Source organism: Panthera leo, chromosome F2, assembly GCF_018350215.1.
Source record: "Panthera leo isolate Ple1 chromosome F2, P.leo_Ple1_pat1.1, whole genome shotgun sequence".
Lineage (NCBI taxonomy): Eukaryota > Metazoa > Chordata > Mammalia > Carnivora > Felidae > Panthera > Panthera leo.
The window spans coordinates 66,011,709-66,251,730 of NC_056695.1; the positions used below are offsets into that span (position 1 = coordinate 66,011,709).

At 43.4% G+C, this 240,022-nt stretch overlaps 5 protein-coding genes, 1 long non-coding RNA gene, 1 other non-coding gene and 1 pseudogene across 28 annotated transcripts; 3 read left to right on the forward strand and 5 right to left on the reverse strand.

Annotated features, from left to right (window-relative positions):
- LOC122211012 overlaps positions 1-961 on the forward strand; it is a 4,232-nt pseudogene extending 3,271 nt beyond the window's left edge.
- A 6,076-nt stretch (positions 962-7,037) lies between these two features.
- Positions 7,038-34,152, reverse strand: DERL1 (derlin 1). 2 transcript variants are annotated; one of them, XM_042923290.1, is made up of 8 exons: positions 33,695-34,136; positions 23,131-23,242; positions 17,856-17,920; positions 16,784-16,810; positions 15,858-15,953; positions 14,651-14,703; positions 12,768-12,878; positions 7,038-8,510 (listed from the first exon to the last, which is right to left on the reverse strand). In XM_042923290.1, the coding sequence occupies exons 1-8, from the start codon at positions 33,845-33,847 to the stop codon at positions 8,372-8,374; spliced, it is 756 nt and encodes a 251-aa protein (XP_042779224.1). In that variant the 5' UTR covers positions 33,848-34,136; the 3' UTR covers positions 7,038-8,371. The 2 variants fall into 2 exon arrangements, with proteins under 2 accessions (XP_042779224.1, XP_042779225.1); XM_042923291.1 differs by lacking the exons at positions 16,784-16,810; positions 17,856-17,920; positions 23,131-23,242 and having other exon boundaries at positions 33,695-34,152.
- A 22,456-nt stretch (positions 34,153-56,608) lies between these two features.
- Positions 56,609-130,113, forward strand: TBC1D31 (TBC1 domain family member 31). Of its 4 annotated transcripts, XM_042923637.1 has the most exons (23): positions 56,609-56,811; positions 60,860-60,931; positions 61,019-61,165; positions 65,732-65,847; positions 69,768-69,946; positions 78,818-78,969; positions 82,976-83,135; positions 86,353-86,553; positions 90,861-91,037; positions 94,283-94,362; positions 94,441-94,587; positions 96,736-96,869; positions 102,670-102,803; positions 103,145-103,324; positions 104,326-104,558; positions 105,234-105,386; positions 106,686-106,821; positions 111,718-111,810; positions 117,473-117,613; positions 119,356-119,550; positions 121,600-121,738; positions 127,716-127,808; positions 129,980-130,113. In XM_042923637.1, the coding sequence occupies exons 1-23, from the start codon at positions 56,735-56,737 to the stop codon at positions 130,111-130,113; spliced, it is 3,273 nt and encodes a 1,090-aa protein (XP_042779571.1). In that variant the 5' UTR covers positions 56,609-56,734. The 4 variants fall into 4 exon arrangements, with proteins under 4 accessions (XP_042779571.1, XP_042779573.1, XP_042779572.1 ...); XM_042923639.1 differs by lacking the exon at positions 127,716-127,808; XM_042923638.1 differs by lacking the exon at positions 60,860-60,931 and having other exon boundaries at positions 56,610-56,811.
- On the reverse strand, positions 123,962-138,549 carry LOC122210762. Of its 5 annotated transcripts, none has more exons than XR_006198231.1 (6): positions 138,086-138,549; positions 137,615-137,734; positions 136,651-136,808; positions 129,906-130,125; positions 127,564-127,638; positions 123,962-124,528 (listed from the first exon to the last, which is right to left on the reverse strand). It is a non-coding gene; the product is annotated as an uncharacterized LOC122210762 (long non-coding RNA). The 5 variants fall into 5 exon arrangements; XR_006198229.1 differs by having other exon boundaries at positions 127,564-127,757; XR_006198232.1 differs by having other exon boundaries at positions 127,564-127,757; positions 138,170-138,207.
- Positions 135,728-135,800, reverse strand: TRNAM-CAU. Its single transcript has one exon. It is a non-coding gene; the product is annotated as a tRNA-Met (tRNA).
- Positions 138,550-155,855: 17,306 nt separating the features above from the next.
- FAM83A (family with sequence similarity 83 member A) lies at positions 155,856-174,119 on the forward strand. Of its 2 annotated transcripts, XM_042923693.1 has the most exons (4): positions 155,856-156,335; positions 164,066-164,233; positions 166,414-166,538; positions 173,356-174,119. In XM_042923693.1, the coding sequence occupies exons 1-4, from the start codon at positions 155,856-155,858 to the stop codon at positions 173,888-173,890; spliced, it is 1,308 nt and encodes a 435-aa protein (XP_042779627.1). In that variant the 3' UTR covers positions 173,891-174,119. The 2 variants fall into 2 exon arrangements, with proteins under 2 accessions (XP_042779627.1, XP_042779628.1); XM_042923694.1 differs by lacking the exon at positions 164,066-164,233.
- On the reverse strand, positions 168,037-206,299 carry CF2H8orf76 (chromosome F2 C8orf76 homolog). 9 transcript variants are annotated; one of them, XR_006198254.1, is made up of 7 exons: positions 205,021-205,164; positions 202,058-202,153; positions 201,179-201,322; positions 195,046-195,503; positions 190,820-190,952; positions 169,548-169,881; positions 168,037-168,413 (listed from the first exon to the last, which is right to left on the reverse strand). XR_006198254.1 is itself a non-coding variant. In XM_042923697.1 (6 exons), the coding sequence occupies exons 1-6, from the start codon at positions 205,135-205,137 to the stop codon at positions 171,269-171,271; spliced, it is 1,092 nt and encodes a 363-aa protein (XP_042779631.1). In that variant the 5' UTR covers positions 205,138-205,164; the 3' UTR covers positions 171,143-171,268. The 9 variants fall into 9 exon arrangements, 7 of the variants coding, with proteins under 7 accessions (XP_042779631.1, XP_042779633.1, XP_042779632.1 ...); XR_006198253.1 differs by lacking the exons at positions 168,037-168,413; positions 169,548-169,881 and adding exons at positions 184,958-185,038; positions 185,143-186,187; XM_042923697.1 differs by lacking the exons at positions 168,037-168,413; positions 169,548-169,881 and adding an exon at positions 171,143-171,412.
- Positions 206,300-214,286: 7,987 nt separating this feature from the next.
- Positions 214,287-238,164, reverse strand: ZHX1 (zinc fingers and homeoboxes 1). Of its 5 annotated transcripts, none has more exons than XR_006198174.1 (5): positions 237,894-238,164; positions 230,857-230,969; positions 218,627-221,473; positions 218,149-218,216; positions 214,287-215,874 (listed from the first exon to the last, which is right to left on the reverse strand). XR_006198174.1 is itself a non-coding variant. In XM_042923521.1 (5 exons), exon 4 carries the CDS (start codon positions 221,246-221,248, stop codon positions 218,630-218,632), a length of 2,619 nt encoding a protein of 872 aa, XP_042779455.1. In that variant the 5' UTR covers positions 221,249-221,473; positions 222,111-222,340; positions 230,857-230,969; positions 237,894-238,163; the 3' UTR covers positions 214,287-215,874; positions 218,627-218,629. The 5 variants fall into 5 exon arrangements, 3 of the variants coding, with proteins under 3 accessions (XP_042779455.1, XP_042779454.1, XP_042779456.1); XR_006198173.1 differs by having other exon boundaries at positions 218,120-218,216; XM_042923521.1 differs by lacking the exon at positions 218,149-218,216 and adding an exon at positions 222,111-222,340 and having other exon boundaries at positions 237,894-238,163.
- Positions 238,165-240,022: the final 1,858 nt, after the last annotated feature.

The window sequence follows — 240,022 nt, forward strand, 5'->3', positions numbered from 1 at the left end:
GAGGAAAAGTACACCAGAAACTCTAATTTTTCCCTCAAAGGAAGACTTATGTGATTGGTGAGCCAAGGAAGGGACTGAGCTCCGTCCTTGTGAAGCCAACCGGGCCCCCTGGAAACCACCTTCTGGGCTCTCCCCACGGTAAGCTTGCAGCAGGAGACACCCCTGTCCTTGTTTTGCTATGCCGGTGACCAGGGCAGTCTTTCAAGTTCTGGGGTTCCTTTTTAGGACATCTTTGTAACTGCACCCCTATGACGTATCTTCCAATCCATCCATCTTTTCTCAAGAATGAAGCTGTCATTTTTACCTCTAATAACAGTGATTATCTCTCCCTTGGCTCCGAACCAAGGAAAAGGGGAGAGTGATTTACTGGTCCTCTAAAATCCAACAAAGACTAGGAAAGTAGCTGTTCTCTGTAGCAATGGCCCAAAACTGAGGCCAACTCCAAAATATCACTGTAAAAATTTTTTATTTATTAGCTGCGCGTAGGGCGGCCTGTTCCCACGTTCACGTGACCCCGGCGGTTGGACTGCGGGTCTCCTTGCAGGGCAGCAGCTCCAGAGCAGATCAGGAACTGCAGCGGCCGGAGTCATGGCAGAACAAGCATTTAGAAAGTGTCTTCCCCTCTTTGACCGAGTTTCAGTTGAAAGGAGTGCAGCCGAAACTGTAACCGAAGGAGACATTATGCTTCCGGAAAAATTGCAAGGAAAAGTTCTGCAAGCCAACAGTGGTGGCTGTGGGATCAGGCTCCAGAGGAAAGGGGTGGAGAGATTCAACCAGTCAGTGAGTGTGAAAGTTGGAGATAAAGTTCTTCTCCCAGAATATGGAGACACCAAAGTAGTTCTAGATGGCAAGGATCGTTTCTTATTTAGAGATGGTGACATTCTCGGAAAGTACGTAGACTGACATAAATCATTATGGAAATGGCATGAAGGGAAGCTGCCCATTCCGGCGAAGTTGTGAAATCTTTCATCATGTAAATAATTTTCATGTCTCTCTTTTATAATAAACTAATGGTATCCAAAAAGAATTTTTTTTATTAAGTTTATTTATTTTGAGAGAGAGGGTGGGGGAGGGGCAGAGAGACAGGGAGAGAGCAAGCAGGCTCCACACTGTCAGTTGCAGAGCCTGACGTGGGGCTCGATCTCATGAACTGTGAGATCATGACCTGAGCCTAAATCAAGAGTCGGACGCTTTACCTGACTGAGCCATCCAGGCACCTCTTGAAAAATCATTTTGAACAATAGAAGTCAGGGAAATTTCAAAGGATTTGTAAAAAAAAAAACAAAAACAAAAAAAAAACAGGCAAAAGGGACTGAAATGAGGGGTAAGTTGGGAAAACACTAGCTGTGACCCCTCTTTTGATAAAGAATTTAGATGAGCCTCACTTCTTTTACATACTAGGATTTGAGATCTCATTCGAGCAGAGAGTTCCATGCCTAAAGACCATTTGCAAGTCTGATTTAGATAATCTTTTAGGTACCCTCCAGCCCAAAGGATCTCTGACTTATATAAGAAATCCCAAATTCCATTTTTGTAATGTTTGCCAATGACAGTAGTCTGTGACAGACACAGACAGATGACAGGCTGGGATGCAGAGAGAAGTCTGAGGGTCGGCTTCTAGATGAAAGTTCTTTTGGAAGCAAAGAAGAGATGCACCCAGGTGATCTGAGCTGGTGGGACAGCGGTGCCCAACCTTTCTTTTGTCTTGGGCAGAGTCTGATGGTCTCACCCAAAGGGTTGAAAACGGATTATGAATACCGCGTGGGCCAGAGACAGCGTGGACAGTGTTCCCGCTGCGAGAGGCAGGAAGGGCACATTGCGTTTAAGGACCTGCGAGAAGGTGGTTGGGAGGTGAATTCGCTTCCTACGGATGCTGTCACGAGTCCCGACAAACTTGGCGTAAAACAGTAGAATTTTATTTTCTCGCAGTTCTGGAGGCCAGAAGTCCAAACTCAAGGTGTCAGCTGGACCACACTTCCTCCAAAGGCTGGATGAGAGATTTCATTCCTTGCCTCTTCCAGCTGGCGGTGGCATCAGGTGCTCTTTGGCCCCCCTGGTCTGGGGCCCCTGCTCCAGGCTCTTCCTCCACCTCCCCATCACCTTCTCCTCTGTGTGTCTGTGTCTTCCCCTCTTCTGCCAAATATCCCCTGTGTGGCCCTTATAGGACACTTGTCATTGGATTCAGAGCCCACCCGGGTAATCCAGGACGATCTCCTCATCTCAAGATCCTTGATTACATCTGCAGAGACTCTTTCTGCAAATACGGTCATATTCATAGGTTCTGGGAACTAGTATATGGATGTATCTTTGGTGTGGGGGGGGGGCACCATTCAACCCTCTGTAGGGGGCGTATCACAATTTTGAGGAGTATGTAATGAACATTTGAAATAATGTTCAAAATAACTTGAAATAGTGAACATAATGAAGTCACTTTTTAATTTTTTTTTTTTTTAGTTCGTTTATTTGAGTCATGTCTACACCCCAGCGTGGGGCTCAAACTCACAACACCGAGATCAAGAGTGGCATGCTCTTCCGACTGAGCCAGCCAGGCACCCCAAAACCATCTTAATTTTTCAGCTACAGAATTGCCCTGCTTCCCTGACCCAGAGCCTCGCTTTGTGTCCGGCGAAAAACTTCAGTAAGCCTCTCTAAGGTGAGTAGGCGTGATTAACTGCAAAGCTTTTATTTTGCAGAGTATGGAGTTTGGGAGCCAGAGCTAAATTGACCAAGACAGACGGGACTGGAAGAGCTATGTGGAGAAAGGATGGAGAGAAGGCAGGAAGCCAGGTGACCATGCTAGAGAATTTAGATTATGAAATGGATCCATTCCTTCAACAAATATTTATCTCAACAAGGCTGTGTGTGCCAGCCTTTGCACTAGGTGCTGGGGATATGGCAGTGAACACACACACACAGTCTCTCCTCAAGAAGTGTGGGCAGTCACTTATCCCTGTGAGGTTCAATGCCAACACTTCCACCTTCTTTTCCCCAAATCTTCAGCAAAATCCACAATGCTTGCTAAATGCTCTGGAGATGAACTTGCGGGAGGAGATGGGAGGATATAGAGTCTCGTTCCTGGGTTGGAATGAGGCAAAGCCAGAGGCCCCTCCAAAAGGCCACATGTGGTTTCCATGCGCTAGTGGGCCAACTGGGGCTTTTTAGGCACATCCAGCATCTACTTCCCCCTTCTCATGAAGCAAGAGCACTTTGATTTGCTTTTAAATAACTACTTCTCCCCCTTTGCAGTCTTAATGGGACTGTGAGTCAAGTGTTTTTCCCTCAATTCCTAGTCACAAGAGGGTCACAAGGGCCAAGCTAGGCCAGTAAGACTTGGGAGATGAACCCTAAAAGGAGAAACGCAAGCATAGAATAAAAAGTGGAGCTGATTTAGCCCAGCAGCTGCAGTCAAGATTAGTTCCTGTTCCCCCAATCCCTGGTACCCCTTCCTATCCGGTGTCTCCGCGGCCCCTTGGAATCTGTGACCTACTCTGTATCCTTCCAATAAATTCTCTTTTGCTAAAGTCAACCAGAGTCCTTTTTGGGTACCTGTAATCAGAGAAGCCTAACTGATCGAAGTGATCAAGAAAAGTCCCAAGCCCTCCTACCCAGTAAGAGGTCTGGGCACCTGCAGGGGATGAGGGCATGCTGTGGTGACAGATGCATCTCACATCCTCAGAGCTGGGTTTGTGACTTTTCTCTCAGGACAGTTTCGACCAAAATCTAAAGTCTCCCTTAAGCTAACAGTGATTGCCCTTAATTAACAAGGACACTCAGCATATCAGTGCCAGCCCTTAGAAAAAGGCCAACACGATGCCAGAGAAGAGAGAGGGATCAAATTCATCTAGGTCAGATAAAGGCTTCCGATGAAAACTTGAGCTTAATAAACATTCCCGAGTGATCCTTAAACCTTGCACCTGAATTCAGTTCTGCACTTCCTGTGGCTCTTTCTGGCCCTGGTGACAAGGCAGGGCCTTCTCCTCCATTGTGCCCATGCATTCATACAGGCCACAGGGGAATTCCTCAGGGGAGAGAAAGCTAAATTTATACCTTCAATTAATCTTCCAGTGTTCTTGCCCGCCTTCAGTCTATACGGAGTCTCCTTTTGCCCCAACCACTAGGATCACACCTATTAGCAGATAATTAGCCATTATAGATAGAAGCTGCTTAGCTGCTTTTTAAAAGTACTTCAGTTTTGAATCCAGTCTTCCCAGGATCTCAAACCTCTTCTAATACCCTCTTTCAGAGAACCAGGATTCCGCTCTATGAACAAGAAGTCCTTTAAGACTCCCAAGAGACCAGGCCATCGGCTCTCTCCCTAAACAGACCAAATTCCTACCCAATCCATTACCCATTCCAGTAGAGAGCACACACCCTGAAGACAGACAGCTGGTCCTAAGTGCATCTGCCCAAGCACTACTCAATAGACACCTAGTTTTTATAATACATATGTAGACTTTATACATTTACATAGATATTTGTAATTATATATATATACATATATATATATATATATATATACACATATATATATACACACACATATATATGTGTATATATGTATGTGTATGTATGGGTATATATATATAATTTTTCCCCTTCCAAGCCACAAGGCAATCCCCCCAGGGATGATAGAAAGCTAATTTATACCTTCAACTGAAGTTTCCAAACGTTCTGGCCTGCCTTTAGCCTGGCAAGAAAACAATCTTTTTTTGCCACTTAATGCCAGATTCTGACCTTTGGCTTCCTCAACTGCAACGCAGCAGCCGAGATCTTAACTCAGAGCTGGGTTCATGCCTTGTTTTTGGTGCCTTGTAGCTGCTTGGTCTTAAGTGACTTAACCACGCTGAGTCTTAAGTTTCCTTACCTGAGAAATGGGAATAATGCTATCTATTTCACAAGGTTGTTCCCAAGCCCAACCGAAATACAGAATCATTGGGAACTTTAAAAACATACAGAATGGAAGCAATGCAAGAAATCTGCATCCTTAAAAATCCCAAGTGATTCTCCGGTACAGCCACATTGGAAACCATAGATTGGAGGCTTACATTAAATGATCCAGAAAGTACCAGTCACATTCAGCAGCCGGTTGTGTTTCTGGAAATAGGGTTCTACCCTAACGGAGTTGTGAGGATAAGGGGAGCACATGGAGAGTCATTCTGGGCTTTCGCCATACATGGAAGGAATTGCATGGCAGGATACTCTCCCCTAAATTGCAGTTGCAATCACCAGAGCCACTTGGAGTGAAAAGCAAACAAGTAAACTGCCAGGAAGCACTTGTTTTCTCAGCCCAGCCTTTGGAGACACCAACGGTATAAAGTCCAAACAGAGGATTAGATGTTTCCCAAGGTTAAGCTTTGTTATTTAGTTAATGCTGGAAATGTTAAAGGGGAAGGGACCTCAGAAATAGAGTTGTAATGAATGAAGGGGTGGCAACCACATCACCTGTTCAGTCAGTGTTCCTCAAAGCAGCTCAGAACACGGGGATACTGGCGATATACTGTCCCCCCGAAATAAGCAGGATCAGGGCGCCTGGGTGGCTCAGTCGGTTAAGCATCTGACTTCAGCTCAGGTCATGATCTCGGGGTCTGTGAGTTCGAGACCTGCACCAGGCTCTGTGCTGACAGCTCAGAGCCTGGAGCCTGCTTCGGATTCTGTGTCTCCCTCTCTCTCTCTGCCCCACCCTGCTTGTGCGGTCTCTCAAAAATGAATGTTTAAAAAAAATTTTTTTTTCTTTTAAAAAGTAGGATCATTCCTTTCTAGCTTTCTGCTATTTCTCCAATGCCAGAAGAGGGGGGCAGCGCTCCTCCTTCCTGTCACCCCACCTGGTGATGAATGATGAGGGCCTACCTAAAAGGCCTGGCTGGTTCAAGCTCAAGAAAAAAAAGGCTCAGTAACATCATGGCCTCTGCCTTCCAGGCTCTAGGTTCTTATCTGGTTAATTCTGTAGGGTTCCAGGAGTCAGACCTGCAGGCTACAGAAATGCCGTAAGGCACACAACTGGATGGGGCGCCCAACTCAATGTTCGGAAGCACACTGCTTCATTCCAACCAAAACCCAGAAACTGCTTCCGGGAATGAATCCTACAGCTAGTCCCAACACATGAGCTAGTCCCCTAAAACATGCTGCATTGCTGTGATTGCAAAAAACCCTGGACACTCCTACAGGCCCGAGAAATGCCTGGTCACGTAAATTAGGTAGTGTCTAAAAGAGGCAGCAGGGTAGGTATACGGAAACTTCAGACAGACGACCGTCAAGTTGTACATTTTAATTTACAATCTTTACCAATAAAAAGAATTAGTTACAAAAGGGGAAGTTCTCTATACAAAATAAGGTTTTTTTTTTTCCCCCACTCATAAAGAGAATCCACTGTCATGTCCTGCCTGGCCAAATCAAATCTCAACTAGCTTGCTTAGCTGAATTATTCCAAAAAGATAGGTAATCCAGACAAGATTCATAAAATCATCAGCTCCTTACATGTGTTTAAGAAGAATTTAATGAACATTCTGCCTTGAACGAAGGTATTCTAAAGAATACTTGTAACCTTTACCGAAACTACTGCTCTCAGGCAGCTGAATTGCTAAGAGAGCATATACAAGGGCCTCGAGCTCACTCGTCATGAGAATCTTCTTACGCTTACAATGAGTTTCCACTCCTGTACGATGAGGGCACATGTGACATAACAGGAATAATGGCTTCTAAAAGTTTACAAGTAAATTTTATTGTGGCCACAGGTCAACAGCACAAACACACAACAGTTAAGGTTCAGAGTCTCTCCGCCTCCTTTATCGTGTAAATTAAATAAGGAGAGGTACACACAAACTTTTATTAAAATCAAGCTGCTTTCAGGTCCCCACTTCCTGGTGTCACACACGTCACTGTTTTCAGGGTGGGGCAAAGCACGGTCACACTGGTAGAGCACAGTGTTTCCTGAGAAGAAACCAATCAAAATGTTCAAAGCCAAACCACTCAACACTGCTCCTAGGCCTAGCAGTCTGCTTTCAGAATAAAACCAGAAAGTAAGAAACTGTGAAACACCATAGCCTTCAAAAAACTTTATTGGGGGATAAGCCTAGCTCTGATGGAAAAAGCCCCTACGGGGGAAAAAAAAAGTTGTGGGTATTTAAGCTGGGATGATGTACATTCATGACTTCTACATTCATGGCTCAAAATAAAGACCCTCAAACACAAGTGATTCTAAAGCCATTACAACCCAAAATTATGTGATTCACTTAGATGTGCTTAGATTAGCTCTTATAATATGACCTATGTACAGAGGAACTGTGTCCTCACCATTAACTGAAGCATGTGCCATTCAAGGTGGCGGGAGAGGCAAAAAAAAAAAAAAAAAGACAATTTAAATAGGGTATAAGGTTCTCACTCCACACTATTCAATAAACATATATCCAGAATGAGAATGAAATGGAACCGATGCCCAGGTGCCTCTCAAAGAGAGCGACTCCCCGGGGCACGTGTGATTTGGAATTTCCTAGCACAACACACCCCACTACTCCGGGGACACGCAAAGCCAGCATGCCCTACATGAGATGCAAAGGGACTATCCCTCGCACAGTTTGCACCTAGGCCCCGTGCAAGACGCAGCTCCACTGAAGTTGTGATCCCCTCGCTTAAGGAAGAAAACGCCTAGCAACAACCTATGCCTCCTTAACACCAATCTGTGTCCTCACGGCCTCAGTGGTGCTGGTTTTTTTTTAATAAAAAACATCTGTAGCAGTGGCAAATGGTCACAACTGACATCGGGTCCCAGCAATTCCAAAAGAGAAAGCTCTCCAACCGCTGGTCCAGTCTTTTCCCCTATTGTTATAGTTCTGCCACCAAGGGGAGAAAATGGTGGACAAGTTCTTTGAGCCCAAGCCTTGGCAAAAGTCAATAAATAAGAGAGCTTGTCAAAGGCAGAACCATCTCAGGGGCAACCTCCCCCAGCTGCAAACGTGGGGTTGGAAAAAGAAGGAGGGAGGCAGGTGTGCAAGAAAGAGGTAAGAGTCCCTTTGCCAAGGGTTTAGTGACCCAACCCCAGATTCCCAGTTTGGTGCCAGCAGACCAGGACCTGCCAAAACCCGTTATTGAGACAGAAAAGGAAGAGAAGACACCAAAAAAGAGAGTCAGTTCTGAAATTTGCACAGTTGATATTTGTTCTTCGTAGCAGTAAGGACTTGAATGAGAATCACGAAACTTGAGGAACACTTATATTTTTCTTCAGGTCTTAAAAAATTGTGTCTTGTACTGAAAGACTACATTCAGTGTGGGTCAGGTCCAACAGCGTTTGCTAGAACTCGGTGGTTAAGCACGCCCAGCACTGGAAGGAGACTTCATCTGAGCAGAGTGGCTGGTGGGCAGGCCAGAGGCCGCTCCTTCACTGGTCTCCAAGCCGAAAGCCCTGTCCCCAGTTGTGTCTCCCACCTCCGCCATTCTGATCAGCAGCCCGCCTCATGCTGGCGGGGGGCACACCGAATCCTGACACCCCTCCTCTCCTGCTGGGCAGCCAGCGGTACCTGGAGCGGGGGTAGGGGGGAAACAAAGGAGAGAAGATGAGATGATCACTTCCGCACGGTGATCTGACCATTCAGCACGTCTCCCTTTCCTGCATCCCCATGGCATCTGTCACACTGAATTATATTAGTCTGGCCAATGGAAGACAATGTCTTACTTAACTCTGCCTTCTCAGCACTTAGCTCGATGCCCGGACCACAGACTGTGCTCACTTTACGGATTTCTTAAATTTACTACGTCTCCAGCCAAATTCACACTCTAAAAAAATTCGTTTTCTGATTACAAAAGCAATTCATACAGAACAGTATAGAAACAAAAATATTACTCCCACAAGCCCAACAACCAGAAAGAACCACCTATACATAGCATTTTGATGGATCTAAATATGGATCAACCTGGATCAAAGGAGGTAACAGAAATTCACTTGCAAAGGACCAATCTGCAGCCTGCATGTTGAGGCCCACACGGCACCTCCACCCACACCTGGGCCCCACGGCCGTCAGGGGGGACTGGAGATGCCCACTTTGTCTTGGAATCTGGGGTGTTTTTTAATTTTTGCATTTATACATTTTTGAGAGACAGAGAGAGAGAGAGTGAGAGAGAGAGCACACGCACAAGCGGGGGAGGGGCAGAGAGAGAGGGAGACACAGAATCTGAAGCAGGCTCCAGGCTCTGAACTGTCAGCACAGAGCCCGAAGCGGGGCTCGAACCCACAAACCACAAGATCATGACCCAAGCCGAAGTCAGACGTTTAACCGCTTAACCGACTGAGCCACCCAGGCGCCCCTGGGGTGTTTTTTTAAATGTTCATTCCTAATCTGTCTTCTGAGAGCCTTCTTTCCATCTCAAAGATGGTAGCAAAGCTGAAGTCCAAAAAGCTTACCTGACTTCCCACCTTACAGATTAATGACCTAAGAGTCCCAGAGCAGCTAAGAAAACTTAAACCCAGGTCTGTGTTCTCCATAGTCTTTCCCTTCCTTGTCTATTAGTAAACTGAGAACGTGTTTTGTTGTTGTTGTTTAATGTTTATTTATTTTGAGAGACAGTGAAAGATCAAGTGGGATAGGGGTAGACACAGAACCCCAAGGAGGCTCTGCGTTGTCAGCACAGAGCCCAATGCAGGGCTCGAGCTCACAAACCACGAGATCACGACCTGAGCAGAAATCAAGAGTCGGATGCTTAACCGCCTGAGTCACCCAGGCGCCCCAAGAATGTGTTTAAACCTATTCCACTTAGATCCTAGTGTTTAAAATTTTGTGAGAAGGCAGAGGCCATCATCTGACAGCCCTGTTCAAAACCCTCACGGCACCAAGAGCAGACCGTGAGTGGTAACATGTCCACAGCAAAAAGCTTGCAGAGCACGTCCGTATCATAGAACGTTTTGCTTCCACCAGGTGCTGCATAAATTCACCTCGTCTTTACCACAACCCTATGAGCCAGGCACTACTATTACCCCATCTTGTAAATGAGAAAACCAAGGCAAGACTAAATAAAACCCTTCTAAAGAGTGAGTGTCCAGATTCCAACCCAGGCAGCCTGGTTCCAGAGTGTGTGCCTGTACCACTTACTGGACTACAGGCTTCGTGCTACAGACGGGACACACGGGGTGCGATTCAGGTGACCGCAGTTAGGGACTGGAGTCCTCATTTGTTCACATCATCCCTGACGCCTTTGTATTCCTGCCGAAACCAGACAACGAACCCCTTTCACACAGAAAAATAACTACGTGCAGAAGACGATCTACTTTTCGAAATGCAATGCAGAACAGTGATACATCTTAGAATTCTAGAACTCCCCATCTTCCCTTTTAAACAAATACGGCTTTGTTTTCAAGTCAAAACGTCTGTCCAACTCCTGACTTCTCCACATCCACGATGTTCTGGTACAATAATATTCCTCCAAAGTGTATAATGAAACAGAACACTTAAAAAGGGCTGCCTTGCTTTGCTTCTCACTGTAAGACAATATGGGAGCCATCGCCACTGCTTAGACGGATAGTGAAATTAAATGCAAGTAATTAGTACAAAAAGACACCCAATTATACATAATCAACAAAAATTTATGGTAATTTCAAAGCAGTTAGTGCTTTTGCAAGGAGCTGCATTTTGTCATCTGATCTGTATGCAAAATTTAACAGAAGGGCTTTTCCACCAACAGAGAGCGCTCAAACGGAAGGCAGGCTTTGGCATGCCACTGATTTTTGCCACTAGAATCTCACATGCTTTGTTGCCTACAACTGAGAACTATCTCCAAGCCGTGAAGTCAGAACACGGCCCCTGAAAGTAAGAGAACCGTTGGCCGCCCACCAAATGACCAAGTTGTGTTTTAATCAATTCATCTGCCATCTGACTTGATAAACCTAGACCAAAAATCCAAACCCGCTGCTATCGTGTCCTTTGATAACCAGAAAGCAGATTGGTCATTTGTTTTTTTAGCCTGAAGGCAACTCAAGGCTCAGAAGACAAACAAGTTTCCTTTCATGCTCTTTAAAAAAAAAAAAAAAAAAACAACAAAAGTGTACTTCTCTGTTTGTATATAATACGTCACAAAAGGCTTTTAAAACCCTACCCCTAAATTACAAAGGGGGTGCAGGGTGAAGGGGCCTCAAGTTTTACTGCTCTCACTGACCCCTTGGAAGAATGATGAATCACAAAACATTAAAATGAGCAAGATGAGAAAGGGTTTTCCTTCTTTAAAGCTTTTAAATGCAAGCTATTATCGCATATCCCAGACTGGAGATTAGGTGTGATTGTTGGGCAGGCTGTGACACCCAGATGGTGATTTCACTGGTCCCTTCCTCAACAGCCTTTTGCCTCACTGACAGAATGGTCCCACTCCTGACATGCTTAAGTGTGTCAGCATCTCTTCTGGCTCGTGAAATCCCACCCTAGACCCAACTTTAGGAACAAGGCTAAGAGCTTGTATTTACCGAACACCCACTACTGTGCGGCCAATAGCCTGCCTTACCACCCGCAGCCCGATGAGACCCCCCGGCTTCCCCCCAGCGTACAGGCTTGCAAGTTGAAGCTCGGAGGTTTTATTAAGCAACTTCCCCAATTATCAAAACTGATGAATGAGAGGAACGGGATTCCAACCCAAGTCTGTCTCAAAACCAAAGCTGTGCCCTCAGCCTCCTCACCTGAGTAAACCCTAGGAGTGGCAGAGAAAGAACCAGCACACATTCCCATGGTGCCTACACTCTACAAACCTCAGGTTTCCCACTTTCACTTTGAAAAGTTCCAGAAATTTTCCATTCTATAATATCTGATAGAAAAAATGTTTGGGGCGCCTGGCTGGCTCACTTGGAGAGCATGCAACTCTTGATCTCAGGGTTCAACATGCCCTATGTTAGGTGTGGTGATTACAAGGGAGGGAGGGAGGGAGGAAGGAAGGGAGGAGGGGAGGAGGGGAGGAAGGGAGGAAGGAAGGAAGGAAGGAAGGAAAGAAGGAAGGAAGGAAGAAGAAAGAAAGGAAGGAAGGAAGGAAGGAAGGAAGGAGAATGGAAGGAAGAGAAGGAAGGAAGGAAAGAAGGAAGGAAGGAGAATGAAAGGAAGAGAAGGAAGGAAGGAAGGAAGGAAGGAGAATGGAAGGAAGGAAGGAAGGAGAAAGGAAGGAAGGAAAATGGAAGGAAGAGAAGGAAGGAAGGAAGGAAGGAAGGAAGGAAGGAAGGAAGGAAGGAAGGAAGGAAAGGAAAGGGAAGAAAGGAAGGAAGGAAAGGGAAGGAAGAAAGGAAGGAGAACGGAAGGAAGGAAAGAAGGAAGGAAGAAAGGAAGGAAAGAAAGGAAGGAGAATGGAAGGGAGGAAGGGAGGAAGGGAGGAAGGAAGGAAGTTAGTTAGTTTGAAACTGCCAACCAGTGAGGTAGCTTTATCCCCCTACCTCTTCTCTGGCCAAATCTTGTGTAAAATTGATGCTCTGAGAGCATATACTGTTGTCCTGTTACTGTGTCCAGCCCCCTGGCGCACTGTGGGCCGCGCTGGACCTGCACATGGGGCCCCACTTGTTCAGCAGAGCTAGAACGTTCCCTGTGATGTCTGACTGGAGTCAGCAGCAGCCCCTAGCTAGAAGGGCTCCAAGGAGAAGACAAGGCTGTGGCTTTGATCCCTGACTTCCTGTGACTGTGGGACCAGGACAAGTCTGCTGGTTCACATTTCTCCATCAGCCGCAGAGGTAAATCCGACCCCTCGTGGAGTTTGATTAGGATGCCTAAGACACGGGTGGTGAAATAAATGACTGTGACATGAGAGAGAAAAATACTTACAGAAACTGAGGTGTAGACAGGAAATTCCTTCCTCCCAAGTCCATCGGGTATCTGAACATTAGGAAGAAATAAAGATGTCCGACAAGATTTCCAATTAGCTCATTGATCACCCTGCAAACAAAGAGGCAAATTAGTTTCAAGATATTCAAGCAGTGAAGTGAGATGTGGCCGGTTTTAACTAACAGCAAGGGAAAACAGCCTTCCCAGCGGCCCATTTCTGGTCCTGGGCAGCCCGTGGTGGCTCTACAGGGAGCCCTTTTGTGGTCTGCGTGGCAAATGCATTCTGAGGGGAAGGGAAACCAGTCCTGCTGGGGTCCGTGCTCTCCAAGGGCAGCTGCCCTCCGACATCTCTTTCAAGCCCCATCTCATCCTCAAAATCTTGTTTTTGCTACTTCCTCGCCTCCAGAGTGGCAAGCTGCAAAGCTTCTGAATGCTTCAGCCATAAGTACTATATTTGCAAACCATGGGCAAATGGGAAGGCCAGCGAGAGAGAAGCGTGGGGAAGGTGGGGGGACAGTGCAGGCCTGTTCGCACATTCCTGGAGCCACAGCACTTGCCCCTCGCCTCCTGCGTCCTTGAATGTAAGACATCACAAAGATCACTTTGCGTGGCTGACCTTGTAATCCTAAAACACACGCTGCCTTCAGTTTTTCCTGGCTTACGTACAGGCCCTCGAAGGTTCTATAGATCCACTCCTACTATCAAATACCCTGCGTTGTCCTCTGCGGCCACATGATTCCTGTCAGGGACAAATCAACATCTGCAGCCACTCCCGGGCTCTGCCCTTGGCAGCTTCAGCACGCTCAGAACTTGCTAGGCTCTAAACAGCGTCGGTCTGCTTAATTCACTCATTTCTGTCAATACGCTGCAGACATCAGGACCACACAGAGCAGGTATGTCAGACATATTAAGAACAAGGACCCTCAAAATCTGTTAAAAATGGAAAATACTTTGTAGTATAAGTGGGAGTTCACAGAACAGTTGCATCTTGAGATCTTCCTTTTAAAATTCTGACTGGATACATTAAAGGTTTTCCTCTCAGCTCGAATTCCAGGCTGGAAATGTGACCCTATTTGGCTATAATTTCTGTACTATCAAACCGCTTGCAAAACTACTTCCCATCTGAGAATCTGCATTTTGATGACTGGTGAGCAGTTTTCAAGGCATTCTGGAAATGCCTCAAGAATAAAAAACATAGTAATTTCACGCATAGTTCTTAGAGGAGTCAGCCTAGACACAAAGTAGCTTCTGGTTTGCTCAATCTGGACAGTGAATCCAGAAATACTTTTCAAAAGCACATACATGGAAGTATACTGTGCCTAACGATGAGCTAACAAAATAACAATCGTTCAGTGCTAAATGTGCTTAAAGTCCCGCAATGTAATCAATTACATCAAAATGAAATTACAGTGGACCCTTGAACAACACAGATTTGAACTGCGTGGGTCCACTTGTATGTGGGTTTTTTCATGTATACAGTACAGTTCTGTAAATGTATGTTCTCTTCTTATGATTTTCTGAATAACATTTTCTTTTCCCTAACTTACTTTATTATAAGAATACAGTATATGATACATATAATACGTTACAACCTAAAACATGCATTAATCGACTGCTTATGCTAGCAGCAAGGCTTTGGTCAACAGGAGACTAGGAACAGTCAGCTTCTGGGGGAGTTAAAAAATATACACAGATTTCCAACTGTGCAGGAGGTTGATACTCCTAATCCCCGTTGTTCAAGGTCAACTGTATTTCATAAGTCTGAGGTTCCAATGCATCGACGCTGAACTTCTTTAAAGTTTCATAAAGACTAGAGAAGACAAAGAATAATGGAAGTCTTTTAAGGATTTGTTTCCAATTAAATAAATCGAGTATTTACTTACGAGCCTCCGATGATATAGTTGAATCCAAGGATCACCCAAGGTAAATAACAGGCCTAGGAAAACGTAAACACAAACATGAATAACCACGCCTAAGAAGGACGCAGGTGCCAGGGGGCTAGAACGGGTAAGGATATACTGGTAAGAGCTTTATATAAATCCTACGGAAAGTCACCCCCAAAATTTGTCAGACCAATCCATCAGTACTGTACTTAAAACTTCCAATCTAAAATTCGTATATTAGTAACTGGAGGGACAGAGCACTGTGCCCATGGATCAGATACGATACATGCCCTGCTGAATGGATACTAACAAACAGCTTCACAAAGGAGCTGGGTGTCCTATGGACACTCATGAAAACATGACCCATAATAGAACCACATTAAGACTCCAACTAGCAAACTGTTGCCAATGAACTAAAAATATCCCACCTTTTTAGGTTCTTCTCTTACATACTTCACAAAATTACTTGGGATTTTTATCTCATTATACACGGATGTCCTGAACTAATACTCTCCCAAATGAGAAAGCTCCCCAGTTGAATTCAACATCTGAGCCTCTGTCCAGATTCAACACATCATACCAAGAGCTAAGGGAGCTACAAGGAACTTCACAAAGTAGTAAAGAAAGGGTTCTACATAAATAACTTGAAGGCAGAATGTGGTAAATATTCTGGAACATAAAGTACTGGAGAGCCCCAAGGCAAGACTAATTCCAGGCAGGAAACCCAGGAGTATGTTCAGTCCCAACTCAAATGAAGACCAGGTAGGATTTACAAGAGGAAGAAAATCAAAGAGATGTTACGGGTGGAAAAGTGTGAGAGAAGGAACTAACGGAAGTGTCTGGGGGGAAAAACAAATCTGTTTTAGCGGAAGTGTAAAATACATTAACAGGGAATGATAACAGACTTTAAAAGGAAATGCTCCCCATGAGTATCTTTCCTTTCCTCTATCATACACGCAGACACAAGACTGTTCGGGGACACATGCCTAAGGGGCCAAGAAGTAACAGTCAGCAAAGGAAGGATTCCAGGTGGGCTAAAGAAACGCAGGGCACTGACCAGGGGACTGAGCAGGGGAGGGGGGCTTGCCTATGGTATGTTGCTCTGCAGTGACCTCTTCTGGACGAGTCAGAAAGTGCACCTCTCGGATGAAGAGGGATTTCTGTGGAGACGAACGAAAAGGAAACTTTTCCAACTAGGTCAAAGTACCTTAAATCGTGTTCCAAACCAAAATGATACAATCATGTCTCTGTTCAGCTGGGCCCAGACATAAAGTACGGACATGATCAGAGGAATCATCAGCAACTGCAAAAGAAGTCAACGTGTAAACACAAGGCTCCAGAGGCACTTCAGAGGCTTACCGTGAATCTACCAGGTTGGGTTTTTTTGTTTTTGTTTTTGTTTTTGTTTTAACCTCTCCCCTCCAAACAAATTCTCACATGGCTATTCAAAAACCAAAAATAAATTCAATCATCAGAATTACAAATTGATCCTTTTAGTTAATCAATTATACAAAGCATTCTACAAAATCCTGGAATAAAATCCAACAGAATTATTTGAGATGGATTCAGAAATATCAGGATCAAGCTCGGGTACTTGAGAAAAGGAAGCAGTAGGGGCGCCTGGGTGGCTCAGTCGGTTAAGTGTCGGACTTCAGCTCAGGTCATGATCTTGCAGTTGGTGAGTTGGTGAGTTCAAGCCCCCACATCAGGCTCTGTGCTGACATTTCGGAACCCGAAGCCTCTTCAGATTCTGCGCGCGCGCGCGTGTGTGTGTGTGTGTGTGTGTGTGTGTGTGTGTCTGCCCCTCCCCCGCTTGTGCACTGTCCCTCTCTCTCAAAAATAAACATTAAAAAAAAAAAAGAAGGCAGTAAAGCTTTACTTACTGTATATTCTCAACTTAAAAACTACATATCCATATAATGCATAGAAAATACTGGAAAACCATCATTCTCAATGCACAAACATAATGAAGAACCCAGAAATGAGCAAGGAAAGTAATGGTTTAGATAATTCATGTAAGACCTTCAAAGAAGTTCTAATTCTATAACTGCAAAATGCAATTTAAGTTTCTCTCAAAGGCCATGAATAAGTAAATCTGAAACATGTAAAAGGGCAGTTTCAAGGGACACTTACCTGCATGTCCATTGCTAAGCCAGTAATCTTGGTTTATAAAGTTAAAGATCAGATACAAACAAAGCAATTCGCACCTAGTATAAGTTCATTTCATTCCTGTGTTCTGAAAGAAAACACTTTTCTTATAGTTCAAACTGTTTAAAACATTCCAGAATCCCAAGTTATCGAATACTCTCCATTATGAATATTCTTTTAGACTATAGGATGTCACGGAAATGTGAGAATTTAACTGCTTTGGCCCACGACTCAGTTGGCCCTCTTGCATCCTCTTTGCCTTGCCCTGCATTTTAGCACCTCTTCTCCAGCTGGAAGATGATGATACCTGTGCCCTGAAACAAATAATGATTCTACTCACATTCAGGGCTCCACAGCATGGCTGAGGTCCAAAACAATTTTTTTTTCTTCCCTTAAAGGAGGGGAAAGGGCATCCAAAGTGCCACATGTCCTGGCTCCCGGCCAAGCTTCAATGGCAGCTAAGCCCCAAAGCAATTCTGAGCTCACCAGCTTCGCAGACTGAGCCATCGTGCCCTTTCTGCTACTCTCACCATCTGTAAAGGTCCGCAGCTGGAAGGCTGCTGGCAGCGGGGGCTGAAATACAGCAGAGACATGCTGTGGCCCCTCCCAGAGCCGGCTCCCCCTGGATGGACTGAATGACTATGTAGGCCCCGAAGACGAGGACGGCAACGAAATCAGAAAAGGCTGCTGGCTGTAAATTAACTTTCTGATAAGGAGCACAGATTCCAAAAGCTGTCTCATGGCACGGAATCTCTCTGCTGCAGTCAACGAGCTGTCACACATGAGAACACAGAGAACTGGGAACAAGAGGGACAGCAATACAATTGAACCAAATGTGGAAAACCCCACCAAGGCAATGGCAAGAGAATGCACCACTCAAGGGCCGTATGATTGACTATGGCTCTCAAAGCGAACTTTAATTATTCTTAATTATGAACTGTAGTAAACAAAGATGCAAATGCTATCATTTGAACTGCTGTACACAATACCGTCTACTTTCCCAAACCTGAAAATAAAATGGTTTCTTTCTGGCCCAAAGTCACAGACTAAAGGATACCACGATGCAAATCCAGTTAAAAAGGAGCATGAATAAATAGTCTGCAGGCCTCCCATCAAAAGCTCCTAGAAACAAAAATAAGCCAAATGTCACGGTCCAGAATTTCAGAACAAAGTGATTTCTATGTAGAGAAATGCTTCAAAAAATTCTAGAGAAAGCCAAAATGAGAATATTTTTAAACTTCTCCTCACAAGTAAAAAAAAAAAAAAAAAAAAAAAATTTTAAAATACCTAAAACCATGTCTTCCAATAAAGCCCTGAACTACAGTCAACTGAGTAAGGCTAATCTGTGTTCTCCTAACCGAATTCCAGTAACTACCATCCTCCAACTACCACAAGCTGTAAGACCCGCAGGGAGGGCAGTCGGTTTCACTGCCAGTGAGCTCCCATCCCCTGAAGGCTTCACAACTAGTCGGCCTCTCCTTCCTGGCTCTCCTCGTGGCCCGATGACACATCTGTGATCACTTGTCTCCCTCCTCCCTCTGCGAGACCATAAGCTCTGATACTGGAGGGACCCCATCTGTCTGGCCTGCCACTGTGTCTCCAGGAAGACTATGCTGGGAGAATCTTACTGTTGTTGTTATTATTAGATACACACACACACACACACACACACACACACACACACACTCTCACACTCACACACTCTCACTCTGACACTGGGCTTTCTTGAGAAGATTCAGTCTCCTTCTTCTGGCTTACATTCTAGCAAGGGAAAACAATGCTGGAGGAGGGGAAGAGTGAGGGCACGGCCAAACCTTCCCATAGACTCTGACTCTTCACCTTCAGACCACATCCGGGAGGTAGAAGGGAAAGACGAGGAAATAAAGTTACATGACCTGGACCACATGGCTTGTTAGAAGCAGGGCGAAATGTAATTACTAGTCCAGTGCCCTTGTCACCACACCAAACGCCAGGCTCCGTCTTATTCCTGGACCGAACAATCAACACTGGCCCTGCTCTTCCTTCTAAGGGTGAGCCCTCATGCCTTCAGGTGGGAGACCAGAAGAGAGGCAGAGACCACACGCAAATGACTGTAAGGTCATTCTAGCTCAAACAGCTACCTTCCCTCCCCTCCACACCCCCTCATAATCACATGATATGTAGTCAGTTAAAAAACAAAATCCTCTCTCTCTCTGTCTCAAAAATAAATAAAAACATTAAAGAAAAATTTTTTTAAAGGAGGGGGGTGCTCCTGGGTAGCTCAGTCGGTTAAGCATCTGGCTTCAGTTCAGGTCATGATCTCACAGTCCGTGAGTCCGAGCCCTGCGTCAGGCTCTGTGCTGACAGCTCAGGGCCTGGAGCCTGCCTTAGATTCTGTGTCTCCCTCTCTCTCTCTGCCCCTCCCCTGCTCGTGCTCTGTCTCTCTCTGTCTCAAAAATAAATAAAAACATTAAAAAAAATTGTTTTTAAATCCTAACAAGTCTCAGAAAGACAGGGAAAAAATTCTATCTAAAAGAAAAAAAGTTTCCGGCAAAAGTCTCTCCTTCTTTCCCTAATTTCTCCCCTGGTGTCTCAAAGGCACGCTTTAGCCACAGTGTTAAGGAAGCTCAATGATGGGGATCCCTATGATGAATCAAAGCTAATTTCTGAATTTTAGTAAAATTTGCTTTTCTTTTTTTTTTTTTTAAGTAGGCTCCACGTCCAGTGTGGAGCTTGAACCCGTGATCCCAAGATCAAGAGTCGCATGCTCTACCAACTGAGCCAGCCAGGTGCTCCTGTTGACTTTGTGATTCGGAAGCATTCTTCGGATTGAATACTTAAGCTACTGTAATCACATAAATTACAATACTATATTATTTGGCAAGTGTGCAACTGGGAATTTATAAAGTAAGTGGTCTCAAACTGCAGTCTTCCAGTTCAAATCAGAAACCTTATAAATAAGCCGACACTGCTGTATATTTCATTGACTCAGGTAGGAAAATATGCAGGTGGCAAACACATTGTCAGGCTGTTACCGTGAGGCTGTATGGCGGAGGGAAGACTGGAATCAATGAACCAGGGCTCCAGTCCCAGACATGTTATCTCAAATAGCTTTGTGACCTTTGGGGCATGTCACCACCTCTCCAGACCATTGTTTTCTCGTGGCGCAATCTTATTTTAAATGGGCAGGTCTCAAAAGTTCCTCTCAACATGAGGGTTCAGAACCGCATTATTCATAACAGTGAAAAACGAATACAAGTCAAATGTCCATCAACTGATGAGTGGAAACACACGGGGCACGTGGGTGGCTCTGTGGGTTAAGCATCCTACTCTTGGTTTCGGCTCAGGTCATGATCTCAGTTTTGTGAGTTCAAGCCCCACGTCAGACTCCGCACTGACAGCACAGTGATCCTCTCTGCTTCTCCCCGACTCGCACTCTCTCTCAAAACAAATGAACTTAAAAAAAAAAAAAAATGGAAAAATAACCATATAAGGGAATCTCATTTGGCAATAAAAAGGAATGAGGTACTAACACATGCTACGTGGAAGAATCTTGAAAACACTAAGTGAAAGAAGCCAGTTACAAAAGATCACCTATTATATGATGCTGCCTATAAGAAATGCACAGGATGGGCAAATCTAAAAAGGCAGAAAGTAGACCAGTGGTTGCCTAAAAGCTTAAGGGGACGACCAGGTTGAATGGAAATGGGGAATGGCCGTTAATGGGCACAGGGTTTCTTCTTGTGGTGACGACATATTCTCAAGTTAATTATAGTGATGATTGCACAAATCTATGAATACCCACTAAATTGTACACTTTAAATGGGTGGAACTGTATAGTATTTGAATTATATATCAATAAAACTTGAAATAGTACCTCTCAGCTCTAGAATTTCAAAATGCTCAGTAAGGAATGGGGGAAGCTTAAAAGAATTAAAGCGAATAAAAGAGATCAATGGGCTAATAATCCTACAGATTGATCTTCAGTGTTATTCAGGTATTACAAATTAGTTATATTACCTGACTAGATAGGAGGGGTGGGTAAGTGGGTTCCAGGGCCTCAAGTAACGGAGAGAAAACCTTACAAATAAAATATGGTCATGGCATTATTGCAATTTAGGCTTCATAACGGTATTAGAATTATTTTTAAGTCCTTGAATTTCAGAGATAAATATTAGAAAATGTACCGATGAAATGATATCATGTCTGCTATCATTTGTTTCAAATAATCAGGGGTGGGAGGACAGACATGAATAGAGATCAAATAAGATCAGCTAGGAGATAACAGTTCAAGGCGAGGAGTAGTTAAAAAGGGGTTCTTGCAGGCAGGTGGACACATACTACAACATGGGTAAGACTTGAAAACATTCTAAGTGAAAGAAGCCTGTCACAGAAGGACTCATAAAGTGTCCCAAATAGGCAAATCCGTATGCATAGAAAGTAGCTCAGTGCTGGCCAGGAGCTTAGAGAAAGGGGGGGATGGGAGATAGAGAGTAACTGCTTTGGGTTTCGGGGGGCGATGAAGATGTACTGAATTAGACAGTGGTTGGTAGTGGCTGCATAACCCTGCAACTAGACCAGAGACCACAGAACGGTACACTTTAAAATGGCTAAAACAGGGGCGCCTGCGGGGCTCAGTGGGTTAAGCATCTGGCTTCGGCTCAGGTCATGATCTCACCGTTCGTGAGTTCGAGCCCCCGTCAGGCTCTGCGCCAACAGCTCAGAGCCTGGAGCCTGCTTCCGATTCTGTGTCTCCCTCTCTCTCTGTCCCTCCCCCACTCGTGCTCTGTCTCTCTCTTAGACAATGAACAAATGTTTAAAAAAATTTTTTTTGTAATGGTTAAAACAGTCACTTTTATGTTCTGTGAATTTCATCTCAACAAAAAGGAAAACAAAGGTTCATTAACCTTTCTCACTACTTTTGTGTACATTTGAAGTTTTTCTGTAGCAAAATTTTGAAAAACTAGTCATGGATCATCCACACTTAGAATCTCCTACTGATATAAAATAATACTACTCCAATAGCTCAATCCTCAATGAAATTACACCAGGGGGTAGAATGCTACAGCATTACTAGCAAGTTCAACTGGGACAGGGGAGAATAAAAATCACATATGCTGGGGGCTTTAGGTCCAAGCCCCCTGCTGTGGTCGCGAGACTGTGGGTCAGTTTCACCTCCGCCAAGCCACTTTCCTTCCCCGAATCTCCTCTTTTTCCTCCATAAAACTAAGGGGATGGGCTAGGTCCCTTCCGGTGGTAAGAGTCGATGACCTGACACTTAATGTAGTGATTTGTTTTTAAAAAGCACCTTGCGCAAATGCCAATTTAAGGAAAACACATTTGACACCAAATGCCCATCCTTCTACTTCCCCACAGTTATGAGACTGATTCTCAATTCTCAAACTGACTTAGATTTAAGGGTGGTTCAGAATTCTCTACCCTGAGCTAACAGCCAGCAGGTTTATAAGGTCTCTGGAGTCGGCCAACCTTTTCAAAATCATTTAGGCTTAATAAAACTTTGTTCACATTTTGACCCAGCAGCATCAATTTACTGCTCTCAGGATAAGCAACTCAGAACAGCACACGAAGTATTGTACAAAGGAAATAACAATACCGAGAAACTTTTAAGAAAAGATTTTTGTAAAAAACCAAACAAACAAAAAAACTTACCCATAACACCATATGGGCAGTCCTATCTAATAAACTACCATATTATTAAATCCCAGTTATATATTTCAAAAGTGAGTAATTCAATCACAGAGAATAACTTAAGGCTTTCATAGTATGAAGAAGTGTTTTTCAACCCCAGTCTGGGAGATATATACACTTCAGCCCAGTTGACATTTAAGGACAAGGACTGGGGCACCTGGGTCACTCAGTCAGTTAAATGTCCAACTCTTGATCTCAGCTCAGGTCTTGATCTCAGGGTTGTGAGTTCAAGCCCCACAGTGGGCTCCAAACGGAGTGTGAAGTCAACTTAAAAAATAAATAAAATAAAGGACAAATGAGTGCCATGTGACTGAAACGGGTGAGAAGTCAAATTTAAGTGAGAGGCACACAACTCAGCCACTAAGGACAAGGTAGGGACAAGATGTATTAAGCTCTGGTCTTTCATTTTTTTTCACCTATAAAATGGTGACACTGTTACTTATGCTTCATGATGATGTCGTGAGGATTAAAAATCAAATAAACGAAGTGCCTAGTATAGTCCTGGCACAGTTACTACTGAGCATTTACTATCATTATGCCATTTCCTTACAAGCTAACTGCCCTCAAAATTCTTCCAATAAGTAACTGGTAAATTAGAACTGGTGAATTAGAAACAAATCTTAAGACAACTATGGACAACATACCTGTTTCAAGACGTGTAGAATACTGATATAAGAAATATAAATTGACCAAATAAAGAAATCCAGTTCCTGGACCCACAGGGAAATAAAAGGTGGCAGTGATTGGCCTCCAAATCTGTCCAGATCAAAACAGACACAGTGGTTAGTTTCTCCAAGCCTGGTTAAAATTTTTTTTTTTTAACTCAACAAAATTCACCCTTGCAAAACATTCTCCTCTGTGATGAAAGCAACCAAAGGGATACCACCAATATAATTCAAGAACACTGAAGAAAAGCTCCCATCAGCTACCATCATACCAATCTGCAAAGCGATGGAATAAAATCATGTAATATAAGCAATAAATATTCCTAACCAGGTTGAAAAAAATCAATACTAAGGAAATATATGGTTAGTCTTTACTGGGAGAAGGGCCATAGTTAAACCTGTCAAAAATGAATTATAAAGACAGGCTCCGGCTGCACAGTAATATCTCCTTTTGGGAGAAAGAATATACCGGGGTGATAAACCTTACCAAAAAATGTCATTTTCAAAAGGTAGAAGTAAAATAGAAATGTTTTTATTCAAATCACTGTGCTATTTAGGCACTATGGATATATGACTTTACAACTGTCCCATCCCCTCAACACACACACACACACACACACACACACACACACACACTTACCAAAAAGTCTACAATGAGAAGGAAGTCTTCCTCCTGACCTTCATCTCCTGATTCCCTTTCCATCAACAACAATCAGTTTCTTGTATTTCTTTCAATAACATTATGTGTTACTACTGTTCATTCTTTTTCATCCTACCTTGTATTGCATGGTTCTATGCCTTGTTTAAGTCCCTTGACAAGATATTTTTATTGGCTATAAAGTATTCCTTTTATGTGAAGGTCCAAAATTTGTTTAAACCGTTACAAGGCCGCGGTTGAATATTCTCGAATATCCTCTTTATACGCTTACATATAGGATCAAATCCTGTGAGTTCATCTGCTAAATTAACAGACTTCTGCATTTAATTTTTGTAGACATTGCCAAATGCCTACAAAAATGTTTAACCAACTCCTATACTTACTCCTAAAATGTACATTAATGCCCATCTTCTCTCCACGCCGTCACCATGTAGTGTGTGTTTACGAACTGTTTTTAAAACTTTAGCACTTCCTTTCTTCATTTTCCTGCCAGATTTGCATTTCTTTATATATTATGGAAATTCCCCTTTCTCATTGTTGCAAATATTTTCTGGCCATTCATCTATGTTTTTACGGTATTCTTGCCATATTTTGACATGTAAAAGTGTAATTTAAGGTAGGCAAATGTATCCGTCGGGGGTACTTGGATGCTCATGTAGCTCACAAGCTACGTCTCCACTTAAGAGTATCAAAATGTTCACAGTCCTACCGTGGCACATTCATGTCCGTGGCACATTCATGTTCGTCTCAGGAGTAAGGAAGATAACCTACTTCTTTTTCTAGGTGCTCACTCAGCTTTCCCAATCCCATTTACAGAGTAACCCATACTTCCTCCATTCATTTGAAACACTACTTTCTTTCTTGTTTTTTTTTAAATATTTTTTAATGTTTATTTTTGAGAGAGAGACAGAGTGCGAGCCAGGCAGGGGTAGAGAGAGAGGGAGACACAGAATCCGAAGCAGGCTCCAGGCTCGGAGCTGTCAGCACAGAGCCTGACATGGGGCTCGAAATCGTGAACCACGAGATTATGACCTTAAGCTGAAGTCAGACACTTAACCAATCGAGCCACCCAGGTGTTCCGAAAAGCTATTTTCATTATCTATTTATTTCCTTTTATATTAAAACCTATTATTATATTAAAATGCTATCCTGTTTGGAACTGAATTCCCCTATCAATATCAAGCTATTTTAATGTCTAGTTTTATAATATGTAACAATATCTGGTAAAGTGATATGATTAAATAATCCCCCTCCTGTTTTTCTTCCACATTTGTCATGATTTTGTCGGCTGGTCTCAACATTTTATTTTCTCAAAAGAACTAGAATCAGCATCTTTATTATATCAATGTGATAACCATTCCCAGCCAGGAAGAAGTCTTTCACAGCTTTTAGAAGTTTTCTGTTGAGCTATGCTTTCTAGCTCTAATACCAAACCACCAAAGCCGAATTACCTTACTGTTTGTAGTATTAGCTGGATTACTTTATTGTTTGTAATAGATTTGAAAACTGAGCCTCTCGGGCTTTCAAAGTATACAACTCTATCTGTAAATAAAATTTTGTATCTCATTCCATTCTGGTCTAATTCACTGGCTAGAACCCCCGAACAACCTTAAATAATAATAGTGGTTGAAGTAGACGACCTTCCCAGTCCTTCGGAAATGCCAGCATAATGCTGGCTTTTGCCTGGAGAGCTGTGTGTCTCGCTTGGCAAGCATGAAAGACCCGCCCCCCGGCATCCAGATGTTCTCGGTAGTGGGTCGTGTGAAGAAGCAAAGAGTGAGCACGAGGGAGGGGTGGTCTGGTCTTGGGAAAACGACTAAAGTCCGAGAGAACTGCAAGAGCACTGAACAGGTACTGCTGACAGTGTGGGTGTGGCTGGAATGGGGGACACTGGCGGTGGCGCCTGGCCGGACACAGAGCTGCCACGTTACATGCTCCGAGTACAGGAATGTAGCCCTCACGGCTCCGTTCCCTGCGGAAGAAAACGCGCTTTATAAAAACACCCAGAAGAGTGACTTTGCAAGAACCCTCTATTAAACCAGTAAAACAAAATAAGTTAAAACTCATGTGGATTTATTTACAACTTTAACATAGACGCGTCATTTAACGGAAAAGATTTGAGGACTGTGAGTGAGAAGTTCTCACCAGAAGTGATTTGAGAACACCAAGATGTTAAGTGTCTGGCTTACAAGCTATCACTTCCGGGCCTCAATTTCCATCCGTAAAAGGGGAATGATAGACTAATACTTGCCCTATTCTGATGGGTGGTTAAAAAAAAAAAAAAAAAAAAGTGTGCTATTCTGCTCATTTACACGCACTGACTCAGGGGCAGATTTTACAGATGAAGAACAGAAATGAGAAAAGGTTAAATAATAGCTAGCAGGTGGGGGAGGTAGAATTTTATCCCAGACAGCTTGACTCCAGAGTTTATGACACAAAACCCCTGTTTTTACAATGTCTCTCACAAGTGGCATCATTACTATGAGCTATAATTAAAATTAGTAAAAATTTTAAGTCCTCCTATGCTTGTATAATCCTGATTCTCCCTGCTTACGAAAAGCACTGGGGGCAAAGACCAGAAGCAAGCTAGCCCTGGCCTTGGCTCTTAAGTAGCCGCAGGGCCTTGGAAAAGTCTAGACCTCTGAGTGTATATCTTCATCTACCCGGTGATGTCTGTCCTATGACTCTGCCCTCCTTAGCTCACAGATTTTATAAAACGTTGGAATTAAGAAAACGGATTACAAAGGTGCTTTGAAAAAAAAAAAATTGTACGTGTAGGTGTATGATGATTACCATCTCTTAGAAGACACACACTGACATAGTTTTTACAAATTCCCATTTTAAGCTACCTCCATATCCCTGCAAATTACTCAGGACCTGATTTTGGAAAAGAAACCCTGTTTTTTTCCGACTACATTTTCCCCTAACACTGACACCACCATGCTATTTTTAGCCCCTGTGTGCACCTGTGCTTTGGAAATCAGTGTCTGTCAAAATATCTCACTTCTTTTCCCCGCTCATTAAGCTTACCCTTGAGTTATACTTGGCTTTCATTGATCTAAGAGACTTGATATTATTTTTGTATTACTTTAAAATGATAATTTGAAAACACCAGGAGAGAACTTATCTCTTCAGAAAAACACAATGTAATGTATTTCTGGAATCCCCAATGAAGGGGCCCAGCTAAATTTCCTCCTTTCCTCTGACATGCAAATAGTTAGAATAAGAAAATGGATTTTCAGGGCTGGGAGTGCAGACATGCTTTCCGCCCTGGGGAGCCTGCCCCCACCCCACAATGGGGAGCCAGGTGCAGCACCGAGGGCACAGGACCGGCAGGGGGAGGGGAGGGGAGCAGCTCATTTTATCCCCACAGCCTCCCAAGGTAGGAACCATCATCACCCCCAGCTTTTTCTTGAGGAAAGCTGGGCCCTCATGAGAGTTTAGGTGATCTGCAGAGTCCCTCACTTAGAAGGAGGCCCATAGCTGCACTGGCATCTAAGGCCTCTGAAAAGGGGTAAGACATTGTTCTTTACTTACTAGTCCCACAGCTTCTGTTGAGAGAGTGGGTGGCAGCCAGCCTTGAACTAAAATTCTCCCAAACAATCTGCTGCCGAAATAATGACAAACGCCACCCAGAGTCTAAAGTGGGGGGAGTTTTTAAAGTACCAAAAGCAGACTTTTTTTTTTTTTCTGAAATGATACAAATTGATTGCTTTGGAGGTAAGAAACTCTACACAGGTCACCAAACAAGAAAGAAGAGGAGCATCCATGTGCCAAATGCTGATGTTAGCAAAGTGTGGCTTTTTCTTTTCTTTTTTTTTTTTTTTTGACATCCTAGGTAGGCAAGAAAAACGAATGAAAAATGAAAGGCACCGAGGCTCAACTGTGGACTGTAAAAGAGCTATTGGAAGCCATCTATCCTACCCCTGGGTATGTACTCAACAGAAACGCATACCTATGTTCACCAAGACATGTACCAGAATGTTCACAGCACTATTCATTACAGCCAAAACCAGACACTATCCAAAAGACCCATCATCAGTAGAATGGGGTAAAGAGATGGTGATCTAGTCACACGATGGACCAATATGAGGAGGAACAATCTATACCCATGAGCAACAGTACTAGTGACTCAAATGCACTGTTAAAAAGAGACCAGACACAATAGAATACATACCGTAAGATTTCATTCATAGAAAGTAAAATAATTGGCAAAAGCAATCTGTGATACTAAAAGGTAAGATAGTAGTTACCCTTGGAGGGGGCAGTTACCAGAAGGGAGCTACAGGAAGGTTTACTGGTATGTTCTGCTTCTTGATCTGGGTGCTGGTTACACACAGGTATTCAGTTTTTAAAAATTCAACAACTTGTAAATGTATAAAGCGGACTGAAGTGGACAGGACTGTTAAGGAAAGACATTAAAGCTATACATACCAAAACACTAGCCACTTAAGTTCTAATCCAAACCTTGAGGCTACTTCCATGCTCAGCCTAGAGACCAAGTTCATCTCCCTTCTGGTTATGCATGTATAGGTTTCTCTTCCCCAGTGTGCTTTTTTTTTTTAAGTTTATTTATTTTGCGAGAAAGAGAGAGAGTGAACAAACGTGAGTGGGGGAGGGGCAAAGAGAGGGACAGAGAGAATCCCAAGCAAGCTCCCTGCTGTCAGCACAGAGCCCAGGGCAGGGCCCAATCTCACAAACTCTGAGATCATGACCTGAGCCAAAATCAAGAGTCGACACTTAACCAACTGAGCCACCCAGGTGCCCCTTCCCTAATACGCTCTTAATTCAATCTGCTAGGGTTGCTATCATTGGGTTGAAGGTAAATAACATAAAGCAAAAGCTTGGCAAATATAAGCACAAGGCCCAAATCACAGATTTGGCGGGTGCCATTTCTTCTCATTCCTGAAAACAAATGAGGGAAATTGAGAGTTCATCTCTTCCCGCTTGAAGTCAGGATGCTTTTAAGGGGGCAAAATACAGGATAATCATCCAGCAGTCACATTTCAATTTCAGTTACAAATTAAAATTAGAATCTCGGGGCCCCTGGATGGCTCAGTCGGTTAAGTGTCCAACTTCAGCTCAGGTCATGATCTCACGGTTTGTGAGTTTGAGCCCCGCATCGGGCTCTGTGCTGACAGCTCAGAGTCTGGAGCCTGCTTTGGATTCTAGGTCTCCTTCCCTCTCTACCCCTACCCCTCCCACTCACACTCTGTCTCTGTCTCTCTCTCTCTCAAAAATAAATAAACATTAAAAGAATTTTTTTACTAAAAAATAAAAAAAAATTAGACTCTTACTGCCCAGAGAGAAAAGGCAGTAATGGAAGGAATTACTATTCACTAGAAAATAAAAATGGACACTATTTTTGAACAGCTTATTACGAGAATATATACTGGGAACTTTACATTTTGCTACGAATTTTACATGACAGAGGCATGGAGTAGATAACATACTTCTTCAATTTGAAGATACTCATTTTTGTGTTTCTAAAATTAGTATGTGGCTTACAATCCAATACATTCATTTAATGGAATTTCTACTCTCCCTCCCCTCCAAAAAGTTGTATTAAATTGATGGTGCATCTTATAATCTATGGAGTTAAATCAGAGTTCATACGGTATTAAATGACCCCCATTTTTAGGTAATGAAACTGAGGCTCAGAAAGAGTACTAAGTAACTTGCCTGAGGGCATATAATGAGTATGGGGCTGAGCCAGGTCTTAGGGAACCATGACTCAACTCCTTGAAATCCCTTGGTCTTTCTATTTTAAGAGAAAGTAGATAACTGACTTGGAAGAAATCACCCTCAAAAATGTTTGCTAAACACTTAACTGTGTGTTTTGGTAGATTCGATGTGAAGGAGTTGAAAGAGGCAGCTCAAAACTATCTGACTCACCAAAGTAGAAACCGGAACTGGAGATGATTACAAACCGGAGTGATACTGGTCTCAGGATGCCCGTGGGAGCTGAACGAGGTGGCGTGGAAGTACAACAGAGATGCAAGGAGGTGCGGTGCCTCTGTCCAGAGAAATAGACAGCCCTGGGAGACACGAGCTCAGAAAGCACGAGGGCTGCAGGACTAGGTCATCAAGGACCAGCAGGAAGACATTTATTTCATCATTATGAAGTAGCTATCTGATCAATGCGTGTTGAACGTGAGGGACTAGGAGCTTTGGATAACGGCACAGTGAGTCTTAACATCCCATCCAAACTAAGAAAAATAACACTTTAAACTCTGCAGTTCCAAACCAACAAGCTAGTCAGATGAAGCCTAAAGATAAGGAGGAAAAGGGACTTTCATCTCTTCCAACATGAATCCACAATTCTAAATCAATCATCCCCAATTTTTTTTAAGCTGTTCAAGGCTCAGCTTCGAAGGAAAAGATGAGCCTCCAGCAGAAAGCACACCGCATGCTGTTTGTCACACACCGACCTCTCAGATGCAGGTTTTCTTTCAGCTGCTTCATTTGCAAATGAGTTCCTCTAGGTGGGTCTGAAAGCTAAATTTGTCCAGAATGGGCACGAGCCAGAGTAGCAGAGAGAAGGTCTAGATACTGGCCTTTTCCCATCTGGACAACCAGCGCACTGTCCTGCCCCCCACTGCTTCTCCCAGCTCTCAGGACGACGAAACAATGTAAGGAAGATGGGAAAAGCACGGGAGGGGGGACACGAATGATGACTCTTCTAATCAAGGCACATCTGTCAACATTCACCTGCAGTCTATTAGAAAGGCTTTCTTATTTTACCAGTCTGACAACACAAGTGAGCAAGATTTTGCAAGGAGGGTCAAAGAGCCAGTTTCGACCAGATCCTTCTCACAAAATGACTTACAACCACCGCTCCTCCTGCACACATATTACCCAGCATGCCACCCACCAGGCACAAAGTGCACAACAGCCACTAGGTCACAAATAATAACCAGAGCTGGCAGCAGGCCCACATCATTTTCTAATCTCCAACTGCCTGCTTAACTTCTGCACTCAGATGCCTAAGAAGCATCTCTAGACGTAACATGGCCAACACAGAAACTCTTCATCCACACCCTCCCCTGGCCCCCAAACCTATGCCATCCTAAACATTTCCCACTTGGTAAAGGACTCCACCATCCACTGTGGAAACAGCGGCATCTTTGAGTCCTGCTTCCTTCAGCTACTCCCCTGCCACATTCATTCAGCAGCAACCTTGTCCACGCTACTCCAAAATCTACCTACTTCTACCTCTGCAGTCACCCGGACCCAAAACATCATCTCTCTTGCCTTCTAACTGGATTTCTCTCTCTCCCCCATCCCAGGTGCTAAGTCCGTCCCACAGAGCGGTCAAGCAATCTTGTCAGTTCTCTGTTCAAAATGCTCCAAAACCTTCCTGGTGTCTTCAAAATAAAGCTCAGAGGCACCTGGATGGCTTAGTCAGTTGAGCGTCTGACTCTGGCTCAGGTCATGATCTCACAGTTGTGAGTTCAAGCCCCACAAGGGGCTAGCTGCTGTCAGCCTGTCAACACAGGGCCCGCTTCGGATCTTGCTCTCCTCTCTCTGCCCCTCACCCATTCACATGCTCTCTCTCTCCCAAAAAATAGATAAAACATTAAAAAAAAATTCTTTAGTAAATAAATAAAGTTCAAAGCACAAAGTCCTGTACAACCCAAGCCCAGCCCACCTTTCCATCCGTGCTTTATCGTACTCACCCCTGGTTATCTCTGTCTGCATCTGCCAATCCTCATCCCTACAGCTGACTTGTAACCAGCTATCCGGTCTTCCTTCCGTTTCTGGGGCCTGCCTCCCAGCCTTCCTCTTGCTAACCCTTGTTCTTAGAAGGCTGTCCCCAGAGCCGGATCTTCCCAAAGCTGGCACCTCGGCATTCGATTTCAGTTCAGGCATCTTCTCCGAAGCCTTTCTGGAACACTCTATCCAATGTTATATGCCTTAAGTCACCCTCGATCATATGCCTCTCTCTTATTTTCTTCATGGGAGCTGGGACTTTCTGTCTTATTCACTATTGTAGCTCCAGTGCCCAGCACTGGCAAGTGCCAACTATTTCCATGCATTCAACCAACATGAAAGCACCTACTATGTGCCAGGCCCTATTCTAGGTAACAAAGACGGTGGTAAACAAGTCAGGGATCTGGTTCTCGTGGCGCTTTCTTTTCTGAAGGGAAGCTGACTAACCAATGCCAACAGGTGACATGTAGCAAGTAAAATTAAGCATAAAGGAGATGGAGTGAAGGAGGGGTATTAATTTATGTAGGGCAATCCATAACACCTTGCCAATAAGGTGGCACCGGGAAGAGACTTGAAGAAGGTAAGGAGGTAAATCAAGGTTATCGTCCTCAAACAGAGAAACAACACATGCTAGCAACCTGAGGAGAGGGCGTCAGCTGCTGAAGGAAGAGCAAGGATTCCACTGCGGAGCCTAAGGTGCAAGGTGGACAGTAGCAGCAGTTAAGGCCAGAGCGGCAGGAGGGGGCTTTGCAGGCCACTGGAAGTACTTGCATTTTATACATCTGATTTGAGAAGACATGGAAGGTTCAGGATAGAGGACAGACAGTCTTGATTTATATTTCAAAAGGATCACTCCAGCTGTCTACAGAAAAGACGGAAAGGACCTGAGCTGGAATGATAATGGCTTGCAATGGAGAATGAAAAGGGACCTGTTACTCTGGACGTATGTCTAAAGTAGAGCAAACTAGTAGCTGGCAAATTATGGGATGTGGGAGAAAGACAAGTCGACGATGACTCCATAACTGGTAGCTTGAGCTCCTGCAATAATGAAATTGCTCTTTACTTCTAGGGCAAAGGAAAAGGGTAACCAGTTTGGGACATGTTAAATTTGAGATGCCTATTAGTCATCCGAGTGGTAATTTCAAACAGACAGTTGGATATCAGGAGACAGATCTGGACTGAAAATATGTATATTTGTATTTGAGAGTCCTCAGTTTATAGAAAGTATTTAAACCCATGAAGCTAAATGAGATTTCCTATAGCTGGGGACCAGTAGAGAAAAGGGCCTATAACTGATCCCTGGGGCACATCACAACATTTAAAGGTCAGGATGATGAGGAACAAGCAGCAGAGACTAAGAAACAGTAAACTGGGGGGAGACAAGGCAGGTTATCCACATGCCAATTAATGTGCTCAAATTAATGTCAAATCTTAGTAGCTGACCTGCCACTGAGTAAAGATCTAAATCACAGAATCCAGTGAATAAAGATAATCTCCGGGAAACTAATATTCCCTTGCCAGAAATACCCTGGAAAGTTTCCTTCATGCTTAAATAGCAAGGCCTTCTATTTTGGGAACAATTTCCTCTTTACTCCTCCCTTCATACATTCTACTACTACATGTCACATACTAGGTCGGGGCTAGGTGGAACGCAGATAAACAAACCCACTCTTTGCATCTGACCACAAACCACTCCCGCAAAGAAAAAAAAAGCCTCTATTAACATAAGAAGTACTCGGCTGAATGCTGAGTAAATTGACATCCTCATGGCACCCACGTGAGTGGCAGAGGAAGGTCAGAGGGCACCTGCTCCGGGTAGAACCAGGGTGCTAATCACCGGCGTCCAAAAGATTAACAACGATCACAGAATTACCTTCCCACTGGCTCCTTCTCTGAATGCAGAGGGCAGGGAGCATAATCTTAATAGAAGAGCAAAATCAGTCCCTTCCCAATGGGCCAAAGCCACTTCTCCAACCATCCGTGCCCTAGCTCCAGACCCCTTTTTTGCCTCCACCCCGCCCCCAAACCACAGGACCTCGCCCTAAACCGCTGGAGCCGTCGCACTACAAATCCCACCAGGCACCGCGCGCCCACGACATGCCGGTCTACGCTCCGTCACCGCCCGGCCTCCTGGGACCTGTAGTCTCCACGCCCCTTCGCGCTGGTCAGTACCTGGAAGCGATAGAGGAAGGCTTCAGGCCAGAGGAAGAAGTAGGCCGGGCTGATGAGACCGAGTTTGCCGACCAAGGGCACCGCGACAGTGGCGGCGAACCAGTAGCGAGTGATGGCCGGGATGCTTCTGAACCAGTCCCCGATGTCCGACATCTTCACCTTTTAGGTGGCCAGGATGCGCACAGCCGCCGACTCCCAGTCCCTGGCCCCTCACGACACGGCCCGTTCAGCGAGTGGAAGGTGTCGAGGCGGAAGCCGCCCAAGCCGCCGATAAGAAGGCGGAGATCGGCGGACGTGGCGCCACCGAATTCGGACGAGCGAGGGAGCGTTCGGCAGCGAAACTTCCCCTTCCGGCGGCCGCGGAAGACGTTGACCAGAAGTCCCGCCGCTTAAAGGGCAAGCACCGATTTTACCACAGGGCCGCGGCTCCGCGGTACGGGGGAAGGACGGTATGGGGCGGGGCCAAGCGGGGCGAAGGCACCACTGGTGGGAAACAGTGGTTGCCAGGGGCAACGGCAAATACTCCAGCCAATGGCGAGGCTGAACGCCTACTACCTAGTTCAAGCCGGAGTTGTAATCCAGGTGGGTGCTCTTGGATGATGTTTAAAAAGGAAGGAGGAAAATAAAGTACACAGTTCCTCATCTGTTCTTTCATTTGACAAATGTTTGTTGAGGGCTAAGTGCCAGGGTTCTAGGTAGGGTTCTAGACACCGAGGATTCTGCGACTATCAGAGCTGTTGTGGTACCTTCTCTCCTAGAGTTTACATTCTGATGGGGTTAGACAACTACTAATAAGTGCAAAAGATAATTTCAGAGAGTGGGGGGAAAAAAGGAATATAAAATAGGATGATGCACTAGAGTGACGGGGTGGGAGCGGGGAAACGTGGGGAAAGATGACTACTTTAGATGAGAATGGTCAAGGAGAACCTGGATGAAGTGTCCTTTGAGCTGAACCACCCCCACCCCCCAGGCAAGAACTGGGGAGTTTTCCTTGCAAAGAAAACAGCCACTCCTGTTAGCTTGGAATGTTAGAGGAACTGAAAGCAAAGTTATATTCTTAACTATGAATATAATTCCTCAAGCAGGATTTAATTACAAGTAGATGAGAATCCTTATTCTTAATCTGTAAAAAGGGAGACAAAACTGTTCCTGTTATTTTCAGATGTAAGTCCTGCAGTTTAAGACTGATTAAGCTAAAAGGGGAAAGAAAAAAAAAAAAAAAAGATTGATTAAGCCATCCAGTAAAGACCACTAGAAACAAACCTGTAGCCCAGAGTTAGTTTTATTTACTTTCTGCAGCAAGGGATACTGGACTCCAGAGGAACCTGGACCATCTCATCAAGCAAAAAAAGAATAGGGTCATTATTGGATTGCGAGGAAAGGTGAAGTAAAATTTTGGTGAAATTTAAATGAAGCAGTGTTTTGATAGGCTCAAAGCAAAGCAATGCTGTGTGTAAAAGTGTTAACATCAAGCCTAGGCCTGAGGGGCACCTGGGTGGCTCAGTCAGTTGAGCCTCCGACTTCCACTCAGGTCATGATCTCGCGGTTTGTGAGTTCGAGCCCCACATTGGGCTCACTGGTGTCAGCCTGTCTGTGCAGAGCCCATTTCAGATCCTCCGTCCCCCTCTCGCTGCCCCTCCCCTGCTAGCGCTCTCTCAAAAAATAAATATTAAAAAAAAATAGGCTTAGGTTAAATTCCAGTTAAAAAAAAAAAAAAGCCTAGGCCTGAGCTTAGAAGCAAGTTCAGGGTCCTCTTCCCTTTGAAATCTCAAATTTAGGTTAGACGTGGAATGTTGGGTCTGAAAACTCCTTATTTAAAGTTTTGCAACTAGATTGAAAATCGTGTGTCAGGATGACCCATATAGCTCAGATCCTTCAGGCAAGAATGGGATTTTCCATCCACACCAAAAAAATTTCAAACCGTGAAGTGTGTACAACAATGTATTATTTTAAAGAAGATTTTTCAGCACAACATCCCTGATGTTCATTAACAGAAACCGTATTTACAAAAAGGCACTAAGTATTCCACAGACTGATAAAAGTATACAACATTTGGAGACCTAATCGATATCAGGCATAAAGAATATATAAAGAAACCCCTCATTCATACAAAGCTGGTGAGAATATAAATTAGTACAACCTTATAAAATAATATTGATATAAAAGCTAGAGGGGCCCCTGGGTGGCTCAGTCAGTTAAGCAACCGACTCTTGATTTCAGCTCAGGTCATGATCTCATGGTTTGTGAGTTTGAGCCCTGAGTTGGGCTCTGTGCTGACAGCACGGAGCCTGCTTGGGATTCTCTCTCTCTCTCCCTTTCTCTCCCACCCACTTCTTTCTCTCTCTCTCTCTCTCACTCTCACTCAAAATAAATAAATGAAGATTTAAAAATAAATAAAATAGGGGTGCCTGGGTGGCTCAGTCGGTTGAGCTTCTGACTTCAGCTCAGGTCATGATCTCACACTTCACAAGTTCGATCCCTGCATCGGGCTCTGTGCTGACAGCTCAGAGCCTGAAGCCTGCTTCATATTCTGTGTCTCCCTGTCTCTCTGCCCCTAACCCACTCGCATTCTGTCTCTGTCTCTCTCAAAAATAAATGAACATTTAAAACATTTAATTAATTAATTAGTTAATTAATTAATTAAAAGCTAGAGCATTGTATAAATAACATAATATTTGGAGATATTGCCTGAGCTCCATTCTCCGCATCTCCCTATCTTCTTGTACCCACTACACATTATATCCAAGATAGAATAAGAGGAAATGTGTTATCTAGTTTAGGTGGAAAGCTAAGGAAGGTTTCTCTGATGAAACTAAGTACAGGTGCTGCCCCCCCCCAAAAAAAAACCTACGAAGAACAAAACAACACATAATGTTTGGCAATATTTATTTCTAGGTTGTGCTCTAAAATTCAGAGTGCACAAGCTTGAGAGAACTGAATGCTAGGCAAATAACACAGAAGGGCCAACACAAGTAATAGAAGTCCACAGAAGGATTGCCATCGGCTGAACAAAAGATTCCCTAGGAATCATGTCTACATGGGACTGTCAGGAACAGACAGTACCTTCATGAGCAGAGCTGGGAAGAGAGACCAGAGGAGAAAATTCCAAATGGGGAAGTGTTTGGAAGGGCCTTGGGTCTGCTGTATACTTGGGACATCAATTTTCTCTGGTTCCAAGGTACAGTGCTCTACTTTATCACCGACCAGAAACTTTCTGGATGCTGGGGTCTTGCTCTAGATTAATGCAAACAAAAGCATTATGGTATCAACTTTGTCTACAAATTTTGTTCTAATTGATCAAATGTAATTTCTAAATTTGGATGAAAAAGTACGTGTGTATTATCTTTTAAAAAATCCCAATGCAAAACTGTAGCCAGGTTGATTTGTTATAACCCAATAAAGAGAGATAGATACTGCCAGCCATAAATGATAAAAATTTCCTTTCAATGAGCATTGGCTAACAGTCCTGGGGCTGACAAAGAAAAGATGTGAGAAGGAATGAAGTTCTTAGAAACATTGGGAATTAGCGTCATTTTATTTTAAACTAGGTGGATTGGTTTCCCTGAGTTTGACTTATGAAGCGGTAATCCTAGGAGAAGTCAAAAATCTAAATGAAATCAAACTGTCAAAAGTACAGAAGGAAACTGCTCCGTGTATCCATTTGACTCACGGATTTGTTAACAGTCTCAATGTCTTACCAACCAAAATGTTGCCTTTTTAGATTAATTTATTTTTGAAACAGAAAATATTTATCGAATAAAAGTTTTCTATTTCTTTTAAAAAAATAAAATAAAATAAAATAAAATAAAATAAAATAAAATAAAATAAAATTCAGAGTGCATGCTCTGGAATTCAACTTCAGGCTTTAGAAATACTAAAGCTTAAGTTGTGGTTACACCACTTATTAGCACTATCATGTTGTAAAAATGACAACCTCATGGTGCTTCAGTTTCTTCACCTATAAAATGTGAGAGGAAAAAGTAATAGCAATACTGCTTTCAGAGGATTGTGAAGATTTAAATCAGATAAATTCAGGTTTAGCACTTAAAGCAGCATCAGCATTATTACTCTTCTCTTTTTGCTTCTCTTTTTGAAATGTTTTACAATGAAAGCATATCGCTTTTAGAAATAGAAATCTGGATTTTCAACAAACCCTATCCCTCCCACCATGTGATTCTGATCCAAGTTATCTGCCAACCATTCTTTGAGAACCATCAGACTAGATGGACATTCAGGATTTTTCTGTTTCTCTTTATAAAATCACTATATATTGTGATAAATTATTCTGGGCATAAAACACAAAGGTGGCTTATTCTTAGCCATCTTCAATAGAGGACTTCCCCCAATGCTCCCAAATAGCTTGCTCTAGAATTTAATTGCTTGGCTTGTGAGGAAGTCCTTGTGTTACTGCCATCAACACTCATCATCATTTAAAACATGCAGGTAATGATTGGGCTAAGTTCTAGGAAAAATTGTGGAGGTGTAGGGGAAATAGGTGATCTCATGAATTATTGACAAGAATATACATCGGTACAACCTCTCCAGCAAGCAATTTGGTAATATTCAAATGCATTTCTAGGAATTTAAGCTTTAGATAGACTCCAACTTTTTAAAAATGCACAAGGAGAGTCATTACCACATTTTTTTAAATAGCAAGAGATTGGAAATAGCTGAATAAGTATCAATATGAAACTGATTAAATGATGGCTTATCCATATGGTCAAATACTATCAACCTTCATTAGAAAAAAAATAACTTTGTACACTATAAAATAGAATGCTAATAACATATAGCATCAAGGACACAAGAGTTACAGTACAAAGTTCACACTATGCTGTTATACAGTTGTACAGAAAGCACACACACAAACACACACACAGTATTTGCTTGAAATAGTGGTTGTCCCTGGAAATGGAAACTCAGAGGATGGGAGACAGGAGTGGGAAGGAGACATGTTATTGCATGTTCTTTTATCCTTTTAAATTTTGTCCCAACTATGTGTACTACATATTCTAAAATTAATTTTCAAAAAATGTAGAAAGGCGGTTTGTTCAGAAAGGAACAGGTTCAATGCCAAAAACTTTAGAAAGATAGTTAGAAAAGACCTTAACTCTGTCTTTCCTGCCATATTGATGTATACTTCCTATTGTTTCTGTTAAAAAAGGATGTTAAGGAAACGGTGGGGGGGGGGGGCGGGGCGCTTGGGAGAGACGGCCATTGAGAGCACAATATTGCCTATAGCGCTGAAAATTGGCACTGCGCCTCAGAGTAATGTTGACTGACGTTGTGGGGGGGGGGGGGCTGACGACTCAAATATCATCTGTCACAACAGTCATGCAGGAACACCATCCTAATGGGTTGCCTGCCATATAAGTGGCATCTTCAAAAATTCAAAGCACATTGCAAAGATGTAATTAATTCTTACATTAACTAGTAGGCAGTTTCATTAGCCCCATCATGCAGGTGAAGCTATGGCAAGAATAATAATTTTTCTTTTGTCATGCCTGGCAGAACCTGTCCTATATTTTTAGTCCTAAGTCTGGGAAATTTTAAAGATTTTGGCACACTGGGCTGGGAAACAAGGCAGTTACTAAACAGTGGATAGATTATTCCCCATTTGTTATTTTGATGCACACGTGCATGCGTGCGTGTGTGTGTGTGTGTGTGTGTGTGTACTAAAAAGTCAGCCTTGGGGCGCCTGGATGGCGCAGTCGGTTGAGCGTCCGACTTCAGCCAGGTCACGATCTCGCGGTCCGTGAGTTCGAGCCCCGCGTCAGGCTCTGGGCTGATGGCTCAGAGTCTGGAGCCTGTTTCCGATTCTGTGTCTCCCTCTCTCTCTGCCCCTCCCCCGTTCATGCTCTGTCTCTCTCTGTCCCAAAAATAAATAAAAAACGTTGAAAAAAAAAAAAAAAAAGTCAGCCTTAGGGGCGCCTGGGTGGCTCATTCGGTTAAGTGCCCACCTTCAGCTCAGATCATGATCTCACAGTTTGTGGGTTCAAACACCTTGTTGGGCTTTCTGCTGTCAGCACAGAGCCTGCTTTGGATCCTCTGTCCTCTCTTTCTGCCTCTCCCCTGCTTATTCATTCTCTCTCTCTGTCTCTCTCAAAATAAAAAAATAGAAAATAAATAAATAAAAATAAAGTCAGCCTTTTACATACCATAAGGAACGAATCTGGATTCCAGGCTTGCCTCTGTCTTTTGCTGATTGTGTGACCTTTGCTGATTGTATGTGACCATGGGCAGGTCACTAAAAACAATAACAATATTACCTGACACTACAGCAAAGTTGTTTGTTGTCCGTTTGAATTGACAGCCTGCTGTTAACCAAGCTCTGGGCTTGAAGTTTCCATGCATCATCCCCCTTAATGGGCACACTAACCCCCATAGGTAGGTACAGAATTATTATTATTATTATTATTATTATTATCATTATCATTATTATTATGGAAACTGAGAAACAGATTATCATCTAACTCATCCAAGGTCCCATAACTGTAAGTGGTGATTCCAATCCAGGGCTGTCTGACCTGAGTCCATCTTTTAACTGCTCTGCTCTACCTCTGTGACAAATGTAAAAGTTCCTTATAAACTCCAAAGCATCTCACAGATACTAGTTTTACTCTAGTAACTAACACAAAGGACCAGCACATGGGAGGCAATTAATGTTGTATAGATGAGTAAAGCAGGCTGGCTGAACCAAAGTTTATGCAAGAAGTATTTGGAATAAAATAATCCCTTTAATATCAGACTTCTCTTAAGTAACAATTCCACATGCCAAAATCATCAGAGAACAGTAATCCAAGCAATGATTACAGCTATTAATAACTTATATTCATCAGTCATAGTTTATATTCATAATCAGAACAATAGTAAATGATACTCATTCAAGATATGCCTTGGGGAAGGCCTGCAAGGATCTGACATACCTTCCTTCTAAATCAAAGAAAAAACTCCTCCGTGTTAGAATGTGAGTAATATTTAAATACAGGATTCTTATCAGTTGGCTTTGGATCCAAGTCATCACCCATGGTGTAGACATTCCACTAGAATTAAGGCTCAAGCAAAACTCTCAAAAGCCTTTAATTGGAGACACATCCAGAGAAAGGCATATTAACCAGAATCCTGAGCTATTGCAAAGACTTGAGGCCTGTTTCCATCACTATCAGGAAACAGCTTATTACCAGTTTGTTATAAAGGATACAACTCAAGAAAAGCCAAACGGAAGAAATGCACAGGGCAAGGAAGGGAGAAAGTATTCAGAGCCCCCATGCCTTCTCTGGGTGCACCACCCTCCCAGCACCTTGATGTGTTCACCAACCTGGACGCTCTCGGAATCCCTTCGTCTTGGGTTTTTATGGATGTTCCATTACCTAGGCCTGATTGATTAAATCATTAGCCATTGGTGATGAACTAAATTCCCAGCCCCTTCCTCCTCCCTGGAAGGTCAGAGGGGTGTGGCTGAAAGTTCCCTCCAACCACAGGTAGGTTCTGCAACCAGGCCCCCATCCTCCTAGAGTCCCCACAATAGCATAAACTCAGGTCTGATAGAAAATGATTATGGATAACAAAAGGTGCTCCTTTCATCCTAGCACTCAAGAAATGAAGTTCTGTGCCAGGAACAGGGACAAAAAACAAATAGATGTTTCCCATTGTACCACAATATCATGCAGCTGTTAACCAAAATGTAACTAAGACTATGAGTTTTGCAACTAAAAATTTTAAGGGTAGGTTGTTTTACTAGGAAAGAATAGAGTAAGTAGAACAGGATGTAGGGGAGGGAGGATGCTTATTGAAAAAAAGAGAGAGAGAGAGGCACCTGGGTGGCTCAGTCAGTTAAGCATGGGACTCTTGATATCAGCTCATGTCATGATCTCACAGTTTCTGAGTTCAAGCCCCACGTCGCACTCTGTGTGGACCATTGGAGCCATCTTGGGATTCTTTCTCCCTCTTTCTTCCCCTCCCCCACTCTCTCTCAAAATAAATAAATAAGCTTTAAAAAAATAAAAGAAGGGGAGAGATATAAAAATTTACTATCTTCTAGTTTGTTTGTTTGTTTGTTTTCCATATAATACTGTTCTTTTCATTTACCTTTTCATAAAAAGAGTCTTTCCTGGGTTGCCAGGCTGGCTCGATCGGTAGAGCATATGACTCTTGATCTCAGGGTCATGAGTTTGAGCCTCACGTTGAGTGTAGAGATTATTTAAAAATAAAATACAATTTAAAAAGAAAAAAGAGGCTTTCCCTGTTTCTACAAAGTTTTCATAATAATCATTCTGTTGACTAAATAATATTCTACTAGCGATATAGCATAATCCTTTGACCATTTTCCTATTTCGGATGCCTGTTTTGCAATACCTAATACAGCTTGAACATCTTCATGTGTATACATTTTTGCATATGGATAGCTAGCTTCTTTTTACTAATAATACGTGTTGAATATTAATAAATTGAAACTTTGTGGGCATGGTCTTAATAAGTCTTCACAAGAACACCTCAACCCTATGAGGTACTTTTATTTTTGTTTATAATTGAAGAAACAGCCTCAGAAAAGTTAAGTCACTTGCCACTTGCTAGTAAGTGCAAAGGTAAGACTCAAACCCAGGTCTGTCTAGAGCCAAAGGTGGTACTCTAATTCAGTCATCCAACAAAGTACCATAGTCTGGGTGTTTTATAAACAACAGAAATTTCTTTCTCGCAGGTCTGGAGACTAGAAGTGCAAGATCAGGGCACCAGCACGGTCAGGCTCTGGTGAGGGTCCCCTTCCATCTTGCATTTCTATCCTCACATGGTAGAAGGGAGAAGAGTGGTCTTTCAGGTCTCTCTTATAAGGGCATTACCTTCATTCATTAGGGCAGAGCCTCCCCAAGGCCCCACCTCCTGATACCATCACATTAGGCGTTAGGATTTTGACATCGTGGGGAGAATTTGGGGAGACACAGTCAGCCCACAGCAACTTGTTAGGTACCAGGTACTCTTCCTGGCACTGTGGATGCAGCAGTGAACCAAACTGACGAATATCCGTGGCCTCTTAGAGCTTACATTCTAGAGGAGGCAGGAAGACTATCGAAAGGGGCAGAAGTTAGATGCACAGTAGATGAACCCTTGACACGTGCCTGGAGCCAAAATAAAGCGAAGGAGATTTGGGTTGGTCAGGGAGGGCCTCACTGTGATCTCAAGGGACGCTTGAATAAAGATCTTAAGGAGGTGAAAGAGCAAGCAATGCGGACAGCTGGGGAAAACCATTCAGGCAGCAGGGCTGGCAAAGGCCCTGAGTGGAAGCGTGCCTGGCAGGGAGGCCTCACAGCACCAAGCCCAACGTGGCTGAGTGGAGAAAGTCGGGGGTGGGGAGTGGTCAGAGAGAGCAAGGAAGGAGGGGTACTTAGAATCAGGCAGGACATTGCAGGTTATGGAAAGGACGTTGCATTCTATTCCGGTCTTTTTTTTTTTTTTTTTTTAAGATTTTATTTTTATGTAATCTCTACACCCAACTTAGGGCTTGAACTCACAACCCTGAGATCAAGAGTCACATGCTCCACTGACTGAGCCAGCCAGGCGCCCCTATTCTGCTCTTAACCACTCCACCACATTGCCTCTCAATAATTCTACTGGACAGGGACGCCTGGGTGGCTCGGTCGGTCGGTGGAGCATCCGACTTCAGCTCAGGTCATGATCTCACAGTTCATGAGTGTGAGCCCCACATCGGGCTCACTGCCGTTAGTGCAGAGCCCGCTTCAGATCTTCTGTCCCCCGAGTCTCTGCCCCTTCCCCACTTGCGCGCACTCTCTCTCTCTCTCTCTCTCAAAAATAAATCTTTAAAAAAATAATAATAATTCTACTGAACAGATTTCCAGGAGGGGGATTCTGACGTGAAAGGATGTGAGCTGCCTAGTCAGATTTAGGCTACAGGGGTCCTCGCTTACTTGGGCACTTCCAAGGCTCTTGCCTAACTTTCTTAAAAATGAGGGGAGGGGTGACTGGGTGGCTCAGTTGGTTAAGCGTGCAACTCCGTTTCAGCTCAGGTCATGATCTCACAGTTTGTGAGTTCTAGCCCCGCGTTGGACTCTTTGCTGACAGCTCAGAGCCTGGAGCCTGCTTCAGATTCGGTGTCTCCCTCTCTCTCTGCCCCTCCCCACTCTTGCGCTGTTTTTGCTTTTGTTTTATGCTTATTTATTCTTGAGAGAGAGAGAGAGAGAGAGAGAGAGAGAGAGAGAGAGAGAGCGCGCGCGCGCGCCAGAGTGGGGGAGGGGCAGAGAGAGAGAGAAAGGGAGACATAGAAACCAAAGCAGGCTCCAGGCTCTGAGCTGTCAGCAAAGAGTCCAACGCTGGGCTCGAATTCGCAAGTGTGAGATCATGACCTGAGCTGAAGTCGGACGCTTAACCAACTGAGCCACCCAGGCGCCCCTAAAAAAAATTAAAATTTTTAAATCTTTAAAAAATTTAAAATTTTAAAATTAAAAAAATTTTTAAAGAAACAGTAAGTATATACACCTTAAAATTCCACAATGATATATGTCAAATGTATTTAAATTAAAAAACAAAGTCAAACAAAAAACAAGTATAATCATGTCTCAATTAGTACAGTAGCTACATTCCAGGAAAATTTAGAGTATATTAAATCCCTGTAAATATTCTTCATGTTTATATGTAAAACAGAATTAGGTGCTAGTTCAGCTATTACAAATGGGATTTTTACTTACAGGAATGTATTGGAAATGTTCAAAAGGTTCAAATGTTCAAAAGATATACTTTATTTATTTTCTTAGTCATTTTAGTCCCGCATTTTATACATTGTAGGATGTCTGCCTAACATCCCTGACCCCCTTTCCTAAATTCCTGTTGTGCCCTTAGTTATTGTGATAACCCAAAACAATCATGTTATGAGTTGAATTGTGTTCCCCAAATAGATATATTAAAATCCTAACCCCTGGTCCCGGTGAATGTGATGTTATTTGAAAATAGTATTTGCAGATGTAATCAAGCTTAAATGAGGTCATAGTTGATTAGGGTGAGCTAGTCCATTGGATTAACAGTGACTTGATATACTTATAAAAGGAGAAAATGTAGACACAGACACAGGGGGAGAAGGCCATGCAAAGACAAGGGCAGAGATCAGAGTGATGCATCTCTAAGCCAAGGATTGCCGACCGGTACCAGGAACTAGGAGAGAAGCATGACAGACTCTCCCTCAAGGCCTCCAGACTTTGATTTCAGACTTCTGACCCCTGGAACCATGAGAGAATGAATTTCACTATTTTAGGCCACCCAGTTTGCAATACTTTGTTACCGCGTCTCTGGGAAACCAATATAAATGTCTTACATAGCACAATGAAGACACTGTTGAAAACCTGTCTTTGTGCCTCCTTCCTGCACAGTGCCCAGATCTCTGCTTAGATAATACCTGCCAGCAGTGCCTTCCTCGAACACCTTAATCCAGGTATCACCCTGCCCATCCTGCTCATTCCTTTACCCCGCTTACATTTTTCTTCATTTTTCATTACCTGACATGATATACTTTATTTATTTTCTTAGTCATTGTCTGTCTTCCCAACTAGAATGCAAGTTCCAGGAAAGGGCAATTTTGTCTTGTTCACTGCCATTCCCCAGCACCTGGAACAACCCTTTCCCACACAGGAGCTCCACTGACATTTATTGAACTAGCAAATGAGGATCTCCTTTGCAGAGAGAGGACAAATGCAATCTTAATATAATGAGGAATAGAACAGAATAGCTTACCTGGAGAAAGCAAAGAGACATAGAAAAGCACCTGAGAGCTGGAAGACTTGGAGGAAAAGTAATTCAAATGTTTTAGTGAAAGTTGGATATACAACCTCTTTTGATCACGGGATGTTATTGCTGATGCCGCAGATGTAATGTGCAAATATGCATATGCTTGACTGGCAAGGCATTGGAGCCAAAAAAGCTACATCTGTCACGCTTGTCTGAAGCCAGTCCAAGTAGGCTGAACATGCATTTAGAGAGCTCTGAAAGCATTTTATATCTGGTACGTGCTGTCAAAGGCAGTAGGAAAAAAAATGTGTTGGCAAGGGACAATACATACTAACCAGCCGAGTTCGTGCGTGCATTAGGTTACATGCAGGTGTCACAGCTTCGGCACTGTAGACACTTCAGGTCAAACAGTTATTTGTTGGTGAGGGGCTTCCCTGTGTGTGGGAGGATGATTATCAGCATCTTTGGTACCATGTGACAGTAGCACCCACCTTCTCAGCTATGACAACCAAAAATGTCTGCAGACATGGCCAAATGTCCTCTGGGGGCAGTCACCCTTGGTTGAGAACCACTGAATTACATGTGATGCTTGTCCACTCCCCCTCCTTCCTTGGCAACTCCCCCTTATGCCCCCAACACACACACACACACACACACACACACACACACACACACACACTGAAACAACCCTCCCACCTCCCTGTCCTCAAAGGATGATTTATTCCTATATGTTCTCCCACCGAATGTGCCTCTGGGACTTCCTGAGGTCATCCGTGGTCAACCATGACATTAGAAGCCTCTAACAAAACACATCTCTTAAGGTCATGAGAGTGTCTAGTTCCGTTCTATATTGAGGCTAGACTTGACCATGTGACTTGCGTTAGCCAATGGGACATTAGCTGGCATGGTGATGCATGCAACAGCTTGTGAAACACTTCCGCACTCAGGCTTGTCCTACTGAAACATTCCTTTCTAAGAGCCCAGGGCCGTGTAAAGAAGCTCAAGCTAGACTACTGAATGATGAGAGGCCGCGTGGACAGAGGCACAGGTAGGTGAGAAGCCATCTTGGATGTTTCAGCCCCAGGTGAGCCTTCAGCTGCACGCAACCACGAGTGACCACGGCTGTATCATGGTGAGTCAGGCTATATCGTGGTATATCAGCTGGGCCCAGTCAACTCACAGAATGGTGAAATTTAGGAAATCATTTTTGCTTGAAGCCAATGAATTTTGAGGTAATTTTTACACAGCAACATACAACTGAAACATCAAATGTCTAAGTCGTTGAAATGAGTAGGAAGCGGTGCAGTGCTAGAGCAGGCTCGTATTAGCTCGCAAGAGCCAACTGTTAAATTTTCCGGATTTTTCTGAGACGATTATTAAATACAGCCTTTATCAAAAATTGAATTATATAAACTTAGATTGAAATAAATTATATTTAAAGGAAATACTCAAAACATATCATTTCTTAAAAAACATACCATTTGGGGCACCTGGGTGGCTCAGTCAGTTGAGCGTCCGACTTCGGCTCAGGTCATGATCTCACAGTCTGTGAGTTCGAGCCCCGCGTCGGGCTCTGTGCTGACAGCTCAGAGCCTGGAGCCTGCTTCGGATTCTGTGTCTCCCTCTCTCTCTGCCCCTCCCCTGCTCATGCTCTGTCTCTCTCTCTGTCAAAAATAAATAAAACATTTTAAAAAATGAAAAATAAAACATATCATTTGTTAATTCCTTTACCATATTTTACTATGATTGATGCTCTTGAGGTTTTCTATGTCCATCGTATCTGTATGGTGAACATACTATGTAATAGTGTACTATTGCTCACCTCTTTCCAATGACATCACATTGGTAGCTTGAAATTGGCCTTGAATAGTAGGAGTACTTATACCACAGAAATTACCAAATGCTACAAACCAGGGCTTTATTTTTGTCCAGAGAGCCAGTTGTTAAATTTATCAGCACATCACTGGTACTCTCCTTAGAGGGGCTTAAATAATAGCAATAATACAATATTTAGGGTGTGTGTGTGTGTGTGTGTGTGTGTGTGTGTGTGGTGTGTTAATGGGGAATAAACAGGATTATCATGCAAATAATGAATTCCCTTCATAGCTTAGCAGGATATGCTATGAGAATACAGATGAAGGCAGCACCAGAGACTTTCTGGGTGTACAAGTTTTTATTGGACTATTGTTTCTTGTATATCTACAGTGTTAAGTGATGGTCATGGAGCCTTCCAAGTAATTGCTGTGTGCTGTACTGCCAGTGAGAAAAGCATAATGTGGTTGCCTATTTCTTGTCTGTGGGTAAAAATCAGCAAAGTCTGGCATTCTGGACGGTTTAATGAAGAAAGATACAAGAAATAATAATAGCAGTAAGAACAGCTAGCATTCACTGAGGACTTCTGTGTGCCAAAGTTGTTCTAAACTCTAAACAATTCTTTGGGGTTGCTCCTATTTTTATCCCAATTTTACAGATGGAGAAATCAAGGCACGGAGAAGTTCAATATTATGCCCAAGGTTAGAGTACTAGTAAGCAGTGGACTCAGGCAACATACTTATGGGGAGAACAGGGTGGAATATGTGAAATTAGGACTCCGTGTTCACAGTACTCATGAGTTAGAGTCAAATTTATTTACTCCTATGGGAGATATTCCCAGCATTCTCTGACTCCACAGCCCTCTGCCCAGCAAGGCCTTTGTAATAGGCCTGTTTGGGCAGAGTAACACCCTTCTAAGGTCTACAGGTGAAGGTGGTAATCCCTTGGGGTTGTGAGTTTGAGCCCTACACAGGGTGTAGAGACTACTTAAAAATAAAATCTTTGTGAAAAAAAATTTTTTAAATAAAGTTGCTTGCAGTATTTTTCAAAGCCATCAGTATAATAAAACCCAAACTACTTGGGTAAAGGGGAGAAGGGAGGGATGGATGAGCAGAGCACAGAGGATTTTTAGGGCAAAGAAAGTACTCTGGATGATATTATAATGTCCAAAGCCACAGAATGTATAACACCAAGAGTGAACCATAGTGTAAACCAGGGGCTCTGGGAAATTATGATGTGTCCATGTAGGTTCATCAGTTGTAACAAAGGTATCACTCTGGTGGGGATGCTGATAATGAGGAGGCTGTGAACGTGTGGGGGCAGGAGGTATGTGGGGAAATCTCTATACCTTTCCTTTAATTTTTCTGTGATCTTAAAACTGCTCTAAAAAAATTCTTTAATTTTTTTTAATTTTTTTTTTGAAAGAGAGAGAGAGACACAGACTGCGAGTGGGGGAGGGGCAGAGAGCGAGAGAGACAGAATCTGAAGCAGGCTCCAGGCTCCATGCTGTCAGCACGGAGCCCGATGTGGGGCTCAAACCACGAGATCATGACCTGAGCTGAAGTCAGACCCTTAACCTACTGAGCCACCCACGCTCCCCTTAAAAAAAAATTCCTTAAAAAAGTATATTTAGGGGAGATGGTTTTTACTATTGAGTAAGGCCACATAAAAACCAGAAGAGACCGAAGTGCCTGGTCTGTTAGGTGTGGATTCCTTACCAGTCATCCTCACTCGGCTCTGTGGCCTCTTTCCACATGCTACCCAGAGTGGGCACTGGACAAAAGAAGCCACGCTGCCCTCGAATACTTAAATGGACAATAAATGCTTTGCTCAGTCTGCCTTCCTCCCTTACAGCAATTAGAGGTATTTTACTCACGGTTTATGGCGTCCTGTCACACTTGATTGATAGCCTGTCCTCTGAGCCCATAAATGTTTTTAGGAGCCTGTGAATCAAAGCTAGTTATTCAGTCCTGTGGGAGATATTCCCAGCATTCCCTGACTCCACAGTCCTCTGCCCAGAGAGGCCTTTGGAACAGACCACCACTGACAGAGCATAATTTGGAAGGTTTAAGCTTCCAATAGAACCTTTCCAAGCGACCTTAAACTAGCGCCTACAAGAGTACAATAGTACACTTAGGTGTTAATTTCTCCAGCATCAAGTTTGCAAATAATTTTTTAAACCCAACTGTCAACAACAGAGGGATTATAAAATCATGCCACACCACACGTCCATAAGATGGGATATCATGCAGTTGTCGCTAAGACAGAGGTAGCTATAGGCTGTCCTTCTTAAGACAGTTGTGGACATGATGGGGGCCGAGATTTCCACACGCTCCTCCTCTCCTGGCCACGTGGAAAGGCTGCAAAGACTGGAAACTTGCAGCCACTGCCCATTCTGTCATGTTATGGTCTCCTCCTTCCTTTGACTTGCAGGAGGTCTTTTAAAAAAACCACAGTCTATGGCAGCAGTTTCTCATCGTACGTGGGAATGATCTTGCTGCCTGTCAAAATCAACACCACACCCCCCCACACACTTTGATACTATACAATTCCAGCTGTAGTTGTCAAATCCTTTTGATTACACACGAAACACTGCCCTTGGTTGCTTTCATGTATGTTTTATGAGGACACCTAGACATGAATATTTATCTAAGCAACTTGGAGCATGTCTCTTTGATTTTCTTCTTCTGTTCTGAGTCATGTTAAAAGGGTGGGGCAGGTGCACCATGTCGTAGCTAACCTGTTATGGCTTTTGCCTTACTGCCCGCCCCCACCCCCCATCCCTACGACGCCAGACAGCTGAGCTGTCTAGGAAATGGAAAATATTGCCTGGGTTTGCATCAGTTAGCAGTATGACACGCATCCCTGTGTTACCGATGAAACAGAACTCTTTCTTTGCAGTGTCAGCTTACCCACACAATATGTCAATGTACCCTTGTCATTTAACTATTGCCTGCTTGGATTCCTTTTATGGTGGCTGCCTTGGTCAACCCTTCATCACTTTTGTCTCACCCTCCTTCTGCCTCAAGCTTCAAATTCTTTTTTTTTTTTTTTATGTTTATCTATTTTTGAGAGAGAGAGAGAGAAAGAGACAGAGTGTGAGTGGGGGAGGGACAGAGAGAAAGGGAATCGCAGAATCTGAAGCAGGCTCCAGGCTCTGAGCTGTCAGCACAGAGCCCAATGTGGGGTTTGAATCCACGAACTGGGAGATCATGACCTGAGCCAAAGTAAGATGCTTAACAGACTAAGCCACCCAGGTGCCCCTCAAGCTTTAAACTCTTAAATGATCTTTCTACTACAGAGGGATATGTCTAGAAACCACCAGTTTCCCTAGAACCTTTTAGAATAAGATCCAACCTCCTTAGAATGGCAATATGGGACTTTTATATTCTTAGTTTTACATGTGTCTCAGTCTTCTGCCTCTCACCCCCACAATAATAATAATAATAATAGTTATTGCTATTATTATTGAGAGCTTTGTAGGTGCTAAGCATGTTACATGCATAATAACTCCTTGTGCATCTGTGCTTTGATTGCACTCAGCATTTCTAGTTTCTAGAAGGTTCCATGTTGTTTCACAAATGCCCCTGCCTTTCTGCAGATGCTGTTTCCTTCCCTAACTTCTCTGCTTTATAACCCCTATTTATCCTTCAGACTCAGCTCAAGTATCACCACCTCCTGAAGCCTTCCCTGACTTGTTTTTCTTCCAATTACCTCTACTTTAGAAAATAGAAGGCAATGTTTCTGCTCAAATAACCAGAGTATAGGAAAGACAGGAGTCCAGATTAGCTTCTGGGACAGTTAGAACAAGGGACATAAATGCTGCCAGAATGTTCTTTTACTATTTCTGGTTTTCTTGCCCCCCTTGTTTTTGAGTTTTAGCTACCCTCTCTCAGACTGGCTCTCACCACAAAGTTGGAGGTACTGTCTCTGGCAGCTCCCAGTCTACCAGAGAGGGAGGAAGCTTGCTGGCCTTGGTCTCAACTTTAAACCCCTCCCCAAAGGGCTCTGGTTGGCTCAGCTGAGTCAGGCCCCACCCCTGAGCCAATCATTTGACCAGTGAGGGGTGGGCTAGAAGCATTTCTCAGAAGTGTGTGTCATACTACGTTTGAGGAGCTTGGAGGCGGTGGGGGACGGGGGTAGGGACAGTGCTGGATAGACATGGATACCCATGTCTACAGTCTTACCGTACCCTTCCCCAACCCCACTCAGTGCTTTATTGTTTTTAAGTGCTGTCAACATCTTTGTTTACCAACACTCCTTTTAATGTGCAAATAAACCCTTTTTCCAAGGAGATAAAACAGAATCTTGTTATAATAGTTCCCAGAGTCTTTTTTTTAATGTTTTTATTTTATTTTTGAGACAGAGAGAGACAGAGCATGAACGGGGGAGGTACAGAGAGAGAGACACAGAATTGGAAGCAGGCTCCAGGCTCTGAGCCAGCAGCCCAGAGCCCGACGCGGGGCTCGAACTCACGGACCGCGAGATCGTGACCTGAGCTGAAGCTGGACGCTTAACCGACTGAGCCACCCAGGCGCCCCAGTTCCCAGAGTTTTTTAACCCAAGCTAGCAATAAATTATTTTCTGGTGCATGCCATAGGTCTTTTGCAAGAATTCAGAACCACACCAATGGTTCTGAACCATTAACTGACTCTATTAGTTAACTTTATGCTGCAGGTAACAGCCTGGCCGATCCCAGATGAGTGAGCAGTAAATGTTTATTGTTGCATGCCACTGAGTTTTGGTGGTTGCTTTTTCACAGCATCGTTGCAGCTACAGATAACTAACTTAATAGGATTGCACTTCCGGCCCCTCGTGTTTGGATGGAGCCACAGTTCTGGTAGTGAGTTGAGAGTAAAGGTTATAGTGACATTTCTGGGCTAGAGCATTCAATTGGTGGTATGAGACCCTCTAGAACTCTCTTTCCACCCCCTGGACAGCAACCTAAACTTTTGTAATGGTGGCTACTCCATCGGCCTAGCTCCCTTAGAGACAATATGAGCTAAACACACCACTGAGTTGTTTTAAGCCTGAGTTTTGGAGTGGCTAGTTACTGTGGCATAACGTAATCTAACCTGAGTGAGGTGAGAAAGGGTATTTCAAGAACTTTGCTAAAGGTTATCTATTGCTTTCTACTTGGTGCTCTTTGAGAAATTGCAATAAATGTATTTGTATTTTCAGTTCTTGGTTATCATCCTGGTTTGACTTGCTTGCTCACTCTTGACTGGCTTAGGTTTGGGCATATTAGAGAACTGGTTGCCAAGAAATTGGGAAAGAGAATAGCTGCCCCTCACCTTCTAAATATCTTGGGATTTTTCCCAAACAGAAAAGGTTTTCAGATGTTGAGCATTCCAAATGCCCACTAAATTCCCTCTAGCAAGGCAGATGAAGTGAGGGCGCCTGGGTGGCTCGGTTGAGTGTCCAACTCTTGATCTCGGCTCAGGTCATGATCCCACAGTCTCATGGGTTTGAGCCCCACATCAGACTCTGTGCTTACCATGCTCAGAGCCTCCTTGGAATCCTTCCCTTGTCTCTGCCCCTCCCCTGCTCACGCTGTCTCTGTCTCTCTCCAAATAAACAAATAAACTTAAAAAAAAGTAGACACAATGGAAGTTCTTCTCTTTCTAGATTATATATTATCACAGCAAAAAAGAAGGCTTCCTTCAACAATGGAAGTGGGATAGGCAAGAGGACAAAGAGGAAGGACTTTGTAAAGCAAAACCCAAAAATCCCTTGGACATACACAACTTTCCATTCCTTTGAGAATGTAGTTGAAATACATACAAAGAAGAAAACAGGAGGAAATCTTTGTGACCTTCAGTTAGGTAAAGATTTCTTAGATATCACACCAAAAACTCCAAAACACTGTTGGGTTGATCTTGAACATTAACATCATCTACTCATTGAAAGACATTGTTAAGAGAATGAAAAAACAAGCCACAAACTGGGAGAAAATATATGCAAAGTGCATGTATGATAAACGGCTTGTATCCACAATATGTAAAGAACTCTCAAAGCTCAATAAAAAAAAAAGACCAGTTAAACAATGGATAAAATATTTGGACATATACTTCACCAAAGATATATGCAGAAGGCAAATAATCACAAGAAAAGATGCTGGACATATCATTTGTCATTCCAGAAAGGGAAATTAAAATCACCAGGAGGGTACCACAATACTCCTAGTACGGCTGTAATCACAAAGACTCATCATAGATGTGGAACACCTGGAACTATCCTACGTTGTTGGTGGAGATGTAAAATGGCACAACTACTCTGAAAACATGTGATGCTTTCTTAAAAAGTTAAGCCTACACCTACCATATGGCCCAGTCATTCCACTTCTAAGAATTTACCCAACAGAACTGAGAACATATGTTTACACAAAGACTTGTACAGGAATGTTCATAACAGCTGTCTTTGTAATAGCCCCAAACTGGAAACAATCCAAATGTTCATCAAAGGTGACTGGATACATTAATTGTGGTATATCAATACCATAGAATATCAATGATAAAAACACACGAACTGTTGATATACCCAACAACATAGTGATTCTCAAAATAATTATGCTAATTGAAAGAAGCCAGGCCAAAAGAAAAAAAAAAGGAGTACATAGTTTAGGACCTATTTACATCAATTTCTAGAAAATATTAACTAAGATACAGAAAGCAGATTAGTGGTTGCCTGTAGGCAAGGTGGGTGGGGATAAAAAGAAATTGGATTCCAAACAGGCAAGGGGAAACTTCGGGGGGTGATGGCTATGTTCAGTATCTTGATTATGATGATGGTTTCATAGGAGTCTATTTATGTCAAATCATAAAATTATACAACTTAAATATGTACAGTTTATTAAATGTCAATTACACCTCAATTTAGCTGAAAAATATATGTGTAGAATGCATCAGTTATTGACTGAGTAATGATTCAGGAAGGAACTACCAAATGGTCTACCAACTTGGGTTATAAAGATTGGGAAATTACAGTAAGTAGAAGGTTGGCAGCTACAGGTGCATGTTTCTTCAGTTGCCAGCCTGACCTTCAGATTTGGCTCAACTAAATCCAAAGACAAGTGCAAAGACAATCCAGTCTTCTGGGAGTCCAGAAGATCTGTAATATAGAAACCTCTTTGTCACATACCTGAAATTGAGTAGGATGGTCGCATGGGCTGTGACAGCCGATATGAGCTTGACTGAAGACAGGTTAAACCAAAGTAGTTCAGGAAATCATTCAGCACATTTGTCTCTGCTACTGATAAAAATGTTGCTTGGTTACCTGCATGGGATAGAAAAAAACCTTTATTTCAAGTTAAGCACCCATAAGTTTAGCACCCTAAGTTTCCTGAATAATAATGCAAACATTCATACACATAACTTATTATCATCTCCAATCCAATAAATAAAAATGAGGAACGTGATTGTCTCTTCTGCAAAAGGTTATTAAAAGTTGTATGGTCTTAGGGCACGTGGGTGGCTCAGTCACTTAAGCATCCCATGTCAGCTCAGGTCATGATCTCATGGTTTGTGAGTTCAAGCCCTGGGTCAGGCTCTGTGCTGACAGCTCAGAGCCTGGAGCCTGCTTTGGATTCTGTGTCTCTGTCTCTGTCTGCCCCTCCCCAACTCATGCTGTGTGTGTGTGTGTGTGTGTGTGTGTGTGTGTGTATCAAAAATAAATAAACATCAACAAAAAAATTTTTTTTAGGTTGTGTGGTCTCTCAGAGCCACCCCTTGGTAACAACACAAAAAGTTTTAAAATCTGCATTGGAAAATTTTTGTGAGAGTTTTGCTTTTCTGGTAAAGTTTGAGCTTTTCAAATATGATGGTCATATAATTTTGTAAAAATTTATTTTTCTGTTGTAGAAGAACATGGGGACCAAGAATGAAAAGACTAAAAATCTAATCCTGGCTCTCCTATGAACTCAATTTCCGTGTCTGCAAAACAGAGATACAAGAAGCACCTACCTGTAGTAGGTTTGAACAGTGGGCCCCCAAAATACATATCCATGACCTAATCCCCAGAAAATGTGAATGTTACCTTATTTGGGAAAACAGTCTCTGCAGGTAAAATTAAGGATCTTGGAATGAGGAAATCATCCTGGATTATCTGGGTGGGCCCTAAATCCAATGCCAGGTGTTCTTATAAGAGAAAAGCAAGAGAGATTGGAGACTGAGGGGGAAAAGATAAGGCAATGTGAAAATGGAGGCAGAGAATGGAGGGATGAAATGGAACGATGTGGTCCCAAGTCAAGGAAACCAGTAGCTGGAAAAGGCGGGGAATGGAATCTTCCCTGGATCCGCTGGATTCAGTGCTCTGCCTACACCTTGATTTCTGACTGTGGCCTCCAGAACCATGAGAGAGTACCTTTTTTTTTTTTTTTTAAACCAATTTGTGGTAATTTATTACTGCAGCCTCAGAAAACCAATACATTAACTCACAGAGCACAAAAAAATGGGAATAGTACTACCAGCATTGTAGGTTTGCTATGAGGATTAAATGAGCACTTAGAAGAATGCTTGAGACCTTGCAGGCAGATAGAAGTGCTGAGTTGTTGTTTTTTTTTTAATGTTTATTTATTTTTGAGACAGAGAGAGACAGAGCATGAATGAGGGAGGGTCAGAGAGAGAGGGAGACACAGAATCTGAAGCAGGCTCCGGTCTCTGAGATGTCAGCACAGAGCCCGACGCGGGGCTCGAACTCACGAACTGTGAGATCATGACCTGAGCCGAAGTCGGCCGCTTAACCGACTGAGCCACCCAGGCGCCCCAGAAGTGCTGAGTTTTTACAAAAAAGAACTCTGGCGTCAATGCAGCTGATTGTTGATGACATCGCTTTTCTGGTCCGTGACTGGTGGGCTAGATTCCATGACACTGGTGCACCTTGTTAGATTACGGAATTGAAAAACTAATCACGACGATGGTGAAAAGGCCAAGAACGCACCCTATAGAGGTTCTTTTCAAAGGAACACTCTATAAAAGAAACACTTCAAGTCTCAATGTATTTGGGTCCTTCTCTTTAGTTGTCTCTACAACCCCTTAATCCCTAAACGCAGTGTAGAAAGGAATGTACAGACCACAGGAGAAAACCATTTTTATTGCTTCCACCGGGAGCGTAAAACCCCACGGCGCCCTCGGAGTGCAGAGTTCTCAAGCCGATCGCTGATACCCCTGTTCCACACGCAGAAAACTACAATTCCCAGAAGGCTTTGGGCCCCGGGGCTGGTGGGGTGAACCTCTAAAAGGGGCGGAATCTAAGAGAAGGTCGTTGGCCGGTTCCGTCGTCCAGAGCGGCAGGGGTCGCTTGGGCGGAGTTGGGAGGAAACGCGCCTCCATATTGGCTGGGAATAAAAAGGGCGGTGTTTAGCGCTCGGTTGGTCGGGTGGCGGGGATCCAGGACGCCAGGGCCCGAGCTCAAATTTCCCGGGCCGGGAGCGCGGGGCCTGCTGGGAAGGCGCCGGGTCGGTTGTGTATCGGGCGGGCGGCGGCGGCCGCGGGGGGCTTCGCCATGCAGAGCACAGACCTGGGCAACAAGGAGAGCGGCAAGTTGTGGCACCGCAAGCCCTCCCCGGCCGCTCGGGACGGGTAAAGGCGATGGGCTGCGGAGGGGCCTGGAGGCCGCGAGGGGCGGGTCCGCGTCCTTGGAGAGGCGTTGGAGGAGCTGTTGGGGATGGTCTTGGGTAGGGGTGTATGGCGCCGGGTAGAAGGGCGGGTTCTGCCTCTGACCCTGCCCCAGATCCCTGGCCTGAGTGATCTGTTGAAAGGCTGGTAGCCTGAGTCTCGCTGTGCCCCGGAAGCCGAGGTCTCGTCAGAGATCTCTTCCCGGTCCTGGGGGCGGGGGTCTGGGCAGGATTAGCGTGGGGCAGGAGGCAGGTGGTTGGTGATGTGGGCGAGACTTTGTGCCAGGACTCTGCCTAATTACCATAATAGCCCTGTAGTATTCCCGGCGCGCAGTAGATGCTCAGTAAATGTTTGTTAACTGTTGCAGCTGGAAAAGAACTCACGAGGAATGATGCAGGGGAAGGGGAACAGTGCACTTCGACCCCTTCCAAGTGCCCCAAGTTACCCATCTTGTATCATGGGTACAAGATACCCATGTATCTTGATCTTACCCATCTTGTATCATGGGTACAAGACAGGCATGCATCCATCAGCTATTTGTTGAGCATCAACTCTCTCCCAAGCTTGGAAGCTCTGGGGGACGGCATGGGAACAAAACAAACTTCCGGTTTTCTGGAGCTTACACGTTAGTGTGTATGGCAGGGACGACAGGGGGTTACAAACTACCAGTGCAAGGTGGCCTCCTAGTACGGCCAGCCCTGCTGCTGGGTTTTTGTTTGTTTTTTAATAGACTTTCATTTTCTTAGGACAGTTTTAGGTTCACAGCCAAATTGAGAGGAAGGGACAGAGATTTCCCGTGTACCCTCTGCACTCACACATGCATAGTCTCTCCCCCATTATCCATATCCCCCATCAGAGACGTATATATGTTGCAGTGGATGAACCTAGGTTGACACATCATTATCACCCAAAGGCCACAGTTTATGCTAGGACTCACTCCTGGTGTTGTATTTCTATGGGTTTGGGCAACTGTACAAGGACCTGTCTCTACCATTATAGAATCACAGAAAGTATTTTCACTGCCCTAAAAATCCTCTGTGCTCTGCCTGTTTTTCCCTCCCTCCTCAGCTTTTCTTTTCATTTTGGTCCCAGATACTTAAACTGTTTGAGTCTTAGCCACTCCGGTGTGACTTTAATGGAAACCTTTGCCCCAAGTGGTGCCATCTTGGTTCCAATGGTGGCACACAGATTGATCTTATTGCTTTTAATTTCCCAGAATTTCATAGCCTTTACCGCATCACTTGGATTCATGTTTCTTGTTCTAGTAGCTTTGCTGTCGACCCTTTGGTTGCTCCTCAACAAATCAACAGACTTTAAGTGCCAGCTATGTTTGCTCAAAGCCTGGTGCTGGACGTCCCACTGGCTGCTTGTTTGGTTTCCGATTGCTGTCAGCCTCCTAGCAATGCTGCTTTCCCATCAACTCCGTTGAATAAAAATTTTTGTTTAGAGTAGGGATTCTTCAGCAGGGATTTTCATTTCCAAACTTGGAGTTTGTATAAATACTCCCCTTCTTCTGATATTTTCTAAATGGTCTGAAAGGTATTGCCAGCCCACAGTAATTCTGTTTCTTGCTGTTAAAAAAAATATCTGGATATACATGCAAGATTCGAAAACAAAAGAAACAAGTTTTATGCAAATGTCATTTGCTGCTTCCATGAAAATGTAGCTTTCTTTTTGTTCATTAAAGCTCATTGTTATCGCGTGGAGTCAGATGGACTTTAGTTGAAAGTAAATGTCCATTTACTAACTCGGTGACCTTGGGCAGGTTAATCACTAAGACTTTAAGTGAAGCTAATAATGCCTACCAGACAGGGTTGTCTTAGCGCGTTATAAAGACTTTAAAATAGTATCTCAAGCATCTTGGTGTTTGGTAAATATTTGATTTTTTAATTATGTTTAAGGACTGAGAACCTGTCAGGCAACCTATGAGCAATTGAAAGGCAGTTGTTCCAAAATAAATGCTTGAGTTATATGAAAAACCAAAAGGGCAGAATGTTGCTATTAATTATGATTATATCTAGGTGGTAGGGTTATAATCAGATTTATTTATTCATTAGTGTTTTTCTTTACCTTCCTTATTTGGAACAATGATCCTGTAATTTTGTGATCCCAACCCATAATAAAATGTTACAGAAAAAAGAGTGGAGGGAAAAGTCGTTGGCTCTGTCTGATTTTAATTGCTGGAGAACATTTTTATGTTATTACACATTTATTCTCCCCCTCTCCCCTTTGGGGATGTCAAAGGAAAACCAAATCTGGACAGTAGTTAAAGTGGTAAAAACAGATTTTATTCAGGAACTATTGCAATAGAAGAGAGGAGACCTCAGTATAGAAATGGTCTCAGCTCTGAATACAGCCTGGGCAAGTGAGAATGTACAGCCAAGGAGCAGGGTGGGAGTCAGTGGGTAGAAAATTACTAAGATGAAACATCTAGGATAATGGGTTTCTGCCTAAACCAGCCTCTAAGGAGATTCTTGATGAAGATAGGCCAGGGTGATCAGATTGATCAGTTATCAAGGGTGATCAGGTTTTGAGGGTCAGGGGTTATTTTATTTTATTTTAAGAGAGAATGTAAGCAGGGAAGGGGCAGAGAGAGGGGGAGAGAGAATCCCAAGCATGCTCTGCACTGTCAGCACAGAGCCTGATGAGCTCAAATCCATGAACCACAAGATTGTGACCTGGGCTGAAATCCAGTCAGACGCCCAACGACTGAACCACCCAAGCACCCCAAAGGGTCAGGGGTTCTAATTTTTTTTTTTTTTTTTACATTTTATTTATTTTTGACAGAGAGTACAAGTGGGAGAGGGGCAGAGAGAGAGAGGGAGACACAGAATGTAAAGCAGGCTCCAGGCTCTGAGCTGTTAGCACAGAGCCCAACGCAGGGCTCGAACTCAACAAACCGTGAGATCATGACCTGAGCTGAAGTTGGTCACTTAACTGACTAAGCCACCCAGGCACGCCCAGGGGTTCTAATTAAATGGACTGAGCAGGATTCTTGCTAAAATTAGATTTTACAGGGAAGCACACAGATGGAGGAGTGCCCCTGAGTGTCTCCCTCTCTCTCTGACCCTCCCCCGTTCATGTTCTGTCTCTCTCTGTCTCAAAAATAAACAAGTATAGCTGAAAATAAAACTCATTTATGCTTAATTCACTTTGGAACACTTCACTTTATATTACAGAAACAATCTCATTAAGATATCTTTAAGATATTGAAATTTTTCTTACATGTGGTAGCTTGTGATTTATATGAAACTACTTTTCGCTAATTACATGATTGCATTACATGTGTTTATTGCTTAATGTAACAATTGACTATTCAATCAAAAATACATTATCTTATATCTTGTTATTGTCTGTCAGTTAATCACGATTTATGAATCTGTTCATAAGTGTGCTTATTTAAAAAAATTTTTTTTTAATTTTTTTAAACGTTTATTCATTTTTGAGACAGAGAGAGACAGAACATGAACGGGGGAGGGCCAGAGAGAGGGAGACACAGAATCCGAAACAGGCTCCAGGCTCCGAGCTGTCAGCACAGAGCCCGACGCAGGGCTCGAACTCACGGACCGAGAGATCGTGACCTGAGCTGAAGTCGGCCGCTTAACCGACTGAGCCACCCAGGTGCCCCTAAAAAAATTTTTTTAATTTAACATTTATTCATTTTTGAGAGGCAGAGAGACAGAGCACAAGCAGGGGAAAGGTAGAGGGAGAGGGAGACACAAAATCTGAAGCAGGCTCCAGGCTGTGAGCTGTCAGCACAGAGTTTGAACCCGTGAACCGTGAGATCATGACCTAAACCGCAGTCGAACGCTGAACTGACTGAGCCACCCAGGCGCCCCTGAAATTTTTTTACTTCTAAACCAAAAGCTCCATGAGGGCAGGGCCCATGTCCATCAACTACTTTTAGGTCCCGGCTTGTTCAATGTCTGACACATAGTGAGTTTCCAAGTACTTGATGAATATATGAACAGCAGCCATTTTGATAACAAATAACTTTCTGAACTGCTTTTAGAAATCACTGTCGGATTGCTTCTAGGAGAGCAGCAGGAGGAGAGGGAAGAGCGGATAGGCAGGAAACTTCAAAGTCAGTGAAGTATATTATAAAACCCGTATTTTTCATAGTAACAAGTAATGCTTGACATACAATTAAATGTCTATTTGTTTTTGACAGAATTATAGTGAACATCATTCACAGCTCTTCTGATTACCTTCCCAAAGTCTTGCGATTTTTGAACGTGGCTTTTGATAGCTCAGGTGATTGCTTAATTGCCGGGGACCATCAAGGAAATATCTATGTTTTTGACTTGTATGGAAACAGGTGAGCAGATACTTTTGATATATACTTTATTTAACAAGTTATTCACTGCCAGTTTTAGTACCTGCTATTAATTATTCATTCAGCAAGATTCATTAAGTTCTGACTGTATTTCAGGTAACTTGTAAAGCACTGTCACAAGTGCTGACAGGAGAAAGTGGGAAGGCATGGGAAATATGTTTAGATTTTTTTAGAGAATTAAAGTTCCGGTTGGAACAGTATCTCTAGTAGCATGTTTTTCCTTAAGTTTAAAAATTTACTGTTGCTAACTTATCAACATCTGGTACTTTATCAGGCAACTTAGAAAGAACTTTACTTTGTACGTTATTGTCACAGTTTACACATGTAGCAGTTTTAAAGAATTGTTCCTCACTCTTCCGCCTCCTCTTCCTTTGCTGAACAATTTAGTACAGAAGCAGTTAGGTGGGATTGATCGAGGGAGTCATCCCTGCAAGGGGGGTAGGTGGGAGGGAGGCCTGTCTGCCTGGCCAGAGTCAGAAGGTACCTGCATGGGGGATGGGGCAATCACGGGCAAGGCAGAGGGCTTTGACGGAGTGAGTAAATACGTTGAGGATAACGGGGCCAGGTTTCTAACAATCGGAAAGGGGAGTTACAAATATGGAAAAGTAGAAAACTAGAATGAACGCCGTGGCACTGGATTGATATTGGATATATCTGTCTGTACTGCTGGTTTTGAATATATAGACATAGAAATAAATAGAAATGTATATGAGAGAGTGAACGAATTTTCTTTTTTTGAGGGGAGGGATGTGTGTGAGGGAGGGGCATAGAGAGGAGAGAGAGAATCCCAAGCAGGCTCCATGCTGTCAGCACAGAACCCGACCTGGGACTTGAGCTCACAAACTGTGAGATTGTGACCAGAGACGAAAGCAAGAATTGGACGCTTAACTGACTGAGCCACCCAGGCGCCCCTGAATTATTATTATTTCTTTAATATGTTTTTTGAGAGATGGGAGAGGGGCCTATAGAGCGAGAGAGAGAGAGAATTCATGCTGAGCATGGAGCCGGATGAGGGGCTTGATCCCAGGACCATGAGATCATGACCTGAGCCAAAATCAAGAGTCAGATGCTTAACTGACTGAGCCACTCAGCACCCCAAGAGTGAATGGATTATAGCTCTTTCCTAGCTTTGCCTGCTCATAGGACATGGGAGCAACAGCACCCTGGTAGCAATGAATGTACCCAGTGCCCATTTGTTTTCTAAATATCACATTCTGCTCAAAGTAATTGGATCCTTGCAGAAATGGCCAGTTTCAGGATGGAGGCAGGGAAAGTACAAGGTGAGCCTGGAACGTTATGTAGCCAGAAAGAAGGAATTATTTAAAGAAAAAGTATCAAAAGGATATAAATGTCAGCTTAAAAGAGCTCCTTTCCATATTGGAGACACTTTGAGTATCAAAATAAAAAATGATAGTAATGGGTCATAACCCATTGAGTAAAATAGAAATCTATAAATTCATGCTGTAATCAATAAACCGTTTCATGAGAAGGGATATTCACATAGTCACAAAGCACCTCCCCACAAAATGCTTACTAATTATAGAGGAGAAAAAGATTAATTTTACACTGAAGAAGTCTAGCAAACACCACACTAGTATCAAATGATTAAAGTCAATGAGTGGAGGGACCAATCACTGATGGGGCGCAGGGAAAACAACAGTCTCACTTCTATGGTATTCCTGCCAAAGAAGTGGAACCTGCATCTAATCAGTGGAGTCAGACAAAGCTAAATTAAGGGAGTGTGTAACAAGATGGCCTATAATCTTCCCAAGGGTCAAGGTCATGAAAGTTGTAGAAAGACCAGAAGATTGTTCCAGTCTGGGAGAGACTAGAGACATGACAAGTAAAGGCATGAATCTGGACTGATCCTTTTGCTGTTAAGGACATTACTGGGGACAACTGGCAAAATTGAATGGGGTCTGAGGATTGGGTGGTGGTAACATATAAATGTAATTTCCGTACAGTTGTATTGTGATTATATGGGAGAATTTCCTTGTTTGTAGGAAACATGATCATGGTAACTTACTCTCAAATCGTTCAGGAAAGGAAGAGGTCTTATGTAATTAATTTATCTGTGATTTATTAGGTAGAAATCTGTTAATCATTGTTTCTGCTCTTTACCAAAAAAGTAACAGTCACAATTCTCTCACCCTTTACTCTTGCCTAACCTACCTACCCTGCCAATCCTCAATCTTAAATCAATACAACTGTCTCTTCTTTGCTCCCACTGTTAAAGAAAACAAAAATCACTGTTGATTGATTCCGTTACAGAATAATGGACTTCAACGTTAATGATGCTTTCATTTCATTTGCTCATCAATAGTTATTACTTCTCCCACTCTCCTCCAGCATTCCAAACCTTTGCCTGCTTCCTTGTCTCCTTGTGTTTGACCCCACTCTTACTTAACTCCGTGGCCTCCTACTCATTAGAAAACAGACACGTTTAAGCTTCCTTTCCTCCTCCCCAGAGCAGCCTCAGATATATAACCATCCATATCTCTTTGTCAGTTTATTCATAAAAATAAGTGATCCTAATTTCTTCCAGTGCTAATCTTGATCTTCTATAGCCGCCCCTGAGACTTTGCACCATGAGTGTTCCTCTCTTTTATTTTGTTCACTGTCCCTTTTCTCTCCGTCTGTAAAGCAGAGAGGTTAAGTGGCAGAACTGAGACTTGAAATCGGGCTTGTCTGATTCTAACACCCACTACGTGGGGTTCCCTCAGAAATCTTACTTGCCTAATCTACTGGTCTCTTTTCAATTTTCATCATACTATGTACTTTTTTTTTTTTAAAGACTTTATTTTTAACTAATTTCTACACCCAGCATGGGGCTCAAACTCATGACCCTGAGATCAAGAGTCACCAGCCAGGCGCCCCTCTCATCTTACTAAATACTCATTTTCCCCTCCTCCCTGGAATTTTTTTCTTTTGCTTCAAGGTACAGCTCTTTCCTGATTTTTCTACCCGTCTGATCATTTTCCCCCTTGTTTTGCTGACTCTTCTGCCAGTGCCTTCCCCTTAATTGTGCTGCTCAGGCATCTGTCCTTGGGCTGCTCCCTTCCATGTTCCCCATATTCTCATTCGTAATCTCATCAGCCACAAGCCTAAGCTTTCAGCTGCTGTGCAAATACTGTTAACCCAGATCTGCTTCTACTACCTGCTGGATGTCTTCTATATTAGGCTGTCGCGTGCAGGAGCCACGAGCTGCGTCGAGCTCTGGAGCCCTTGAGAGTTGCCGGGGGCACTTGGGTGGCTCGGTCAGTTAAGCGTCCGACTCTTGATTTAGGCTCAATTCACGATCTCACAGTTCGTGAGATCGAGCCCTGTGTCAGGCTCTGCGCGGACATCAGGGAGCCTGCTTGTAATTCTCTCTCCCCCTCTCTTTCTCTGCCCCTCACCCCTGTCTCTCTCAAAATAACTAAATAAACATTAAAGAAATAAATGAAAATTGGCCAGTTCAAATTGAGATGTGTTGTTAGTATGAAAAAAATAACGTAAAATATCTCAATAATTTTTATTGATTAAATGTTGAAATGATAATTGTATATTAATTAAATAAAATATGTTATGAAGATTAACTTTACCTTTTTCCACCTTTTTCACTGTGGCTCCTAGAACATTCTAAGTTACACCTAAATGGCCTGCATTACATTTCTTGGACAGCACACCTCTAAATGTTTTGCAAAGGCCTTAAACTCGACATATTTAAAACCAGGCCTATTTCCTGCCCCCAGACTTGTCCCTCTTTTGCCCAATCTTGAAAACTTGATTTTTTTAGTAAATTAAACTCTAGCTATGTGCCAAGTACTCTGCTAAGCACTTAGCATATGTTATTTCATTCAATCAACATATTCTCTCACTTAATCATCACAACAAGCTTATGAGATCTCTTTTCTCACCCTCATTTTGCACGTGAGGAATTCCTGATTCCTCCCTCTTCACCTCATGTTTGCTGCATCACCAAGCCTCTCTCCCGCTTAACTCCTGACACTTGTCCTGTTTGTCCTTTCCATTTATACCCGTAACTCTGATTGAGATGCTCTCTGGTGGCTTCCTTCTTTTTTGTTTTTATTTTATTCTATTGTAAAGTTTATTTCTTTATTTGGAGAGAGAGAGAGTATGCAAGAGGGGCAGAGAGAGGGAGAGACAATCCCGAGCAGGCTGCACACTGTCAGTTGGGGCTTGAACTCACGAACTGTGAGATCACGGTCTGAAACCAAGAGTCCAACGTTCAACCGACTGAGCCACCCAGGCGCCTCCTTAGTAACTTTCTTCATGGTTTCTTGTCCCTCTATCCATTTGCCATTGCTGCCAGAATCCTCTTCCTAAAAGACATGTCTCGTCATAATTCTGCTATGCTTAAAACCTGGTAAGTAAAATCCAGATTCCTTTACATGCATACAGCACTCTTCATAATCTATTTTTGGCCTACCACAATGGGCATTCATTTTTCTGCATTTCATTTTCTTCATCTCTAAGGACTCCTCCAGCGTAAAATTTATGATTGTTGGAGAAATTTCTGATACTAATGCAGTAATCTCTTAATAGGTTTAATCTTGTTCAGCGAACGGCACAAGCTTGCACAGCTCTGGCCTTTAATCTCCGTAGGAAGTCTGAGTTCCTTGTGGCGTTAGCTGATTACTCTATTAAATGTTTCGATTCAGGTAAGAAATCCTCCTGCTTATCTTCTGAATATGAGTAGAATTTAGACTGAAGCACTGCAAGGAATTTGCCAATCTGTATCATCTGAGGGGGTAGTCCCCACATGACAGCACTCACTTCAGACATTAGCAACAAGTTTGGGGGTCCTGGGACCACCCTCACGTCAGATCAGCTGGCTACAAATTCAGGGTTCCCCACAGCTACCTTTGGGTTTGATATTCACTAGAATGACTCAACAGAACTCAGGAACACACTCCACTTATGATAATAGTTTAATGCAGCGGAAGGATATAAATTAGAACCAGCCAAAGGTAGGACACACAGGGTAGAAAGTGGGAGGCTCCCAAAGGAGAAGCTGCGGTTAACCCTAGGGACGTAGTCCCCTCCCAGCATCAATATGTGGCCCTCCACACTGAGTATTGCCAAACCAAACATATACCTAAGCTTTGATGTCCAGGACTTTTACTGAGGCTCCGTTACACAGATTTATGACCGATTGGGTTATTGCCCACCTGTTTGAACTCAAATTTCCAGCCTTCCTCCTCTCTCTGGAGGTTGGGTGGATATCACGTGGCTGAACGCCCTAACCTTCTAGTCACTCACGTGATTAATCTTTCCCATGTGGCCAGCCCAGTCTCTGAGGTTCTCTTCTTAGATAAGCCATCGGGTGTTGTCTGAGGGACCTGCCATGAATATCAGAGACACCCTATCACTGGGGAAATTTTAGGGGTTTATAGATTGTCTCCCAGGAACCTAGACAAAGGCCATACCTCTCTTTGAAGCCCCAATTCCTTACTATGTAGGTACAAGAATAATAACTTTCTTAATATAACCTGTGTGTTTTATACTACATTGTGTATTTTTAGAACATTTAGAGTTCTGTAAACTGAACCTCTTATTAAGAGAAAAGATATCTCAACTGTATTGTTTTTTTCTTGATAGAAGGACACCTGGGTGGCTCGGTTGAGTGTCCAACTTGGGCTCAGGTCATGATCTTGCGGTTCGGGAGTTCGAGTTCCGGATCGGGCTCTTTACTGTCAGCACAGAGCCCTCTTTGTATCCTTTGTACTCCCTTATCTCTGCCCCTCCCCGACTCATGCTCTCTCTCTCAAAAATAAATAAACATTAAAAAAGTAAATAAAGTAATTGATAGAATATTTTAAAAGATAGTAGTAACAATAGTAATAACAGTGATAGTTAACACTTAATAGTGTTTACTCTTTGCCAGGTACTGTTCTATGACTTTATACATGTTAATTTTAATCATCATAAAACCCACAGACATCGATATTGTTAACTCCATTTACAGATGAGGAAGCTGAGGCACAGAAGTAACTTAACCAAGGTCTCTCACAGCTTGTAAGCAGTGGAGCCAGAATTCCTAACCTGGAAGCCTAGCTCCAGGGTCCCTGCTCTTAATCACTACTACACTCTCACTGTGCACGTACGAAGACAAACCAGTCGTCCTTCAGTGATGCCCAGACACAGTCTGTGTTTGTACAGCAGGGACTTAACTTTCTAGTCTGTTTTCTCTGCATATGCCTCTTTTCCGTTCTAACAAATATATGATCATATCTATATTGTCGTGTGGAGTCATTTCCTTTACTTCATTAAAAATATTCATACAGAATTTTAAAATCAGTACAGAATATTCTACTCTATAGATGTTTGCAGCACCATAATTATTAAACCTGTTACCTGTCAGTGGCCTTTAAACTGTCTCCAGGGGCGCCTGGGTGGCGCAGTCGGTTAAGCGTCCGACTTCAGCCAGGTCACGATCTCGCGGTCCGTGAGTTCGAGCCCCGCATCAGGCTCTGGGCTGATGGCTCGGAGCCTGGAGCCTGTTTCCGATTCTGTGTCTCCCTCTCTCTCTGCCCCTCCCCCGTTCATGCTCTGTCTCTCTCTGTCCCAAAAATAAATAAAAAAAATAAAAATAAAAAAAAAAAATAAACTGTCTCCAATTTTTGGTGTTAAAAAAACACTACTGTCACAGAAGTTCTAAAAAAACCAAATGTTTATACTCATCTGTGATTGCTTCCCTTGGATTCCACCCATTTTCTTCTTCTCTCTTAGTTCCATCTGTTTACAATCTGTTCTATTGAACCCCCCACCCCTACCAATGAAGCCCCTTCTTTAAGATGTTTTCTCCACCTCCCCAGCTACCTCCCTCTTCACTGCTAAATCTTGCTTCTTCACGGCACCCATTGGTGGATTCTGATTTTTGCTGTCCCCACTCCATGCTGTTGAGACTTCTCTAAGGCCATTAGTAACCTCTGATTGTTTAAATGTTTTATTTATTTTGAGAGAGGGGGAGAGTGTGTGCATGCACGAGTGGGAAAGGGGCAGAAAAAGAGGAAGAGAAAGAATCCCAAGCAGGCTCCACACTCAGCAAAGAGCCTGACATAGGGCTTGATCCCACGACCCTGGGATGGTGACCTGAGCCAAAACCAAGAGTTGGACGCTTACCTGACTGAGCCACCCAGGTGCCCCAGTAACCTCTGTTTGTTTAAGCTCTCTTTATACTTTTCACCCTACCCCTCAGTAGCATTTAACACTTTGCTTTACATTAAGACCTTAGTTTTCATACTCTTCCCTCTCTTGGTTTTCCTCCTACCATTCTGACTGCTTCTCAGTAGTCTTTCCTGTGTTCTTTCAGTGGTCCCTAGACTTAGGGAGTTTTTACCCAATTAAAAAGAAAGTAGAGGAACAACAACCCACATGGGTTGTCAACTTTTAATTTTACCGACATAGGAAAAAACGATAGAACTTCATTTCATAAAACAAGAGATTGTTTTTAACATAAAGCAGCTTAGAAGGATAGAAGCTAGATTAAAAGGTAGTACTCTCAGTTTAGCTTTATGAAAAACTCATGTCATTGTCCTTATTTTTCTCATTTCACTGAAGACCAATGAAAAATCGATCATTAACTAATACCAGACTTCAGACCGGTGTTTGGAAACTACTACTCTCTCCCCAAGGGTTTCTCCGTTCCTCTGTTCCTCTGTTTTCGGTTTTGACCTACTTTGTGTCTTAATGCTTCCCAGATTTACATCTTGCTTTCTGATTATTCTCCTCAGTTTCATCTTTCTGAAAGAAAAAATTCTGTTCATAAAAGTAAAACATGTTCACCACAGCAAACCTGGAAACACAGGAAAATGTAAAAGAGAACATAAAAATCACTTATAATCCTATGACCCAGTGATAATTGTAATGAAGTTTTTGGTGTTTTCTCTGCTGGGCTGTTTTCTGTGCTTCTCTCACATGTACACACGCACCTCAGGATCCATTTTAAAAATCAAATTCATGATCTCTTCTTCCCACACTGCTAAATCTGTTTCTCCATATGTGTTTCTTAAATCAGCTAATAGTATCGCCATCTAGTCATATAACTAAACTAGCACCGTTGAAGTCTTAACTCGTCTTTTATTTCAATACATCTAGTTGATCACAAAGCCCTTTGAATTTCTCCTTCATAACTCTTGACTTTCCTCCTTTCTCCATTGCCACATTTGTATTTTAGACCTTCCTTATCGCCTCCTCGGATTATTATAGCAACAGATAAATTAGTTGTCTAGTCTCTTCCTTCTTTCCACTGTATCCCTCATGTATCTTCAGAGTGCTCTCTCTGAAATACACAACAGATATGATACTCTTCTATGTAAAACTATTACAAGAGAAAGCCCAAACTCCCTACCACATCTAAAGCTGTTCTTAAACTCTTTTTCATTTAGCCTCGTCTCCTCACATGTCCATGACATTCGTGTAACTAACCTGTTCCATTGTGCATTTTATCAACTGGCCGGCTTCCATTGTTGTAGATGTTAACGAAGGTGTCTCGTATAAATACCTAGCTATCAGTTGAATCAGTCCTTGGATGATACATAGTGTTTTCCCTATATGACTCTTTTACTTTTTACCACAGTTACCAAGGAGCTAGTTAGCTGGATGAGAGGACACGAATCATCAGTATTTTCGATCTCTGTGCACGCATCAGGGAGATATGCCATCACTACTTCTTCTGATACGGCACAGCTGTGGGACTTGGACACCTTTCAGAGAAAAAGAAAGCTGAATATTCTACAGTCTGTGGGAATACAGAAGGTCAGTGAGTGCGGGGCACATCTTGGTCTGTTGTGCTTCTCTGACTCGTTTCTCGGTTAGCAGGATTTATAGATGATGTGAGAGTAACGATTTACTTTGTCCCACAAAGCCGTGTTCTTATAACTCAGCAACAAGTGAAGCAGAGTGGCCCATGCGATGAAAGATGTTGCTTGTGGCTACAATTTCTAACTTACTGGGTTTTTGTTTTTCAAAAAGTTCAAACACGGAGCAGATTTGTAAGAATTTCACAGTGAATACATGTACGAACACCATGTAGATTCTACTGTTAACATGTTCCTATACTATCCTGTACTGTACTTTTGTTATTACGTTATTATGTTGTTATAACACCGTATTAAGGTTCTATCCATCTTTCTGTCCCACTGTTCATTCTTTTCTTGCTTTTCATTTTAAAGTGAATTGCAGACATTAATGTATTTGCCTGTAAATACTTAAGACTGAATTTAATTGACTATGGCTCAGTATCTGTTGATGTGAAACTTACATATAATGAAATGCACAGATGTTTGTATTCATTTGTTAAGTTTTGTCAAATACATATACCTTTGTAATCTGTGCAATCCTATTATTACCATCATCCCAGAAAGTTCCCATATATCCCTTCCCGGGTAAGCACTATTCTAATGTTTTTTTTACCGTAGATTAGTTTTGTCTGTTCTAAAATTTCAAATAAGGGGCACCTGGATGACTCAGTTGAGCGTCCAACTCTTGATTTCTGCTCAGGTCATGACCCCCAGGGTTGTGGGATCAAGCCCTGCCATCAGTCTCCATGCTGAGCGTGGAGCCTGCTTGAGATTCTCTCTGTCTCCCTCTGTTCCTCTTCCCTGCTCATGCTCTCTCTCTCTCTAAAAAATAATAAAATAAAATTTCAAATAAATACAACTAGTCACTGTTGGTATGCATGAAGCTTTTCTTCTTCAGCATGATTTTGAGATTCACCCATGTTGTTGTATGTACCAGCAGTTCATTCCTGTTTATTTACTTACTTATTTTTAGTGTATTTATTTATTTGGGGAGAGAGGGCAGAGCACATGCAGGGCAGGTGCAGAGAGGGAGAGAGAGAATTTCCAAGCAGGCTCTAAGCTGTCAGCTCAGAGCCCAATGTGGGGCTCAATCCCACGAACCGTGAGATCATGACTTGAGCTGAAATCAAGAGTTGGACGCTCAACCGACTGAGCCACCCAGGTGCCCCATTCCTTTTTATTGTTGATCAGTATTCCTTTCTATGCATAAATCACTTTTTAAAAGAATATCCAATTCTTTTGCTTTTATGGCTTAATTTTTTTTCCCCCATGTGATTAGCTAAATACTATTTTCAAGATTGTCTGAGTCTCCTATGTGATTGCCTTAGGTTATATTATATGTGCGATATTGCTTTTAATTTCTTGGTCATTAACATGAACAGCTAGCAGGGCATGTCAACCAGAAATTTATTTTGTAGTCTCCCTGGACATGTCAGAGTTCTTTAGATTGCCTTTAATAATTAAAAAAAAATAAAAGTTGTAGCCAGCTTATTCATCAGGGATTTAGGCCAAATATCTTAGTAGGTCTTTTCTTCTTTAATTGCTTTAGTGCTTAACTTGAATTTTAAATTCTAAAGAAGAGTGCCTTAGAATTGAACCCACAATGGAAACAGTTATGAAACGACACAAAAACCATCTGTTCTTTTTACCATGAAATTAAAACTAGTAGATGCTGGATAGTTGCCAATTCTAACCTTGCATTGTCATTTAGATATTTTAGTTTAAAAGATAGGACTCCAAAAGTTAGTGATAGGAGAATAAGATTTAGAAAACATGTGTATAATATGCAGTATGCATGTAAGTATTGTTCTAAAATAATAGGACATTATGGTCTATATGTTACCTGCAAACGTTTTCTCAAAGGACCAGATAGTAAATATTTTTGATTCTGCAGACCAAGAGCAAAATTGAAGATATTACGTATATATTTACATGACTGTCTACAGTGAAATAATTTTAAAAAGGTAAAAAAGAAACATTCTTAGGTCCAAAACAAGAACCGAAGGAGGGCCCAATTGTTGCCACTCCTGGCTTATTCTGTTGAAAACAGGAAGTAGTTGTAAGCTAATCTTAAAGTAAAACTTTTAGGGGCACCCGGGTGGCTCAGCTGGTTAAGCGTCTACTCTTGGTTTCCGTTCAGGTCATGATCTCATGGTTTGTGAGTTCGAGCCCCACATCAGGCTCTGTGCTGACAGCGCAGAACCTGCTTGGGATTCATTCTCTCTTTCTCTCTCTCTCTTTCTCTCTCTTTCTGCCTCTCCCCTGCTCTTTCACTCACTCTCAAAATAAGTAAAAAAATTAAGAAAAAAAAAAGTAAAGGTTTTATTCTTACCAAGTGTTTACTAAGTCTATGTATTTATTCCAGTTTCTGATTCTGTATTTCAAATAGAACAACTTGTGGGGTGCCTGGGTGGTTCAGTCAGTTAAGCTTCCAACTCTTGATTTCGGCTCAGGTCATGATCTCACAGTCATAAGACCAAGCCCCGCGTCAGGCTCTGTGCTGGGCGTGGAGCCTGCTTAAGATTGTCTTAGGAGTGCATGTGTGCTCTCCCTCTCTCAAAAGTAAGTAAATAAGTAGAACTTTTGTGGCTTTATTTTTGGTGATACATGGTGACAAATGATGCTGTGAGTTTCATTTTATGATGGCCCTTTTTTTTTCTTAATGTTTATTTGTCTTTGAGAGAGAGAGAGAAGAGCATGTGAGCAAGGTAGAGAGAGGAGATAGAGAGTCCCAAGCAGGCTCCGAGCTGTCATGCAGAGCCCGACTCAAGGCTTGAACCTGCGAACTGTGAGATCATGACCCAAGCTGAAATCAGGAATTGGACACTCAACTGACTGAGCCACCCAGGCACCCCTATGATGGCTCTTTTTAATCTAAAATAGCCTTCTGCCATTTTTGTCCTGTGACATTATTATTATTTATTTGTTTAAAATTTTTTTTTCATGTTTATTTATTTTTGAAGGAGAGAGAAACAGCATGAGCAGGGGAGGAGGAGGGACAGAGAGAGTGGGAGGCACAGAATTCAAAGCATGCTCCAGGCTCCAAGCTGTCAGCACAGAGCCCGACACAGGGCTCGAACCCCCCAACTGCGAAGTCATGACCTGAGCCGAAGTCGGATGCTTAACCGACTGAGCCACCCAGGTGCCCCGATTTATTTATTTATTTATTTTAACGTTTATTTATTTTTGAGAGACGGAGACAGAGTGCAAGTTGGGGAGGGGCAGAGAGAGAGGGAGACACAGAATCCTAAGCAGGCTTCAGGCTCTGAGCAGTCCACACAGAGCCTGATGCGGTGCTTGAACCCCTGGACCGTGAGATCATGACCTGAGCCGAAGTCGGATGCTCAACTGACTGAGCCACCCAGACACCTCTCATTTATTTATTTTGAGAGCAACCAATCCTGGAAAATGCCCCAAATTCTGGATTTGTTTTCACTCTTCTTCATTATTTCATTTAACTTATTCTCTCATTTGTATTTCTTGTAAGCTAAAAGGCTTGACTAGATTCATGTTCAACATTTTCAATGAGCCGAGCCACTAACCTTACGAGTAGGATGCAAACAGTAGCAGCATTCGCCTTAGTGTTGGCTTCAGGAGGGAGGGGGATGGTGCACACAGAGCACAGTACAAGTCAGCTGCAGCTGCTGCCGTTTCTGTTGTCTGTTATTCTTACCTGTTTTCTGGTTCTGTTACGGGATTATCTCAGTCCAGTCAGATGCCTGTTTAAAAAGGCGCAAGGTAACTGTGTTGTATTTCTTTCGAACTACATGAAATGGATGAACGATACCTCATCAGCAATTCAGAAACCCCAAAGTTTTTAAATAACTTACTTGGCGGCCAAATCCGATCTTGCCTAAATTCATTTGGCAGCAAAATCTGAACCGAATTGACATGAGGCTGAAATATTAATATGTTTGAGTATGGAGTATTGCCCCAGGTCACCCAGGGGTTCCACACGTAATGTTACAAAATACGCATCATATTACCTTTCTTAAAGTGGAAGTAATTCTGAATTCTGGAACATATCTGGCACCAAGGGTTTCAGATAAGTAACTGTGGACCTTTGATTTCAAAATGTTTTTAAAGAACCTGTCATTCTGGGGCACCCAGGTGGCTCCATCAGTTGAGGGTCCAACTCTTGGTTTCGGTTTGGGTCATGATCTAACGGTTCGTGGGTTCGAACCTCTGCTGTCAGTACAGAGCCCACTTGGGATTCTCTCTGCCTTTCTCTCTCTGTCTGCCCCTCCCCCGCTAGCTCTCTCTGTCTCTCAAAATAAGTAAATACACTTCAAAATAAATAAATAAGTAAATAGATAGATAGATAGAACCTTTCATTCCAACATCTTTAGTAGCAGTAATTAATGCCAATAACAATAGATAACCCATTGTTGAGTATTCCCTGTGTACCTTACACTTTATTTAGTTATTTTTAAACTTAAGTAATTCTAAAAGGAGATATCATTCTCATTTTGCAAATGGGGAATCGGAAGTTCAGAAACACGAAGTAATGTGCCCTGGGTCACATAGCTTACCAAAGACGCGTGGTTTGACTGTAGGCCCATCTTACCCCAAAGTCATTCCAGGATACCATACTGCCTCTCGGGCAAGCCAGCCATACCTCTTCCTATTAGTAGATTTTGATTATTTTGTTGATGTTTGAGGTAGAATATTTAAATTAAATATTTAGTTGGGGATTTTTGAATAAATCCTAGGATTTCTGATTACTGTGGTTCAATATATGTCAGAGAAGGTGTTCTGATGGATGTAAGAAAACATTTGACAAAGAATGTGTTGCCAAACTTAATTCACTTTTTGTGCACAGTTGGCGCTTGCTAGATTTTTCCTCAATTGTACGTTTGACTTAATTGTACATTTGCTCTTATTTACCATCCTGAACTCTTAACTTTCAAAAGAGCTCACAGGCCTCTCAAAAGTGAGTTGGACGTGGGTTCGAGCCCCGCGTCGGGCTCTGTGCTGACAGCTTGGAGCCCAGAGCCCGCTTTGGATTCTGTGTCTCCCTCTCTCTCTGTTCATCGCCCCCCACCCCCACGCCCTGCCACTCGCACTCTCTCTCTCTCTCTCTCTCTCAAAAATAAACATTAAAAAAATTTTTTTAATTCAAAAGTGAGTTGGAAAGCCTGGATTTTCCTATTTTACAAGGAAAACTGCAGCCCCGCCCTGATACCCAACCCTCCAAAAAGTATGTTTTGCTAGTGCTTTTGAAGTTTTTTCTAAGCTTTTTATGATTGTCAAGACATGACACTATCTAAATAATGACATGATTCATTAGGAACAATTTTATAATCATTAAAATCTGGCAATTAAAATCACAAATCTAGTAATGAATAATCATGTAGGCAATAATCTATCACAGCTCTTCCCCTAAAATAGCAGTTGGTGCTCATTAACTTTAAAGCTTTTGCTTCTCCCAGAAGGAATAAACTTTATTACTTTTCTAGAAAAATATTGCTAATTTTAATAAAAATCTTAAGTTACTTTTTTCCACATTGGTTTTGAAACAGCGTCTCAGCCTTCATTACAGACCACAGGGTATTCACTGCACATGCTTTCAGTAAGAACTTCTGGTTATAAATCTTCCTGAATCTGTTGGCGAATGATGTACCAGTGATTGTCTTTGATAAAGTGGGCCAAGGACAAAAGTGAGGGTTGAATCAGGCAAGGGCAGCAATCAAATTAGCATTTTTTATTGTGTCTTATTAGCATTAACACTGAGTAGATTGTTTCAATTAACCAGTATGTCCCATAGTGCACTATGTATGTATGTATGTGTGTAAGGGCTGTGTTTTTTTATCACTATTTGTTTTTGAAAAAAGATACTATTATATGTATATCAGACAGAACAGTTCATGATAACAGCCTTCAACTATTGTTATAAAAATAACAGGTTTCCATTCCCTGAAATTTTTATAGTAATATCATTAACTATTAGAATCATTTCTTAACTGTGTATATATAATAGCTTGGGTGAAAACATAAATTACATGGAAAGTTGCAGAAGTATTTCATATAGGTGCCTTATTGATTTGTTATTTTTGTAACACTGGAAACAGCCACAGTTGATGTGACGTTGATCCTGCTTTTCCCCTGGACCTTTTTGGCCTGCTCCCTCTCACTATTGTGATGACAGCCATATCCTGATTGTAAATACTCAAGAGACGCTCCAATCCAGTGTTAAAAACGTTGAGCGCTTCCTCCCCGAAGAATGTAGCATTTCAAGAGAAAATAGGCCTCCTTCTGACACTAGTAAATTCTGAAGGTGTGTGACAAATCAGGGGTCAGAATAGAGACTACAGATTGTCCAGGGGGTTCTGCCTTCTCGGTGAATCCCTGTTCCTGTCCAACACAAGAACAAATCCTATGTTCAAATACAAAGTATTACAATAAGCTTGGATGTAGTTAAGTCTATTCTAGATGGGAATGAAAGAATAAAGAGCTAGAGATGTAGCTAAGGATTAAACCATGGGAAATATCTCAGGCTATTTGAGGAGATGTATTTTGAGAAGATGGGCAGGAATATTTTGTTCTTAGGGTATTGGTTTCTTCCATTTTCTTCTTTCTTTTCCTTCCTTCCCTCCCTCCCTCCCTCCCTTTGCGTGCTTTACACAAATGACACAAAATTTTATTAGAGGCCATTGAAAGTCTTATGAGAAAATGGTGAATTTTAACTAAAATTTTATATTATCAAAATTAAGCAGTGTTGGGGCACCTGGGTGGCTCAGTCCATTGGGTGTCTGACTTCAGCTTCGGTCATGATCTCATCATTCATGAGTTCAAGCCCCTTGTCGGGCTCTGACAGCTCAGAGCCTGGAGCCTGCTTTGGATTCTGTGTCTCCATCTCTCTCTTCCCTCTCCTGCTCATTCTCTGTCTCTCTGTCTCTCTCTTTCTCAAAAATAAATAAACAGTAAAGAAATTTTTTTTAAAAGTAAGCATTGTTTAGTGTTTATGTATAGAAACTAGCAAAAAATGGTATTTTCAAATTTGCTATTAAGTTCAATCTCAATTGTCCATTAAATAGTCATGAATAAAATACCATGTTTTTGTTTTCAACTTTTTACTTTTATAAATAATGCTCAACAAACATTTATGTACATTTATCTCAAAGCACTTTGCTGATTTTTTTCCAAAGGATTAACTTTTAGAAGCCGACTGACTAGTTTAGGAGTGATGTGTATTTTCAAGGCTGTTGAAATGTTTTGTACAATATCTGTAACCAGTTTTTATTACCAGCAGCCATGTATAACAGTGCCTGTTTCCTATACTCTCAGCAACATTTAGTATTTTTAGCATTTATTAGTAGCCAGTATTTCATTGCGTTTCTATTAGTATATAGTTTGTAAATAGAATACATATGTTAGCATATGTAGTTTGTGTGCATGTATATGTGTGTGTTATTTTTATAGTAAATTTGATACTCATAAAATGCTATCGTTTTCATTTCAATCTTTTGTAAGGTTAAATGTTTTAAAATTTTTACTTAGTATTTTATGAATTGCCTAGTTATTTTAGTCCCCTATTTTTTATTTAAGAAACTTTTCCTTTTAGTTTATGATAGTATATGAGAGATCAGTATTATCCCATCATATGTTGTAAATGTATTTTTTTTCCAGTTTAAGGAAAAGTAACTTTTTTTTTTTAAGCTTTTTTTTTTTTTAGGGGCACCTGGGTGGCTCAATCGGATGAGTGCCCAACTTCGGCCCAGGTCATGATCTCATAGCTCATGGGTTCGAACCCTGTGTTGGGCTCTGTGCTGACAGCTTAGAGCCAGGAGCCCACTTTGGATTCTATGTCTCTGTCTCTATCCACCCCTCCCCTGCTTACTCGCTCTCTTGCTCTCTCTCTCAAAAATAAATAAACTCTAAAAAAAGAATCTTAAAAACAATTTTTTTAATGTTTATTTATTTTTGAGAGAGGCGGGACAGAGGATCCAAAGTGGGCTCTGCACTGAGAGCACTATGTGGGGCTCGAACTCATGAATGGTGAGATCATGACCTGAGTCGAAGTCAGACGCTTAACCAACTGAGCCACCCAGGCACCCCAAGAAAAAGTAACTTTTTAAGAGAAAAATTGACTACTTGTATTACTTTATTTTATCTTATTTTTACACAGAGAGAGAGCATGCAGGAGGGAAAGAGGGAGAGGAAGAGGGAGAGAGAGAGAGAGAGAGAGAGAGAGAGAGAGAGAGAGAGAATCTTAAGCAGGCTCCACACTCAGTGTGGAGCCCGACACGGGGCTCGGTCCCACAACCCTGGGATTACGAACTGAACAGAATTCAAGAATCGGATGCTCAACTGACTGAGCCACCCAGAAGCCCCGACAACTTGGATAATTTTTTTTTTTTTTTTTTTAACGTTTTATTTATTCTTGAGACAGAGAGAGACAGAGCACGAACGGGGCAGGGGCAGAGAGAGAGGGAGACACAGAATCCGAAACAGGCTCCAGGCTCTGAGCTGTCAGCACAGAGCCTGACGCGGGGCTCGAACTCACGGACCACGAGATCGTGACCTGAGCTGAAGTCGGACGCTTAACCAACTGAGCCACCCAGGCGCCCCAACTTGGATAATTTTAAATTTAAAGAGGGCTATGACGCGTCGGGCTCTGGGCTGATGGCCCAGAGCCTGGAGCCTGTTTCCGATTCTGTGTCTCCCTCTCTCTCTGCCCCTCCCCCATTCATGCTCTGTCTCTCTCTGTCCCAAAAATAAATAAAAAACGTTGAAAAAAAATAAAAAATAAAAAATAAAAAAAAAAAAGAGGGCTATGGGCTATATGATCATTATGTGAACAATAATTGTTTTTCTCCTTCTTTAGGTTTTCTTTTTACCATTAAGTAATACCATCCTCAGCTGTTTTAAAGATAATTCCATCTTCGCCTGGGAATGTGATACTCTTTCTTGCAAATATCAACTGCCAGCTCCACCTGAAAGCTCTAGTGTATTATACAAAGTGTTTGCCGTGACCAGGTAATGTGCATTTTACCTTTTTATTAAGTTTTTTGGGGGTTTTTTTGTTTGTTTTTTTGTTTTTGTAATTTCTACAGCCAACATGGAGCTCAAACTCATGACCCTGAAATAAAGAGTCACACGCTCCTTTGACTTAGCTCCTCCTCCCCCACAACACTGAGAATTTTTAAGAAATCTAGCTTCCAGTAAAATTTTACAAATTTTCATTCCGTTTTCATTATCTTACGGTCATATGAGAAAAGTTTCCTTCACACTGACATATGATCTGTAAAACTTTTTACTGTATTGTGGCAAATTTCAAATCTACAGAAAAATATAAAAATACATGAAGCCCTAATTAGATTATTCTTTTTATATTTTTTATTTAAAAAAAATTTTTTTTAATGTTTATTTATTTTTGAGAGAGAGAGAGACAGAGCATGAGTGGGGAAGGGACAGAGAGAGAGGGAAACACAGAATCGGAAGCAGGCTCCAGGCTCTGAGCTGTCAGCACAGAGTCCGACGCGGGGCTCGAACTCATGGACCGCGAGATTGTGACCTGAGCCGAAGTCGGCCGCTTAACCGACTGAGCCACCCAGGTGCCCCCCTAACTAGAGTATTCTTATTAGTTGTAATAATCAACTAATAGCCACCTCTATTTTATCTGTAACTCCACCTATTACTGCCTCCTGCTACCTACCTCGTTGCCTTAAAGCAAAGCCCATGCATATCATTTTATCCATAAGTATTCCAGTGTGTATCTCTAAAGGAAAGAGTCCTTTTCGAACATAACCGTAGTACTATTATCACTTTTCTCCCCCAAGTTTTTATTTAAATTTCAGTTAGTTAACCTATTACCACACTTTTAAAAATGAATAATTTCTTAATAGTCTCACGTATCTAATCTTTGTTCAAATCAGGAATCAAGGTTCACACAGTGTCTTGGTTAATATATCCCTTTTTAAATTTTTTCTTTGCAGCTTATTTAAGGAACTGGTCATTTGTCCTATAGCATTCTCTGTATTTCCAGATTTGCTTTTTGCATCCCTGTGGTGGTGTTTAATGTGACCCTCTCTCATCTGTATTTCCTGTAAACTGCTTACACCTATATTTTTTGTAAATTGGAGGCTTGGTCTGATTCAGGCCTGATTTGGGGGCAAGAAGCATGATAGGTAGTTTGTGTACTTTCATCAGGAGGAACGTTTCTCTTGTGATATTAGTGGCCATCGATGGTCATGACTTAGATCCAATATTGCATTTGAGGTTAGCAAAATGGTGCTATGCTCATTCTGTCATTCCTTCTTCCCTTATTAACCAGAATCTTTCTAAAGAAAAAACTTCCTCTCATTAACTCTCTGGTTACTTTATAGGTTTTAATGAAATGCAGGATAAATGCTTAATTTCCCTTCTTTTAAAAAAAATTGTTACGAAAAATAATGAATTGTTCATTGGCATCTTCCCAAGGTAGCCAGTGAAGGCTTTTGCCCTTAATCTTTGTGAATGAATGGATTTAAATAGTCGACTGTGATTTAATCCATTAACATTATTCTTAGTGATGCTGCAGTTCTCTCATTGTTGACCACTGGGATCCTCTTCAAGTTGGCCTTGAACCTTTTTGATACAACTCCAGTTGTTTGTTTTGAAAGCTCTCATTGTTTCTAATCTAACAAAATGTTCCAGGCTTATCTTGTATATTTTCTGTCCCAAACCTGGTATCAGCCATTTTTCTAAAGAGCCTGGGTTTGTTTTTTGTTTTTTTCTTAAGTTTATTTATTTATTTTGAGAGAGAGCAGGGGCGGGGGGAGAAGAATCCAAAGCAGGCTCTGGGCTGTGAGTGCAGAGCCCCATGTGGGGCTCGATCCCACAAACCATGAGATGATGACCTGTGCTGAAATCGAGTCCGACCCCTAACCCACAGAGCCACCCAGGTGCCCCAAACCTGGTTTCATTTGTGTGGGTAATGATATTTCAAGACCCAATCTGGATGCTAGGGGACACTCCTTGTGACTGATTTGGTCAATGTCTCTAGGCCTTTTCAGTGGAAAGTGCTAGAAAATACATATTATTTCCTCATTTGCTCTTACCCACTTCTAAGTCATGAGTAAATCCCATCAATTCCACCAAATTATATCTTGAATTGGTCTGGTCTTTTGTGCATTGCCACAGTATCACCTACCTCCAACTATCCTAGTCTCTTTCAGGTTCCTGTAATAGTCTCCTTATTTGGTCTCAATGTTTTCAATTTCATTTCCTAAAGTCTGTCTCTACATAGTAGATAGAGTGGTCTTTTTAAACCATTAGTCAAATAAGTCAAATCATGTCAGTTCCCTGTTGAGCTCCCTTGAAAGGCTTTCCCTGATATTTAGAATAAAATCCAAACTTCCCATAATATTCCTGAGACCTCTGTTATCTGGCCTTCGTCTCCCTCTCCTTTGTCCTATTTCCTTTCCCTAACATGGTTAGGACCACACTTGAGTGAGGCTTCTCACCCTTCCTTAGGTACAACCTTATTCCTTTCTCACACTGTGCACTGCAGTCTGGAATACCGACCAGCATGGAATTCTTCCTCCAAATCATCCCGTGACTGGCTCATTCACATTTTTTTAAATGTTTTTTTAATGTTTATTTATTTTTGAGAGAGCATAAGCAGGAGAGGGGCAGAGAGAGAGCAGGACAGAGGATCTGAAGTGGACTCTGTGCTCACAGCAGAGAGCCCAATGCAGGGCTCAAACTCATGAACCTTGATCTCATGATCTGAGTCGAAGTCAGACATTTAACCAGCTGAGCCACCCAGGTGCCCCTGGCTCATTCATTTTTTAGGGAGTAGACCTTTCTCCTTTCCCAGCTCTGTAACTCCCATCTCATTGTATAGTTCTTTATAGAACTTATCAGCTGAGATCAAGTTCATTTATTTGTTTGCCTTCCTCTAGACTGAAAATCCCCAAGAGCAGGAATCTTCCCTGCCTTGTTCACCATTGTGTCCCTGGTGCCTGAAATGATACCTGGCTTGTATTAGACACTACAAGTCCTTGGTGAATGAACGGGCAACAGCCTTGCAAGTTAATACAGTTTATTCTTTTTGTACCTTTCTAAAAGTAGCTTTCTTTGAGCAGGAAAAAAAGTTTGGGCTTCTTGAGTTTTCGTGTAGCAGTGTTGTACCAGTTCAGTATAGTCATGTGTGAAATATAGGAAGTTGGAGGGTGTTAACTTTGAGATTATGCTATAAAAGATAAATGTTACTCAGAAATTCTCAATCAAGTCATCGAACAAACATATGTTAAGCTGGTGTCTTAATACAATAGGTAAAAAAATATATGCTATAAACCTGAGCTTTCTTATGTGGTAGCTACTGGGTGCATGAACTACTTCATAAAAATTAAATATGGGGTACCTGGGTGGCTCAATCAGTTAAACCTCTGACTCTTCATCTCGGCTTAGGTCATGATCTCACGGTTTGTGAGATCAAGCCCTGCAACTGGCTCTGCGCTGACAGCCCAGAGCCTGCTTGGGAGTCTCTCTTTCCCTCTCTTTCTGCCCCTCCCCTGCTTGTGCTCTCTCAGTCTCCCTCTCAAAATAAATAAACTTTAAAAAATAAGTAAATAAAATTAAGAATTTATTTCTTCAGAAGCATTAGCTACATTTCAAGCTCTCATTCACATGTGGCCAGTAGTGACCATATTGAGCAGTGTAGATACAGAATATTTCTATCATGTTGGATCATACTGGACATTGCTACCATAAGCAATTCACGTTAGGGGTGCCTGGGTGCCTCAGTCGGTTAGGCGTGTGATTTTGGCTCAGGTCATGATCTCACGGTTCGTGAGTTCCAGCCCCAGGTTGGGCTCTGTGCTGACAGCTCAGAGCCTGGAGCCTACTTCGGATACTATGTCTCTCTCTCTCTTTCTCTGTGCCCCTCTCCTGCTTACACTCTGTCTCTCTCTCTCTCTCTCTCTCTCTCAAAAATAAATATTAAAAAAATTTTGAAAACTATTCACGTAGTCCTAATTTCTCACCTTCTGTTATACAGAGATGGTCGAATCCTGGCTGCTGGGGGTAAATCAAATCACCTTCACTTGTGGTGCTTGGAAGCTAAACAGCTATTTAGAATTATTCAGATGCCTACTAAAGTTCGAGCCATTCGCCATCTAGAATTTCTTCCTGATAGTTTTGATGCTGGTTCTAATCAGGTTAGTAATATAAATAAATGTAGGACATTATACTTTCTGAGAAAGAGCATATCAATTTCTGAACTATATTAATAGCTCTCCTAGTTAACTTGTACCCTCGTTGTTACAAAGACTTGAAATTGCTGATATTGCGAAGTCTAAAATTGAAAAAGTTTTAAAGTATTAGGTTTTGTGTATTACTGACAATTTAACCTTTTTCTAAAATCTATATACTTTAAATTTATGTCATACTTTATGACTTACAGGGTGTTTTAACATATTATTTTCTATTTGCACACAGGCATGGAAGGTACTCTCTCCGTTACATAGACTGACATTAAAGCTTAAAAACATTAAGGGACTTGTCAACATTCCTATTAATTGTAAGGCTTAAAAAGGGGGAGCTAAGATTAAAATTTTTCTCCTTGTTGGGGCGCCTGGGTGGCTCAGTCGGTTGAGCGTCCGACTTCGGCTCAGGTCACGATCTCGCGGTCCGTGAGTTCAAGCCCCGCGTCAGGCTCTGGGCTGATGGCTCAGAGCCTGGAGCCCACTTCTGATTCTGTGTCTCCCTCACTCTCTGTCCCTCCCCCACTCATGCTCTGTCTTTCTCTGTCTCAAAAATAAACATTAAAAAAAAAATTTTTTTTTAAACAAAATAAAATTTTTCTCCTTGTTGTACTGTGTTCTACCTACCATAACTGGTTGCCTTAGTTTTATGAAACGTGTTTTCTTTGTATCTTGCCTTAATTTGCAAAGTACTTCCCCCTCTACACACCATTTAAAATTTTTTTTTCTTTGCTTATGTATTTTATTTTATCTTTTTCATCTTTTTTTTTAAGTAGGCTCCGTGCCCAACATGGGGCTTGAACTCATGACCCTGAGATCAAGTATCACATGCTCTACTGCCTGAACCAGCCAGATGCCCCCATACCATTTTTATTTTTAATAGTTGAGTAGTTAAACCTTAATGTTCTTATTTTAAATTGACTATTTTGAGTCTTGTACTTTAACAAGTTATATATAACTCATGACCCTGCGATTCAGAGTTGCATGCTCTACTGACTGAGCCAGGTGGCTGCCTCCAACTTAAGTTTTTGAATAGATAATGCATTCCCAAGGTGGAAAACGTAAAAAAAAAAGACAGTAAAGTGAAATCTCTTCTTTTCCATTTGTCCAGTTATTCTCCATAACTGCTACTGTTATAATAGTCCACTGTTTCTGCCACTTTTTTTTCCTAAAGTTTATTTATTTATTTTGAGAGAGCAAGCGAGCACAAGCAGGGAGAGAAAGAGACAGAAACCAAACGGGCTCTGCACTGTCCACACAGAGGACGCAGGGCTCAATCTCATGAACTGCCCCTCTGCCATATAAAAAATGCAGCTTTGTACATTGCTTTTCTTCACTTTTTTTGGTTTTTGTTTTCTTCACTTCGCTGCCCTCGAAGATTGTTTATTCTGTGTCAGTACAGAGCTTCTTCTTTTTTTTTTTTTTTTTTAACAGCTGCATAGTATTTTATGGGTTTTTAACTAGTCCTTTGTTATTGGGCACCTAACTTGTTTTTAGTCCTTCTTTATTACAAATAATGCTGCACCAGGGTTGCCTGGGGCTGGCTCAGTTGTGAAGAGCATGCTACTGTTGGCCTCAGGGTCATGAGTTCAAGCCCCACATTGGGTATAAAGATTGCCTGAGTTAGTGAGTGAGTAAATAAATAGAATAACTGAATAACTTTTTGCATGTACCATTTCATACATCCTGTCTGTAGGATAAAATCCCAGAGCTGAAGCAGTGGTTCTCAGAATCAGGTACATCTGTAACTTTGAGAGATCTTGCCAAATTGCCCCCCAGAGAGGTTGCATCAGCTGTGAATGAGGGGGTTTCCCACAACCTGACCCAACAGAAGAGATTGTCACCTTCAAACCGTCTCCAGCTACTGCCAGACTGTCGTCTTCCATCTAACAAATGACATGAGCATTTCATGCAGTCACATGGTGGCACTGCTTACCAGCCAGCAGCACTGGGAAAAGAGCCTGTGCATAGATCAGGCAGTAGAGGAGTTTATTGTTTATTTGCTTATGCTTTTTTAGTACATGTTTTTAATTTTTCAAATTGTGTGACTTAAGACTAAATTTTTCCCCTTAAAAGCCTGGTTTCCTTCTTACCCTTCTACTGTCTGTGCAGCCCACAGACTTTCTTTCTTCCCCCAAATGTTTGTTACCACTGCCCAGAGCTGGGTGCATGAGGAGGCAGGGGGACAGATGCCAGTTCTCATCAAGCTGTGGGTGTGGTGAGCGAGAGCAAGCCCTCCCCTCCTTGCCTCTGACAACCAGTGTGGGGGTCCAGGTGAAGGCCTGGCTGATCATTTGCCATAGTCTCCCAGCACAGGCACCTTACTGGTTTTGGTCAGAGCCAGGCTTACCTGGACCTGAATAGGGCAAATCTACATGAGCCATAATTAGGAATTTTGAAATATATGATGGCCCTTTGTGAATATAATCTCTCTGACTGTCCTCCCCTCAAAACAAAAACAACCAAACCCCGTATATAAATACATACATATATGTACATGTACGTGTGTACAGTTTGACTTTCAGAGAGTTGACTTTTTTAAAAATTGATGTATAATTGGCATAAAAGATTAGCTTCATGATGATTCGATATTTTGATTGCAAAATTGCGATATTCGATCATTTCGATTGCGAAATGATCTCTATAATAAGTCTAGTTAACATCTGAGACATTTGACTTTTTTAAATGTTTTTTATTTATTATGAGAGAGAGACCGAGAGAGAGTGAGTGGGGTAGGGGCAAAGAGAGGGAGAGAGAGAATCCCAAGCAGGCTCCACGCCGTCAGAACAGAGCCTGATTTGGGGCTCGATCCCACAACCACGAGATCATGACCCGAGCCAAAATCAAGAGTTGGATGCTTAACCGACTGAGCCACCCAGGTGCCCCAAGAGACATTTGGCTTTTAAATGTGTTTTGGGGCGGCCTGCATGACTCAGTCGTTTGAGCATCTGACTCTTGATCTCGGCTCAGGTCATGATCCCAGGTCAGGGGATGGAGCACCATGTCTAGCTCTGCACTGGGCGTGCAGCCTACTTACGATTCTCTTTCTCCCTCTGCTTCTCTACCCTGCTTGGGCATTCTCTCATTCTCTCTTAGGAAGGAAGGCAGGGAGGGAGGGAGGTTAAAATAAGTATGTTTTTGGAACTCATATATTATTTCTCTCTACTCTTAGGTTCTTGGAGTGCTAAGTCAAGATGGTATCATGAGATTTGTTAATATACAGACTTGCAAACTTCTCTTTGAAATCGGGAGCCTTGATGAAGGAATTAGCTCATCAGTAATTAGCCCACATGGACGGTACATTGCATCCATTATGGAAAATGGAAGTCTGAACATATATTCAGTTCAAGCTCTAACACAAGAAATAAATAAGGTATGTTTTCAAGTAAAGAACATCAAGTTTTTTTAAGATTTAAATGTTGTATCATCAAAAATAAAATCTTTATGCTCCGGTTTTCTAAATTCAGATTATCCTGGATTGCTTATTCATACTTCTGGGTATGTATGTACACATACTTCTGTGTACACACACACACACACACACACACACACATATACATACATACATATATGTATACATACATGAATAATGAGGATTGACTCTATACATTTACAAACATAGAAAAAAAGACTGGGAAAATACACACTTCAGAACCATCTGAGGAAAGAGACTGATTCTCAACTGTTTGCTTATCTGTATCTTTTTTTTTTTTTTTAATTTTTTAAATCCAGATTATCCTGGATTTATAATCCTCATTATTCATGGATTCTTTAAATGTGAACTCGCCACTGCTAAAGATATACTTGCAACTCGAATCCGTACTTGGTGCCTATTCACAGGGATTCGTATGTGCACAGCAGTGCAAACCGTGGACTGCCCGTCGTGCAGGCTCCCAGCTGAGGCCAGACAGGGCAGCGCATGGCCTTCTTACTTCAGCTCCCGTGACAAGTGTCCTTTCCGTGGTCTAGTTATTGCTGGATTCTTTAGTTTTGTGCTTTTTGTTGTTGATTTTGCTCTTTTAAATGGCCCCCAGACATAATGCTCAAGTTCTGTCTAACATTCCTAAGCATAAGAAGGTTGTGATAAACCTAATTCAGGTACAAGTTACAGTGCTGTTGGCATGAGTTCAATATTAGTGAATCAACAATATAGATGAAATAAGTGTTTTTAAATGGGCACCTGGGTGGCTCAGTTGGTTGAGCATCTGACTCTGGCTCAGGTCATGATCTCTCAGTTCATGAGTTCAAGCCCCATGTCAGGCTCACTACTGTCAACTTGTCAGCGTGGAGCCCGCTTAGGATCCTCTGTCCCCCTCTCTGTGTCCCTCCCCTGCTTGCGCTCTCCTAAAAATAAATATTTTTTAAAAAGTGTTTCTAAACAGAAACACACACTAAACATAGTTATATGTTGATTGGTTGACATATTGTGATCTCTGGCTCACAGGGACCTAACTATTTCTCCTAGGAGCAATGATTCAGTATTCACTAACTTGGTATTTGCAGCTTCTTTATAGAACAGAACTACCATGAATAGTGAGGATCTACTCTGTGTGTGTGTGTGTGTGTGTGTGTGTGTGTGTGTGTGTACGTGTGTGTACACGCACATGACACGCATACATTTTCTTCAACCATATGGAGTTATACTCTACTGTTCTTGTAAACTTTAAACATTTTAATAACATATTATTTGCTCTTAGAGTTTTCAGCTTAGCTGAACTTTACAAAAGCTAGGGAAATGTTACTAATGGAAGCAGGGAAAGATCTGAGAAAAATCAGAATAAGTCATTGACTTCCTCTCTGGTATTTGTTAAGCATTCAAGTAAGATCATATTGACCAGAAAACTAACCTATAATAGAAGTAGGAAATCTTTTTTTTTTTTTTTTCTTTCTTTTTGGACACATTACCAACACCACTAGTGTCTTTATGGCTATTCTAGGCTTACACAAACGCTCCAGTCTGTGGTCTCTATAAACCCCACCCACGTCCCATTCCTTCAAGTCCTGTTTATTGGGCACTGGAGAATTTCCAGTATTATTCTAATAAGTACACTAATTCCTACTTAATGTGTTGAAGTTTGAACACTACTAAGGTATGGCAATTCAGGTCATATCTCAGGCTCTAACCTTCAGGAGACTGTATTTCGTGGAAGCACATGGAGTTCAAAAGGAGAAAATGTGGCACTAGAATAACAATGTTAATAAAGATTTGGAAGGATGGGTTGAGGTTAGAGAGAAGATCATTCAAGGATATTAAAGATGGGCAATATTCAGAAGTGAGACCTTTTCAAAATTTTTTTCTTTTTTTGAGAGAGCACAAGCAAGGGAGAGATGCAGAGAGAGAGGGAGAAAGAATCCTAAGCAGGCTTCAAGCCCAGTGCAAAGCCCAACATGGGGTTCGATCTCTCAACTGAGATCATGAGCCAAAATCAAGAGTCAGATGCTTAACTGACTGAGCCACCCAGGCACCCCAGAAGTCAGACAGTTTTTTTTTTTAAGTTTATTTATTTATTTTGAGAGAGAGAGCACCTAAGCAGGGAAGGGGCAGAGAGAGAGGGAGAGAGAAAGAATCCCAAGCAGGCTCTGTGCTGAGAGCACAGAGCTTGATTATAGGGCTTGATCTCTTCAACTGTGAGATCATGACCTGAGTTGAGGTCAAGAGTTCAACGTTTAACCAGCTGAGCCACCCAGGTGCCCCCAGACTATTTTTAATTATATTTCATAGAGAAAGAATTGAAAAATTAAGTCATAGAATAAGTGGCCATTTTACTTTTTTTTTTTTTTAGCAGAGCTATTGTTACATTTTGTATTATCCTTGTATTCTTTATAGATGTGAATAAATAACAAGGTATCCTAGAAAAATACTAGTTAAAAAGCCTTAGAGATACAGTGACAACTTTAAAAGTTTCTTATAATAATTTTAGGACAAAAATGCTGTGTCTATACATACATGTACATTATTTCATTACCTACTCGACACATTTTACAGTGTTATGTATTCATCATACTGCAGCTGACAATAGGGAAAAATTCTTTGGACACTTACAGTAGGCTGCAGGTTTCAAAAGCAGAAGTCCTAAACGTATGAAGATAAAATGAGAAAAATCTTTGAAACCTCAAAGTGGTCTTTTAGTCGTCTATGTTATAAAAAAGGGTCAAGATGTTTGCTTTATTCTGTTTTTTTCTTTCAGATATGAGAGGGGAGGAGGTCAAAAAGTTTGATTTCCTCAGGGCACCTGGGTAGCTCAGTCAGTTTAGCGTCCAACTCTTGATTTCAGCTCAGGTCATGATTCCAGGGTCATGGGATTGAGCCCTGCATTGGACTCCATGCTGAGAGTGGAACCTACTTGGGATTCTCTCTTTCTCCCCCTCTCCCCTGCTTGTGCGCGCTCTCTCTCTCTCTCAGATAAGTAAGTAAATATTTTTAAAAGTTTGGTTTCCTCTTCAAAGAGCTTTCTTGAGGAGTGATGATTCATTTTCATTATACATGATCTTGGAAGAACACTGTTCTGGCCTTCATGACAGTTTAAACGCAAGGTAATGTGTATAAATTGTGTTTTTCTGAAATCTAATGTGTTCATTTGAACATGTGGGGTATTCCCTGTGTTCTTGTTCTCTGTTCTCATATGAAAGGAATTGGCACTTTGGCTTCCAGAAAAACATTTTTAAAATCACAAATCCACCTTCTCTTTAGCAATAATGGCCTCAAGCATTTATTTTTTTTTTTAAGCTTCTTTATTTTGGGAGAGAGAGAGAAAGAGAGCACGCAAGCTGAGTGGGGGAGGGGCAGAGAGGCATAAAGAGAGAATCCCAAGCAGGCTCTGCACCATCAGCATAGAGCCCGATGTGGGGCTTGAACTCATGAACCCATGAGACCATGACCTGAGGCAAAACCAAGAGTCAGATGCTTATCTGACAGAGCCGCCCAGGCGCCCTCGCCTCAAACATTTAAATGATCTCGGGAAGCTGAGTTATCTTATCTCCTCATTTCCTTTGAACTCAGGGAAGATCTTTTGATTACAAACAGGTATTATTCATAGAGAAACTGTTTCAGTGAATCATTTTCCCTTAAGTAAATTGAAGTTGTTGGGGTTTATTTTCCCATAAAAATGAGGGTTTAGAATTTAAGTTGTGCTGTCTGAACTGCCTCTCAAGCTGTGGATGCGGTAGGGGACTAACAGCCATCTCTCTGCAGATTAAAAAATGTAACCAAGGACAGAGAGGCAGGTGTCCCAGGCTTCCAGAGGGAAGTCATTTGACAGCTCTTCAGAGAAAGTTCACTTGAGCCCGAAGAATATTAGGGTGCTTCTCTCAGCATTCTAGAGGGCCCTGTGTCTAACTGTGGCTTCTCTGCTACAAGTTATCACCAAACTACTAACTTTATCATGCAAAGAATGGACTGATATACTATGATTTAAGGCCAGTTTTCAAGGGATAATTAAATTCTATTTATTGTTGCTATTAATTGTGTATCTTTATTGTGTTCTTCTAAGGAATTTCGCAGAAATTGGATTTGACAACCAGGAAGCATTTCTTGAATATTTTATTTACACTTTTGCTTGAAGAATAAGGATGTATGTTAAGGCACATTATGCAACTGTTCAAAACATGTCTTGGAAATCCTATGTGAACAGGTCTGTTTTCCAAGGATAGCCACTGGATTTTATTTTTTCCCCCTTTTAGCCACCTCCTCCCTTAGTGAAAGTGATTGAAGATTTGCCTAAGAGTAAACTGAATTCTGGTGGCCTTAAGATGAAAGTCACATCAGGAAGAGTTCAGCGGCCAGCAAAATCAAGGGAAAACAAAATACAAGCCAGAATATTAAAACAAGACCTGACTGGTAATTTTGAAAACAAAGAGGTAAGAATATATCATAATTATGTTTTTGTTTGTCATGACTCTGCTGGGGACAAGATTTATGATACTTAGGCCATCATCACTCTTCCCTCTCTTAGAAGTTTTTAAGAAAGATATGAAGAGAAGAACTGAATAACTGAAATTATAATGTGCTTTCTAAACTTTTAAGTATACAGTTAGTACATGTTTATGGTTTTTAAAAAAGTCAAACAATACAGGGGCGCCTGGGTGGCTCAGTCAGCTAAGCATCCGACTTCAGTTCTGGTCATGATCTTGTGGTTCACGAGTTGAAGCCCCGCGTCGCACTCTGTGCTGACAGCTCAGAGCCTGGAGTCTGCTTCGGATTCTGTGTCTCCCTCTCTCTCTGCCCCTCCCCTGCTCGTGCTCTGTCTCTCTCTCTCTCTCTCTCTCTCTCTCTCTCAAAAGTAAATAAACATTTAAAAAACATTTTTTTAAATAGACTATTACCAGCACCCCCAGAAGACCCCCTTCTTCTCCCCTCCAGACCTTTGCCCTCCTTACCCCAAGGATCACTACTCTTCTGACTTGTAACACCATAGGTCAGTTCTGCCTTTTTTGTACTTACATAAATCAGGTCATTCAGTTTGTACTCTTTTGCGTCTGGCTTCCTTCATTCAACATTAAGTTCGATTTATGTTTGAGAAATCCATGTAGTTGTAAATCATTCACTTGTAGCTGTGCAAAATTCCATCATGTGAATAAACCATATTTTATCCATTCTGTAGTCAGTAAGCATTCAGGTAGTTTTCTAATTTTTTGTGCTATTAGAAATAGGGCTGCCACTATTCTAGTATATTCTACTACATCTCTGTAAACATAGGACACATTTATGCCGGATATAAACCTAGCAATGGAATTACTGGCTTATTAGCAATGCGCTTATTCATCTGTAGTAAGTTGTCAGTTTTCCCAAGAAGTTGATTGAAACCATGCGTATTCCCACCAAGAGCTCTAGTATTTGAGAACTCCAGTGCTCCATGGTCTCACCAGCACTTGACATTTTTCACATAATTTTAATAACCCCTTTTTTTCTCTGAGCATTTGAAAATTGTGAAACTCGTGTAAAAAATATAACATGTTGTCTACAGGGAAATTCATTAGAGAGCCAGTGCCTGGAGCTTTTAGTGGAGGCTGGCTATGTAGGCATTCTCTGTTTAGTACATGTCAAAATCCCAGAGTCTACATGGAAATTAGGTATTCAGCATACATCACAGCATACAAACAATTCAGGCACAGTGAGCCGCTCTTACTGGTTCTGGGGATAGTGGGAACTTTCTCGAAATCCAGGTTTCTAGGCACTAGACAAGGCCAAACCTTGTAAGTATGCCTTTCTAAGGGTAGCATTCTCAGACCTGACATGTTAACACTTTTCTGGGCATACCCAGATCCTCATTAAGAGCGTGTTACCCATGGCTTTGAAGCTCCTGTGTGTGTATCCCCACCCACATCTCTCTCCCTGTCCCAGAGATGTAACTATTGTCCTCGCTTTTGTGCTAATTGTGTCCTTGATTATCTTTATAGTTTTATCATCTCTACCTGTAACCCTAAACAAAATATTGTTTAGGGTTTATTTATTATTTTTTTTACTTAAAAAAATTTTTTTAATGTTGATTTATTTTTGAGAGACAGAGAGACAGAGCATGAGCAGGGAAGGGGCAAAGACAGGGAGACACAGAATCCAAAGCAGGCTCCCGGCTCTGAGCTGTCAGCACTGAGCCCGATGCAGAGCTCAAACCTGCGAACTGTGAGATCATGACCTAAGCCACAGTTGGACACTTAACCGACTGAACCACCCAGGTGCCCCAGGGTTTAGTTTTAAAATGCTAAGTAGCAGGCACAAATCTAGCTGTGTAAAGATTGGACAATGTTGTTCCTATTAGTTGATGCTCTAATGAAAGAATAAGCTGAATGTTAGCTCTGAGACATGGTCTGACTACAGCTTTCCTGAGAATTTACAGGAGCCTTTTCTGGGAAAACTGTGGCCATGATCCCAGTTGACTTCTGGGAAATAAAAGAGACATCACAGTCAGGGCGTCTGGCAGAGCTCTAGTATTAGTGAAATTTGGAAATCCCACAGTAATACATCAGGGAGCAGTCTGCTTCTGAGCAACCCTCAGCCAGCGCTAAGAGTAGGGCGAAGGAGAGCACTTGTGCACGGTGAGATGTATCTCTTCAACGATCAGTGTCAGGACCTAGAAGGGGAAGTGGGATCTTTACCCATAGATGATCCAGATGAGAACAGATCAAACTCAGGCCAAACTCACCCGGGCATTTTATCTTTGTTTAAAAAGAGGTTGCAGTGGCAGCAGGTGTCCTGCAGATGACAAAAATGAATACATCTGTTTCATAGATCACACTGCTCCAGTCTTGCCCAGTTGCCCTCAGTGTCTGGTGCATGGCTCTCAAATGGGGATCTTCATTCACTATCATCTTGGGTTTTCCCTTCACCCCTCTCACATTGGCATTGAACTAAGTCAGAAAATCTGGCTTTGAGTCTTTAGCTGAGACTTATTCAGCAAGTTAGTGACCTGAACTCACAGGTTCGTGGCACTGAGCTCTGACCTTCCCATTTTCTCAAAGAAAAGAAAACAGCATCCCATCCGTTTCATTGAGTTGTTAGTATCAAATGAAGTAATCTGTGAAACTGGCTTTATAATCCAAAAATTTATGAAGTATTTTTCCATCAAGATAAAAATTGACTTAAAAGTAAGGCGGGGAGGGGCACCTGGATGGCTCAGTCAGTTGAGCGTCTGACTCTTGATTTCAGCTCAGGTCATAATTTCATGGTTCGTGGGATCGAGCCGTGTGTCAGACTTTATGCTGACAGTGTGGAGCCTCCTTGGGATACTCTCTCTCTCTCTCTCTCTCTCTCTCTCTCTCTGCCCCTCCCCTGCTCACACTCTGTTTCAAAATAAATAAACTTTAAAAAAGACCTTCAGATTTCCATTAAAAAAAAAAAAAGCAAGAAGATGGAAAAAAAGAGGGAGAGGGAAGAAATTGACTGACCATTTACAGAAAAGTTTGTCAGAATTGGACCTAGAATATGTCAGGAACTTTATCTGCACACGGTATGCACACTGGAGAGAGAGAGAATAGAAAGTCTCAGGTGTAAAAAAAATTTTTTTTTACTGTGTGTTGTGTTCTGAAGTTGGAAAGCCACTGTGGGCTGTGTTACCTTTTCAGTTTTGTGATTACGTCATTTATCGACATTATTTTTTGTCTTTAAGAATGAGGTGTCAGATGGATTAAACAAAAAGCGTTTACAAATCTTATTAAAAGGCTATGGTGAATATCCAACGAAATACAGGTAAAATTTATATTCTTTTATGTGAAATCAGTTGCACCCCCCAAACTTCTCTTGGTTAAAATTCTATTTTTATTTCAGAATGTTCATTTGGCGCTCCCTGCTACAACTGCCTGAAAATCATACTGCATTTAGTAGCCTGGTGGATAAAGGTGTTCACGTGGCATTTCTCAACCTTCAGAAGAAATACCCCATCAAAAGTAGGAAACTACTCAGAGTATTACAGAGGTATGCTCAGTATATTGCAGCAGTATGGAATCTGCCTCGAGGTATTTATTAATTACGAATGGGAAGATAGTAATTTTATAGTAGAGAAACTCAGCAGGTACCACCTTAGCCAAGTAGTCAAATTTAAAGTCACCAGTAGTAACACACATCAGTATGTTGCCCATAACTTTCTTGATATTCTTGCCAAACATTTATAACGTCCGTCCAAATCATGAGAAAACGTCGAGGGCCAATCTATAAAATAACTGGTATTCCTCAAAAATGTCAGTGTCCAAAAAATAAGAGACTGGGGAGCTCCCGCACTGGAAGAACCTATGGTGACTTAGCGAATGAATGCGGTGTTATATCCTAGACTGGCGAGGTGAAAACCCAGCACACAGGAAAATGGGAACAATGATAAAAATCTGAATGAGTCTGATTTAGTTACTAGCATAGTACCAATGTTAAATCCTAAGTGTTGATAACTACTGTGTTTATGCAAGATGTTAACATGAGAAGAATTTGAGTGAGATATACAGGAACGCTCTACTGTTTTTGCAACTTTTCGTAAACCTGAAACTATTTCAAAACGAAAGGTTTAAAAAAAAAAAAGACAGACAAACCTTAAAAGTATCAGAAGTAAATACGGGAGAATTGCAGTCCTAGAGTAAGGCAGGCCTTTTTTGAGCATGACATATCTAGAAGAGCTTGATATGAACAGAAATCTCTACATGTAAAAAAATTCCCCAGAGACATACATGAAGCCGAGAAAGTACGTATATATACAAAACATCAGATAAATAAAAGGCTAATTTCTATATGATGTATTCGTGTAAATGAACATGGAAAGGACCAACCAATAAAAACCAAAAAGGATTGAATGTATAGTTCATAGCTGGGGATATGGTTCTTAAACATGTAAAGATGTTGTACCTCCCTTATAATAAATGCTAATCAAAATTACATTGGAGGGGTGCCTGGGTGGCTCAGTCGGTTAAACATCTGACTTGGCCTCAGGTCATGATCTCGTGGTTTGTGAGTTCAAGCCTAACAGCTCAGAGCCTGGAGCCTGCTTCAGATTCCACGTCTCCCCCTCTCTGTGCCCCTCCCATGCTCATGCTGTGTCTCTTTCTGTCTCTCAATAATAAATAAACATTACAAAAAAAAATTTTTTAACAAAAATAAAATTGCATTGGAAAAAATGTGTAAATGTGTATATATATATATGTGTGTATATATATATATATATATATACAACCATATTGAAATACCATTTTGCATCTAGACTAAAAGTATAAAAAGTAGGTTGATAATAAAACATGTTGGCTAGAGTGAGAGAATGGGCATCCCCTTAACTCTGCTAATGAGAATGTGAACAGACACTATTTTTGCAGAGAAGAATTTGGCACTGGCTATTGAAATTAATGCACATGTCCTTTGACTCAGCAATTCCATTTCTAGGAATTTATCCAAATCTATATTCCCACATTAAGAATGATGTAAATACAACAGTAAGCATGGCATTGGTTATAAAGGATTAGAAACAAATGCCCAGTAAGGCCACATTAAAGAAATTAGGGTATATTTATACACAACTGTCTTGTGTATCAAAGCTCCACATATACTGATAATGAACTATTTCCAAGATACTATTTAAGCAAAAAATGCAAGGTGCAAAACAACGTTTACGTTTGTGATTTTTAAAATCACAATATTTTTTTGTAAAGTAAAGTAAAATCACTATACTTTTTGTCAAGTAAAATCACTATACTTTTAACAGTGGTTCTGGGGAGGTAAGCTACATGATAAAAGTAGGAGGGAGAATTTTCGCCAAATATCCCTTCTGCATCCAATTTTTTTTTTTAATTTTTTTTTAACGTTTATTTTATTTTTGAGACAGAGAGAGACAGAGCATGAACGGGGGAGGGTCAGAGAGAGGGAGACACAGAATCCGAAGCAGGCTCCAGGCTCTGAGCTGTCAGCACAGAGCCCGACGCGGGGCTCGAACTCACGGACCGCGAGATCATGACCTGGGCTGAAGTCGGATGCTCAACCGACTGAGCCACCCAGGCGCCCCTGTATCCAGTTTTTTATCATGTTGATATATTACATAGATAAATTTTAGTAGTAAACTGCTTCCTGGTGTGCATTTCCTTGTCTGATCCACAGAACGCTCTCCGCATTAGCTCACTGGTCTGCCATCTTTAGCGACACACCGTATCTTCCACTCTTGGCATTTCCGTTTGTAAAATTATTCCAGAACAACCAACTCATCTGTTTTGAAGTTGTTGCTACTCTCATAAGTAAGTAAGTGTGTAATAATGAAACCAAGAGTGGGTCCCTGTGTATTTTTCTGCTGTCTTTGCAACTTTGCAACATTCAATAATTCTAGTGGGAAGCAAACAGAGCACAAAATGGACAGTTGGGACATTTATACATAAACTTTTTTTTTTTAATTTACAAGAGAACTTGGATAGTTACATTTTATTTTTTATTGGCAGGGAGGAGCAGGGGGACAGAAGGAAAGAGAGAGAATCCCAAGCAGGCTCTACAGTCAGTGTGGAGCCTGACGCAGGCCTCAATCTTATGACCCTGGGTTCATGACCTGAGCCAAAATCAAGAGTCAGATGCTCAACTGTTTGAGCCACTGAGGGGACTCAGGATAGTTGCATTTTAGAAGATAACATTATAGGCCGGATTTTGGTGGTCAGAAGGAAGCAGATGCTTCACTTACTGAAAGTCAGTTATTATTCATAGGATTTTAGTGAGAACGTAAAGCATTTAGCACACAGTGCCTAATGTGGCAAGTTCTGGCTGCTATCCTCATTCTCATTATTCGTACTGCGCGTTTATTGAGAACTTTCTCTTTAACAGGTAGCATTCTTATTATTTTGCCTTTATTAACTTCTTTAAATCTTGCAACAGTCCTATGAGGTGGGTGTTATTATATCCTTCTTATAGTTGAGGAAACTGAGGCACAGATAGCTTAAGTTCCCCAGGGTAGGTTAGTAGCAGAACAGGGATGTGAACCCAGGCAGTCAGACTCTAGCCTGTGCTCCCAACCATTGTGTTACCAGCTCGTCTACACTGAAAACTGAATCCTTTCTTCATCTTAATATAATTGGGTCAGCTAAACAGTTGATAAACCAGATCCAATTTACATTGGTTTAACAAAAATAACCAGTTTCATTTGTATTTTAAATTATTTAAAAAGGTTTTCTTGTACAAAGGAGATAAGCACTTAACTATAACAGTAAAATTCTGAAGAGTAGAAATAAAATGATTCAAGCATATATATTGTGAATATTTTAGTATACTTTATGTTTTTTTGTTCATTTAATTACATTGCATTTGATTTGATAACTTTTTCCTGATCATTGGAGAAAATATAGGAAAATATACAAAAGAAAATTCACCAGTGTTCCTCCTCCCCATTTATAATCTTTGATAATACATTGATGAATTTCTTTTTAATGTTTTATTTATTTTTGAGAGACAGAGCATGAGCAGGAGAGGGAGGGGCAGAGAGAGAGAGGGAGACACAGAATCCAAAACAGGCTCCAGGCTCTGAGCTGTCAGCACAGAGCCCGACGCAGGGCTCGAACTCACAGACCACAAGATCGTGACCTGGGCCAAAGCCAGACGCTTAACTGACTGAGCCACCCAGGCAGGCACCCCCATACACTGATGAATTTTTTTAAGTTTTTAATTTATTTTTGAGAGAGACAGAGTACAAGCAGGGAAGAGGCAGAGAGAGAGAGAGAGAGAGAGAGAGAGAATATCCCAAGCAGGCTCTACCCTGTCAGCACAGCCAAACGCAGGGCTCAATCTCACAAACCATGAGATCATGACCTGAGCTGAAATCAAGAGCTGGAGCTCAAATGACGAGCCACCCAGGCACCCCTTGATGAATTTCTTGTAAGAGCATTTCCCCCAAATCATTAAATATTCTTGAAAAACATAGTTTATTCCCTGCATAATGTAATATTTCATTATACAGGTATATCATAGTTTAGTGCCAACTGCTAGACTTTTAGTTATTCTGATAATTTTTCCATACTTAAAAGCAGGTTTTTAATTTTTATATTTTTATAATTATACTATTTTATTTAATATGTATATTTCTTTTTATAAACTTTATAAATATTTTAGTGACTGTAATATTCTTTTTTTTCCCACTTGATTATAATATTCTCTAATGTGAGTGTACTAGTTTGATCTGTTGTTGAACATTTAGGTTATTTTTCATTTTTACCTAGTTAAAGAAGCAGTGTTATAATCATCTTCATGTATAAATATTTACAGTATTTTCTCTTGGTCAGATTCCTACAATTGGTATTATTAGGTCATAAAATATGAGTATTCCAACTGATTCCTCAGAAGGGTTTTACTAGTTTACTCTGGCAATAACACTTAGAGTTTTAAAAGGAAAAGAAGCAACTCAACAACAAAAAGACAATCCAATTTTTATATGGGCAAAGGACTTGATTAAACATTTCTCCTTAGAAGATACACAAATGGCTAACGAGTACATGAAAGGATCCTCTGGATCATTAGTCATAAAACCACACACCAGGATACCACTTTATACCTACTAGGATGGCTATAATTAAAAAACAGAAAAAAGCACAAGTGTTGGCGAGAATGGAGAAAAATTGGAACCTTCGTACACTGCTGGAAATGTAAAATGTACGTTCACTGTGGAAAATTGGCAGTTCTTCAGAAAGTTAAACATAAAATTACCATATAACCCAACAATTGCACTCTTAGGGATATACCCAAAAGCACTGGAAACAGAGCCCCAAGCAGATACTTGGATGTGAATGTTCATGGCAGCATTATTCCAAACAGCCAAAAGATAGAAACAGCCTGAGTGTCACCATCACCATCCTCATTATGTTAACGTCATTGTTGTTAACAGGTGAATGGATAAACTATATCTATCTATCTATATATATAGTCAATGGAATATTATTCCATCATCTAAAGGAATGAAATTCTGATACATTGTACAACATGGATGAACCTTGAAAGCATTATGCTTAGTGAAATAAGTTAGGCATAAAAGGACAAATTCATATGAAATATCTCAAATAGGAAAATTTATAGACGTAGAAAGTAGATTAGAGCTTACCAGGGGCTGTGGGGTGGAAATACGAAGTTAGTGCTGAATGGGTACAGTTTCTTTTTGGAAAAGGATTTTGCAAATAGTGATGGTTACACAGCACTGTGAATATAATTGATGGCACTGAATCGTGCACTTAAAAATGGTTAAAGTGGCACATTATGTTTTACCATAAGAAAAGCTTATTATATCTAGGTAAGCGTGCAAAACTAATTTATATTTCCAGTAAAATCTTGTTACATCCCTGGAGTATGATTGTGTGCTAGGGAAATTGATTTTCTCTTCTAAACCTGAAATCTAAATCTAGAAGATCCATCATGATCAGCATGAGTAGCTGTGAGTTTTCATCAAGGGTCTCAAACTAACTTTATTGCAAGTAAACATTTACTGAGCTCCAACTAAATGTTAGCACTGCTTGCAATATGCCGTTGTTCTGGCTTTTTAGGGTCACAGTCTACTTGGGACCTAGGGGAAAATTTGATGGAACACGGTCACTTTGATGTAGAATTTGGCATGTTTATAAGAGTCTTCTGTAGGCACTCTTTATGGTCTTTTATGACCAAGAGGAAGTTGTTGTGGTTTGGTCAGGGATCTCCACGCAGGTATTTCTCTTTATCCTGCTCCCCGTTCTGTCACCGGGTCCTCTACGCACACTCTGTTGTGGTGACACCGAGCAGAATGAAAGAAGAGAAGGCAAACAGTTTCCGTGTAAAGCGGGGTTTCCCTCGTGCCTAAATGAGAACACTGTTCTGTTGATGAAGATTTAGATACAGGAATCAGGGCTGTGTGTGTGTGTGTGTGTGTGTGTGTGTGTGTGTGTGTGTGTGAAAATTCCTAGCACTAGCAGTGTCTGAGACGTGGTAGGTACTTAGTACATGTTGCTGAACTGCATTTTTTTCTTTTTTTTTTTAATTTATTTATGAGGGAGAGAGAGCTCATGAGCAGGGGAGGAGGAGAGAGGGAGAAAGAACCCCAAGCAGGCTCTACACTAACAGCACGGGGTTTGAGCCCACAAATTGTGGGATCGTGACCTGAGCCAAAATCCAGAGTTGGACGCTTAACCTACTGAGCCACCCAGGCGCCCCTGAACTGGATTTTTCTTTTAAAGTTAACTTAAAAGCAGCAGTTAAAGAAGTTGAAATAATGTCTTTTAAAGTTTAGTCTTTGCAAGAGTTTATTAATGCCTTAATTATTAACTCAAATTTACTTTCTAATAAATAATTGACTTCTGGCATTAGTGAGCCCTTTATAAACCATATGTATCCAAAATTCTGCTGATCGAAGCCTTCTTTTGCTAATATGAGAAAGAAGGAGATCTTATCATCATTGGATGAAATCACAACTCAATGTTTAAAGTAAAAAAATCTGAATTTAATAATTAAGGAGCACTGTGGTGGTTATTTACACTTCATTGAGTGAAACGTACTGATCTTACCAGGGTTTTTGAGAAGAATGTTTTGGGGGTTGCAGTGGTTACTTGGTGAGTTAAAGTCAGCTTTATGTTAGTTTTTTTTTTTTTTTTAACATTTTATTTATTTTTGAGAGAGGGAGAGACAGAGCATGAACAGGGGAGGGTCAGAGAGAGGGAGACACAGAATCAGAAGCAGGCTCCAGGCTCTGAGCTGTCAGCACAGAGCCCAACGCAGGGCTTGAACTCACGGACCGCGAGATCATGACCTGAGCCGAAGTCGGCTGCTCAACCGACTGAGCCACCCAGGCGCCCCTAAAGTCAGCTTTAGAAGCATCTTTAGCAGAATGCTTTCCACTGGCTGACTTTCAGAGGATACCGCTGTCACTGTTTGGTTTTCAAAGGTAGGTCAACTGAATAGGTTGTCATTGATGACATAGATTTAAAAACAATGCTGGGGGCTGTGGTGCGCCTGGGTGGCTCAGTCGGTTAAGCCTCCGACTTCAGCTCAGGTCATGATCTCACAGTTTGTGGGTTCGAGCCCTGTGTCAAGCACTGTGCTGACAGCTCAGAGACTGGAACCTACTTCAGTTTGTGTGTCTCCCTCTCTCTCTCTGCTGCTCCCTGACTCTCTCTCTCTCTGTCTCTCTCTCTCTCTCTCTCAAAAATAAACATTAAAAAAAATTTTTTTTAATTAAAATATAAAAATGAAAACAATTCTGGTGGTTACTTGTTACCATGGCTGTGGAACAGTCATTCTTGTCCTAGTAATGGAGACGTGTTTATTCTCATATAACATTTCAAGAATAGGGATTTGATACATGCCCATTTTTTTAATGTATTGCTACTGATGCATAAGAATGTAATTTTTAACATTTCCCGTGAACTTTTCTTTTTTTTTTTTTTTTTTTTTTTTTAATTTTTTTTTTCAACGTTTTTTATTTATTTTTGGGACAGAGAGAGACAGAGCATGAACGGGGGAGGGGCAGAGAGAGAGGGAGACACAGAATCGGAAACAGGCTCCAGGCTCAGAGCCATCAGCCCAGAGCCTGACGCGGGGCTCGAACTCACGGACCGCGAGATCGTGACCTGGCTGAAGTCGGACGCTTAACCGACTGCGCCACCCAGGCGCCCCTCCCGTGAACTTTTCTAATTTTGATTAGGTATGAATTTGAGTAGATTTCAGGAGATTGGCACTTAACATTCATCACATTTAATGAAGACTTAAAAAGGAACCTTTTTTAGAAGGTTCATTTTGTTAACCAGGAGAAGCAGGAAGCAGAGTGCCGTGTGGTGAGGATCAGGAATACTTTGGGAAGTTTTGTTTGTTTTAATGGACACTTTGTCATTGACCGCTCTCATTTGGAGAAATTGGCCAGTTCTATAGACCTAAAATACTAAGCTAACATGATGGAACTTTAAAATCGATTATTCTAGAATTTAAAGAGTTATCATGTTTTCTTTATTAATGGGCATATTAAGGACATAAAGAGTGGATACATTTAAGAATTACAAAGTCCTCTGATAATACAGAATGGTAAAGATAAATTTCCCATTTTTTTCTTCATAGTCAATTGGTGTCAACACTGGTTTGAATATTTTCCTAATCCTCCTATCAATATTCTCAGTATGATAGAAAATGTTCTGGCATTTCACGACAAAGAACTACTGCAGCATTTCATAGATCATGATATAACTTCCCAGGTAAGAAGTAAAAGGTTTTTAGAATAACATGACTTATTTTGGAAGCTCACATTGGTTCTGGTATAAATATAGCAGTATTTTCTTGAAAGTATATAATAAAAGACCGGTCACCTCTTATATTTTGGAATAAAGAATGGAATAAAAAGTATTCCATTCTTTTTCTCCATTAAACTGCTCTCCTAAAAATCTATAAAGAAGGGTTCCATAGTGAGGTAGTTCTTTTCATAATTGTTTTTGATATAACGATTTTAATAGCTACATCAAATGTAAGAGAGTATTAGCAGTGAATGACTTACGGCTTTTCTGTAGAAGACTGATCAATTTTTCCTTATTGATTGTAGCTGTATGCATGGCCTCTTCTTGAAACCGTTTTTTCAGAAGTACTAACAAGAGAGGAGTGGCTAAAATTATTTGATAATATCTTTTCCAACCATCCTTCATTCCTCCTGATGACTGTCGTGGCTTACAACACATGTTCCAGGGCTCCTCTGCTCAACTGCAGTCTCAGAGATGATTTTGAGGTAAATATCCTTGTTCTCAAGTAGCAGTTCTCAACTTTCATGTATTTCAGTTGAAAACTCCATTCGCTTATTGAGTACCTGTTGCACGTCCAGCGCCCGTGGAACGTGGTAAACAGTGGAGAGCAAGTTATATCACATCCTCACCCTGACGTAGTTGGTAGATAATTCAACAGACAGTTACAGCAGACTAACTGTCTTAAAATCATCCCTTTAGGAAACAAACTTGGTAACACTGGAATTTAGTGCTTGTTGCCTACGGAAAGGATGTTTAACAGTTGGGTCGTTGTTAATTCTGTGCGTGGTTTTATCAGCGATCCATCTGGTCCGTGACAATCTGCATGCTTATTACACACACATACAAAGTGGTAACTAGGAGAATTCTGAGACTTGGCCGGAAAGTTGCTTGACAGCATTAGAGGAGGTTTTTAAAGGGGGAGGTTTTTTCGGTAGACGGGATGAATTGGGTTTGTTTGTTACTTATTTTGTGGTTCCTGTCAAACTTTATTTTTACTTAATGTTTGCAGGATACATCCATGTATGTATGTTAGAGTTCGGACCTGCCAGCAGAACAAGTTAATGTGGAAACAGTTCAGATGTGTTTAATGAATCAAGCTAATTTATTTTCAGTTTTATTTATTTTGGATTTTGAAGGGAAAAGAATGCAAGCAGAAAAGTTTATTCCATTGTTGGGTGAAGCATTCTTCTTCTGATACAAAGGAAGCCTTTGGTTTGAGTTCAGATTTTCAAAGTATTATTTCAAATGTTTGGTTTTGAAATTTTATTTGACTTTGAAAATATGAAATTGGATCTTCATTTTAAAACTTAGGATAAGAAAAGCTTCAGCGAATTTGCCAAAAAAGAAAGAAAGGCAGTAGGAAGGGAGGAAGGAAGAAATCCTCCTAAAGATAAATTCACATTTACTTTTTAAACTCTTGTTTTAATTCTACGTCATAATGGCTTTGTTAGGTAAATCTCAACTTAAACACAAAATTTTCTTACAGTATTTTTTTCATCATCGGAATAACCTGGATATAAGTGTTGTGATTAGAGAAGTTTATCATCTCATGGATACCACTCCTACCGATATTCATCCGAACGGCAAGCTTGATGCTTTTGTGGCATTGACGAAAGGGCAATATCCAGTATTTAACCAGTATCCAAAGTTTATTGTGGACTATCAGACACAGGAGCGAGAACGAATAAGGAATGATGAGTTGGACTTCTTAAGGGAGAGGTAATCATAGAACAGTTGTTCTTTGTGTGATAGAAGCAAAATCTGTTAAAAATACAGACAAGAAAATTTTTTGTAAGAAACACATGTAAATTATTAAGTATTTGTGTAAAATCAGAGTTTGAAGGCTAGAAATATCTTTAAAGATATTTAATTCTTGCATATAGAAGTAAAATAATGACATTTTGATCTGGTATACATTTTGTGTTTTAGTTGTTCTTGGATTTTAAGTTACTCCGTTTTCTTTGCATTTTTTTGTGAGACTTGTGTAGGGCGTCCTTTTCAATGCTTTTTTTTTTTTTAAGTTTATTTATTTTGAGAGAGAGAGAGCGTGTATGCATGCAAGAGAGAGTAGGGGAAGGGCAGGGAGAGAGGAAGAGAGAATCCCAAGCAGGCTCCGCTCTGTCAGCGTGGAGCCTGATGTGAGGCTCGAACTCACAAACTGTGAGATCATGACCTGAGCCGAAATCAAGAGTCAGACAATCAGCCAGTCGAGCCACCCAGGCGCCCCCTTTTCCATGTTTTCTACTACTTTAATGAGCTAAAATTTTATTTGTAAAAGTGAAAGGCAGTAATTCAAGGTCTCAAAGGGAAATAGTAATTTACCCTTTCATAACCACACATGCATATTGGGGTCTTGTTTGCATCTTGATATAATAATAATATTATCTATTTAAGGCAGATGGTTGAAGATATGCAAGCTGAAGTAGACCAGCAAAGAGTTGAAGATGAAGCTTGGTACCAAAAACAAGAACTACTTCGTAAAGCTGAGGAGACAAGGAGAGAAATGCTCTTACAGGAGGAGGAGAAGATGGTACAGCAGAGACAGAGGTGTGTGTCGATCATTTCGCAAAACTCTGGACATGGGAGTCAGTTGGATGATTTTTACTTTCTTGTTTCTATATACAACATTACCCAGCCATGGCATGCCCATTAAGCAAATATTCAAGTTAGTAAAAAGATACCTGCATATACCACATTTCAAAAAATTGGCATATAGTGAAATGTAATTCCAAAACTACATTGAAGATAACTTTACACTGATTTTTCAGACGTAATACAAGATCTAATGTTCCTTGGAGGACATTATGAGAAACACCATTGTACTGTAGGCAGAAATGCTTTGTAATACAGCGCTGGATAAATCACCTTTAGGGGAGTATAATTTTGAAAATTATGTTTTAAACATATCTGTGTGACTTGAAAATTGGAACATAGGGGCGCCTGGGTGGCTTAGTCGGTTAAGCGGCCGACTTCGGCTCAGGTCATGATCTCGCGGTCCGTGAGTTCAAGCCCCGCGTCGGGCTCTGTGCTGACAGCTCAGAGCCTGGAGCCTGTTTCAGATTCTGTGTCTATCCTCTCTCTCTGCCCCTCCCCTGTTCATGCTCTGTCTCTCTCTGTCTCAAAAATAAATAAACGTTAAAAAAAAAAAAAATTAAAAAAAAAAAAAAGAAAATTGGAACATAAAAGGATTATCTCATTATGCATTTCATGCGTTGGAGGCCAGAGGAAGATGTATTAACTGCTTATTCAAAAGTATATTCATAAAACAAAATGTTTAAACTAAGATTATGGGATGAGCATTAAGACTATGCCAAATTGTGGGGAAACTCACTTCTGTAACTGTTTACTTATTTTTACTTTTGATTGGGACTTCATGAAACCGATTTCACGTGTGGGTTAAAAAGAATGACTGAACTGAGCAGTAACGTGCTCCTAAAATTCTGAAAGAATAAGCATACATAATCTTTGGTAACACTGGAGCGTTTTTTGGCATTCTTCCTTCAGATAAAGGATATCGATTATATTGAGATGATCTGAGTAGACCTGTTAGGAACTTTTAAATATGAAAAGAATAGCCAGTTGTGTTTGGACCGCTTGTCATTTTCACAAATGCAGACATGGGCGTCGTTTGTTCTGTGTGTGTGTGTGTGTGTGTGTGTGTGTGTGTGTGTGTGTGTGTGTGTGTATTACTCCTGCAGCTGTGTGTGGTACAACAGCAGCTACGCTGGGGATGTGGGCCAGAATGGGGGGCAGGCCTTTCGTTGTTGCAAAACGTAGCATTTTTCCATTTAAATCCACATTGGGAAATGTTTTCATGCTTTCCTCTTGATGTATTTTGTGTTTAAGACTAGCTTCTGTGAAAAGAGAGCTGAGAGCGAAGGAAATGCACTTACAAGATGCTACAAGAAGGCGCTTTCTGAAGCTTCAGCAAGATCAGTGTGAAATGGAACTAAGAAGACTGAACGATGAAATCGAGAGAAAGGTTCATGATTCTTCTCTTAGTACCCACACATGATCTCCATTCACTCTCACTCAAATGTCATGACCACCTTCAAGTTAAAGGTTATTGCCAGGATCCACAATGAATACTAAATAGACCCTTTGATTTTATTTACTTTTCCCCTCAGCTTTTCCTGATCTCTTTCATTAATAGTTTTAAGTTTTCAGAAATGTCAAGAAAATTAGTCAATTTGACTGGTATCCTTGATGACTATTTCTCTAAAAATAGAAGAATCAGTTAACCACTAACTGAAGTAGGGGAAGTACTCTTTTTTAATATAAAAATGTACACATGGCCAGTTTAAGAAAATTTCCATTATTAAATACATGGAGTCAAAAATAGACCTTTCTCCTACTTTCCCTCATTTTGTCCCCAGAAATAAAATGAGAAAATGGATATATATCTTTTTCTTTTAAAGATTTTTTTTAAATTTTTTTTTTTATGTTTTATTTTTTATATCTGAGAGAGACAGAAACAGAGAGCGAGCAGGAGAGGGGCAGAGGGGGACAGAGACAAAATCTGAAGCAGGCTCCAGGCTCTGAGCTGTCAGCACAGAATCTGATATGGGGCTCAAACTCACGAGCAGTGAGATCATGACCTGAGCCAGTCAGACACCCAACCAACTGAGCCATCCAGGCGCCCCAAAATTTTATTTTTAAGTAATTGCTATACCCAACACGGAGCTCAGACTCACAAACCCTGAGACCAAGAGTCTCATACGCCACTGACTGAGCCAGCCAGGCACCCCCTATCTTTTCCCTTTTTTATGGTTGCATAGTATTCCATTGTGTGACTGTCATAATTTAACTAATCCTTTGCTATTGGACATTGACGTTGTTTGCAATGCTTTGCTCTACAAGATGGTGCTAGGTTGTATGTTCTCAGTACAAACCTTGAGTTGCAGACACAGTTTTGTTGAGTAAATTCCAAGGCATACCAAATTATCCTCCAAAAATGAACCCACCTATGTTATTTTAAGTGCATATGTAAGAGTGCCTATACCCTAGTCAATTTGGAGTGCATCAGTCTTAATATTTGCCAATCTGCTGGGTGGAAATTATATATTCTAATTTGCCTCTTTTTTCTTGCTAGTGAGGTTAAATATCTCTCCAGTTACTTGTCTTCCATTTGTGGAAGAAATATAAATTGTATATCCATTATCATTTGTCCGCTTTTCTATCAAGTTTTCTCTTATCGATTTACATGGGCTGTTTGTGCCATTTGGGGCAGCGCTATCCAGTAGAAATACAATGTGAGCCACATAGGCAATTTTGTTTTCTAATGGCCACATTAAAAAAGTAAGAAGAAACAGATGAAATTAATTTTAACAACACTTTATTTAACTCCAGATATTTGCAAATTATTTTAATATGTAATTAGTATAAAGACATGGTTAATGAGCTGTTTTACTTTATCTTTGAGGGGTGCCTGGGTGGCTCAGTTGGTTAAGTGTCCAGCTTCAGTTCAGGTCATGACCACACAGTTCGTGGGTTCAAGCCCATGTTGGGTGGCTCTGTGCTGACAGCTCAGAGCCTGAAGGCTGCTTCCGATTCTGTGTCTCCTTCTCTCTCTGCCCCTCCCCTGCTCACTCTCTGTCTCTCTCTCGCAAAATAAACACTAAAAAATTTTTTTTAACTAAATCTTTGAAATCCAGTAGTCAGCTTATAGGACACCTCAATTTGGACTGGTCACATTTTAGCGCTCAACAGACATATGTAACTAATGGCTGCATACAGCATAGAGTTAGGACAGTAACCCTTTTGTTCATTGCAGATGTTTTCCTCACGTCAGTGTTGCTTGTCTCTTAAGAGTGGCTATCATGTCTTTTTTTAATCATGCAAAATACTTTAATTTTTGAATAACTTTTTATTTTTATGATTTCTAGGTTTCATGTCCTATTTATTTACTTACTTATTTTTACTTTTTTAAGTAGGCTCCATGCCCAGTGTGGGGCTTGAACTCATGGCCCTGGGATCAAGAGTTGGATGCTGTACTAAGTCAGCCAGGCACCCCCTGTGTCCTGTTTAGAAAGACCTTGCCATTCTAAGATTACATCACCATTTATGCATATTTTTTCAAATTTTACGTTTTTTGTTTTTTGGGTTTTTTTTTTTAATGTTTATTCATTTTGAGAGAGAGAGGCAGAGCGTGAGCCAGGTGGGGGGCGGGGCAGAGAGAGAGGGAGACAGAGAATCTGAAGCAGGCTTCAGGCTCCGAGCTGTCAGCACAGAGCCCAACACGGGCCTCGAACCCATGAACTACGAGATCATGACCTGAGCTGAAGTCAGACGCTTAACCGACTGAGCCACCCAGGCACCCCTCTGTGGTGGGTTTGTTTGTTGGTTTTGATCTTTGATGTGTCACAAAGGTCAGCAAATTATAAAGCACCAACTAATCTGGCCTGCTATCTATTTTGTAAGGACCCTGAGTAAGAATGGTTTTAACTTTTTAAATGGTTAAAAGAACTCAAGTAAATAATAATTTCTTGACATGAAAATTATATGACATCTTAAAAACAATGAAATTGATACTTCAGTATCCCCAAATACGGTTTTCTTGGCACACAGTCACACCCACTCTTTGACTAGCAGAGTCACTTGCCAGCGGATGGTTACTAAATGTTCTATCCCCGCACACGCTTTATCCCCTCCAACAGCACACTGAATGGCAGCTTTGTAACATTTTTCTGACTAGCGGACCTAATTCCCACTATTAGTCTGTGTTTTCTTCCATATTCTCAAATGTGTATCATTTCAAATAGACTTTGAGAATTTTGCCACTCTTTCTTTCTGAATCCTTACCTCCCCTGATCCTAACAGCATTTTTATTAGGATTGCGTTGGATGTATAGACTGATTTAGGGAGTTTTAAACCTAATTTTAGTAAAATACTAAATATTTTCCAATCTTTGAAAGTATTTTTTAAATTTATTTTTGAGAGAGAGAGAGAGAGCATGAGCGGGGGTGGCAGAGAGAGAGAGAAAGAATCCCAAGCAGGCTCCATGCTGTCAGCACAGAGTCCAATGCGGGGCTAAGTCCCATGAACCAGGAGATCATTACCTGAGCCAAAATCAAGAATCGGGCGCTTAACCAACTGAGCCACTCACATGCCTCTGAAAATATTTGGATTCGTATATTAGAAATCTGTCATCTCTTTTTTTATAGCATCAGATAGTAGTTTTTGTTTTGTTTAAAGCCAATTAATTTTAAATTGGTTTTTGAAAGCTATCATTCCTTTTATCTCATCTAGCAAATGAGGTTGATAATACATTATTCTAGAAGTGTCTGTGTTCTCCAAAAGTAATACAGGCTTAGAACTCTGCCCTCTTTATTCCAAACTCTTTGAGATGGTGAAGGCAATTTTTTGCCAAAGAATCCTGGAAAGTTCTTTCAGGTTGCATGATCTGGCCTCTGCCCACCCTTCCAGCCTTCTGTCCCTCATCTCCTTATTCCGATAGCAAGCTCTGACCCTGCTAACCTGCCAGAGCTTTCCTACTCAGAGTTCAGGCACCAGCAGGAAGACTGGGTCCAGCGCGACACGTACAAGTGACTGCACGTTCGGTAGCAGTAAGCAGAGTGGATGTGCGTTTGCTCTGGCACAGAGCTAGGGGTGTGTCTAAAAATTCATAAACAGAAGAGCTTTTCTAATTGAAAGTCCTAAAAGGCATTATTAACTGTGCCAAACCTCTCCTCCACCTGTTGGCATTTTTACTCCTCTTGTTTCATAAACTCAAGCATCCCCACCTTTGAGCCAGCTGTTTTCTCAGGAACCTCCTTAAGTTGAACTGCTTGCCAGTCAGTGGTTTATTTGCTTCTCAGGTGTATATCCTTCTTGTACACCCCACCATATTTTCATTTTTACCCTTTGTTTCTCCGATGAGAGGTATTTGATGGTGTGTCTTTTATCTTTCCAATGTCTAAAAAATAGGGATACAACTAGTGATGCAGTCATTAAATGTTTACTGAATAAATGAATGGGCTGAGATGACTGATGGGCAGTTTGTTTGGTTTTCTTTCTGAAACACGTATCATGCCTAAGAAATGGGGACTTTGGGAAGCCAAGTATTGTATTAAGAGAGCTCCTCAGTTTCTCTGTCTACCTCAAGAAGGCCTTATTCAAACCCTCTAGTGTAGAGGAGTGAAAAGCTTCCAAGTAATCAAAATTTGGGGAAAGGTAAACTTAAAATTAACTAAGTCCAAGGGGCACCTGGGTGGCTCAGTCAGTGAAGCATCAGACTTCAGCTCAGGTCATTATCTCATGGTTCGTGGGTTCGAGCTCCACGTCGGGCTCGGTGCTGGCAGCTCAGAGCCTGGACAGCTGTTTTGGATTCTGTGTCTCTGTCTCTGCCCCTCTCCTGCTCACCCTGTATCTATCTCTCTCTCTCTCTCAAAAATAAACAAACATGAAAAAAAAAAATTAAGTCCAAGCAGGGCACATTTAAACTTGGAGTTCCAAAGTGAATTTACAAAAGTATAGACATTTAATCAAAAAGAACATTAAATAATGTTATATTTAATAAGATTAAACATTCTATATTTTTAGCCACCGCAAATTTATATTGCTCAAGTTTTTCTAACACATAATATTGGCTGATATAATATGGTAAGAGCTCCCATCTGTTCTCCCAGTCTGGGTAGATGAGCATATGGTAATTGTACTTTGCTTTTTAGAAAATTAAGCTTAACTTTAACTCAAACATTATTCCTAGACTCTACAGTGAGTGTTAATATACTGTCAATTACTCTGGTATCAAAAGCCCAGTACCTCTTATTGTAAATACGTTTAGTGGGTTGTTTGGATTTCAAGATTACCAGATCTGTTAAACAGAAATTATCTTGTAAATTCCTTTTGGTGTTCACAGTTTGTTGTTTGGCCATAGGTACATATGAGAGATCAAGAAATTGCTACTACAGCGAAAGACCTAGAAATGAGACATCTGGAACTGGAATCACAGAAAAGACTTTATGAGAAGGTATAAATCATCTGTTTTCACCGTAAGAGCAGCAGGGTTTATACTCTTTTTAGATTGTATTTATTCATGATTTTTTAATGTTTGTTTATTGTTTTTTTTTTTAAGCAGAATATAATGTCACCCAGGATTGTTAAGATAGCCAGAATGTCTGTAGCCAGAATGTCTGAATGTACAGTTTGTTGTAATTCTTTAATTCACCTTTCTCTTAGCAACTTAGTCTAGGGTCTGAAGCACCAGATGTAAGCCCCAGATTTTGCCTCAGGATTTTCTATCAATGTACTAAGTTTCCCTCTATCTGTATAACAGTGACTACAGAATTATCCTGGTGCTTCACAAGGGTTTAACGAGGTAAATCAGACAAGAGCTGTACAGTACTTTAAATTTGAATCTTCTGGAATCAAATTGTCAAGTATCTACTTAGAGTATATAATTTAGTTTCCACGACACTGGAAAAAGGAATTTTGTTAATATAAATATTTATCATTTGGGAAAAGCATTTTGTTATTCATTTATTTAATGTTGAAACCATAAGTTTTCACTTCCCTCAGCCTCTTAAAGTGAGACTTTGAGTTTGAAATTAGTGATAACTGCAAATATGTAACAGGTAAATTGACTGTTATTCACATTAAATAAGGTTTAAAACATATGGCATCCATTCATATCTGCAACACTTTTAATTACCACACTGAACTACTTCTAGAACTGAGCCTGGGATTCACACTTTGGCTAAGTCTCCTATGATTTTGAATTCATTTGGACCAAACCTAAATTTACTTTTTACTGTCTTTCCTTTGGGGGAAGTGGGTGATGACACCACGGGGGCATGATTTCTGAATTAACAGAAAATTTGCAAGTAAAATACTAAGAATTTCCAAGTCTGTTTCTCTCATTCTCAAATATTAACATTTTGCTAAATTGGTATTATCCTTCTCTTTCTATCTGTATACTAATACACACGTAGATACATTTTGTTTTCTAAACTTTTTAAGAGAAAGTTGCAAACATGATGCCCTTTCACCCTTAAATACTTCAGCGTATTATTTCCTAAAACCAAGGAATCCTTAATACATGACCACAGAACACTTATCAAAATCGGGAAATGAGCATATCATTATCTGTTGTATAAGCCTTATTCAGATTTTATCAATCATCCTAAAAATGTCCTTTAGAGCAGGGGCACCTGGGTTGCTCAGTCAGTTGAGTGTCCCGACTTCAGCTCAGGTCATGACCTCGTGGTTCATGAATTCGAGCCCATGTCGGGTTCTGTGCAGACAGCTCAGAGCCCGGAGGCCGCTTCAGATTCTGTGTCTCCCTCTGTCTCTGCCCCTCCCCCACTCATGCTCTGTCACTCTCTCAAAAATAACCATTAAATAAAAATGTCCCTTAGAGCAAAAGAAAATCTAAGATAATCCATTTTTTCAGTTGTCCTGTCTCATTAGTCTCCTACGGCACCATTCCTGAGTTCTTCTTTACTTCTTTATATTTTATAGCAATGATGTTTTTGAAGCATTTGACCAGATATTTTATAGAATGTCCCTCAATTATTGTTTGTTGCTTCCTCGTCCAAGGTTCAACTTACACACTTTTGGCAGGAATGCCTCAGAAATGATGCTGAGTTTCTTTCCCCACATCAACGTATCCATACCATTTCTGCCCTCTTTTGAAGGAAGTATTTATTAAGCAAACTATTAATAGAGTTAGAAAATACTGAACCTACTCATCAAAACTATATCTTGAATTTTATCTGGTCCGTTAGATTCAGACATTCAGATTAGCTGTGTGTATTTCTAAACCAATTCTATCCTAGAAAACAGACAATATTGTGTTGCCCTCTGCTGGAAATGCATGCTCAATATTCCATATATATCTACTTTGAATAAAAAATTTTTTAACAGAAGAATAAAAGCACAAACAAATGAATACTGACCTCTGATCCAGATTCCGTCCCCTTCATCTCTTAGGACCTTGTTACATCAGATCCATTTTCTGCCTCTGCCGTGGTCTCTTTCTCATGCATATGTACCTTCTCCTTGGCATAGGCCCACCCTTGTCAACATTGCTGTGATGATGAAATGAGTTATATCTAGATGTCAGCGATAGGAGTCTCCAAGACTACCTCAGGTTCAGTGATTTGCTAGAGGGACTCACAGAACTTGGAAAAGTTGTTACACTCGTAATCACGGTTTATTACAGTGGAAGGATACAGATGAAACTCAGCAAAGGTAGGAGACGCCTGGCTGGCTCAGTTGATGGAGCATGCAACTCTTGATCTCAGGGTCATCATGAGTTTGAGCCCCACATTGGGTGTCGAGATTACTTTAAAAAAAAAAAAAAAAAACCTCAGCAAAAGTAAAAGGCACACAGTGTAGAGTCCGGGAGAGACCAGGCTCATGCTTCCAGTCATCCTCTGCCAGTGGAGTCATACAGACAGCGCTTAATTTTGCCAGCAAAGATATATGACAACACATGTAGAGTATTGCCAACAGGCAAGCTCACTCGAGTCTTGATATCCAGGGTTTTACTGGGAGTCAGTCACATAGGCATGGAGCGTCATGTGGCTGAACCTGGATACTTACTCTGCAGAGCTCAGGCTGATCTAGTGTGGCCCAAGCCTCCTGCTATGCACCATTATTAGCATAAACTGTCTGGGGGAGCCCAAGGCCCCAGGTATACAGACACGCTCTTCAGGCACCATATTCCAGGGGTTTAGAGCTGGTCAAGGGTTAATCTTTGCTTCGGAGTGTGTAGAATTTGAATAGCTCAGGCTTCTGAGTCACCCTTTACTGTTCAGTGTCTGATATTGGCACATGCCGGGTAGATATTAGTTTCCCCTCATTCCCCCTGGCCTAAAATGCTCATTTTACAAAACGAATTGACAGCTTCCTTCCCCCACCCGCTTCTTTAAACCACCGCCCTGTCGTCTTTCCTCTTTGCTGTTGGTAGATTCCCGTTGTTTTCCTCCTAATCCCTAGTCTCTACACATACATTGTTTTGCTTCTTTATGGAGTATCTAAGATTCTATATTCTGCTTTTCATTTTTACTTACTAAAATCCTTTTTCTAAATGACTGCATATCTTCATATTGTCATTTGTCATAGTGATGAACCATAACTTTGAATAAGTTTTAAATAATTTTAAATAAGCTAAATAAAAAAATAACTTTTTTTTTCTGTTGTTGGATGTTTAAGTGGTTTACAATTTTGGCAATAAACTTCTTCATACATATATCTTCTCTGCATATAATTAGAAAACATTTTTATTTTTATTTATTTTTTTAATTTTTTTTAACGTTTATTTTTGAGACAGAGAGATACAAAAGATGAATAGGGGAGGGTCAGAGCGAGAGGGAGACACAGAATCGGAAGCAGGCTCCAGGCTCTGAGCTGTCAGCACAGAGCCCGACGCAGGGCTCAAACTCACAGACTGTGAGATCATGACCTGAGCTTAACCAACTGAGCCACCTGGTGCCCCACATTTTTATTTTTAATTATGAAGGTAATTGTGTTGCCAGTGGATAATTAGAAAAGCAGGAATAAATTCCTGAATTAGGAAATAACTGCTAATATCATCAGTAAGGATACGTGAGATTATTTGGTACATACAGTTGCTATTACGCGTCTTTTTAACTTAAATCTTCATGAATTCTGTTTGCTGTCCTTCCCAACACTACTTGTTAGCACTCCCTCCCCAGCCCCCTGACCCTGGCAGGCACTTATTTACTTTCTGTCTCTCTAGATTTGCCTGTTGTGACATTTCATATAAGTGAAACCATACAATGTATAGTCTTTTGTGACTGGCTTCTTTCACACAAAAGTTTTCAAGGTTTGTTCACGTTGTGGTGTGAGTTAGTACTCCATTCCTTTTTATGGCTGAATAATATTCTGTTGTATGATAAATGTTTATCCATTTGTCAATTGGTGGATATTTGGGTTGTTTCTGCTTTGGGCTGTGATGAGTAGTGCTGCTCTGAAAATTCATGTACAGCTTTTTGTTCGAACATGTATTTTCAGTTCCCTTAGATCTATACCCAGGAGTGTAGAGTTCTCCTTTCTCTACATTCTTGTGAACAGTTGTTACCATCCGTCCTTTTGATTCTAGCCTCACCAGTGGGTATGAAGTGGTGTCTTGCAGTTTTGATTTTCATTTTTCCAAGGACTGGTGATTCTGGGCATCTTTTCATGTGTATATTGGCCATTTTTATATCTTCTCTGGAGAATGTGTGGCTAATGTCTATTCAAAGTCCGCACAGCCATGCTTTTGGTTTTTAATATCTCCTGTCATTTTTTATTGGAAACTAGATATTTTAGGGGTGCCTGGGTGGCTCAGTCTGTTGAGCACCCAACTTCAGCTCAGGTCATGATCTCACAGCTTGTGGGTTCAAGCCCCGCATTGGGCTCTGTGCTGACAGCTCAGAGCCTGGAGCCTGTTTCAGATTCTGTGTCTCCCTCTCTCTCTCTGCCCCTCCCCCGCTCATGCTCTGTCTCTCTCTCTAAAATAAACAAACATTAAAAAAAGAAGGAAAATTAGATATTTTAAATCATGTGATATGACAGTTCTGAAAATCAGATTCTCCTCCCTCCTCAGCATTTCTTGTTTCTTAGTGACTTCACTGAGTTGATTTGGTAAAGTTGAATTTACAGAGAACTCAATTAAAGTCTTCACTTGGTTTTAGCGACTGGACAGAGATTTCCTTAAGTTGCCTTGTACCAGTAAAGCCTCTAGGTCTTTGCCCAGAGGCTCTGTGTGCATCGTGTTGGAGCCTGCCTTCAACGCTTCGCTTCGCAGCTTACAACTCCAGAGTTCCCTTCCTGACGATGCAGAACCTCCATTCACCAGACTTAAGAGCCCTGCGCTTCCTCAGATCTGAGCATTCACATAGCCCTGCACATGTGTACAGCCTTCCACGTGCACATGGACTTTTAGGTCTCCAGGAATCTATCAGCTTTTCAAAGTGCCCTGCAGACGTCTAATTCTTCAATGTTTTCTGTAAATACTTTTTGGTTAACTTGTGGTTTGCACTGCGATAGGCTATCTCCAGCAGCCAAGATAGTCACCAGGGTCCTCTCATGTATTTCAGCAAATGTCCCCAGGGAAAAGGCGGTTCAAGGTAGTGAGTTCTGAGTCATGACAAATAAAGACAGCTTTGGGAGTACGTTCTTCCAGAACCACCGTATCGGTCAATGGGGACCGTTACTGGACAGTGGGAGTTTGTAGGAGTCCCACCTCCATTCTGCCCGCTCCTTTGGCTGCCAGGTTGCTGGTCTTAAAGGCTAATGCAGAGCTTAAGGGTAGGGTGGGACTAGGGATGAGGCAAGTTAAAAATGCCCTAATGCTTTCTGTTCTTACCAAGATGGAGCCATTTTTATGAGTAAATGATCCTCAAATTGCTTCAAGCCTTTGGTTAATTTCCAGAGTTCTGAAAGAGTTGGTTTTGCAAGTGTTCTCAGTGCTTTTTTGGATGAGAGTATTTTCAGAGGTCCCTACTTTTATTTTCACTGATGTCACTGCTGTTTCCTTTCTACTTTGAAAATTAGGTGACCACAGTTCTTATTTGTGTGCTAGTATTCTGGGGGGGGGGGGGGGGAGTCATTTTGTGTTCTAGCATTATTATATAGATTTGTGTTTTCTCTTTTTTTTTTTTTTACAAATTTTTTTTTAACAGAATCTTATTAGAAATCAGGAAGCTGTTGCAAAAGAAATGAGAGAAGATGCAGATACCTATAGACGAAAAGTGGATCTTGAAGAACACATGTTCCATAAACTGATAGAAGCAGGTCAAACTCAGAACCAAAAAACTCAGAAGGTAAAAATATGGTAAACTTAGTGCACATAGAGAGGGGGAAGTTTCCATCTGTCATCCTTTTCTGTGTTTATTTTTCCCTGCCCTGCCTCCCCCATCTGTCATCCTCTCAAAGGAGAAAATTCAAAATTGAACTCTGCAAAGGAGTTAATTCATTTCTTTGCTTCAGTTATCACAGCTCTTAGAATCTCACATTATTTTATTTATAGGCTACTTACTTCACTGCCAGACATATACAAGTATCTTTTATATTTTGAGAATTTTAAGATCTAGAAGATACAAGGGAAATAATAACTTCATAAATACTAACCTACTGTGTTATGTCTCAGAAATTATCCCTGAGCAGATTAGTTGCAAAACATCAGGACTTTGCCTGGTATATAAGCCAGGGTTTCCAAAGTATATTCTGTAGAATATTAATAACTATTATTCAGTAAAATAGGTGGCAACTAAGTATTGGAAGTGCTGTTTAAAGTTAGGATTTTTCAGGGCACCTGGGTGGCTCGATCAGTTTAGCATCTGACTCTTGTTTTCTCAGGTCATGATCTCACGGTTCGTGGGAATAAGTCCCACATTGGGCTCCATCCGTGTTGACAGTGCTGAGCCTGCTTGGGATTCTCTCTCTCCCTCTTGGTTTCTCCCTTGCTCTTTCTCTCTCTCTCTTTCTCTCTCTCTCTCTCTCTTTCTCTCTCTCTCTCTCTCTTTCTCTCTCTCTCTCTCTCTTTCTCTCTCTCTCTCTCTCTTTCTCTCTCTCTCTTTCTCTCTCTCTCTCTCTCTCTTTCTCTCTCTCTCTCTCTCTCTCTCTTTCTCTCTCTCTCTCTCTCTCTCTCTGAATAAATAAACTTTAAAAAAAGAAGTTAGGATTTTTCATGCCAAGTTTGAGGATATGGTACATTGTGAGGCTTTAAGAAAATTTTCCAAACTTATTTTGTACAATTTCTGTGGAGTACCCTTTCAGAAATGCTGGCTCAAGTGAATTGAAATAGAATTTGAGAACTTCAAGAAAGAACTTTCTGTATTGTCCAGTCAACAAAATGCTGAGTAGGTCTGTGGCCAGGCCTGGCCCTGGTCCAAAAGCCAGCAACAATGTAAGACTTCCCTGTCTTCTGTTCAACAACCATCCCTTAGCTGATCCCATCAGCATAGCCCACCATTGATTTTTCCGTATAGGCTTTTGTTCAGTCTGTAAGAATGGGCTCTTCTGACTCCTTTTCACGGGTTGAAATATGGAAATTGTTTAGTCCTACCCATTCCTGAGCCTAGAAATTCTCAGTCTTGGCTATGTATTAGAATCACCTTTGTAAAAGTTCCAACATCTAGCCACCCCAGAAGCTGATGTAATTGGTTTGTGCTGGGTCCTGGACGCCAGTTTGTTTTAAATACCATTAGGTTGGGGCGCCTGGGTTGGGTGGCTCAGTCGGTGAAGTGACCGACTTCAGCGGAGGTCATGATCTCACAGTTCGTGGGTTCGAGCCCCACATCGGGCTCTGTACTGAACGCTTGCTCGGAGCCTGGAGCCTGCTTCAGATTCTGTGTCTCCTTCTTTCTCTGCCCCTCCCCTGCTTGTACTCTGTCTCACTCGGTCTCTCAAAAATAAATAAATGTAAAAAAAAATAAAATAAAAAGTGAAAGTAAACACCGTTAGGTTACAAACAGCTACCCTAGAAACTTGGTTACATTGAACAGATATACCATATTTTATATATAGTCTGACCTTGTTTCTGAAATTTACAAATATTTCTTAGTTAATTGAAGAAAATTTGGCAGAAGCTGAACAAGCATGTCTAAATGCCGACTGGCGAATTCAAGCTTTACATAAACAAAGATGTGATGATCTACAGCGGAACGCATGTTACCAGGAAGTGGCCAAACTCCTTCGGGAAAACAGAAGGAAAGAAACAGAAGTATTGAATGCAATGGTGGGGGAGGGAGCTAAAAAGGTAAGAATGGGGTTACAGATTTTTTTGTTATTCATCGTATAAATTTTGAAATATAATCAAACAACAGACGCATCAAACCAGATAATTCCTCTTGGAAAAGCGAATCTAATTTTAATAGGTATACACAGAGAAGAAATCTAATACGATACCTAAAAATGACTAGGCATCTTTCTCAATGACATTAGTGCCTCTCAAGTTCTCAGCTTCCTGGATTGGGTTTGTTCTGGCTGATTGGATAATATTACTATTTAATTTTACCTAATTTTTGATTCTTACAATGTAGACAGCTTTAAACGGTTAGGAATTATATGTAGCTACTACTAACAAAACCTGAAATAGTAGTGACAATGAGCAAGATGTAAGTGTTTTTCTTTTTCATGTGAAAGAAGTCCGGGGGTAGGAAACCCAGGGCTGGTTTCCTGGCTCCAAGGTCATTAGGGAAAGTGCCTCCTTCAGTCTTTCTGCGCTATTTCTTGGTGCATGGCTTTCGTTCTTGAGGACAGCTTACCACCCAAGATGACTGCTGTTTTCCAGCCATCACATATACATTCCAGACAGCAGGAAGAAAGTAGGGCAGAAGTAGAAAAGGGCCCACTCCCGGCTGAGACAACTCTGTAACTCCTTTCTAGAAGTCCCACATCACATTCTAGCCACGTTTGTCTGCAGAGGATGTTAGGAAATGTAGTATTTTTAGCAGGGAGCATTATCATCCGAAATAAAATTAGAATTCTACTCCTCAAGAAGAGTCAGAGAATGGATTTCAACGAGGCAACGAAGAGCATGTCACACAGACGAATCCTTTGGTGGATCCCCCCAGTAGCTCTGCCACCCGTGCTCTGTCGATGTTATCGCAGACAGAGCGGACTTCCCCGAGGACACTGCGGAGCTAGGGAGAGGTCAGGAACCGGAGAGCTGGCTGTAGCTCACTCCTCTTCATGCTGCTCTGTCGTGAGGTCTATTCTGAAAGCTTTTCGTAATGTATTTCCTTCAAGTGACCGTTCCTATTCATTTTCCTCCTACCCCGTGTAACGTGGCCCGGTGTGAGAACACTTTCAGTCAAGGACAGGGAGGGGCGGGAATGATGCCCACTGAGGCTGTTCTCAGGAACGTTACGGTGGAAGCCCCCATCTTCGAGGATTGCTGACCTTAGCGCTGGACTGCACACTATTAGGTGCTGCTGTAGTTTGGGTGAAACAGTGTGTTTGAGGGTAGACTCGGGATCACCGTAAGGGCTCTCCTCCTTTGTATCTGGTGTCCTGGCTTCTAAAGCTAGCCTGATTACTGAGAGGCCTTGGGAAATCACTAAAACTCGGCCTCCTTATCAGTAATGGGAAAGGCCTGGATTTCTCGGCCCCTAATGATTCCTTAAAATTGTGTCGTTTCACACATATTTAATGCGTTAGCATTTCTATAACAAAAATTATACTATATGTTAACTAACTGGGTTTAAATTTAAAAAACTATATGTTTGCATATAAAAGCTACAGCATAGAACATTGATGAACTTTAGGAGTTGTAGAATATCTTAAATGTGTTATTTTTAGTTACCCTTGAGCTAATCTTAAGATAATTGTTTTCTCACTGTAGGAAGAGGAAAGGTAGGGGTTAATAGAAATTCCTTGACTTCCACGGCAGAGCTGGGCAAAGAATTCATTCTCTGAACTTTGCAGATCTTACTATTAAGCGATAGCATGCAAATTAAATAACAAAATTATCATTAATTCTAAAAACTACATCCTGCAAGGTTTGACATGTGAAATGTGTTGAAATGACTTGTTATTGCAAAGACAGTGGGCGCCTGTGTGTGTGCTCTGTGGCCCTTGGAGGTACTGAGTGGTACGTCACACGTGCCTGCGCCTTCAAGTTTCCTCAGCAGCCTTGGACCGAGACTGGCACCCAAATTACCCCAAAACCAAACAGATCCCACGCACCATGGGAATCCCAAAGGAAGTGGAGTAGAGGAGACGGAAGGGAGTTATTCCACTGTAGGAACTGACATTACCCCGATTTTTAGGTGATTTTTGTTTTCTTTCATTTATTTGCGTACAGTGGGAAGAAGCTAAAGAAAAAGACTTTCATCTGAAGTCAGAAAAGAAAGCTTCGGCTCTCTCAGATGCATCTCGAAAGTGGTTTCTGGAGAAAGAGCTAGATGATGCTTTAGAACATGCTGAACATCCGTATAATACAGGTGCGTGTCCATGAGTGCCTTTCTCTTCATGATAGTACACATTCATCCATCACAGGTAGGCTGTTTGCTGTCGTGAGCAAATCCCTGAGCTGTATTTTGGCACTTCATTCAAATGATTGCTCAACTAAACGGTGATCACTAGTCATCATTTTTGGGGTTGCTGGGGCTTATTAAAACAAACAAAACAAGCAAACAAACAAAAAAACCCAGCTCCAGTCAAGAAAAATCTCTCAACCGTCCTGTAGAATTCTGTTTTATTCCATGGTTTCATGGTCCTTGGTTTCCCCTTCATCTATCAGGATATGATTTGTTCCCAAAGTGCTATTTCTAGTTTATTTTGGTAGAAATTGTGCTTTGCCAATAGCCGGTCCTCAGAACAACAGTGTAGTAAAGTAGCACAAGGAAACTTGTTATAACCAAACGTTAGGTTTGGGCTTACAGGCTTGCAGTGGCATCAACTGAAAACCTAAACTACTGTACTTAGAATTCTAACGTAGGGGCGCCTGGGTGGCTCAGTCGGTTGTCAGTTGAGCGTTCGACTTCGGCTCAGGTCATGATCTCACATCTCACAGCTCCTGAGTTCAAACCTCACATCGGGCTCTGTGCTGACAGCTCAGAGCCTGGGGCCTGCTTCAGATTCTGTTTTCCCTCCCTCTGCCCCACCCCACTTGTGCGCTCACTCTCTTTCTCTCTCTCTCAATGATAATAAACATTAAAATATATATATATTTTTGGTGCCCTCAAGTAAGCCCTGTACCCATTTGCATTCACTGCCCATTTCCCCTCACTCCCCGCCCAGCCCCTAGCTCCCACTAATAAACTTCCTGTTCCACCATAGATTTGTCTACTTAGGAAGCTTCCTATAAATGGAGTCCAATGATCTATGGTCTTTTGTGTCTGACTTCTTTCCCTTCGCCTAATGTTTTAAGGTTCAGCCATGTTGCAGCATGCATTAGGATTTCATTCCTTTTTAGGGCCTGTATTGCATTGTGTAGGTACTCCACATTTCATTTATCCATTTAGATGGTGTCCACTTCTTGGCTTTTATGAATAATGTCACTATGTGCGTAACTTTTAAAATTCACAAATTTGAAAAGTAGAAATGTAGGTCAGGTGCATCATCATCTAATTATGCCTACTTTTAAAACTCCTCATTAGCCCTCGTACTTTTTTGTGTGTGTGTATTTGAGAGAGAATGCGAATGAGCATGGGGCGGAGGGGGGCAGGGGGAGAGAGAGAATGTAAAGTAGGCTCGTGCTGTGAGCACAGCCCAATGCGGGACTCCATCCCACAACCATGAGATCATGACCTGAGCCAAAATCAAGAGTTGGATGCTCAACTGACTGAGCCACCCAGGCACCCCAGCTGTCATACTTTAGATTTAGGTCCCAGATAGCACCCCAGCCCATGAAGAAGCAGGGAGAGAAGAGTGTCACTCGTTGCACAAAGTAAATATTTACAGGGCTAGGTGGCTCAGTTGGTTAAGCGTCTGACTTCATCTCAGGTCATGATCTCACAGTCTGTGAGTTTGAGCCCCGCGTCGGGCTCTGTGCTGTCAGTTCAGAGGCTGGAGCCTTCTTCGGATTCTGTCTCCCCCTCTCTCTGCCCCTCCTCCACTCATGCTCTGTCTCTCAAAATATGAATAAACGTTAAAAAAAAATTAAAAAAAAAATATTTACAACTGGCCTACAGAAGACAGTAACCAGTGGAGCCGCGACCTGTCACTAACCCTCTCACACTCACCCCTCCTCCAGGAAGAGACAATTCATGTGGCTTTTAGAGAAGCTATGGATTTAGAAGTGCAAAAAAGGAAGAAACTACAAAAAGCTTCTTCCCCTTCCCTCATCAGAAATCAGTAGTCTTGCATATTAGCCCCTCTGCCTCCATGGGCTCTTCCCACCATGCTACCTAACTTTTTTGGAACTTTCCTAAATTTCACCAACGAGAGACCATTTGGTTAAGAATCATCCATTTTTCAAAAGGCAAATGTGTAAGGATTTGTCATTTTCTTAATCAGGGTGTATAAATGAAATCAGTCATTTGATCTTAACACTGGAAGATAATCAGCTGTAATTAGGAAAATGGCATTTTGATTGGAGGTGCTCAGCATTGGTTTGTCACTCAGGGCCTAGAATAGAGGAGTATGCAGTAGGAACCAGATAAGAGTGTGCCAGTGACGGGTCATTTATTTCAAATTTTTGCTTAGTGTCAAATCTTTATTAGCAGTGGGGGAGGAAATTCTTATTATTTTCTAGAAAACAGAACCTTCTGGACAATGTGAATGGCCCTTGCTACCCCTAAAATCCCAGGTCCATAAACTTACATTGTAGCTGAATAGTCATGTCCTGTAAAACAGTATTAGTCCAGAGTTGTATTTTTTTATTTTTATTTTTTTTTTAGTCCAGAGTTTTAAATGGGCAAAAGATACGAATTTACAGTTCTCCAAAGAAGATACACATGACTACAATACACACATGAAAAGCTGTTTAACTTCATTAGTCATCAGGGAAATACAAACCAAAACCACATGAGGAAAACATTTTTTAAATACAAAAACACAGTGAGATACTATTTCACACCCACTAGCATGACCGTAATTAGACAATAATAACACGTGCTGACGAGGGTCAGAGAACAATTGGAACAGTGCTAGAGGGGATGTAACGTGGTGTACTGTGGGAGACAGTCTGGCAGCTTCTCGGAGGGGTAAGTGTAGGGTAGCTTTGTGATCCGGCGGTTCCATTCGTAGGCATGTGCCCGGGAGATTCGGAAACACGTCCACACAAAAACCTGTACGTGAATGTGCATAGCATCATTATTCATAATAGCCAAAAAGTATAAACAACCTGGATATCCATCAGACCAGGAATCAGCCGACAGAATATAGTATATCCATACGATGGAAACTTCCATAGCAATAAAAATGTGGGTGAATCTTAAAAACCTTATGCTAAGTTTAAGGAGCCAGACACGAAAGTACACATATCCTATGATTTTATTCATGTGAAATGTTTAGAACAGGCAGATCCATAGAGGCAGAAACTCGACTGGTGGTTTCAGGGGGATCGGGAGGGTGACCACAAATGGCTGCGAGGAGTTGGGATGATGAAAATGTTCTAGATCAGTGGTGATGGTTGTACAACTCTGGGAATATACTGAGAACGCTGAATCGTACACTTCACCAGGATCAATTTTCTGGTATGTGGATTATATGTCAGTGAACCGTTATTTTAAAAAAAGACGTTAGTAAGTGCTGTTCCCAGGTGGTAACAGGTGGGGCCGTTTGACCAGGTTTTAAATTACTGGGCCTTTAAAAAGAGGACAGGCCTGGTGCCACAGGAACACACTCAGAGGGAGGGTTTCACCGTGTGGCGCAAGACCCCGGCCCAGGCGGCAGGCGCACTGGGTCCTAGTCCCAGCTTTATGGTCCGTGAAACTTGGCCGGAGTCACTAAGCTGTAGACCTCGGGGCAGTTTATTTAGCCACTTGTGTTTCTTCATTTGGATTTGTTCCGAAATGTTGACTGGTCTTCACTTTGCTCATTTGTAAAATGAGAACGTAGAGACCGGGTGATGTTCCATTTTGTTACGGCTCTAGCATGGCGGTACACCATTGTCTATGGCAAAACCATGTACGGTCCGTAGGCCCCTCTGAGAATCTTCCCAGGAAGATTCTTCCCTGTGTGTGCGCACACACACACAGAGTGTTTTCCCTTATAATTGTTGTGGATTCACCAACCAAAGCCTCCATGAACTCCACTCATACATGATAGAACATGTTGGATGCAATTAATCCATGGGAGAAAGTTGCCCGTGGTGGTGACAGAAGTTAGACCAGCTGGAGCAGAGTAGTTATCGAGACCACTGAAGAAGACAGGGACCATCAGTGCCAGGCTCAGGAATCGGGCCACATCCTGTTTGCCAACCTGGCTACACAGCAGAATGACCTGGAAACACTAGTGTAGGGCTTACCTCCTGGGGAAGGAACTTGGTGCGCAGGGTTACGAAAAGGAAGGAACTGTAGTACGTACCTTTTATTCCTTTTGGATTTTGTGATACTCATAATACAAATTCAGTACATAAATACTGATTTAAACTAATATGAATCACCTTTGGGGCTTTAAAATATATTACATTAAGTGAAGAAAAATAATAAATTGTGGTACAAAAAGTACATGAAAGGAACTTTTTGGCTTTTTACTTTATGCGTTCAAATTTGTTACAATTAGCTTTTTTTTTCTTTTTTTTTTTTTGGTAAATTACAGATTAAAAAAATACATACTCAGGACCTCACCTACAGTGATTGAATTAGGGAGAATTGGGATAGAAGCTAGAAAGCTGGATTTTTGTTGTACAATTTCATAGGCGAGTCTGCTCAGCAGTGTGTGAAACATGGCTGTAGGCAGAGGGGACCATTCGGCACTGGAACAGGTACCTCGTGTTTACACCGTGGCCCTTTGTGAAGGGGACGCAAACAGCCACGGGCACGATGGGTTTTAGAGGATGGATGCGAGACAAGGCACAGTGGGGTGTCAGACTTGGAAGGATCTGGAGAACCAGGGCCTGCCGTGTGAATCCTCTCTGCGACACTACAGTAGCGAATAGTGCGTATCTAGCTTATGCCAGAATATTACGGAGCTGGTGAGCTCACTACCTGATTCTATTTCTGCCAGTATTTTATTTAAAAGCTATGTCTTCCTTCTGTAAAGTTGAATAGGGTTTTGTGTGTGTGTGTGTGTGTGTGTGTGTGTGTGTGTGTGTTTTAGTAAATTCTCTCATTAGAAACTGTTCTTTGGAGCAAATGCAGATTATATCTATTACCTCTGCCACATGACAGCCCTTCAGATATTTTGAAGATGAGGCTTACATTCCATTTCCCCACACCAGTTCAAATTAGTCATTTGATAATTAGCCCCAAATAGTCTTAATGACTCATTGAACCATTAGCTAAAGCCCTTGAGACCAGGTAAAAGGCAGGCATCTTAATGAGTCAGTGTAACTCCAGTGGGCCTGACTCCTGGAGGCTTGGACCCTAGTAATGGGAGTAGAAAGGAAGGAACAGTCATGACTCTTGTGAGGATGAAAAATCAAAGACCTTGGTGTCTTACTGGATGAAAGGCTGTAGGAGTTGGAGAACAGAGAAGACACAGCTGAGGGGCAAATATAACTTTTGAGATGAGAGTGATTCAGACCAGGGGAGGCCCCAGGTCGGTTCTGGAACACTGCTGTGCCAGCTGCTCCGGAAGGTCTCAGGGGCGCCTGCCTCTCGCAGCTTCTCATTTGCTCTCTGCTGCTGAGATTAGGCCCCGCGTGCAGGAAGCCGCCAGAGGTGGGCTCCCCGTAGTCCTCGGGGAGGGCTTGCTCATCACAGTTCATGATCTTTTCCAAGAAATGTTTGGGATTTCTGTCCTAACGTCGCTACTTTTGAATTCTTTGTTGGCTTTTTGTTTTAGCTAAAGGTGTCTTTTTTTTTAAATGTATTTATTTTGAGAGAGTGGGGGAGGGGCAGAGGGAGAATCCCAAGCAGGCCCTGTGCAAGCAGAGCCCAACAGGGGCTCGAGCCCACAACCCGCGAGATCGTGACTGGAGCTGAAATCAAGCGTCGGACGCTTAACAGACTGAGCCACCCAGGGGCCCCTTGGGGACATATTTTAAAAACACCTTTAGCGGCGCCTAGCTGCCCTGCCAGTGAGATTCTCTCTCTCTCTCTTCCTCTGTCTCTGCCCCTCTCCTGCTTAAGTGCTCTCTCCCTCTCTCAAGAATAAATCAATTAAAAATAAATAAATAAAATACGTCACCAGAACTTCAGCTCTTCACTGCACTTACCCTGCCTCCAGAATGGTGATGGCGCTCCTCTCGATAGAAACATTAGGGGCTTTCATCCTTGGCAGTTGTAATTTCCTAGGGACGGTTTGCAGTTACGAAAGGCTTCCTACTCGCTCCCACATGTCTTCTCTATCTCCTCACTGCTGTGACAGTGCCCAGATGCCAAAGTGGACAGGCTGCCTCAGGCTATGTGCCTAGAACCTCACAATTAAAGGACAGTTCTGAAGTGGATTCCTCAACACACAGTAAGTTGATAAGCAATAAATACTTCTTCTATCATTTATCATTCATTCACTTATTTGTTTAAAGTTTTATTATTTGAGAGAGAGAGAGAGATCACATGAGCTGGGGAGGGGCAGAGAGAAAGGGAGAGAGCATCCCAAGCAGGCTCTGCACCGTCAGCACAGATCCCGATATGGGGCTCAAACTCCTGAACTGTGAGATCATGACCTGAGTGGAAGTCAAGAGTCACCCAGGCGCCCTGATTAGCCAACCTTTGATCCCTCCACTTGATCCACTGAAGTTTTTATTTTTGGAAGGGACAGGGTGGGTCAGAAATATGGTCATTAACTCATAAAGGAGCTGACAGTTTTCCCAATAAAGTATTTGATTTCTTTTTAAAATGGGGGAAGGAACAAGAAACCCTGTTAGACTTTGATTTCCACCGACTTTTTCAATAAAACTGTCATATAGAAGAAGCAGAATTTAACAAGATCTTTTGAGTTCTTTTAGAAGAACAGATTTTTAGGGGCACCTGAGTGGTTCAGTCGGTTGGGCGTCCGACTTCGGTTCAGGTCACGATCTCGCAGTCTGTGAGTTCGAGCCCTGTGTTGGGCTCTGTGCTGACAGTTCAGAGCCTGGAGCCTGCTTTGGATTCTGTGTCTCCCTCTCTCTCTGCCCTTCCCTCACTCACGCTCTGTGTCTCTCAAAAATAAACATTAAAAAAAAAGAACAGATTTTTATACAGTGCCCTCTAAAGACAAAGAAGCTTTATAAGAAATATACCTAATAAATAACAAGTCATGAGACTCTAGTACTGTATATCTTTGTTAACTCATACTTTACATGTATCTGTAAATTCTGTGTCAGAATATGAATTAAACCAAAAACCATGCATCAGTCAAATGAAAGTACACGAGATTCTCAACTGTTCTCTATGCTGACATGTCAGAACTTAAATTTTTAGTTAGATAATTCTAAATTAGAAAATCAAGTTCAAGACATTTGGTTAGTTTAGGTTCTTTAGCAGCAAAATAAGACCATAAACATTGTATTCCTTTGGAGGAAAATATAGTTTTCTGGAATTGGAGCTGACTGAATATGTAACTACATTTAAGAGAAGTGGATTTTTTTTTTTTAAGTTTATTTATTTTGAGAGCGAGAGCATGCATGTCGGGGAGGGTCAGAGAGAGAGGGAGAGAGAGAATCCCAAGCAGGCTCCACACTGTCAGCGCAGAGCCCATGTGGGACTCAAACCCATGAACCATGGGATCATGACCTGAGCCGAAGTCAGACACTTAACCCACCGTGCCACCCAGGTGCCCTGAGAGAAGTGTATTTTTAAGGGGCTTTTTTTTTTCTTCAGATTCCAGTGTTTACTAGCCACCCCCCCCCCCCCCCCGCCCCCAACTCAGTATGAAATGGCTGTTACACTTGGTTAGACACACTGTAATATTTTAATTTGACTCTCCCTGTGTTGGCCACTATTAAAACCATTTGATTTATTTGTATTTAGTCATTGGGAAAGTAGTCTTGGTATACATTTCTAAATATTAATTTTGGCAACTCAGAATGCTTTGTTTCAATACCATTAAGCATCATAGGAAACTTACTGTTGCAAAGAACTCACTCATCCTCTCTGGGACAAGATTTGTTCCTAATTTAAAAGATTGACGAGGTGCCTGGGTGGTTCGGTCGGTTAAGCATCCAACTTCGGCTCAGGTTTAAGCCCCGCGTCGGGCTCTGTGCTGACGGCCCAGAGCCTGGAACCTGCTTGGGATTCTGTGTCTCCCTCTCGCTGTCCCTCCCCCACTCTCTCTCTGTCTCTCTCAAAAATAAAATTATTTATATTATTAAATAATTAAAATATATTAAATAATTAAAAATTTAAAAAATTAAAAAAATTATTTTTAATAAAGATTGTCTATCTCCCCCAAATAAAAAACAAATGGTAAATAACCAAAAGTAGATGAGTTCTCTTTCTCTGATAACATTCATTCAATTCAACAAATAAATACTTGGCTTGTAAATGAAACAGTATAGGGAACAACACATTAAGCTTTTTGTTAAAGAAATTTGGTTCTTCAAATATCATTTCATTACTGATTTTTTGCAACGTTTACCTTTAAAATCCATGCTGTATCGTTGCTAATATCAGAACATTAAACTATTGTTATCTTAAAATTTTGTTTTCAAGTTTCTTTAAATCGAAGAAGAGTACAATGGGACACCATGGAACAGGATCTTATGGAGAGAGTGAGAAATCTTCGCCAGAGGCTCACGGCCCAGGCTCGTAACAGATGCCGAACACCTCATCTTTTGGCCACGTAGGAAGCTGGTCACCTTGAGGTGGAGAGAGAGAAACCTACTTGGCAATCAGTGGCACTGATTTTTACATTATTTATTTTATATCCCTACAGAAATCAACTTTTTGTATAGAAAAATGTATGTATAAAAATTATGTGGACTATTTCATTCTGATGCTTTTGGGCTTGTAAATGTCTTCTTGTACTTTTCATAATAAAATTTGTGAAGCTATTAAAGCTCGTATTAGGATCTTTCAGGTCACAAGGACCAGCATAAACCTCTAACTTTAGTTGATGAGAGTTTATTTTAAAGATAAACAGAAAAGTAAAGAACAGGAAACCATCTCAACAACTGTCCGACCAGAACTGAGGGGGAAGGCAGCAGGAAATTTAGGGCACCGACAGTGTGCACCACAGCGTGCTGTCCCCCGGCGGCGGGGTCTCCTCTTGGCTGGTGAGCCCACCCTGGGGTCTCCGTCTCTCCTTCTCCGGACAGCACTGGCTGCTCTCTCACTTGGGCCCTGAGCTCCATAACAGGGCTCCTCACAACTTCATCATCTAGGGCAGATTACTTCTGGAACCTTCCCTGAACCATTTCTTTTTCTTTTTTTTAAAGTTTATTCTGAGTGCATGTGCGTGCGCAAGTTGGGAGGGGCAGAGGGAGAGGGAACGAGAATCCCAAGGCTCAATCCCACAACCTTGGGATCATAACTTGAGCCAAAATCAAATGCTTAACCGACTGAGCCAGCCAGGTGCCCCCGTGAACCCCTTTATAAAAGGAAGGTAAAGGGGCACCTGCCCTGCTCAGTTGGTAGAGCATGTGACTCTTAATCTTGGGGTTGTGAATTCAAGCCCCATGTTGGATGTAGAGATTACTTAAAATCTTAAAAAAAATAAAAGGAAAGATAGAAATAGCTCAGGGACTTGAGGTGAGGATTAAGATAATGTAAAGTTCTGGTATTGTGCTTGACGTATAGTAAGCATGTTATACGTAATAGTAATTCTTGTTTCTGTGGTCATAAAGCCTAATCTTATAGTAAACCAAATACTTCAGTAAGCAAAATGCTCTCTTGGCTAATAGGCAAAGTCCTGAGGCAAGGCATTGGTTTCCCAAGAGCACTTTCTTCAGTCTACTTTTCTGTTCATTTGCAGGTCGTCACAAACGTGCCTTCAAGGGCCAGGCTGGTATGTGTTTGGCAACAGGGAAGTCACAGAATATAAAATGTATAATGATGGGAACTTTGGTGAACTAGAAATTGCTTGGTCACTGAAAAGCATTCAAATTCTAAAATATTCCCAATCCTGGGGCGCCTGGGTGGCTCAGTCATTAAGCGTCCGACTTTGGCTCAGATCATGATCTCACAGTTTTGAGTTTGAGCCCCTCATCAGGCCCTGTGCTGACAAGCCCAGAGCCTGGAGCCTGCTGCAGATTCTGTGTCTCCCTCTCTCTACCCCTCCCCTGTTTGTGCTGTCTCTCTGTCTCTCTCTCTCTCTCTCAAAAATAAACATTAAGAAATAAATTTTTAAATATTCCTGATCCTGCCAGCCAGAATCAGCTGTATAAGGCCCATTTTTACCTCTACTTCAGGTCCCCTTCTGTGAAAACTTAAACCTACTCAGACTGGTTTTGCAACTACCCACATCTCTTTTATAGTATTACAGTATTTCATTTAAAAAAAGCTTCCCTTTATCCAGTGAAAGTGAGTTATGCATACTAACACCCAAATGAAGTTCTTATCACATTCTTAATTTTCTCTGAATCTACAGTTCTCCCAGTAATACTCTTGCTAACGTCACTGCCTTAGCAGATTTCAGATATTTGCTTGACTCTCCAGTCATATGTGCTTGGTTGGCATTTCAAAGGCTATCACACTTCATAAAATACATAAACACATTTCTGATTATCCCTTTCTGCTTCTTGGCATAGCTTCAACTTACCCCCAGATTCTTTATAATGTAAATTCTCTGGGAATTGAATAAAGGTTGAGCTTAGCAAAAATTCTTCCCACTCCTGGTATCTTCTCTCTGGTACTCCCTTGAATCCTTGAATTTGTGAAAGCAGAGCAGTTTCTAAAAGCCTTTTCATATTTATTACATTCATAAGGTTTCTCTCTGGTGTAAATGGTTCAGTGTTGGATAAATTCGGGGCTTCAGCTAAATTCTCCACATAGGCTACACTTAAGCACTTCTCTGCAGTATGAATTCAGTGGTGTTAAATAAATTAACCCGTTTAACGTTTATTACATTCATATGGTTCTTGTCTAGTATGAGCTCGCTGATGTTGAGCAAGACTTGAGCATTTGCAAAAGGCCCTTGCACAGTCACCACCGCCCCCGACCGTCACAGCAGCAAGAGCCGCTACAAAGACTGCGAGCAGGTTGATTTATTAGTAGGAGTGCATCCGGCACAGCTTCTGGGGTTACTATCTGGACCCAGTTAGGAGACCCACGGCATGCTGATCTTAACAGGAAAACTTTAAGATACAATGAGTTATTAAACTATAAGTGAGTAGCTAACTTAAAGACGTATAGATGTAAAGGGTACCCAGGACCGAGGGAGAGTAAATGAAGGACTAACTCGGAAAGGAGGCTCCTCTTACTCCCTGGAGTGTTGTCGGCGGGGGGGGGGGGGGGGGGGGGGGGGGGGGGGGGGGGGGCCCCGTCCTGCACTGTGCATGTTGAGAGGGCCACGGGAAACCACCCTCTGGGACACAGCAAACCGAGGCTGGAAGGCAAGTGCCGAGAGCGGGTCAGGGGCCGCTTTCTGGCTCCAGACCTGGAACAGGCCCTCTCCGTGTTGGGAGGATTGTGGCAAAGTGGTCATCGGGCCGAGGCCCTGGAGTCACTGGGAGATTGTGCATTCAGGGCACACGGCTGCGGCGGAGTACCCCGGCCATTCCCACACACTCTCACTGGTTATGAGAAGCGGGGCAAGAATAAGCAGCACAGCACCTGGGAACTAAGAGGAGGCCCATTCCTCCTGCCACTTCCTCCAGCACCCCCTGGCGACAGCTTGCTGTCCTGCACATGTAGGAGGGCTGGAGTCCAGGGGGTTATTGCAGGGCAGGTAAGGAAGGGTGACGCTGGAGCTGAGAATAAACTGGTAACTGGCATTCCCATCAATTAAAAGTGGTTCTCACACTTCATTGGTTGACAGCAAAGTGGACTCAATGTTTGCCTTTTTTAAATCAAATTAAGATGCCAGAGTTTGCCTGGCATGATGTGGATGGCAGAATCCAAAAGCTCAGGGAGGCAGGAATGTAGGAGTGGATTTATTACATACGAACTTCTGGCTCACTGCCCAACCACATGCTCAGCCCCAAAGACGCTCCCTTCGTTAAGGCACCGAGTGAAGGGAGTATCTGTGAACTTGAAAAGCTCTGGGGTGGCATTCTGTGGGTGATGGGGGAGGGTGAGAGATGCCATTGTTGATATGCCCCCTGATTTCAGTGCAGGTGACGTGACGGGATTCCGTAGTAGCAGAGGCTAAGTGGCGGCATTCAGCTACCAGAGACAACCATTTAGAGCAGTGGGCAGCACAGAAGCTGCAGTAGTAGCGGATTTGGGCTCTTGGTAATGGATTCCCTTGTCCCTAAGAAGGAAATAGTTGCGGGGCACCTGGGTGGCTCAGTCGGGAAGCCCCCCGACTTCAGCTCTGGTCATGATCTCTCAGTTCGTGAGTTCGAGCCTGCATCGGGCTCTGTGCTGACAGCTCAGAGCCTGGAGCCTGCTTTGGATTCTGTGTCTCCCTCTCTGTCTGCCCCTTCCCCTTCATTCTCTCTCTCTCTCTTTCTCTCAAAAATAAATAAACATTGGGGCACCTAGGTGGCTCAGTAAGTTAAACGCCTGACTTCGGCTCAGGTCATGATCTCCAGGTTCATGAGTTGGAGGCCCGCATCGGGCTCTGTGCTGACAGCTCAGAGGCTCTGTGCTGACGGGCCTGGAGCCTGCTTTGGATTCTGTGTCTCCCTCTCTCTCTGTTCCTCCCCCACTCACATTCCATCCCTCCCCCCCACTCACACTCTGTCTCTTTCTCAAACACTAAAAACAAAAACCAAAAAAAAGAATGAAATAGTTGCCAGCCTACTAAAATGTTGCTTGCTTGATATATGTAACAGGGAAACTTCAGATCTGGTGTCCGAAAACCTGACTTGAGCCGTCACAGTGGAGACCCATGCCTGTCACCCTTTCCAGACCTACACTCATTTCCAGATCCAAAGCCATCTGACTGAAGGGGGGTGGGGCAGGTCCCCTTGAGGAAGGGTCCTGCAGGAGTGAGGGCCACATATTATGCTATAAATAATCCCCCAAGCTTTTCCAAAGGGGCCTGTTGCCATTTACTTGAAGGATTGGTAGTAGGGAAAAGAAAGCACCCAGCCCTTTCAGGGGTCCCTAGACATTGGCTCTAAACTGACACCAATTCCTGTGTCCACCAAAGTTAGAGCTAATGGTGGCAGGTGATAGGGTCTTGGGACAAGTCTTGAATCCCAGCGGAGGCAGTAGGGCCATGAAGCCAACTGTGGTTCTTTTCTGAGTACCTGAATGCATACTCGGAATAAACACATTCTACAAATGGCAGAATCTCCGCAGTGGCACTACGACTCGCTGACCAAGGGTCCTTACGGTAAAAAGAGCTAAGTGAAAGCCCCTGGAAGGTGCTTCCTCTCAGGATAGTAAACCAAAAGTATTATCGCATCCCTGATAGGAGAAATTGCAGAGGTTAGTGCCGCCGTCAAAAACTTGAAAGGTGAAGGGGAGATACCAGCTATCACATCTCCATCTAAGTGGCTATTTGACCTGTGCGGCACGATCAGAAACTTAGCTGGTGACGGCTGCAATTGTAGCACGTGTTTCGGACGCAGTTGCAACACGGCCCCGTCCCGCTACGCCGCCCCAGCGGCCACCGGCACCAACTCCCTAAGACCCCTCTCCCTCCCCTCTCGGGCGCTGCCCCCTCCCAGCTCCGCAGCCCACACTGCACGGCGGTGCTCGGTGCCCCGCGCAGCCTGGCCAGCTCGCAGGCCCACCTTTCCCTGCTGTCGAGCGAAAAGGACCAGCCCCCTCCCGGGACCACCTGTTCCGGCACCTCCCCGAGCGAGCCTTGCGCCCGCGGCGCCCGCAGCGCACTGCTGGACCCCGAGCACCGGTGCCGCCGAACCCCAGACCGTGCGCCCCGCCGGCGACTGCGGGTGCTCCGGGGCCAGGACAGGAGGACGGGGGAGAGTGGCACGGCAGGGACGCTGCCTCCGGGCCCCCCCCCCCCCCCCCCCCCCCGCGCCGCCGCGCGCGGGGGGCGGAGGGGCGCGGTTCTTTCTCGAGGGCTTACGAGGTCTCGGCCCACCCGGCGCGGACCAGTCTACTAGTGTGCCCCGGGTCATCGTGCCTCCGCCTTCCCGTCCTCGGTCCCGGACCCGAACAGAGAAGGGAGGCTTTGCGCTAAACGCAGCGTCCCTGCGCCGGTACTTCGGGGAGGCAAGACCGAGCCTAACGACACACTGGAGACCTCTTTGCGGAAAAGAGCAAAAGAGCGGACGTCGGGGGGGGGGGGGGGGGGGGGGCGGGGGTCTTTCTGTCCTCAGACAAGCAAATAAAACCCTTCGTGCTGGCAGGAGTGGAGACGGGAAGAGAACAAAAGTATTGTGCCCCGTGTGAGGATCGAACTCACGACCTTCAGATTATGAGACTGACGCGCTACCTACTGCGCTAACGAGGCACCTACAGGCTGTTTGCAGCCGTAGAATAATGAGGCTAGTGCGGGGACCGGGCGCGCATGCCCAGAAAGCTGTGGCTTTATTTCTGTCTGCAATGGGTTGCGAGACCCCACAGCCGACGCTGGCGCCAGACCCGCGTCCTTGGCAACCAACCACCGGCGCGGAGTTTTCCTCCGCCTGCTCCGCTGTTTGTCAATCAACAAACACTCTGGCTTGCTTGACCCCACTGCGCTGAGTAGTGAGGACACGGAGGAGTGGGATTCTTCCTGCTGCTGTACTACCTTACTTTTGTATAGTGCTTACAAAGTGCACACTTGTGATCAAGTGAAACACTTATTGGGCACCTACTGTATTCCCGGCCCTGTGCTGAGTGCTGCGTTCATAGGGACTCCCAGCCTCAAACTTGGGAGTGGAAGCGCAGATGCATAACGATTTGAAAACACACTTACAGGCAAGCACACATGCACACCTTTCCGGCCCCCCGCAGATCCCCGATCCAGCCTGCCCAGCCCCTCCCGGCGCCCCAGGATTGCACCGCGGCCCGGAGCTCGCCGGCTGCGCCACTCTTAGAAGCGACAGCAGCTCAGGAAACGACACCTCGCCACAGCCTCAGCTTCTTGGATGTCCCCTCTCTTCCTTTGCCCTCCCCTCCCCCTAACCCTTTACATACTACATTCATTGTTAAAGGAAACTATGTCCCTATCATACATGGAAAGCGACTGTTTTTTTTTAATACACTTTAAAATAAATACATAACTATTAAACTAGTAAATACTTTTCCATGTACCATCTGGCACACTTACCATTACGGCACACTTAAAATCTGTATATTTCGCTGTATGTGAATTTTACCTTAAGAAACGTAAATTAAGAATGAACTCCAGCCAACGACCGGCGTGCAGAAGGGCTTTGGGGGCATGCACTGACGGTTGGAAGTTTGAAGTGCTTCAAAAACTCGGGCAGTTCGCTGGCGGGCCAACTTCAAGGACAGCGAGGTAGAGATTCGAAGTCTGCTGGAGCAGAGGGATGTTAATGTAGATCTAGGTGGTGGGCGTACTGACACTCTACAAGTCTTTCAAGGTTTTCTATTTTTCTGAAACTTGTCATTATAAAATGTTGCGGGAGGAGTTTTTTTTTTTTAATCCCCCAGAATTTGGGAGATACGGTGGGATGTTAGGGGCGCGAATGGCAAGGTGGGTGTGAGGAGGTGGAGAAAATACTTTCGTCTTCAGACCAGGCACCAGAACTCCTGAGAGTTGGGGGAAAGAGAGTCTCTTTTGTTGGGGGTGGGGTGGGTGGCAGATCTCTGTATTTTGGAGAGAGACCCCTGGAGTGCGGGAGGTCAGCGAGACCCACATGGGGAAAGACTGCGAGCGAGCTCCAGGGCAGATGAGGCCGGGGGACAGGGGTGGGCTCTTAAGGGCATCGAGTCTCTTTAGGGGGAGTCGCGGGTGGTGCAGGCAGTCTGAACCCAGGACTCGCGGAGGGGTTCCACCCAGTCCCAGGGGAGTTCCCCACACTCACTGTTGCGGGTGGGAGCCCCACGACTACCCAATCCTCGGGGCAGCTCTACCACCCACGCTCCCTGGGAGTGGGGGGATCCAACACAGGGGCGGTGCTCAAGGTGAGGTCGCTGCACATCCCCCTACCCTCCCGCCCCCCAACCCGCGGGTGCAGGAGCGCGGAGCCGGGGGCAGAGTGGCTGGAGAGGGAAACCCCCAACACACACCCTCATAGGAACCCTTGTGGGGTCCCTGTCTACCACTGTTACAAACTGAGTCGCTCCTGGGTCCCGCAGGCCAACAGATAAACTCACCCACTGTTTGCCAGGGTTATGCCCTCGGTTTTGTCCTCAAGCCGTGTTAGGACTGCAAGACATCGCAGAGCCCAAGTCCATGAACAGGGAAGTGGCCACAGGAATGAGGGTCTTTCCAGGCTGAAAACAAGAACACAGAACGCTCTATGCCTGATATGAAACAGGTGAAGAAAGCAAGGGCAGAACTGGGTGTGGGGTGTGCCGTCGTTACAGTATGAAGTGGGGGTAAGAATATTCATATTTGCTAGTATTTGCACCCTACATCTCTGAACGGATACACAGAAAACTAAGATCAATGATTTTTATGTATTGGGAGTGGGTGGAAATGATGGTTAGAGGCAAGGATAGGATAAAGACTTTTTTTTTTTTAAGTAAACTGTTACTTTTTAACAGTTTTAGATTTATGGAGAAATTAGATAGCAGAGTTCCCATAAAGCCCGCCCCCAGTTTCCCCTATTACCAACATCTTACGTTAGTGTGGTACTTTGGTTACAGTTAATGAACCAGCATTGATATATTATTGCCTGAAGTCCATCTTGCCTCGGATTTCCTTACTTTTCCCCAAATGTCCTTTTTCTGTTCCAGGATCCCATGCAGGCTCCCACATCACATTTAATGGTCATGTCTCCTTAGGCTCCTCCTGGCTGTGGCAGTTTCTCAGTCTTGCCTTGTTTTTGGTGGCCTTGACAGTTTTGAGGACTGGTCAGATACTTTATAGATGGTTCCTCAGGGGACTTGTCTGATGTTCTTCTGGGGTGAAGGCTTTTCACTGTATACCTTTGAATAGTTGAAAATAAAATACTTGAAGTGTGTTAATCTATTGCCTATTTAAAATTATAAATCAACAAACCTAAAAGAGACCCAAACTGCAGGAACTAGGAAGGAGGAGGAGGAGGAGAAGGAAGGAGGAGGAGGGAGGGGAAAGGGGGAAGAAGGAGAAGGGAAAGAGGAAAGGGGGGGGGGGGGCGACAGGTGAAGACAAGGGAAAGGAGGGAGAAAAGAAGGAGGAGAGGTGGGGGAGGGGGAGGGGAGGAAGGCCTGGGGTGGGGGGCGTGTTTGCACGGGGCACCCAGTCTTGGCCGAGCCCGATAGCCGCGAGGGGGAGCTTTGCCCAACCCTCTCCGCCCTCACCCAGCCGGGCTTCGGTTTGCCTCGCGCCGGAAGGCGGGATAAGGGAGGCGGGGCGGTCCGTTTGGTTCTAGAACTTCTTCGGGCCCTTGGCCGGGGCACAGGGGCAGGGAAAGGGGAGCGGACGCGGGGATGGTCTGGGGGTGCGGCCACTCGATCTTGCTGGGGACACTGCGCCACGACTGCGTGCGGGGAACCAGGCTAGGCCCCTACACAGGTGACCCCACATCATCACCCAAACGTACTTACGGATAGTAGATCGCAGGAGTTGGGCGGGGCAGGGGGAGGAGGTACAAATATTCCACTAAAAAAAGTGTCTCCATCTTTCAAATACGTGTGTCACCAGTTCTCAAAGACTTTTCCGAGCGAGTCCCTGTACTGAGACACACAAGTGCTTCCTCCCTGCCTCCACGAGGCCCACGCTCTTGCAGAACCTGGGCAGGCGCCGGGTCCCCACTTGGCACCTCTTGGATGCGACCGGCTGTGTTCTGATTGAGTCCGGAGGAAGGGGTGGTCAGTGTCACCTGCCCACCAGGGTCGCAGACTCAGCCCCCCCACCCCCACCCTAGGCCTGGCTGGTAGTGGGTGACTGATGGCGGAGGCCTGGCAGGACCTCAGGTTGTGCCAGCGCCGGAGGTGGGGGTCGGGGGGGAATCCCAAACAAGCCCTTTCCACCTCCTGGCCTTTAGACGGGCTGTTCTCCAGGCTCGCATGTTTTTCCCACCGTCAAGCACCTTGTGACAGGGACCTCTTCCTTGCCGTTCTTCAGCCAAGCAAAAAGTCACTCCCTCTGCAAAAATCTGATCCCCCTTTCCTTGCTCATCTGCTTCTTCCCCCACTCCCTGCGCCGCTCCCTTGGGTGGATTCTGGCGCTTCTTCCTTCCAGCGAACACTTCTCCCGAGGCGGCGCATTTACTCCGGGAACAACCTGAAGGGGTCAGCACCACCCCTGTTCTGCAGCTACAGGTGCGCAAACTCAAATTCAAGGCGATTAGACGACCGGCTTAAGTTGGAACCGCTGGTAGCAGAGCCCGGGCGGGGGCAGGGCGTCAGACAACGCTGGGCCTCTCTCCCCCCACCCCCAGCAGCAACTGGAGAACGTGTTTCTTCACGTGCGCCCCCTAAAATAAATTGGAAACATTCAGGCACCTCCTTGAAGAATGTTGATGTCTAAACTTTTTCATTATAATTGCAGTCACAAAAGATGTAATTTTCAGTGTATGCAAATTTTCTAAAAATAATACTGTTTTTTAAACATATATCCAGTGAAATCAAAATATCCTATGAATTCCATACAAATAATAAGCTATTTTGTTTTCTTTTTAAGAGGTGGGTTTTTTTTTTTGTTTTGTTTTGTTTTGTTTTTAATTTTAGAGAAAGAAAGAGTGAGGGGAGGAGCAGAAGGAGAGAAAGAGAGAGAAAATCTCCGTGCTCCACACGGAGCACAAGCCCGAGGCAGGTGTCCATCCCACGACCCTGGGATCGTGACCTGAGCTGAAAACTAAGAGTTGGACGCTCAACCCACTAACCACCCGGGTGCACTCTGCCCCCCATAGTCTATTTTAAATATATATGGACAAGCTCCCTTTTAGCGCTGGTTAAGTTTGCATTTATTTCACCTCCCTGCCCCGAACTTCTATTTCCATTTTATTCCCTGCCTCCTAGAGTTTTGACCCCATATAATACATATTATGATTAATAACTGTAGTCGATCGCCTTAACATGTCTCTCAGCAACAAAAATAGGTACATAAACTGCAATCTTCTTGTTTCTTCATGACCATAAGGCTCTAAGGGCCAAAAATTACTTCTAAATTGACATACTGCTATTTTTATTAGTACCGGTGAATCAAAAAAATATCTAGATTTGAAGAATAATTATTAAATGAAAAAAAATGTAAAACTTAATCCAAAACAAATATCCAAGAGATGGATGCAACATTCTAATCCTCTGTAGTTCACAGAGTGTATGACTATTACTTTTTGCCAGAATAAGATGGGTTTCAACATTAATTTTATTCCTGTTTTTCATATCACAAACAAAAAAAAACCCCACCTCTTTTTAAAAAATTAATAAAACAGCTTATTGTTTGTATGGAATCCATACAAACTGTTCACATAAAGAAGGAAAAAAGGTGGAAAGGGTTTCACTTCAGCACTAAAACTCAATTCCTTGAGCATGTTTCAAGTTGTAGCCTAAAAAATAGTTCAAAAATCATTTTCATCCATTTAGCAGCTTGGTTGGTCCTCTTTCAGTTTTGAATTGAAAGCCACAATAATTAGTCTTTAGAATCTTTAGTTTTCTCAACTTTTTTTTTTTAATGTTTTTTATTTACTTTTGAGAGAGAGGGAGACAGAGCATGACTGGGGGAGGGGCAGACAGAGAAACACAATCTGAAGCAGGCTCCGGGCTCTGAGCTGTCAGCACAGAGCCTGATAAGGGGCTCCAACCCATGAACCATGAGATCGTGAGCGGAGCTTAACCAACTGAGCCACCCAGGTGCCCCTAGTTTTCTCAACTTCTAAGTAATGTTGAATCGAACAGTCCCCTTACTGGAGGTGCCAGAGGCTTCCACACCCATATATTACAACCCTAAAAGTGGAGTCAGAGCAGATGGGAAACAAGCGATGGAGAAGGAGCAGTGGCCTAACCCACCCCTGCCCCCACCATCCAGCTGATCAATTTTATTTATTTATTTATTTTTTTTTTTTTGTCAGCCAACATTTACTTTATTTATTTTTTTTTATTATTTTTTTATTTTTTTTATTTTTTAATATATGAAATTTACTGTCAAATTGGTTTCCATACAACACCCAGTGCTCATCCCAAAAGGTGCCCTCCTCAATACCCATCACCCACCCTGCCCTCCCTCCCACCCTGCCCTCCCTCCCACCCCCCATCAACCCCCAGTTTGTTCTCAGTTTTTAACAGTCTCTATGCTTTGGCTCTCTCCCACTCTAACCTCTTTTTTTTTTTTTTTTTTTTCCTTCCCCTCCCCATGGGTTTCTGTTATGTTTCTCAGGATCCACATAAGAGTGAAACCATATGGTATCTGTCTTTCTCTGTATGTCTTATTTCACTTAGCATCACACTCTCCAGTTCCATCCATGTTGCTACAAAAGGCCATATTTCATTTTTTCTCATTGCCACGTAGTATTCCATTGTGTATATAAACCACAATTTCTTTATCCATTCATCAGTTGATGGACATTTAGGCTCTTTCCATAATTTGGCTATTGTTGAGAGTGCCGCTATAAACATTGGGGTACAGGTGCCCCTATGCATCAGTACTCCTGTATCCCTTGGATAAATTCCTAGCAGTGCTATTGCTGGGTCATAGGGTAGGTCTATTTTTAATTTTCTGAGGAACCTCCACACTGCTTTCCAGAGCGGCTGCACCAATTTGCATTCCCACCAACAGTGCAAGAGGGTCAGCTGATCAATTTTAGGACCTCTTCGTATACCCGTGGGTATACTAACAGGCAACAGAGACTGTTGTAAATCCATTTTACAGAGTGGAAAGTTTGTGTGCTTGAGTGTGTGTGTTTTGAGAGAAGGCCTCAGGGCCAGCTGAACAGGGTAACTTCATGGAAACATATTCAAATTATTGCTCTCCCAGGGCCTGGATGGACCCAGGCAGAGAGGCCACCCGGGAAACCCACGACACAATCCAGGCCCAGGGTGACAAAAGCCTGACCAGGGGATGGCTGTGGAGACTAAGATTAGGGAGCCAGTGGAGACATGTACTCTAGGAACAGCCAAGACTTGGGGTCTGGCTAACTGCCAAGGATAGAGAAAGAAGCCAAGAGGCACTCGAAATTAGGATGAACAATGTCCAGAAAAGTCCTGGTGCCATCAGCAGGCAGGAAAACAAGAAAGAGGGGCCTGTTTAGGGGAAACCAATAGATGCTGATTTTGCATATTTTATATTACACAAATAAGACATGTTCATTATAGACTACATACCTACACACCTACTCTATCAATCTAAAATTGCCTTATTAGTGCTACTTAACGAATTCTTTAAAACTCAATGGCTTAAAGGGCAAGCATGTATTTTTCTTTTTTAAAAATATCTTTATTGAAATGTAATTCACACACCATCCAATTCACTACCCATTGTGCTAAATTCAACGATCTTTCTTTCTTTCTTTCTTTCTTCCAGAGAAAGAGAGTGTGTGCACAAGCGGAAGAGGGGCAGAGAGGGGGGGTGGGGGAGACACAGAATCTGAAGCAGACTCCAGGCTCTGGGCTGTCAGTGCAGAGCTGGATGTGGGGTTCAAACCACGAACCACGAGATCGTGACCTGAGCTGAAGTCGGATGCTTAACTGACTGAGCCACAGAGGCGCCCCTACATTATTTTTTTTAATTGTGGCAGAAGATAGATACACCAAATTTACTATTTTAACCATTTTAAGTGAGCAATTCAATGGCACCAGGTACATTTACAATGTCAGGCAACTGTTAGAACTATCAATTTCCAAAACCTTCGTGTCACCCCAAGCAGAAACTGTACCCATTAAACAATAACTCCCTCTTTCCCCCACCCCCTTGTTCCCGGTAGCCTCTCATCTAGTCTGAATGGATTTGCCTACTCGAGATAGTTCATGTGCATGGAATCATACAATATTTGTCCCTCTGTGTCTGGCTTATTTCACTCAGCATAACATTTTCAAGGTAAGGATGTATTTTTCTTGCTCGCAGGTATGTGGGTTGCTGGGCTTGCTCTAGGCTGAGGTTGAATTCCGCTCTGCTCATTGTCGTCCCCACCTTCTCCCGACACCAGCCTTTCCCTGGGGGTATATTCTTCTCACTGAAGGTCTTGGCAGCCCAAGAGGCCAAGCTATGCCAAGCAAGCACATTTAAGGCCTCTGCTCTGGGTGCATCCATCAAAATTCCACTGGGCAGACCAAGTCACCTGGCCAAGCTCAACATCCATGGGAGGGATAGGGAAATATACTCAGCTCCCAGCCAGAGAGGCGCAAAACCCGGGCAAGGGAGGGAGTGAAGAGGTGAGAACAATCATCCAGTCTGTCACATACATACATACATACATACAGAAGTAAATAAAATCCCCCTTGTCCCATCCTGGCCCCTAATCTGTTCCCTTCCAGAGGGAACCACTGATACCAGTATCCTATTGCTCTGTGACTGACTTTGTTCACTAATAGTAAGCTTGGGACTCTTTTTCTGCCAATACATATAGATCTTCCTGTTCTTTGTAACCACAGCAGAGAAGAGGGGATCAGGCCGTGCACCCACAAGGGGGAGACTGTATGAGGACACAGGGAGAAGATGGCCGCCTACCAGCAGAGGAGAGAGGCCTCAGAGACATACTCTGCCAATACCTTGCTCTCAGACTTGCGGCCTCCAGCACTGTGAGAGGGTGCATTTCTGTTGTTTCAGCCACCCCGTCTGTGGCGCTTTGTTGTGACAGCCCCAGCTGCCCCGGGTCTTCTGATTCTGGAACATCTCATGCTTCCCAGTCAGTAACAAATGCTGCCGCGAACCGTTGTTGTGCCTGTGTTTGACACACTTGTGGAGGGACCGCCAAGACATTTGTTCTGTCCTGGCTTCTGGTGGATTTGCTGTTTTGCCCCCAAGGGAGCACATACAGAATTTTCCACGTACCTGAAGGTGAAGACCAGAAGCCCCAGGATTTGTCTGTGCGGGGGCATTCCCAGCTGTGAAGAGCTGGGACTTCTCTTTCCACCCTGACCTCTCCCTGCACTTCCATCCCACCCACGGGGCCGCTGACTCCATCTGCCTGCCAGGGTCACCACCACGCTGTGGGCTGCATCTGACCTGACCGCAGCCCACAGCCTGTCTTTCCCCAAGCGGCTCCCTGCTGACACTGATCTAGTTGGGCAGAAGTCCGGGTGAGCAGGTTGTGGGGCCCAAGCTCACTGCGATTCTCATCTCCTTTCCAGCTCTCTATGCTTTATGTATACATATAATATATCATATATATATACACATGTAAAATTATATTTTATAATTATATAACATATAATTATATATACTACATTTAATGTACACATATTAACAAAAATGAAATATAGAGGGCTGAGTGAGGGGAAAGGCTATCGGGGAAGGGAAGGGGTTGGGGAGAAAGGCCCCATTTATGGTGTAAGTTTGCCTGCGGCACTTTGGGAAGCACCAGGGACTTCCCAGGCCTGGTCCCTTCCCAGCCAGGACTTGGTAACTGGCTGCAGGCCCACGTGTCCCATCTCATTATTCTGGCTGTGACAGGCCAGGAGCGAGGGCACAGCCAGCTGGGCAGGTCGAGGAGAGTCTGCGAGAGGCAGAACATCGGGCCAGAGGGGGCTTTTCCTCAGACTTCCTCTGTGGGAAGTCATTCTGTGCCCTCAGAGGCCTGAGCTTTGGAGTTCATCTCTTCCCCCCACCCCCCACCCCCCACCCACCCTCTGCACAACCTCTACACAATGGGAAGGGGGTGCCCATTCCCTCCCACCTCTCCCAGCTCATTCCTAGCGCCCTGCTGGTCACGGCCTACGTGTCATGACCTGAGAGAGGCCTCCTGGCTGGGGCTGGGTCAGGCCTCTCTGTTCTGCAGAGAACATAGCTCTCTCTCTTAGCTCCCCTGACCTTAACACTTCAAATGAGCAGACGTTGTGACTGCTCATTTGCCGTCTTTCCCATGGAAAGGTAGGCACCACCACAACAGGGGTCTGCTGTAGGCTCTGTAGAACCCATGGTGGACCTTCCAACGTTTGCTTAGGAGAGGAAGCTTCTCATATTCTACTGTAATTGCTTGTCTTTCCTGGAGAGCAGGGACTGCTGTTGGTTCATTTCTATATCCCCAACTTTTAGTCTGATCAAAAACCTATTTGTTAGTTCCAAACACGTGCAGGATCTGATTTAATAACCAAGTAGGCCTTCCCATGACCTGGCCAGGAATGGACTCGAAGATCCATTGCCCACTTCACATACGGGGCGGAGAGGACAGCGAGGTCCCTTAGCCAGAGGAGAGGAAAGGGTTACAGCACTCACTTCTCAGGGCCTCCCCACTCCTCAGGTGAGACAGGTGGTGATGGGTGTGGTCCCAGCAGCCCTGGGGCCCCAAGGAGGTGGGCCTGCCCCTTCCAGGTTCAGACCTGGAACAAGACAATGGTTTTGCCTATGGTTCCAACAGACACAATGGCAATGACAGAGGTCACACTGTGTGTCCTGGCACAGCCCTGAGACACACAGGCATGAAGCCACTTTCGTCACAGGGCCAATGGGTGTCATGGCTCCTACCTGCAGTAGGTATCCAGGGACTGGCCTGCTTAAACATCAATGCTTTCAAATCATATCACTAAAATCTACTCCCGCACCTGTATTTTAAACATAGAGTTTGTGCCTGAAATTGCACAACCACATAATGGAAAGGTTGCATCATCTGGCTCTTAATTTAAGGCTTAGAGGCTTGAAATGATTTAGATGACAGTCTGATAGCCAAAGGGAGAAAGTCTGATTACAAAGTGGATTTGACTGGGAGGTCCAGGCCCCCTCCTGCACTTCATGCATACATACATCAGAGCAGACCCTCAATCAGAGTTTGTGGAATGAATGAATGAATGAATGAGTGAGTGAATGAATGAATGAATTTGGTATTCTGAGTCTGTGGGTCTTTTTATTCAGAAAAATCTGTCCCCACTTAACACATACAGACACACACATGCTCATCACAGAGCAGGTCTTTGCTCATTGAAGGGAAGCAAGGAATTGGCCACAGTGAGCTCATTCATCTGTACAACCTTAAGTCACTAGACTCAGAGGGGTGCAAGTTGGTATCTTCCAATTCATTGCTTTTCTCTGCAGAAGAGGCAGTCAGCAAATGTTGGCGGGGAGGGAACACATGTAGAAAGAATACCCCCTGACTTGATCCCCAGGAGTGGCTGGTGCTGGGCTAAGTCCTGCTGGAAGGTGACCAAATATTTCATCGGACAGATACTAACCAAGCGCTGCCCTGAGACAGCCACTGGGATCCAAGTGGTGAATGAGACAGAACTGGTTCCTCCCTCATGAAGACACATTAAGTGGTAAAGGAATACATACACAAGGCCATTCCATTTTATGGTAAGTGCTCTGAAGGAGGTTGGGCAGAGTGAAGCTGAGACCCCAGGAGAGAGTTCTTCACTGCTGACAACAGAATCTACTCTAGCTGGTTAAGCAGGAGGGAATTTGTTGCAGAGTTAGCTCATTACAGAATTTCCAGGAGGGCTGGGGAACCATGCTTGGACGCTACAGAGGCAAGGGCAACCCCAGGAAGATGCCCGGCCACACCACGGATGGTTCCAGTGGAAATTCGGTACCGGCACTCTCCACCTCTGACACCGGACTGGAGCCTGCACTCAATCCTGCCTCAGCTGCGGCTGCAGAAGAGCCGAACCCCCAGCATGGTCCTGGTGGCTCCGATTTGCTCACTAGCGCCTTCCGAGTCCCGGGAGGATGGCCCTGTCCATGAGGGTGCTCCTGTCCCGGGAGGATGGCCCCTGTCCCACAGAGCTTGGGTCCCATGCAGAGCTCTGGCTTTTGGGAGGCCTGGGGAAAAAGGGAGACGTACACACTGGAGGCAGTTTGCAGTGGATCCTGAGACGTCTAATCTACACTGTTGTCACACACACAACAAATGTTAAAAAGTATGTCAGTGACGTGGCTATGGAAAATAGGGTGTTTGGTTTTTTTCATTTTAATGCATTTTACTTATTTTTGCCTGTTTTTTTCACCAGTTTTTAATTTTTTTAATTAAATTTTTTATTCTAGAGAGAGAGAGCACCACAAGAATGGGTGAGGGGGCAGAGGGAAAGAGAGAGAGAGAGAGAGAGAGAGAGAGAGAGAGAGAATCTTAAACAGGCTCCAAGCTCAGCGCTGAGCCCGACTCGGGGCTCCATCCCACGACCCTAGGATCGTGACCTGAGCTGAAATCAAGAATCAAACGTGCAACCGACCGAGCCACCCAGGCGCCACGGTTTTTTCACAAACTTTTATAATGAACATGTAATATTCACAAAACAAAGGGCAAAGCCACCAGAATTATTTTCCAAAACAAAGAGACAGGGTGGAGTCCCAGAGAGTTTCCCGCCCAGCTTGGAGGCAGGGTCCCTCTGACAACCCACACCAGGCCGATGGGCACCTTGGGCAGGTTCTGACCATTGGCTGACCTGCACCAGGCACTATGTGAAATTCCTGATAATCATTTCGAAGTCAGTGAGATGCTGCTGGGCTGACCTACTCATACATTCCTTCCTTTACCAGCTGATATCCCCAACCTTCCTACCGCAGCCACTCCCAGCCGTGTGTAGAGGGGAGTAACGGGGGAGCCTCGGCGCTCGTCCCCACTCCTGCTTCCACACAGAGCCAGAGTGGTGCCGGAGCTTATCCACTGCAGTGGGTTTCTCTGAAAACCAGCTAGAACTTTCTGAGTGCCCATAGGAGTCCTGGCCAGGCCAGGGGCTGTGATGTAATGAAAGAGCAGAAGTTGTGTTCTTTTTTTTTTTTTTTTTAATGTTTATTTATTTTTGAGAGAGAGAGAGAGAGAGAGAGAGAGAGAACTTGAGCAGGGGAGGGGCAAAGAGAGAGAGAGGGAGACACAGAATCTGAAGCAGGCTCCAGACTCTGAGCTGCTGATACAGAGCCTGACGAGGGGTTTGAACCCACGAACCATGAAATCATGACCTGAGCCGAAGTCGGATACTTAACGAACTGAGCCACCCAGGCGCCCCCAGAAGTTGTGTTCTTTATTCTAGAAAAAGGAACAATTTCACTAGAGAAACAAAGCATAATACCCCAAATAATGTAATTAGCTAGAATCTCAGGGATTGATTTTTTTTAATATTATAAAAGTATTTTAGTGGTATCACAAATATTTAATTTGCTCACACAGGTCCCAGGCTCAGAAGGACCCTGCACTTGGTTTAATACTCTGCCGTCACCATCTTGAAATTCTTAATAATTTTATCATTGAGCTGCGGTTTTTTTATTAATTTATTTTTTTAAGTGATTTATTTTGAGAGAGAGCACGCAAACAGGGGAGAGCAGAGAGAGAGGGGGAGAGAGAGAATCCCAAGCAGGCTCCACGCTGCCAGTGGTGAGCCCGATGAGGGGTTCAAATCCATGAACCACGAGATCGTGACCTGAGACAAAACCGAGAGTCAGACGCTTAACTGACCGAGTCACCCACCCAGGCACCCCTGAGCTGGGGGTTTGTAAGTCAAGTCCAATGGCGGAGTGAGCAGAACAGACGTGTGTACTGTGCTTGCCTGCAGTTCCTTGCTGACCCACTGGCACAGAGCATTCACAGTGCCCCGTGAGCTCTGAACTCCAGTGGGTCCATGACGCGTGGAAAGTCAGTGAGACTCCCAGTGAAGACCGGGTACATGCCTTACATCTGTGACTGAGAGAGGCAAGACGAGACTCGAGAGGTCACGCTTTCTGTTGGCACCAGAATTTGCGTCGAATGCAGCAAAGGGCGATCACGTCCCAAAAAACAACCAAGGGATTTCACATATGCTTACGGAAGGGAAGAGAAAGAAATACTTCCTTCTTTCTGTCCTTCCATATTCACCGGTAAGCCAGAGGTAGAGACTGTTAGTAGAATACGCACGTAGCGAGAAGTGGAATAAAAACAGGTGAGCTCATTTTCTGCAGCATTTCCACTTTCTGGGAAGAAGAAAATACATATGCATGCACAAACAAAATACGCATTGTATAATTTCAGTGATTCTACATACACGGTAAATGCTGTCATAGTGGCATTTAAAATGGCATTGCACCAGGGATCGGGGGTGGCATGGACTAAATGGGTAAGGAGCTTAAGGAATCTACTCCTGAAATCATTGTTGCACCATATGCTAACTAACTTGGATGTAAATTAAACAATAAATAAATAAATACATACATAAAGGCATTGCACCTAATGAAGATGAAAGGTAAAATTCATGCTAATAATTTTGAATTTTAGTATTTCTTTACTTAAAACATGAAATAGCAAGTTAAAAAAAAACACCATGAGAAGTCGAGAAAGAAAGACTCTGTGGTAGAAAGGAAAAATCTTTCTATTTTAATGCCATTAATGGCAGTTTTTTCCTTTTGTTTGGCTCCACGAGACCCCATGTTTTCATTTTGCACGGGGCCCCGAAAAGTTATATGGCCGGCCTTGCTGTCAGCAGCAATGGATATGATTGTTTTTTGAAGTCTATACCCTGGCATAAATGCAAAGTTCCTGAAAGTCTCATACATTGCTGGTGGGACGCAAAATGGTACAGGACTCTAGGAAAGAGTTTGGCAATTTCTTATAAAGAAATTTATAAGAAATTTATAATTTATAAGACCCAGCAACCTCACCCCTAGGTATTTAAGTGAGTGAAAACTTAAGTTCATTCAAAAGCTTATAGATAGGAGTGCCTGGGTGGCTCACTTGGTTAAGCATCCAACTTCAGTTCAGGTCATGATCTAGCGGTTCATGGGTTCAAGCCCCATGTTGGGCTCTATGCTGACAGCTCAGAGCCTGGAGCCTGCTTCAGATTCTGTGTCTCCTCTCTCTGCCTCTCCCTACCTCGCACTCTATCACTCAAAAAAAACATTTTTTAAAAAGCTTATCGATGTATATTTATAGTGGCTTTATTCATAAACACTCGTAACTAAAAACAACCCCATGTCCTTCACCTGAGAAACAGATACACTGGTACATCTGTATTATAAGACACTACTCAGCAATAAAAAGTAGCCAACCACTGGGGCGCCTGGGTGGCTCAGTTGGTTGAGCGACCGACTTCGACTTGGGTCATGATCTCGCAGTTTGTGAGTTCGAGCCCTGTGTGGGGCTCTGTGCTGACAGCTCAGAGCCTGGAACCTACTTCGGATTCTGTGTTTCCCCCTCTCTCTACCCCTCCCCTGCTCATGCTGTCTCTCAATAATAAATAAATGTTAAAAAAAATTTTTTTTTAAAAAGTAGCTAACCACTGAGACACATGCCACAATATGGATCAATCCCAAATGCATTATGCTAAGTGAAAACAAGCCACACTCAAAAGGCTCACCCTGTATGATTCCATTCATAGGATATTCTGGAACAGGCAAAGCTTTTGGGAGAGATCATTGATCAGTGGTTGCCAGGGGTTGGGTGTGGGGAGCAGTTGACTACAGGAGAGCGTGGGTGATAGAAATGTTCTAGATCTTGGCTGTGGTGTGGTTATATGATTGTGTGCATTTCTCAAAATTCATAGAGGTGAACACTAACAAGGGTAAATTTTACTGCCTCTAAGTTATACCTTAATTTAAAAACAAAAGCATCTGCAAATTTACTAGCTCCAAAACTGGGAGCTCCCACAGTTTTTATGCACGTTTATAATGGTTTTAATGCACATCGGAAATCTTGAGCCACAAACTGAGAATTCAAACTCCAATGGGACCCTGAAGGAGGTGAAGGGACTGTGCAGCTGAGGGTCCCTGGGCAGTAAGCTGTGCTTTTGCTGGGTGCCCAGGATGGAATCCTGAAGACAGCCCCGGAGAGGCCGCTCCCATGAAAAGTGAATGTAGAAGGGCATGTGGATGGGGTTCGGGGTGCCCGGCTGGATACTCTGCCCGTTTCTGCTCCTGCCCCAGGCCCTTGCCTGCCAGCGGAAGGCACAGCTGCCAGGGCTCCCAGCCTGTCTTCGAGGGGCTGATTAGATGCAGAATGGATTGATTGGTGTTGACAGGGAGCTATTTACCCGTCTAATTAATTATGCCAACTACTTTTCAACTTAATTGCACTTCTTGGGTCACTGGGTAATGAGACCGTACAGTTTTCATGCTGCTGCAGGCCTTGATGGAGAGGTGTTGGAGAGAAGGCGGCAGCTGCTCCTTAAGGTCGAACAGGCATCCTGTTCCTCCCGGGTCCTGGGCCCAAGGCCCAGGCTCTCAGCCCCTAGCCTCTCCGAGACAAGTTCTGGAATCTTCTTTGTGACATCCTGAGTGACCGGCCTCTGTCCCAGGAGCACTTAGCCACTCGTTTGCCTAATAGGCATTTATTAAATGCCTACTACGTGCCAGCCCCCCAAGGGGCATAGGCACCGGGGGTGCCAAGAAGCTAAGTCAGGCCTTGCTAGACCCCCATCCCCCACCCACAACTGCTCACAGCCTAAAGGAGGAGAGCCTCACCTGAACCAGTAATTACAGAATCTGGCTGCAGATTGGAGCAAGGGCTTTGGAAGCTCTGCTGTTGGGCCATTGGGCAATTTACTATGTATGTGACGGGACTCTCCACACCCCCTTCCCCAGGTCCCAGTCCTCTCCCCCATTCTCCCACCTGCTGGTCTCCTAGAATCTTCATAGTCTGGATTTATCTGATTGTTTCCTCCTTGCGGGATCACCTAAACACATTTTTTTAATGTTTATTTATTTTGAGAGAGAGAGCACAAGCAGGGGAGGGGCAGAGAGAGAGAGAGAGAGAGAGAGAGAGAGAAAGAGAGAATCCCAAGCAGGCTCCACACAGAGCCTGACATAGGGCTCGATCTCATAAACAGCGAGATCATGACCTGAGCCGACATTGAGTCGGAAGGTTAACTGACTGAGCCACCCAGGTGCCCCTCACATAAACACATTTTTAAAAACCCAGTCAAAATTCAGGTGACGTATTTTTGGCAAGAATATCATGAGAGCGATGCTGGGTTTTTCTCACTGCATCCTATCAACTGGCTCCAGGTTTTGATTTGTCCCATTATCGATGAGGGTCACTTTGATCACGTGGTTAGGGTGTGGCTGATGGGGTCTGTTGCCACAAAGTTTCTTAGTCCCTCTTTGTACTTACTAAGTATTTCATGGAGAATTTATTTGAAACTGTTTAAATACCTGTTCTTGGGGCACCTGGCTGACTTCGTTGGTGGAGCAGGTGACTCTTGATCTCAGGGTTGTGAGTTTGAGCCCCACGTTGAGTGTAGAGATTACTTTAGAAAAATAAAATCTTAAGAAAAAAAAAAAAAACATTTGTTCTTCCTCAAACTTCAGTATCTATATTTTTGTTCGTATGGACTCATGGTTTTCTACTTTATTTCATGTATGACAATCCTTTTTTACCATTATTTTGATACTCAAATTGTGCCAAGTTTAGCCAGTGGGAACTCCAAGCTGGTTTCTTCATATTTTTGACATGTCTGTGTTATTCTTTCATTTTTTTTTTTACATTTATTTATTTTTGAGAGAGAGAGAGAGAGAGATAGAGAGAGGAAGGGGCAAAGAGAGAGGGAGACACAGAATCCGAGGCAGGCTCCAGGCTCCAAGCTGTCAGTTAGGCATCCCATTTTAGCTCAGGTCATGATCTCATGGTTCATGAGTTCGAGCCCCACATTGGGCTTTGGATTCCCTCTCTCTCTCTATGCCATCCCACCCCCCCCCCCCCGCCCACCTGGCCAAAAAAAAAAAAAAAATTAAGAAAAAAAATAGTCCTTCCCGGCCCTGGAGACCTACCACTGCTTCAGGCGTCCCTCAGTCATTGACTAATCTAACAAAGAGAATTGGGCCTGGGTGAGAAGAGAACCCCATCATGTCCACCCACTTCTTCCATTCTCTCCTGTATACATTCTGGAACTCATAAGATGATGGGGATTGTTCTGAGGATAGAGGGGAAAGGGGAGGGGAAGGGAAAGCGTGACGCTTGGCAGAGTGGAAAACACATGGGCTTTAGGGCAACAGTGCCCAGGCTATGCCACTCACTCGCTGTGTGATCTTGGACAAGTCACTCAACCTCTCTGAGCCTTAGTTTCCTCATCTGTGTAATGGAGTCCACTAATCTGTGTCTCCCTCAGCACAGATGGCCAGCATGCAGTGAGCACTCAATTATGGCCAAGTATAGGAGAGGAATGGAATGTTCACACAGGTCCCAAACATGCAGGACCTCAAACTCGAGACTCAGGAATGGGTACTTAACATGGCGGGCAATGGAGAGTTGCAGACAACTGTTGAGCCCTGGCGTGAACCAGAACAAATCCCAGGGATTAGTACTTCCCTCCCCAGGTTGGTCTAACCAGACTGGGCACTGGACTGAGGCAACGAGAGAAGGGACTGAGGAGGGCCAGAGAGGAGACAAGCTCAGAGGAGAATGTGGGAAAGAGGTTAAGTCAATTTGCACAAGCAAGAGTTGGCCAAACAGAGAAGAAGAAAGGCACGGAGCCACAAGGGCAATAGGGGGAGAGTTTGTTGGGTTTGTTGTCCTCAACGTTCCAGGGATTGAGGGGGGAGAGATAAAGTCTAATAAAGGGAGGGCTGCCTGAGGGCATGAATTGGATTTTCTTCAACAACCTTCAAAAGTAGAGAGGAAATTTCTTTTTGTCTTCTTTGGACTGTGCTTTTATTATTATTTTTTAAATGTTTTATTTTTGAGAGAGTGCAAGTGGGGGAGGGGCAGAAAGAGAAGGGGCAGAGGATCCCAAGCGGGCTCTGTGCCGACAGCAGCGAGCCTGATGTGGGTTCAAACTCACAAACCGCGAGATCATGACCTGAGCCAAAGTCGGACACTTAACCGACTGAGCCACCCAGGTCCCCCTGGACGGTGCTTTCAAAAATACTATTCTCCTGGGGCACCTGGGTGGCTCAGTCGGTTAAGTGTCCGACTTCGGCTCAGGTCATGATCTCTCAGGTTGTGGGTTCAAGCCCCACATCAGGCTCTGTGCTGACAGCTGGAGCCTGGAGCTTCAGATTCTGTGTTTCCCTCCCTCTCTCTCTCTCTCTCTGCCCCTCCCTCACTCATGCTCTGTCTCTGTCTCTCTCAAAAATAAATAAACATTAAAAAAATATACTATTCTCCTACTGGACTGAGCCACTTGGGCCACAGCTTTGGTGGGTTACAGATGTAACAGCAATTCTCCTCCAAAGAATAGATATGCCACAGGCTTCTGGCTCTCCCTATCTGCCAGCTGTGAGGACCACACAGTCCCAGTTTTTTAGTTCCCTGAGCAGACATTGTCAGGGTCCTACTCCCGACCGACAGCACTCACCACTCCCGTGAATCTCTGACCGTGCACCTGAGAGTCTGACCACGTGCCTCCTCTGACTTCACGGCTGTGCCTGGTGAGCACACAGGGCAGGCCGGCCACAGGGGGCTTAATGTGGGCCCAGGAGCAGCCCTCCGCCAGTGACAAATGGAGGTTGGTAGATAAATTCTCACCCTTTGCGTAGGAAAACTCCAAGATGTATTGGATACCATCTCCCAGGGGGCCCGGCAGGACTGACCCCAGATGTCCCTCGTTAACGTGCCCCGTGGCGGCTCCCTCGTACTTGTACTCCAATCCTGTCTCAGTCTGTTTCTGGCAGAACCCAAAGACGTACGTTGCATTCCATCGACATGGACTTGACCGTGACCTGACCTGGAAAGAAAATGTGGTTTCTCCCTTAGCTGTTCCTACACTTCAAACACACCTGCTGCACCTGCCGCCCCAGCTCACAGACGGCCGGTCCCATCGGCCCAGAGCTGGCCCCCAGACTGGAGCTTCTCTGGGCGGTCTGTTCAAACATGACTTTGACAGACAATAGGGGAGGGAGGGAGCAGAGAAAAGCTTTTTCAGAGGACCGGAGGCTGGGGACTCGGGTGTCACTGGGAGAGAGAAGTGCCTGGGGGACAGTTCTGGTGGCCCGCGTCCAGCCTCCCTCCCCATGCTGGCGCAATCTCAGGGGCAGCATCTTGCCGCACAGGGGAGTTCTCGTCTTGAACCAATGGCATTTGAACCGAGAGCACGGGAGGAGCCGAGGCCCAGGGGTGCAGGGAGAGCCTCCCCGCTCTGCACCAGCGGCCAGCCGGGGGATCTGGAGCGTTGTGCAATGAGCGGAGGCAGGCTGCTGGGAGGAGAGGCCGGCTCCCAGGGCTGAGTGTGCCAGGGCGTGACTGAGCCGGCCCTGCAGCCCTCGGGCAGGGCGGTGTCGCCCAGAGATAAGCCAAGGCCTGGCAGTGAAGTGTTACTCAGGACAACGTTAAATCACTTCCTCGGAGCGGGTGTGAGGGGTGGCAGGTGGATGCTGGGTGCTTCCCAGGAGTGCTGAGGGCTCCCCATCCCCGCTCCGTGGCTCACGTGCCCTGCCATCAGGAGGAGCTCAGGCGCCGGCCTCCCCACCACGGCCCCGGGACAGGGCAGCATGAGCCGGTCAAGGCATGTGGGCAAGATCCGGAAACGCCTGGAAGATGTCAAGAGCCAGTGGGTCCGGCCGGCCAGGGCTGACTTCAGCGACAATGAGAGTGCCCGGCTGGCCACAGACGCCCTCCTGGATGGGGGTCCCGAGGCCTACTGGCAGGCACTTGGCCAGGAAGGTGAGGTAGACTTCTTGTCCTCGGTGGAGGCCCAGTACATCCAGGCCCAGGCCAAGCAGCCTCCTTGTGCCCCGGAGCCCCCAGGAGGGGCAGAGGCGGGTCCCAAGGGACTCGACTCCTGCTCCCTGCAGTCCGGTACCTACTTCCCCGTGGCCTCCGAGGGCAGCGAGCCGACCCTGTTGCACAGCTGGACCTCAGCCCAGAAGCCCTACCTGAAGGAAAAGTCCAGCGCCACCGTGTATTTCCAGACGGACAAGCACAACAACATCAGAGACCTCATTCGCCGCTGCATCACCCGGACCAGCCAGGTATCGGTGGTGGGGCCTGCGTCTCCGTGGCCATGGGGTGGGTTCCGGTAGAAGAGAAGAGGGGTGCCTCCTGCTTTAAGGGATGGAGTTCAGAAGACTGGGGTTTAGGATGGAGTCAGGGATGTTGTTCTCTGTCTCACCCTGGATCACTGACTTTCTGATCCCACCTGTCACAGTCTGGGTCCAGGCCACCACCACCCATCACTGGAAGTCCTGTGATAGATTCCCGCCTGCCCCTCCTCTTCCATCTTGACTCCCCCCAACCACCCACCCAGTCGCCTTGTGGCAGTAGAGCACTTTTTCTATACTTCAAATCTAACTTGGTCCCTTCCCTGCTTAGAGCCCTCCGTGGCTCCCAATTGCCCAGAGTGAGAAGAGCAAGCTCCTTATAGTTCACAACCCTCTCCAGCTCCTCTCCCAGCTCTTGCCACTCAAAACTGAGGGACACGCAGATTCTCCAGCCCAAGGTGCTCTGTCTCCAGGCCGTTGCATGTGCTGTTCCCTCTGCCTGGGACCCTCTCACCTTCCCTGCTTTTCACCCAGCTGATGCCTACTCCTTCCTCAGGACTCAGCACCCAAGTCCTTTTCTCAGGAAGGCTCTCCTGAACTCCCCCAGCTGGGCCAGGTGCCTCCCCTCTGTGCTTCCGAATGAAGGGGCCCATCCACTGCAGCATACACGTGTCCCCTGTCCCCTAAGACTCTGCTTAGACCTGCCTGCCCACAAAGGACTGTGCAGCACCTGAACCCAGCTGGTGGTCAGGTAGGGGACAGAACAGGCAGAGAGAAGGCTTCTCTCTCCCCAGAGTATTTACATTTTAATACGTGACTTTAGAAGAAGAAAGAATATTTCATGACCAGAGGTTGGCTGATAGAATTTCAGGCACGGTGACTGGCATTTGGTCAGTTCTCCCTATGCCCCAGAATCACAGGCCACACTGGCTACCTGCTGCAGCTGGGGAATGGACGGTAACTCATTCTACGGTGTGTAAAATAACTATTCCGAATAGAGCTTCAGATGCCCACTCCTCCCTCCTGAAGCTGCAGAGGGGCAAGAATAGGCTCAAAAAAGAACAAGCTGATGTTTAAGCTCATTTTCTGCTAGGATCCCCAGTCTCATGACTGAATCCCCTCTGAAGTTCAGTACTGTGTGAGATCTGAAGGCTGGGGGGGGGGGGGGGGGAGGGGGAGGAGGGGGATGGGAAAAAGCCCGCATAAGGTGGAGAGGCTGTGGGTGGATGGGGGAGGGAGGGAGTGGAGTTCTGAAAAGTTAAGTAAGGTTACAGTGGGTGGAGCATCGGCTTTTCAAGTCGCAATGCTGCTTCAGAGCAGTATTTCATGTTTCAGTGACATGTCAGCATTAGAAATTGACAGATGGGCCCAGGCAGGCAGCCAGGAGGTCTGGCACGGCCTGGGGCTGTCTGTGTGACCTAGGGCAAGTCCCTTGACCTCCCCAGGCTTCAGATTCCAGGCTGGACTAAGGACTCTTCCAGCTCCCAGGGCCTGTTCATAAGTGCGCTAGCTCTGGTCTCTCTGCGTGTGAAGTTCAGTGCCCTCCTGATGCATGGGGACCAGTGGTATTAGGGAGATTGTCAACCACAGCTCCAGGGAGTGAGGCTCCCTGGAAAGAAGCCAGGTTAGGGCTTGTGAAGCAATCCCCTGGCTGAGTCCCTCTTCTTCCCCCTCCTCCCCACCCAGCAAGGCTTCCCTCCCCTGTGGCCCTGAGGCTCCTGATGTCCTTTGTTTCACCAATACAGCACGTTATGCATTTAAGACAACACTTAACAATCTGAAGATGTCACCTGAAAGTAAGACTTTCCAGCTCCACTTAGCTGGTGGGAAGGGCTGGCTCTGTGGTGCTAAGTGGCAGCCACCTCTATGGGTGAGTTCCCTTTGCCACAGTCCCCACCACACCCTCTTGTCCCAGGCCACGCTCATGGCCTTCCTGAGCTTCACCCATTTTGTTGCCCATCAACACACACACGCACACACATGCGCACACACACACACACACACACAGGCTCGGGGCTGTCCTGGGCCCACAGAGAGCCCAGGGGGCCTGGAACCCAGTCACAGGCTGTGCCCCCTGCCTCGCCACTCAGAACTGGAGGTGGTCGGGTTTGCATTCTCCTCCTGTGGTTTCAGCCTTCTGAAAGAACAGACAGAGCCCGCTCCGTGTTTTCCAGACCAGTTTGCACCAACTAGCGGGAACCATCCCTCTTTCCCTCCATGCTCACACTCCTTTATCCCATGAAGCCTAATTCACGGCCAGGCCCTGCAACCAGATGGCAGAGCAGAACAAGAGGCCTTCCTGCCTCTGCCTGCCCGCTAGAGGAGAAGACATTGGTGTGAGCAGCCCTCTGTGCCCGGGAGGGGCCGGGAGGGTGACTAAGGCAAGCTTCACGGAAGAGGTGGCCTCTGAGTTGAGTCTCAGAGGCTGAGTAAGGAGTCATCAGGCAGAGAGGGAAGGGGAAAGGATTCCGGGCAAAGGTCGGGAGGGGGGACGGGTTGGGTGTCCCAGGGGTGGGAAGACACGCAGGCACAGAAATGACCGGCACGAATCGAGAAGTTTTTACTCACAGTTCCCTAGGAGCAGGACGCCACGCAGGACCACACAGGAAGCACCCGGGTCCGTCGGGAGGCAGACAGAGCCAGGGGAATGCATGGGCACAGGCCCTTACTGTGCTTCTGCAGGAAAGGGCGGGCAGGCAGTGTAGCTGGGGCCATCTCAGTGGGCTCTGGGCTGCAGGTGGTCCCTCGCTGTCCAGGACCCAGCCCTGGGGTCACGTAAGGCAGGGGGACTGTTGGCTTGGTGTGTGTTAGATAAAGGAGGGGGTTGGGTTGCTTGATGTGGGTTTCAAAGGCTCCTAGGCAAGGTGTTTTTGCTAGTCTTCAGGAATCAATTAACCCTGGATGCAAAGCATCATAAAATATGGAAAAAGCATGATTTAAAAAAAAATGCTTATTTATTTTTGAGAGAGAGAGAGAACACGAACAGGGAAAGGGCAGAGAGAGAGGAGGACAGAGGATCTGATGCAAGCTCTGGGCTGACAGCAGAGAGCCCTATGTGGGGCTTGAACTCATGAACCCTGACATCAAGACCTTAGCCAAAGTTGGACAGTTAACCGGCTGAGCCACCCATGAGCTCACAAGAGCTGAAGTCAGACACTTAACCGACTGAGCCACCCTTGAGATCATGACCTAAGCCAAGGTCGGACACTTAACCAACTGAGCCACCCAGACGCCCTGGAAAAACCGTGATTAATCATACATCCTCCAAGTGTGGTCAGGATCCCTGAGGGTTCCAAGATCCTGTCAGTGGGCCTGGGAGGCCATGCCCTCTCTAATCACTTATCTGTGTGAGGCCAGATTATCTTCATATGCTTCCACCCACACAACACAGCACAACAGATTGCTGTAGAAGCAGATACGAGAAGCCAGCTGTCTTCCATTAAGTCAGATACCACAGAGACTTGCAAAACTGTAAAAGAATGCCACTCTGCTCTCTGCGTGTGGCTGTTGTTGTTTTTGGAAAACAAAGGAGCATCAGCAGATAGAAGAGAAAGAGGAAAGAATAGAAACAGCAGCATTGAGTGGGGGGTGGGGTGGTAAGTGTTCCCAACAACTGTCCCCGACATGCCTGGGCCCCGCCAGGACCCAAATCCCATTTCCCGGTCTACACCCTGCCCTTCCTGAAGCATCAGGATTTTCAGCCCAGGAGGAGCTCACATCTGTCTGGCAGGTTGTGAGAGATTCTCAACCAGGATTTGAGGTCCCCGCAGGATGACCCTTGCGTATGGGTATTGCCCCAGCAGCCCAGCAGCCCCCTGGTGGGGTTCCTTGGTCTCACTGCGGCTCAGATACCCAGAGCTGGCCTGCCACACAGCACTTCCTCCCTTACAAGATGTCATCAAAGTGCTTCCTTCTTCTCAGCTAACCACACCCCGACGTGCTGGTCCAGCCGATTGGCCTACTTTATTTCTTTTTTATGTCCGTAGAGGTGTAGGCACTAATTTTAATCCTCTCCCATAATCTGGACTAAAACGTTTTTGCATGTTATTCTAACAGTATTCATACTTGCTCAGAATGCATATAAAAATCATAGTCATATTTAAACTATAAACTAGAATAAAAACCTATGCTTTTTGCACATGGTTTCATTTCTATTATCTGGGCTTAGGGTTGGATGCACCTTGAATGATAGCTGATGCTCTATTTTTGAGCAGTGTTTTATCAGTAAAGAAACTGAGGCCCAGAGAGGGTATGTGGCTTGTCCAAAGCAGTCACCTCATCTCCAGTAGGACGGGAGCTGTCAGGGGCGTCTGGCTGGTTCAATCCGTTAAGCATCTGACTCTTCGATTTTGGCTCAGGTTATGATCTCAAGGTCATGAGGTAGGGCAGCACAGAGCCTGCTTCGGATTCTCTCTCTTCTCTCTGCCCCTCTCCCCACTCTGTCTCTCTTTCAAAATAAATAAACATACATGCATACATACATACATACATACATACATAAACGAAGCTGTCACTTGGGCCCTACTTCCTCTGAAGTCTCTAAGGGAGGGTCCTGCCTTCCTCTCCCAGCTTCTGGTGGCTGCAGGCATTCCTCAGCTTGTGGCCACTTCACTCCAGCGTCCGCCTCCATTTTCACCTGGACTCCTCCTCTTCTCTCTGTCTCTCTCCTGGGTGTCTTTTATAAGGACATGTGCCACTGGATTTAGGACCTACTAGATATCCTGGATGATCTAATCTTGAGAGTCTTAACTGCACCCGCGAAGACTTCTTCCAAGTGAGGTCACGTCCATAGGTTCTGGTGGTTAGGATGTGGACATATCTTTCTGGAGTTCCTCATTCATCCTGCTATGCCATGTAAGGTAGCACATCCACGCAGGGGACTGAAGAGGGTATTGGCCTTGAATCAATCCAGCTGGGAAACAATCCCAACAGGAGGCAAACGGGATAAACCTAGATGTTGTGACCCTGTATTTCCAAGCATCCCTTAAATCACTAGGTGGGGTTATTTGCAAAGCTGCTCCCTTCTCTGTTCAATCTGTCACCAACCTCATCTCTGGGAAACAAGGACTCACTGGAACACAATGGGAGGATTTACTGATCTCCTGGGGAGAGAGAACTGTCCCTTTTGTCAATATCTCCCTCAAGGAGGAGGCATTTATCTTTTGGCAGAGAGGGTCTCAGCTGTCCTTGGTACCATAAGTTTAAATATGTACAGACAATCCTATGATAACGGGGCCATCCCTGGCTCTAAAGGAGTGTGGCCTCCCTATTAGAGCATCTTTTCTGATTTCTAACCCGGGCAGTTCCTTCCCCTGTCCAGAGACCCACATCATCTGAGCAGGAAGTCAGCTCCAAGTGGGTACCAGACATCTCCTTCACCTGTTTCAGTGACCTTCTTCTTGTCCTTGCTACTTCCCAGATGTTGATGGCCAACAAATCTCTATATCTCTATATATACTATAGAGAGACACAGAGTATACTCTCTATATATCTAGAGTATACTATATATACACTATATATAGCATATATACTATATATAGCATATTATTATACATTAACATATAATAATATACTATATATATTATTAGAAAAATGGTGGAACGTTATTACAGGGAATGCTGAAAACTGCCCTAGTGCCCAGTCCAAAGTCGACTGCTAGTTTTGGCTTTGTGCTGGCTGATGTGTGTACGTACTACTGTCCCTCACTGGCAGTCCTACTGGACATACTATCATTTTGTTCTCTGTTTTCTTTTTTTAACTGAATTCATTATTTGCCAATACACGTGTTGAGCATGGATGACACAGCAAGTTTTACCTCCGCATTTCACCCTGTCTTACAGTTTTCATGTAACCATTATAATTATCATTTTTAATGGCTGCCTAATGACCCGCTTGTCAATATGCCATGATTTGGGTATTGGGACAGACTTTTGATAGGGTGACAGACATCTGATTCTGCTCCAGTCCCACTGTGGGGGACTCTCCCATCATTCAGTAATTCTCTGACACCAGCTGGGTGTCTTGCAACCCAACACACACCAGTCCCGAGCCAAGATTGTCATCTGTGCTTCTGACCATTCTGACCAATCAGCTCAGACTGGACACTCCAACAGCCCCCTCCTTGGACTTGATCAGCAGGCTAGAGTGGCTCAAAACAAAGAAACTTTTCACTTTCTAGACTACCAGTTTATTATAATGGATAGAACTCAGGTACAGTCAGATGGAAAACAGGGCAAGGTATGGGGAAGGGCACAGAACTTCCATGCCTTCTCTGAGCACTCTGCTCTGCCCAAATCACCAATCCAGAAGCTCTCTAAACCCGTCCTTTTGGGGTGTTTAGTGGGCTTCATTACACAGGCATAATTGATTGCATCATCGGCATTGGGGGTTGATTCCACCTCCAGCCCTCTCTCTTTCCCTGGGGGGAGGGTGGTGGGAGGGACAGAAAATTCCAACCCTCTAATCACTGAGTTGGTTCCCCTGGCAACCAGTTCCCATCCAAAAGCCACCTCATTAACATAACAAAGGATCTCTCTCTCCTTCAGCTCTCACCACTTAGGAAATTCCAAGTGTTTTAGAGCCTGGTGCCAGAAACAGGGTCAGAGACCATACATTTCTTTTTATAAATCACATTACTGTGGAAAACAACCCCAAGCAAGTTTAAGAAGAGGAACATGTACTGACATCTACGGTGGGAAAGTGAAGGGTAGGACTGGCTTCATTTTCGGGCAGACTGTCCCCACGTGATGGCGAGCTGGCCGCTAGCCGCGGTAGCTCAGAATCTAGCTCTGAATCGGTTAGCTGAGCCACCTCGGTAGCAAGAACGCCTCCTTTCCCCCAGAAGTCCTGAAGCCCTGAACCAGCTCTTCTTAGAATAACTTAGATCATGTGAGCGGCCCCGGGCCAATCACTGTGGCCAGCAGGGGATGCAGTGCTCTCACTGGTCTGGCCTTGGTGATGTGCCCTCCCTGTGTCCAATCCAGCGCAAGGCAATGGCCCCACCCAAACCACATTGCTTGTGGAGCAGAGGGGATTCCTTAAAGCGAAGGTTCGGTCCTGCTGGCTGGAGGAGGAATGGTTGCTTGGCCCGGCAGGCACACACTCGTGGCCCCGGCTTTGCTGGATGTCTCGAGCTCCCTCCTCCCCAGGATTCCGTTATGATAGAGGAGGCAGTAAACTGCTGGCCGAGCAGGACTCCCTTCTCCATCCCACTGGGGCAGCTCAGCCTAGTCTAGTCTATAATAGGGTCTCCACGGGGATTTTGTTTGAGGCGAGGATTGTGTGGCTTACCGCCATTTGAAGGCCAGTGGCCTTGGAGCGCCTTCGAGCTCCACGTGACTGAGCAACTATGTCGTTAAATCTATCTCTCTGCCCAAAACCTGCCTGGCCACCTCCTCTTGTTCTTCTCGTCCCCTCCTTGCGTTCGGTCTCTACCTTTCTCCTTCCTCCTGTGCCTACTGCGCCAACAGTGGACCAAGTGGCCACAGGGTGTGTGGTTGGACTGGAGAGATGGAATTAGCACAGAGGCCTCCACAACGGCTCTTTCCCTTGAATGCTGCCCTGGCAGAGCACCCCCCCCCCCCCATCCCCGTTTCTTTTTCCTGCAGCCCCACAGAAGTGAGAAGGGCTCTCTTAGCCCCACTGGGATTTAGGAAGTTGGGCTGCAACCATTTAGCACGGGGCCCCTGACTCTTTGTTTCCACCTTTCCGCCCTGGCCCAGGTCTTGGCCATCCTGATGGATGTGTTCACGGATGTGGAGATCTTCTGTGACATTCTAGAGGCTGCAAACAAGCGCGGGGTGTTTGTCTGTGTGCTGCTGGACCAGGGAGGTGTAAAGCTCTTCCAAGAGATGTGTGACAAAGTCCAGATCTCTGACAGCCACCTCAAGGTAGGGGCTCCCAATGAGAATCCAAAAGGTATTTTGTATTGGGGTAGTATAGCTGGGGGTGCCTGGGTGGCTTGGTCGGTTAAGTGCCTGACTTTGGCTCAGGTCATGATCTCACAGCTGGTGAGTTCGACCACCGCAAGGGGCTCTGTGCTGACAGCTCAGAGCCTAGAGTCGGCTTCGGATTCTGCCTCCGGCTCTCTCTCTGCCCCTTCCCCACCTCAAATATAAATAAACATTAAAATTTTTTTAAAAAAGGATAGTATAGCTTATGCCACGCTAACAGATCCCCCCATCTCAATGGCTTAACGTAATAAAGGTTTATTTCTTGCTCAAAGTCCAGTGTAGGACAGACCGCCCTCCCCATCTTGTAGCTACGCCATAAGGAATACATGGTCTCCAAGATGGCAGCGACAGGGAGAGAGAGAACAGGAGGACCCCGCAGCACTTGACCGCGAACGGACTCCATCACTCCCACATATAGCCCTTTGGCCTCACACAGACACACGGGGGCTGGGAACTGCAAGGAGCCCATGGATATCCCGTGGGCAGCAATCTCTGCAGATGCTTTTTCTCCCCTTGGCTGAGAGCCAGTGGCCACACGTCATAGGCCAGGGCGACAACATCCAGGCCTGCTTGGTGCATGTCTAGGACTCCCCAGCCCCACCAGAAAGCTGATCCTCTTGGACTGAACCCAACTCCCCACTTCCTTCTTCTGGCAATCAGAAAAGAAACCCAGAGATGAGAGTTCATTTAGTCACGTCACATTTAGGGCTTCATCTACTTCTACCTGGGCCAAGTGGCCATTCTTCTGTTCAAATCTGGTTAATCGCATGGACTGTGTCACACACCCAGTGATCCATCCAAAAACAAGGACTGCAGCCCAAATTCCAAATACCAGAGACTGAAATCTTCAGCCTTGCCTAGGGGAACACCTCGACCTTTGAACCTTTATGGTGTTGTTTTGTACAGGGCATTCTCTGTACGAATTTGTTGTGGTTATAAAACAATTAGCAAAACAGCTTACATTTGTATTTATTTTCTATTCCATATCTCTACCCCATGTTTTTCCTCCTCAAAATCCATTCCTTTCAAAAATAAATCTGTTGGAGAAGTGAAAAAAAAAACAAAAAACAGAGAAGGACATTGCGGCCCATATTAAGGCCAAATGTAAATTCAAGGTCAAATGTAAAACCACCCAGTTTTTATAAGCAGACCCAGCTGAACAGCACATGGGTAGTTCCTGTGGCGACTCTCCTCTAGCTCAGGCAAGGTCAGCCTCCGGGAGAGAGACCCTGCTCTCCTCACTTCCCCTCCTCACTACTTGGGATGCTGCTGAGTTCAGGCACCTCCTGGACCAGCAGGCCTCAGGGTCCTCTGATTACTGCGTCTGCTTGACGTTACCTGGATCACACCTCCTCGACATGAGGTCATCAAAACAGGCCTAGAGAGTCAGCACAGGCCTTGCCTCCATGGCCCACATCAGCTACACGCAACAGTCCTCTGACCACCAAGGGATAGTGGGATGTGGTCCTCCCGTCAACATGTCATAGAGCTTATGGAGAGGCTGGGAGTCACTGTTGGAGGCATTAAGCATCCCCTTCCCAGAGCCCGCACAGCCACTAAAGACATTCATGGGACCCCACCAGTATCCTACCTTCCTTGGAGACCCCTGTGATTTGCCTGTCTTTTCATTACTCCAGCCTCCCAAGGGTTCTGGCTGATGGCCAGGGGAGCAGGTGTTCCTGGGGGAGAAAGGGACAAACAGAGCCACCCCTTCTGGCTGCACTTCCCTCTGACTAGCTTGGGGTCGGGGACTCATGTCACTTACAAGGCAAGGCTGGGCTTGCCAGGCCTCTGGAGTCCATGGGAGCCTAGACTAAGGGCTGTATGGTCATTAGGCCCTCATCTTTCTTCTATTTTCTGCTTTGTTTAAATTCTACCATCTCCCCTTTCCTTTTTTTTTTTTTTTTTTTGGTCTTTCCCATTACTCACATAATATCAGGACAATGAAAAGAATTTAGAAAATTCAGCCAAGGGAAAAATAAAAATGGCCTATGATCCTACCAATTAAAGATAACCCCTCCTGTTGATGTCTTAGTGAGCATCCTTCCAGATGTTTTCCTAGAGAAACATGTATTTATACATAGTGAGTGACAGCTTGATTCTCCTTGTGACAACAGAACATTTCCATCCGGAGTGTGGAAGGAGAGGTATACTGTGCCAAATCAGGCCGGAAGTTCGCCGGCCAAATCCAGGAGAAGTTTATCATCTCGGACTGGAGATACGTGCTGTCTGGATCGTACAGGTGCGTGCCGGGTTTCACCTATCGAAGGCCTGGAGGAGGCCCAGGCTGAGCACGGTACAAGGCAGCCCCTGCCGCTCGGGCCCACACACCCCTACCAGTCCCGTGCCCGGCAGGGCTGGGACTTTATCACATACATGAGGCGGGAGGCAGTACCAGTCTGGACAGAAGAGGGAAATCTGGACCCTTTCTGGTGGAGCTTCAGGCTCCAGAGGCACTTCCAATTTCCCTTCGGATTGCCATAGGACATAGAATTTTCTTTTTCCCTCCTCAGCTCTCTCAGGCACGATTGTAAAACTATGCAATTTGCTTTGAGCTGTGTGTATGTGTGTGTGTCCTAGTTTATTTTCAGAAGTGTGTCCAAATTCCATGGGACCTAAGGCTGGTGCTAGGGACAGGAAGTGGCAGCAGCCCAGACTGGAAGTCAGACGACAGAGGTTCAATTCCCAGCTTTGTAGCTTCCTGGCTGGGTGACTTGGGCAAGGCACCACACTGCTCTGTTCCTTCATTCATTGGACAGCTACGTAAAGCCCTCCTGGGTACATACCAGGCATGCTCCGGGCTGGGGTACCCTTCTGGAGCTCCCATTAACACCAAGGAGATAAACAACAGCCAGATCAGAGGCACCTGACTGGCTCAGTCAGTAGAGCATGTGCCTCTTGATCTTCGGGTTGTAAGTTCAAGCCCCATGTTAGGCATAGAAATTACTTAAAAAAAAAAAAAAGCAGCACATAGAGAGTGATGGGAGCCTGGTAAGAGGTGGCTGGGGTGGGCTGAGGTTCCCCTTTGCTCTCCTCTGGGCCTCTCTCTCTCCACCTTTTCTGGGTCTTGTTTTCCTCAGCCGTGCAGCACCAGAGCTGAATGCAGTGTGGTCCGTCTGCAGGGGGACGTGGTTGTTTCATGGCTTCTATACCGGGAAGGGCTCTGATGAGAGGCAGTCCTCAGGGACCACCTCCAGCGTCCGGGGGTCACTGAGCCCCAAGGGCATTTCTATCCACAGCTTCTCTCCGCGGCGTTGTGCAAAAGGAAGGCCACCTGCTTCTGATCCTTGGGCCCTGCATCCAGCACTCGGTTGTTCCCTAAGAGGCTGAGGTGGGGCTGAGCTACCCTCCCCAAGTGGCCAAAACCAGCTTCGCAGCTTTTGTCCATCAAGGCATAAAGCTCTAGCTGGGACCCAGTTTGGCCTCACACCCCACATCAGGACTTGAGGCTTCTGACCTTGGCCTCTGACCTTGACCAAGCTGCCACTAGACCTGTTTTGCCACCTGGATGGGAAGGGTCAGATCTCTATCTGGGCAGCTGCCCCAGACCCAAGGAGCCAAGCCTGGAAGCAGGGGCCCACCATAGCTGAGGAGTTTTCTCTCTCTCTCTCTCTCTCCCTCCCTCTTTTTTTTTTTTTTTTACAGGGAAATTCACATAACATAAAATTAGCCACTTTAAATGTGTAATTCAGTGGCATTTAGTACATTCACTGTGTGTGCAACCATTACCATTGTCTAGTTCCAAAATATTGTTATCACCTCCAGAAAAAACCCATACCCACTATATGGGGAGGAAAAACTTCTTTTTCCTATTACCCTTCTAGGTTTTTTTGCCTGGGGCCTGTAAATTAAACAAGATAAGGTAATAAGAGAAAAGCATATGGATTTTTTATAAGTTTTATGTGGCATATGTAGCCTCCATAAAGAAATGATCCTAAGACGTTGTTGAGCCTGAGCATTTTTTATATGAGATTTGATGAAGAGTAGAAAGTCCTGGAAAGTCGTGGAAATTGTGGTAGAACAAAAGGGTATGAGCTCCAGGTAGTTACTGGGGAAATGTAGCAAAAGGCCTCTTCATTCGATTCTTCTGCTGACTTCAGGGACAGAGAAAGAAATTCTGAAAGAGAAAATGAAGAGGAGGAAAAGTCTCTCCTCTTATTCTAAATAGGGAGAGTTAAGCCTGTTTTCATTTGTATTTGCTCTTACAGGGCTCAGCACGCAGGGGCGGCCCTTGCCCTTGGTAGGGGCAGAAGGAAGCAGAGCCAACCTCGTTGAGCTTTGTGCCAGACCCTCGGCCAGGTGTGGTCAGACATTTCGTAAGGATTGACAAGCCTTTGAAGGAGGCATTATTCCTCCAGTTGACAGATGGGGGAGCTGAGGCACAGAGAGGGTGGGTGATTGGCCCAGGGTCACCAGTTTCCTTGGCTAGGATCTCTGGCTCTCCTAGAGAGAGCTTGTCCTCGCTGCTACTAGGCTTGTCCTCCGGATACGGGAGGTGTCAGGAGGAGGGTGGCAGTGGGCTTGAAGACATGCAAGGCCGTTCCTGAGAACTGAAGAATCTGGAGAGAGTGCAGGGCGGCAACTATAACTTGTTTTGCACTCAGCCTTCAAGGGGGACCTGTTTGCCAGGCTTTCCGAAAATCCTTTTCCTTGGGACTCTCAGAGTTGTCTCCAGTTAAAACACAGTTAAAGCAGTCTCTATTTCATTCTTTCAATCCAGCTATCCCTGGACTTCAGATATTTTGGCCCTGGTTGCACCCAGTTCAAACCGAAGAGCTCTGTCCGCATCTTCAGCCGAGGGGTGGGGGTGAGGTTGGGGGGCTTGTATGTATTTCAACATTTAAGCTCTTGTAGAAAGTCTTACCCCAGCACAGGCACTGTGCCAGGTCTGGGGACACAGAGCTCTTCTCTGTCATCAAAAAATATGGATAAATGGCTGTAGAGCGGTGTGATATGTGCTGTAAGATCAGCATGAGCTAAGAAGGTGCTCGGGGAGTCAACCAGGAGGAAGCTCCCACTTCCTAATGGCAGGTCCAGGGGTGGGGCCTTGGTGGGCACAGCATGAGAACCTAACTGGCCCTGATTCCATTCCTGCCCCGAGCCGCCCTTCCACCTCTGGGCTTTCTCCACCAGGAACAGAAAGATTTTTAAATTCAAACCAGATCAAATCACTTGCATCCTGAAAATCCTTCCAGACTTGTCACTGCTCCTAGAAATGAAAAAAAAAAAAAAAAAAAAAATTCATTCTTACCATGGCCTCTGTCTCAGCAGGATTTTCCTTCCCCTCCACTGTGCTGTGGCCACACTGTTTTCCTCCAGGTCTTTCATGCTCTTTCACACCTCAGGGCCTTTGCACTTGCTGATTATTTACTCTGCTGGAGAGGTCATTCCTGCTGTCTTTATCCTGCTAATTCCTTATCTTATAGCTTCCAGATCATCCCCTAGAGAGCTTCTCTGTGGACTTGTTTAGCCAAGATGGAAACATGATGTCAGAACCCGGATTGGGTCTGTTTTCTTCTCAATTGCATTCCTGGCGTGAAGTACAGTTAATCAGGTGCCTGAGTTTCATATATGACCACAAATATCTGTTGAACGAATGAATGAATGAATGTCCACATTAGGTTCTGGTCATCCAGTGTAGCTAGAGGAACAAAGTTCTTCAAACTGTGTGCATCATCAATCCCTTAGCAGGATAGGAAGTCAATTTAGTGGAGGATGCCTGGAATTTTTTTTTAATAGTGAAATAGGATAGAGTAAACATAATGAGAGCAGACCAAGGTAAGGGATGTTCTGGAAACTGTTGCAGGGGCATGTATGTGTTTGTATGTGTGAGTAGGTCGTGACGTAAAATGTATTTCTCCAAGATTAGCTGAGATAAGTCTGAAGAACAGGCAGGGAGGACTTGCCCTGCCAGAGATCAAGACTTGTCATGGAGCCTGAGTGATGAAGACAATGTAACTCTGGAGGAGCAGACTGACAAGTGGAACAAAACAGAAAGCCCAGAGAGAGACCTGCACATGATGGGGCATGTCAGGGCATGGGGAAAGGAAAAAAAATCTCCATACAGAAAATATATATACAAAACACATATACAAAAAAAAAAAAAAAAAAAATCACCCTCCAATAGATTAAAAGGCCTTAAATGTCAAAAACAAACTTTAAAACTCTTAGTAGAAAAGAATACATGAATATCATTTAGACCTTAGGATAAGGATTACGTGTCTTTTTTTTTAATATTATTAAATTTTTTTTTTACTGTTTATCCATTTTAGAGAGAGAGAGAGAGAGACAAAGCACAAGCGGGGGAGGGATAGAGAGAGGGAGACACAGAATCTGAAGCAGGCTCCAGGCTCTGAGCTGTCAGCACAGAGCCCAATGCAGGGCTCATACCCGCGAACTGCGAGATTATGACCTGAGCCGAAGTCAGACGCTTACCCAACTGAGCCACCCAGGTGCCCCCAAAGATGAAGTATTTTAACACAGACACCCCTCTTTTGTGTTAAGCAGAACACAAAAGAGCCTTGCCTATAAAAGATTGCTAAATCGGACTATATTACAATCAAGAACTTTGGTTCATTGAAAGATATCTGGAGGAAAGTGAAAAGTCAGATTACCAAGTGAGAGCAGGTTTTCATGATGCCCTGAGAAGATTTGTGTCGAGAACCACAAAGAACTCCTAGGAATCACAAGAGCAAAGCAGGGCAAGGAAAAGTGGGCAAGAGGCATGAGCGGGCGTTTCGGCCAGGAGCAAACATGTGTGAAAACATGATGAGGTGTTCCGCATCATCAGTGACCAGGAAAGTGCAAATCAAGGCTAGAATGAGTTGCCATTTTATTCCTTGTCAACAAGCAAAAAAGATAAGACCGACAATACCAAATGCTGGATGTACAGGATCTTTTCTACATTGCTGATGGGACTGTAAAGCTATACAGTGACTTTCAACAGAGTTAGGAGTTTTCTCCTAAAGCTGACTATTCACCTGGTTTATAATCCAGCAATTCCACTCCTAGGTGTATTTCCAAGAGAATGAGTCCATGGTACGGTAAAAGACATATGTAAGAATGTTCATTAGAGCACTGGTCACAACAGAAATATAGCAGAAGCAATCCAAATGCCTGTCAATGGGAGAATGGAGAAATAAACCATCATCTAGCCACTAGTGGAATATTAGACAGCAATCAAAAATGAATGGAGTACTGAAACAGATAACATGGCTAAATCTTAGCAATATAATATTAAGTGAAAAAAATCCCCAAATATTACATATACTTTAAAAACAACTAAGATATTTTCTTTCCAGAACACATAAAACTTTTTTTGTTTTTTGTAATAGAGAAAGGAAAGTATAGGAGCTATGCCACAGGATTCAGGGTAATGATTCCTTCTTTTGGGGGGCCCTGGAAAATGGGTTGCTGGGAGGGACCCTTATGATTAGATGCTGGTTGTCGTCAAGATGCTAGCTTTTTATTTTAGGTGGTGGGTTCATTGGTGCCTATTACATTATTTAAAATAACCAAGTAAATAGCTACATAAGTTAAAATGGGCCAAGAATAGACCAGTCATGAGAGTTGCTCTTGAGCCAAAGATTGTGAAAGTCATTTCCATGTACGAAGTGCCAAAAAGCAATAGAAATGAAGTGTATGTCTTACCATGGGTGGTGATAGAAAAAGAGTAAAAACTAGAGCACAGGACGAATGGCCATGTGGGGTGTGCGGGAGGGGGACCCCAGCACAGTGCGCAGGCACGCGGGGGCTACAGCGACCCACAAGGGACCTGAGTGTGGGGTGCAGGGGCCGTGGGGGTCCGAAGAGTTGCTAAGGCACCTTTGCACGTGTTTTGTTGCGTAAAGCATGCAGCAGCTTGGCCTAATCTAGTCTGATTTCAAACTACACAGGGCGATTGATTTCTCAGCATAGCCAAGGGTCCCCTGTCCCCATATTTGCCGCCTTCCCTGTCACCTGGCTGGCCCTAGCCCAGCATCAGCTGCTCACCTCTCTGGGGTGTGTGGGAGGCTCCTCCCGGGTGGGAGGCGGGGTTTAAACAAAGCCTCCTTGTTCTTCCCAGGATTGCTGCAGCCTGCTTGGGCCCTGCCCTGCCTCACCGGAAAGGACTCTGCAGCCTGGGCTAGGCTGGTGGGGGGGTGGCTGAGACCATTGGTGGGGGTCACTCCTGTCCCCCCCCTCCAGCGACCATGTCTCCCTGTGACCATCCTGCCACCTTTGCTCCCCACACCTGGGTTCCCATTATTAGGGACCCAGAAATCTCTAACCTGACCCTTTTGGTGGGTCTTCTGTGCTGTCACCAGGCACAGAAGGAGGTGTGGATGTGAGGTAGGGAGAGATAATGAGGGGGCTTTTCCATCAGAGATAAAAAGGAATTTGGTTCAATCACGGGATCGTGAAAAGTAATCCATAAATGCCTTCAGAATTTTATTTTAAGACCAGTACACAGAGGGAGGGCCACGGTCCCTGCTGGAGGGTGTCCTCCCTGGGGGTCCGGGCGAAGTGTGCTCAAGTTGTGTCATTCTGGTTCTTGTGGGCCCGCCTTGTGTTCTCCCTTCCACCTCCCACCTCCTGAACAGCATGTGATCCTCCCTCCCCTCCCACCCCTTCGGGTCCAGGTGCTTGAGCTGGGCCCACACCCTTAAGGCTTTCAAGAGAACACAGCCCCTGCCTTCTAAGGAGCGGCCGCTTTCTTGTGGTGCCTTCCCCAGAGGCCTATTCGTTCAGAAGAGGCAGGCGTTCCCACATTTCACAAGTGGCCTCAGCAGCTAGGGGACCGACTCATCGGCACAGAGCTGGGGACACTGAGACTCAGCTGTCAGCCCTTTTGTGCTTCCGCAGGGATGGCCAGCATCTGAGCACCGGGATTCAACCTGGTGTCTTTTCCGTTCACCTGCAAACGTTTGCTGGTTTCTGAGCTTCGGTCTTGCCATCAGTGAGGGGGCTCCCACGGCCACCCTGCACGGGTGCTGCCAGGATGAAATGGGGTCCTTCCCAGAGCCCTGCGGTCAGCCCACCTCCCCATTCCCACCCCTCACGCTCCTCTTCCCCTGCAGCTTCACCTGGCTCTGCGGCCACGTCCACCGGAACATCCTCTCCAAGTTCACGGGCCCGGCGGTGGAGCTGTTTGACGAGGAGTTCCGCCACCTCTACGCCTCCTCCAAGCCCGTGATGGGCCCAAAGTCTCCCAGGCTGGCGGCCCCCCTCCAGCCCAGAGCCGGCCACAGCCCCCCGCCCGGCCGCCTCAGTGGCAGTAGCTGCTCCGCCAGCGACCACACGTCCTCCAACCCCTTCAGCAGCCCCTCGACGGGCAGCAACCCCCAGAACCGGACTCTGTCGGCGTCGTCGGGGCCAGGCAGTCCCCTGGCTCCAAACCCACCTCCGCCCCCCAGGCCTCAGCCCCACCACGGCCCCTGGGGGGCCCCGAGCCCGCAGACCCACTTCTGCCCGAGGCCCCACGACAGCACGCTGGCTCCCTACAGCAACCTCAACGCCTACAGGCCCACTCGGCTGCAGCTCGAGCAGCTGGGCTTGGTGCCCAGGGCGGCCCACATCTGGAGGCCGTTTCTACAGGCCTCCCCTCATTTCTGAAGGGTCGCTTCCTCCAGCAGCACACCCTCCCCCCCACATGCCACCACCCAGGGCCGGGGCCGGGCATTCCTGGGCTGTCTGGCCCAAGGACCCCACCTCAGTACTAGCAGCTTTGAACGTGCATCCCTTTGAGCTGAAAGTGCTTAGACAACACTGTCCTCTGTGTTTGAATGTTCCCAGGCCTGAGACCATTCACTGGCCGACACCCACCAGACCCTGGGCTTCCCTCTCTAGTTTGGCCTGTGGAGCACATTCCAGAAAGTTCCGGGTTGGGGGGTGGGGTGGGGAGCTAGAGAACAAAATCATGAAAATAGAGTCCTTTTCCTCCAGAGAGCAGCCAGTCCTTTGATAATAATGTTTCCTGAATCTCTGAGACATAAGAAGGGGCGGAGGCAGCCCCAGTTTGACATATGGGTAAACTGAGGCACTAAAGGTACGCTGAGGGTGTGACCAAGGTACTCCTGTTTCCCAGCGCTCGGGAATGGCCCACTCTACAGAGATTCCACAGGTATGGGAACATCCTGAATGTCTCTGGGAAAGTATCCCTGGGCCCCATGAATTAGGCCCCAGAACGTGCTGCTGTAAGCAGTGTGGGGCCAGCTGAAACTGTAGCCACCAGGGATGGGGTGAGCCAAGGTGATGAGGGGATGAAGTTCTGCAGCTCAGCTTCTGGCATCAGGGAGCCTTGGGCTGGCCTAGAGTCCCCCCAGTCCGGGCCAGTCCCTGGGGCTTGAGTTGTCAGTGTCCAGCACGGCCTTAAGCAACCATGGAGGGCTCAGCATTGATCCTGCAGCCCCCTCAGAGTCAGACCCAGGAGCCTCTGTCTGGCTCATTGACATCCTGAGAAAGGGTGCTGGGCCCTCACAAGCCCCATCGTTCATTCATTATCAGAGTCACAGCACGTCCTTTGTTCCTGAGGTGGTACCAGATCTCGAGGGCACAGCCTAGCTGGGGTACAAAGAATACATACAGCAAGCTGAGGGAGCACTGGGAGGGCCAGGCAGCCCACTTTGGGGACCTCAGGGGACACGTGGGAGGGAGGTGACAGGTAACGAGGCCCAATGAACAAGGGTGTTATAGCTGGGAGGAGGGATGGAACCCAGGCTATTCTAGCCCGACAGAAGCAGCCACACAGACCCGCAGGCAACTTCCTGTTTCCACGCCCTCCTGCCATCAGCTCATCTCAGCAAATGTCTTGCTGTTGCCTGTTTCTGGCTCAGAAGCTTTGCTTTTGTCGTGGAGGGCTGGGAGGACAGAGCCCTTCCTCCCGCTGGCTCCTGAACCCCGACAGCTCATGGCGCCCCAAGTGACGCTCTACAGAGAGAACCCCCCTTCAGCCCATCCCTGTTTGTCCAGTACTCCTGGCAAAGGCACCTTTGCTTCTGTTTTCTTTTAAATAGCATTCCTGTCCTCATTTTACTTTTTTCCTCCTTAGTTCCCTGGAAGTCCAACCCAAAACCCCTTTGGTTCCTTAAGTTTCTTTAAACCCCAGTCCTGATGTGCTGTCTTCCTGCTGACCGCGGTGACGAGGCTAGAATAATCAGGGGCTGCAGAAGGTTGTAAAGTGAGTTCCACAGTCTGCTGAGGAAGTTTCAGGAAGGTAAAGACTTCTGGGGGCCAACAGCCCCAAAGGACCGCTCCTGCCTCTGTCTGTGTCTGGCTTGGCCTGAGTGGACAGGAGCAAGCCCTCTTGCCCCCCGTCACTCTCCACCGGCCTGTCATCTTAGGGGTTCACAAATACTGTTCCTCCTCCTCTGGACACCTTTGCCACGTGTGACCCCTGCCTGCTGGGAAATTAGCCGTGGCTGGTGCAATACGAGAAATGTTGAGGATCACTTCCCGGCAGAAGTTTTAAGAGCCTGGGTGCAGCTGGCTATGCACGAGCACGCCTCAGATGGAGCCCCCTCCGCCAGCCCAGATTCCTGAGACCGTGGTGAGCAGGACCTCCCACTTCTACCCGACCCGCAGTGGATAAGCAGCGTGAGCCAGAAATAAACCTTTGTGTGTAAGCCACTGAGATTGGGGGTTATTTCTTCCTGCGCCATGATCCAGCCTAGCCTGACACAAGGTTGGGACCCACTCACGTGAGGCCGGGCCTTTCCTTTATGGGACTGGATTTCCAAGGGCCCCCAGCCCTGAGCTCTCATTCCGAGACACTATTTCCACCAGAGACTGGGAGGGTTTTACACCCATGGCAAGGGGATGGCCGAAGATCAAAATAAACCCTTATTGGAGTTTCCAATGCTCCCGAACTCACTTTGCCCCATCTTTAATTCTGCTCTGGACTAGAATCACACCTGCACCTGCCTTGCAGGCCTGCTTGCTGTGGGCCGTCCTAAACATGGCGTCTCTACTGCAGCGTGAAACTCAACACCAGCAATGGAGCAGCCCCCGTGGATGTGCCGGGCACCATTCTGGTGCCAGGCAGAGACTCAGACTCACATCTGTCCTGGAGAACTCCCAAGTCAGCTGAGAGGTGACACCTACATGAACCACCACCATGAAGAACATGAGAGAATGAGAGAAATAGTTCAATAGTGTTCATCCAGGGGGCATGGCAGAGATGGGAGGGGTCTACTTATGGCCACATGCACACCCCATACCAGGGATTAGGGATCACATTATCCACCTGTACCATTATCAGCCGGGACCGGAAGTGTTGGTTCCCCAAGCCTCCCCTAGGAATTATCTGTACTATTCATTTGGTTCTCACCAGATACTGATCCCCCATCTGCACTGTAAGAGCCCAGAGGCCAAGGGTATCTTTGCAGGCCCAAGGGACCATAACCTGAGTGCCTCGGCTGGTCCCAGTGCACTATGAGTGCCGACCGGCTGGTCAAAGAGCTCTCTCTGCTCCTGCAGGGGACACGAACACTCAGACACTGCAGGACGACTTGTACTCTTCCCGTTCCTGCTCTCACCTTGACCTGGGCTCCCTGCCTCCTCCCTGCTTGCCCTGCTGGCCCGTCACAGAGATGCCAGAGCCGCATCTCCAAATGCTTCATTTTCTGGACTTGGTCCAAGAAGTGTTGGGACACAGAGAAACTGTCATTCACTTTCTCAGCTTCTTCCTGAAGAGCGTATGTGTGTCAGAAAAACTGTTACCAGGGTATATAAATATAGCAGACACACATGTACGAGCATAAACACAAACTCCTTTTTCTCGTTGTTCCCTGTGTTTTGACCGAGCCAGACATGTGGCTTCCGGAGGTGCTCCGTCCTTCTTCCCTCGGCAGGGTGTGGCAAGTGAGGGTGTCCCCACGGTGCTGTGTCATGCTGACCGGCCAGCCTGAAGAGAACGAAAAGGCTGACCCTCCCCTGAGTCAGACAGTATTCCTCCTGCCTTGCTGCCTTTGAACTGGGCCATAGGTTTTTCCTGCCATCAGACTCCCAACTGAAACAGCGGTTTTCCCTGGGTCTTCAGCCTGTTGGCCTTTGGGCTGGAACCACACCATGGGCTCTCCGGGTCTCTAGCTTGCCAGCTCGCCCTGCGGATCTTTTCAGCTTCTATAATCACCAAGCCAACCCATGTACTAAATCTCTCTCTGTTATACAGATGGTTAGAGCTGTAGATAGAGATACAGGTGTAGATATGCACATCCTACTGGTCCTGTTGCTCTAGAGAATCCTGACCGATACAGATTTCGGTGCCAGGAGGTTAAAGGCCTTATCTCCAGGGGCGCCTGAGTGGCTCAGTGGGTTAGACGTCTGACTTCGGCTCAGGTCATCATCTCACAGTTCGTGGCTTCGAGCCCCGTGTCGGACCCTGTGATGACAGCCCAGAGCCTGGAGCCTGCTTCCGATTCTGTGTCTCCCTCTCACTCTCTCTGCCCTTCTCCTGCTCACTCTCTGTCTCTCTCTCTCTCTCTCTTTCAAAAATAAATAAACATTTAAAAAAAAAAAACTTTCTTAAAGGCCTTATCCCCAAATACAGTCCCATTCTGGGTTAGGGTTTCAACAGGCAACTTCTCAGTGGGGGGACATAGTCAAGCCCTGACAGGCAGGCCTCCCCTGTGGGCCCACGTGGCCGAAGGGGCCCAGTCTGTACATCTGGGCTGCTCCTTCAACCCCCGCTGCTCGCTCTCCCTCTGTCCCCATGACACTCGTCGCCTGCTTTGCTGTGGAACACCCAACAGCTGAGTCAGTTCAGCCAGGTGTCTGGAAATGGCTGTTCTCCCTTCAAACTGTGTTTCTTGGCCAGCAGGGTCAGAGGCTTGCTTCTGGCGGCTGCTCTTCGAGAACGGCACTTCCTGACTTTTCTTCCAAACATCCACACGTGTTTGCTCCTCGCAGAGGCCTCGGCAGGCAGCGCAGCCTGCTGTTGAGGGGCAAGCCCGGCACTGCTGTTCTGGGAACCCTCCCCTCAGGCACAGCGTGAAGAAACGTCCAGTTCACGTCTCCTTGAGGAATTACTCTATCCCAGGCCCTGCGAGGCCAGTCTTGGCTTCCATGCCAAAAGGGCCTGGACTCGTGTATCTAATCACACGTTCGCCTCCCGCCCCAACCCGTGTGCCAAGAGCTGGGTGGTCAATACAGATGGAAGCAGATGTGCTCCCAGTTTACATCACAGCGTCAAGAGCCTCCCTGCCTCCGGGGTTTGCACCTTGCTAATGGGCGGTTTGTTGGGTCTGAGAGTGACAGGGGGCAGGGAAGGCCCGTGTGAGGGGAGACAGGAGCAGAGACTGGAACACGAGAAGCAGTCAGCCATGCAAGAGGCAGGAAGAGTGTGCAGGACAGCAGGCAAAGGCTGGCTGGAGTCTGCCTTATTCTAAGTGTAACGGGAAGCCCTGACGAGTAACAGACTACGATAATGTAAATTCCATAAGGTGCTCGGACGCCTTGGGTATCTTGAGCCCACCTCCACCCTCCATGTTAGTGCGAATATCTGGGGCTTTCCTAGACCCAGAAAACACATACTGCCTGAAGCTCAAAGCCTTTTTTTTTTTTTTTTTTCACATTTATTTATTTTTGAGAGAGAGCAAGAGTGGGGAAGAGGCAGAGGTGGGGCGGGGGGACAGAGGATCCCAAGCAGGCTCTGCAAGTGCTGAGTCTATCGCGGGGTTCGAACTTACAAAACATGAGACCATGATCTGAGTTGAAATCAAGAGTTGGAGGCTTAAAAAAACCGACTGAGCCACCCAGGCATCCCTACAGTCAACCTTCTTACCCCAGCATGGACAATCCTCCATAATTTGATGCTGGGTTACCTGCCCTGTCTCATCACCCACATCCCTTCATGCCCACTAACCTGGACAACCAGTCTTCATGTCCTCCACGTGGTGGCTCCTTTCATCCCCCTGCTGAGAAACCCAACATGCCTGCCTTTCATTCTCCACAGAGCCTGCTACAAACTCTCCCCTTCCCAAGGTCCAACTCAGATGTTACCGCCTTCATGAAACTTTTCACTTATTTTTTAAATTAATTTTTAAAAATATTTTTAAAGTTTATTTATTTATTTTGAGAGAGAGAGAGAAAGAGAATCCCAAGCAGGCTTTGCACTGTCAGCACAGAACCCGATGCGGGGCTCGAACTCACAAACTGTGAGATCATGACTTAATCTGAAACCAAGAGTTGGACGCTTAACCGACTGAGCCACCCAGGCGCCCCCTTCATGAAACTTATTTGAGAGCCCAGCCTTCCTCTGCACTTCTGCCATGTCCAGACCACCCTCCTACCCCTTATTTACTACTGATGTGGATGTCCTATCACCTCTGCTGGAGAATGGAAGATCCTGAAATCAGGTGCTGCGCCTTTGAGATCTACAATAATCTCTATCAAGCTTTCACAAAACAAATTCCTGTGTAAAAGAAAGTCTTCTGAGAAACAAAATCTTACAGTACAACCCAGACTGAAAGGGCCCAAGTAAAAAAAAAAAAAAAAGTAAAAAAAAAAAAAAAAAAAAAAGAAAGGGCCCAAGTGACCTCTGTTAGGATTCTTTGGTTACAATAACAGAAGCTGAAACTAGCTTAAGCAGCCAACTTAGGACCACAAACATCATCGCTTAAAACAACACAAATTTATTACCTTATGGTTCTCTAGTTAGAATTCCAACACAGGTCTCACTGGGCTAAAGTCAAGGTGTCAGCAGGGTGTGTTCCTTCCTGGACACCCTAGGAGAGAATCTGTTTTCTTGTCTTTTCTAGTTTCCATATGCCACCCACATTCCTTGGCTCATGGCTCTGTTCTCCATCTTCAAAGCCAGTAGTATAGCATCTTTCTGACCCTCACCCACTTCTTCTGCCTCCAGATGATAGCTAATTTTATGTGTCAACTTGACTGGACTAGGGGATGCCCAGATGGCCGGTAGAACATTATTCTGTGTGTGTCTTGAGAGTTTCTGGTAGAGATTAGCATTTGAATTGACAAACTGGGTAAAGAAGATCACCCTCCCCAATGCAGATGGGCATCATCTATCCTCATGAAAGCCCAAATGGAACAAAAAGGCAGAGGAAGGGCAAATTTGCTCTCTCTGCTTGAGCTAGGACATTCATCTTGTGCCCTTGGAGATTGGCACTCCTGATTCTCTGGCTTTGGACTCAGATCAGGACATACACCATTGGCCCCCTGATTTTCAGGCCATTAGACTTCTCAGCCTCCATAACCATATGAACCAACCCCCATAATAAATCTCTACGTGTGTATATATACATATACATACATACACAAATATACATATACATACGTACACAATACCCACACACATCTACATATCTGCATTCTATCTATCTATCTATCTATCTATCTATCTATCTATCTATCTACCTACCTATCTCCTGTTAGTTCTGCTTCTCTGGAGAGCCCTAATATACTCCGTCTTCCATTTGGAAACACTCCAGTGATTACACTGGGTCCACCTGGATAATCCAGGATATTCTCCCTATTTTAAAGTCAGCTGATTAGCAACCTTAATTCCCCTTTGCCACGTAACCTAACGTATTCAGTTTCCGGGATTTAAGGCGTGTGTATCTTTAGGGAGCCATTATTCTGCCTACCACACTCCAGGTGTTTCATGGAGACCTCGGCCAAGAATGTGGCTAGGGCTAGAGAACAGGAAGGATTTGCAATGAGGAAATAGTTGGGCATCTCCTTCATTTTCCTCCTTCTCTCTGTAGACTTGCTCTGTGCTCCTCAGTCCACTTGGAAGAACAAAACCAGCCCCAGGTTTTGCCCTTACTGGTTTCAGACACAGGAGAAGAATCTTTCATTTCTAAATCTCTTGAGAGTCTGATTGGCCCAACTTCAATCAGGTAAACCCTCCTTCCTCTCTCCAATTAGTTAGGGTCATTGAGTATAAATATGGCTGCCACCGGTGTGGGTGAGAGGGCACTTCCCAGAGACAGGGGGCGGGTGGTTGTTAGCTCAAGGGCTGAGCAGACACAACACTGAAGCTTTAGGTGATGAAGCCACTCTGCCAAGGAGGGAGAAAAGGACAAGTGTAAGCCCCAAATAGACAAATGCCTGCCCTCTGTTTTTCCTGACCTCTTTACCAATGCCTCCTGGTGGACACACTCAGATTAGATTGGAGCCAGGCCTGGTCTGCCCCTCATCAGGACTTGTTTCACAAGCTTTGGTGGTTTTATACAATCCTCCTTGGTTTGTGCTTGTTTGCATATTGTTTTTGTGATTAAGACCTTGGAAATCAGTGTATAAACTACTTTTACAGATGAAATTGCAGAAGTATTAGAAAACTGCAATTTAAAACAATCTGTTTTTGTAAATAGCGGCCTTGCGTTTGTTCCATAGACATTTCTACCCAAGATTTTCTAACATGAGGCACATCTTTGTTGAAATGCAGTACTGTGCTGGCAGGCAGGGGGCCTGTGGCACTGACAGTGGATCTCAGTGGGAATGGGCTACACGGGCTTCTGGCTCACCAGGCCTTTGGTGGCCTCTGCAAGGCCTGGGCCTCCAGCGAGGCAGCAATGGGCAGAAGTCACGGTGTCCAGTAAGCTGGGCTCTGCCATAAATGGGCAAACCAGAGACACAGTGCTAGAGCTTATGATCCAGCAAAGTTTCAGACAACAAAAATTCAATTATAATCCTATTAAACACTCTGCGGGGGAAAGCACAGGTACCATGACATTTAAAGGAACCTGAGCAAGTCTGGGATGGGGACCATCTGGCCAGAGAATGACCCAAGCTGAGATCTGTGGGAAGGGGAGGCTTATGGCAGGGTTACGAGATTGCAGGGAAGAATGTTCCAAGTGGAGATAACTGGATGGACACAGGGCTTGGGTGCAAAGATGCTTGAAGAGTCCAAGGACATGAGAAAAACCAGTGAGCCAGGGCGAAGTGGGCCAAGCCAGACCACACAGAGCCTCACACACGGGCTTTGTGAAGGAGTTGGGAAATCACTGGATGACTGAAAACAATCTTTATAAGATCCTTTGGCTCTGTATGAAGACTACAGAGGTGTTAAGAGTATGAAGGATAAAGGACTCTCACCAGCTCGAATACCAGGTATAAACCCCCCCTTGGGAGAAAATGTTGAAGACAGGCCTTTTGGGAATCACAGGAGACAAGAATCACCGTTGGGTCCCACCCCACCCACCTGGAGTGCAGTCACCTCTGTGGTTCACATTTGCTCACCTTCCGAGTGATTCATTCACTGACAAGAGGGTGGGGTGTCTAAATAGGCAGGCCTGAGATTTTTCTTTAGCACAATTGTTGCTCAGTTAACCCTACCCTTCACCATCTGTCCTGGAAATCATCAAGATGACTTGGGCGTGATGAAACTCTGAGGTGGCCGGTATTCCTGAGTGCCCTTTCCTGCCCTGTATTACAGCCAAGCATCATAGTGCGGGAAGCTGGCTTCTCACACACATCACCATGTTGCTGCCGGGAACGTGAGGTGAGGCAGGAGTGAGAATGTGGGCGGATTCACGAAGACCACTCAGGCAGTTCAGAACAGCACAGACAGTGGATCTGGGAGGACAGCCAGAGGGCTGAAAGCTAACAGCATGGACAAAGTTAGAAGGACACTAGGATGGAAACAGGAAGCCAAGCCAGGCAGGGAAGAGGGCAATAAAAAAAAGTTTATTTGAGGGAGGGGGAGGGGCACAGAAGGAGAGAGAATCCCAAGTAGGTTTCATGTTGTCAGCACAGATCCCATGAGCCATGAGATCAGGACCTGAGCCGAAATCAAGAGTCAGACGCTTAACTGACTGAACCACTCAGGCGCCCCGAAAAGGGCATCTCTAGGAGGCCCAGACTAACAGGAAGAAGGCGTTTAGCTCCATTGAGAGAAACAGGCAGGGTGCTCTGACGGCCTCAGCACTGTGCTGGATCTTTGGGGTGCAAACAAAGTAAGATGCTCGCCAGTTAATTCAGAAATTCAACCAATATTTAATGAAATGCCGGGTATTCTGCCCTGATAGCAATGTAAAAAAGACTGTCCTAAAGTCTATCGTGACAACAGAGCAGGAAGAATCAGTATGGGAGTGAAACAGTAAAGGAGCAGGAAAGAGGGAAACCTACAGCCACCTGGAGGTCAAGACTCCTGGGAAGCCGTAAGGAGGTGGAGACCTGAAAGGTGAACAGAATTAGCCCCATGATGGGGGGTGGGGAGGGGTACCAGACCAAACTGCCAGCGTGAAGGCCTAAAGGCGAAAGCTAAGGCACAGCTGGGGAGCAAGGAAGGAGGGAGCCTGGGAGCCAAAGACTATGATGAAGGGTTTGCCAAACCACGGTTCAGCTTGGGCTCTATCCGGAGGGCCGGTCACAGCTAGACCGCTAACTCCCTGAAAGCCAGGGTCTCCACGGCAACCGCACCATGATTGTCACATAACACATAACACAGTGATGGTTCATGACTCCATGAATAGATGGAGGCCAATGGGGAGCTGTTGAGAGGTTTCCATACTTTTTACTGGTTCCTAAAAATCGAAATGTCTACTAATCATACCAATCTTTGGTTTCACATTAGAGAAAAATGACAACTTGCAGTTGCTAGTCAGGCTACTGTACCTACTAAAAGAGCAGCCAAAATAGGAACACAATGAGATGTTTGTCTGTTTCGGAAAGGGGCCTGGAAAGGGGAGAAGCAGCAGGTGGAAGGGAAATCCTGATGACTCCACCTCTTGACCCAGGGCTGGGATTCTTTTCCCTCTGCTGAGAATAAAAAGTTGTGCGGGACAACATTTGATGATGTTTTGGTTTCCTATTAAATTCCACTCCTCATAAGGGAGCTCTTGTATCTCAGATGATTCGAGTAAGATGTATCGGAGATGTTAAGAGACTGTGACTGTAATTCGTGTGGCTGGAAGGACAGGACCATCACCCTGCGAGACGGTGCTCTGTGGGCCTCGTGATTCTGTGCCGTCTCATGAGCAAGGCACCAAATGCCCTTCATTCCAGACCATCTTTTCAATGATGTCTGCATAGCAAACAGCCTTACAAAAGAGACGGTATCGTCCTCTGGAGCGGGAGGCAAGCATGCTGACTACTGCCTGTTAGAGAAGACCTGTGTTTCCTCAGCTCAGGGCTCTTCCCCTGTAATACAGCCCACCCCATGTGTACTCTTTTGTTTAGGCCCACACGCAAAATCGCAGATCTTGACACACCCTTCTTAGAAATGGTTTACTGCTACATCTCAACATTCTTGTTCTTTCCTGAATTTACCTAAACAATGTGGCCACTTTTACTGCTGATTATAACACAGTTCCTGTTTCTAAAAGACTATAATACCTAAAAGGCTCTTTTATACACTTCCAACAGATATCTTCTAAAGGGGTAGTAGGTCTAAGATAAGTGAATGGCAAAAATCTACAAAGAAAACAAACAAAAAATCAAGAAACTGAACACAGTAGAAATAATCTGAAGAGAAGCCGTTTTTATAAAACAAATAATTATTTCAAATCCATTATATTCAATGAATGGCAGTGCATTCTATCTGAAATAAACAAGAACAATTAAAACAGTACAGGATTTTTTTTTTTTTTAAAGGGACCACTAAACCAAGATTTGTATCTCTGTATGGAACTGATTTTCAAAGGGACAGAAGTGGTCTTTGATCTTTCTGAACCATTTGTCTTCAAATTCTTTCGAAGATGCAATCACCAAGGCAGTCAGGGCTGTAGGGCCAACACACTTCACCTCTGTGTGAACCTCATCTTTTATTTTTTCTGGGACGATATCTTCTCCCATAACCTGTAGCAGGAGGGAAAAAAAAACCAAAAACCTGTCCCAATAAAAAGGGCAGCGCGCGCAGAATGGAAGACTATGCTATTCATCAAGGGTAAAGGATTTCATACCAAAAAAAGCAGAATACTTTAGCAGCCAGGGGACAATTCCAACAATTCCAACATATTGAAAAGCTGTTTGTTTAGAAGTAGCGATCCAAGGACCACATGTGTAAAATACCCTGTATTTCTCCTCTTGTCTTCCCAAGTGAACAAATCACTGAACTACTGATGTGGCAGCTATCAGCCTAGAGAGAGCGCCCGGTCAACCTTCTTAAATCAAAGAGCATCTTCTGTTGGCAAGACCGCATCTGCAAGTCCTTCTCCCTCACTGTAAAATAACCAGAAAACAGAGCTGGGGCAGAATACAGCTGCTGGGGGTGGGGTGAGGGCACAGACTCTTCCTCTTAGAAGTTGTCCAAAAAAGTCAAAGACTGTGAACAGTCGAGTAGCAAGCAGCTGGGCCTACCCTTTCCTGACCCAGAAAGACTCAACCCTCGGGAATTGCTGCACATGCCCTCTGAAGGCACAATACTGCTCCCTACTGGTCAGAGTCGGGCCCAGATCTGGTGTTCGCTTCTCCGGTAAGACAAGCAAAAGTTGTGGAAAGCCGGCACCTGAACCCACTAAGTGATCAGCCCATCTTCAGTAAGGACAGTGAACTAAAATTAAGTCCCAATACATTTCATACCACTGGCATGACAGGCTAGGGAGCCACCTGGCAGGGATGCTACAGAAGGAATTTAAGTCACTTGGGATTTGGACTAGATGATGACTAAGTTTCCTGTAAACCCTGAGATCCAGTGTGTTGATGAATACGCAAATTATAATGGATTAGAAGCACATTCAAAGAATCGTTTCCTCTGGCTTTAAATCTTCAAGGGCTACTTATTACTTGAGGCAAGAGCTAATGAGATGAACAGCTTAACCAGGCAACTGTCCACATTTATTAAAGTATTTTGTTTTTGTATTTTAACCTTTCTGACATCAAGAGGTATCTTATAACACAGGTGTGTCATGGTATAAGCGGCATCTTGCTTTTCTTTTGGTGACCCGTCAACGATGTGGCTTACAACTGGTGACTTCTTGGACTCAACGAAACGTAGAACTTTAAAATCTGGGATATAACACCAAACATCTTTTTTTTTTTTTTTAATTAAAAAAAAAGATTTGAATAATAGTAATATCCAAATGTGCAATATTCCAAAAAAAGGGATTAGCAGGTACATCATTCACAGGTTCAAAATATCTGCAAAAATATTTGACCAGGGGTGCCTGGGTGGCTCAGTCGGTTAAGCGTCTGACTTCAGCTCAGGTCACGATCTCGCGGGTCCGTGAGTTCGAGCCCCGCGTTGGGCTCTGAGCTGATGGCTCAGAGACTGGAGCCTGCTTCCGATTCTGTGTCTCCCTCTCTCTCTGCCCCTCCCCCGTTCATGCTCAGTCTCAAAAATAAATAAACTTTAAAAAAAAAATTTTTTTAAAAATTTGACCATATAAAAAAATTTAAACTTCTATATACCAGAAAAACATCATACACTTCAGAAAATACTGCAAAAGGGGCACCTGGGTGGCTCAGTCAGTTAAGCATCTGACTCTTGATTTCAGCTCAGGTTGTGATCTCATGATTCATGGGACCAAGCCCTGCTTTGGGGTTTGTGCAGAGCCTGCTTGGGATTCTCTCTCCCTCTCTGTCCCTCCCCTACTCATACGCTCTCTCTCAAAATAAATAAATAAACACTAAAAAAGAAAAGAAAATACTGCAACATATAAAATGTTAGTAACTCTAGGATAGAGAGTGAGCTCTTAAAAATTAGCAAGAAAAACAGAAACATAGAAGTAGAATAATGAAGAAAAAGCATGATTGGTATTTCACATAATAGAAATGGCCAAACATATGAAACATATGAAAAACTGTTTATCTTAATAGTAATCAAACAAGAGGGGCACCTGGTGGCTCAGTTGGTTAAACATCGACTTTGGCTCAGGTCATGATCTCACGGATCATGGGTTCAAGCCCCGCATAGGGCTCTGTGCTAACAGCTCAGAGCCTGGAGCCTGCTTCGGATTCTGTGTCTCCCTCTCCCTCTGCCCTTCCCCTGCTCATGCTCGGTCTCTCTCTCAAAAATAAATAAAACGTTAAAAACAAAAAAATAGTAATCAAACAAGTAATACTAAAACATGCCATTTTTACCAAATTGAAAATTTCAAGAAGTAAAGAATACTACAGAATTGTCTTTAGAGGTATAAAGGATCAACTATTGACAATTTCACATGGTGCAACCTAGTATCTAGGATTGGAGAAGGGAAATCAGTATTCTCACACAGGATACATAAAGTGAACCAACCTTTCTGAATCACAGTTTGGAAATGAGCTTCAAGTCTTTAAACTATACTTTAGCCTAGTGATTCTGTTTCTAGTAATCTATTCTAAAAGGGACAAATACATACAATGATTTATTTTGCAAAGACTTATTAAAATAGGTACTTGATATTTGTTAAAAATGTTCAATATAGAGGACTTAAATAAATAAATGATAGCTCATCAAAAGCTATAGTTAGACTACTATCCGGCCATCAAAAAGTACATACTCAAACAGTATTTACAGACACGGGGTCATGATTATGTCACAATGTTAGGTAAAAATAACAGAATATAAAGTGAAAAGTACAGTTTGGCAGTTCCTCAAAAAGTTAAACACAGAATCACCACATGACTTAGCAAATTCCACTCCTAGGTATATACCCCAAAGATTTTAAGTCAGGAACTCAAACAGATACTTGTATGCCAATGTTCATGGCAGTATTATTCACAAGAGCCAAAAGGTGGAAATGATGCAAATGCCCATCAACAGCTGAACGGATAAACAAAACGTGGCACATATGTGCACACAATGGAGTATGATTCAGCCACAAAAAGGAATGAAGTTCTGACACCTGCTACGAATGGATGAACCTGGAAAACATTATGTTAAGTGAAAGAAGCCAGATATAAAAGGGCAAATATTATATGATTCCACTATTTGAAACATCTAGAACAGGCAAATCATAGACACAGAAAGTAGATTAGAGGTCACCAGCTGTCGAAGGGAGGGGGGATGGGAATTATTGCTTAATGGTTACAAAGTTTCTCTTTGGAATGACGAAGAAGTTTTGGAAATAGTGGTGATGGTTGCACAACACTGTGCGTGTAAGTACTGAATCGTATACTAAACAATGATTAAGATGGCAAGTTTTAGGTCACGTATACTTTTTTTATCTTAAAAAAGCAGAGAAGGGGAGCTACTACAAAACGAAAGAAACATAAGAGACAGAAGACCAAATGCAGTCTGTGGACCTTATATGGATCCTAATTCAAATAAAACAACTCTAAAAAGGAGAAAAAAATAAGAAATGAAAGGACATTTAAGGGCACAGGATCGTACTCATGTCACAAAGTAAAAGAGCACATAGTGAAATGTACATTACAATCCCAGTGAGAGCCCAGACACTTGTCTTTTGTAAAAAGCTCCACAGATACTTCACATACGTTGTGCAGATGGAGAACGACCATTCCACTCAGTCCACAGGTACATCAAGCACCGCAAAGAAGATGAAGATGTTTAAGACATCTTGTAAAGATGCCTTGTATCTTGCCTTATAAGGAAATCTAAAACCTAGTTGAAAAGAGAAGATATATTCTTGCTTGGTTTTTTTGCGGGGGAGGGGGGCAAAGAGCTATCTATTCAAGGATTCGCTCTACCCGAGCTCAGAGGAAGGAGCCATTGCCACAGACAGGGACATTCAGGGAAAGCTTCCTAGAGGACGCGGGACTTCGGTGGGGTCTTTGAGGACGGGAATATAGTAAGTTGGTGGAGATGAGAAAACCCATGACAAGTCTGTTAGATGTGCAGATCAGTCTAAAGGATGTACGAGATTTGCGTAAGGAATTACTAGATCCTAGGTTTGGGGTTACTCTCTGGAAGGCGCCTAAATCAGACCTGACCTCTGAGGTGATGGTGGAGACAACTTCCGTTTTGGGGCATCTGGTAACGCGTTCAAAGCAATGCTGTGAGGTAAACCTGGTAGCAGCAACGTCTGAGACAGATCTGAGGGGAGAAAGCAAGGAAGCGAGGAGAGATGAACCAGGAGGTCACTGTGAGCCAGGCACCAGGTGACGGGGATGAGGGTGCTGGCGGTGCCAGAGAAACGAAAGGTGACCTGAAGGAAGGGTGGGCCGAGTGCCCCCTAGAGATGAGACTGGAGAAGACAAGGCCCACAGCTGGCGGGGTCCCAGGTCTGGGTAAGAGAAGAATGACAGACAGGACTGATGAAAAGAATGAAGTGTGGAACGCAGAGCTGGTTCTCTCCAACTCCTCTCCGCTTGGTACTGACAGAAGACTGACTGGAAAGTGTTCTGACGAGCAGCTCCACTTTAGACACTTTGTCCTTGAAATGACAGGAGGATATCAGCACTTTCAGATTAATACTCAGTAGGTAACTAGTCTGAGTGTTTAAGATGGGACCAGGGACACAGAGTGGAGGGTAATCAACCAGGAGGTGACAGCTAAAACCGTGAGTGGGGTTAGGACTTCTGTGGGAGACAGGCAGAGAGGAGAGAGAACCTAAGTGGAACCTCAGAGAATGTTGGTACTTAAGACACAAAGGAAACCAGAAGTCCCAAGAGGCAGAGGAATATCAAGAATTCAGGAGAAAACCAGACTGGTGTGGCCTCTGGAAGTAAAGAGAAGAGGGAACAAAAAGTGAGTGGTCAGTAGGTATAAACACCCCAGAAAGATGAAGGAAAACAAAGAGCAAGGAAAGGCTACAGTAAACTTAGGAGGGACAGGCTATCCGCACACATCTGTGGGCTCAAGGAGAAGGGCCCATGGAAGGGGAAAGGCTGAAAAAGGCTCAGAGAGAACAGATAGAGGGGCGTGGTCCCACCAGAGGGAAAACAGGGTCCAAGTGGGGGCTTAGCTTGGAGAAGGAGGGAGCCTGGCAATCTAGATATGCAGTAAGTGTTTCTTGAAAGAAAGACATTAGGATGGATATGGGTAGAAGTTCTTTCATGGGATGAGTACCTGAACTGTCCATTTCAATTTCATACTAAAGGGAACTAGTGTGAATAACTTGAATACAAACACAGATAATCTCCAAATTCTATCTTAAGAAATTTCAACATCCTATTTTAAAAAAAGCTAATGAAGGTTAAAAAAAAAAAAAAACAACAACCCTGACATTTGAATTTCTCAACCATCAAGGTAGTAGGAAGGTGGAGCAGAAAGAAAATGGACTTGTAGCCGGATGGGCTTCAGTCTAGCTCTGCCACTTAAAATCTGGCCTTAGGCAGGTCCCAACCCGTCCCAACAGGTGTCACTCCCAGCTCCACCTGTCCCATAGGCCGTTAAGAGTGTCAGGAGAACAAACGGAGGTAAAAAGGCGCAGAAATGCTGCCAAGAATGTCAATATTCATTCGTTTAAACAGCACTCAAAAAACAATTTGGGGGCATTTATGGTGTTCAGGCAGGCATGTACTAACAAGCACCAACAAGAAAATGAAACTGAGCCCTTGCTTCTAGCATGCTGCAGGAGAAAGATGACGAAGAGGCCGCTTTCCGGGATTAAGTGATCAAACGGCATGTAAAGCAGGGAGAAAGGGTCCTTTTAGATGAGATTTGGCTGTTTTTTTAAAAAACGGTACCAGAGCCAGGAAAAATACCTCTGATGCCTCGGTTCACATAAAGCCCTAGGGGTTTATGCGAACACTCACCTCAGCTATCAACAGCAAAGTGTCTTCTTTGAAGCCGAACTCTTTCATTTTATCTGCAATTTCCTGCTGAGTCCTTAAATTCCTCTCCAAAGCAAACGAGGTTTGCTGAGACTCGGTGAGCTGAAGCAAAAGCCTGAAAAACAGAAGTCCCAACGTGTGGGCACAGGTAAGGGAAAGCAGTGAGGGAATGTTCCCAGAGAGCACAGGCATGCTGCCGGATGGGAGTCCTACCAGGCTTGGAATGCACTCGCCTTCATTTGAATCCCTAAAGCTTCTTACTTGAGCAAACTGCCTTGGAGAGTCATCTTTTCTAAAATTCGCAGACTAAAGCTTCTCAAAGAAATCTTTAGAAAGCGAAACCTCAAAGGGCTTCCGGTAGGAGTCAAGTGATTGAAAGCACAAACAATTTGGAGTGAAAAGGACAAGCTTCCCAATCAAAGGCTCCTCCCCACAAAGTGCTGGGATGTGTTCCTTTGAAGTCAGTGTTCTGTGACCCTTCAATCTCCCAGAACCCACAGCAACTTGACCTCAAGGACTAATTAGATTCTCCAGTGTACTTCAATTACCCAAAGCAGGGTCAAATCTCTGATGAGCCTCTGGTGACCACTTTGCAACTGTCTCACTGCTAACTTTCCCATCATGATCATAATCTGGTCTTCTCTTTCCTCCTCCCTCCTGTCCTCCCACGTGGCCCCTTCTCTTCATTGTTTTTTATTATTTATTTATTTAAATTTTTTTAGACAACATATCCCCTCTTCTTTAAAAATTTTTTTTTATGTTTATTTACTTATTTTGAGAGAAAGAGAGCACAAGCATGGGAGGAGCAGAAAGAGAGAGAGAGAGAGAAAGAGACAGAATCCCAAGCAGGTTCTACACTGTCAGCACAGAGCCTAAAGCAGAGCCTGATCTCACGAACTGAGAAATCATGGCCTGAGCCAAAATCAAGAGCCAGGCTCCACTGAGCCACCCAGGTGCCCCACTTCATTGTTTTTTTTAAAATTTTTTTTTTTAACATTTATTTATTTTTGAGACAGAGAGAGACAGAGCATGAACGGGGGAGGGGCAGAGAGAGAGGGAGACACAGAATCCGAAGCAGGCTCCAGGCTCTGAGCTGTCAGCCCAGAGCCCGACGCGGGGCTCGAACTCACAGACCGTGAGATCGTGACCTGAGCTGAAGTCGGAAGCTCAACCGACTGAGCCACCCAGGCGCCCCATTCATTGTTTTTTAAAATATTGAATGTGTAGATTTTTCCAGTTCCCCTCAAGCCTGACTGGTCCCTACTGCTATTCCCAGAAGCATTCAGCTCTCCTGTTTGTTCATTTCAGGTCTTAAAGAATGGACCGCTCACTACTCTAAGCATTAGGAGAAACTGGTGAGCACAACAGACAGGTGCCCGTTCCATGGAACGGAAGACGAGAGATCACAAATAAATAAGACGATTTTAGGCAGTGAAGGAAGGCTTTTCTGAGTTACCACTCAAGCTAAGACCCAAATAATGAGCCAGCCACAAGAATATCTGGGGGAAGGAGCCCTGACACATGCATTAGCTTGATATGTTTGAAAACCTTGGAGATCACTGTGGCTAGACCAGAGAGAAGAAAACTAGTGAATGAGAAGAAAGGCAAGGCCAATTCCATAACATTTCGCAGCCCGTGGAAAGCACCACAGCATTTACGTAGGTGCAGCAGGAGGTCACTGGAGAGTGTGGTGAAGAGCATGCCTTGACCGACATTGCCCTGACTCACTCAAACCTGCTTACGGTACCAACTGGCCTCTGGAAGCATGGACATTTGTGACTCCTTTGATCTCTTATGTACTTGCTTTCTCCCTCTTGCTCCTGAAAGTACTCGAAAATACAACCTACGTTCGTTCCTTCGTGTCATGTTTGTTTAGCCCTCTGCCATCTGCCTTGTCACCCGTCACTACTGAAGCTGCCTTCTCAAAGGCCACAAATGACCTCCTCAGTGTCAAATCTCCTCAGAGGCCTTCAGACCTGACTCCTCACCATCATCCGGTTGCTAATCTCCTTCATCTCTAGCTCCCTTCTTCTGAGCTCAACTCCTCCTGGTGAAAAGCTCCAGTTGGGTGTCCTACTGGCACCTGAATCTCAGCACATTAAACCAAAATCTTAATTCCACCCTCAGTCTGCTCTGCTCTTCCTCCTGTGTGTTGTGTCTCAGCAGAAGGTGCCACCACCTACCCATCTACCCAAGGTAGAGTCTTGACTCGTCTTGGACTCCTCCGCTCCCCTCTTCCCTCCGTCTTTCCCACAGCCTCAGCTGGTCCCCAAGTCCTGTCTATTCCTTCCTGCAGTGATGCTCATTTCCTCTTCTTACCACTGCACTGTCCCAGGTCAGGTCCTCACTGCCACCCACTGATGACGCCACAGTTCCATCACGGCATCCCAGGATCCCGACTCCTTCTTCTAATACATCCTCCAGCCACCAGATTCGCTCTTGAAATCACAGCTCTTGTCACACCACTTGGGACATATAAAACTTTCAAATACTACTCAGGCCTTCAGCTTAAGAACCAAATCCTTTAAGATGACATTTAACATCTTATGCCAGTAGAAGTACAACCTTTACCAAATGCTCACCAACACGGTGTGCACTATACCAAGTCCTTCACTCACTCTCACAACCCCACAAAGAAGGCATTTCCCCATTTCTCCACGAAGGTGAAGATGAAGAAACCGGAGGTCCGAGAGTTTAATTTGTGCGAGGTCAGACAGCTGACAAGTAGAGGAGTCCAGATTCGTTCACTCAGTAACAATTTATTAGGTCCTTACAATGAGCTCTGCCCCCAAAACCCCTCCTCCTCCTCCTCCTCCTCCTCCCCCTCCTCACTATGCCATCCCGGGCTCGCTGTCTCCAGCCTGCCTCTCTGGCTCCACCATCAATGCTCTGTCACCGCAGCAGACCGCGTGACCACACTGTGCCACACAGTGCTTCCACCCCATGGACCCCCCTTTCTTTCTCTTTACCCAGCGTGCCTCTCTCAGCTGGGGAACATTGCACGGAGTCGGCAAGATACCCTGGAAAGAACACAAGCTCTGGGGTCAGAGGCCTGGGTCAAGGTCACGGCAGCACTTCATAGCTGTGCCACTCTGGGCAGAATTCTACGTTAGTCTCCTAGTCTCCAGGGTGGGAATCCAACACCCGCCCTGGGCAGTGGTGCGCACGGACGCGAAACAGCGTATGCGAACCACGTGGTACCCATTTCTCTGTACAGCTGACCGAGGTCCCCAGAAACATTCAGCAGAGGCGTCACTGCCCCTGCAAAGGCTTCCTTCCTCCTGCTACACCGAACCGCTCCCGTCGCCGGCCCGCAAGGTTCTGCTCACACTACTGACACCCCGTTAGTGCCTGTGCCACCTGTCACTGACGATACAGTGTTTCCCTCAGCACAGCACACAGCGAGTGGTGGAAAGAAAGGGCCTCTTTCTTTAACAATCTTTATGATCCCAGCCTCAGGCAGGTGCCTGGCACACCACTGCCATTCAATGCACTTCTGAATTAAAAGTAACATAGTCAAGACTATAAATCTGCTGACTAAAGTTTAAAATCTGCCAAACAGATACACTTCTCAGTAAGCCTCACTGTTAATCGGTATTTCTTGAATTCTCCAGAGTTAAAAATAACAACAACAACCACACCACTCTGTTTTTTGGCACCGTTTGAGACTTCCGCAAATCTGTTTCTCTCATAAATTACAGAATTGGTAAAGTGTATGCTCCCCTTTCCCTTAAACTCTTACTACTATGGATTTAAAGTGTTCAGAGTACCTAAACCATGGGAATTCTCTGCAGAATGAGTTAAATACTGTTTATTCATATTATTAATAGTGATTCAAACACAAGAGCAGATTTTTTTGTCTGCAGATGTCTGTGGAACCTCCCGGTGAAAAATTCCTGGTTTAAAATACCTCTTCCCCTTTGTCAATGTTTTATACATTTAATTTTCTTTTCTTAATTTTACTGTTTTATAGCTTTAACATTTTATCTTGAGTAATGATACAAATCATATTCTCGAGCAAATACAGGCTTGTATCTAAATCTTACATACTAAAAGGACAAGTTCAAAAGATTCACCTAGACTATAGGAAAAAAATCTCAAAAATCTACCAAATGTCCCGCCTAGAACTTTCTGAAGCTTAAAATTAAAAAATAATACCTTTACTCTAGGCTCAGTACCATGTGGTGTTTAATCTATTCTTCATTTACCTGGTTCGTACAAAGGAGGCACACGCTTTCAACTGAGTCTCTAGCAACACTGCTTCTCTCTTTTCTGCCACACAGTTCTGAATATTTTTCAGAGCTTTCTCATTCTTCTGGTTATTACTGCTGCTTGCTTCCACAGAAAACACAGGGCTCTCAGGCAACGTTTCAGGAAAACACAAAAGACAGTCTTTTCCTGAGTGTGTAAAGGAGGATTTGATGGTTTTGTCACTGGAGGTAAAACCGTCCTGTTTTTGAGATGACGCACACAATGTTGACAGAGCTGGCCCCAGACTCAGGTAAGCCTCCGCCAATTTGCCCCAGTTCCAAGGATCAAAAGGATGCAAAGAAATCAGTTTCTGTAGGCAGAGGATTGTTTTCTCCAAGTTCTGCAGACTTGAACAAATAGCAAATTGGAGGTAGAGCACAGTGGTTAAATGGTCTGTATTAGTTGCTTTATTTTCCTAGGGAGAAAAAAAGTTAAAAACTTTATTATTTTTTTAAGATTCTATTTTTAAGTAATCTCTACACCCCATGTGAGGCCCAAACCACAAGCTCCACTGACTGAGCCAGCCAGGTGCCCCCAAAGTTAAAAACTTGAAACAGCAGAATCTTTTCCATGTGAAAACGGAGATGCCTAAAAACGCAAGTTGCATATGTTGTAAATCAGAATTATCTTTCAGCAGCTACAGAAGGAGAGAGAATGAAGTTTGAAGTTGTAAACGTAGAGAAACATATACTACCTACCAATAACCATCAGAAATTCCCAAACATTCTTGTCATAACCATAACATAATTCCCAGGACAACGTCCTGACAAAATTCAGCATCAAAAACATAATGTCAGTTTATCTTCAAGTTTTATTGTAATCTTTATTGTCTTCAGCCAGGTAGCTGAAAGACCCAAGCCAACTTTTTTGTACCCTGGGCTAATGGTTCCATTTTAATATTCCAGGCTTTCTAAAACTCCAAATGGTAATTTCCTTGAGGATTCGAATGGATTCCATTTCCAAATCTGACTTGGCTTAGACATCTTAAACAGGATAGCCCTGAAGCTCTCAGTGCTTCATGATGCGTCATAACTGAATCCAAATGCTGTCCCTGGTAACTATTACGAAGGTCAATTATTTTTGGCCAGAAGGGGTTGCCTCGTTTCCTTCTGATCAGAAAATCCTTTTCAAGTCTCTTTAACCAGAGTTACCACCTCTTGCCCAACTTGCCATATGGCAAAAGCCCTGTGGGTTAGGGAAAACAGGCTTCTTTTTCTAAGTTAAAGTCTATAAAGAGCAGATGGCAGACTAAAATTACCTTTCAGTTAACTTTAAGTCTAAAGAAAACCTGGTCCTACTATAGCCTCCGGATCAAGCTCCTGCAAAGAATTACACTGAGCAAGAAATACAAGTAAAACTACCCAGTATGCAGACTGAAGAAACAGGCCAGAGAGGGAAAGCTTCGGGAGGATTCCAAATATTTACACATTATGTGAGAATATAGAAAATAAAGCTCCATGCAACCTATTTAGTGATCCTGCGCCTTCTTGATGACAGAATACATCTGGTTTTATTACCATTGTTTAGTATTCTGTCCTTCCTAAACATTAGGTTCCATTTTTTTTTTTTACTTTTTAAAACTCATCTATTTCAACCTTAGTCCTGACCACACATAAAATTCTTTCCTAAAGTTTTCCTTCAGAAACTTCTACAATTTTCTTTGCCTTTTTTACTCTAAGCTTTATTTTAATTCCAGTTGGTTAACATACAGTGTTGTATTAGTTTCAGGAGTACATCACCCTGTGCTCATCACAAGTGCATTCCTTAATCCCCTTCATCTATCTCACCCATCGCCCACCCCTCCCCTCTGATAACTATCAGATTGTTCTCTATAATTAAGAGTCTGGTTTTTGTTTTGACTCTTTTTTTCTCCCCCAAAGGTTTTAGTGTTCAATGCTGAATTCCTAACAGAGAACATAGCACCTCGGAACTAACAGACGTTTTAACTAAGTAATACGTTTTCATGTCTTCTATGTATAAGGTGAGCAAGAGACTTTGAGAGAAGCTACCTTTCTTCTACAAGTAGTCTAAGTGCTTTATGCTGTTTAATAATATTTCATATTAAGAATGTATGTTGGGGTAGAGGCTGTTACATACAAACCATGGTTTTGATGGGAGAGTTTTTATAGCACAGGTAGTAAATAACTCTCTGGAAATTAAATTCCATTTAAATGACTGTATGGGGGTACCTGGGTGGCTCAGTCGGTTAAGTGTCCAACTTTTCATCTCAACTCAGGTCCTTTTTTTTTTTTTTAATGTTTATTTATTTTTGAGAGAGAACACGAGAGAGCAAGAGCAGGGGAGGGGCAAAGAGAGAGGGAGACACAGAATCCGAAGCAGACTCCAGGCTCTGAGCTGTCAGAACAGAGCCCGATGTGGGGCTTGAACTCACAAACTATGAAACTGTGACCTGATCTGAAGTCAGACGCTTAACTGACTAAGCCACTCGGGTGCCCCGTCAGCTCAGGTCTTGATTTCAGGGTCCTGAGCCCCACACTGGGCTCCATACAAGCTGGATATAAAGTCTACTTTTGTTTTTTTTTTTTTTTAGAGAGAGAGAGATACACACAGTAAGAGAGAGGATCCCAAGCAAGCTCCACACTCAGCATGGAGCCCGACTCAGGGCTCGATCTCACAAACCGCAAGATCATGATCTCAGCCGAAATCAAGAGTTGGATGTTTAACTGACTGGGCCGCCCAGGCCCACCTGGGCGTGAAACCTGCTTTAAATTAATTAATTAATTAATTAATTAAATAAATAAAAATAAATGACTTTGTGTGATTTTTCCAGAATAATGCAACTCTTTCTGAAATGCAATAATGATGAAGACAGTTAATATTTATTGAGTCCTAACATGTACCAGGTACTATTCTAAGTGCTTTACTCATTTAATCCTCATGATGATCCTTTCAATTTTTTTTTTTTAACATTTATTTATTTTTGAGAGACAGAGAGAGGCAGAGTATGAACAGGAGAGAGGCAGAGAGAGAAGGAGACACAGAATCCGAAGCGGGCTCCAGGCTCCGAGCTGTCAGCACAGAGCCTGACGCGGGGCCCGAAGTCACAAACCGTGAGATCATGACCTGAGCCAAAGTCGGATGCTCAACCGAATGGGCCACCCAGGCGCCCCACATGATGATCCTTTAAAATAGATTCCATTATTATCCCCATCTTATAGATGAGGCAACTGAGTCCCAACAGAAAAGTTAGAGAACCTGCCTGAAGTCACCCAGCTAGTAAGCAGCAGAGCTACAAGTCACACTAGAAGTCACAGAACAAAGGGCTCGTTCCCTCTCTCTTTCTATTTATCTAAAGCAGACTTCATGCCCAGCATGGAGCCCAATGCAAGGCTTGAGCTCACGACCCTGAGATCAAGACCTGAGCTGGATCAAGAGTTGGATGTTTAACTGACTAAGCCACCCAGGTGCCTCAAGGGTACTTTCCAAGAGCAGACGTGTTTACTTGGTGAACAGTATATGCACAAGGTATTTATATGCTCCATCTGTCAGCTTAGCATTGAACCTAGAGCCAGGCACGGGGTGGGACTGAAATACATGTTTGTAGAGTGCAGAAATTTATTTATTTATTTTTAATGTTTAGTCATTTTTGAAAAAGAGATAGCATGAGCAGGGGAGGGGCAGAGAGAATGGGAGACACAGAATTGGAAGCAGGCTCCAAGCTCTGCACTGTCAGCACAGAGCCTGACATGGGACTCGAACTCCAAGTTGTGAGGTCATGACCTGAGCCGAAGTTGGACACTTAACTGACTAAGCCACCCAGGTGCCCAAGAGTGCATAAATTTTAAAAAGAGTCATTTACCATCAGAAAGCAATGTCCTTACCACAGCTTATCACATGAGTGCATCAGCTATTCTAAAATGTTTAAATTATTTAAATAAGAAATAAGAAAATATAAATAAAATCCATTACAAATTCTGCCCAAAAATCATTAAGAAGAGAAGTGAATTAGAAGTTGTGACCATGAAGGGCGCCTGGGTGGCTCAGTTGCTTAAGCGTCCAACTTCGGCTCAGGTCATGATCTCATGGTTCGTGAGTTCGAGCCCTGTGTCAGGCTCTGTGTTGACAGCTCAGAGCCTGGAGCCTGACTTCAGACTCTGTGTCTCCCTTTCTCTCTGCCCCTCCCCAGCTTGCGCTCTGACATTCTCTCTCTCTCTCTCATTCAAAAATAAATAAACATTAAAAAAAAAAAGTTGTGAGCATAAAATGTTCATATCCTGATGGGCACTCCAAGATTAGCTGTCTACTTTGTTCAATGCTGTATTCTGGCCTGTCCCCCTACAGAACAGGAAAGGACAACAGCCACCAAGACACAAACAGAAATAGACCAGAGTTAATAGCAAAAGAGAAGGGTCTATAAATAGGGAAGAAATTTAAAAGATAAAATATAAGGTACCAGGAAATGAGAAACTATATAAATCGGTAGGGTCCACTGAGATCATGTGAAGAGACCCAAAGGAAGGGTAAGGCCCCTGGCCTGCACTGCTGGTTCCTTCCCCAACAGGATGCCCAGAAGCCTGATGAATAGTTCCCAAAGTCCTGGCAGGGGAGCTGAAGGTCTTCTGCCTGGTCCTTTCCCCTGCCTGGTAACATCCCAAGCTCCGGAGACCTTGCATCTGCTGACTGGCAACAGATCTTTCTCTGAGCCACAGAAACAGACTAACTAAGCTGGAGGGAACCACAAAAATAACCCAGATGCTAAAGCCACCGCCACCGCCTTCAGTGGGTTAGGCGGGGACAACGAGCACAACAGAGATGTGCAGACGTCAGGAAGAGAGAGGTGACGGGAGAGCACGGAACAGGAATGAAGGACAGGTGACTGATGTCTAGAAAAAGTACTAAAAGGGCCAAAGCTGTTGTTAATTTGTAGACCCGGGAGACTGAGAATGAACACTGTTGAATTCCACCAAGTTCACTGTGCCGTGTACTTCCTCAACGAGGTAATTTTACCTTCCAGCTTCAGAATTAACCCACACTTAGAAGAAGAGCAAGACACAGCCGTTTTCCACATTCTACACACAACTTTCAAGGTTTCCTCTCACCGCAAGAGGCTGAAGTACTAGGCAATGAACCCCATCGGCAAGCAAATTTAGGGACTTCTCTTAGTTAATGACATGGAAGAGGCCAGCTCAATTGCATGCATACTTTAGGCTGACCTCTGTTTGGCTTGATCCATAGGGTTCAAGATCAGTGCCCTAGTGCCTCATTAATTCCCTCTGAGGAGGTAAACTGGCCATCTATAAACTAAGATTGGTCAACTTAGACCAATCCTCATATAAAATTTACACACCCACACAAAACAGAAGTAAACCCAAAATGCCATCACCTTTATCCCTTAAAAAGGGATTCTAAGGGGCGCCTGGGTGGCTCAGTCGGTTAAGCGTCCGACTTCAGCTCAGGTCACGATCTCACGGTCTGTGAGTTCGAGCCCCGCGTCGGGCTCTGGGCTGATGGCTCAGAGCCTGGAGCCTGCTTCCGATTCTGTATCTCCCTCTCTCTCTGCCCCTCCCCTGTTCATGCTCTGTCTCTCTCTGTCTCAAAAATAAATAAACGTTAAAAAAAAAAAATTTAAAAAAAAAAAAGGGGATTCTAAAAGGCTGGAAAAAAAAAAAGAATAAAAAAGGCTGTTAGGCTTGGCTCAGTTTATATTTAGGTTTTTTTGGGTTTTCTTGGTAACTTTTTTTCCTGTTTACAAAAGCAATCCATGTTCATTGTAAAAATTTTGAGAAATAAAATCTAAAAAAAAAACTGAAGAAAAAGTCACTGATGATCCCTCTACTCTGAATATTTACTCCTAACAAGAGTAAAACCTTTACAAATGAGATTTTCAGGCAATGAAGAATTTTGAGCCTAACACAGGAAAAGAAAAAATATTACAAGAAAGTGATTGTCTAGAGCTCTGAACTGTTCATCATAATAAAGTTCTTACACCATTGACAATTTTCATCTACTTATCCAAACCCAAAGATTTTGCTGCAAGCAAGAAGTTGTTTTTTGTTTTGTTTTTTTAGAAAATAAACTATTCAACAATCTGCGGACCACAAATGGAAAATAAGCAATGAAACCACTTACCAAGTTTGCAGCGATCTCCAGGGCTTCTGTGTGCCTTCCCAGGTGAACCAGACACCGCGCCTGGCCTTCCTGGACATCCCTTTTCATGGCAAAATTTGTAGATGGCAGTTTTTCAGAGATACTCGAGTACTCTTGCAGTGCTTTCTGCATATTATTTATTAAATAAAGGAAATGAAAAGAAGGGATGAAAAAAGAGGTGAAACTATAGTAGAAAAAAGGATTTAGTTATAGGGATGATTTTTTTCTTGGCAGAAGGTAATATTATAATGGACTCTACAATGAACAGAGGAGGGCTTGAGCATTTGTCAGTACTATTTTCTAAGAAGTAGAAAAGAGATGGCTGGAGAATATAACCACTACTACCATGGAAAATATCACCATATGGTAGGAAAGCATTCTGGGGCCAAACAGACCAGGGTTTGAATCCTGGTTCTGCCACTAACTTGCTATATAGCCTTCCTTTTCTCATCAGCAAAATAACAAAGGGACTCTTGTGAAGAAGAAATGAGATTTTATATGTAAAGCAAGCTGGGACCTAACTTAGTTCTTTCTTTTTCTTACACATTTTGGGGTGCTTTGCTCCCCTGACCCCATGAGGCATCTGCGCTAGAGGGTCCCACAGAATGAGGAGACACACAGCCTGGGGAAACAGACCTGCAAGGATCCCAAGAAGATCCCTATACTGTAGTTACAGGAAACAAAGCAAATGGCAGAGAGCCATGTAGAAAAGGACAGAAATTTGGGATTCTGAGATTACAGACCCTTACCACAAAAGACTAAATTCATCCTCACAAACAACACACTCATAACTGATATGCTGTAACTGATAGAACAAGAACCTATTTCAGGCAGTGCAACCTTAGATATGTTCAATTCTACCTGATACTCTTGCCGTCTGTAGGCGAGGTCCCCTTTGAATTTCTTCAGAGTTAGAGCTTCGACATCATCACTGCTCCCCGTTTCTTCATAAAACCACTAGAAATTGTGAAAATAGCACATTACAGAGAATTAAGTGATACTTTTCCACTTCACACTCAAGTAGAAGTAATTTCCCATATATTATTGATTAGACCTCAAAAAAAGATCCTTTTTTAGGATGAGACTCACAGGAAAACCTATGACGAGAACGACGATTTTAGTGATGGCTCAGTTTTTTTAAACTTATCATAAATAACAAACGTACTCATCACATGGAACCTCTCAACTGAAAAAGAAGCACAGGCCTATTTGGTTCTATCTATAGCATTTCAAAGTGGGGTTGTGGTGCCTGGGAAGCTACATTTTAATTAGGACAGTTCAAATGTTGTTGTTGTTGTTTTTTAAGTTTATTTACTTATTTTGAGAGAAAGAAATAGAGAGAGAGAAAGAGAGAGAATCCCAAGCTGGCTCCACACTGTCAGCACAGAGCCCTATGCCAGGCTTGAACTCACAAACCATGAGATCATGGCCTGAGTCAAAATCAAGAGTCAGACGCTTAAGTTGACTGAGCCATCCAGGTGTCCCTTGAATGCTTCTTTAGGCTGACATATGTTTCCCTGTAGAGACATTTTTAGAGTGGTCAGAACAGGTATTGACAACTCTTTATGGAAAGGACATAGGGAAGAAGAATTATCTTTATAGTGCTTATTATGAAAATGTTGTAAAAGCAGAAGGTAGAATCTAACCAAAAGAGACAGAAATTAAGGCTGAAAGTAGGTTTCCATGCAATCAAATGCCAAAGACCTGTAGAAAGCAAGTCTGAGTAAATGCCCATCTGGCATATTTTATTCCGTTTTCTACTGATCTAAACCTTATGGAGAGGAAGGAAAGTGAACTGGGAATTTTTGGTTAGTGAATCAAGAACATGAAGATGAGAAAACAGGTGTAACAAAAAGCAGTCTGTATGCCAGTTTTTCCAGCTCCAAAGCGGTAACTCAACCTCCCTTTTCCTCACAGAAAAACACACCGAGTCTGAATGTAGTCTATCCCCAGGTAAGTGCTATTAAAACGCCAACTGCATTTGGGATGGTTCTACCATCACGTCCAAATTGCTTGGTTCCATTTCTAAAAGAGTTGCCCGGGGTATCCCTGCCCTCCTATTATCTTAGTAAAATCGTTTCTCTCCTTAGCCTCACCCATCACAGCGAAGAAAGCTGGCAACTGCTGTTTTTCTGTTGTCCCCGGAGGACTGCGCAAGTCAACAACAGTGCGTGTACTGAACCCACAATTCCTCTGCGCTCTGCTGCTCTCCAGTCACAGCGCCAATCCCAACTGCCTCACTGCAAACCTTCATCCAATGTTCATGATCCCACTGGGAAACGATCACGCAAAAACTGGCTTTCAAATGATTGTCTTTATGCTCCCCTGTAACCTGCAGGCCTCCAACAATTCACAACCGGGATGGCTTCAAACTCCCTTTTCTGGTGAGAGGAAGGAGGGGAGATCTGTGAACAAGGGTGGCCCTAAGAGGTCAAGCGCTGGATGCGGCCCACCTCCGTCCCACACCGAACCTGAGCAGGGACAACAAATCCTCTAACCCAAATTCCTGGTGTTACACCCAAAGAAACCAACGAGACTTGAGGAAGGCCTTTCTGGCTTCACGAGCAGTTATCACGTACCAAACAAGTCCTAAAGACAAGCGATTTTTGGTTTTGACTTTTCTAAGCATACAGCACATCACACCTGACAGTCTCTCGCCCCCTTCACTCCACAACAGCCCTGGGAGCCAGCAAATGCCATTTTTTCCCAAATGACAAAGGAACCGACACCTTGAAAGGCAAGTGGTAAAGCCCAGGCTGGAATTCAGGATCCTATCTCATAACTATCCGTATGTAGCTTTTGATGCTGCATCACTATGACTTCCCAAGCCCGTTCCTGTTTTTAGTCTACACTGCGATCAACTACTACAGGTAACGCTGAAAGAATGTACAGATAAGGAGAAAAGGAAAGTGAAATAAAACAAACGTATTTCCGTAATTACTGAGCGCCTGAGATCTCTACAACGGTTTCAAAGAAAAATGAAGACAATACATATAAAGGAACCTAGCACAGTGCCGGGAACAGGTTAAGTTTTTGATAAATAGTACGGTAGTTCTTATACCTTAGGTGAGATTTACACCCATTGAGTAACACAAAGTAATATTCTACGAAGTCAAAACATTCACGGAGTTGCTATTAAGAACAAAAACCGCCAGGCGCTGTAGAGGACATAAAGTCAAGCACCCACTCTGCTGAGATCATTTAGCACTCCCAAGAGCTTGACGCTCCTGACAAGGGATGTAACACAAACTGAATGGAGGGGGAAAGTAGTCAAAGGCAAACGTATTTCCTTGGAAGGAGGAAATCAGAAAAGACTTCCTGGAAGAGGCAGCATTCAAGGTGCACTCTAAGAAATGGCTATAATTGAGCGATTTGACCCTGCGAGCGAGGCTGACGCGGGCTGGAGGAATTCACTGACCATGGGCAGACCAGTGGGCGGGACGTCGCCGTTTGCAGAGCTGCCAAGAGTTCAGTTTTGGAAAGTGGGCGGGAACCGGATTCTGAGGGTCCCGGCTGCAGAATCAGTGTGGGCACACGGAGTTCCTGAAGATTTCAGGGCAGGGGGCGACGTGAGGTCAGCGAGCCTTTGGAGAGACCCGCTAAACGCCCGGCACGAGTTAATCGCTGCCAGCGCGGGGCCGCCGGACCGAGCCCACCGGTGGGGCTCGGGAAACGCACCGGTCTCGTGAGGACAGGGGCAGCGCAGCGGGAGGGGCGGCCCGGCGAGGCGGAGGGCGTTACTGCTGCCAGGAGCGCCCCGCCTGGCACCCGCGGAGGCCGAGGCCGGCGGCCCGGACAGAGGCCAGCAGGCCCCGCCTTCTCACCTGCGGCTCGCAGCGCTTGGCGCGATAGGACGCCGGCAGTCCAGGCCGCCGCTCCCGCCTCTCTTCGAACACCGAGTCCTCGAACTCGCCCCCCAGCAACCAGCACCCAGTCTCCATCCCGCGCCAGCCGCCGGGTTTCGGGAGTAGGCGGAGTCTAGAGCGGCGCCCACGTGCGGGCCAATGCGGAAGGGGCGGAGCCGCCAGAGGCCAGAGAGCGGCATGCTGGGGCTTGTAGTCTCTGGAGGAGGAGTGGCCCAAAGCGGGAATTGGCCCGCTGCTGGCATGGAATCCCGGTGGAACTAGGATTTTTATCTGACTCACAAACTGACCGAAGTCGGGAACGGAGTGTTTGACTTATCCGTTTCAGGAGATGGACAGAGATCCTCATCTGCACGCATCAAAAAGCAGGCTCCAGGGTAGCTTTTTAAAATTCAAAGGTAGTATTTTTTTCACCACTCAAGATATTTGTGGCACTGTGTTAAGCACAGTTTTTGCACTTTACATCCTCTCTTAACAACTTATGAAAGGCGCAATGATTCCCACTTTGCAAATGAAGCTGTTGGGGCTTAGAGAGAAGTTGCTTAGGATCAATTTTTACGTGGCTAAGAGCTGGGAAAGACAGAAACCAACCTCTAGTCCCCATGTTTCCAGAAAAGGGACACTACCAATAACAAAGACCAGAGTAATTCACGCATTTATAGAATGGAGGACACAGGTTTACTCTGGATGCTCGATCAAGGACCATTAATTTTATCTGGAGAAAAAACACCAAATCCCAGAAGTATAAAACTAACATTTACTAGAGTTCTTATACTTTCAAGATACTCCTTGAGACTAGAAAATCAAAATTACTGACAAAATACCGGCCAATATGCTACAGCTCAATATTACTGTGACATATTACACAGCAGGTTTTCCCTGGTTTTCCTATTTCTCCCCACTCACCTGTTCCTCTTCCACCATTTGTCTTACAAGGTTCTATCTTCAACCCAATTTTCTATTCCACAAACTTAACCTGGGGGAACCTAATCCACTCCCCAAGGTTTCAAAACCCATCTCTCTGCTGATCAGTCCTCAAATCTAGAGTCAGTCCATATATCCAACAACCTTGAGTGGAAGGCTTTTTCAGGATAGGCTGCAGACATTAGCTACTGATGTATTCATCCATAGAAGGGCTGTTAAAAAAAAAAAAAAAAGAAGAAGAAAATGTTTTCTTATCAGAGATGTTATAGTACTAATTAGGAAAAATTTAGAAATTATAGGAAAATAGCAGAAAAAAAGACACCCATAATATCATCATCCAGAGGCAATGGAGAGTCTATAAAAAAGGTAAACGTATTTGTCCTAATGTTAATAAGTCCTGTTCTAGCAGAATAAGCAATACAGCATAGTGTTGAAACAGCCTCATACACCAGATTTCTCTGCACTCATGATCCTGGTTCAGTTATTCACTAGCAGTGTGACCCAATTTGTCAAATGGGCATTAATTAAAATAATGCATGTAAAATGCCTGTCAGATAGCAAATGAGTAATACACATTCATTCAAAATCCCTGTTTCAGGAGCAAAGTAAGAACAAAGCAAAGGCAGGCAGAGATCATTTTTTTCAGCCTTTTCTTTTTAAAGGCTATTTAGTTTTGGCACATCCAATCCTCTTGGGTTCTGTGCCCCCACTTCACATCCCCCACATCCCCACCCCGCCCCTGCCTCCTCCTGGCCCAACAACTACCTGAGCTAAATCTTCTGCTGCAATGGTAAAGAAGCCACAGAATTGCTGCTTATGAGTAAGAGAGAGTTCTTTGCCCTTTGAACTCAAGATTTCTGAGCTCAGGGGATTCCAGCATTTTCACCACTAAGAACGCTTTCAGTTATTTTTCCTCAAAGTTGCGGAGGATTTGTGCACACAATAAAACTGCGTTAATTAGTAATTGCTTTGTTTTCCTTTAAAAATTTGAATCCAAGTTCCTATATAACAGCCAATACAAGCCTCTGCCCAGCCTGAGCCTACTGGCATTGCCTCATTGTGAGTTAGGATTTTAGTTGAAAGCAAGGAAGTAGCAGTGAGGGACTGCAGAAGGCCTGGTGAAAGGTTAAACATGATTAACATCGGGCCTTTGTTAACAATGAAAGCAGCACAAAGGCCCCTATCACTATTGAGGACTCAGTATCTGGACCCCAATTTTAAACCACTGCCTCACTGATAGGGAGGATTTAGGATACTGTCTTTTTTATTTATTTATCTTTTAGAAGAGAGAGCACAGGGGAATGCGCAGAGGGAGAGAGAGAGAATCGTAAGCAGGGGGCTTTATGATTCCCAGTCCAAAGTGGGCTTGATCCCAGAACTCTGGGATCATGACCTGAGCCTAAATCAAGAGTTGGACACTCAACGGACTGAGCCACCCAGGCACCCCGTAAAGATTTTTTTAATTTAATTTTTTAAAGTGACCTCTACACTCAACGTGGGGCTTAAACTCACAACTCTGAGATCAAGAGTCACATGTTCTACTGACAGAGCCAGCCAGGTGCCCCTGGATAATGTCATTTTTAAAAAGAGGAGAGGGGCACATGACTAGCTCAGTGGGTAGAGCACTAGCTCAGTGGGTAGCTCAGTGGGTAGTGCTCTTGATCTCAGAGTTGTGCGTTCAAGCCCCACATTGGGTGTGGAGCCTACTTGAAAAAAATAAAAATAAGTAAAAAGAGGAGAGTAAACCAGGAAGAGAGAAGGGCACTTTGTAACTATTAAATACAATTTACATACTTAGGAAATGCCAGATGTTAGGCACTGTTAGGGAGTAAAAGGGAATTTTGCAAGAGTTTAAGATTGTGTGGGTTGCGATAAAAATCTGTTTTTATAGATTTTTATTTATAAAAATCTGATTTTTGACTGAGGGGGTGATTGAGTTCCCCACTGCAAGGTAGGGATCACTTACTCCAGGCAGCCGTCCTTCCTCTTTCCTGTAATTCCTCCATGCTTTTATCCGTTGTGGCATTTATGACGCTGTGGACTGTTGGAGGTTAGAGATGGTGTCTTTTTCACTCTTGGAAACTCGGCCCTCAGACAGGGTTTGGCCCAGGGCTGCTCAATCAATGCTTGTTGAATGGACGGGAAATAGCAGAAGGAGCAGACAGAAGCATTTCTCAGCTTGCTTTTTTTTCTTTTTAAAATTTGTTTAATTGTTTAAAGAGAGCAAGTTGGGGAAGAGAAAGGGAGACAGAGGATCCGAAGTGGGTTCTGTGCCGGTAGCACAGATGATGCGAGGCTCGAACTCAGGAACCTCGGGATCATGACCTGAGCTGAAGTCGGACACTTAACCGACTGAACCACCCAGGCGCCCACTTCTCAGTTCTAAGTCACGTAGTCAGGTCCTTTCTGAGGGGGAGGGAAGGAGCCAACATTTATGAGCATCTATTATGCACTAGGTTGTGCTATGAACACTCTATTAACTTCCTTGTAATTAACTCTCAAAATATCTCCCTCAGAATTAGACATTACTATTTCCATTTTTTGTAGACAAGGAAATAGGACCTGACAGGTAACTCGCCCAGAGTCCCAGATAGTGAGTAAAAGAAACCAGATTAAAAATCAACTTTATCTGACATCAAAGTCTGTGTTCTCAACTATCTCCTGAAACCAAAATAGCAGGGTTTCAGAAAGACCTGGAGAACTGAATCTGTCACTGGCTGGCTCTGCCTGTCTCATGTTCTGGAGGCTTGGGGACTCTTCATTTCTTTCTGTGTGTCTCTGCAGAATGGCTTTCTCTGCCCTGCTTGTGCACATTCCAACATGACCTCTGAAACCTGGGCAATTCAAGCCCCCAGAAGAAAATGACTAGCATCACTGTGTGTCCAATTCCAGGTCACCTGCCAAGAGACCCTACTGGCCAAAGAGTGAGAAGCCCTCGCTGTTTCAAAGAGCTGAAGGCTGAAGATTCTGGTGCTCTGCTGGTGGCTCAGGGGTGGCTGTGGGACTGGGAGGTGGCAGGGAGCCAACTAGACATATATGTGTAGTCCGTGGGATTTGCAGTCACTGTGCCAGGCAGTGTGGGGTCTTTGCTTTGGTCTTGTCTGGAAACCCTGGTCTAGGGTCTAGCCTCTTGCGTACATCATCCTGCAGACCCAGGGGTGCTTCCAGAGTACGACTTTTCTCACTGTACTTAGAAATTACACACCTCCACACCCCTCTCAGTCTTGAGCCCTGCTCAATTTCTACTTCTACCTCTCAAAGATACTCCCGTCCAGAACACCAAAATATTATCTTTGACCACAGGCTTCAACCAAAGATGAGGAGACCGTTTGTTTTCAAATTGTTTTTGGAATTACCCAGAAATCCAGACGTTCTGTGAAGCCAGAGAAAGTTTTATCCAGCACTCCAAGATGCATGTCTGAGGTTACCACTTTCCTTCCTGGCCCAATGGAGATGTTGGAGGTGCTTTGAAAAAGCCTGACACCTTACTAACTACACATCTTTACTCAAGCATTCAAAACCATCTACGGTTTGTTACCAAACCAATTCATACTCTTTTATGTATGTATTTATTTTTTAGTGTTTTTGTTTCTACAACTTCATTGAGGTATATTGGACAATTAACTGCACACATTTAAAATGAATTTTGACCTTAAGTATATATTCTGTGAAACTTTCCCTCTACTCGAGGTGATGAACACATCCATCACCTCTAAAGGTTTTATCCCTCCCCTACCTCACTGCTCCAATTGAATCCTGCTCTGCAACCAGGCTGGTCCTCTCCAGAATGGGCCTCCCCGCCTCTCCCCCCAAGTCTTTCCTTCATGCTGCAGCCTTCCCTGCCCCTCCCAGGTCTCAGCTCACCATTTCCTTGTCAGGAAAGCCCCTCCCAGGGCCCTCCCACTATAACCAAGTGGGATTTATCCTAGGAATACAAGAGTGGTTCAACATAAGAAAATTAATCAATGTAATACATCATGTTAACAGAATGAAGGGGAAAAAAGCCAAACAATCATCCCAACTGATGCCAGAAAAGGCCTTTGACAAAATCCAACACCCTCTTATGATAAAACCTGTCAGAACACTAAGACTACAACTTCCTCAACATGATAAAAGACATTCATGAAAAAAAACCCAGATAATGATATTTGATGGCAAGACTGAAAGCTTTATGATCAGGAACAAGACAAGGATGCCCTCTTTCACCAGGCTATTCAACACAGTATTAGAAGTTCTAGCCAGAGTAATTAGATGAGAAAAAGAACACTAGGCATCCAAAAGAGAGTAAAATTATAACTATTTAAGGAGGACATGATCCCATATATAGAAAATCCTAAAGATTCCACAAGAAAACTACTAGAGCTAATGAATGAATTCAGCAAAATTTCAGTTTACAAGATCAACAAACAGAAATTAGTTGTTTCTGTGGGGCACCTGGGTGGCTCAGTCTGACTCTTGGTTTCGGCCCAGGCCGTGATCTCATGGTTTGTGAGTTTGAGCCCTGTGTCGGGCTCTGTGCTGCTGGTGCAGAGCCTGCTTGGGATTGTCTCTCTCCCTCTCTCTCTGCCCCTCCCCTGCTTGTGCTCTCTTCCCCACTCTCTCTCAAAATAAATAAATAAAACTTAAAAAAAATAGTTGTTTCTATATACCAGCAATAAACAATCTGAAGAACAAATTAAGGAAGCAATTCCAGGGGCCCCTGGGTGGCTCAGTTAAGCATCTGACTTCGGCTCAGGTCATGATCTCATTCATGGTTTGGAGGTTTGAGCCCCGTGTTGGGCTCTGTGCTGACAGCTCAGACCCTGGAGCCTGCTTCAGGTTCTGTGTTTCCCTCCCTCTCTGCCCTCCCCTGCTTGTGCTCTTTCTGTCTTTCTCCAAAGTAAACAAACATTAAAAATTTTTTTAAAAAGCAATTCCAATAACAATGGCATCTAAAAGAATATCTTGTACACTGAAAAGTATAAAACTTGCTGAAAGAAATTAAATAAGACATAAATAAATGGAAAGGAATCTCATGTTCATAGATAGGAATATATAATATTGTTAAGATGTCAACACTATCCAAAACGATCTAAAGATTCTAATTGCTTCCATAGTTCATAATTCAAACTTCCAATAACTTTTTCAGAAATGGAAAAGCCAATCCTCAAATTCATTTGGAATTGCAAGGCACCCCAAAGAGACAAAACAATCTTGAAAAAGAAGAAAGTTAAGGACTCATACTCCTGATTTGAAAACTTACTGGAAATCTAAAAGAATCAAAATAGTGTGGCATGGGCAAAAGGATAGATATACAGACCAAGGGGATAGAAGTGAGAGTCCAGAAATAAACCTTCACATATACAGCCAACTGATTTTTTTTAAGTTTATTTTCAGAGAGAGAGAGAGAGGGAGAAAATGAGTGGAGGAGGGACAGAGAGAGGGAGTAAAGCCCAAGCAGGCTCCGTGCTGTCAGTGCAGAGCCTAACACAGGGCTCAATCCCATGAATTGGGAGATCATGACCTGAGCTGAAATCAAGAGTCAGGTACTTAACCAACTGAGCCACCCAGGAGCCCCTAGCCAACTGATTTTTGACAAGGGTGCTAAGTCCATTCAATGAGGGAAAGATAGTTGTTTGAACAGATGGTGCTGGGATAACTGGATTACCACATGCAAAAGAATGAAGTTCAACGTCTATCTCATCATACACAAAAATTTACTCAAAATGGATTAATGACCAGGGTGATTGGGTGGCTCGGTCAGTTACTAGCCGATTTTGGTTCAGGTCATGATCTCATAGTTCATGAGTTCGAGCCCCACATTAGGCTCTCTGCTGTCAGCACAGAGCCCCTTTCAGATCATCTGTCCCCTTCTCCCAGTGCCCCTCCCTCACTCACTCACACACTCTCTCTCTCTCTCTCTCAAAAATCATTAAAAAAAATGGATTAATGACCTAAATATAAGAGCTGTAACCATAAAACCCTTAGAAGAAAATGTAGGAGTAAATCTTCATGACCTTGGATTTGGCAATGGAATTTTTCTTATCAGGCAATCTTTATGCCTGATGTGGGGCTTAAGCAACATCAAAAGCATGAGCAACAATAAGTTGAACTTCATCAAAACTGAAAATGTTCTGTGCATCAAAGGACACTATCAAGAAAGTGAAAATACAATCTACAGAAGGGAGAAAATACAGGCAATTCTCATTTCTCCTACAATAGTTAGTTATGTTCTATAAAGTCACCATGAACACTGAATTAGTGAATACTGAACAAATGCTCCTAGGGGTGAGAGCCTGGGAGCTTCTGATCATAACCTTTTCATAAACTGGTCAATACATAACCTTGTTTCATGTGCTTTTGTTTAAAGACACCTTATTTAATATACATTGTTAATGCATTAACAGTGAACTCTCAGCCAACAGCACTATAACTCATGCCTGAATAAAACTTGTCGAACATGTATTTTCTCCATAAGGCACCTCACAGACTTCTTGCATTTACAAACACCAAACAACACATCAGGACTACACTTAGGGGTCATTTTAAACAGTGAAATCACCACCAAAAGACACAAAAATACTTCAAAGTGGCACTAACAGACTACAAAAAAGATGATTCTTTAGATTCTGAGAGCTGAAATAAGAGGCGAGAGGCAAAGCATCGTTTTTGTTTGTTTTGTTTTTTGTTTTGTTTTGTATTTAACCCCACACGGGAACATGCAGATTGGAACTCAAATGTTTCACCACCATTCATATGTGTGTGGATGAGCACAAAAGTGCCATGAATATTGATTTGGGGGTTATAAATAAATTTTAGTGAGTAGTCAAGTTTCTACATACAGAATCTGGATAATGAGAATCGATGGTATTTGCAAATCATATCTCTGGTAAGGGTGTAACACCTAGAATATACAAAGAACTCCTAAAACTCAACAGGAGGCAACCCAATTACAAACCTGGCGAAAGATTTCAATACACATTTCTCCAAAGAAAATATAAAAATGGTCAATAACCAGATAAAAGATGCTGAACATCATTAGTCATTAGAGAAAGGCAAATCAAAACCACAAGATACCACTTCGTACCTACTAATACAGGAATAATAATTAAAAAAACTGAAAATAAAATGTGTTGGTGAGGATATGGAGAATCAGGAACCGTTCCTTGTACATTGCTGGTGGAATGTAAAATGGTTACAGGCACTGTGGAAAACAGTTTGTCACTGTGGAAAAGTTTGATGGTTCCTCAAAAAATTAAACATAGAATTACTTTTTGATTCAGTAATTCCACCCCTAGATATACATCTGAAAGAACTGAAAAGAGACTCAGATACTTATATGCCAATGTTTAGCATAACATTTTTCTAGCCAAAAGGTAGAAGAGACAACCCAAGTGTCTACCCATCAACAGAATAAACAAAATGTAATTGACAGTTGTTGAATCACTATATTGTATATCTTAAACTAATGTAACATCGGGTGGCAACTATACTCAAATAAAACAAAAAACAAAACCAGAGGGCTATAGGTATTGTTAGAAGGAAAAAAAAATTGTGGTACACTGCCCCTACCTTCCTGCAACACACACTGAAATATATTATTCAGCCATAAAAAGGAACAAAGTTCTGATATATACTGCAACATGAATGAACTTTGAAAACGTTTTGATACATGAAATAAGTCAGATATAAAAAGACAAGTATTGTATGATTTCACTTATTTGAAATATCAAGAACAGGCAACTTCATAGAAGCAGAAAGTAGGTTCAAAGGTTACTAGGGGCTGGGGGAGGGGGGATGCGGAGTTATTGCTTAATAGTTACTGAGTTTCTGTTTGGGGTAATTAAAAAGTTTTAGAAATAGTTGTGATGATTGCCCAACATTGTGAACGTAATTAATGCCATTGAATCATATACCTAGAAACAGATATAGTGGCAAATTTTGTTATGTATAGTATACCACAAGTTTTAAAAAACTCAGTTAATAAAATGGAAAAAAAAAAATCACTGAAAACTACAAATCACTGCTAACTTTTATTCCGTATTCAAGGACATAATTAACCAGGAGAAGAGGGTTTTGCTCTGTCAAATAAATATATTTAAAAGCTAGCAAACATCAGAGCAGAATGAAGTGCCAAGTTTATAAGAGAAGATGGTGGGGGGGGAGGGGGGAGGGGGATTACTACTAGTTATTTACAGTTATACAAAGTTAATATATTGCAAGGGAAGCATAATATATATCCAAAGGCTTCATTTCCAATACTTGACATTTCAAATCTGAAAATATTAAAATTGTCAAACAAAACTCAGACATGTTAGCAATGGTTTAAAAAAGGGAGCAATTTAATCATTATAATACAGAGTGCTTTAAGAAGTTTTTAAATGTGTAAAAGAAAGAACAGTTTAGTGCATTAAATTGTTACAGTCTTTACATTGCTTCTTCTTAAAAAAGTTAACAGTAGTATGAAAAAGCCACCCACGAAGCCAGCTGTCTGAGTGAAGAAATCAGCTACATTGCAGCATTTTGGAATTACTAATAAAGCTATAGTTAAAAAATAAAAAGTTTATAAAAATGAAAGCAGCATGCATATTCAAGGCTTTTTCATAACATTTCATTAGCTGACAAACATTTAGGTAAAAACAAGAGCTTAATATTATTCATTAAATTAGACAAAAGAAACTGGCCAAGCCCACTACATCCGGTCATTCAGAAAAACGTTTTCAAATGCAGAGCTAATTAAACTGAACATTTTTCTATGAAGAAAGCACAGTTTGAAAAATGATCCTATAGTCACAAAAAAAGGGTCCTTCTCAACATGAATGAACAGCACCTGTCTTTACAAAGTTTATAAGTTAGTATGAACTTTCAGTCTCCTGATATGGCAAGAGTTAACAGTTAACACTCCCATAATTCATAAGTGAAAAGCTAACCTTTAACTCATTACGATCAGTTCAGAATTTTTTCTCTATTCACTGAAATTGCTACGTACAGTAGAATTTCACTGAAAGATAATTCTTGAAAATTCTGATCTGATACCTGTACAAACATTTCTGTTTTCTATATGATTGTAAGAAAACACTAAGTATATATTTACTACATGGTACTTCTTCACATTTTTGGTAAAATATTTATTTCAGAGTTTCACCCTATTCAAATTCTTATGCCATTTTCTTTTCCTTCAATACTGATTATCTTCAGTTTACTACAAAGCAAATTCAGCTTCTAATGAAAAAAATGAACAGAGTATTACAGAGTAAGAGTGGTATCTACGAATGTGTTCAATTAAAGATCCAATCATTAAGGGCCAAAGATACCACAAAATCTTAATGGTTCCAACGCGTGTCAATCGGCTGTTTTACATTAAAATGGTATAAGCCCATGTACAAATTTTAATCTTAGTGCAAGGCCTGATAAATAAGACATAGAAATAAATCAGGTTCTTTTTTTTCCCGTTTCTAATAATTTTTACTCTGTAAAATGTTTGGTCACTCAAAGCTATAAGCTTAATCACGTATCAAAGAATACAGGCAGTAAGGCCCATCTCACTAGACATACAGTATTAACCTGGACAAAAGATGAGGACAAGCTCTAGTGGTCATTAAACCCCCTCAGAAAGTCTAAGAATCAGAACGTCTCCATCATATCAGAATAAAAATGTACTATATTAAAATTTGAATTTTTACAAGTTTTTTTTTTTTAATTAGTGTTCTATTTACATTGCAGAACTTCCGCCAAATGCAGTAGTTTAACTTTGGCACAACATTAAGTTCCATTTCTTTTGGGCACTGGATCCTATCTTTTGAGAATGTGTATGCCCCAAAACGTTTTCAGTGTCATCAAAGTTTGGGCCCATTCACAGTAAATCAGACATCTTGCGTTGAAGAATTGATTCTCATCCAACATTTTAGGCAGCTATAAAAGAAAAACATAATAAAAAACTAAAATTTTAAAGAAAACAATATTTTAATGTTTACCACTTTAGAAACAAAAATTATACAAATTAGCCATGAAAATACATCCTCTGTATTCGCTTATTAATACAGAAATCACTTGCTATATACATCTTATATAAAGCACTAGATTTTGTGAACAACTCCTATGTATATATTCTGCATATAGACATTTTCACCTATATGTAATGATTTATTAAAAAATTATTAGTAGGAAGTATATATTTCATTTTCAGTATTTGTTTTTTTAAAATTAACTAACATATATTTTGAGAGAGAGAGAGAGAGCGTGCACACGCAGGGGAGGGGCAGAGAGAGACAGAGACAGAGAGAGAGAATCCCAAGCAGGCTCCATGGTCAGCACAGAGCCTGACATGGGGCTCAAACTCACAACCGTGAGATCATGACCTGAGTGGAAATCAAGAGTCAGACGCTTAAGTGACTGAGCCACCCAGGCGCTCCTCATTGTCAGTATTTGTAGTAAAAAGACTGAAATCTAAAGGCTCTTGTATTTTTTTTCTATTTATATACAAGGCTGGCTTGTGCAAAACATATTCAATGTATCTCACTTTCTGCAATAACTATTTTGGAAGTTTTGGTTACTTATTTTTGGTAAACTGAGCCATACTTAAATGGAGAAATAGCTATTTAGAGGAAACTCATGGTGAATCCTTTTATAAGAGGAAAAAGTATTTTGCTAAGCCAACAATAACTTGTTAGTTAATGTGTTTCATAATTTTCAACTTAATATTTTAAAAGGCATGCCTGAATATGTACCATGAAAGTACATGTATATTATATATAATATTTTGAAAACGGTGGCTTTGTATGAATTTTCTGACCACAGTATCCATTAGAGTATCAATAGAACATGAGAATTATCTACACTAACTTAAAATCAAACCAAACTGTACAAAAAAGTTCCTATTATTTTTGGAAGATCGGCGCTCTCTACAGAATTACTGCTGAGGTTACAACAGCCGCAATGACAATTCACTGCAACAACGCATTTCTTGCTTTCATCTTGGCCAAGTGAGAATTCTTGTGTTTAGCAATAATAAAAAATGCCTGTTAAAAATATTTTATGCATCTGGGTCAGAAGAAAGCCTGTCCTGAAAATTTCTGACATTAGGAAGCAGAGGGCTGCACACAGAGTAAACCTGCAAAAACTGTTCAACTGCTGGTGACTTACATTATGCTTACAACCCGGAGCGAGGCTTTATTCTAAGACAGGTGCGTTAAAAAAATAATATAAAATAGGTGCATTTTGAGTTTCATCTGTTTTTCTGCCTGCAAAAAAAAAGTGTTAACAGAAAGAAAACTTGGAAGAGGGCTGCTAAGCAGTAAAAAAGGTGCCTGGTACATATTAAGCTCTCTATAAATAATTGCTTAGCAAATAAATAAAGCCAGGGAGGAAGACATGGAAGAATTAAGGAAATAGCTGGCCGAATAACAGAGCATAAAAGCAGAGGATGGGGTAGGGATGCAAAAAGCTAAGGAAGTAAGTAAATATGCTCATATGATAATGAGGGTCTATGCCTTATTGCCTTCTTTACTGTGTGAGAACAGCGCAGTGACTTCTGATAATAAGGTGGTTTGGGACTACTGATAGACATACACAAACATTTCGTGACAAGTGCACTGTTCTCAAAAAAAGTGTAAATTTGATCCTGGAATACTCCAATACAGAGAGTAGGAAAGAACAGAACTATGCTATTGAATTCCAGAAGTATTAAGAATTGAAATCCTAACTCTGAATCCGGTATCTGATTTGCAACTACAGTGGAATTTTAATTAACTCAATCTATGAATTAAAATTTAAGGAACATGCCAAACCTTCAGATTTAAAGCATATTTACTTGTGCTTTTATAACAAGAGATACATTTTTAACCAAATACAGTGTTTCTGCTGGTAGCAGGTTTGTTTTATATCAAAGAGTGAAAAGATACTTTACGCAACTGAGTTAATTTAATATCAAATCTGTTATTTACCTTTTGATCTCTGAGACAGAAATAATTTATATCACAGTTTTCAAAAACAGATGCCATCTAAGCAAATGTGAATTTACATAGAGCCTAAAACAGACCTTTGGCTTTCAAGAGAAAAATTACTGAATAATTTTAACACATAAAGCATGTTAAACTATAGTTAAAAACCTAATAGTTTGGGGGCAATACAATGAATAAAAAAAGATACCCATTTTCACCTAGTTTCCTAAAACTGAGCAATCCTCACCCCTGTGGTAAGTCTTTCCTTCGGTATACTTTTCCCCTTCTTTTTAGTTTTCGTTTTTGAATTCTTTCCTTAAATAGGCAAAAAATGAAGCTTTAGTGAAGGAGGGTTGCAAGCAATACATTTTAGTTATCTTTAGTATTTGTGAATCCACCCCCCCCTCCCCGCTGCCCCATCTCCCTTCTCTGAGAATGGGCAACTTTCCCTTAAGACAAAGTAAAAAAACATTTCATGTAAAAAGTAAGTAATTAAACCAGCATTAAACTCTATATAATAAACCTAACAATCATAATAATCAGACTACACATAATAATCATGTTATCTCTTGGCTACAGTCATGTCTCCTGGTCATCTTCTTAGCTAAAATAAAAACCATTTTAGAAAAAAAAAAAAAAACTATCAAAAATGAACGTTGTCAGGTACGAGGCAACTATTCTAAAGGTATGTGGTTGACGAATGTACGCTCAGATTAAAAACTTACATGTCAGTCATCTGATTTAGAAAGCTTCCGCTTCACATGTCGTGGGGGTTCCCAAGTGTCACTATCATCGGTTTCTTCTTCGTCCTCTTCCTGATCATCGATGACTTCATCTTCCTCCTCATTTTCCTCAAATAATTCTATACCTAACTCTGATCTCCTCTGTCTTTCTGCAAACCACTCTCTGACCTGCTCGTAGCCCATATGTGATTTGTTAACAAGTTCGTCAAGGTCTTGCTCGTTAAGAAATTTGTGCTTCAGGTAATAATCCTTAAGTATTGCAGTTCCAGTTTTAAATTTTATGAGTGATGGCCCCCTGTCCCAGTTGTTCATCCTCTTGCTCCCTCTCGGCCGCCCGCGCGGTCTTCCTCTTCCCCTTCCTTTGGGCCTCCCTCTCCCCCTTTTCCTTAGGGAAGACAGGCCATTGACACTACTCGAATTGGCGCTTTGATAGTAATAGTACCATTTTAAGTTTCCATTTTTCCAAGCATAACGGGTGTCCCCAAACCAACTAACTATGTCTGTTCTCGCAAGCCCGCTTTCTTCAGCCAGCTTGTCATACTCCTCTGGCGACGGCCACTGCGTTCGGACAAATGCACTTTTAAGCATGTGCAACTGCTCGGGTGTTTTTTTACACACCTTGCCTGTACTCCCGGGCTTAGGTGCACCAGATTCATCTCTGGGAGAAGCTTCTCCAGCTTCTTCTTTGGAACTACCTGCATTACTTTCCTCTATTTCCATTTTCTCTTCCTTTAAAGCTTTTGATTTCTTCTTCTCTGTAAACCAAGCGTCAATCTCCCTTCTGGTAAGTTTGGTTTGCGCTCTTAACCTATTTAATTCTTCATCTGTAAGTGCGGAGCTGTTGAGAAAACTTGCCTGAAGAGCACGAAGCTGCTCTGCAGTCTTCTCTTTAAACTTCTGGGGAGTAAAGTCGGGAAAAGGATTCCAGGACTGTTTGGGCTGTGAAGTGACAACGGTTGGGGATTCCGCGGTTTCGTCGCTGGAGTCTATGACGATCGTGGTGGAGGAATCGTTGTTGAGATGCAAGCACTGGTTACTCTTTGAATTTCTCTGGTTGTACCTTGTGTCGCTAAACCATTTTTTAATCTCTCCTTTAGTCAGGCCTGTGATCTTCATAAGTCTGATAATTTCTGAATCGTGGGGAAACTGATTTTTAAGGTAGCTAACTTTCAGTTCTGCCAGTTGCTCTTTCGTCTTTTTTGCCCGAATGCCGAACGAATCAGGGTTGGCCACCGCGCTTTCATGTTTGACAAGCTGAGGAGGGGGAGCGGCTGCCGTCGCCGGCTTTGTCTCTGCAACGGGCTGCGCGGCAGGTGCCTGACTCTTTTGCACATTTGTTTGATTCGGAACCCCTGCCACTGTCAAGGCTATAGGTGCTGTCACCGGCAGGGTGTTTGTTCCCGCCACTTGTGTAAGGACCAGACCTGGCTGACCAACTATTTGGCATGTCTGTAAAATGGATGGTAAACCGTTACTCCCTGTGGAAATGTGGGTGGGAATAACAGTTATGGTCTGAGGTACAGTGTGTACTGTTCCGTTGAACTGTTTTCTTCTCGCCTCCTCTACTTCCTCAGGAGTCCAGCTGACACCATGTTTTAGGCGTTGGGCTGAAAACCATATCTTGATCTGTTCCTCTGTGTATTTTGCTTGAGCAGAGAGAACAGTAATTTCTGACATTGTCGGGTAAGGGAATTTGTTGTAGGTGTTAAGCAAAAGGGGGTTGTTATCCAATGCAGCATTGTAGGTAGGAATGCTATTAACAGGGATTAAGACTTTGGGAATCAGATTGGAATTCTGCTGGGCCGAGACGGCGGTTATCACCTGTGCTAACCCAGGAAGAACCGCTGCTGGCGTCACGACGGTGCTGGCAGCACCTGGATGTATTCTGTTCGCAACGGAAGTGCTCGTGTTAGACTCAGAAGCCGAAGAACTTGGATTTTCCACAGTTTCTTCACGATCCGGTTTGATTTCATTCTCTTTGTCTTCAGGAACATCCTCCACTGAGTTGTGGTGAACTGTGATCCGTTTGGTCTCTACTTTATTCTTCATCATTTTCATAATTGGAGTTTTACTGATAGATATTCCTGAAGAGACTTCTGTTGGTTCAGCTTGCTCTGAGTTCTCCTCTTTAACAAAACTCCCATCAAAGGTCAGATCATTTATTGTCTGTTCAAAGATTGTCTGGTTATTTCGTTTCACCATAGTCAACTTAAAATTCTCCTCTCCTGGGTGATATTTCAGATTATGCTCAGAAAGTGCATCATACCTTTTGGTAAGAAAATTGCATTCGACACAAACATAGGATGAGTTTAGCACTACGTTGGGATGTTCTGAATCCACATGAAAAGTAAACATATTTAGATCTGGGGTTTGAAAAGTACAATATTTACATTCATAGCCACCTTCAACTTTTTTATTTTGCTGATTGTCAGAATCCACAGATTCATGAACTTCTTCATCGCTTGAGATACTCTCTGCCCTGGTGTTGTCTACAGGTGTAAGTACAGGAGGACCGTCATCCAAATCTGATATCAACTCAAGGTCTGGATCTTGCTCACTGGCAAGGACCATGCAGGGTGTTGTGGATTTTCGCCTGCTTGCCATTCTGATGTTATGAGCAAAATCTCAGTGGTGATTAAAAAGCACTGAAGCTTAAAACTGTTCAGAATTCTTCATTTGAAAACAATGGCTTTTGGTTCTTCAAGTCCATTTTTGTGTTCAACAAGTTTCATTAGCAGCTTTTTCATGGTGCAATCAAGTAAAGAGCTTATCGTTGGCAGATAAAATACTGTTGGACTGCTGAACTTTTTGAAGCACAACTCCAATCACCTACATTAAAATAAATTTAAAAATGTTTCAAATGCGTGATTATGATCTTTTAAACAAATTGCAGTTATATTTCACTTATACGAAGTTGTTGGATAGCTCTGTTATAAAGATCTAGAATAAGACTAGAACCAGGAAAAAAGTCCTCTAAGGAGGATTATTCCAAGCCAACTCACTGAAGGTCACGTACTATACTAATGGTCAGCCCCCAGGCTTGTTGCTTGGATTTTTCAGCCAGCTCTATAATAAAAGGGAAGTAGGAGAAGACTCTGCTTTGGTAAGCACACTGTTATCAATGTGAAATGATAAGCTGTTACTAAAGGAGGAACTTTAAAACTATAAAAAGCAGTCACAGGTACTCAGAGACTCTGGCATTAAGTGTATATGAAATTCAATCCATCAGTTACGCTTTCTTCCTCCCACTGGTTTGTTTTATCATTCCAGTAGCATGGCCAAGTATGACAAAAGCAGCAAAGATGGATACGAATGATCATAGTTTCAGAAACATTATTCTTAATCATTCTTCACAATGCTACCAGAATTTATAAAACGTATCTGATCATATCAGTCCCCTGACTTAAAGTTTCCCCAATGTCAAAAGAATGAAGTCCAACCTCCTTAAGCCACATGTAGTTCTTACCACAACTTGGCCTCGATCTCGATTTTCTTCCATCTCTCTGCTGACTCCTATTGCCTGATGCTTTGGGCACAGTAGACACAACTGCCGTTCCAGGGACACACAGTGAAGGCTGTTCCTTAGGCCAGGACCCTTGTTTGTGAATGTGGTGTGATGATCTTGTCTTCTAGATCACCTTCTCCCTTTAACTTGGCCCGATCTCCTCCTCGGTTTATCGTTTGGTCTAGCACTTACTGTGTTGTGGCAGAGGAGTGTTACATTTCTGTCCTCCAACCTCTCCGTACTCCTGCTCTCCTTACTAGAAGTTTGTGTCTCATTCTTCCAAGAACCTTTATATCTTCAATCTAATACTCTCCCAGCTTAACTATCTTGGCTGACTTCTCATTTATTTCTGCATCCCCTTTGCATACAAGAAGCCTAGAAGTAGGGACTCACAAAATGTTTTTTAACTTGAACTAGAACAAATAGGAAAATAGTCCTATGAAACTCAACATGCCCAGAGAATATCACCACAGAGAATAGCAGCTGAAATTTATAAGAATGACCGTGACTCATTAAGAAAAAGTGAATTATGCTCATACACATACATTTTAATAATTTTCTACCCAAATATTTAAAAAAAAATTTTTTTAATTTTTTTTAATGTTCACTTATTTTTGACACACAGAGAGAGAGAGACAGAGCATGAGCAGGGGAGGGGCAGAGAGACAGGGAGACACAGAATCTGAAGCAGGCTCCAGGCACTGAGCTGTCAGCACAGAGCCCAATGCAGGGCTCGAACTCACAGACTGCGAGATCATGACCTGAGCCGAAGTCGGACGTTCAACCGACTGAGCCACCCAGGCGCCCCTAAAATAAAATTTTTTAATGTTTATTAAACGTTAAACATCTCTCTCTTATTTTTGAGAGAGAGACAGAGACAGAGAGAGAAAGTGCACAGGAGGAGCAAAGAGAGAGGGAGACAGAGGAGTCAAAAGGGGCTCTGTGCTGACAGCACAGAGCCTGATGCAGGGCTCAAATACAGGAACTGTGAGATCACGACCTGAGCTGAAGTAGGACACTTAACTGACGGAGCCAGGTGCCCCTAAAATACAATTTTAATGCTACCTCAATGAAAGGTGGTGTGCTTAAGTCTAAACTAAATGAAAATGGAAATGAGTTAAGCGGTCTCATTTACTCTCTACCTCAAGAACTATTTTCATTCACTAATATAATCCTTTTCCTAGCTGAACTGAGAAGAAAAAGTTTACTTCAAAGATTATAAAGCAAAACCTGGTCTGTCTGAGGAGATATACTGACTCAGTAAAAGAAGAAAACTTTTTAGGAAACAGAACTGTCCAAAGAGAGAATGCCCTGCCTTTGAAGGTGGCAAGATCCTCTGCACTGGGGTTATTCAAGTACATACTACATATCCATTTGATGGATCCAAGCAACAGACGGAAAGTTGGCCTAAATACCCCTCGTGCCCAGACTTCCAATATTATAAAATAAAAAGCAGGGAGCCTGGGTGGCTCAGTCACTTGAGCATCTGACTTTTGATTTCAGCTCAGGTCATGATATCACAGTCATGAGATCAAGCCCTGTGTGGGGCTCTGCACTGGATGTGGAGCCTGCTTAAGATTCTCTCTCTCTCTGTCCCTCTCCCCTGCTCTAAAATAAAAAAATAAGTAAAGCATCAGCTTAGTAATAATAGTATCCTATTCTCAAAGAATCCCTATTCTCAAAGGTGTCTTTTTTGTTGTTGTTAGTTTTTTTACTCTGGAAAATGCCTTTGATTTCTAAGGGAATATAAAGAAGTCACTGATATTTAAAACTATTTCTTAACTGAATGTTATAAACTAAACTAATGCCATCTCTCCTATGCAATTCAGTAGGATTTGAACTATTTTGTTCAAGTGCTAGAATAGCTGTTTGATTATTTTTTGTGATTAGGAAGAGGTATTTCCTCAACTAGCCTGCAGTAAGTGGAAGAGTAATAAATGAGCAAAACCCACATTTTTGGCAGTGAGGGAGAACTGCTGAAAGGCAGGGGAGTAAGCTATTTTGTAACTGTTATTCTCCCAGAATCTCAGATTATATTTAAATGGGTATATACTAATAGTTACAAATCAAAGATGGAAAGGTGGAGTTTTTTTTGTTTTTTGGTTTTTTTTTCTGGAACTACCTTTCCTTAGTGATGGTTTTCAAACTTTTTGTTGTAAGCAGGGAAGCCCTTTCTTCAAACAAAATTCTAGGAGAAGCCCTGGGGCAAAACGGACAAACAGCTGCCTGGCTGGAGAAGCAGAGGCTAAACTACTTCCTGACCCCATCCCATGGATCCCATAAGCCCTACTTGCACCTCTGATAGGTTCTGAGATGTGTTTGAAAGCCTGTACCTTAAAAACTTAAACACTTTCAAGACAATGTATGGGTGTCACCAAAAAATCCTTCTCAGTTTACCACTGCTGAGCCGTGAAATTTGAAAACTAATGTGAATTTAATGTGTCCTTCAGGTTGTTTCCCAGTGGAAGGCAGGGCCTGGGCACTCAGGGCTAAAACAGAGTAGCCAGTACTAATAAGAGATACAGAAGGGAAACTTGAGGAGCTAAGATCCCCTTATTATTCTGGCTCTCTAGGTCTTAGGTTAAACTGCTTACTTTTCATTTTATGTAGCTTAAAAATAGGAATTAGCCAAATTATTATTTTTATTTCTCTTCCTTATAGCTCACTCTTAAATTCATAAGAATTTAAGCAGATATAAACAAATTTTAAAAGCTTAAATATTTTTTGATAAAGTCATAAAATTACAAAATGTTCACACATTATTTTACAATCTAATGATGTATATGCACAGTTGTGCTTTGTCCTTTGAAAGCATTGGTCTTGGCAATGTAACCTTAAACAAGCTACTTAAAAGAGAAGCTTTTTGAAATAAAGTCTTCAGGCGGCACCTGGGTGGCTCAGTTGGTTAAGCGTCTGACTTCAGCTCAGGTCATGGCCTTGTGGTTCATGAGTTTGAGCCCCATGTCGGGCCCTGTGCTGACAGCTCAGAGCCTGCAGCCTGCTTTGGATTCTGTGTTTCCCTCTCTCTCTGCCTCTCTTGCATTCGCGCTCTGTCTCTCTCTCTCAAAAATAAATAAACGTTAAAAAAATTTAAAATAGGGGCGCCTGGGTGGTTCAGTCCGTTGAGCGTCCAACTTCAGCTCAGGTCATGATCTTGCGGTTCGTGAGTTCAAGCCCCGTGTTGGGCTCTGTGCTGACAGCTCAGAGCCTGGAGCCTGCTTCACATTCTGTGTCTCGCTCTCTCTCTGCCCCTCCCCTGCTCATGCTGTGTCTCTGTCTCAAAAATAAATAAAAAACATTAAAAAAAATTTTTTTTAAATAAAGTCTTCAGTAAAGCAAAAGACTCAAACCTGATCATCTTGGGCATTTAAGACTGCCTCAAGCTCAGGTTACTTATATACCCAACTACACAGACCTGAAAAATACTCTCTCTTTCCACTGTATTCCTGAAAACTGTTCGCTTACATTTTCCTAACAAAACCAGAGTCGCTATATTGTTTAACATATTTCTAAAGGGAGACTGAAAGTTCCCAAAAGATCCTCAAGATGTGGTCCAATGGCTCAATTTTACTATAATGTATATAGCTCAAAAATAGACCAAAGCACAAACAAAGGCATCCTCATGGTACTGATTATAAGGTCATAATTTTCAGGGAAGCAGGGAACTCAGTACAAATGCCCCACTTTTATGACAGAAGAAACCCAGGCCCAAAGGAATAAATTCACAGAGGCTCTGTGATATAAGACAAAACCACGTTCTGGAGTCTCCTCTGTCACTCAGTAGTTCAGTGACTGGAAAAGTTACTCAGTATCAACCTCAGTTTTCTCACCCATAAAACCAAGATTCTTCAATTCAACAAATTCACTCAACACCTATTTGCTGAACGTCAACCATGAGCCAGGCCCTGTGTTGGCACTACAGTAAAGTGACGATCAAGACAGACTGCCTCTGGTGTGTCAGATACGAGCAGTCGAGCAAGAAAAACAGGCAGTAAAAATTACTTAAGATAACTGTGATCAATGCAATGAGAGAGGAAGTATCAGAAACTCTATGGGCACATTGCAGGAGGCTTCTAGAAAAGCAGCAGAAAAGGCTACCCTGGAGAAAATAAGAATGGTGCCATCTACCTCAGAGGCTGATTGAATAAGTGCTTCACACACTGTGATACATGGTAGGTGCCTAATTAATGCTATTTTCCAGTCTCTGAAAAATTCTTTTGGGAGATGAAGAAATACCATTTATTTAGTATTATTCCCTTTCTCTCTTTCAAGTAACATAATCAGCTGACAAGGCACACAAATTGAATGAAAAGCAGAAAGGGTAAAAAGACAGAAGGAAAATATCTTTGGTGTGGTTCCAATTTATCTCCTTTTATCATTAAAGTGCAATAGGGCTGAGACAGGAAAACTGTCATATAGAAATTGCTATTAGCTGATAGTCATCCTCTACTTGAAGGTCAACAGAACTCAAAATCAATTTGGGGAAACTTGCACTATTTACCTGTAAAGGAGAGTAGAGTTCAGTTGCACAACTGAGTAGCTAGCTAGGTGGCTTTGCAATTTAAGCACAAAATGAAGATTGCCAATAAAATAAAAAATTATGCTTTAAATGCATTCAGCACTGTAGATATAATTATACTTGAAAGCTATTTTCAATTAACTTTTCAGTAGAAAAATGGTAAAAAAAAAAAAAAAACAATAACAACAAAACAAACACCAAACATGATCAATTAACTGTTACACTACCCTTAAAAATGGTAATCAAGAGCAATTAAGGAATATTAAAAAATATTTATCCGTTTACTGTTACAATTTTTAAAGATCAGAACAAAATTTGCATATTAATTATAAAATAACTATGGGAAAATAGGTATGTATATGGACAAAAACTAGATGAGAATATAAAGAAATGAAATTTTCACATGAGATTATGGGTGAAATTTTTATGTGTGCTATTCACAAATTTTAATGTTGTTATGATATTGCTCTATTGGAAAATGCAACAAACACTAATTTCAAGGCCTTAAAATTGCAAACAGGCTAGGATATTTTGGTGGTCCCTTGTCTGCAGCTGGAAACAAAGTTCCCTTTCTATGGCAAAAACATGGGCTACATAAAGGTTTTTTTCAGGGAAGCAGAAATCCCTGAGTATGTATAACACCCAGACATTTTTAGGAGCTGCTTCTCCATGGCCTGAAAAATCAAACGAGTTCTCAGAGCCCTCAAGAACACTCGGAGTCTGCAGCATATGGATCTAGGCCAAGCCAATTTCCATGGTTTTATCTGCATCCTGGCTCTTCTGCTGAGGGTAGGATACTTCTCACACAATTCATGATTCTTCGCTCATCAAAATAATTATGACAATGTTTCCTTACAGGAAAGCATTTAATGAAAGCAAAATTCATTTTATCAGTGTATAAAAACTGAGACAGTTCTAACAGCAGTTCCTACATGGTCAAAAAGAATGTCCACGCAGTTCTCCACTATATCCCCAGGGCCCAACACATTGCCTATCAAGGCCTCAATAATATTTGCTGGGGGCGGAGGGGACCTTTAACACTCATTTATAGAGGAGTTATAAAGTTATAAAGAACATCTGACTTATTTTATAGATTATTTCCAATGGTAAAATCCTTACCAATAACATTACCTTAGTCACTAGAATATTAAAACAACTCAAATATAAAACATCCTATTTATTAAAATATAGCAGTGAATATTCAACAAACATTTACCAACATGTATAATTCTGTTGTAACAAATCAGTTTTACATATGAATAGTACATGTCTATTGGACTGCGTAAGAATGAAACAAGGGAGACATACTCATTCGCAGAATTAGTCCTGCAGTGAAACTCAGGAGAAAAGGGTTCTTGTAAAAATAGCAAATGCAAATCTGAACTTAGAATAATTATTTTTCCGTTCCAGGAGAAAACTGTACTTTAATGGTGCTCTACATTTTTAAAGAGATTAAAAAATAAGTTCTCAATGTAATCTACTATAAATAGTAGATTGTTTTAAATTCTATGCTTAGTGCTACAAAAAAGCCTAAAAATTTTTATAGTTAAGCAGAACTATACTGAATTTCCATGCCTCTATGTTTTTGGCTGTCTTGTACTTCAAATTAAATGATTAATAGATAATAATTTATTTTGCTAGTTAGCCACAAGAGCATGTTATACTGGTATTTTATGTGAATAAAAACTATTTTTTATACCAATTCTAAGTCAAATATGAGTACTTATAATTTTTAGGGATTATGTTAGTTTTGAGTTGGTACTAACTAAAAACTGTTCTCAGGGTAGCTAAAATATAAACTGACACTCCTTTGGGATGTGTATTCATACCTATACTGAGAATTCTTAGAACTCTGTATTCTATTTAGTTTCACTTCTTACTCTCTGAGTCACAGTTCTGTTTAGCCAGCTGAAAATACTTATTTTTACATGTTTATATTCAAACTAAAAGTTACAAATCCACCCAAATCACAGAATGCCTGAAATAATAATAGGAATAAAGAATAATAGAGTATAACTAACTAGAATTTAAATAAAAATTTGAAAAGACAAAAAAAAAAGAGTAATGGGATTAAAACAAATATTCACTTTGTTAAAAAAAAAAAAAGATGCTTTTTTTCTTAAAACATTTATTCATTTTTCAGAGACTGAGAGAGACAAAGCATGAATGGGGGAGGGAGAAAGAAAGAGGGAGACAGAGAATCCGAACGAAGCAGGCTCCGGTATCTGAGCTGTTAGCAGAGCCTGACACAGGGCTCCAACTCATGGACTGCGAGGTCATGACCTGACCCGAAGCTGGATGCTTAACCAACTGAGCCACCCAGGTGCCCTGAGGATGCTTTTTTTAATTAAAAAAAGGAAAACAATTTTGGCCTCTATGCACTTGAGCATTTAGAAACAATGCTCAAGTTCCTAAAAAATATTAAATGAGAAATCTGACAACCCAAATCTGTACCCACAGCAAATGTTTTTGAGAATTCTGGTAACCTAGAATCATTACCTAAGAGATAAATCTCAAGAAAATTGCCAATATGGTCTCAAGACAATCAAAATTCCAAGTATTAAGGTGAATATAGACAGGAGTGAATGTGATAAAAATGGAAGCATCTAAGAAATTAGCCAAAGATCATCTAATTTAAGAAGATCCTTTTGCTAATGCTAAACTAAGGCTTAAGGGTTTAGAAACTCCATCTTCTCTGTTTTTTTCCACCTGAGAAAGCCAACCTTAAAAATGCTAAAGATTAAAAGAAGATTTCAAGCTGGATAAATTTCTCTTTGCAAGTTCTGACCCCATATTTAAGGAGTGAAATGTCTTTTTGAAAGGTCTCTGCTGGGTCACAAACGTGGCTCAGTCCGTTGGGGGTCCGACTTCAGCTCACGTCAAGATCTCACAGTTTGTGGGTTTGAGCCCCACATTGGGCTCTATGTTGACAGCTCAGAGCCTGGAGCCTGCTTTGGATTCTGTGTCTCCCGCTCTCTGTACCCCTCCCCTGCTCATGAGTGTTCTCTCTCATTCTCAAAAATAAACAAACATTAAATGCAAAGAACGGTCTCCAATATCCTGGTTTTCTACCTTCTGTGGCATTAGGTAGGTATATAACATATTGAGAGTGATATACAAGTAAGTACTATGGTGGAATCTCCTGTATTTATTATTAAAGTTTATAGTAGTACCCCAAAGTAATTTTTTGCTGCAAATAGTTTTTCCCTAATTTTCTCAAGGAGGTGTGTTAACAAGTCTTTCACAGGCAATGTAACATAAGAATGCTATTCTTGATTGCAAGTGAGATTATCACTGAGAGGCTGAAAAAGCATTCATCTATCTGTTACCTTCCCCATTTATAAAATAAAATGTTACCTGTTTCACTCAGGTTATAATCATTTAGTTATAAAAAATACTTTGAAAGACAACAGTAATTAGTATTGGTAATGTCAACTTCTAAGGACTCTATCAATTTTTAAAAAATGAAAGTTGAACCACCACATTAATAGTTATGGAATCTTTCCTAGTACTTTCTGAAATCATCTAAAATGACAATTGGAATAACGTGTAAATATTTCAGCACTATAGTATGTAATCTAATGCTTGTTATAAAAGCCAATTTATGTCAGGCAAATAAAATATAAAAGTGATTATGTATAAATATATTCAAATATTTAAAAACTGGCATGCTTCACCTAAAACAAAGTATTTAATCATCAATATCCTAATTTTTATATTATAATTAACTATTATTAATAGATTATATATTGTAAGTATATTTTCAGGAACTGATCTTGTAAGTCTTGAAGCATTTTTCTGGATATAGGCAAAAAAAAAAAAAGGTAAAATTTCTAAATCAATTTCCCTACACTAAAGGTCTCTGCCCTCGCAACCTTAATTTGACTTGTTTGCCACTGTTACCACAGCACCAGGTACAGTGTATTTCAGCAATTAGTCGAAAAATCAATTATTAATATACCACCACACTATCATGAAGTGTGATGCTGTTTTCTTTGAAATTAATGCAGCCGATACGCCTTTATTTTTAAAGCTTGAAAGTACATTTCTTAACAAAGTGTCAAGACTAAGTCTGCTGCTTTTTTAAGAAAAGCTTTTAAAACGTTAGGCAAATATAGTATCATGGAATCTAAAGTGAGCATTATTCAGAATATGAGTTTTATCATACCCAAACAATGAAACACATACTTGCCATAGCTTCCTCAGCATTCTGTTCTTTGACAAGGACAGTGTCCCTTCAAATTAGGTGTTTAGCTCAGGCCATCATTACCAACAGGTCTGAAGTACCTATCTGCCATCTCCTACAAAAAAAAAAAATAAATAATAATATCACTTTATCATCCTAGATATAATTCAGTCTTAGGACTTTAAAGGTTATGCCTTGGCTTTTTAAAAATAAATATAATTTTGAAAAAAATTAATTTCCTCATAGAAATTGTAAAAGAATCATTTAAATGCCAAACCCAATATTAGTAAGAAACACAAAATTTAAAACATTTTCCAAAATTCTATTTATATTATATAAAACAACCAAGTCATATGCTATTTTCACTATTATACTATTTTCAGTAAAAAATTTTCAAAATTTGAATATATGCAGGCTATAATATAAAAACTGAGGTGAAGAAATTGGGAATTGTAAAATATTAGTACACAAGTTATGAAAGACAATTTAGTTAAACTAAGAGGTGGGAGGAAGTGTATGTTTACATATTCACACAATAAACCCACTGATACTTGAATCCTATTTTACTATGTAATAATTGGAATGGGGTGGATTATTAAGCTGGCAACAAGCCAGTACAACTTAAATAAATTAGTGGTACTCTACCCCAAAGCATGTGGTATGTAATAGACTGATCTGTGTTTCATTTTTGCAAGAAAGCTACTACCAAATGGCTTTCAATCAGTGTGTTGTGAAGCATCAGACTGTACAATCAAACAAACTGAAAATCATCTGCCGAAATTGAGATATGTGTCCAAAAATGTTGTGGTGTATTATTTGGAGCATTTAAACCAATAAGGAAAATTTAATAAGAGCTATAATTGCTTCTTTCAACAAATAACAGTAAATAGTGCTTCTGAAGGGTTGAAGCATTTTTGTTGTTGTCTTGAAGCACCGAAACTCCATAAACCACAGTGAATAAATATTAAGGAAGATTATTTCCTCCAAATAACTTATTCTTTGATTCCATATGTTATTATATACACGTTCATCAAGAGGCTCTCAAGAAATAATGGAAATACACCAACCCTTTAGTAAAATATTTCTAGGTTAAGTTAAAGCTTAGGCTGAATAGTTAGACTATTTTCATGAAAAGCAAAAGAGCATTTTCCTGGTAGGCCCACTGGAACATCCTGTTATCTGCAGCCTGGGATTTTACAGTTTCATTTCCTGGTATCTCCTTGTTTGGAAACTCCTGAGCCATCCATATACAGGATGTGGACTAGAAGAGAAGATAGGAAACAGCTGCCAAAGAGGGGAAGCTATTTTCCAAAATGAATTATTAATAATATAGGAAATTGGTAACCTATTTGAACTCATTCTTAAATCACACAGTAAGTACAAGACGTTTTACTGAATAAGAGTCTCTTGAGAAGAGCTGCTGAGACACGTGAAGGCACAAGGCAACTAGAGGAGCAACAAATGAGCTCCGCCATACTTCTGGATGAAAAGCATACTTGCCTGACGTTATTTCAGTTCCTGGTACTGGGATTATTTTAGAACACTTCACTCTAACTCAAAGTAACTTTAACAATTTTAAGATTAGAATGAACTTCAAAAACTAAAGAAGTCATCTTAGCCGTATACGTTATACAAGAAAACAGATCAGTTGTTTTGGCAGAAGATGGACTGCAAACAAAGACGAAGAGCTTGGGCTTTGGAACCAGACTGCATGGGTTCAAATCTCAGCTATGTCACTTACTAGCTGGGTGGCCTTAGACAAGTGACTTAGCCCGTCTATGCCAATGCCCCTCATTTAAAATGGGTCTCTATGAACATGTATTTAAAATGACACATGTAGGGGTGCCTGGGTGGCTCAGTCAGTTAAGCGTCTGACTTTGGCTCGGGTCACGATCTTGCACTCTGTGAGTTTGAGCCCCACATTGGGCTTGGTGCTGACAGCTAAGAGCTTAGAGCCTGCTTCAGATTCTGTGCGTCCCTCTCTCTCTCTGCCCCTTCCCTGCTTGCACTCTGTCCCTCTCTTTCTCTCAAAAATAAATAAACCCTAAAACAATAAAATTAAAAAATAAAATAACATATGTAAAGAGTTTGGAATATCTCCTGGCACTCAGTAAGTCCACAATTACATTTTTCTGACATTTATTTATTTTTTTTTGAAGAGAGAGGGTGCAAGTGAGCGAGGGGCAGAGAGAGAGAGACGAGCAGGGCTCACCTGAAGCACGGCTTGTGTTTTACCTGAAGCGGGGCTCGAGTTCCCCCTGAGCTTGCCTGAGGTCGCCCGATGTGGGACTCAAACTCATGAACCTGAGCCAAAGTCAGATGCTTAATGACAGAGCCACCCAGGCACCCACATTTTTCTGACTTTTATTTAAGGTGTTTATTTTAAGTTACACAACAGAGGAAGTCTTTGCACAAACCATGCTAAATGTTGAAACATTATAAAATAGTTTATTATTATTATTTTTATTTTAGAGAGAGAGACAGGGAGGGAGGGAGGAAGGGGGAGAGAGAGAAAGAATCCCAAGGAGGCCCCCTGCTCAGTGCAGAGCCCAACTTGGGGCTCGATCCCATGACCCTGGGATCCTGACCAGAGCTTAAATCGAGTTGGACGCTCAATTGACTGAGCCACCCAGGTGCCCCAAAACATTATGAAATATTTTAAAAGTTTAGGCAACAATCAATCAATTTTATTTCCATTTCGTACCTTTGAGCATATTTAGCAATGCTACAAGTTGGGTTTAACAGATAGACATTAATCAATCATAATTTTATACCCCCCACTCCAACATACACATACTTTCTCTGACCTTAGCTTCAAGGACAATCTTTAATATATGACTCATTTTAAAAGGTGTTTCACAGAACTAACAAAGCTCTGATATAAATCATCTAACTGTAGAATTTCTCATGAAGAGAAATTGTTCTGTCCTCACCATGCCCTCACTCTCCAGGACAGTCCACGCCCAGTAAAGTTTTAACACAATTCTTTTCGACAATATTGGAAGGTAAAAGGGAATAGACTAAATATAGAAGAAAAACATCATTATGAGTGAAGTACTCAGAAATATCAAAATCTTTCCATCTCTTTTCATTCCTCACAAGAACCAAACAAAAAAGAGAAAGAAAGGCCTTTAGAAAGGGAGAAAAGGGAGTCAGAAATCCCATAGGAAATATGAAACCACTAAAATTTAATGACAAAGTTCTTTTACTTAAAATGCTAAATATGTTATGTCTATTACTTTAATGTTTTGATGTTTTAGATTTTGAAAATATTATTTTTTAAAAATCTAAAAACTGAAAACAAACATCCTTCATAAAAATTCTGACTGCCTTGAATGTCATTCTTAAACTGCTCATAAAACTTCTTTTTTAAAGTACATCATCATATTTGTTTAGATCAAAGGTATATATTTTTGTATCTCTTGAATGCATCATAGAATACTGATTATATAAGCTACAAAAATTCAGCATCCTTTAAGACCAAAACCTGGCAACTACCTAAAAATTTACATAAATATTTACTTTAAAAATTATCTGTATGAAATACAGGTCTCCAAAATGTAAACTCACATGTATATCCTGATTAATAATCTAAATCAGCAGCCTCAGTCAGGCAAATTTGGTCACTCACAACCACAAATATATCAGAGCAACAAGGATACGATAAAACAGATCAGTAATATTATGGAAACATCGGCTATTATTCAAAGGCTATCAGCACAGGGTTTTTTTTCCCCCCTTCAATTAAGTGTAATTTAAATTACTTCTGAGATTACATAGGATGATTTAGAAGGATTTTAGGTTAGAAAAAATTTAGATGTAAAAGTGAATGTGCTACACTGGCTACTAGCTACTACCATAAACAATGCAATAGATATTTCCAAATACCTCCATGAATTAATGAATATGATATTAGATTAAAACCTAGCTTAGGCACTGAAGTTTTAACATGGCTAATATTCAAATAAGTAGAGTCTCTTGAGCCCAAATCCACAATGATGCAATGTACATAAAAAGGTTATTTCCTCAGCTGCATTTGTAATCACTTTAGTAATTTTAAGAGTACTTCCATTTAAATATAAAACCATGATTTACGTCAAACTAAGTCCCAAATAACCTATTTTTTGTGCCCAATTAACATTATAAGGAAGAAAACAAATACATTATTACATCACCTTTCAGTCTTAATGTAAAATATAATAAAAAAGGGAGAAACTGCAAAATGAGCCACCTCACCTATGCTATTAAGTTCATTAATAAAATAACATAAAACTTGGGGCGCCTGGGTGGCTCAGTCGGTTGGGTGTCCGACTTCGGCTCAGGTCATGATCTCGCGGTCCGTGAGTTCGAGCCCCACGTCGGGCTCTGTGCTGACAGCTCAGAGCCTGGAGCCTGTTTCGGATTCTGTGTCTCCCACTCTCTCTGACCCTCCCCTGCTCATGCTCTGTCTCTGTCTCAAAAATAAATAAATGTTAAAAAATAAAAATAAAAATAAATAACATAAAACTTTATTCACATTTATTGAAAAAAAAAAACCCCTGTAAGTATCATCGAAGGTGAAATAATTGTGAAATCATCAATGGACAGTCCTCCAAATCCAGGGACATAACAAGCTTACCATAAGGGAGAGACATCTACTACTAATGAGTGCTCACCAGCACAAGCGCATTTATGTTTTCAATCCTAGCATATTTTCAAACCATCTGGCATCAGTGCCACTCTGGTTCATCCAGCCTCATCTGTTCAGAACTGAATACAAAACTAGAGCTACATGCACTTTGGGGACACCAAAGAACAGCTCACATGTATAATAATACTCCAAATGCACATCTCTCAACTAGTTTATACTTGAAATGTGTTTGAGAAGCCATTTCCCTGACAGACGTTAAGGCTCTTAAAAATACTAGAATGGTTCAGAAAACCTGTATGAATCATAGCTGTCATCAGTTATCCAAGTCTTACTTTCTTTTTTTCTCATTTTATTCGCGATCATGAAATAGAGCATTTGAAGACGTACTTCTACGAAGATTCACTGATAAGTGAAATTCTACCAATTCCATATTGAAAGACCATAAGATTTTACATTTTATTTTGCATTTTGCACAAGATTAATCAGCTTTGCCCTAAAATGCTTAGAGCAAGGAGGGACAGATTAAGGGGGAAAAACATTCCTGAAGGCCCTTTTACATCCTGTTATGCGTTACTGTCTTTCACAGCGCCCACATTTCTTTTGCTTGAAATCAAGAGTCAGAATTGCTACTTGAGAAAATTTTTAAAAATCTATGGATATACTGAGGCCAACATCCCTGTGAGAAACAACGTTCATTCATCCTCACTGTTGGCATAAGAACAAATGACTTTTTGGGGGTAATTTTTCAGAAACAAAGGTAATTCACGTAACACCATATAACACCAGTTGAAGCTTTCAGACAAAGACTAAGAAACAATGACCAATACCAACAAATCTAAAGGTGCACTTATGTAGGCACGTACACACACACACACACACACACACACACACACACTCCAAACCCACAAACAGGCACTATTCCTGGAGGGAAGACTGCTTCTTCCTAACTGTGAACCCTGTATTTTCCAATCCTCTGATTTCCGCTCCCCCCTTTTCTGTTGTCCTCTTGGCCTCCAAGAGAACTGCTTTTTCCTTTCAAGTTACATGGAATCCCAACCTAATCACATTACAAACTATCACCCTTTCTTTACCACCCCCCTCCCCACCCCCACCCCCACCCCGCAAAAGATCAGCTCCTCCTCATGTGTTTCTTCAGCTCCGGGGTGTGATAGAAAAGCGCCGCAGAATTCCCACTCTGCCCCATCTCTATCCTGTATCCCTCCTCTATCCACCCCTTTCCCCGCTTCCCACTTCCCCTCCCCTGAGTCTTTCACTGAAGCCTTGCCAGAGCTTGTTCCTTCGCTAACCTAAACTAAGGATATCAAACGGAACCTTCTCCTCCTCTGGGCTTTTGCTCTTTTCTTACTGCTACCTACGGAGGGGAGAGGTGGAGGGAGATGCACGAAACAAAGAATTTCAAGTCCCTGTACCTACAACTTTGGCGTAAATCCACAGGGAAAGGGCACCCGCCAGAGGTCTTCTCGGCCATTAGACCCCGCTCCCGTTCCCCTCACAGCTCCTTCCCAGCACTTCATTCCCCGCCAAGATTGGGAGATGGTTCCCGTTAGGCCCCAAGGCTCGGAGGAGTCCCCGGTCGGCCTCTCAGTCTCCCTTCTGAAAGGGACGGATAACATCTCCATTCTCTTTAATTAACTTCTCCCAGTCTTCCTCAAAACGGAATACAGTTCTTAAAGACTCCATTCTGAGTCTTGCCCCGAAGAGGGGGAACGGCCTGACCCCGAAATGGATGCCCAGTCTTCTCCGAAGTGGGGTACAACCTCGCCGGAAAGGTTTCCCGGGGCTCCAGCCCCAATGCCAATGCGCTCAGCTCCAGCAAGACGATCTTTCCTTACTCTCCGAGAGACAGTCCCCACGAGGCCACCGGCCCCCCGCAGGGCAGGCCTTCCGACCTCCCCTAGGACCCTTAACATCGCTGGGGTCCTCCGTCCGTGCGGCGCCCTCTCCTCTCCCCCCCTCACCCCCCCCCCCCCCGCCCCAGGAAGCCCCGTCTTCACTCCCCTCAACAGTCCCAAGTTGTTCGGTGCTCTCATAAGGACCGGGGCTGGTATATTCCCCTACAGAGCCCACCCGCAGCTCCTTCCACGGCCGCAGACACCCCGAAATCGCGAAGGACCCTCGGGGGTCTGTCCCTCGGCGGCGATACCCCGGGGCCAGCAGGCCGGGTCCCTCCCCCTCGGACGCCCCGCGCCGGGTCCGCCCCGCCGCCCGCCGCCGCCGGCGCGCTCAGCCCCCGGGGTCTCAGCCCTGGGGCCGCCCTCCTCCGGCCGGCCCGCGCGGCGCTCGCCTTCCCCGGCCGCCGCGCGGCTCGCGAGCTCTGCGCTGCCGGTTCCCACCCGCAGTCCCCGGGCGTCCCGGCCCACTCGTGGCGGAGTCGGCTCGTGCCGCTACCTGCAGGGGCCGCCGCGCCTCTCAGCGCCCCGCCGCCGCCATCTTGCATTTCAAACCGGCTGCACTTTTCAGGGAGTCAACTCTGACCTGTGAACCCTACACCCGGAACCGCTCGGCGGGCCGGCACACGGCCTAGGCAGCTCGGCGGGCCCTGCAGAGCGTGGAGGGTCGGGGGTGGGGGTGCGAGGCGAGGCGCGCGCCCCAGCGGCCGACCGGGGGCGGGGAGGGAGGGAAGGAGCCGGCCGAGGCGGGGCCCTCCCGCGCGCGCGCCGTCCGCGCGCCCCCACCCCGCTCCGCGCCAGGCTCTCTACTCACGGACCCGGCTGCTCCCCTGGGGTTCGACCCGGGTCTCTACCCTCTGGATTGGCGCACGGGGAGGTAGGGAACCGCCCCGCCCCTCTGTCAACAGAATCCCCGCCCCGGCCGGCTCGGAAGCCCCGCCCTCTGTCAGCAGAAGCCTCGCCTCCTCCAGGTCTCGAAGCGGCCCCGCCCCTTGCGGGCGGTAGCTCCACCCACCAACAGAAGACTTGTCTTTACTCAGGTCAGTCCCCGCCTTCTGTCACTTGTGGCCCTGCCCTCCGGGCGCTCTGCCTTGCTAATGTCACCGCCGGATCCTAAGAAACGCCCCTTGTCATCTTAAGCCCCATCTCCTGGTGGCAGTCCATCCAAGCCCCGCCCCCTTCATCGGAATCCCCGCCTACTGTCAAAAGAAGCCCCGCCTTGCTGAGACCAGTCTGGATTCCAGCCCGAAACCCCACTTTCTGTCAACCGCCGGCCCGCCTCTTCTCGCCTGCGGGTGCCTACCCCAGCACAAACCGCAGCTCCACCCGCTGACACCGAAAGTTCAGTTCAGCCTCACTTCGAACTGCAGTTGAAGACGGAACCACCCTTTGCTTCCCAAAGTCTTCCTTTCCCCCCATGCCTGCCCCCTCCCCCCTCTCCCCCCACCCGCCGCCCCGCTCACGAGCCTCTCCGCTGAAGGGCTTTCTTTTAAAGATAAGGTCTTCACCGGACAGCTTCAATGGGAGCTAGTCCCGAAGAAGATGCCAACCAAGGACCCAGGCTTTGGGGAAAACCGGACGGCGTCACCGCCCCTCCTCACCTCCGCTTCCCTTCCTCCCACCCCCACATCCTTTTCAAAATTATGAAACGTGCAAACCAAAGCGGAGAGAAACGTCTCACCTTCCAAGCTGCTCTGCACAGATTCATGGGCCTGGACGCTCAACCCTCTGTGCTTTGACAGTAGTACTCCACTGAGCCACATTAATCCTAAAATGTGCAGTTGCTTAAAGTACAACCCTGATTGTTGAAATCGATATGCAGCAGTTTCTTTTTATTTATATGTTTTGTCTTAGAATCCTAGAACTTGGGGAAACAGAAGCAAGTAAAGCTTAATGATCTTATAAACAGAGGTACTCAACCCTACCATACTCAACATCCTGTATTTACAACAAAAATGTACCACCACTTTGCTCTCCTGGAATTAAATTCGCAGATAATGTAAACTACACAAATAAGTTCAATAAACCAGTGTATGTTATAAAGGTGGAAAAAGAGAAAGTAGTTTATTCTAAAATTCTATACTAATACCTATAAAAATAATATGTGTTGCACTATGTAAATACTTTAGCCCCAGTGAGAACTACGGAACAAAAACTGCCCCACAAAATCTCAAGACGCCCCCTAGGGGGCAGTACTGTGCCCACTGAGAAACTGCTTAGGACTTCTTTCTGAGGAAAGGAAATGCTTGAGCTACAGAAATTCATTCTTTTGTTCATACATTAAACAGCTAGGTTTTTGAGCACCAGCATATGCCAGGCACTGTGGGAGATGAAAACTGAGTCCGGCAATATTTTTGTCTTCAAGAAGACTACAGTCTAGTAACCCAGCAAAAAACATGAGCATGAAAACATCAACCAAGGTGAGAAGTGAGAAGAGATCAAGGTGGGATTCAAAAAGAGATCCCTTTAAGGGTACGGGCTGATGAACAGAAATCTCACCTTTGCTATCTCCCTCTTTTCTCTTTTCCTCTTTCTCCTTCTCCCTTCTCTCCCTCCTTCCCTTCCTTCCTTTTCTCCTCCTCCTCATCTTCTTTAGCATCAGTTTATAGAGTCACCTCCTTCTCACTA

What these genes read in the sequence shown, in the direction of transcription:
- DERL1 (XM_042923290.1), bottom strand. Translation starts at nt 33,847, where the DNA reads ATGTCGGACATCGGGGACTGGTTCAGAAGCATCCCGGCCATCACTCGC. An exon ending in GGTTTGGAACACGATTTAAG is followed by an intron (nt 14,704 to 15,857) that starts GTACTTTGACCT and finishes ACGTTTTCCTAG; the next exon opens with GCCTGTTATTTACCTTGGGT. An exon ending in AACTATATCATCGGAGGCTC is followed by an intron (nt 12,879 to 14,650) that starts GTAAGTAAATAC and finishes CTTTGTTTGCAG; the next exon opens with GGTGATCAATGAGCTAATTG.
- ZHX1 (XM_042923520.1), bottom strand. Translation starts at nt 221,248, where the DNA reads ATGGCAAGCAGGCGAAAATCCACAACACCCTGCATGGTCCTTGCCAGT.
- TBC1D31 (XM_042923637.1), top strand. Translation starts at nt 56,735, where the DNA reads ATGCAGAGCACAGACCTGGGCAACAAGGAGAGCGGCAAGTTGTGGCAC. An exon ending in AGAACCAAAAAACTCAGAAG is followed by an intron (nt 117,614 to 119,355) that starts GTAAAAATATGG and finishes AATATTTCTTAG; the next exon opens with TTAATTGAAGAAAATTTGGC. An exon ending in TGAACATCCGTATAATACAG is followed by an intron (nt 121,739 to 127,715) that starts GTGCGTGTCCAT and finishes CTGCTGTGACAG; the next exon opens with TGCCCAGATGCCAAAGTGGA.
- CF2H8orf76 (XM_042923696.1), bottom strand. Translation starts at nt 205,137, where the DNA reads ATGGAGACTGGGTGCTGGTTGCTGGGGGGCGAGTTCGAGGACTCGGTG. An exon ending in TGGAGATCGCTGCAAACTTG is followed by an intron (nt 195,504 to 201,178) that starts GTAAGTGGTTTC and finishes TTTTCTCCCTAG; the next exon opens with GAAAATAAAGCAACTAATAC. An exon ending in CTTTGCTGTTGATAGCTGAG is followed by an intron (nt 185,039 to 190,819) that starts GTGAGTGTTCGC and finishes CTCCTGCTACAG; the next exon opens with GTTATGGGAGAAGATATCGT.
- FAM83A (XM_042923693.1), top strand. Translation starts at nt 155,856, where the DNA reads ATGAGCCGGTCAAGGCATGTGGGCAAGATCCGGAAACGCCTGGAAGAT. An exon ending in GCATCACCCGGACCAGCCAG is followed by an intron (nt 156,336 to 164,065) that starts GTATCGGTGGTG and finishes GCCCTGGCCCAG; the next exon opens with GTCTTGGCCATCCTGATGGA. An exon ending in TCTCTGACAGCCACCTCAAG is followed by an intron (nt 164,234 to 166,413) that starts GTAGGGGCTCCC and finishes TTGTGACAACAG; the next exon opens with AACATTTCCATCCGGAGTGT.